The sequence below is a fragment of the Neopsephotus bourkii genome, unplaced genomic scaffold, assembly GCF_033783945.1.
Source record: "Neopsephotus bourkii isolate Nb327-2 ecotype Australia unplaced genomic scaffold, CSIRO-AGI_Nbou_v1 NB_357, whole genome shotgun sequence".
In the NCBI taxonomy this organism is placed as follows: domain Eukaryota; kingdom Metazoa; phylum Chordata; class Aves; order Psittaciformes; family Psittacidae; genus Neopsephotus; species Neopsephotus bourkii.
In genome coordinates this window covers 2,144,443-2,353,787 of record NW_026900863.1, presented here as the reverse complement: position 1 = coordinate 2,353,787, position 209,345 = coordinate 2,144,443, and the positions used below count along the sequence as shown (strand labels likewise).

The 209,345-nt window shown below is 40.3% G+C and overlaps 1 protein-coding gene across 2 annotated transcripts; it reads left to right on the top strand.

Annotated features, from left to right (window-relative positions):
- The first annotated feature begins 22,038 nt into the window (after positions 1–22,038).
- Positions 22,039–208,539, top strand: TENM2 (teneurin transmembrane protein 2). 2 transcript variants are annotated; one of them, XM_061348442.1, is made up of 27 exons: positions 22,039–22,272; positions 36,209–36,447; positions 76,600–76,722; positions 86,857–87,062; positions 95,017–95,212; positions 98,019–98,120; positions 101,983–102,015; positions 117,905–118,099; positions 125,784–125,984; positions 127,872–128,084; positions 154,787–154,933; positions 165,546–165,756; positions 169,882–170,001; positions 172,074–172,335; positions 173,002–173,269; positions 174,387–174,530; positions 176,312–176,561; positions 179,485–179,505; positions 183,468–183,700; positions 185,202–185,356; positions 185,848–186,722; positions 193,271–193,446; positions 194,964–195,199; positions 199,554–199,850; positions 200,740–202,354; positions 205,326–205,456; positions 206,645–208,539. In XM_061348442.1, the coding sequence occupies exons 3-27, from the start codon at positions 76,602–76,604 to the stop codon at positions 207,404–207,406; spliced, it is 7,170 nt and encodes a 2,389-aa protein (XP_061204426.1). In that variant the 5' UTR covers positions 22,039–22,272; positions 36,209–36,447; positions 76,600–76,601; the 3' UTR covers positions 207,407–208,539. The 2 variants fall into 2 exon arrangements, with proteins under 2 accessions (XP_061204426.1, XP_061204427.1); XM_061348443.1 differs by lacking the exon at positions 76,600–76,722.
- Positions 208,540–209,345: the final 806 nt, after the last annotated feature.

Here is a 209,345-nt window from a genome sequence, read left to right as displayed (position 1 = left end):
GATTTGTAAACTTAATTATTTTGGCTTGCTTCCTGTAATATTTCAAGATGTGTAAAAATGAATCACGATGGGGGTTATCATATGCTTTCCTAAAAGCTGTGAAGTTTATAATGGGTAGATATTGCTTTCTTGTGTTACATCAGTTGTTGTCCTCTGTTCATGCCATAAGTCTTTAATTTTGACTTTAGGAGCTCTGCCTAGCTTAATTTATTTTATTTAAACCATACTTTGTTTTTTTCATCAGAATTATACTTCAGCTTCTTTCTCCTCGTTGAGAAGTTTGGGTTGTAAGCAGCTTGATACAACCGACTTTGGGTGATACAGGAATGCAGAGCATGCTGAAACACAGTCCTAGTCAGGGAACACCCTTTGTTATTGAATAGAACTCAGAAACTCAAATAGCAGTACAACTGTGTGCTAACGGCCATGCTGCCAGCAGTGCACAGTTTCACAGTAAGCTTTGCTTTCAAACCAGTGCTCCGTCCTCTGTGACCTGTCCGCCCCTTGCACCATGCCCCCTTCACAGAGCACAGAGGTCTCAGGCCCCATCGTGACATGGGGAGGCCCCTTTCGGGCCATTCCTGGCTGCTGCCTGCAATTCCCTGTGATGAGGCCTTACCCTGTCCCCACTCAGCAGTGACAGGGCCAGAGAAAAGCTGAAGGACCCAAGCAGAGAAGCAAGCACAGGGCAGGGAATGCTGGAAGGGAAAGAGTTTGGGGAGGGGAGCATGAAATGCTGGGTTTACAGAATATTGCAGTGAGCAGAAGTCCCAAATGGTCCTTAGGACTACCGTGAACTTAATGTGAAATAGTGTTCAAACGGCTTTTAAGGAAAAATAGAAGATTCGTATGTGTAACATACACAGGTACACAACTGCTGGAGAGAAGAGGGAAGGAGAATACGTCTTTGTCTAGGAATTACTTTTTTTTTGTTTGGTTGATTAGGGTTTTCTTTAAATTATATCATACAAGCAAAGAACTGGGAGGAATCTTCCAGCCCAGAGAGTGTTCTCCCTGGTGGCAACACATGCCTTTGAATGGGGAGTACAGATTACAACACACCAGCAAAGGAGGAAACCAAGTAAATGTCGTTAATCCTCATCAGAAACTCACAGTCATGATGAAGTAAAATACTGCAGGGCTTACATGGTATTCATAGTTTGCCCCATCGATGTAGATTTTGCATTCAGCCCTCAAGAAAATTTCTTTTACTATCCAATTAGTTTTTATTATATTTCTAGTGAAGATTTGTAATATTAATTGCCAACATAAAAACAAAGATGCAGTGCACTGAAACAAATGGATGCTTTTTTATGCTTAGATTAAAACATTACTTGTAACTGTTTACAGTGGAATCTCCTTGCTGTCACAGTGGTGTTAACAGGGTTATAAACTTTTAAGTTCTTAAACGGAAACAAAAAAGTATATTATCTTCTAGCTATGGTGTAATCTACCATTTGTTACCCAAATATTGCTGCATTTGTACTGTATCATGTACTTATCAAACATCTACACGACTCCTTAACTATTTCCAAAACAAAAGAGTCATTATTTACCCACTGTGAAAATAGTCTTGTGTTAGTGGTATTAGAAATCATTAGCTCTATTAAGTCCGTTATCAGCTATGCTAGCAGCTGGAAATATCCTGCAGCTCAGGAGGGCTCCAAAATGTTCCCCAGTCATTATATTCTAGATCACTTTATTTTCTTGTACGGTGAAAACAGATTATAATCACATTCAGCCACAGGCAAAAATAGAAGCTGACAACAGTGGTAGAAAAAGATTTATGAAACTTTTCATTGCTGGGGGCAGTATTTTGTAACAAGATAATAGTGTTGTCCCTTAGGTAGGAGCATGAGTGAAACAGTTCGGCTATGTCTTTCTATCATGTTGGTGCACGGTGTCTCAAAATGACACAGTTATCACACCATAAATACAGCCCAAAGCATTACAGATGTCTGTAAGCAGCATCCATGTTAATTGTTAATGCATAAAGAGGAGGCAGATCTGTTTGTTTTAGCTTAGGAAATATTTTTTTTAAGGCTGTAGAAGAGATAGAAGTATCAATTTTGTCTTGTCATTGCTTGCTTTGAATAGGATTGACTCCAAAGACGCTATCTTGAAGCATTGGGGTTAAAACAATTCCTTTATCAGTCTTTCCTCTGAGTGAGGTTGACCCTTCAAACTGTATGTCTAAGTGGCAGGATTAAAATAATTCCTTTAACATGGTTTAAGATCACTGGGGCTTTCTGGTTCTTAGCAGAAGGGATTTTGGCAAAAGCTGTTCCATCTTGAGAAAGAAAAACAGTTCACTTTTGAAAAAACTCCAGTATTGAAAGAATAATGGTGAGTCCATGAAATTATCTTTTCAGTTTACTGTTCCATGGCTGTATAGCTATTGGCTCCCTATTTTTAAATCCCTCTGAAATAGTACTGAGGTTCAAGAAGCATATGTCATAGGACTTCCAGGAATGCCTCTGAATTTGGAAACAAGGTAGTATATAACTAGGACTAAGGGAAAAGCTGTACATTACACAAACCACTGCACATTTGTAGTGCTAATCCAAAAAGGTGGGGGTGTATTTATAAGTAATTACAGGTAGATATTACCAGTACAGGCTGGGGACTGACCTGCTGGAAAGTAGTGAAGGGGAAAGGGATCTGGGGGTCCTGGTGGATAGGAGGATGAACATGAGCCAGCAATGTGCCCTTGTGGCCAAGAGGGCAAATGGCATCCTGTGGTGCATTAGAAAGGGTGTGGTTAGTAGGTCAAGAGAGGTTCTCCTCCCCCTCTATTCTGCCTTGGTTAGGTCGCATCTGGAATATTGCATCCAGTTCTGGGCCCCTCAGTTCAAGAAGGACAGGGAATTGCTTGAAAGAGTCCAGCGCAGAGCCACAAAGATGATTAAGGGAGTGGAACACCTCCCTTATGAGGAGAGGCTGAAGGAGCTGGGTCTCTTCAGCTTGGAGAAGAGGAGACTGAGGGGTGACCTCATCAGTGTTTACAAATATGTAACGGGTGGATGTCAGGATGATGGAGCTAGGCTTTTTTCAGTGATATCCAGTGATAGGACAAGGGGCAATGGGTGTAAACTGGAGCATAGAAGGTTCCACGTTAACATCAGGAAGAACTTCTTTACTGTGAGAGTGACAGAGCACTGGAACAGGTTGCCCAGGGGGGCTGTGGAGTCTCCCACATTGGAGATATTCAAGGCCCGCCTGGACAAGTTCCTGTGTGATGTACTCTAGGTTACTCTGCTCTTGCAGGGTGTACTGGGTTTAGCAGTGGCAGTCATTTTTCTCCTTCTTGGTAGCTGGTGCAGTGCTGTGTTTTGACTTTCAGCTGGGAACAGAGCTGAAAAACAATGATGTTTTGGTTTGGCCAAGGACTTTGTGGGCCTCATGCTCTGCCAGGGAGGAGGGGAGCCGGGAGGAAGCAGAGACAGGACACCTGACCCAAACTGACCAAAGAGGTATTCCATACCACAGCACGTCATGCCCAGGATGTAACTGGGAGTTACCCGGAAAGGGCTAGGTGGACTGCAGGATTGGAGGAGGTATCGGTCGGTGCTTGGTCGGGCTGGGGGGCAAGTTATTGGTCGCCTGGTGATGGGGTGTTGTATTCTTTTCCCTTGTTATTTCCTTTATCATTACTATTATTGGTGGTAGCAGTACTGATTTGTGTTATACCTTAGTTACTAAACTGTTCTTATCTCAACCCGTGGGAGTTGCATTCTTTCTGATACTCCTCTCCGTCCCTCCAGGAGTAGGGGGAGGGCAAGAAAGGGGGGGAGTGGGTAACAAGCTGTCTGGGTGAGGTTAAACCACGACAGTTCTTTTTGGCGCCCAACGTGGGGCACGAAGGGTTGAGATAACAACAGATCTGACCGGATTAATATTCACTCATCACAATGCTGATTTATTGGCTCTCAGAATTGTTCCTCTTGATCTCACAGCTTCAGAATGTTGTAACTTACTTAGAGCCTGTATCTGCTGTGTTAGTGTTTATCAAGTGTGGGGCTCGGGCAAAGGTCTTTGTCTCACTGTACTTTATGGCAATAACTTGTAATACGGGCGGGCTCCAGCAGCAGGGTGGGACGGATGTGGCCGTGGACTGGTCCCTGGCCGTCCGGCTGCTCCTCACCGTCCTGGGCCTCGCCCTCGCCTCCGTCTGCGTGAGGCTCTGGGAAGCCGAGGGGGAACGGTTCCGGGAGCCGGCGGCTGCTGAAGCGGCCCGGGAGAGCGGCCCCGGGCACCAAGCGGGAGCGGGTCGGGAGGCCGGCAGGGAGCGGCTGCCGGTGGAGGAGGTCGGGGCGGGCGAGGAGCGGGAGGAGGCGGCGGAGGAGCCGAGCCCCGTGGAGAAGCCGAGCCCCGCGGCCGAGCCCAGCCCCGCGACAGCCGAGAGCATTCCCCGGAAGCCGCCCGCCGAGCCCCAGGAGGACGCAGGAGACCCCGCAGCATTTCCCAGCAAGGCAGGGGAGGAAGAGCTGGACTCAGGAAAAGAGAAGCTGGTGGTGGGAGAGCCGGCAAGCACAGCAGCTGCACCAGCCCCAGTGACAAGTACAGCAGCTACACCAGCCCCAGGGACAAGTACAGCAGCATCGTTTGAGAGTTCTGAAGGTTTTGAATGGCCTTTGGGTACCCTTGGGACCTGCCTGCTGATTGTGATGGTGTTCACTATGTTGGTACACATGCAGAGTGTGTTTTACCCACCACAATTGTGTCTGATCCCAAAATTTAAGCAGAGTCAGGTTTGGGTCTTGTCGGGGATTAGACAACAATATGGGAGGACCAAGAGGTTTCCCCCAAGGCTGGACAGCCATCAGTGGCAGGGCATGTGGGACAGTATGGGCAAGTATCTAGTCCACTGGGCCCCTCCAGTGCTTTGGAAACATTGGAGATGGAAGGCACCTCTATGGAGTCCCCAGCGACAAGTTGCAGAAACTGCTTAAGGGGACAGTGAATTATTTTGAGCCTGGTGGGCCCATGACCCTTAAGGGCAACAGAGCAGAGATGCAACATAGAGATGGACTCATGATCAAGGGGTGGACCTAACAACGGACACTACTGCCCAGGTTATTCATGAGTGTGAACACTGCACACAGCCTCTCCTGCTCTGAAAGACTGTTACAAGAGATGGAGCCTGACATCATGGACCAGATGGACTCAGAAGCTTTATAGGGACTGGTCCATGCACTACGATGGGAGTGCACTTAGATAAGAGTGATGGTATATTGAAAATGTAGGATCTGAGCATGACGTGAATGGTATGGAATAAGGGGTGGATAATGTCCTGGGTTTAGCAGTGGCAGTCATTTTTCTCTTTCTTGGTAGCTGGTGCAGTGCTGTGTTTTGACTTTCAGCTGGGAACAGAGCTGAAAAACACTGATGTTTTGGTTTGGCCAAGGACTTTGTGGGCCTCATGCTCTGCCAGGGAGGAGGGGAGCCGGGAGGAAGCAGAGACAGGACACCTGACCCAAACTGACCAAAGAGGTATTCCATACCACAGCACGTCATGCACAGGATGTAACTGGGAGTTACCCGGAAAGGGCTAGGTGGACTGCAGGATTGGAGGAGGTATCGGTCGGTGCTTGGTCGGGCTGGGGGGCAAGTTATTGGTCGCCTGGTGATGGGGTGTTGTATTCTTTTCCCTTGTTATTTCCTTTATCATTACTATTATTGGTGGTAGCAGTAGTGATTTGTGTTATACCTTAGTTACTAAACTGTTCTTATCTCAACCCGTGGGAGTTGCATTCTTTCTGATTCTCCTCTCCGTCCCTCCAGGAGTAGGGGGAGGGCAAGAAAGGGGGGGAGTGGGTAACAAGCTGTCTGGGTGAGGTTAAACCACGACACAGGGGTGTTGGACCAGATGATCTCTTGAGGTCCCTTCCAACCCTTGGGATTCTGTGATTCTGTGATGTCTGCAGTAAGTGATCTAGCTGTACATGATCTAGCTCTATAGATATGCCTAAAGTTTGTAGCAGAGTTTACCCTGTTCAGTACTTCATTCCTCCTGCCTCTGCAGTTCCCTTGTCCTATCCTTCATAGCGCTCCAGCAGAATTTCTGTGCTTAACCTGCTCACTGTTTGTTCCTGAGCAGCTAGGGAATAGTTTTCTATATCAAGGATCATTTTTGTAAACCAGGTTGTTGTCCCATGTATTCCTGAACCTCCAGTACCTGCATACACTCAGATAACTGTGTGTACCTGATAAATTGTTAGTGATAGGTGTAAATTCCATCACTTGAGAAATTCTGCTCTGTCTATGCTTCCTTTTTTGTTGACCATCTCAGGTAAATTAGTATAGGACTGCTTCAGACTGAATCTGAAACTCTCCCTGCTGTTCATGTGAGGAGCTGAAATCTGTATCACTTGAGTTCCTGTCTAAAGCATCATCTGAAGTATTTATAACTAAGGCTCTGAAAATGTTACAAAGATAGTAGCATGCCATTTCTTCTTATGCAAAACTCGCTTTGGCATGACATATCTGGAGCAGTAAGAAAGGCTGAAATGTTTATTTTGCCAACTGACCTAAGTGAACAAATGGGTTCAGAAAGATTGGAATGGGAATTGTTGTATTTTATATGATGAATCAGGTTTTGAAACAGGCTGAGAATAATTTGGTGCTTTGCAGAGCTGTCAGAATTCCTGCCAGTTACACAAGATGTTGGAGTCTTATACAAGAATTGAAATAACAATTTTAAACACAATTATTTGATTAGGAAAAAAACCCTTTTGTGTCTTTCTACTTTGGGCTGTACAGATTCTCCACACACATGGTGAAATATGGGAAAGAAGAGGATGGCATTTAGGAAGGCAAAGTCTTAGCAGTCTTTTATCTAATTAGGAAGTAAGATGGTACAAAGTGAAGATGAAGCGTCTGATTTTGCATTTCTATGTCACAAAAAAGAAAATAAGGACCTTTATTTTTATTAAAAAAAAAAAATTCAGCTGTATATAACCAGGTGTGCCAGTGCGTGGGGATTTTGTATTTCAGCAGATGCTACAGAAGGGGTTTTGTTGCTGTGGACTTGTTTAAGGATACTGTCTTTGAAGAACACAAATCATACTTGTTATTAATTGCATATTTCAGCAATGGAATTATAATAACTCCTTCATGTGATGCTGCGAGTGAGAGATGGTTTGTCGTTTGGGGTTTTTTTTACTAGGAGTTTAAGATGGATTGCTGTGGAAGATAGATTGTAAGAGATGATGAGCTAAGGGATAAATCCGAACTGCTGCAGAGATGGCAGGACAGGAAAATAATTAAAAACTACACAACGGAAAGTATGAAAAACCCCACAACCTAAAGATAAGTAGGTAGCAGAAAGAGAGGGAAGAGAAGGAATGGAGCAATGGTGACTAATGATAGGTCTTTCAGACACCCTCAGAGCTCTGGCACTATCAGCCAGTCTGTAAGAGCAGCATGGTGCTGTATTTGCATGTGCTGTTTTGCTCCATAAAAGGCTTTGCACCAAAGTGTTGATTTCTCTTTTCCTTCTCTTTTCCACCTCTGAAAGGCTTTCCATGTCACTAATATTGTACAGTTCCTTTTTCTTTCCAGTAGCACCTGCACCGTGTCAACCACTAAGGGGACATCTCCCTTCCTGTCCGTGGGTGGTTGTCTGCTGAGCAGATGGACAGTGCTCTTGTTCAGCACATCCATGGTGCCTGCTCCTGAGAAGATCTCAGGCTGCTGGTGTAACTCTCCAACCCAATGCCCTTCAGGGCCTGCAGTGGGCTTTTCTATTTGATACACTAGGAATCTGAGGCAGGGGTGCAGGCTGGTTCAGTGGCCTGCATACCATCCTTACCTCTAGATTCCATGCCCAGCTAAGGGCTTGTTTGGTACGAATAGCATCTTTCCTTGAGTTCTAAGCTAATTTAACTGTAGCTTGGCAGAGCAGTTGCCCAGTGGCTGAGGTGGCTGCCATCTGTTGTGGCTCCTGAGTGCAATAAAGTCATGACACTTTTTTGCCAAAAGCAGGAGGTATGCATAGCTTGCACCAACTACACAGTGATACTTGGAGTATACCCACCTTATTCTTCACATGAGTCTGTCACTTGCTCCTCAGTTTGACTCTGAGGCTTATTTAGCAGCAGGTCCCCTGTGTTCGGAGGGTATTTTGCTGCCAAAACATACTCTGAATGAGAGGACCAGCTGTTCTCCCTCAGGACCAAGCTTCCACTTGCTCCTTAGTTTGCTTCTTAATTGTCTTATCACTGATGAATAATTTAATACTTTTCCGTGAGTATTTCATAAATTTAGAGTTTTGGGGAGTCTCAGTTAATAAAAAAACAAGATACAGCAACAGGGAATACCTTCTTTCCCTCCATTCATGGCACAGCTTGCTGTATTTCCCTGAGCTTGTATCAAACAATATGCAAGTAAATTGAGATCGTGAAACCATATCAAAATGTCTGTCAGCATCCTACACAGATGTGTAATTTGGGTTTTATTCCAGACTACTTTTTTATGATGAAGAAAATATGCATGGAACAGTCTTTAAGCTTTAACGGTGGTCAACTTGCATGCCCTGCAGAGGGTAGATTTGCCTTTTAGTTTCTGTCAAAATGTACTAATTATGCATTAACTTAAAAACGCAGTCCTCTGCAATGGGTGGGACTTGCTTTATGTAGCATTTGGAAAATCTATGATCAGCTGTGGGATTTTCATTCACGTTTTTGGGGATTTGTTTTTTAACAGGTAGCTAAAAGGTCATGCAGAGCAACATCGCGTTTCTAGAACTTTATCCGTTGTAGACGTTGCCCCATTTGTTTCTGCTTCCTGAAACACATTATTCAGATATTCTGCATGGAAAAAAAATGTTAAATTTAAACATGGGTTACTTTCTGTATTGGCACCCAATGGAGTTAGTTTTCATGTGGTTATATTTGTTGTGACTGGAGAAATGTATGTGCCAGATGAGCAAGGCCTCTTGTATGAACAGAAGTACCAGGGTAAAACCAAGGGACTAGGTCACGCAATTCAATACTGATAACATCCTTACCTCATGAGGCCTTCTTTATGAAGCATCTTAAAAAGAGCACAATGTGGATATTTTAGAGAACACTGAGTATTGTCATTATTATTAGGTGGTGGTTGTTGATATTGATCAAGTGTATGTAACATTGAGTGCAAGCAGTTTTGACAGGTAAAACTTCATAACTGACATTCCCAGAATACAAGGTCACTGGATTTTATGATCTCTTTCTATACCATGTTTACTGTTCAGTTTAACAACTCTTCCACGTTCCCATGTTTGTGAATATTTCTTTCAAAAACCACTCATTTGAAACAAAATCTTTGCTATTGGGGCATCCACATGCCTGTGTGGCTATGCAAAGGTAACTGTCATTTCTGAGAGCTCTGTTTGATAAAACGATCATACTTATTCCTGATCCAGGTGTCACATGCCTGTACCCACCTGTGACACCCCTCTGAAGGTGGTGGTTTCTGATTCTTTGTTATCAGAATAAATCTCACAATTAGCAGAGTTGTCTGAGGTGAAAACTGAGTGTAAATTAATATGTTTAACACTTACCAGTAGCAAGAAAATTACTAAAAATGAACATATTTATGTAATTTATTCTTTTTATTATTTTTTATTTTGTAAGATAACAGCTATTGGCATGGAAAGGCACAGCAACAATTTAGCTAGATAAGGTTTCTTTTTTAAGGTTTTGGTTCATTCCATGTTAAGCAGGGACACATAATAAGTACCCCACTACCTAAAACTATAGATAGCTGTAATTTACTAGGAGTAAAGTAATTAAAATAACTTTAACTTAAAATACTAGAGATGTTTAGGGGGAAACAAAATCTCCTCTTGACTTCAGAATTTAAGCTTGATGACCTCGTTGCTTCTGAACGTTCCTTGGAAAACGCAGTTGATAAAAGGTCTTTTCAGAAAAGCCTTGACGTGTTGAGCATGTCCCTCTAGAGAGCTGTGAAGACTTAGCACAGATATTTCCTGCATATTTATTTAGAAATAAGAAGATTGTGTGCTGTCATTCTGTGTCATAGTTGTGGTGTCGAACCAAACTAATCTGACTGGATTGTTTAAATACAAACTTGCAACTTAATATCTATAAAATTCTTAATATCCTTCCAAACTGATGCAGATGCGCTCACTCTCTTAGGGAGGACATGAAAGGTGGAAACAATGACCTGTGCATGAGACTGCTTCAACGCACATGGATGGTGGGGACTCTTGGTCCCAGTGTAGCAAACTAAATCTAGTCCAAATTTACCACCCTACACTATCCAAACAGCATATAGTGGGAGTCTAGGACCTTCTACTCTCATCTGTTGATCTGTTTGTGCCAAATTACTTGCTGATCTGCATATAAGCTATACATGTAGCACAGATAATCATCAAGAAGCTTCCTTTCTATGTAGATGACTACTTTAAGTGTTCATAGGAGATATTTGTTTAGAGGCTTTTTCCCTTCTGACTTTTTCCTTGCTCCCTCATCTCAAAGAAGCAGAACTCTTTGACTGACTTCAGAATGCTCCTTATCTCCTTTTCGTCTCTGTCATGATTTCACAAAGTCAGCTTCAGTGTCAAAAAGTTTTGCCCCTTGGTCTGTGAGGTTTCTGAAATTCATCTATCACTTTATGGCTTTAACTGCCATGAACCCTTCCTGTCCAAGGGATTCCAGTAACCCGTACGCATTTTAAAGCAGAGATTTCAGCCGTAGGTTTTGATTATTTCTCATCATTAGAAGAAGCTGTTAGCAATTTTTGCAAGGTGGCAGATGTTTATCCAGAGGTTTTAGCCAAACTACAATCTTGGTATTTTAACTACTTTCTACTATCCTATGACTTTAACGAATAGCATATTGAGGTCATCGCCTTTTCCCGTTTTTAAATTCATCTTTAATGTTGCTACTATCATTATTCTGAATGTAGAATTGCACCTGAGAGCTGTTTTCTCTCTTCCTTTTCCTGGTGCTAAACTCCACTTAATACTGTGGTGGATTCAGACATTATATAATTCTAACATAGCTACTTTTATACCTTAAATAGAAAATAGAATCTGTTCCCTCATTGCTTAATTAATACCATATTTCATATGGCTCTTTACTTGAATCTCTTTGCATTGCTGGTCTTCTCAGAAAAATAAAAGTCATGGCCTTGAGACAAAGAAGGGCAGGTAAAGACGATGTTGATCTGAGTACCTGGGGCGAAGTTGTGTATTCAAAACTGTATGCCAGATAGATATTGGGCAGGACTGTGCTATTGACTCTATTCTTGACACCAGGAACAAGAAACATTGACAAAAACCATTACAGTTCTCTGTTTTCTGTTTGCTCTGATAATGTGGGAGCACTTCAGTGCTTGCTGTCTGCCAGTAAGATTACACAGTCTCTTCAGGTTGTAAATTCGATTGTCTTCTCCATGCTGGCAAAGTACGAACAGTGCATATTTAAAGTGGCATCCCAAAGCTTATAGTTGCATTGTAATTATGGTGTCGGGGCAGGCTGGGTAAACTGGGCAGAGGATACGTGAGCAGCACAGTCCCGGGGGATGAAGAGTGACTGTGTTTTCTTTCTCACTGATTGTAAGTGATTACACAGGTGTATTTTAATTAAAAAAAAAGACCCATAGCCTTGTTCTGAGAGCCTCTTCAGACTCATAATAGAGAATTGAACTGTGGTTTAACATCTTGATGAGGATTAAGTTTCTGCAGGAACTTCATAATGCTATTTAAATAATACAACACTTGGTCTTCTCCAGCCAGTCAAGGTTTTTGGTGGGCTACCTCCTCTCCTCTTTGCCAGGGAGTATTTTTCCAACTTGCAGTAAACCTGCTTTTGGTAAATTCAGCAGTAGTTAAGTATTCAATCCAGTACTATTGCTGACAGCATGAACTCAGTGGGTATCTCATCACAATGCTGTTAGGCAGTTGACTTTCCTGGTCTCCAAGCTGACTGAGAGTCAGCTGCAGTATGAAAGCTGTTACAGTGCCTGCATGGAGCTGTGCCCAAAGCAGCCCCTCAGGCAGCAGCAGGGACACAGCGTGGGGTCCATGTGGGGAGCTGGTTTCCAGACCAGCACTGACATTCTGCATGCTGGGCTGGCCTTGGCACTGCTGCCCTGTGCTCAGAGCCCTTTGATCCCTGGGCAGTGCCTGCTGGTGTCTACTGGGGTTTGGGTTTCCCTTAGCTCTGCCATGCTGAGGGCTAAAGGCAGGAGTTTGCTGGGTACCTGTGCTGAGGGTGATGGGGCCTTGGATCAGCCCCTGAAGCTGGTCACATCAGACACCATATTTTGAGACGTTCAGCCCAGCTGCAGCACCCAGTGACAAAGACTGATCATTTCCATGGCTGAAATTGTCCTTTATTAGTTTTCTGGTTTATTGTCTGTGACTCCAGGACTAAGGCTGGGTTTTAGTTTGATTTTCGTTTCTTTGCACACACTAAAATAGCTAATTAAAAACTTTTAATAGAACTGCTGGCTTAATGCTGGCTCGTTTACTGCCAAGTGGTAGACTCTGTGAGGGCTTTCATACACCCCTTATGATACCCCATATTTTTACTCATTAACCTATGGTTTCATCGTCTGAATAACAGAACCTGTAGTTTGTGGTAGCTGAAATTAACTTACGATAAACCTTGAAAAATCAGGCATCTTTGGCAAGACTCTGCTTGTTTGAATCATTTGTGACTTTCTTTTTTGTCCAATACCAACCAATAAAGAATTCAAACCAAATTCCTCTGCCTATGGAAGAAATGCTAGTGATGTAGTATTGCAGCTTGCAGTACCCTGGAGGCTGACAATCGCTTCTTTCTGTCTTGTGCTTATTTGTATCTTGGTTGCTTATAGAAAGAGAAATAACCTGTTGAAAAGTCTGGTTTGATGCAACATATTCATTGCATTGTATTTGTTTTTCTTTACTTGCAACATTCCTCTTACACAAGTTATATTCTCCTGTTCTACATATTGGGAAAGAGATGGTCCAGGTAGTAAATAACTAGTTTCGCAGGAGCTGTGAAATTGAATTGTCCCAGGAAGCTCCTCCAGGAACCTTGTATTTACTGGTATATGCCAGTAAGTCTTCATGTTAGCAATTCTTGTATATATATCAGTGTTTGTTTCCACCATTTGATTATCAGATGGTCCAGCCTAAAGGAAAATCTGTATTTCATTATTATTTTCTTGCATTCTTTGGGCTGGAGGGGTAATATTGGAAATATTTCTGAAACACCTCTAACCCTAAAAACCCATAGAAGAGCATTGTAGTACATGTTGTGCCTTAACTACAGCCAAAACCAGGACAGCAAGACAGAACTTCTTTAAACAAGAAAACCAGTGTGGTTTTGTTGATAGTGCTGTTGAACTGAAAACATTCTAGTTTGGTGTGAATTATACATTATTGTGAATCAACCCAAGGCAGCACTATAAGATGGAATAACAGAGAAAGTCAGCAGTTGGCAGAAGTTAATGCTGCTGGGAAGTGATGAAAATACTGCCTGAGAAACACAGGAACTACTTGATTCTGAAAGTCATGTTCATTAATGAAACTTTTTCATTAATGGAAATTTAGTTTCATTAATAATTCAGCTGCCACGTTCTCAGTGGTGAAACTTGTCATTGCAGACTCTTAGGACAACAGAAGATTCCAAACTGTGACTCTGCCGATAAACTTTTCCTTCTTAAAGCAGCTGCAGTACCTGGCAGGCTGATTTATTAAAAAGCTCACCTAGGAATTGCCGAGATCTCCTCTTGGATCTTCTCTCTGACAGAGTTAATTTCATTAATGTATTTTGAGGCACTCTTTCTTGTGTAAGATTTTCATGAGGTCAGGTTTAACAAAAATATCATTTTGGATGATGTGTAATACATTGGGTGACATTTCTGAAATAATCAAGGTAATGCATTGCATTAAAATACCTGTGACTGGCATTTCTTTGCCCCCTTGGAAAACAGCTCGGTGTGCTAGCTGGTGGCATTATGTAAAATCCAAAGTACTGCTCTAATAGCTTCGGGGATGACTTTATGTTGCACCTGACTCCAGAATCACAATGAACTGGAAATTGCACTACAGTTATTTTTATGTCACTGTGAAAATTTTCAGGCTCCCTTTTGGACCATCCAGCGAAACAGCAGTTTTCAAGCTCTGAAACACACCAGGCTGATGCTGCTGGCCTAAATGTTTCTGTTCACAAGTGTCTGTAGATGATCAGAAAAATGTAGGTCTTCACTTTCCCTTGAATAGGCTTCTCAGTGTATCAAACTGTGTAAGCTTCGGAGAGGATTTGTGTAAGTGTCTAGACAGGGTTCAACTCCTTCCCATTCTGCAGAATCAAGTCTATAGAGTAACACTGAGCATTTTGCACTAAGGTGTTCCATGGTAATGATGACAGTAATAATAAACTTCATTGCTTAGAAATATAGAATCATAGAATAGTTAGGGTTGGAAAGGACCTTAAGATCATCAAGTTCCAACCCCCCTGCCATGGGCAGGGACACCTTGCTCTAAACCATATCACCCAAGGCCTCATCCAACCTGGCCTTGAACACTGCCAGGGATGGAGAATTCACAACCTCCTTGGGCAACCCATTCCAGTGCCTCGCCACCCTAACAGGAAAGAATTTCATCCTTATATCCAATCTAAACTTCCCCTGGTTAAGTTTTAACCCATTACCCCTTGTCCTATCACTACAGTCCCTAATGAAGAGTCCCTCCCCAGCATCCCTATAGCCCCCTTCAGATACTGGAAGGCTGCTATGAGGTCTCCATGCAGCCTTCTCTTCTCCAGGCTGAACAGTCCCAACTTTCTCAGCCTGTCTTCATACAGGAGGTGCTCCAGTCCCCTGATCATTCTCATGGCCTCCTCTGGACTTGTTCCAACAGTTCCACGTCCTTTTTATGTTGAGGACACCAGAACTGCACACAATACTGCAAGTGAGGTCTCACGAGAGCAGAGTAGAGGGGCAGGATCAATATATCTGTATGTTTTTCCAGTGCCTTCTCAGACAAAGTCATATATTTAAGCTGAAGCAGATAAATACACCCTTAGTCTCTCTGGGATATGTTTTATATTTATTTCATTATTGGAAAACTAAATGAAAAGGTTGATTGAAAAAGATGTGAAATACGTGGACTCTTTTTCAGCTGGAAAGAAGACTCTTTTGTTTAACCTCTCTGTGACTCATTTGTATGATATGTAAAAACAGAAGTATGCCTACCACAAAACAGATGGACACGTATATACATATATAAAGTACCATAGGGCACTGAGTCCACATAAAGCATTATTACTAAAGTGCTGCATTTTGCTATTGACTAGCCATTATTTTCTGCAGCTAGTGCACCTCATGCAGTGTGATGGTGAATATTTAAGTGATGTATTTAATCAAATGTAATTAGTCTGTTGTATCTCAGATAATACTATTTTATAGAACAGTGGGCTTTAACCTTTTTATAGGTGACCCTCACTTGAGAACATTGGTTATATGACTGTAATCCCTCAGATTAGACTCCTGGTGAAGGCTCCTACCTCTTTCTCTTTGCTTGATGAGTGTGCACTCCACTTTTTCACAACCAATCCCCCCATGTAGCACAAAGACCAAGTCTGCCACTTTTTAGATTCAGCGAAGTCTTCAGTTCTGGGCCCGTCAGTACAAGAGAGACATTGACGTACTGGAGTGGGACCAGAGGAGGGCAATGAAGCTGGTGCAGGGCCTGGAGCACAAGTGTGATGAGGAACGGCTGAGGGACCTGAGGGGTTCAGTCTGGAGAAGAGAAGGCTCAGGGGGGACCTGATTGCTCCCTACAAGTGCCTGACAGGAGGATGGAGACAGGAGGGGCTGGGCTCTGCTCTCAAGAAACAAGGGATGGAACAAGAGGAAACGGCCTCAAACTGCACCAGGGCAGGTTTAGGCTTGATACTGAGAACAGTTTCTATCCCAAAGGGTGCTCAGGCATTGGAACAGGCTGCCCAGGGCAGTGCTGGAGTCACTGTCCCTGGAAATATTCAGAAGATATATAGATGGCACCCTCAGTGCCATGGGTTAGTGGTGGCCTTGGCAGTGCTGGGGTAGAGGTTGGACTGGATGAGCTTGAAGGTCTGTTCTATGATTCTGTGCTGACAACAGCAGCTAATCCTGCTCCAAGCAGGGCAGTTCTGTTTAGATGCACTTGGATGTCTGCTCAGAGCATCCCACCACCTCTGGTTCTGGGAACTCTCTGGAGTGGCCGCCACAGTCTGCGTATGAAGCCCCAGCTCAGGTCAGGCAGAGTTAATTTGGTGGCTGCTGGTTCTGCCTCTGCCTCCCGTGCGATGAACTCGTGCCCCGCAGCTGGGAGCCGCAGACAGAAAGCACTTTACTGGCTCCTACTGCGCTAGTATCTGATTGCCTTGTAAGTGGTAAGGTAATTTACCTTCAGCACTCCTGCGAAGGACACGGATAAAGACGCTTACAGATAACAAGTGATTCGTCCACAATCGCTCAGAGGTTGGCTCAGTCAGAGCAGGATACAGAAACTATGACAAAGTCCTAGACTTTATCCATTAAACCACCTTTCCCCTTCTCTGTGATTATCTGGATATTGTGGGTATGTAGTGGAGTATTTTTTGTTTGGTTTTGTTGCTTCTTTTTTGCCACAGCAACATTTTGTTTTCTACTCTATCACCGCGCTGAGGAGGTGGCTGCAGTGCACTGGCAGAGACTGATAAGTGACTTACAATTTTATACCACACGTTTACTGAATTTTCAGTTTGAAATGTACAGTCTGGGATGACAGCCAGTCATTCAACCTGTTCTTGCCTCAAACACTGTAAAAACATGCAGACAAAAGAAGGAACACCTGGCAAATGTTTTGGTTTTACAACAACAAGAGAGAGTTAATGATACCCATGGTTAGGAGTGAGATAACTTGCTTATTTACAGCATACATTGAAAACATTTTCAGAACGTTTAGATTCCCTTTAACTATGGCCATGCACAATATAGTGTAGAGAATTAAAGCAACCAAGCAAAAGAACTAAAGCAGACATAGCATTAAACCAAGTCTGTATTGCTGGGAAGGAGCCTTGGTCCCACTGTGCCAAAGTCCAGTGAGCGCTGAAATCCCAGGTGAAAGCTGGCTGTGGAAACGGCAGCTCCCTGTGATACTGTATTGTGTTCCTGGTGTTTCAGTGGTTTCTTTTTCTTCCTGACTCTGAGTAATGGGATCTGCCGTTGAAGATGAATTTAGCTTGGAAGGTGGCCCTGTGGTTCTGTGAAAAACCTGTTACTCATTGTGATAGCAGATAATGTGGTTTCCTTGTGGTCGAGTTGTTTGCATAAAGAACAAGAAGTACTGAAAACTGGGTTTTTAATGCTGGCTAACAAGGATTTTCTGTGGGGTTACTTATTTTTTTCTTTCAATGCATCAGCTTTGTTATCTTTTTTGCATTCGGAATTGGTATTGTTTAGAAGTGTAAGGAAATAGCTGCATCATGCTCATTTCAGAAAAATAATGTATGTTTGTTGTTTTTCTTTTGGTTCTTTTGTGAAAAGGATTGATGAGGAGGTGTTGCTGTGTCTTTTAACACTTAATCATGGCACAGAGGATAATTCAGCACAACTAAGATACAATCTACAGTTACTTTTTTGAGGTAGTATGGACAAAGAACTGCTTTCCTTAGATTAGGGATGCAGCTGATTCTGCTTTGAATTTAATCTCTGAAGTTGGAGATTAAGTTGTTCTCAGATCATTGCCTTGCTGGGATTTAGCTCGTGTTTAGTGAGTGTACCAAGGCTTGGAAAAACTTTGGAAAGTAATTTCCCCATGTTGAAGTGGATCTGGAGTTTCACATTGCGTTTTAGACAACGTTTGGATAGCAAAAATAGGTGAGAAGTGCTGTTTGGAAGTGTGTGCTCAGGAGCAAACAGCCATCGCCATTGTACATGTAACACCGTGACATCTCACGCTTTCCCTCATCCCCGAGGTTGCTGGGCTCGTGTCATGATGCAGCATCACAGGCTCCCGGAGGACGTGTGGCAGCTGCCCCTCGCACAGCGCTTCCCATGGTACCCTTGCGATATGCACAGCAGAGCACTAGCCTCGGGGTTTTCCTTTGGGCTGCAGATCTTTGTCCCTGTGTGTGCAGAAAAAGGGAAGATCCCAGTGCCAGAGCTTTGCTCAGGGTTGGTTGGGTTTGGTGGGGGGTTTTTTTGTTTCTAAGGGGATAAGTTCTGTTCTGCATCTTGTTTTAACTGACATTTTACCTCTGTTCCAGCCTGATTTCTTTAATGGTTTCACTGGATAAAACAATGAACGGGGGAAAAAAACCCTTTATTTTCTTTTTTAGCATTTTGGTTTTGATTAAACTCAACTAAGGGCTGGATATCTTATGAGTGCTTCAAAGATATGTAGATCAGACTTTGTATTCTCAGATCACTTAATTAGAACACAATTTATCCACACTCAGCTTCTAATTTGAAATGAGCATTGCTGATATTCTTGACTGCAGTAAGATCTCTTGAAGAATCGTCTGTTGATTATCTGGTCATCAAGCCCTGATTTTTCAGAAGTGCTCAGCACAATCAATGTGTACTAAAGTTCATTAGAATTAGGTGTGTTTGTCTATTTGTGAATTAATTCAGAAATTACAAAATTAAAAAAAAATGCCAAAACATGGAGAGGACCAGTATGTCAGATTTCCTGTCCTTTGTTTTCCATTGCAGTTTCAAGAGACTTCGCCTTAAATCCTAAATGTTTGAAACTGTGTATGCTGGTGAAATCCGCACTTCATGTAATAATTGAGAAAAGGCAAATTTTCCTCGTTATTTTTCCCCAAACCAATACTGGCAACTTCTACCTCAAAAATAAAATCTCTTTCCTGATGTAAAAAGCCAGATGTATTCCATCTAGACACACTGTGTTTAAGCTTCCAAATAATAAAGCAATTTGTGAGAGACCACAGAGCATGTCATGTCCTAAGATCCGTTGTGCCAGTCCTTAAGGCTGCTGATCTTTTATTATGGGGCAAGTGATTTACTTTTCTGAACTTCAGAGCTCAGCAGATTTGCAGATAGTGCTGTTGAAGTTTTAATTTAGGCAAAGATGCTCATAAAGAAGTGCTCAGATGTTCAGATGTGAATCCAATTTTATATCCCTGGCAAGTTCAATATGTTCAGCTTCTGCTTTTGATTCATTTAAACAGGTTTATGAAGAAGCAGCATATTAAGCTTTTATTTCTCTCCTATATACACGAGTGTGTGTGCATGCTCCCTAGTTAGTACTTTTATATATATATAAGCTTTTATATGTTTTAATATAAACTAAATATATCTATGTAATGTTGATATTGGTGTTTGGTTTATTATTCTCTATTAAATGCTACGTTCATCTTATGCCAGATCTCTGAGGTTTTGCAGCTCCAGTAGTATATATTCAGTTACTTCTGCACAACTTACGTTGCGCAGTATCTTTTATTTACTGTGTGGGAACTGAGTCTTGAGGAAGATTAAATTAATTTGTGGTAACTTGAATGCAGTTCTTGCTTCCTTAATCTTACAGAAATTCTGTTCATTCTTATTGATGTGCAGTTGGCTCACTTTTAAGAACAGCCTCTATGATTTGTGGTTGCAAGATTCAAAGTCTTTATTTAGCTGGAGCTACCGTGTCTCTCGGAGGAAAACTTTTTTGTTTATGTGGGTATGACTTTCCCATATTTATCCTCCAAAAGGAAAAGCTGCATCCAAAGGAAGCTGAGAAAACATGAAGCTCATGAATCTTCTGAAGTAATTTTTAACACAAGGGCACAAGTTTGTATTTTATCACTCATAAATATCCACTCATTGAAATCCAAACATGCTTTGTTTAAAGTCAGAACACAGACTGGGAGAGTAATTCCACTTAAGCTTCTATGCGTGTGGATGTTGTCCAAACACATTTTCTTCCTGCTGTGTCTTACTCCACATGCTGCTGGGGAATGGCACAGGACCTAGTGTAGATCAGACATTTGGTTGTTCTAGGAGGTGCAAATGGGGGCTTTAAACATAAAGATTTTGGGGCTAAACATACTCTTCCAAACTTAAGTAAGAAATATCCAAGTGAAGGATATTGAGGAGATTAGCACATGTGATAGTCCTAACATTAGGATGTGTTCATACAAGGTGACCTTGTAAACCTGTCTTTTCTTCAGCCTGTGCTTCCCCAGGCCCACAGAAATGTGTAGGAAAATGAACGATCTCTCCAAAAATCTCTGTTCCCTTTCTCTTCACCCGTTGTGTTGCTGTTAGGAGTGTGTGTTCTCACTGCTTTTCCCAGGGTAGGCAGTTAGCAGAGCAGTGTGAGGTGAGGAACTGGTCCCAAAGGTGTTGCATAGAACCATAGGGTTGTTTAGGTTGAAAAAGACCTTTAAGATCAAGTCCTGCCACTGTCAATTCCACCACTAACCCATGTCCCTGTGTGCCACAACTCCATGTGTTGGAAGAGCCCAGCTGAGTGCCTGGGACCAGGCAAGACATGGTCACTGTCATGGCTCTCGGTGCTGTGCCAGTTTGCCCCTCTGACTACCAGCGTTTGAGCTCCAGTATCGTGTGCTTTTCCCTGTGCAAAAGAGAAGAAACTGGTTACTTCTGTCTTGTGGGAGTCTAAAACATATCCCTGATTATAGGAGGTGTTTTGATCAGAGCTTTAGCATTCAAAAGCCTGAAATGATGCACTGATTTCAGTTCCTGGCTGTGCAGCCTGATTCTGAGTTCCCCCTTAATGGTTTTGGGGTTTGGGCAGATTTGGGGGAATTTTTGGCTTTTTTTATTTATTCTTTTTTTTTAGTATTGGTCTCAATTTAGAGTTAATTAATCTGTTCAGCAGTTTTTCTATACTTCGTTGTTTCGTATGAAAACGTATCAGTCTCATTGCACATGGTTTCCCCTTGTGATGTGTTCTTTTATTGTTTGATTCATTAAGTACAAAATGTGCTTCGGTTTATAAAAACAAACATACATCATTATAATTATCATTTCACTAATACAACTTTTTCTGATTATTGTTCACTAGAAAACTTTAACTTAATATAATGACTAAAGCATGCGGTTCATAACACAGTTTGTTTCCTTTAAACTCTTTTGCTATATCTATTAGAAGTAAGTAGTTGTAACGTGGAATTGCACTTAAACTTATTTACCATTCTGCATTTACGTTTGGAAAAGCGGCTATGCTCAAATGACACCTGCTTATTCTGTTTTCTTCTCAAGTGCTTCTTATTTTAATCCACTCGCCTTATTGATTACAAAAAATCATTTTCATTATCTCCAAATATGTTAGAACCCAAAGAATGAGAAAAGTGTCTATCCTTTATCACTGAAAGTCATCTGCTATTTTCAATCAAAGAGGCTGAAAGGGGAGCATAATTCTCAGATCTTGGTGTGTGTTTGTGGCATTGCTAAATAGAAAAATAAAGGCCAAATCCTGATCACGCAGAAGAACATGAAAGATACCATCATTGCATTGTTGCTCCCTTTTCATGTTTGAAGTTTAATCTTCTTTCACTGGAACAAATAATGTTCGTTTGATGCTGATTGGTAAAATAGCAGTGAGTGAAAGCAGATTGAGATCTCTGAGTACGTTTTATAGGAGGCTAAAGACCGTATTTTCAAAAGCTGGGCTTAATCCATTAAGGTTCATCTCCTTAAAAACCCTGAGAGAAATAGGGAGGAAAACATTCCCCTGGGTGGATGTACAGAGTGCCCAGGCTGGACTGCTGTCCTGTTCCTCCACAGAGGATCCTTTCTCCAGGAAAAATCTATAAAGAAGTATTTTTAAATCTAAATGCAGATTTATGTCTCTGTACAAATACAGAGACTGCACATCCCAACTGTGCAGCCTCACAACACTTCTGTACCTCTGATCTCTAACAGCCACTGATGTGATTTAACCATATTTTAACGTCTACAAGTCCAAAAGGAACGTAGGCTTAGTTATCTATTTGTGGAGCTTGGCTTTTTTCCAGGCAGTGGTCCTTTCACAGTGTCAAGGAGAGCAGCACCATGGATGCATATTGGTGATCTGTTTTTCTCCTGTCTTCCAGGCCCTTCAAACCACCACAGCCAGTCTACGCTGAGGCCGCCGCTGCCTCCTCCTCACAACCATTCCCTGTCCCACCACCACTCCTCAGCCAACTCCCTCAACAGGAACTCGCTCACAAACCGCCGGAACCAGATCCACGCACCCGCGCCTGCACCCAACGACCTGGCCACCACCCCCGAGTCTGTGCAGCTGCAGGACAGCTGGGTGCTCAACAGCAACGTCCCGCTGGAGACCAGGTGGGCCACGGGTGCGCGCCCTGCTGCGCGCTCTCAAGTGCACACAGAGACCCTGTGGCTCATCAGGAGATGGGGGCTCACGCAGCCGGTGTCAGGAGTGGGTTTGGAGGGCACAGCACTGGGGGTTGGTGACGTGAGAATACCCCCCAGCCTCAAATTTGCTTTGCATTGTAATGTGGGCAGGTGAACATGTACATGTCCCATGTTAAAGGCTTTTATTCATTTGCACCATCCCTGCTTACACAACTCATCGTGTTAGTGCAGCATATTCTACTCACAGGCTCAGGGACCACTTAAAATTCATCTTGGCTCTGTTGCTGAAAAAATACACATTTTTGCCTTTCCTGAAGTAACGGAGGCTCGTTTGAAATTATGCATTTTGGGAGACCTTGAGAAACAATCCAGGATCCAAGACTGGCACTACTGTAATTCTAATTTATATTTCATCCACCATGCAAGCTCATTTTAATCTCTTCTGTACGTGTTAACAGCTTGATGCCCATGGGGCAAACAGTTGCATATAAATGAAAAGGTGCAGCACTTAGGCCTGGCAGAGAAATAAATAAATAAAGGCCTGACATGCTGCTGTTCTAAATATTCTGGTTTGTTGTCAGTTGGGTATGGAATGTCAAACACATTTAACTTGCACTTTAAGTACTGGAGCTGGTCTGCCAGGATTTAAAATTAGCCATTGTGGTGCTGAGAAAAGGGACTGGGAGAGAAGGGTGCTCCTGCTTGCCCAGAGAGCGAGGAGCACAGCTACAGGTAGGGGAGCTGGACTACCTGAAACACTGGCTCATACCAGGGGTTCAGCTGCTTGATTGACACAGCTTCTGTTGTATTTACTCAGAATAGCTAGGTGTGGTGTAGTTACACCACTGTGCTGGATCACACTCAGTAGCTAGGTGTGGTGTAGTTACACTGCTGTACAGTGTGAGGCCAGTCCCTTCCAGAGTGTGATTAACGATTGCCTTCTGGTTTGGAGCTCTGGGAGGAGTCGGTAGAGTTGGATTGAAGCTTAGAACACCCAGGCTGTTGTTACTCAGCGGTTAATCAGTGGTTGTAGCACCACGGGGAGCAAATGAGACTCACTAGAGCAGGGAGTCTGTGCCCAGTCTGTGCTCCTGTGCTGCTTTGGAAACCTCATCAGGGGCTTCATTCGCATTGTCCTACTTTGCCAAAATGGTAACGAGGGTGCCATGAAGAAGTGGGGGGGCTGAGAAGCAAATGAAAGTTATGCAAAGCCTGTCCAAAAAAAGACAGGAAAGGGATTCTCACTTATTGAAGTTTGGAGCTAACTTTGGCCAAAAAATAAATTAGGAGTGAAGCTCAGCCCTGAGCTGCTGCTTCTGTGAGAGCATCTCCTCCTCTTTAGAGCTTAATTTGGGAATCCAGAATTTGGTATTTATTGCTAGAGCTACAAGATAAAAGTGTTGGTGTTGTTCATGCTGGGCCAGTTGTTGCTGTGCAGTTCACTGCCCAGGATTATAACATATCTTTACTTTTAGTGTAGAGTGACTCCCTGCAGTTCCTTGTCCATTTGTTTTCATATGAAATTGTTCCTGGGTACAACAGTACCTGAAATATGTCATTTCTGATGGCTTAGGATTGTTCCAATTTATCAAACACTTTACAGGAAGGTAATTCCTTGAGGTATTCACAAAAGAGATTCTTTGGCATAATAATGGCGCCCTGAAAAGTGGGCATTTCCCTGGCTGTTTTTCCTTCGCTGCCTGATTTTGTCTGTCCCCTGTCAGTGAAGACTTCCAATTCTGTTACTAACTTTGGTTCTTTTCCCTTCTTTTTTTTTTTTCTGTTATCCTAAAAGCTCTGGGAATATCTATATCTTGGTGTTGATGACAAAAGGTTACTTTGTGAATACTGGGTGTTTTGGAGATACCCAGCAGTTATTTGGAGCTTTCCCATAGCTACGTTTGTCCTAGGCAAGCATTAAGATATTAGAAAACATCCTGACAGTATTGCTGTGTTCTAAGAAAATTCCAGTGCTGCTTCAGGATCGATTTTTCTTGTCTGAAACCACACACCTGACAGCACCTGATGACAAATTTCATCGCAACAATATTAACTCAGAAGGTGATGGATTCTGTTTTTCTGGTTTGCAGCTAGTTGTGCTGAAGTTGGTACCTGCAGAATCATTGGACACTTTCACTTTAAAACTGGTCCTTCACCTACATTCATACCAGCAGCCAAAAAAACAATAAAAAGACATCTTTTTGGTAACTATTAACTTTTTAGTTTATCCTTTGCTTTATAGCTTTACCTTGTGGTGGAACACTGATCCCTTCTATGCTGCCTCTCCACTCTGTCATTTTTTCTCTTGCTGTCAGCTTATGAATGTGGGTAGTTGAGTGCTCAGGAGGCAAAGCCAGCACTGACAGCACCAGCTCTATCATCACAGAGTTTCACAACTTTTAGTTTTCACCTTTCAGTTACCTGCACTTGATTCTGGTTTTGATTGGAAGCGATGTGCAAGTGGTCACATTACTGATGGTGAAACAAAACGCAGAACCTGAGCTGTGCAAATGCTTCACGTCAGCTCTACAAAACCCAGATCACATTCCAGACGTCTCTTTATCGCACAGCACTGAAAACTGGAATTATTGAATAATACAAAGTGTGTCTGCGTGGTGGTATATTTTTTTTTTTGTGCAAATATTTTTCTCTTCCCTTCTTTCCTTTGCTACCTCAGGCACTTGAGGCTAAATTCAGGCTGTGTGGAGACAGCACAATTCTTTCCAGATATGTCTTTTCTCCACCTCTGTTTTCCAGTATTGATGGGAGGGTTAATCACCTTTTTTTGTGATGTCAAGTAAGCTTTTACTGCTTGTACATGCTTTCATGTACCCTCTTCAGGCAACCCTCTTCTTTCATGTACTCAAGAATCCTTGTGCGCTTTGTGGTTCTGTATTTTTTACTTCATTATGCTTAGCTGTATTTTAGTAGTTTGTGGCTTTTAGTAGAGTTATAATATTCATACAGAGTCCTTAACTGTACTTTTTTAGAATCAGAGAATACTTTGTGTTAGAAGGGATCTTTAAAGATCATCTCGTCTAACACCACTGCCGTGGGCAGGGACACCTTCCACTAGAGCAGGTTGCTCTGAGCCCCATCCAGCCTGGCCTTGAACACTGCCAGGGATGTGTGTTGATTTTACTGTGCTTGTTTCTGGTTCTAGGCAAACAAATACAAACTATATCCTCCCTAGTCTGCTGCTTCTTTCTGGCTGCAGCAACCTGCTCAGGCTGGCTTTGTAATCATTCTGTTTTCTTTGAAATAAGGGTCCATAATGGAAAAGTTGAAATATCTTTAACTAAGGATGCAGTAATGCATTGTCATAGCATTTTTATGGTGCTATTTTTATGGTTCATTTCTGCAGTACTTAGCAGCTTTACCTTTATGCTCGGAGCTGCTGTTCAATGCTCTTTAACTTTTATTGTCCTCTTGCAGTCTCTTTCAAACCATCTCCTCCTCCTCCTTTCCAAAGTGCTGGTTTCTGTGTTTCCCAGTGAAGAGGTGTTCCTTTATTGCTTCTTTAATCATTGGTTTGGAAGAGGGTTGTATGATGAAAATACCACCTTTGAACATCCCAGTTTGGGTCTTACTACTTCCAGACAGCTAGAGAGGCAGTGGTCTACTTTAAAGCTTAAAATGCTTTGAGAGAACAGGGAGAAAAGTATGGCTTTGCAAGGAACCTTTCTGGTTTGGGAACCTCACACAGGGCCATCTGCAAATGCCAATCAAAAGTGGAATCACAGAATCACAGAATGGTTTGTGTTGGAAGGGATGTTAAAGTTCATCCAGTTCCAGCCCCTGCCATGGACAGGGACACCTTCCACTAGAGCAGCTTGCTCCAAGCCCCGTCCAACCTGGCCTTGAACACTGCCAGGGATAGGGCAGACACAGCTTCTCTGGGCAACCTGCTATAGTGTCTCGCCAACCTCATAATAAAGACCTTCCTAATATCTAATCTAAGTCTGCCCTCTTTCATTTAAAATCAGTTCCCCTCTTCTCCTGTCCCTGCAGGCCCTTGTTCCAAGCCCCTCTCCAGGTTTCCTGCAGCCCCTTTAGGCACTGGAGCTGCTCTAAGGTCTCACCTTCAGGAGCCTTCTCTTCTCCAGGCTGCCCCAGCCCAGCTCTCTCTGCCTGGCTCCAGAGCAGACCTGCTCCAGCCATCGCAGCATCTCTGTGGCCTCCTATGCGCTTGCTCCAACAGCTCCATGTCCCTCTTGTGTTGGGGGCTCCAGAGGTGGATGCAGGACTCCAGGCAGGGTCTCACAAGAGCAGAGGGGCAGAATCACCTGCTGCTCACACTCCTTTTTATGCAGTCCAGCAAATGGCTGGCTTTCTGTCAAACAACACCCCCAAGTCCTTCTCCTCAGAGCTGCTCCACCCAGTCTCTCCCAGTCTGCGTTTGTGCTTGGGATTGCACTGACCCACGTGCAGGACCTTTCTTGAACTTCATGAGGTTAGCACTGGCCACCTCTCAGGTGCGTCCAGGTCCCTATGGATCCCATCCCTTCCCTCCAGTGTGTTGACCACAACACACAGCTCGGTGTCATCAGCAAACCTGCTGAGGGTGCTCAATCCCACTGTACATGTTGCCAACAAAGGTGGTGAATGGTACCAACCCCTGAGGAACACCACGTGAGTCATAAGTGAGGATAAAAGAAGAGCTTTCATGGGTGGATGTTTGACTGAGATTGCCTAATGCATTAATGCCTTTTCCAGTACTTTATATTGATATTAATTTAGCTGGTACTATTATAATTAATAATACTTAATCCAGGAGAAAAAGACAAAATTAAACAGAAATTAGTCTTATTTCCTTAGTGTTATAATTAGTCTCATACTTTCAAATATTTTCAGTTCAAATCTTTCACATGTAATTGCATGTATCTCTGTAATTTCTTTGAGCCTGCTCTCAAGGATCTGCTGCTAAGCTTCAAGGAAGACTGTAGCTAGAAATGTTTTTCCTGTATTTCAGGAGAATGGATGATGGTCACTCTTGTGATTACAAAATCAGGTTCTTTAGATCTTGTGGGCTGTAGTGTAAGAGCAGTGGCCCAAATCTGCGGTCATGCAAGCAAAATTCAGTTTAATGATTGAATAATCTGAATATGTTGCTCTTCAAAATATTTGCCACCTCCTGGGTTCAAGCTGTATTTCTTACTTTGCCAGTCTGATTCCAACACACTCACTTTGAGTGAGCTGAGAAGAGGGAGCTATGACAGAAATGAAAGATTAATGGATGGAGCAGCAGCCTGAGCTATAGGCCAGTCTGCACCAATGCAGTGCATGAACTCAAACGTATAGGGCATCATAGCAGGGTAACATCTGCACACAGCATCTTTGTAGCTGCAGCAGCCATGGCAAAAAAAAAGTGAAGAATAAAGAGTGGCAGTTAGTGCTCTGTATGTGTATTAATGTTTTATTTTTAAGAAAGAAATTAAATATGTGTTATTAAAGCTGGATTCAGATGCTGTTCCCTACTTGGGTGTTCACATCAACTGCAGGCCTTCTGAACCAGATATCTAAACTTGAAGTTTCTGAATGTGCAGAAGTTCCAAGTTACAGCCCTTCTCCTCAACTGCCTGCCTATTTTCAATGATGTCTCAATATTTTGATCTCTTTATACATGATGCAAAATGTTATGGAGCAGAACAGTGAAACAAAATTTCTTTTCCTTTTGTTAACGCAAATTTCTAGGATATATTTGGCATAACAAACAACTACTTGGAACAGCCAGATAACTCCTCACTAATTTTGCTTTGTCTTATCTGGCTTTCTCTTGCCGTTTAGTTAAACTGTTCAGCTACAGACACATATGCTACAGCAGTTTAGTCTTCTGAGTCTGAGGGCTAGGATGAGAACTGACTCCTTCATTCGTTGTTCCCACATGTGAAGGTTGCTGGAAGGTTGTGTGTGGACTTTCCAAATAAATGGGATCTGAACAGATAGATTCTGCACCTAAAAACCAAAAGCATTTTGAAGAGTCAAGTAAGGCACAGTCAAAAGCATTCTCAAGGACTTCAGGCACATTTGGGCCATGTACTTGGAGGAATTCAAAAAATGTTGTAGAAAGGTCATTTTTAGCAGGCCACTGGAGCATTGTTTTCATCACAAATGTCGACTGTGATAGGAGAGAAAAAGGGTGAAGGAAAACACTACAAAAGCAGAATACATAATAATGGGTCAGCAGATCGATTTAGGTGTACTCCCACTCACATGCAGATAAGCTCAAAGAAGTTCTCACAGATTGCAGATAATTGCATGTTTCACAGTCGTGTTGGTTTGGGTTTTTAAGTTTTGGGTTGTGCAGTGAACAAGCAGCGTGCAACAGTGAACACCAGGTACATTTAGGGTGTCACTTTATATTAAAAAAAAAATCAAATGCTGTGATTTAGGTTTCTGGGCTTTAAGTTTACATGTAGGCATAGCAAATCTGTAACAAAATTATTTTAGATATTTGGGTTTTTTATTCTGTTATTCATAGCCTATTATTTATAGACTTGAAATACCACTGGTGTTAGTTCTTTTTTCTTTTTTTGTCACTGAGTAGTTGAATTAAGAGGCAGTGAAGAGCTTACATGTATGAATGCCTTTTAAAATAGAAGCAGTTTGAAATTATGTTTATTAATTTACACCTGGGTCGGAGCAATCCCAGGCCCAGGTTGGGCAGAGAAGAGATTCAGAGCAGCGCAAGGAGAAGGACTTTGGGGTGTTGGTCAATGAGAAAATGAACATAAGCCAGCTTCAGTGTGCGCTTGCAGCCCAGAAAGCAACCATAACCTGGACTGCACCAAAAGAAGCGTGCCCAGCAGGTCAAAGGAGGTGATCCTGCCCCTCTACTCTGCTCTCTTGAGACCTCACCTGGAGTATTGTGTGCAGTTCTGGTGTCCTCAACATAAAAAGGACATGGAACTGTTGGAACAAGTCCAGTGGAGGCCACGAGAATGATCAGGGGACTGGAGCACCTCCCGTATGAAGACAGGCTGAGAAAGTTGGGGCTGTTCAGCCTGGAGAAGAGAAGGATGCGTGGAGACCTCATAGCAGCCTTCTAGTACCTGAAGGGGGCCTATAGGGATGCTGGGGAGGGACTCTTCATTAGGGACTGTAGTGATAGGACAAGGGGTAATGGGCTCAAACTTAGAGAGGACAGGTTTAGCTTAGGTGTAAGTAAGAAGTTCTTTACTGTGAGAATGGTGAGGCACTGGAGCTGAAGCTGCCCAAGGAAGTTGTGAATGCTCCAGTCCTGGCACTGTTCAACGGCAGGTCAGACAAGGCTTGGAGCAACCTGGTCTAGTGGAAAATGTCCCTGCCCATGACAGGGGTTTGAAACTGGATGAGTTTTAGGGTCCTTTCCAACCCAAACCATTCCATGATTCTATGAATTGATGTAGAAAGCTAAAAATGAATAGGCCTATTGAAATGCAAAATACTGTTGTCATTCTTATGATTACCGCAATAACAAATGAGGTGCATTATTGGATTTTATCCCTTTGACTGCACTGTGCAATTACTATTCAGAACTTTACAGTAGAAAAAAACCAAGGTGTTCCTCTTGAAAAAGGAAAAGTCCTATAATTTGAGCTGAGTTGGGGCTGCCTAAATCTTGAGATATCTGCATTCTTGATCCTGCTCCCATTTAATGGAAGAACATATGCAAAGTAACCACTATTTTGTGTATATGTATGTAGCTGTTCCTGTTACTCTTTACTAGGCATTAACTAGCTGTTTCATTGATCCATTCCTGGAGAGCAAACAACTGTGAAGAAAGTTTAACATAAATTTAAAGGGCAAAGCAATTCTTTGCTGGTTAACTCACACAAAAGCTTACTGCCATCCAGCTGGCAGGCTGGGTGATTGTGCTCACCACCTTCTTGCAGGGCACCCAGAATCTTTTTTGGCCCCACAGTCATCAGTCAGTAAGGTAAGGGGTGGCCCTTGTAGCTCCTCAGGGTCACCGGGCTGCTGTGTGCTGTGAGCTCCACCAACACCAACCATTCAACCTAATGCATCCTTGGTTGACTTCCCAGGTCTCCCCTGGCAGATTTTATGCCTTTGCATGCGGGAGTGCTCCCTTTCAAATTGTTAAGGTACTAGTGACCCCCATCTCAGCAATCCCTTCTCTCTCCATGTTTTTTACCTCACCTTTCCACAGACCCTCTTGCATTTCCTTGTCCCAGCAGAGCAGCTCTCTGAGCAGTTGCCCAAGGCTGTGCCATTGGGATATACCAGAGCCAGGCTGGCAACGCAGCTGAGAGCACTCCAGCATGGAGCTCACAGTAGGGGTGAGAGAGTTTGTAGAAACTTTATCCAACAGTATCTCAGTTAACAAATTCCAGATGAAAAGCAGGTTCTCCTATAAAAAGGTATCCAGAACAGAGCTAACAGTGCAGCTGCAGGACAATACACGTTTTACCTGGGTTTTACCTATTCTGTCTTTTCAATTGCAGCTTTGTGAACATTGCCTATTTGTTTTTGTTTAATAACATAACAGATCAGGGTGCCCAAAGGCACGCACCTGCCTCTTTGTAAAACATCCTACCACCCTGTCAGGCAGCTTTTAATTACTGTGCTTTTGTGTGTCCAACTGTGCCTTTATGAAGAGTGCGGAGATGATGGTGACAGGCAGGTCTGGTACTTACCCATGGCACTCTGCTTTACACCCTGCATTTTCCTGAACACTTTGCCTGGGGATTTGGAAACCCCAGCCTTTAAGGAATCATGACTATTTTGAGAGCTGAGGAACTGGTTTTAGACCTTCGCTGGAGGCTGAGTGGCTGCTGCGAGGTTCAGAGTCACGTTACGGTCAATAGAAGAGTCCCATTGGTATTGATGGGTTCATTATGAATTACTGTTTCTGTGCCTAACAGACTGTCCTTGGTTCCTGCACCATGCACAGTGAGTTACAAATTGATTGTCTGTAGGAGGCTGAAAAGCACTGAAATAGTGTCTTGTGATGAGGGCTGTACTATGTTTGCAACAGGCATTTGGATAGGAGGGTGTGCACAGGCACCCTTGTGTACAATGGCCGGTTCATTTATACAGTGTGGATTTCCACTGCAAAATCTATTTACTGAGTTTAGTCTGGAGATTTGATGAGATTAGACAATTTCTTTTAACTACACGTTTTAAGTCTTTATTGCTACATTTAGTGCAGTTGGGGGATATCCAGGTCCCTGTGTTGTAGATGCTAGAAAGGATCAAACCTGTGCAATTTTATCACACCAGCGAAGCCTCAGCTGTGTAAGCCTGGCTGATAACCTTGTGTTTTGCTGCAAGAGCCTGAGAACAAAAAGCTTCAATTAAATCTCATTTGGGGAAAGATTGAGATGCCCTTACACAGGTAACAAAACCTTGCACCAGTCTAACACTCAGAGGTCATTGCAGCAAAAAAAGGCATAGGAACAGCATGTAGTTTTCTTCCATCTTGGGCGTTTTCTGTATGTAAGTTAGAAAAGTGCCATAAAACCTCACTGTCTGAATTTGGCAGCCACTTTGGTTCTACCGCTGACATAAAATGACTCATAGCTACTTTTTAGAGGAGTTAGAAGACTACAGAAGATTATTTTTTCTCCCAATGAAAACCAGCTTGAATAGAACATAAGTTCTATAATTCATTGGTTTTTTCTGCCAAGAGTAAATGTCCAGTGAAATTATACAGATGTGATTTTACCACAGCTTGAAGATACTCTTTAAGTCCTAAAACCATTAAATCGAGCTGTTACCATTTTATTTCTATTTATTAATTACTACTAAAAAGCTATGAAAAGAAATATGAAAAAAAAGAAAGACAATTTAAGCATTACAGCTTTCTGTATTTTGTTCTTGCAAAATAAGCTTAGTATAGCATGTGGAGGGAAAGAAGCAATTTATGTTAGAAAGTATCTTGTTCTTCCTCTCTATTACATTTTTTCATTGCAAAACCATTTTTTTTTCTCAACTCATTCTTGCAGTGTGCTGCCAAGACAATCTGACCAGAAAGGAGGGATAAAAAACAGAGATTGTTCTCTCAAAGAATGTGGAAGTTAATACAGTCTCGGTCAGACCACTAGTCCCTGAACACCAGAGCTCCTTTTGACCTGTGGGAAAATAAATGCTGTAGAGAGCTCTAACTTAATGAAGAAAGCAAAATAAAGTTTTTTCCATTTATCATTAGTCCCCAGCACTGTGGACAAATGTCCTCTTGCAAGCCCAGCTTTCAGAGATGTCACTTTTCTCCTGGTGTCAGTGGTCCCACGCATCAGCAACACGCACTGCTCTAAAACCAGGGGGTGCATTTTACTGCCCAGGAGGCTGCAGAGCAGCAGGGGAGAGCACTGAGCAAGCTACAAGGTTCACTTCTTCCTCTGAGCAGCATGCAGGCTCCTTCCATAGCTTTCATGGATGCATGCATTACTTAATCACCAAATATTGACAGTCATCTCTTGTAATTTTCCAGCATAGGAATGTCTTCATGATGCATAGGAATTGGGGAGACTGGGCTTAAGAATTAGCAAATTTACTCCCATGTTTTCGAAATAGAAATCTAGTCCCAATCTACATCAAATTATTAATGCTAATTGTGAGGTAGAAAATGTAGTTTTCTTAAGTGTTTGATAGGTGAACAGGTAAGACAGAGAATATACAGGGGTTTTAATTCTAATATGGAACGTATTTCAAATCAAGTGAATGAGTACAAATAAGATCATTTCTTTTCATAAGCAGTCATTGTACTGTACCTCCCAGTGTTACTGCTGTGAGACTGTAATTAATGTTGATAAATGCTCATGTTCTCTCTGTGCAGCATGGGCCCACAGACAATTGGTTGTATCAGAGCATGTCGAATCCTACATGAAAATATAGCTATAGATCATTGGTTTTAGGGATAGACTTGAGACAAGTCAATTTATTTCTATTAGTAGCTGAATCTGTACTTTAAACTCTGGGGGTCCAAGTGTTTCGTCCGTTAGTTCTCAGTCTTTCTAATGTGCTTTGCTATAACTTAAGCTACATCTGCTACTCTGGTCTCCAACTTCTGAATGCACCAACAGTCTTCCACAATGGCTTGGTGGATATGGGACATATCTTTAGTGACATGTCTTTTTCAAGATCCTGAGGGTAGATTTTCTGCCCTTTAAGATGGTGCAGTACTTTCTCATGGTTACTTTGCTAGAAATCTTCTTATAGAGGCAAGAAACTTCCAGCTTTCAAAATACATGGGTAGGAGTTGCAGGTATGACAACATTCAGAGATATCCAATGATATTTTTTCTGGGTTTGGTTTATGAATGACACCATTCCCCATATCCATTTCATTTGGCCTTTCTTGCTTCTATCAAGTTTGGATCAGTTTTACCACTATAATAGAGATTATGTTTGCATGGATAAGTATGTGGTTTTCTTTATATTCTTTACGTATCTCAGTGTGGATCACAGTGGAACTAATTTTTTCTTCTACTTTTTTTCTTCTCACATGAAACAGTATATGATTGACATGTTCTATTAAACTATATCTAGATATTCATTAATTCGATTTTAATGGGAGTAGAGTTTCATTATGTATCTGAATTTACTTTAACAATGCTTTAAATTAAAAATTCTGGTGCTACTGTATCTGCCTTCTCAGCTAAAGAGCACAAAAAATTCCTGGGTTTAAAAACCTTGACTTTGCAGATAAAGGCAGTGCCGAGGACTGCAATTTCCAGTTTGATTCTAAGATCTGCTTTGGGGCTAGAGCAAGGAAAGAACTGTAAGAACTTTCTGTTGTAGACCCCTGGGTCCAAACCCGAAAGGGCTGCTCATTCCATGAGGATTTAGGAGGAGAAGGTGGTCCTGGGCTCAGGCAGATGCAGAATCTGAATGAGATGGGCCTTTCGACCTGACTTTATCTCACCAGATCTCTCTTGTGTCCTTCCTTCTTTCCTTCCTCATGTTCCGTGGCACTTCAATCCCTAGTTCCTATTACAGAAGTGAAATAGTGTTGCCAGTGCCACAGACAAGGTAGAAAGGACTAAAACTGCTTCTGCTAACAAGAGTTGGTCAGGTTTTAACCAGACATAAGGAACATACGTGTCACTAGATCTAGCATAACCCAACCAGCCCAATAGCAGCATTTTCCCAACAATTATTTTAATTCAGCTGCTGCAAAGTAAAGAGTTAGAATTAAGTGTTCATGAAATCAGACTGCCAGTATTTCTTCTTTTCTTGTAACTGGAAAGGGTCTTTTTTAGTTTAAAAGGCTAGGTAATTCAGAGGGGGGAAACCTTTCAGCATTTGCCTTTACTGTGTTTTCTCATAGATTGTATACAGTGTGCGGAAAAGAAGCAATTCTAATGTTTAATGAGCCTCACTGATAAGGAAAAAAGAAAGGGCAACTTTATTTGAGAAACAAAATGACAGAATATTTCTAGCTTGAATATTCCCTTTTAATTCTGCTTCTTTGCTTTCCAAATACTGGATTTATAAAACCTAAACAAAACATAGAATTAATCTTGAACTAGTGAGGCTTTGGAAGCCATTTCTGATTGTGTACTTGTGTGTCTTAATTTTTTATCTACAGCATCTCCAAAGCACAAGTATACACTTATGGCAGTGAACACCAGCAATATCTTAAGTGACTGAAATACTTGCTGAAACAAACTAAATCTTGATCACTGTTGTAAGAGACCTCTGAGGTCATTTGGGGTTTAAAAAAAACACAAAATAACAAAGGTAATGTCAAACTAAGGGATTTTTCATGGTTATTAATAGAGTTTATTAATGACTGCATTGAAAACAAGACCATATTTTAGAGACTGCCTTCAAATGTGAATGGTCAATCATACAACTGAGAAACCTGTCCAGCCTTCCTTTTACTGTCTTCTACCTGTATGCAAATTCTATGCAATTTATTATGCTCTGGTTTTCATTTCAAAACAAATGCTTTAGTGACCTTTAAAATCATCTCCCTTATTCTGCATAATCAGTATGCAGTAAATCCTGTGTTTGGAAGTATGCACATGTATGATGATGGGTTGGAAAACATACTTAGGAAACACATTTCAGTTTCAAACATCCAAATCATTGTTGTAATAAACTGATTGAAATTGGTTTTGGAGTCCTAACAGGTGATTTGAGAGTGACATACATGATTCTGATCTGAATAAAACTGTTAAACATTGTCTACATTTGAAGTAAGACTTGGGATTTGGTTTTGGAGAATACTGAGTATCTTCATTCCCATTTGCTCCAAGAAGCATTTATTTTTCAGAGCTAAGAAGGAATGGATCTTCAGAGCTCTTTTCTCTCAAAAAAAGTGGCCTTCAAGACCACTGCCTTTATTCTGTGCTTCTCCCTTTTTATCGTTTATTGGGAACATGCCTGTAGTCAGTTCTTCCTGACTGGGAGAAGTTAACCTAGAGAAGCCAGTCTTCTATCTTGTGTTTTCCATTTCCTCTGTCTGGAATGTGTTGGCAGCATTTCCTTTTCTGAGGTTTTGTTAGGCAGTTTATTTTGTACTTTATTTTCTTCTTAATAAATGTGTGGGCAGTTGAAATCCTTTTTTTTCTTTTTTGCTTTATCCTAATCAAACACTGACCAAAAGGAACTGACAGCCACATCCCTTCTGAATATGAGCTTTGTTACTAGACTGCTCACATGTATTACGGGTGCAATCTCAACTGGTACTCAGTGGCACCTCATCAGTCATACTGGTGTTTTATCTGGTCAAGTTTCATCTAAGTACTGAAAGGATTAAGCAGATATCCTAACACTGTGGTTTAGTGACAGTTCTTAAGCTCTGGTAGGAAAAAGGCTGGGAATGTTCATCTCCTTATTTCTTCATACAGTATCCTTTTTAGTTGAATTTAACACATTATCATAGCTGGGATGGAATCGGGATAGAAGGTATTCTTTCTTAACTACAACACTATGTACCATTTTATGTTTTTCAGGCATTTTTTGTTCAAGACATCTTCTGGAACTACTCCACTGTTCAGTAGTTCTTCCCCTGGTTACCCGTTGACCTCAGGAACAGTTTATACTCCACCTCCCAGACTGTTACCAAGAAATACGTTCTCCAGGAACGCGTTCAAGCTGAAGAAACCCTCCAAGTATTGTAGCTGGAAATGTGCTGCTTTATCTGCAATTGCTGCTGCAGTCCTGCTTGCCATCCTGCTGGCATATTTCATAGGTAAGGCTGTGTTTTCCCTATCAAATCACACAGCTATGTGAGCAAATGAAAATTCAGCAGGTATTAGGATGGTCAGTATGTCACACAGATTTGTGCTTGTAATGAGCAAAGAAAATTTTTATTCCCGCTACTGACAATTGAGGTAAAATGAAACATTCACCTCTTGTTCACTGTCATAAGAGCAGAGGAAGCAAGAAATCTATTCAGGATTCTCAGTGCAGTGTTAACTTTAGATGTTGTATACGCATTTCTCATGGATGGTCCAACCAGTGGGTGACACAATGACTTTTTGTTGTACTACCATATATTAAAAAAAAAAAAAATTGGAAAAAATTGTGATTTTTGTGCTGGTGGGTGACTCCATGTAAGTAACAGAAGCTCCTGGCATTTAATAAGTCTCAGTCTGTATCTTTGTGAATAAATTCCTGGTGGTGTTAGATCTAAATAGATAGTTCAATTCTATGCACTGTTATTTTTGGTATTCCACGCTTCTTTAGTATTTTTTCAGCAAAAATATAGAAAGGAAACTCTGAATGTTGTGCTTATTTCCCAGGATCAATGTATGAACACTGACTGCACCGTCTCTTCATTCCTTCTGTGGTCTTTTGAGATTTTTTTAACATGTTTCTGTTATTTTGTGTTTCTTAATGCAATTATTTTTTGGCACCCACTCCCCCAGGCACCCTTCTCCTTGTCTATTGTTCTGGAGGTTTATCTAAGTGTCTACTAGCTGTGTATTTTATACCTTTCACTGTACCTTTGACAATTACATTGGTGACAATGAGATGCTGCACAAACTCTCTAGCTTCAATGAGTATTTTGGAACTACAGTAGCTTCATACTTTCCAGACCTATTCTGTGAGGGGTTTAGTTCATCTCTGAATCTAATTTCGTATTTAGTGCTCAAAAGACCTATAAAGATGTACTGAATTTGCTCCCTATTCTCACTCACCAGCATAGACACTGTTTTCAAAGGAAAACCTATTTTTCATACTAGTGAGCTTCCATATGTAATTAATATATTACATATGGAAGTAAGAGAGAGCTGACTGGCTGTTTTATTGCTGCTGTCTCTTAGGCCAGGCCTATATCCCAGTATACTCAATACTACAGAGCTAACAGACGAATAGCAGGCTTAGTTTGATACATAATGATTTATTGACCATGACACTTATCATACAACAGCTCTCTGTTTGAGAGATTATGCACATGGGGAATGATATACTGCAAGTTGAGTTTTTTAATCATGTGCATAACTTTGAAGTGATGGATTATGAAACATATTTTTCCTTGATATTTAGGTTACTATAATCTAAAGAAAAGCTTTGCAACATGTCTATTGCTTTATACACTTTCATATACTGAGACAAGAGGGAATGTAAGATAATGCATTGACTCTTAATAATTGATGAATGATCTATCGTTTCAAGTAATGACATAAGTGATCCATTTTGACAGAAGTTTTTGAAGTTGTCTTCCCTGACTAAAGAATGATGAGTGCAATAGAGTTGGCTAGTAAACACAAGAAAGCAGGTTTTAGAACAAGAGTGTTGGCTCAAGGATTAAATAATGAGAAGTTACCTGACAAGCTTCGTTCCATACACAGTAAAGAATAAGTATACATCAAAGCCAGAAAATAGCTGCAATTAATCCTGTGAATAATCCTGTTGTGCTGCTTAGGTTTGTCAATATATCTAGGCTGTGTGAAGATGATCACATCAATGCTAATCAAGACTATTGCAGGACTAAATGAAAAAAGCAATGCTGGCAAACATGAGGTAAATTACATTGAAAGAATACTTAAGATGTTTTCTTAGACTTCGGGATTTTTAAATGTATTTTCTTATAATAAAAGAGATGGGGGAATTGATACAGATAGGTCACTGAAAATATAGTCTACATTTAAATGTGGGACTTTCAGAGAACATGACAAAAGATTATGATGTCATGAAAAAAATATCAAATGAGGGGTGATTTAAAGAGACAAGCAAAAAAGTATCATAGCAGAGAAAAAAGAATACATAATTTTTAAATTGTTCAGGCATTCCTGTTGCCTTTCTGATAACACACAAATAAAAACACAGTGAAATGAAGACAGTATGGTTAAAGCATTAAAATAATTTCATAGTAATAAGTGTATAACAACCTTTGGAATCTTTTGCCACAGTACATTAGTGATGTTAAATAAAGATACTACTGAGATCTTAAGAAGTGAAACATTTGTCAAAATAATGACAATATGTCTTTTTAAAACAAAACTTTGGGGTTTCTTTTTTAAGATACATATGGATTGGTGATTCCTACTATTGAAGTTTGTGTTTTTAAATAGACTCTTCCTTTATGGGCCAGTCAGTATCTAAATTCTCCTAAATCTTCCTCTGAGGATCATTTCCACTAAAAAGAGCATTTTAAGAAGTTTCTATGTCTGACTGTTACACTGTTTTTCATAGCAGAGTACAGGAAAAAATCATCTCAGTTAACTTTTTCCTTACACGGTATACAAAATGTTGTCTGATGAGTTAAAGCCAGATTTATCACTTCTCCCTGTTTCTTCAGCAGGCAGGTGTGAAATGCAGAGTATAAGTTGGTATCGTTGTACGTTTTAGTAAATTCCAACATGCAGTGTGTAAATAAAATTGTCCTACAATCCCATTTAAAGCATACGTCATTTCAAAAAGGCCAGGAGTTATTCCTATTATCCAGGGGTGACATATGAAGAATGTAGAACCAGCCATTCAAATTAGGACATCCTGAAGATACTGGGCTGGTGGTAAAACCCAGTTACAAGCAAGCAATTTATGGTGTCGAAAGGAAAGCATATAGCACACATATTGTCTTTGTCAGAGTGTTCACTTCAGAGGTTAGGGGAGTGATGAAAGCATTTGTCATGTTAAATTAGGTTTTCATTCTTTAGATTCATGCCAAAGTTGGAGAGGAAAAAAATATGAAAAATAAAAGAAGGAAGGAAAGGAAAAAGCAAAGTCACCTTGTGATATTCACACAGTAATTGCTGCCAAGCATGAATATCACATTTCTGTAAGCCCTTGTGCTGCTCTCTCTGATTTCTGCCAATCTAACTTTGAGCATCAAAGCACATCAGACCAGCAACATGTCAGTATATTAAAAATGTGGTCATTTAAAGTATTTAGACTTGCTTTGGGAAAAACAAACAAACTAACCTCACCAAACTGTTATGTCCTCTGGAAACTAAAAGCTGTAAAGTTTAAAGATGCTCCACTTGAAGACAGTATCTGGAGACTCAGACTGATAACTTTTAGGGTATTGATGTATTTTATCTACTCCTATTATGTGCAAGAAGGTATAGGGAAAATAAAAAGAAAATGACAAATTATAATGATCGCGTGCTTGCAATACATCTTCAATGCACATGTAGCATAAGCTTAAAATAATATATTCACTATATAGTGCTATAGAGAGGGCTGAATTGCCAAAGGGTCTGGCAGTTAATTAAGCAAATGAAAATATCATTTTCTTCTTATTATTCCCTATATATATATTTAAAATTAAAGCCTGAAAAATAGCTGCATACAGAACACGAGGCAAATAACAGTTAGTTTATTTGGCTATCCCGCTTGTAGCCACGAAAGTTTTCATTCATTTCAGTGACAGAAAATAAAATTGATGGGGTTTCTGAAAAAAACAGACTTGGAAATATGTCTTGTCTTCACCCTGCATCAGAGATATATAGGTGCCACAATTTGCATAAAATTGTGTCCTTCTGGTGTTGAGATCAACTTGAATTATTTTATTCCCAGAAATGAGTCAGATATTTGCTAATGTAGGTGCTTGTGCTAAGTTTCTTGTTCATTCATAGTTGTAAATTAGTCCAGTCATAAGTCCAGTTGTCTTTTTGACCCTCATTCCACAGATCAGGATTAATCAAAACACTGTGCTCAAGTGGCTAGCTGGTGTACCAATTGATTTTTGTTTCTCTCTCTCCATTTTTTTTTTAGCGAGTGGCAACTTTACATTTCATGTGATTTCTTATCTTGCATTTGTTGGTTTTTACTTGTAGAGACAGAAAACTGCTGACTTTGTTTTGTCCAGACTTCACTGAAATCAAAATGCTAGACATTTTGGAAACCGAGATTGGAAAAAGGGAAAATCATGCAAAGATGAAACCTCTGAGAAACAGAGGTCATCTGGCTGCCAGTCACTGCTATCAGATTCACTTGAAATCAATATAAACCGAGGGAGCTCTGCATCTTGCAGGATTAGCTGATGACAGAAGGGTCTGTTCTTAAATTTGCATTAAAAATAGGTGTCAGTGAAGGAGCAATAATTAAATTTTAGAATATGCCTGTCATATTCTAAATGTCCCATGTACAGTGATTCTTATTGACTGATATCAGTCAATCTGGGACAGAAAAGAGTAGTAGTACTAGCTCAGTAAGCTTGTCTGATGCTACCACTGAGAAGAGAGGCTTTGAGCCTTTCAGGGAAAATCATCTGGCTCCATCCCATAAGAAAAGTAGGCACTAATGCTGGGAATCATGAAGCTTGGCTTCAGGAACTTTGATGTGGCTTTTTAGCCTAGCAGGTGTCCTATTCCACAGTCCAAAGGAGCGAGAGATTCATTATGTGAAGGAGACAGTTTTCCTAGAGTCAAAATGCTCTATTTGCTGCATATGCATAATAACACAAAGAACAGGAGAACCTTCATGTGAAATTACTTGGGTATAGTTTGCTTGTGCTTTTCCTGACTCAATCATAAAAGCTTGATTTACAAGTTTGTTCCCAAAAAAAAACAACACAGTGTACCTATTGTTTGCCTAGCAGAGATCTCAGAGGTAATGGAAGTAGGTGCCTTTCAGTGTGAAGGAGCAGTCTTATCAGCCTGTGCAATTCTCTTTGACTTTGTTGAGGATTTTCATACAGTGAACCTCAGCACTTGAAACCAGAAGAGTGAAATCATGAAGAGTGAGTTTCCGTAACTCACAAACTGCTATCACATGCTTAGAACTTGAAATTGAAAGCCCTTTCTGCTTAGCTGCCGATTTGAATGAATGGACTCCAAAACCTTGGCAAGAACCAGCAGGCCGAGAGGTTTTTTTCTTTTCTGTGATATTGGGGTTCTGGTTTGGGGGGCACGTTTTTGCTTGGTTTCTAATATATATTGCACAACACAATCTAGGATGGGTCTGAGAAAACATTTTTGACAAATGCCAGTAGTGATCCGCAGAAGCTGTTAAAATATATTACTGTGCACTTAAGTAATGGAACTGCCTAGCTGATGCTGTACTGCTCAAAATACGTGGTGTGGGAGAGGTTAGTATCACAAAAATGAGCAATGTGATATGATAGGATAGCATTGGCTAAGCTGAATATGTATTTTTTTCCTTTTTCTCCTTCTGAGTTGCAAAGCACATGTTGTGCTTCACATGCACTGTAGTTGCCCTACCATCCACAAACAGAGGTTATTCTCACTTTTCATAGTGCAAATACTGAATATTTTGGATTTGTTTAGAAGTCTAGGATTTAATCCCAGAATCACAGGTATCAAGTCTTGTCAGGGCAAAGAGATAGCAGAGATAATTGGATGCAAAACAGGTCTTGCAGGAAGTCAAGGGGGAAAAATGATGGAAAAGTTCTGAGATGCTTTAGCGAGACATGCATTATAACTCACCCCACAGACTGCGAGGAGAGAAGCTTTCAGGGGAAGGGTGAACATAAGGAATAGTGAAGATTATATTTTGCCAAGTCAGAGATACCTGTCAAATAAACCTGTGGTAATTCTCTCTGAAAAGTCAATGCTCAGTATTAGTGTAAAATATCCCTAGGTAAACATTGCTCTTTTAGCAGCTATTCATATTGATACCACCAGGTGATCATTTATTGGTTCATTGCTATTGATTATTTATTGTTCTGCTTCTTTAATAACTCATTGTGTTGTTTTGCACTTAGCACATTTGTGCATTTTATTCATTTACATGTAGAAGTGCATGTTTGCCTTTCAGAAAAGAACTACTGCTCAATGGGGTAATATCATATTGAAAAGTGCAGCATAGCTTTTATAGGGGTGGATAACGTAGTTTTTACACTTATGAAAGCCACGAAAAAACGAAACACAAATAAAAAATACTTAAGTGCACTAAAGAGACAAGGGAATGTTCAAGGAACTGGCAGGAAGACAAAAGATAACAATAGAAATTAAATTCCAGTTGGGAAAATAATAAGACAGGGTAACACATGACAGAAATTATGGAGCAAAAGAAGTTGAACAGTGGGAAGAGAAATGACACATCACTGTGAAATGACAGAAAACTCTACTCACCATATAGTATAATGTGATGACATTACCTCTTGTAAGTAATTTAAAAAACTGTTTAAGAAACAGCTTTCAGGTTCATTTCAGCTTATGCTTATTCAGGCTTTGATTCTCTATAGTCTTGCTGCATCATACTTTGAGCTGCCTGCTTATGTCGCTACTCAGATACAAAATCTTCGACTTGCCAAGGTCAGGGGGGTTGAATACCTAGCACTCCATATTTATGTTATGTTGTGCCTTGTTAATTCTTTTTATGATAGTCTTGTAGTTATAATTGGGAAAAATAGCATCTTCTGTGAAAACCTATCTAATCCCTGGGACAAATTTTGTGCTCCAGATTTATATTTACAAGGTTGTAGAATAATTCAGGCTGAAAGGGACCTTTGGAGGTCTCTAGTCCAGTCATCTACTAAAACCTGGGTCACCTCTGAAGTCCAGTCTGGTCTTGAAGATCTCCAAGGACAGAGACTGCATCACCTTCCTGGGCAACCAGTTCCACTGCTTGACTGCCCTCATGGGGAAGAAGGATATCCTTATATGCGGCCTCCACCTTGCTTTAATGTATACCCTTCTTGTCTCATCTTCTTGCCTTGTTCCAGTGTGAAGAACCTGGATTTATCTTCTTGATGACCTTGTAGGTGCCAGCAGGCTACTTTTAAGTGCCCAGGCTAGAGTAGTTAATCTTCGCCAGCATAGATTAACCCAGCTCCCTCAGCCTCTCCTACCACAGCATGTGTTCCAGCCCCAGCCATCCTGTTGGTGTTCCCTGGACTTGCTCCAGATTATTGATCTTTCCTTGTATTGAAAGGCCTGAAACTGGATGCAGATATCCCTAGAAGTACACTACTGAGTGAAGTGCTGATGGGGATACTTACCTCCCACAATTTCCTGGCCATGCTTCTGTTCCTGCATCCTAGGATATTGCTGTCCACCTTTGTTGCCAGGGCATGTTGCTGGCTCATGTTTAGTGCTCTGTCCACTGGGATAACAGGAGTAGTTCTTTTCACGTGGAGCTGCTCCCCAGGCAGTCAGTCCCTGGTTTGTACCACTGCAAGGAATTATTCCCATTTCTAATGATTTGAAGCATTTTTGCCTGAATAATGGTGAGTGCTATACTCCAAGACATGGAGTCCTTTCACTGAGCATGAATATTTGTTTTCCACAACAGAATTTGACAATGATGGGTGTAAGTGAGCCAAAGCCTATTTTATTTAATAGATTGAGGGGTGTAGGAAGGAGAGGCTGCGTTTTTTGACTGATGCACACATACTTTATGAATATTCAGGACTTTTCTGACATCAGAAGCTTGAATTACAATGCCAAAAGGAAGAATGTATTTGGTTAGAAAAATCATGTTTTGACTTGTATCTTGAGCAGATTTGATAATGAGAGAATCACTGTTGAGCCCCACTGTGTGATTATTAGACACTATTAATGTCTTTGTCTTGGCTATTACTAAATAATTACTAGAAAAGACAAGCATTTATATTAATATAGTTCCTGAATGGGAAGGAATTATATTCTCTTATGTTGATCTTGCAGAACCTTACCTATAACTTCAAATACTCTCTGGGTTTAGTTTGTTTTCTTCTCTGGGATATCCATATTTATCCCCTCTGTCATGTTTAATTTTTAAAAGGTAATATGCATAATGCATAATATTGCTGCAGTTAATTTTAAACTTCTTTTTTTTTTAAATTTGCTGGTTGGTTGATCAGCTGATTTCTTCCAACATTTTTCTTCCTGCACACTTTCTGAGGAAAGCCACAGAATAGAAGCAGTCTTCACATACTAATGCCAGTGTAGTGGACTGGGTTCCCCATTTGCTGGATGAGAAGTTTTTAAACTCTCTTTCTGCAGCACTTGATTTGTCTTGAAGATATTGACCTGGATTAAACAAGATTCTTTGAAAGGTCAGTCAATCAATAACACGCTTCTTGTACATGTATGTTAACATCATTTTGTTTAAATCCGAGTGCACTGTACTAGTCTTGCAGTATATGTTCTGTATATTTACATCTTCTTTCAATTTACTGATTTATCCTGCAAGAGACTTCCTGCTTTCTTTAAGGTGCAGAAGACTGTATATAGCTGATGTAGTATTCAGAGACTGAAGAATTACAAGAGGAAGGCAGGAGATTATTGGAAGCCCCTATCCGTGTCTACTTCAGCATGAAGCAGGGCATGAGCTGCTGGTTTTCAGTATCCTAATTTGGCTGCATAAACCAACTTTAGTGCAATTGTACCAATGGCAAGTGCAAAGCCAACCTGCTACTGTTAAAAGATTTGCCAATGTGAGTGAAATAATTCTATGTAGCCAGAAGAACAAGTTTACAACTTCAACTTATAAATCAGGAACTTGGTGCTACAGCTGGGACTCCTAAATATGGGAACCCTGAAACTCCAGAGTGTAATTCTAGGGAATCTAGTTGGATGCAAGGCACGTGGTTTAGCAGCAAACTCAGGTTTTACTCCCGACAGCTGGAATCTCTCTTAACTGAATTGGAGTTGTGAGGGTAATGTTTTCTTTTGCAGAAGAAAGGAGATACTTTTTCTGTAAGAATGTACTGTTGCTAGAGGATTTCTGTGTTCAGTTACTAGAAGTCTTTTAAAGAGGGGAAAATAGTGCTTGATATGCTGAGAAAATTAACACATGTTGGAAAAATATCAGGAGTGTGTAGCAAGCATCCCAAGGTAATATGAGGATAGATAAGAACTTTACAACATCTTTGCTGGTCTGTGGTAAATGCAGAATACTTTAAAGTGAAACAGAAATTAAACAATTTCACAGCAGGCACACTAACATTTTCCAGAGAAAGGCAATGCAGCATCATAGTCCCAGTTAGCTTGCAGTAATGGGTTAGTATGCCTGTAACATCTAAGGTCTTTTCCAAGGAGAGAACTGTGCACATTTATAAGAATGTGGTGCAGAGCTGGGACCTCAAAATAGGGAATCATGTTCAAAGTGGCCACAAGGCAGCAGAGAGCATAAAGAGAAAACAGATGCAATTTAGGCCCATAAGATTTATTGAGGCAAAAGTTTATTTCACCTTTTTTCTTTTTCATATATGTCCCATTCTACAGCTGCAACTCCATTAATCACTAAAATGCAAAACTCCAACAGCATGAGAAAAGAGAAAGAGGAGCCCATAATGGAGCCTGGCTCATTAAGAAAAGCTCAGGGATGTGAGCGTGGCTCTTGCATGTTTTTGAACTTTTTCTTTCTTTGCTAATATTTTAACGTCATTTTAACTCCTAAAATAATGTTATTGTCTTTATGGACAGAGTTTATTTTGAACCTCAAAAACATCAAAGTTTTTTAACATGGGTCAGGGATTTGGGGCTTGGTTCATTAAGAGCCTTAGGGTCTTTTTCAAAAAGAAGAATTTTTCTGCACTTCTGGAGGCTTCCTGAAAATCCTAAAATAAATAATAGAAAAATAGTGATTTAAAACCTAATTTCTAATACAAACCAGTCCTGGCTGTCTAGATGAAGAATAAGCTTCAATAAATGGGAGACAGACGCAAGCCTCTTCAGTATGAAGAGTAGCGAGGATGCAGAAATAGAAAGAGGTTTTTCATTACATGAGGGATTATGCTTGGGCCAGAAATACCAAATATTCTGTGGACCGCAGCTGCACTTTCTGTCTGCTGTTGTATTAACTGGTAATAGTAAAACAATGATGTGATGGTAGAGACAGCTATTTGTTCTCAGAAATACAGAAAAGTTGTTTTCCTTTCCTTTGCTTGGATTGCCATATTGTACTCCATGGCAGATCTTAAGCTTCTATCTTTTTGCAGCAAATGGGCTACAAATTAAAATACAGGTTCTCCTTGAGCACCACCTGAGGATGCACATACAGCTGCTGATGGGCTCCCTTAGCCAATTTTTCCTTCTGTCGTTCTGACACTCCTTACTCAATTCAGGGACTTGTTATCTGCTTGCACAACCTGGGTCATTGCAATTGCCTAATCAGCCACGGGCAAGTGACGCCAGTTAGGCCTGTAGCTAAGGAAGTGTGTGACTGCTGCTGAAAGCAGTGAATTTATAGACATTCAAGAAAACAGCAAGATGTGTCTTGCTACTTGATTGGTTTTCTGTCATTTGATCAGCATTACCCACTCTCACATTAGCAGCGAGACTGGAAATAGTATTGGTTTTCAGGATGTACTTTGGTGAAAGGTTTCACTCAATCTCATCTTAGAATATTTGTAAAGGGAAATTGCTGAGGTTGAAAAGCTGTGATTTTCATCTCTCTGTTTAGATTTTATATAGATCTCTGACAGAACGAGTTTTATCTTTTGCTTTAGGACAAATAAGTGTTTAACAACATCTAATACATGCGGTTCTGTTCATCTTTAGATTTATTTTTTTTCCTGTCAAAAATCTATGCATGTTCTTTCTATAAAAATCATAGTGAAAATGGTCTGCTTAACTCTATTTCACTGTACTATGAAGTATTGTTTTAATATGTTGTTTTACTTTTTAAAGTGAGTGTTCATAAATCACTCATCTTTTCTCCCATATTTCCCAGTAGGAAGCTGTAAACAGGTAGAATGGAAAAGGGCTTTTAAAGACCGTGAAACTTGCTTAACACTGATTTGAAACTCCTGGAATACTAGATACACAACAGCTAAACTGAAGGAGTGGGAATTTGCTTTGCTTCGACCATGTGTGCATTTTAAAATGTACACTTTTGACTGTGGTTTCCATGATTTGAGGGAACAGGTACTTAGTATGGAATTCATGCTTTCAGAATTCCTGGATAACAGTTTCAAAGCTATTCACATCTCAACCTGCATTCCAACCCAAGTCTACAGTAGGAGACCTTTTAGTAGCTACTTGTAGTAGTATGGTGGTATGATGATGAGTAGCCCTCAGTACAGCACAGCTGAGGAGTTCAGGCAGTGGGCAGCTGGAGCCTGCTAGAACAACCCAGGCAGCTCCTGGGCTCCTCCTGGCACTGCCCTTTTCAAGGGGCCCAGAGACCCAGGAGAACAGTGAAGTGCAGGTCGGGGATTGTGCGACAAATCCTCCGCTGACAAGGACGGACAGCTCTATGCCTAAGACCTTGCACTTGGTCATTTCACATGGAGGATGCCTTTGTCCTGTAGCTGTGACCAGTGTGTGCTCAGTCACTTCTCAGGGAAGGGGCAGCACATGACCTTGGACTGAACGCATAAAATCCATCCTATTTGTTATCTTTAGAATATGGAGCCTTATCCTGAGCCCAGATCTTTTCTGAGTAGGAAGGTCCAAACCAAAGCTTAGGGACCAGAGTTTAAGAATTCTGGTTCTTTTAACATGGGTTTTTTTTTCAACTGTCAGCTGTCCTTTACATACTTTCAGCAGATTTTGTTTCAAATGCTTTCCATTAACAGCTTCTGCTGCATGCTGTAACTTGTATACTCTGTCCCCTGATTTCAGCTGGGATAGAGTTAATTTTCTTCCTAGCTGCTGTCACAGTGCTTGGTTTGGCTTCAGTCTGAGAATAATGCTGATAACACAGCATTAAGGGAGTGGAGCATCTCCCTGATGAGGAAAGACTGAGGGAGCTGGGTCTCTATAGTTTGGAGAAGAGGAGATTGAGGGGTGACCTTATTAGTGTATATAAATATATAAAGGGGGAGTGTCACGAGGATGGAGCCAGGCTCTTCTCAGTGGCAAACAATGAAAGGACAAGGGGTAATGGGTACAAATTGGAACACAAGAGGTTCCACTTAAACCTGAGAAGAAACTTCTTCTCAGTGAGGGTGACAGAACACTGGAACAGGCTGCCCAGGGAGGTTGTGGAATCTCCTTCTTTGGAGACATTCAAAACCCGCCTGGACACGTTCCTGTGTAACCTTATCTAGGTGTTCCTGCTCCGGCAGGGGGATTGGACTAGATGATCTTTTGAGGTCCCTTCCAATCTCTAACATACTGTGATACTGTGATACATGGATGTTTTGGTTGTTGCTGAGCGGTGCTTATCCTGATCAAGGACTTTCCAGTCTCTCATGCTGGGTTTAAACCACAGCACTCTGACAATCCTAGAGCGGTTTGCAAAAGGGGTAATGGTTGCATATACTGCATACCTTGCTTTTTCTTTAGTATAGTTGTGACTCTGGAATCGTATTTATTTTTTTATAGCTGTACAAAGCAGTTTCCCAAGTTCAGTATTCAGAGGGTTGACATGCAGTTACATGACTGAACACAGCAAATCAACTGTAAGTTTCCATGGGTGCTGCTTTTATCCAAAATCTGCAAGTTTTCTCACACAGTTTTAATGTTTGAACCCAAATCTGTGTGGTTTCAGAGACAAAAGACATTTGTATTTCTCGCTAGGCAAAACAGGTTTCAAATACCAAGGGTCAGATACAGGGGTTTGTAGGTGGCAGTAATTCAGTCTTTTCTTTTGCTCAGTAATGTTGCCCATGAAGATGTTCAGGTGAATGATTTACTGATTTGATCAGTGGGCAGGAGAAGGGCTTTGGAAGTAAGTTGATTCTTTTAAATACTGTTTAGCTAGTCTCAGCCACAGTGGTTCAGCACATGGTTACTCATAGGTAAAAATGAAGTCATACAATTGAATTGAAGGTAACTGAAGCTTTGCTTTCCTTGGCTGGAAATGTAAACACAAATCATGTCCCTTCTTGTTTGAAGGAAAATACAAAATTGTAGATGCTTTCTCCTCACTTGAAGTGAGGAGAAGGGGTTAGGGCTGTGGGGCTTCTTCCTTCTTCTGTCCTCTTTTACTTACTTGCATATCTTACATTAAATATATTTTCCATCCACATGCTTGTGCACTGTGCAACTTGTGTTCAGTCTTTAGTAACTCATGGCACTTGTCAGTGCCAGATGTGGACTTGGAAACCCATGTGTGTCACCATCATGAAAATATCCCCTTTGGCAACTCAGGAAGTGGAAATCCTGCAATCGTTATCCCTGGTTTGCAGTAATATACATGCCCTGCGTGCCATTTACAAATTGAGACATTATTGCTTGTAAAAATTGCCATTTCAGTTTGAACTCTCTGACTAGTCTGGTAAGATAAAGATAATATTATCCTATGATGGTTTTGCCTTTTAAAGCCTTGCCTAAATATAAACAGAGTTTTTCCCTAAAGCCTTTTCTTGGAAGTCAAAGGTCTGGATTGAAATGGCAAGCTTATAATAGAGTTTGAGCTGCAGAATATGAAAAGGCCAAATTTGTAGTAGACAGAATTATATTATACATGTCTCTATTTTGCTTATTGTTTGTGTTTATGTGCATAAATACCTACAAATTGAACTGATTTCTAGATATATATTTCTCTGATTTCTTTCAGCTGTTTTTTGTTTTGTGCTCCTAGATGAACTTAAGTCACATGTAGATAATATTTTGTGGTGAGCTAAAAATTACTATTACTATAAATTGACAGAAATGATGAAAATATTTCCCCTACTTTTTAATTTACTTATTTTAGGTATTTGTCAGAATTTTACCCTAGGCCCATTCTTGAAAATGCTCCATGTGTATCTTTCTGAAGTCTGTTGGGAATGCCCATGGAAATAAAGTCAGGAATGTGAAAATGACTCAGAGTTGGAGCAGGCTTTTCTGCAGCAGGGGAGAAGTTTACAAAAACAGTTAAGTCAGTAACTGAAAACACCTTTATTTTTTTTTCCTGAAATTCACAGTATCTCAAAATGTTTAATATTTTGGAGTAATCTAGCACATATTTGCCACCAGTAATAACTGATAATGAAGTATAAAATTGTACTCTTTTATAGTGAGAAATGTGACGTAAACCCATCGGTGCTACATGGTTAGCCATAGTTTCAGTGGAATGTTTTGTATAAACTTTAATATGGCATACATAAGGTTCACTGCCTACTAAATCTGCAGTCTCCCAGCAGATCTACAGATCAGCTGGGTCTGCAGAAAACTTCCATTCCTTCTGTATATTTTTGTGAAAGAGGGCACTAGAAGAGAGTCTTTAGGCAAAAGCTATTTAAGGCAAAGCATTTTGTCCCAGTTATGAAACTGGGGAAAATCCCTCTAACTCTTATTTTGATGGTATGGCTTTAAAACCAGCCCATTGGTGGGCAAAACTTGAACTGAAAGTATTCTAAGGCACCTCTAATGCTTTAAAGCAAAGTTATTTTCTCTTTCAGTTTTGCTGACTGAAGGTTAGATGCAATCCCCTGTGAGCATGGAGGGGTGAGGTGGAGGACAGTGCAGATTTTTCACTTCATCCTCTCTTAACATGAAATCATCTGGATTTGACCATCCGTTCTTCCCTGCCCTTGGCAGTGGTGCAGGCACCACTTCACAGTTTCTCTCTGGCACCATCAATCTGTTGTATGAGCTTGCAAGTGAGAAATGGACTGGGATGCCATGCTACGAAAACAAATAGCACCAGTGTCCTAGCCAAGGACTAACAGATGGGGCTAAATTCTGCTATCCTCTTAGTAAATCTAGCTAGAAAATTGACAACCAGCTCTTTCAACTTGAATAACTATGCCCCATGTCTACAAAAGGAATTCCATGTACCACTGCATAGCACTTGCCTCTGTGGTTGAACTTGATAGATTGCATTGACCCATAACCTGTTTTCCCACTGACCCCCTTCCCCAATTCAGTTTTCTCATGGGCATTTTAATTCTTGCCAGTCTGAACACTTTCCAGGTAAGCCAGGTATTGCTGATGTCCTTCAGAAAAATGCAGATTTAATTATGCAGTTGGATTTTATTAAGGGAAAACACATATCCTGAGGTATTCTCATAATTAAACAAAAGTGTAGAAGCCAGTATTCTACTTTTTATTTTCCTGAAGAAAAAGTGAGCGTCTTCTTTAGGAATAATAAAAATCATGTAAGTATTATTTATTTGTAAAGCAGTAGCTGCTGTGATTGAAATTAAACATAGAATCATGCAGCTTCTGATTAATTCTAGCACAGAGGAGCCAAAGAAAAGGACTTGATTTTTCTGTAAATAGGCTAAATTAAGCTTCTGGTAAATAATGATAGTTGGAGGAATTGAAAAACAACAAAAAAAACAACACCAAGACAAAAGTTTATTCCCTGCTCAATGAAATTGCTTATTCATTTTTAAAAAATAAGTTAAGACTGTGATTCACTGTTTTCTAGAATTGAGATGAATTATAGTAAATGCCAGTTTAGCTTATAAGCACTTCACTATGGGGAAAGTAAATGTTATTATTCCTACATTCCAGATGATTAAATTGAGTTTCAGTAATGTATATATTTTACATTACTGCAAAAATAATGGAGCTTAGGTCTGTTGTTTTTGTGAGTCCGTCTTGAGTAGTATCATGGTCTATATTTTGATATTTAAAGGTAATGTAATAACTAGATCTAATGAAGATCACTGGGTTTCAGAAAGAAATCATAGCACAAGGTGGTAAAGTATGATTGACAATTCACACCTATTTTCAGGTAGTTCTGGAGGAGAGATCTGTGTGTGAATATTTGTGTCTGTTGATAATGAAGGAACTTCTTCATCAAGTGATATGATCTGCAATGATAACACCGGATTCACTGCCCTCACTTTCCAAGGAATCCTAGTCATTCACATCACATTTGGAGCAATGTTTAAACGTTGTTTTCCCTTACAGTAGGCACAATAGTTTGTTCTACCTAATGGCTCACCACCTTTATTTGTGAATAATTGATGTTTTGTAAGTTATTTTAGTGAAGAGTGTCACTATGCTATTTGAGTTCTGATATTCTGTTAAAACTTTGTATCAGGGTCAACCAAGTTTTGGGGGTCTGCGTGTCCATGTTTTTCTCCCTGTCCTGCTCCACCTAACCAGCTTGTGCCCCAGCTAGTTTGATTTTCCGAGGTATGCAAGGAGAGGGCTGTAGCCATGGGTGCTGCCAAGGTAATTAAAATCTTCCTCATCCTTCAGAATGCAGGACTTGCTCACCCAGCACAACCTTATTTATCCATTTTTTATTTCAGGACCCCAAATGACTGTCCCTGTGGGGCAAAGTACTGCTTCTCAGGTTGTTTGCTGGCGAAACATTGCTTCCTGGGGGGAAGTGCTGCTGTTTCTGCACTTTTTTCCCTCCCGTGACATCAAGAGAATTCACTAGTTGTTGCTGGGATGTCGGGTGCGATACCCTCTGCCCACACAGTGTTAAGTCACTTGTTACTATTATTTTAGCTGACGTCTATTATTCTTCTGGAATAGACAATGATAAAGGAGCAATTTCTTCAGAGCAGGAGTGAAGCTGACCACTTGGGGAATCTTTCAGTGCTAGTCCTATTCTGAGAATAAATGACAAATACTGGGTTCTGGGACTATCAGTCCCAGGGTCTTTTATTAGCAGGACATTCACCTTAAAAAATAAAATTAGTTAAAGTACAATCTGATGTGACAGAAGCTGTAACAATAATAATTAAATATGTTACAGTAATGCTCTGTTCTGAAGGGAAGAAGACAAGTTTCATTCTCTTTCCCACACAACTCAGAAGAACTTTATAGAGCAAGGAAAAAGAGCAGTTTACTATTTATGTTTTCCGCCTGATTTTCTTTTGGAGGGAGCAGATCCCAGCCCCCTAGTGAAGCTTTCAGAATTGCTCTGCTCACACAATAATCTTTCTTTTCCCATCTCTGGTTTCCTCATCTGTCTTCTAATGCTGATACTACACATGCCTCCTTTCAATGCTATTACATGTAGGAGTAGTTCTGGTTTTGTGTTACTGTTAGTGGTGGTAACATGTTTTCTCATTTAAGAATCTGCAGGGATGTTGAGTCTGATTCCAAGGAGAGTCATTTGTATGCTATTATTTAAAACAAAAAAATAAATAAGGCCTTGCAAAAGAACGATAACTGTAAGATGTGAATGTTAACAGTACCTGTTTGTTTGTAATGTGGATAGCTCTGCCTGCCAACATTCTCAAATTGTTTTTAAAGATTTTAATTGTTGGTTTATGGAGGAGACAGTGAATATTTTGATCTTGACAGTAAGATTGTGATTCCATCCAGACAACCTGATACAGATTAATTAGGAGAGATGTGGCAAAGGTGCTTTAAATAGCTTGTGTTTCCATGATACAGGTAAATAAAACTAGATTTATTTTTCTTGATTGCTAAAGTCTGACTCTGTAGATTTTTTCAGGTTTTTGTTCTTTGATTTCTCTGTGAAATTAGTATAGAAAAGTACAAGTTTTCTTCTTGATGTATATGAATCGAAACACAGCTGGGTACATCTTATTTTACTGCTTTGGAGATTGCTGTTGCACCAGAATACAAGCACTTAAAGAGCAGTGCTATGCAGTGTATTGTGCTACTAAAAAATTCAATAGCTTCAATCTACAGCATTTGTATGCTGCTGCCTGAGCATTTCTGCCAAGAGGTCGCATGTGCAAAGATAGCTGTATCCCTCCTCCTTCCTGTCTTTCCTCATCCTCTCCCCAGGTTCCATATATTTTGTCAGTTATCACCACAGCAGGTGGCTTAGGGCAGATAGAGGCCAAAAAAATTGTGAATGAAGTAGCACATAATTTAGCGATTGATTTACAAAGCAGACACTGAGGGAAAAAATGCTTCTCTCTCTGATATCAGCGGGCAACCACAAAATCATCAGCCTACACGAATTCATAGTGCAGGCACCCACGAGGAAATGTTAAGGTAAACTAAGCTAAGCAGCACGCTGTGGCTGGCAGCTGGAGGGCGTCAGTGCAGGGTGACAGCGGAGCCTGGCCCTGTGTTGGGGTTAGTCACAGGGATGGGGGCAGGATCATGCCTCCCGCCCCGCCGCCCTCCATCGGCTCCCGAGCAGGCGTTCACAGCAAGGCAGGTTTGCATCCCGGTCACAGCCAGTTGTCCTTTGCAGTGCTTGTGTCAAGAAAACGTTTTAGTAATGATAAATTTATATTTGTCTTTTTGGAAAAAAGAGGAGGAAGCCCAGCAGTACTATGCTGTATCTTTATCTCATGCTTTATCTCACTTTGTGCCAACTCAGTCTCCAGGATGCCAGTGCCTTAGGTACACCAGAGTAATAATGTTGTGGTGCTGGAGAGCTGTTCACTTTTTAGTTACAGCACTTGACAGTAATGCTGACAAACCCCACAGGAGGATATTTAAAAGGGATGTTGTCGAAGTAGTTTCTTACCTGTCTAGCGTATTGATATTTACATTTACTGAGTCAATTGCACTCATTTATATATCATCACTGGTGTTGTCAGCAGGGCCAGGGCAGTCATCATGCCCCTGTACCGCTCACTGGTGAGGCCGCACCTCAAATCCTGTGCCCAATTCTGGGCCCCTCACTACGAGAGAGACATTGAGGTGCTGGAGCGGGGCCAGAGAAGGGCAGGGGAGCTGGTGCAGGGCCTGGAGCACAATGTGATGGGGAACGGCTGAGGGACCTGGGGTTTTCAGTCTGGAGAAGAGAAGGCTCAGGGGGGACCTGATCACTCCCTACAAGTGCCTGACAGGAGGATGGAGCCAGGAGGGGCAGGGCTCTGCTCCCAAGGAACAAGGGATGGGACAAGAGGAAACGGCCTCAAGCTGCACCAGGGCAGGTTTAGATGGAGCTGAGGAACAATTCCTGCCCCAGAGGGTGCTCAGGCATTGGAACAGGCTGCCCAGGGCAGGGCTGCAGGCACCGTCCCTGCAAGCATTCACACAGCTCTGAGACGAGGCCTCAATGCCATGGGTTAGTGGTGGGGAATTGTTGGACTGGATGAGCCCGAGGCTCCTTTCCAACCTGGCCGATTCTGTGCCTCTATGATTTACTGTACGTGGTTTGGTTACAGCGTTTCTGAAGGGGCAGGAGCCGCATCTCCCGCTCCTCTCGAGGACCACGGAACTTGGGCACTGCTCACGGCAGTCGGGGCAGCCTGTGCAGTGCCGGGAGTGGGCTGGCGGGCAGCCTGGCAGTGGAAGGGGAAGGGGAGCTGGCAGGGCACAAGCAGCCATGGGGGCCACTTCCTGGCCTGGCTGCAGGCTGCAGTGGGCCTCCCAAGGGCGGCGGGAATCCATGAGGTGTGCAAGGAGCAAGGGGTGACCAGTGACATCCACAATGTCAGCCTGGCTCTGGCAAACACAGGAATGTGTTTTCCCAGCTCACAAAGCATCTGTTTTTCCTGCAGCAGGTAAGGAGCCCCAGAAGCCCAAGCATAGAGGATGTGGCCCTTTCAGTAGCTGACTGAAGACCCAGGCTTTCCTGAAGTGTTTTTCTTTCTGCAGTACTGAGCTCAGGGTTAGAAGCTTTAATTTAAACTCTAAATCATGAACAAGCTGATGAAAAGGTACTGAGGGAGCAATCTTGAGTTAAGATTACAGGTTTTAACCCCAGATTTCTTACTTGGGTCTAATTATCACTTAGACATGGTCCTGTTGACACTGCATCCTCCCTCATTTCACAAAGCTGACAGTGGTTGTACCCTCTGTGTGCAGAGTTAAGCTGCTGCTTGGCTCTGGCAAGGGAAAACTGCAGGTTGCTTTAGTGTAAATGAGTTTTCCTTGCAAATAATAAGGGTTTATTGCCATCTACTTAAAGATATGACTAAAATTGGTATTCACCAGCTCCTGCAGTTTTCATACAGTCTCACTGCATTTTTGCATGAGGAATTAAGTTTCATTTCCCTGTTCTGCATGCAGGCATTGAATTTTAGTTAGCCCTATTCTTGACTCTCTGGCAGTGGGCTCATACTAAGGTATAGCACACCTGTGGTACTTCATTGGCCACTGTTGGTCATGGAGCATCAGACTAGTGCTGTGAAGAATGCTCGAGCCCAAGATGCAGTACTGTAGGGCAGGTTCCGTCCTCCGGCTCACTTTGGGTGCTCTGACTGAAATCAGTAGAAACCATAAAACATGTGACAAGTGACTGTGGAACACTTAAGCTATTTAGGGATACTTTTATGGTATGTCCTGTAATGAAGCCTTAATATCCCGGCCATTGAATTTACATGACAGAGCTACTGAATAGCCTAGAAAATGATACCGTTAATTAAGAGGTACCTTAAGGACTTTGTGAAGATAAAGGTAAAATGTGTGTGTTACAGCCCCATTCTGCAAAATTTATTCTTGCAATTATGGCCATCAAATGCTGGCACAGAGAATACTCAAAGTAAAGTCTGCATTTGTAGGTAAAATTTCGGAAGCTTGTTCAGATATTTTAAGGGTTGCTAAGTTACTAAGATACAGACAGAAAGGTAAGTTTGTTTAATACGTTTTGTAGAATAAATTTTACAAAATATTACTGTGATCCGTGGTTCACTAGGTTATATCTAAGGCTTTGCTGAAGTGGAATTGTCATGAAAAATAGTATAGACTTGATTCATGATTGCATTATTCCTTTTTCACAGTGATATAGCTACATTGAAAATAACTGGCTTAGACCAATCGGGCATGAAAAAGATGCAGGGATGAATTTGGCTCTGTATCTTGAAATGAAATATGTGCCATTTTCTGTTCAGCATTTGCTGTACCTTAAGAAAAATCATAAGGCAAATTACATCAAATTACGCTATTAAAAGAAACATTTTCTTCTGTGCAGTAGAACTGATCTGAAACATTTATGTGTTCAGAATTTTCTCAAAAGCACACTTTTTTCTTGCCCTGTATTTAAAAATTGATAACCAAGGGGAAAAAGATTGTTGAAGTATAAAAACAGGTTTTTTCTTGTAATTGTGTCATCCACTAGTAAAACATAATTGGACTCAAGGTTTACATTTGCAAATGACCTTGACTAAAGTTTTACAATTTAAAGAATTCATTAATTGACTATCTAGGATGCCAGGATCACTTTACAGAGCAAAACCTGAGTAGCTCCCACTGAGAAGCCTGTATCTGGCAAAGACAGAAAGTTTTTCCTTTTGCCTCTTATGGGATGATTTTAGGCTCTGTTTACAGAGAAAGTCGCTATGAGGCAGCAGGTCAGAGTGAGGCTGAACGATCTTACGAGTGTTGTTCTCGCCTATGGCTCAAAAAACCAGCTTGTACACTCTCTGGGGGTACCTGGCTCACCAGTCTCCTGGAACCAGTAGCCCTTTGTTGGCCCCAGCTTTGGGAATAATCTTCGCTCCATTGCTCTCTGCATATGGAGGCTGGTTTATGTCACAAGGATGACATTGCTGGGTTGTGCATGCTGCATCTTCTGAGCACTGAAATGATTCCTACAAGGGCAAAGATGGATGTAGTGTGTGTGTTTGGTGGGTGTAATTCCCTGGCTCACACCGCTATGCTATGTTGGTTATGGAAAGAATAAATAATATATTTCCGTCTGTCAGCCCACTTTTGCTCCTTCTCTTCTTCCTCCCTGAAGTGAGGCTGCAGGCTCAGGTTTTTTCCTTGATTCAAGTTTTTTAAACTTTATTGAATATTTCTGAGTGTAAGAGGAGGAAAAATCCAAGAGAATGATTAAACACTTTTAAGCGCCCGAAGATGAAAATCCTACCTTAATTTCTCACCTTTAAGCCTCTATTCATTTTCTTCTTGAGTAAATACTTTCCCAGAATCATTAGGGACAAAAGCAGTTCTCTGCATGGATGTCCCCTTGTAAGCATGTCTTTAGGCTTTATCCCACTGGTGCTTACCCAGATGTGCATCACGTACTGAGTATAGCAGAAAGCACTTTGGAGAGACAATGTTCATTGCAGATCAGAAGTACAATCATGAGTTGATTGGAATATATGTTGTTCTTTCTAGCAAGTTCCTTATAGTTTATTCTTTAGGGATCTTTTAAAAGGCATAAGTTGTTGCCTTATGATTGCCATTCAAGTAAGCTGCCTGATTGTATCTGACAGTACCCTTCCCCAGATTCCCTGTTTCTGCCTCTAGCTCCCTCACCAAGCTGTATCTTCCTGTGAGTATACTCAGGTAGGATGACAGAAGAGGAAGAGAAGAAGATATAAATAATTTCTCTCCTTAGGAATACTGATCCCCAAATACGGTAGCTACTCATAGGATTAATATGGGTGCTGTTAAAACCCACAGACAAGAGAAATAGGTACTAGTTATCTGCTATATCATTGCTCTGGACAGGGTTGTACATACAGGCACAGTGAGGGCAGTGAAACAAGAGGAACCAATATTTAGCTCACTGAATCCCTGCTCAGTATGAAGTGAGTAAGGGCAAGTTGCCAGGCTGGGACCACAACCACCTTGCTCTTGCAAAGGACTTTGGCTGACATGCTCTGCTACCTCTGGCTGAGGCTCTGGCTCCTGGTTATATAGGCAGCCGTAGCCAGGCAGGTATGTGTCTCAGTAGTTTTTAAACCTGTACGTGTCGATCACACACATTCTAGATGGACCATGGTCATGGACAGTAGCTAGATAGGGAATTTAATCTTTTGCCTCTGGTTGCTGGAAGAATTGAATGGCATTATGAGTGGGGAAACATTAGTGGTTTCCTCACTTTATGGATCTGGGCTATGTTAGCAGTGCAGAATCTGTTGAGGTATCAGCTGAGTGTAACTACATATGATCCTGGGCATCAAGGGGGTTTTGTGTGTTTGTTTTGTTTTAATTATTGTTCTGCCCTTTCTAGATATTCACACTTCTGCTGTTTTGTAAAAGTAAAGTTCTAAACAAAGGACCTTGGTCAAAATGTATTACCTGTTTACTATAGTCTTGCCATTAGCGTCTGTGTCCCTGCAGGTCTCAAATGATGTTGTATATACTTATATTTCAACACCATCTGGGATGTTTAAGGGTATTGAATATGATTAAGCAATGGGAATTATTAATAATATTACTTGAAGGGGAGGGTGTTATGATCATGGATGGCTTTTGGATTTCTTCCCTGAGGGCAACCCATGTTGTAATGATTTCAGTGGAGTTTCACAAACTTGAAAGAGGCCTCAGCCTGCTGGATGGTGGTTCCTGGATTTCTTAATACACCCTCCTGTTAAGAGTTCATGTTCATCATAGTCTGCTCTTTATCTCCACTCGTATGAATGCTTTAAAATAGATGGAACTCAGCAATCAAATAAATATCTCCTTTTTAACCTGGAAAAATATACATGATTTAAAACATAATTTAAAATGGAATTTCCAGTTATTACCAGTACTATTGTGAGAATTGGGCTGAAAGCCATATAGTTCCTTCCTTGCCAAAAAGGGGCATGACCAAGTTTGTTTAGCAGGCTTTTCATGAGTGTTAGTTCTTACATTGAAAGCTCCTATCCTGTCACCTGCTTTTAAATGCTTCAAATTTAGGAAGCCTGATGCAGGTGGTGTCAGTACTTTTACTGATCTGAGGCCTTGGGCAAATTCATTTGAATTGCTTTGAAACTGCAATTCAAAATTCAATAAAATAAGAGGGTCTGATGGTGCAGCTGCAGCATGTCCCCTCCAGCTGGGTAAGCTGAGATATTTCAAGGCCCTGGACTAGCAAAGCCTGGGTATGATATACAGATTATACAGATAGCTGCCAGGGAAGAGGTTTTGGCAGGCTGGGTGCAGCAGTCCCCCCTGCCAGCAGACTTGGGAGTAACAGTGGCTTTCATGCTATGTGGCATCTTTTGCTGGCTTTCCTAGACAGAAATTTGTTGGTGCAATAGTGGCAGCAGGCCAGTGGGAGGAGATTGCCTCTAGGGTAGAGGGATGGAATGTAGGAAAAACAATAAAATCAAAATGCTCCAGTTGTTCTGAAAGTGATTGGCTATCCTGAATGCCTTGGTATGGATCCAAAATGATCTCCATGGGCGAGTTTTGATAAATTGCATTCAGAAATCATACTTGCCCTTGGGCAAATACCCTTGCTTTTCTGCATACCAGGCAAGTCATGTGCACCAGAATGGAATTCACACGGTGCTTTAGTCAAAAAGCTGATGTCAGTCACCTTACCTTTTATGCATATCCAGTCCCTTGGTTCTTTATGCCCATTTAAATAGGCAGAAGTGTTTTTTATTATTATCTTGCCTGTAAATCATTGAGATACAGGTATATATAGGCCATATATTTTATTGCAGTATAGACCCTTCTCTGCGTATGTATTCAGCACTTACAAATATATGGTAAATCAGGAGGCATAAGATATTTTGGTCATTGGGTTCTGATATTCTGAGATTTGTACTGTTAAGCTTAGGAATAATTCCTCTGTGCACCGTGCATCCATGCTTTCCAAATGACTAGTTCAGTAGCAGTACACAGCTTATCTTTGTAGCATTGTAGTGCTGGTATCCTTACGGGCTTCACAGTGTTGGCACCACCAGCACAGTGCCTAAAGGTGAGATAATCAGAGAATACATGCAGGGACGTTATTTGAGCACCATATCGTTGCGCTGCACAGTATGTCTCTAGTTACTGAAAGGGCTACCATGAAATTTAATTTAGAATTTTACAGACACATTTTGAATTGGAAATCTCTGTAATAACTTTCCCTTTGCTCAGCCTTTTAACTGTGAAATTCAGTTGGGGAGTTTTGAAGCAGCAGGTAGCATCGCAGCACTCTAGAGGGATTTTGCCAGAACTCAGCTAAAGTGCTTGCAAGTGTCATTTCCATATTTAACTAATTTCAGTTTTTAATTAGCTCCATGTGAAAAATGAGAGTTCATGCTGAGCTAAGCTGTCAGCATAGAGTCTTGTTTCCTTTCTAGCCTCTCAGGACAATTATTGCAGCATCCCCTGGTTTTTTCAATGAGAGAGCTTAGCCACTGTATGCTCAGTCCCTCCCATTATTCCCTGACAGGAGGCAGGGAGTATGTTGTGTCTGGCTTGCTAAAATGGAGAAGATAAGTCCTGAAAATATTTCAAATACAGAATTGGTTCAGTAAAGGTTCAAAGAACTTCACAGGTCCGACTCAGAAATATACAGCAGAATATAACTCATTCCTTCCTCAGACCTCACTGGTAGTGCGCAGTCAGATATATTGTTCAGAACAATATGGGATCATTTCAGCTTCATTACTTATTGCATTGGGTGATATTATATTTTAGAAAGCCCAGTGTGAAAGCAGGTTTTCTCATGGTGCTTTTCGCAACCTGAGTGCTGACAATGCAATGCCCTGGAGCCTGGTGCATCCCAAAGGACTGGGCTCTTTGAGAACTGCTTTTGCACAAAATGCCATACTGTAATATAGGGATGGAACTTTATTAATCCTGCATCTGAACTGAACATTTACCTCTGAGGACTTGAATGCAAATGTTAAAATACTTTTGAACAACAAAGTGAGAGCTGCAGTTTATGTAAACTCTGCAAAAACACGGGATGTGAACAGATTTCTGGAATAATTTTATGAACTGATAGCAATCCTGAGTTACATTTACATGACAGTCATATAATACCGTTGTTATTTTTGAAAGAATGCAGTCATTAAATTGTCAAAATTCCATTTAAATGGAAAAATTGGTGAAATAACTGTAGGTGTTATCATAGGGTTGGGTTTTTTTTTTAAACCTGTCCTAAAAGGTGAAATTTGTAAAGATTTATGAATAGGTTTGGTAGTCTTCATTGAGATTTCTGTTCAGATCCTAGCAAAATAAAGGTTGTGTGCATTGTGTTCCTCACTAATTAGTATGGACAGCCACTTCCAGGAGACAGAAGCAGGTTTTCTCTATTAGACCATAAAATCAAATGCATCATTTTGAAATTGAAATGGATGGGAAAAAATCTCAGCTGTAGCACTTTCTGGATACTTAAATGGTAATAACGTTGTGAAAGAAGGAGGTAAATACATTGCAGTAACTTGTCAGGTACAGTGACACTGAGGAGTTTCTAGTCATTTTTCTTTTAAGTTACGGAGGAGCAGCTTTGATGCCTGCTTCCAAGATGAAGCAAATTCTTGAAAGGAAAGTAGAAGGGAAATGAATTTCACAGGGAAGAGTGAAGCTGAAATGCTAGATGGGTTTTCAATCTAGTTTAGGGTTTGGTGTTCTTTTTAAATATAGGATTTACTGTTTCATCCATCAAAGAAAAAAAAAGGTGTATAACCCTGCTTTGGTTGCTGGCCAACTGGGTGTTACAGACATGAAGAAGCAGAACTTGAGATTTAGCTACAAGGTCCTAATGTGTAGTTCTGTAGCTCCTATATATTGCTTTTGCCCCTTGTAGTATAAGTAAGTTGTCTTCTCTTTCAAGGATAATTTCTGGTTATTTTACTGGTGTTATTAACTAATATGGTCACATACATTAAAATTTACTGTCTTACTCATTTAACATAATTCAATTATGCTTTACAAAGTGTGTGTAATTGAAGCCAAAGGTTTTTGAGGATATGTAGTCTAGCTCCTATTTTATTCTATGATTCATTAATTAGTTGTATACAGAGATGCGTATGCTAATGCATTATCACTCATGTCCAATTCACCCTGCAATTTATGTTGTTGACTTTGGAGGGTAAAGATTTTCATGGGTCTCATTGCTGTTGCTTGTAGAAAATATGATTTTTTTCAAGCATTCTTATGATATTCATGGCCTCACATACTTAAAATAAATAGAGGAGTTCTGAAGTAAAGCTCTCTCCCCTGAAGTTCATGACAATTTTGACCTTGATTACAATGGGCCTTGATTTTAAACAGCTCTAAACTGATTGATGATGAGAATTCTGCATTGCTGACCTCAGACAGTGGAATTGGCTTCTGCACCACTTCGTATGCAAGACGGAAGGCTTCATTAAAATGATCAGGTATCAGATGCTCTGTACAATAAGCAGGTTTCACTTTTCTGTTGTGGACAGCATCTCTGTCTGTAACAGTGATTTCTACTAGCTCTGCTGTGAATTCTGTTATATCAATAAGAAGATCAAATGGAGCTAGTCTAAAAACCCTGCATTATAAAAGCCAATTAAAGACATAATAGATATAATAGATAAAAAGTAATAATAATATTAATATTTAATTAAGTGTATGTTATGATAATGTTCCTTAAATAAAGTGGGATGTAGGTGTCCAAATGAAATATAATTGTCTTCCATCATGCATAATGCAGAGTGTTTGAAATCACAGAATCACAGAGTGATCTGGGTTGGAAGGGACCTTAAAGTTCACCCACTTCCAACCCCCTGCCATAGGCAGGGACACCTTTTGCTAGCCCAGGCTGCTCAAAGTGGGCTTATGTAAACTGGTGTGCTGTCATGATGTTTCTTGGGACTTAAAATGCATATGCAAACTTTTCTTCATTCCTACAATTGCTCATGAAATTGTATCACAGGATGTGTTGGTGATGCAGTCGGTAATAACAAATGAACATAAACAGGCAGAAGTTCCTGCAAAATGTAACTTGCTGCGGTCTGTCACTTCCAAAGAAAGCAGTGATCAGACACTAAAATCCTAGCACCGTGTAAAACCTTCATTGATCTCTCTGTTTCCTATTGTACTTCCAGATTGGCATGATCACACTGAAACCCTGTCCTCATTGCAGCCTGCACTTCCTTACCTGCTCTAGAGTTCTAGATGGGAAGCTGGGAAGGCAAGGATGTGGAAGGGCAAGCTTTCAGTCTCTGCTTTGATGGAAAAGAATTTTTTCCTGTGAAGGCAAAATAAACAGACTTCAGACTTGGAAACCTGGCAAGAATGAGGCAGGTATAAGATTAAAAATAGAATATATCCCAGTTATGGTTAACCCATTATGGGAAATGCTGAATATAAATCATATAAGGTGGAAGATGCTGAATAGAAATCATTAAAGACAATGGAAAAACTTTAAAAAGAAAAAACCCAACAGAACATAAAAGAATCTGAGATACAAGGCTGTAACTGACTGTATAATATATTTATCAAATAAAAGCTGTATATTTGATTTTCATAGGTGTTTCTTTTCTGGATCAGTAGGACATCTAGTTCACAACACATAAGTAATGTGAGCTTTGCAAGGCATACATAAGGTCTGAATCTGCCTGGATGCTAAATAAAATCTGTGCCTGTAACTCAATGTCAAGACAATTTAGGCTATGTTTCTATCTATCTACCTTCTGAAGCATATTGTGAGAGAAGTATAAATAGCTCATAGTGTTGAAAATGAATGAGGAGCTTTGTGAGAAGAAATCATATTTACTTTTCATCTTCAGGTTTATTTCCTCTTTGTTATGAACTTTTAAGTTCAATAATTACTTTATGTAGAGAGTAAGAGCTTAAATTTTGTCATTCATGCAAGGTTTCTCAGTCAGGTGATTAAATTAAGCTATTCTGTAGAATTTCTGCTAAGGGAAGAAAATATTCTGTGATCAGAAATTTCATGGTCTAGTGTGAGGCATCCCTGCCCATGGCAGGGGGTTGGAACTAGACGATCTTAAGGTCCTTTCTAACCCAAACCGTTCTGTGGTTCTATGACTTCTGTTGCACTGTGGAGGTATATTTGGGCATTCATAATCATGCAGTTCCACTGCATTTGGTGTACATAAAGGAGTAATAAAAGTTAAAACTATTTTCTTATCACTATGGCTAGCAACCAGAGGTTGAGTCAAGGTCTGAATGCTTTGGAACAGTTAGATTAAGAAAATCTTGTTCAGCATGTTTGTACAAGTTAGGGCAGTTACAGTTTCAGAAGATGAACATAGTCAAATAAATGTTTGACATGATATCCTTTAGGGTTACAAAGTAAAGCAGTTATTGTAATTCTTGTAAGCTCAGGCATCGGTGATTTTGGAGGGTATATCTGTGTCTATATTCCTTGAAACACTGGTTCCAAGTCTCAGCTAGGTTCTTTCTCCTCTTGGAAACAGAATAAAGATGAGCTGGGTACTTTGTTCATGATAATGGTGTCTTTTAGGTGTGAAATTAAAATTAGATTCAATTTGCTTTGCATTAACATTAAGTGCTCACAATTGCTCCAGAAAAATGAGGTTTTCCATTCTATTTAGGCAAGAGCATCCCTTTCTGCTATTCTAAGCCTATTTCAAAAGTGGCAGTATTTTGGCAAGGCTGGTAAAGTGGATATTGTATAATGTGATTTGGGATCTTCCAGGCTGAAAAATGCTGGTTTAGATAAATAAAAATATAAACACTTTTCTTATTAGTTGCAACCACCTAGTTCAGATGCAAAACCCAAAAAGATTGCAGCCTTGACTCCTAAAATTGGCATGAGTTCATTTTACATAGTCTCAGGAACTGATTAATCTTCTGCCAGTTTTCTGTGCTCTGTACAATCTAAGGCCTGTCACAAGAATAAATGAATAGTGCACTGTACTCTGCTTCTCTTTTAAGGTCTTTGTTGGGAGATTCCAGATTCTGAAGGTAGCATGCAATGCTGTTACCCTTCTTGTGACAAAAAAAGATTTCTCAAAGTGGCGTAAAATCAAAGCATTTCAGTAAAGAGGACTGAAGTGAGAGAAGTTGAATAGTGTAAACCAGGGATTGTGTCTCAGAATGGTGACTGGGGAGCTAACAGCCACCCAAGGTACAACTCTTGTTCTGCAGGCTGAAGTTTTGTTTGCTTGTTATCCTTGGAACTGGGAGGCAGGCTTCCACATCCTCCAGTTTTCCCCACTCCCAAAGTAACTGCAGGTGTGGGTAAGCTTTTCAAGTGTTTTTGGAAGTAGGAAGACTGAAGTTGAACATAGAGGAATGAACTTTCAAAGCATTGCACGGCAGATAAGCACACAAATCACATTACTACTAATAGGATTTGTGGGTATATCTTTCATGCTGTGCTTTGAAAATTTATTCCATTCAGTTTACTGACTCACATGGGGAAAGAAATCAGTCAGCTTGGAGGGGGGTGACCAATTTAGAAAAAAAAATGCTGCTTTTTTTGGGTCCCCTATTTCTTCCATATGAACACAGTGACAATGAACCATCTTATAGCCCTCCTTCCATCTCCTTTCTCATCTTTAATAACATTTATTGAAAAGAAAGCAATTAATAATTCCCAGCAGAAGTTTTGCTGCTGATGATAACAATACACTTATTCAGAGATCCTTTGTGGGATTTCTATAAAATGCTTCTTGGGCTGGATGCTTTAAAGCAAAAGCCCTGTTCTAAACAGTTTATTGTCTAAAAGAGTTTACATGCTGAGGGTGAAATTATGCCTAAGGATTGCTTTCTTATGTTTCAGATTGTGCAAAGCCAACTTCCCTTTCCATTGTGTTCTCAAAAAGGCATAATATCTCCCATGTCTCCCTGGTGAGCAGAAGGAGTACGTCTGACGTTTCTGCTGTGCAGAGGAGGCACCAAGCGCTCCCCTTACCCAGAGCACAGGAGCAAAGGGTCCGCCTCTGCCTCCCTCAGCTTATGTCCAAGAATGCAAGGTGCTGAAATTCAAATTTAACTGTGACTGTTCATAGGATCACTCTCGGATTAGAGAAGCTCAGAGCTGTATTCTCTCTGCAGCTGTAAAAAAGGCAGAAACAGTAGCCTGGCATTTATTACATTCATTGCTTCTTAAGCTTACTGGGAAATCAGTCCTCATGGCTTTCCTCATGCAGTCATTCTCTTTGGAAAGTTTCAAGGAGTTGTTACTTTAAGTAAAACTATTGCAAAGCTCAGGCACAGTTAACAAGAATAAATTCGTAGATGCGTTGCATATAAAACCTTGTATGCTGGTAACAATATCAACTTAATGGAGAAATGTAAAAGAACATGTTACAAGCTATACAAATATGCAGCAGCGCCATTGTAGTTAGTAGAATTCTGGATTTTCAGTGCTGTAAATGAAAAAAAGTCACTCTGAGAAGTTCAATGTTATGGGTAGGATAAAATGGTAGGAAAAAATGGTTCTTTATTGTGCTCTCTAGCTGTAACACAGGCAAACCTACTGCTTTAATGAAAACAGTGTGATCTGGTAAGTCTTCAAGTTGTGTAGTTGATAATGCTTTAAATGGAGCTCCCAAATGAAGTTTTCATATAAATTTATTAAGAAAACATAGTGCATACCAGATAGCTTACTGATTATTAAGATGATTTACTGAGAGTGAATGACCTTCAAAGTAAGGCATCTATTTGTTGTTGAGCTTCAGTGATCCCAATCAATAAGCAGTACTTTTTGCATGTGTTCTACAACAGTAGTATTAAACATAGATCAAATGACCTGGTTTTGAAATACTAGTTTAACCTTTCCTGCAAACAGTTGAATGCTCACAAGTATAGGAGACAGTATGATCAGGAGTTCATCCAAATGCTTTACATGATGTCTGTAGGATTCGTAGTCATGAATATTACAACACAAGTTCATAAATTCCCCAGGTACTTGTAGTCCAGAGATTTATTTTTTTTTACCTGATCTGTGGTATCAAATGTAAAAGTTAAATTCCTGCCTCCTGTGTCCCTGAGATCTCCAACAAGATATTTTGTCTCTTCTGATTACAATTGATTATGTTTTGCTATTAAGTAAATAGAGTATTTACCATTGTGCTGGTGAATAATTACACTCAGTTGAGAAACCTGCACAAACTTTGTGGCATGTCAGCAACTGCTATTTTATATACTGCGTTCTCAGCTCATTTGGATGTACTAAAGCTTATGCCCTAAGGTACCTAAAAGGAAATGCTTCTAGGAAATTCTTTATGGCATAAAAATTCAAGGGTTTGCCCATTATATGTTGATCTAAACATTCCTTGGGTTGTATGGGCTGGTGAATGAGTAGGGGCATGCTGTGGTACAGTACATAGAAAAGCATCAAGTACTCCAAGCAACATTGAGCTTGAAGTAGCTACACCAAGGGGTGTTGTATATGTGTAGGAGCAGCTGTGTTGCATCACATAAAAATTAGATAATTCATTAATTTACCTCCAGCATCCAAAATCAGTTGTCTCGTAAGAACGGGCAAGTCTTATATGTACTCTTTACTAATCTTCCAACCTTTTGTTCTTCTAGGTCTTTTCTGAGATTAGGGGAGGTGCCATAATATTCCTTGCTTTGTTTTCTCTTCCCATAATTATTCAATGTCTGACTGACTTAAAACTTTTAGGGCACTTCATCATTTAGCCACAGATTTTCCTTTAGTTTGATAACAGTCAGCTCAGAGCTCATTATTTTATATGTGGAATTAAGATGCTTCCTCTCCAGTGTATGTTGTTTTATCTTAATGGGTTTGAATTTTGTCTGTTTTATGGCCCAGTTGCTCAGTTGTGTTATGTCCTTACATAGTTCTCAGTCAGCCCTTTTCTTAAATAGCAGTATCAGCAGCAGGCTATGCCACCACCCTGCACAGCCTGTTTTCCATAAGGAATTCTATTACATATATATATAAATAATAGATTTGGAATTTTTTTTAAATAGTACTTGAAACTTCCCTGTAGATAGTATATCAAAAATGACAGCTGTTCACCTAGCAAGCCGTGCGGCTTTTGTTTTGCTTTTAGGAAAAGGCCTGGAAGAATCACAGGTTAGAACTTCCTTGAGAGGCTGTCCCTTTCTGCTGGTATCAGAGCATGCAAGTGTACTTGTATGAGTCCTCAGCCATTGTCAAGAAGTCATATATTCCATTCTAGCCACATACTGACAGTGCTTGTATTCCTCCTGCTGCAAACACAGGTGAAGGTTGGCCAACTAAATTATCAAGCAGAGGATGGTGTCAGCCACTGTAAAACATTTGCAATTTACTGAGATCTGACTTTGTCAGGCATATTTGTTGCCAATTCTGTGAGAGAGGACTTTTCCTGGTTGCCCACAATGCTGAGATACCTGATATATAAATAACACTTGCAGAATTGCCTTTTCAACAATGCCTAGCTTTCTGTGTTCAGCTTCTGTTAATCTAAAACATGTTAGCAAAATATGGATCTCAACTGAAACCTGCTTCAGCAAATTCTGATGCAGGGTGCATGTGCTTGTGAACTGTCTTGTTAGCTCTTCAGATGTTAGGAGCTAGGGAATGCTTTTTACTTTTCATGTTATAGCTAACCAGTAATCTTGTGCTCCTCAGACAGAGACCTAAAGCACTAGTTCGAATCAAGTGTAGTGTTTTCAGGCACGATGCAAGCTTTTCCCCTGCAGTTCTTCCATTGCTCTTTTCTGACTTTCAGACCCCTAATGTTCCTGTCTCAGGCATCTCCTGAGGAGAGGTTGTCAGTTGTGATGAATTGTGCATTCATTTTGTAATGGGGGCAAGTAATCACTAGGGAATAGGCCTAACACACTCATTTTACTTGTGACTTGGGTTGAACTTGAACTTATTTCTCCAGAGAAATAGTAGTAGAACGTTAAACTACTACGTCTCTAGTCTTTTAAGTAACAGTTAATTTATGAATTATAATTATGATAAGTATTTCTGGTATTCCTGGAGTTTCGTTGCATGATCAAGAAGTAGTAATGAGTAAAAAACCACGAATCTCAGCTGAGCAACATTTAATGCAATGTAAGTGTGCAATAATGTTTTATGATGTTTTCTAATTTGGGGGGATACATTTATTCTTTTCGAGTTATCTGGATTATCTATCTATATGCACTTAGATGTATAAAATATTAAACTACTTTTGCTTCATACAAATAATTATAATCATAGAATAGTTAGGGTTGGAAAGGACCTTAAGATCATCAAGTTCCAACCCCCTGCCATGGGCAGGGACACCTCGCTCTAAATCATATCACCCAAGGCCTCATCCAACCTGGCCTTGAACACTGCCAGGGATGGAGCATTCACAACCTCCCTGGGCAACCCATTCCAGTGCCTCAACACCCTAACAGGAAAGAATTTCATCCTTATATCCAATCTAAACTTCCCCTGGTTAAGTTTTAACCCATTACCCCTTGTCCTGTCACTACAGTCCCTAATGAAGAGACCATCCCCAGGATCCCTATAGCCCCCCTTCAGATACTGGAAGGCTGCTATGAGGTCTCCACACAGCCTTCTCTTCTCCAGGCTGAACAGCCCCAACTTTCTCAGCCTATCTTCATACAGGAGGTGCTCCAGTCCCCTGATCATTCTCGTGGCCCTCCTCTGGACTTGTTCCAATACCTCCATGTCCTTTTTATGTTGAGGACACCAGAACTGCACACAATACTCCAAGTGAGGTCTCACGAGAGCACAATAAAGGGGCAGGATCACGTCCTTCGACCTGCTGGTCATGCTCCTTTTGATGCAGCCCAGGATACGGTTGGCTTTCTGGGCTGCGAGTGTAGACTGAAGCTGGCTCATGTTCATTTTCTCATCGACCAGCACCCCCAAGTCCTTCTCCTTGGGCTGCTCTGAATCTCTTCGCTGCCCAACCTGTAGATGTGCCTGGGATTGCTCTGACCCAGGTGTAGGACCTTGCACTTGGCATGGATAAACTTCATGAGGTTGGCATCAACCCACCTCACAAGCGTGTCAAGGTCCCACTGGATGGCATTCCTTCCCTCCAGCGTATCAACCGAACCACACAGCTTGGTGTCATCGGCAGACTTGCTGAGGGCGCGCTCAATCCCACTGTCCATGTCAGCGACGAAGATGTTAAACAAGACTGGTCCCAACACTGATCCCTGAGGGACACCACTCGTTACTGGTGTCCAGCTGGACACTGAGCCATTGACCACAACTCTTTGTGTGCGGCCCTCCAGCCACTTCTTTATCCACCGAGTGGTCCATTCATCAAATTGATGTCTCTCCAATTTAGAGACAAGGATGTCGTGTGGGACAGTGTCGAACGCTTTACACAAATCCAGGTAGATGACATCAACTGCTTTACCGCTGTCCATCAGTTCTGTAGCCCCATCATAAAAGGCCACCAAATTGGTCAGGCAGGATTTTCCCTTAGTGAAGCCATGCTGGCTGTCACCAAGCACCTTGTTGTTTTTCATGTGCCTTAGCATGCCCTCCAGGAGAATCCGCTCCAAGATTTTGCCAGGCACAGAGGTGAGACTGACTGGTCTGTAATTCCCCGGTGCATCCATTTTCCCCTTCTTGAAAATGGGGGTTATATTCCCCTTTTTTCAGTCGTCGGGAACTTCACCTGACTGCTATGATTTTTCAAATAATATGGCCAGCGGCTTAGCAACTTCCTTTGCCAGCTTCTTCAGGACCTGCAGATGGATTTCATCAGGACCCATGGACTTGTGCACGTTCAGATTTTTAAGATGGTCTCGAACCAGTTCCTCTCCTACGGTGGGCCCAAGGTCCCTGTGTCTGCCTTCCAGCACTTGGGTGGTGTGGTCAGAGCCTTTGCCAGTGAATACCGAGGCAAAGAAGTCATTCAGAACCTCAGCCTTCTCCAAATCCTGTGTAGCTAGTTCTCCCGAGAGCTTCCTGAGGGGCCTACATTCTCCCTAGTCTGTTTTTTGTTTGCTATGTACCTGTAGAATCCCTTCCTGTTATCCTTAATATCCCTAGCCAAGCTTAATTCTAAAATAAAATAAAAAAATTGTGATGCATTGAAGTAATATACAGTTCATATGAAATAAGAAACAGATGTGCAGATAGTTCTTTGAATATATATACTCTGAAATTACATGCTGCTAGGTAGGTACCTTCTGTTTCATCATGTCTATGATTCATTAGGCCTGATTTTGAACTCATACCACTGTTGTTCAAGACTAAGTATATGGCATAATAAGACTTACATCATTGTTCACCTCATGAGTGGACAGAAACTTCTAGTGTTTCCACTACACTATAATAGTCTACAAAAAGCATATGTGCTTTTACTGTTTATTTGTTAATACTATTCATGATATAATGGACCAATTTCTTTTACCCATGAAAAGAGACTAACCTCTTTTCATGTGTAAAATGAAAAGAGGCTACAGTTAAACATAATATGAGTTGATATATCCTAACAAAGTGATATCATAGTTTGGTTCATTTTGGATGAGAATCACTTAGGGTTTACTAAGCATGACAACTTGGAAAATTAATATATGGAAACATTTTTAATTCTGATAACTTTTATAATCTTCCCATCTTTTAGCGTTGCTAAGGAAATACCGAACTTTCTAACATGCAAGCGGTGTGTATCTTCCAGACCTCAACTGGGAAAATCAATAGGAATGGGGAGAATGGTAGCTTGTCAATCTCCATATTTCTCCCCTTAAAAAGGAATACCACAGATTAAAGGGCAAAGTGCAAAACCTGATTCTGCCCTGCCTACTGGCAGGCACTGAGTTGTACTGCAGGGAGATCTCTAGCACATGAAGACACTAGAGGTCTCTCATTTTAAAAACACATAGTTGAGTGACAGGAGAGCAGAAAGGGAAGACACAGCTTTCTGAGCTTGCAAACCAGTGTCCATTAGACTGAACTCTGAATGGAGTGAGCACTGGGTTTATGGGAAGACTGAATGAGAAAATAATGTGGAGACACTACTGAGTCTTAGAGAACATTCAAGAAAGTTTTGCATGTAAGTTTAGTCATTTTTCTGTCAATTTGTATGCCTTTTGGGATTTCTTAAAATAATTTGTGATTCTCTCTAGCAACCTCTATCTTATGCAAGTCTTAGATTGATCCTTGACAGTTCTACCACCTGGAGTGATGAACTAGTTCTCTGCTTTTGTTCTTCATGGGTACGCAGGTTCAGGTGTTTTCGCTCTCTGTGTGTGTTGCTGGGGAGGGAGGAAAAGGTTGATTATTACTTTTTACCTAACCTCAAAGGTTTTACTTGAAAATTTATTGTTTCTGTAGTCTTATTTTTAGAAGATATAAATACACAATTCACTATCCTGAGTTCCTAGATGTTAGTGTTAAATGAAGCAGATAAATTCTGACAAGCCCAGTATCACAGACCTTAGAAAACAGGCTTAAATGTTGAAGGGAAAAAAACAAACATACCCAAATAATACCTACAAAACATACATGAGCCCTCTGTAAACTGTAATTTGTGAATACCCCGTACATGTAACAGATAAACTGATGGTTTTTTGTGTTTTAACTCTTCAGTGGTGTGTTTGTCCCTGGAGGTTAATCTCTAACCAAATATGAAGCACAGGTGCACAGGAAATGTGTTCAAGTAAATGGGCTGTTTTGGAAAATCAGTGCTCATCTTGATGATCAGCTTTGGATCAAGCTGAGTATCCCAACCCAGATGTCTGGTGAATATCCTTTGCAGAAAACATGCCAGTACTGTAATAGCTGGTGAAAGCGTGTCTCTGGGGAAGAAGGCAAAGCCAGAGCAACACAGATAATTTAGCTGTAGTTTAAAATAACAACAACAATAGTAATAGTAATACTACTAATAATACCACCAATAGAAAACACAGGAAACAGGCACAAATTCACTAGCCCAGAATTTCTCTTCTGACACATAGGCACTCGACTTCTGAGTAGCTCCCTGTATTTCTAATTAAGCAGGCTCCTACTTATTCATTTGCTGGAGGCATTTTTGTTTGATTAACAGAACAAAAGGTTAATCATATAAATTTGCCATCTCATAGCGCTCTGAAGCAGGAGAGAATAGGTAGCTCCTTGTTCTCCCTCTCAGCTGCCAGTCAGGCTTGCTCTGTGCAATGCAAACACTGAGCTTTCCCCTCAGGCCCCTGTGACATACTTTTCGTGATGTATTCTCAGTAGAAGGTGAACGTTCCTCCTGTTTGTGACTTCAGCTGTCTTAGTGGAAGTTTGTAGACCACGTAATGGATACGTGAGCTGTGCAGGAGATTGTCATCTTTGTCTCTGCAAGGGAATACAGCAGACATGCCCCGTTAGGAAGGAGCTGTAATTGCTCTTACCTAATGTGCATCTATGATTAAAAAACAGAGCAGTGGAGTTATTAATGAAATCATGGTGTGGTTGGAAGCAGATGGATCGCAGTTTTCCTTAATACCATGTTAATAAGATCTTTTATAACTCCTTGTCTGAATTTACCTGGTAATTATCAGTTAGCAACTATAATTCTCTTGGACAGACTATTAGTTCTGAGTTCCTTACCTCTTTGTTGTAAGGAATGTTTCGCACTCGAAGCAGCAGACTTTCATCTCTGCAAGTGACCTACATTTATGGTTAAGCTTGCAGTAAAATATACAAGAATTGCAACTTGGAATAGACACACTGAGAGTATAAAACACAGAAGTCTAATTCCCCTCTGTGACTTGCTGTCGCTTTGGGGCTCTAAAATCCACTTCATCTTTATGCACTCTTTGCTTAGGGGAGTGGTGCAGCCAAACTAGCCCCAGGTTGTGCGCATGGCATGGGAATTGTGAGCAGCACAAACAGGCCAGGAGCTGCTCTGCTGCCTGCTGTCCCCAGCTCTTTCCCTCTAGATGCTTGTTCACACGGTGGGGAGGGTCTGTATGACCTACAGACTTGTTTGCTGTTTGAGCTTTATTTTTCAGTTTCGTTGCCATCCTGAAAAGTAGTTGGTTGAGATGAGACTGAAAAAACTTTTAAAATGTTTGGTTTGGCAAAACAAAAAGATGGTAATTGAAGAAAACATTTGATCCCACATAAAATTTTGTCTATTTTCCAGTAATTCTTAAACATAGAAACAAATATGGATTAGTTTCTCAGCAAAACATCCTTTTCAGGTTCATCCTTGGTATTTTTTAAAATACCACATGCTTTATTGTATTTTCAGGCTTTTTTTGTGATGAAAAAAATATTTTGTAAATTCAGCATGAATGCAAAGTCTGGCGACTACCCTCTCCCCACCGGATGTCTCCTGAATTTAGTTGTTCTGCTTAGACATCTCCTTAGTCCATAGGTATATCTGGGGGAAGGTGATGTTCTGAAATCTGCCTTTCTTCTCGGCTGCTTTTGCCAAGAATAGGAAGGATAAACTTCATAAACTGTGTGTTGAGATTCCCAGGAGTTGGGAGAGATGGATTTTGGGGGTGGGAGGTGCTTTGTCTGGTTTTAGGAATATGCATAGGAATTGGTCACGTCTAAATGCATTCCCTGTATTCAGAGATTGTTTCAAGCACTGTACTTGCTAGTTCCTGTGAGAAGTCTCTGCCTCACCTATCCCAACCCTTTAATCTCTGAACACTTGGGCTATGTGGCTCTGCTGGTCCTTTGTGACCACACCAGCTCTTCTACAATTGCTTGTAATTAGATGTAATGTATCTGCTAATCTTACACGGATCTCACACTGCAGAGTTGAACAATTATAATGGTGCCCATAATCACGTATATTTTCTGCCCCTAATTTGATAGTAAATCCCCTCAAACACCAGTTTAGTATAAAAGTGAGCACGCTTTTCTCTGTAGCGTGTGGTTTTACATACATGCTATGTAAACAGGGGGACATAAAAAGAAAGTGAGTAAAAGCAGCTTGGTGGGCTATCCCTCTAGATTGAGAGGGTGCCATAGAGATAATATGATGAAAGTATGGAGATGTATTCCGGTAGCTTCTGTTTATACAGGGTGAAGATGTGCATAAATCCTCTAGCTGAATGATTCAGACCTGTCGAGTCTCATGCATTATGCACAGAACTTATTCAATTAGCCCCTACCACAGCGCCTATCACTCACGCGCTGGTGGCAGTGGTGCCATGGCCTTTCTCCTGCTCCATCTCTTAGGTGTGCCTGGGGCCCATGGCACAGCGCTGCACCAGCCAGCTCTGTGAGCTGGGAAACCTCCTGGCTGGGCATACACGGGGTTAGAACAACCTGTGAGGTCAAAGGATTGGCAAAGGCCTGGTTGGGAAAGCTTAATCTGCAGAATGAAGACAGAGGCTGTTAAATCTGTTGATTTAAATAAGTTGTAATAAACACAAAGTAATTGCATTACAATGTCATTAGCATACATAGGGCTAAAGCTAATTTTATAATCAACGTATAAATTATCACCTGTAATTTCGACTCGAACCGGTATTTGCAGTGGTGCTTTGTTTCCAGGAACGCATCCCCCTGGAGTGTGTGAGCCGGGACGGCTGTGCGGGATGCTGAGGTCTGAGCAGAGCGCTCTGCTCAGTTCGACACGCGGGGCCGTGCGCGCTGTCCCTTTGTGTCTGAGCAGTTTCAAAGATCGAGAACTGAAATGAGCAACAGAAAGGCAGATGTGCGCGAGCCAGCGGGGCTTGCGTGGGGCGGGGGGTGTCGCCTCGTTCACACTCCTGACGGGGCGGTGCAGGGGGCAGCCCGCGCCGCCGCGCTGCTCTGCGCTGCTCTCGCACTGACTGTCGGTTTGTCCCCGCAGCCATGCACCTCCTGGGGCTCAACTGGCGGCTGCGCCCGGCGGACGGACCCACTCTCAGCAACGGGCGGCGGCCCGGCCGCACGGGCGCCGAGGACGGGGCGGCGGCGCCACCTGGAGGCAGAGGTGAGGCTGCGGCTCTCGCGCCCGGCCCCGCAGCGGGCGGCACCCGCGGGTGCGGGCTCAGCGCCGGCTTCGGCCACTGCTGGTGCTCCCTGCGCTCGGGTGTGTTCCTGCTCCCGCCCGCTGCTCTAGTGCACTAAATCGGTTCGTCTGCGGAAGAGAGGGCTTAGAGCAGCTCCAGTGCCTAAAGGGGCTACAAGAAACCTGGGGAGGTGCTTTGGACGAGGGTCTGCAGGGACAGGCCAAGGGGAATGGCTTGAACCTGCCAGAGGGGAGACTGAGATGAGCTCTTAGGCAGAAGCTCTTCCCTGTGAGGGTGCTGAGGCGCTGGCACAGGGTGCCCAGAGAAGCTGTGGCTGCCCCATCCCTGGCAGTGCTCAAGGCCAGGTTGGACACAGGGGCTTGGAGCAAGCTGCTCCAGTGGAAGGTGTCCCTGCCTATGGCAAGGCAGATGGATGAGCTTTAAGGTCCCTTCCAACACAAACCAGTCTGGGACTGTATGAAAATCACTCAGTTCCTAGATCCTCATCTACTAATGCAGATGAGCTCCTCAGATGCTTCAGTGAAGTGATCAGTCCAAACCCCTACATTTTACTGGCTGTATGTCCTCTTTCCAGGTATAGCTTAGAGACCTCAGAGAAAAAGTTTGACACAGTAGGAGGGGTACACTGTACTGCTTGAGAGAAGTCAAAAACTTTGGCTTCCATCCAGGACCAAATTGCTGTTTTTTCTTTGTTCTCAGATGTAATTCTAACAGAAAACATCAAGGACAGAATTTCACCCATTCTGAATAATCCGGTTTAGTATAAGCAACGTTGGCAACAAATGGTTTCTTTTTCTCCTAAAGAAAAACTGTGTTCCTGTGGAGGATGGCGGAGACCGGGTAGTGAGAAGAATGAGGGGGAACTCTAGAAACATCAATACTTTCTTAAACTGAGAGAGCATGTATTAAACCTAGAGAGAAAATGCATGCCATGAAAAGGATTTTAATCATTTAAATTGAATGCTTGTGACTGGTGAGGTTCAGGGGTTTCTTTCCTGCATCATGATAAGGTTTTCCCTGGTTATTACACAAATTATAATAAGAACACAGACCAGAACTTTTCTATTAATCAAAGCACCTCACAGGTCCTACTGCACTGTGAAGGTGGGACAGGGGTGACTGGAACAGGAGAAACAAGAGCACTTGATACTGGTCAACAGAAGAGTTTTGTGCAGAGCTGAGCATTGTCTGCCTCTCAGGACCTGTAGCTCGTGTTCAGCTGCTGATTGCTGAAGCAAATGTTAAAAACAAATTCTAACACAGGATACTTTCATTGGATGTATTGGGAAACAAACAGTTAAAACAGAGCTGGGGCAGGAAGCTGGCTTGTTCTTTGGTGTGCCCAGTCATTCTAGATGATCTCTTGAGGTCCCTTCCAACCCTTGGGATTCTGTGATTCTATGGATTTGCTTGTGTTTTTAATAAATGATGCTGCTGCAGTTCAGTTTCTTCATGTTTTCGATGGGGGGGGGAGGGAGGGGGGAATTCTGGCTTCCCTCTTCTTGCAGTCCTGCATCCTAGTAGTGGCAAAACCCCATAGCTTTTCAGACAGATGCTTCTTGGCTTGGCTTTCCTCTCTGTCTGACTGTAGGTCAAACTGGACGAACAGCACAGTCCCAAGTACAAGGCAGAATGTTTATATCACTGCCGATCTTCCAGATTGAGCACAGGTGAGAGACCCTATAGTTTTAAGCAGGAACCTGAAGAGCTCAGGTCTGCAATTATGGTCACTTAGCAGACAACTGCAGTTTCCAAATTCCCTCCCCTGCAGCTTTTTGTTGCCATCTCTGTGCAAATATAGGGCAGCAGGATTGTTGAATTGGAATGTGCTCATCTGCCTGGGGCACTTCAGTGCAAATCCTGGCAGCTCATCCCAGGCCCACTCTATTGAGCTTTGCACATTTGAAGAGGCCAAGATGCAGGCTGTTTGGGGAGTGGTAACCTCCTGTAGAGGAGACAAGGAGACAGAACTGGTAGTTCTGTCTGCAGTTGCTGCAGCCAGCAGAGCATGCTGGAAAAGTGTGCTTGTTCTTCTGACATTTTATAGAAGGTTGCTGAAATGTTGATAATCTGGGGGAAGGAGGGAGAATAATATTTAGGTGAGGAATCTTCCACAGTGGAATAATATGACTGACAGGTTTGGATGAACTCAAGGAATATCTGAAAGACAAATTCTCATATCAGGGAAGGGTGAAAAGTTTTTCTACCTCACCTTTCCTTTTATTATGTCCGAGTTAATATTGCTATCCCAGCAGTTTTTAGGAAAGCCTCTGACAGCTTTTAACACAACAAGCATTTCAGGGCTCAGGGCTCTGGCTGTGGAGAATGACCTTTCTATAATTGACACAACTCAGGATGAAGCCATTCTTTTCAAAACATGGGTCTCCCAAAGAAACCTTTAACCCCTAGACTGAGAACGGCCACTTAAACACAAGCTGTGCCTACTCAGCAAGCAAGCAAGGCATTTTAAAGCAGAGCAATATGAAAGGGGGGTGAGGGGAAAGCAGATATTTCAATTTGATCTGTTTGTTCCTTATTAGGAGACTACATTCTAGTATGAAATAAGAAAACTGCAATTTAAGAGGAATGTAAATTACTTTATTACTGCATTTTCCTATCTGAATGAAAACAAAATTCACTGTTGAGATAACACAGTTGCAGGGCTTTTGTAATTACATACTCCATCTCGCTAATACCGGGGATGTCTGAAAGGAGCAGGCAAGTGCAGTGGGTAAAAACGTCCTCAGTGCTGCTGTAAAACTGCAAGTGAAGTCCCCCATGCTCTGGAAGTTGTGCTGAACTAGGGATTTACATTAAGAGACAGAAGTAAAGCAAAATTCCTTTCTTAGTACAAATGATAAGGCAGTTTCCATTCCTAGTACATAACAGCAAAAAGCTGGCACTGCCATGGAATTGTGGAATTGCCACAGGGATGAGATGATAGATAGATAGATAGATAGATAGATAGATAGATAGATAGATAGTAAGTAATGACATTTTAAAAACTTCAAGAGTGAAGCCCATTTGTCTGCTACAGACATAATGTTAGAATTTTTGTGTAATAAATCTAAATTAGGAGAAAGTGTGGGAAGAACTAAAAAAAAAAAAAAAAAAAAAAGGCATGTTTGGGAATAACTGCTTTCTTTCACAAGGAGGTGAATTAGATGACCTTATGGGAATTTTCTATACCTAGATTCTTTTAATCTATGCCAAAAATGTATTCTACATTTAAAGTTATGTAGTAGGCAGACCACATTTCCATAAAATATGTGACTATCTATTTGCTGTTTCCTTTCTAATTGACAGCATATACTACAAAAGTCAGATTTAATCATCTCAGAGGACACCCAAGATAAACTGCCATTTATGTAGAAATATTCAATCTAACTCCAGTTGCATTTGCAAGTAAAGAATGTTTTGGTGTAGAGTTTTTCTTTATGACATATTGTCCTTGGTGTGCTCACAAATCTAACAGATTTCCTAATAATTCAAAATGTATTTACTATTTTGTCTCTTGAGTATGTGCTATAGTAAGAGTCTATAGAGCAGTAAGAGATTGTGGTTTCTGATCCTAGAAATCCACATTTTAAAAGATACCAAAAATGATTGTGGGCCTGAAAGATCACTTCAGTTACCATGAATTTAATGACTAATTGGAAAAGGTAGACTTGAATTTGTGTTCTGATACTCATATAAGCCAGGGTCTGTGTCTCTTTGGACCAACCAGCTTGAGCCAGGTTCGCTCTCTGCTTAGGAGACATTTCCCTGCGTCTGCCACAGCATGTGCATTGCAAAACGACAGAGTTAATTAAATGGTAAAGTATTGAAGTGTCATGAAAAATACTTGTTTCCAGTTAACAAAATAAGCTTGTTTCCAGTTATCAAATTCAGCATTGTAAATACAATAGCAATAAGGAAATGAAGAAAGTTAAATTTGCTGTTAAATTTATCTTACTTAGTTATTTTACTTGCTTGAGATGAGAGAGGGAAAATTTGCCTTGAATAGATATGGAAAGCTAAACTGTGCTGTCATTGTGAAGCTGGCTAGTTTGTCTACAGCTCTCTCCAAATGATTCTGTGACCTCTGCCAGATACTTGCAGCTCAGAGTCACCTTTTGGTTTGCACACAGAAGTGATGATTTTCTAATAGTTAAGATATTTCATTAGCAATGCAGCAGACAGGCAATGCTAAAGAAATAACAAAATGATTAAATGGGAAGGTTTGCCACCTTTATGTATTGATGAGTTGGGGTTCAGGTGCAAATAGAATAGGCCCTGACTTGACTCCCTGAGACACTGGTGCCACCCCCAGCTGTGTTCTTGCTGAAACCTAATCCTGGTTATCAGACAAGTGTAAGGATTTGGGAGCAACTGGAGAGAACTCTTTGTCACGTTACAAAGGATAAAAAGATGAAAAACTCATACCTAATCAACAATGTGAGCAACATGAGTCTTTTGGTTTCTACTGTTTCCTTTCAGACACTTTGAGACAGATGATCAAAATGTAATAACAATCAATGTATTTTAAATGTCACTTCTGTTACCTTCATTCAATTTAATCAAGACATGCCATCATTTTCCAGGTGGATTAATCTAATTAAGTAGTTATGTGGCTAATGTAATGTAGATCTTAATTAACACATTAGCAAGCAGAAGTATTTATATGGACGCTATGAAGGCTTGCAGATGTGGTCTTCTGAAAATAGACCAGGCTCTAGGGATGTCTTGGCGAAAGCAAAGTATTTGACTAAGCTCAACAGAACAGAAGAGGAATCTTATTTTTGTGGTTGTGTTGATGGTGATAGTATGAGTTGCTGTGGTTAAAGTTACGTGATGACGTGTATTATATGCCATCGGAGATGATTGTTATGTTTATGTAGAAATTCATTCTAGTATATATTAGTTCTTTTGAAATGCAGTGAATTAACATATCTTTATTTTATTTCAGCTATCATTTGCTTTATTCTGAAAACAATGAATCTTGTGAAGCCATGCCCACATGAATGTGAGGATGTACCTAAATTTGTAGGTGTCTCTGGGTATTAAAGCATGTTTCTTAATTCCACCTGCAGGGACAGATTGTTTGAGTGCAGCTGAGCCCCAGCAGTGGTCTTAAGCAGACGTTGTCTTTACAGAATTTCTTTCCTTTTGCCACAATAGAAATAAGGGTCACTGACCAGAAAACCTGAGGTTTTGATTTTGTTTCAAAAGCTGTTTTACTGGACTCTGGGAGCCTCATGCAAATTCAAAAGCTTCCTTCCTCCTCACTTCACAAATAGAGCTCGTTAGTACCTGAGCATCTTCAGCATAACTGAAGTTCAAGATGTGTCATAGCAGCTTCTCCAGACGAACTCTCATTTCCTGGCTTTTTACTTTATTGTAGTGGGGATTTATTTTGCATCAACAGTCAATCTATTGTACACATTTCAAGAAGAATCTGTTTTCATTTGGGTCCTAGGGCACTTAGGTATTAGTAGTAGATATTCTGAAGCATAAGTTCATGTAAGAATGATCAGTGTGGTAATAGTGCATAGCACTGATTTTTTTACTGAAGAAATTTATATAGAAGAGACATTTTCTACTTTTTTTTTGTTTGCCTTTCTGAAACAGTAAGAAATGTCTGGTCACATAAGTAGCAAATTTGTCTCAGGAAAAAAATCAAGCTGTCATTGAAAACCATAGTAATTCCCGTGTATTCTTTTTAGGCAAAAGGTCAGTGGAGTGTATTTTTATATTGAGTGGTTTCCTTTACACCGCTGTACCATAAATTTCTTTGGAATTCAGAGTTACCTGTGAAAATCCCTAACTATATAACAAAGGACTGCATGAAATAAGATAAATAAAAAGATAAGGAAAGCTATGCCTACAACAGTGATTTTTAAGAAATGCAGATGTACAGGAAGAGAAGTGAAAACCATTTCTCTTTAACCAACATTGGTGATATTTATTCTTGTATGTAATCTGAAATTGTCTAGATAATCTTGGTAGTCCATTATGGATCCCATGGAATAGTTATTCCACTAGACATTTTTGAAGAGTGCTATCAAGGCACTGTTTATAGTCATCACTTTTCTAAAGGCACGCAGCAAAGTTCTGGAGTTAATTGCTATTTCAGTGTGATGTCTGGATCTTGACACGGCTGGTAGCCAGATTTCATTTTTGTGTTTTAATTTTAACTCCAGTATGGGAGAGGAGCCTGTAATAAAGACTCGAGCATATCTGAGTGTAGATATGTTCTACCCCCATAGCTGACACTGCTTGACATCAGTTAAATTAAAGGTTGACCGGGCATGTCCTATCAGCTGCCACCTTGAAACTGACCTCCAGCTCCAAGATGAGGTCTGCTGACAGATGAGCACGGGAAGTTTGCATCCCTGTTGTCATGTGTTGCCTATTTGAGAGCTTCAGAGGCAAATATACTTGAGTGCTAAAACTGTCTTTTCAAATGTATATGCCAAAACAGTAATTCAACTGGGTAAATAACACAGCAGTTTAAATGAATAAGTGTTATTTAGGTGATAAATGTATGTTTGACTGAATGATTGAAATGGCTCCCCTGGGTAAAATGAAGAAGTATGCTTTCAAAACTCTCTTTTGTAGATGTTTATAGAGAAGAAATGACAGCAAAAAAGTCAAGTATCCATGGGGTTATGAGGTAAACAGGTGAAACCCTAAAACAGTCACCCACAGCTGAGATAATGATGTTGGGATTTATTTGTTCACAGTAGTATGAGTTGTTTGGGTTAGTCTTTCTTCTTGATTTGTCACTTTGTCACATCTGTACCTTCACTTACATGCAGTTGATGTTGTTTGAGTGTGATCTGCAGTGGTCCATCAAAATGGAAAAGCTTCTAAAAACAGCTCATGGGGAGTGAGTCAGGTGGGGAGATGCGTTCTCTGCATGAGGACGTGAAGACTGAAGGGAGCTATAAAAAAAGCTTACTTACAAACTCTGCCCTAGAGACTCTGAAAGTGAAGCTGTTAGTGCAGAAAAAGGCATTGCAAATACAAAGCGAGGCTGATGTTCTGCTCTTCAAGTTTAAACAAATAAACTTAAGCCTGTTAATTAAGAAAAGGGATTTAGTGGTCATATGTACTTTGCATTTCATTTCTGGGTTTCTAACTTGGAATGGAAGGAACATGAAGTGGCCAGTGCTGAGATGCCTCCTATAGTATTTTAACATGACTGCTCTGCATTACTCATCTTCAGATCATTGTTAATATTTCTGTTTTTACAAGTAGTCATCTGAGAACATCGAGATGATCAACACAGGTGCTGTGTCAAAGCAAGGAGCAGAACCCAGATGCTGTCACTAGTTTTTTGGCTTATACCAATAAGAGTAGCTCTGCAACATTTTATGAGGGTATGATTCAATAACGCATTCTCTTTAGAGCTCTGATAGCTTGCTGGACTTAAAACTTGATAAGTTGTTGGTTAAACTTGCAAATGTAGAACTTACATAAAACTTCAAGCATTTCTCAATTGTGTTATTTCAGCTTTGTAATGTAGAGCCATAAAACCAGGATGTCATGTGTTAAATTCTTAGAAGCAAACAGAAGGATCCCTTTCAGTATGTCAGAGGTGAGGCAGCAGCTGTTTCTCACAGACATGCACACGCTGCCTATAGCTTCATGCCATACAACAGGAATATAGACTGTAACACAGGGGGCATCCATCTGTTCCGTTCCTTGTTGTAAGTTAAGTAGATCTTGATCACTTGTGATAGTCACTCATCTAACTTCCTCTTAAACTCCTCTGCTCTGTTGAATGCTCACAGCTGTCACAGTTCTCTTCCTATGTAGATTTTCCTGGGACACTAAAATGTCTCCCAGTGGGACAGCTAGAAAACCAGGTCATTTGTGTTGCAGAGCAGAAAAAGAGCATCTATGAGGAGGTGCTTCCAAAGGTGTACAAATTCAATTCTGACCTGCAGTTTTTACCAATTTTTAAGCTAACAACTTCAAGATTTTCATGAAACATTTTCATGAATCTTCCCACCTGTATTACTTTTATCACAATAATAATGCCTACTCTGATACTTCCTGGAAATAGCTTTTTCTTTGACTCTTTCACTTTGACAATGGATATAGTGATCCTGAAGAGCAGGGCTCTTTAGAATGTGTCAAGGAGTCTCTTCTCAGGTTGGATACTGCTGTTTAAGTATGCACAACTGTTTTCAAATAAATCATTAACAGCACACTTCTTAAACATGTTGAAAAAAAATCATCATTTATTACCATAACATGGAATTGTGAAGTGAAGGAAGTGTAACACTGCACACAAAGGAGAGGAAGGAGTCTTCAGTCTTATGCTGACTTCCCAGCTCTGCCAGTGATTTCAGTATGAGATTCAACAGGTGATGTTGTGTGGTCTGTACCTGGTTTTCCTATACAGGTGCATAGGACTAGTTTAAATTCTGGTAAGATGGTGCCTCACTTCACTGTGATTGGAACTTTGAGGTAGCTGCTGTTGCAGTAATCTGTTACAAATTAAATACAGTTTTTATGCCTAATTACATGTTTGAGTCTGGTTGACACCTGGGATCTTGGGTGGTTCTGAAGGCACACTGCTTGACATTTTCAGGCAGTTTTCCTTTCTTTGCAGCCTGTCCTTGCAGCAGCTTCTGCTTTCTTTTTGTCTTTGGTTTGTGTTAGTGCTGGGATGTTATCATAGACCCATTAACACAGAAAATGAAAAAAACAAAAAAGTTGCCAAAACCTGTATAGCAGCTGGTATTCAGAGCATTCTTCTACCATTTCAAAACAGCGCCAACATAATATCTGTTTCATTATGGACAAATGTACATACTGCTCACATAGATAATTTAGAATCTATAATTGAAACCATGCTATTGCAGTTCTCTCAATTAAAGATAGTCAAGACAGAAAAGCTGTTATGTACTTACCTGCTGGAATTATGTGTCATTCTGTGCTTTCCTGTTACATTCAGGCAGTGCTGGAATATATTTCAAAAGTAACTTGCCATTTATTGCAAACAGCATTACACCATGAAAAAAAAACGAACATGGAGTAAATATTGAGATTGCACTAATATTGTCAGGTTGTATGAGAGGTGTCACTGCTATGTGTGTAGTAATAGTGATATTGATGGTACTGCTACATGTTTGTGATTGTTAGTGTATTTTCTGTGGGGTTTTGATCTTCATAGTTTCTGTTGTAATAGTTCTAAAACTGATTTCTCACCATGTTTGGGAGTATGGAACACAAATCAAATGTAGCTACATCCTGCAGCTTGAAAGCACTGCTAACTCTTCATGTACTCCATGTTTAAAATATGTGCAGCCTCAGAACAGTCCTGCTCAGCTGAGAACAAAAGAGGTTTGCACCATGTTTTAAAGGCTGACTATTTCATGGGCTGGAAGCCAGAGCACTTGACCAGAAAGGTCTTGTGTCTTGTCTTCAATAATGCCTGTTGAGGAACTATCAAATGATGGATTTTAACTAACCAAAGCACAAGGGAGAAAGACTTGTAGATTGTCCCTGCTTCAGGCAGAGATAACTTAAAAGGCAATGCATTGAGTTGTACTAACTTTCTTTAAAGGAGAGATGAACATTAGAGTACAGAAACTGTCCTCTAAATCCTTTTTTGTGCATTTCTTCTGTCAACTCTCTTGTCTATGGCCTGCAGGTCATTGGACTACTTTACTATATAAAACAGTGGTAATAAAAGCATGCAATCAATTCATTTAGACTGAAGTTACCCCTAAAGTTCACCTTTCTGATGATTTTTTATACCCTGGTTGTGTACATGATGCAACTGAAAAGAGCTCCGGGAGACTCGCATGTGCTTCATTGGTTCTCTAATGCTACTGTGTTTGATCAGTAAAGAGCAATCATAGAATTAAAGGGTTGGAGGGAGCAGAAGACTGCAGATGCTCCACAGAAAAAGGTCTTTTTAAAATATAGGGCCCAGATTCTTACATATAGGTCAAAACAGTGGGCATATTGCTTCAGAGTAAGAAAGTTACAGTTTGATTTAAAAGGTAGCATTGCCACAGATGTTCGTCTCAAATAAAAATACCTGTATTAAAAGCAGATATCTCATTTGATTTTTATTTGCTTTTATTTTATAGGCCCGTGGGTCTCTAGGAATAGCAGCATAGATAGCGGAGAAACAGAAGTTGGCCGCAGGGTCACCCAGGAAGTGCCCCCTGGGGTTTTCTGGCGGTCTCAGATCCATATCACCCAGCCACAGTTCCTGAAGTTCAACATATCCTTAGGGAAGGATGCTCTTTTTGGTGTTTATATAAGAAGAGGACTCCCACCATCACATGCCCAGGTACTTTGTCAATGTGTTTGTTGGCTTTAAATGTCAAAATGCAAAAGTTTAGAGCATCTGTGTTAGATTTCTGTTGTAGCTTATGGAGCTCAAGTTTAGGGATTCCTGGGAATTACTTAATTTGTGGTATTTGACTGAGCACCCTGATACTATTTCTAGGTTATTACATACCTCAACAGTATGTTGATAAAAGAAGTAAATGATGGTCTAGCCATCCAGGTTTTTAAGATAACTTACAGTTTGTCACTCAAGGTTTTAAATCTGTGACAAAATCTTGGCACCAACTGGGATAAACCTATCCAGTTATACACCAGTCAAAAATGATAAGCAGTGTTGGTGAGACTCACAGTATCAAAGCACTACATATAGCTGGATTGCATGCGCAGCTAGATGTGTTTACATCATTTTCTGTCTTCCTAGAAGTTTTAATGTCCACAGGCTGTTGGAATGTCATTGCTGGAATATGCAAGAGACTGTCGTCATGCTGCCCAGCCATATTGGACAACACAATGCAGCGGCCATGTGTTTGTGTGTTTGAGCTCTAGTTTTCCTGCTTTCCCCTCAAGGATGGTATTTAGGTCTAACATCTAACTCAGACATGGGCAAGTCTTGCCATTGGAAAACTTGATTTCTAACCAGCCTCAAACTGAAAACTCAGTAACACCACATCTTTATGGTGACCCTGTAGTGCATGCCTAAGAGCCGTAGGTAAAGATAACTGTAAAGTCAGTGAGACCAAACTGAACTATCTTTTCCTTTTTGGTTGTGCAGCGTGTGTTTTAATTGCTGGGAGAAGATATAGCTATATTTCCTGTTACATAGAGAAATTTTGTTATTATATTGAAGACTCCTTAATGTGAATATAAGGCTTCCCATTTACTTAGATTAGAACTGTAATGGGAAAGAATATATTTGCAGTTACACATACTAAAAAGAAAGAGCCTCCATTCTTTAGAGTGCGAGGGATGCAGAAATAGCAACCAGCTTTTGAAAAGGATCCCTTCCTTCATGCATATCCTTGCTGGTAAAAATCAGTTCTTCATTCTGAAATTATCACCTAAACTTAAAATGCTTTATTGAGCATGGGATTTCCAAAAAGCAAATGTAGAACTGCACGATTCCTTTTGGGAAAGGCTCATTTAACATTTCTAGATGCCTTGCCCTGATTTACAAAGAGCTGCTACTGTAGCAAACTGCAGCTACCTAGATGGTTAAAATGCATGATTGAAGCTAAAAGCCCAGAGGCTTTAACATAATTTCATTGCTACATGTTACCATATAGGGGAAGGATGTTCATATTGCCCTAAGTGACCTGTGTCCATGTGTATGCACAAACTAGTGGTACGAAAAGTGAACCAATTAATTTTGGGTGGAAAACACACTCTGATTGCTTGGAGCTGTGAACCAATTAATTCTGGGGGGGGAAACACAACTGATATTTGGAACTGCTTCCCAATGTGAGGTAAATTTAAGGAACTGTTCTGCATTGCTGCTTGTTCCTAGGTATTTATTCTTGCCTATAATCTGAATTGTAAACCAAAATCTTTAAAGAGAGTTGGGAGGAAAGGAGAGGTTTACATGGCTTCATGACCTCTCTAAGAATTTGCGAACAAGGAGCTTTGACTATCCAAATTCCATCAGGCCCCCTGTAATATGCTGTTTAAAAATGTGAGTTATTGAATTGATATATCTACCCATTTAGAAATAAGGATCAGCAGTCCACAACCCCAGGAGGGGAGGGTAAGTGGATAGTTTTCTGTATAGCTAGAGGTTATCATACAGCATCCTGAGGTTCCATACAAAGACTAGATACACTGTGGAAATTGTAGTGGGCTATTGACTTATTTTCAGCCATTCCCAGACATCCATGCAACACAGAAGTTATCCTCTGAGAATATATTCCAGGGTAGGAACCCTAAAAATGTTTTAATTTTGGCTGTAATGCTTCAAATACGTTGTTTTGAGAGCAAAATTATGTCTTTAACTGTTTCAGTGAAGGAATGGTATAATATATTGACCATGTCTCATTTAATTCTGAATTTTGGTTCTCACTTCCTCTATCAGTCCACCTTTGGAAAAAACAGCAGTTTAGTTGAGGAAGGCAAATAAATGTATAAATCATGACGTGAAAATGACTTAGGGTAACCAAAGCCTCTAAGCAGTCATCAAGTTTAGCTATAAATGCAAGTTAATTATGATTGTCTAAGACATGATGAAGGGTTGCCTGTATGTTTCACAAAAAATCCAGTTGGTTTTAACTGGTAGTATAACTTAATTTTTTTAATTCAAGACGAACTTTAATTTCTATTGCACTGTGATCAAATATATTTGTTCTAGTTTTCATTATGATGTTCTCATATCAGAAGACTATGAACAGGTAAAGCTTCCTTTCTTTCTTTCTCTCCACCTTATGTGGATTGGATGTAAATTTTGTGACCTTTTTGTTCTATTAAATAATGAGAAATATCAACTGTGTTTCCTAGTGGGCTGGATAACTCCTTAGAGAACCTGTTTTCTAGGCTTTGGAGGAAGCAATTCCAACCCTTTTCCATAAAAGCAGTTCATGAAATCCACCAGTATAATCTACAGAATTACCTTCCCATGTTCATGCTGGATCTTACTGCTTGTCAACAGGGTGGTATAGCAGAAGATTGCTTAGCATTTTTGCCCAACAATCAAAATCCAGCCAAGCTGCTACGAAGAGAAATAATTTTACAGAAAGAAAGGCAACCTGTTACAGACCTGAGTTAGTGAAAAGAAGCCTTGTCTGACAAAAAGGAGAATAGGTTCCTATTAATGAAAATAGTCTGAAGTTGACACCAGATGATATTTTAAAATTGAAATTTAAAATCCTTGTTTCTGCAGGTTAAGAACATGAGCTGTAAAGCAGTGAACAACTACACTTGACAGTTCATCACTGATCAGTGTTGATATGTCAAGCCAAGTAAAATCCTTTGTGGGAGCAAGTCAATAATCAGCAAATTAGGTACATGATTAACCTGAGACAACAAGACGCATTTCCTGTCTGAGAGCCCTGCTGAGATTTAACCTTCTCAGTATTACTGTTTAGCAAATATTCCAAATGCCTGGTTTAGTCAGTCAAACTGATGTAGCTGTAAACTTGTCTAGAAGCAGTCTTGTGTGCCATGTGCATAGGGAATGGAGCTCTGGGGGGAAAAGTGAAAATGCAGTTTTGAGTGGCAAGCAGACTACAAACAGGAATGCATTACTTTCAAGCAGAATTCTTCCAACTTGTTTAGTAATACATAGAAATAACAAAATGCACATTGAGGGCTTGAATGATCAATAGGAAAGTAGGAGAAGGTAGTCATATTAATAAACTTGATTATAGAAAATGAATTGTAGATGTCAAATAATGCATGAAGTGGCTTTGCAGAGATTACAGCAATTATGATAATGCTACACGTTGATAGAACATTTAAGATGACACATGGAATAAGGTAACCTTAGATAGAAACATCATTATAATATCTGGGCAAGGTAGTGAATGAAGAGGTAAGGTTTTCATTTCCAGCAGTGTCATACACTTACAAATTTTCAATGTCAAAATGAAAATTGTTTTCAATTATAGCAGGAAATGGCTTTATTTGAAACAACTTAAATAGCCAGAGAGCCTTAGGGTTACCTTGTTTCTAGCCAGTGCTCAAACATGCTTAGGTGCTCTGGCCACCTTGTGGCAGCTGAGCTGTTATTACTGAATGCTGTGCAGCACTGGACTGGTTGTGTGGTGTCATATTCAAATGCTGGCTGTCACTGTGGGTATCAGATGTTTCATGGGTGTATTTTAATGAATAATTACCAACTGGATTTTATGAAGAACTAATTTTAACGCACTTTGCAAACAAGTTTCCCTGACATATGTTTTCTTGGCTGCTTAGGTCTTACAGGGCTTTGGCATAAAGACAAAGGCTAGCCACAACTCCAAACATGTTTTTTCTTCCTCCCTCATCCCCCACTATTTGAATATGCATCCATTAAGGGCACTAAAAAATTCTTCCTTTTCAATTCCTAATTTCAAACACTGTTGGGGATTTTGTGGAAGCATGCAAATAGTTTCAAGTCTAAGAAAAAAAACAAAGATATCTGAAGGGGGCTACAAGGATGCTGGAGAGTGACCTTCATCAGGGACTGTAGTGATAGGACAGGGGGTAATGGGTCCAAACTGAAACCAGGGGAGGTTCAGGCTAGATATAACAGCTCTTCCCTGTGAGGGTGGTAAGGCACTGGCATAGATTGCCAAGAGCTGTGGCTGCCCCATCCCTGGCAGTGTTCAAAGCTAGGCTGGACGGGGCTTGGGTGCTATATGGATAGCATTGGGCAGTGTACTCACTATGGTATATGTAAAATTCCAAAGCTGTTTTGCTGACTCCCCATGATTACTGGAAAAAGAAAGTCCTTATTAACCTGTGAATAAAATGCTTGGGAGGATAGAAAGCACTGAATGGAGAAATTATAAAAGCAAATTGCCCAGAAAGAACTTAGTATGAGATTTAGGTTTGTAAATAAAGGTATGCAGTAGAGCTTTGGTATGCTGTGTAGTAAAAATAAACCAACTTACTGAGAATGTGAGTTGAGATTTGATTAGAAATACAGGCTGGCAAGTCACTGCTTCTATGGAGCTTTAATAATAGTAAGTACTCCCCACTGCAAAACTGATCTCTGAAGATGTAGTCATTTGGAATTTCTGGTGCATTTTGTTTCTGAGCTGCTTTTTCCATTTTTGTGTGACTTTTGGCATGAAGCCCTGAAATATAAAAGATCATTAAAAGAAAAAAAGAAAAAAAGTCAGTGAAAGTTGCAAATTACTTCAGAGGTTCAGTTGGGTTTGACAGATCCATTCCCCAATTCATGTGACTTAGTAGTCTCTTCCTTAGCAGTTGTCTTAGATTAAAGACTCTACAGTTGCTTCCTAATGATCGTGAAAGTGCTTTCATTCTTTTCCTAGATGGTTCTTCTATGCATAATTGTCAACAAGTAGCTTTAAAGCAAGAGTGATATCTTCAGCACAACGTTATAGTCTGTAGTTAATCATGCAGCTGGTAAATCAGAAAATCAACAGGGCCTGAAGAAGCAAACTAATGATCTAGAGAACCATGTGAAGAAATCTTACCCAGTTATGAATTCACAGCACCATCTTGGTGACCCTTTACTCAGGGCATTCAGATTTTGGGGTACCTGGTACTTGCTGACATTAAGATTTGTACACCCAGGAAACCACCAGCAGATACATTCTCTTCCTTCTTTTTCTTCAGCACTGAGGAATTCAAAGAGGGATAAAAATGTATTGTTATGTCCTGTATCAGTTTGCACCAGTACTTTACTGTTCATAAAGTTACTCAGGTTTAGTCATTTTGCCTTTGCCTGAGCTTGAAATAGTTCTTCATAGTTGGATTGAAGAGGGGCAATACCAGTCATAACTTTACCAAAGTTAAAATTGAAGCCTTATGGGAGGTCATGCCAAGGGACCTGCTCTCACTAGGTCACACCCCATTATTGTGAAAAGAGATTCTGTAGCTAAAACTACTTCAAACTGTTTCAGCCTGAATACTCTTCCCCTTCGATCTTGCCAACTGCTGAGCTTTCTCTACTATATGAGGTAGAATCAGCATCAAACAGAGGGGAGGCAGAGGAACCTGCCAGCACAAGCAGAGATGAACAGCATGTTGCCAGTGAGAAATGTCAGCTTTTATTGCTACTTCCTTAGTTGACCCTTTGTGAACAATTGTTCTGAAGAGCAAGATTTCTTTTTCCCAAGATGTTGCCCGAGTAATAACATTTCCCAAGGAGGTGATGAGTCTGTCCTTAACCTCTGACTGTTAGACGATGGGTTTTAGCAATATTTCCAGATGTCATTGATTTAAGAGATAGATGTGTGTGTGTTTGGAACCTCTGATACTCTGAAAGTTACTGACATGCCAGAATTCTCTAAATCTCTGGTCTGCACTGGCTTCAATGTACTAACTTACCTGATTTGCCTCCTCCTGAAATAATCCTTTGGGGGGAAAAAGAAAAGGCTCAAGTGGATGGCAATCTGTTATTAACAGTTCAGTGACAGTTTTTATTCTATCTCTCCTACTCTCTCCCACAATTAAAGGCATAGGAAAGAGTGGATAATGTGCTCTTGACAATGCTTTCAACATTACTAGACCTGGGCTCAAATTCCTACCCTGCCATGGATTTCCTTTGTGGTTGCATATTGGTGTCAGTTCCACATGTTTAACTGGAAAGTAATGGTACTTCCATACTTTTCCCTTTGTTGCAAGGCTGAGCGTATCAAGGACTCTACACTGCTCGTGTATAACTGCTACAGATTTTCAAGTAGAAGGGTCAGCTTTCATACCCCACTTTTGGAGAGATGTGTAGCATGGCACTTAGTGTTAAATCAGTTCATTTGCCTGTCTCTTCTACTAGAAGGGAGAATCTTCACTATTTTATTGCATATTGTGTATTATTTACTAGAACTCACTGTTAATGAGTAGAATGCAGTGCACAGAACAGCCCTCTGTGGATGTTTAGTCTGTTTAGGATGCAAGATTACAGTTTTCTATTTCAGCTGAAAGCAAGTGAAGGTGTATGTTTTCCCATAGCTGTCGCAAGCACAGACTGTATGTGCTAGAGGGAAATGCAATGAAATTACTGGCAAGCAAGCAAGCACATGCTATTACTGTATTTTATTGAACACATACATCTTTCTTTAGACATGTCTATCTCTCTCTATCTACTCCTACATAGATAAATGTGTCTAAAACAAGATGTGTTTTCATGGGGGACTTGTTATACAACTATCAAAAAATTAGATATATCTTTTTTGTTGTTTCCTTAAGGGCTTCCCTTCAACAGGGACTATGAGAACTAGTAACTTGAGCATTAGCATCAGCTTGAGGGGTCCAGGATCACAGACATGAAAAACAGACAAAAAGCCTATTAGGACAGCTAGTCCAGCTGCTTTGTTATGCAGTTATTCCCTGTTGTAGATTAACTAATATTTCTTCCAGTCCTGTTTAATTGTGTGGTGTGGTGGCATCTCCACTGGGAGGCTATTTACTGAGCTTAATAGATGGGAAGCTTATCTGACATTCATCTTAAATTTCTTTCTTTCTTTTTTTTAGTTTCATGCCATTAATGGTGCCATTCCTCTTATGCTCTAAATAATCACTTACTCTGTTTGATCCCTTTTCCAAAGATTAATGTAATGTTCTACCTTACTTGGAAACCATCCAACCAGAAATTCTCAATTTTCCTTAATATAAGTTCAATTCTTTCAGCCACTTGATTTGTGTTATTCCTTTCCATGCTCCCTCTGGTTTTTGTATCCTACTTGTTCCACATACAAACTCAGGTAAGCAGCTCTTACTCTGTGATGTAAGCTTGTACAGTGTCTTTTAATCGGGTGCTAACATTAGACAAACATATTTCTTGTTTGGGCTGTTCCTGTTTGTTTTGACGTTCTGGGGGCTTCCATTCAATTATATGTCTGGAGCTACATCCAAGGCTTCTGTTCCTCTTGCAGCAAGAATTTATTGTAGCAATTGCTTAGAAAAATGTGTGTATCTCATAGGGTAAAGGTTTTCAGCTTCGAAAACTGTGTAGGAACCTAAAAATTGATGGATCATATCACTGATTTCCATTTCTTTTTCAAAACCCAACCTGTCAAGAAATACCATTTGTACATATTTTGATCACGTATGCAGAGCAAAGATGCATGACTCTATGGCACTGTTTAAGAAAGACAAAAGTCACAGAATCTCTGTGTGTGCCAATGTTGACCAGTAAATACTAGTTTCATGTTGACGTATCTTCCAGAAATACCACTTTCTGACCAGGTAGAAGAGAAAATATGGTGTGGAATGTTGAGCTGACAGGTCTGTTTGTTTGGGGGTTTGTTTGTTTGTTCTTTTTCTTTCCCCCACCCCCCTGTTTTTTCCTGCTGCAGTACGATTTCATGGAGCGCTTGGATGGGAAAGAGAAATGGAGTGTTGTGGAGTCCCCACGGGAACGTCGAAGTATTCAGACCCTTGTTCAGAATGAGGCTGTGTTTGTTCAATACTTGGATGTGGGTTTGTGGCACCTGGCATTTTACAATGATGGCAAGGACAAAGAAGTGGTCTCTTTCAGTACAGTTATTCTGGGTAGGTATCTCCACAGCCTGAACATTGTTCCTATCTGTTTATACTTTGCCTTACTTAAAGCCATAATACTTTGTTGTGATCTTCAGTATTAGTCCTGTTTATTCTTATGTTATGGGGTTGGTTTTTTTTTCTCAATACTATGTCAAAAGGTCTGCAGTGGGGTGATGATCTGAATTTGCTTATTTCTCTTTTAAGATTTTAGCATTCCCATAGATCTTTAGGTTAGTTCTGGAAAGCAAGACTCACATCTAAGTTCAGTCTGGGTTGAAGCATTCCTGAGTTACTGTTCCTCTCCTTTATCTATTTTATACTTCCTGTTTGCTTCTCTGGAGAAGCCTCTTTGTCTGGAATAAAGAGTATTCTTTTTTATGGAAGAGGATCTAACAGGAGAGCTGTTTAATCATAGTAGAAAGACAGCCCAACAAACTGACATCTGCGAATGAGATTATTGTTTGCAGAGATTAATCAAGAATGTTAGTTAGCTGTATGCTGGTTTACAGTTTACTACTCACTACCTACCAGATAGTGGGTCATATCCTCAACATGGTAGAATCAAGAGCAGAAGAACATATAGCCTATGATCTGAGAAGCCTGCAGTAGGGTTACATTTAGCTGAAAATCAAACCAAGTCTAAGTTCTTCCAGGTTTCTTAGAAGGTTTGTTGAACTTTGAAGCACTTAATGAACTTTGCTGAATATCTTGTCACAGTGGCATAAAAATTCTGTGATAGTCTCTGTGTTATTCTGTCCTGGCTGGTGAAATGTTAAATGGCACTAGATTGTCTAAAATTGTAATAGCTGTTAGTTTAGGGGAAGAGAAACTGAAAAAAGTCCAAGTGAGTTTTTAAGCTTGGTGGAAAAAGGTTGGAGGTCTTTTGCAGTCTTACCTGAGTAATGATATGAAGCTTATATTTTTTTCCATTAGTATAAAATTCAGCTTGTTGGCTTAAGACCCAAAGGGTACAGGAGGACAGTTAATACTCTGTCATCAAGTATGAATGTAATTGTTTCTGTTAACCTCAGTCAAGGTGAAAAAATTCTTCCATGGCTTACATCTGGTTTTGTAAGAGCTAGTAGGTGCTATGCATGTGGATATACATATATCTGCATATTTGCCCATACAATACTTTGTCTGCTTCTTCAAAACCAACAAGAACATTTGTGCTTATATCCTGTTACACATCTATTGTGCTTAGAAAACCTTCACCTATGATAAGCTGTCCTTAAAAGAGTTGCCGGGTCTAGGCTACAGCTTTCAAGAGCATCAAAGGTCTAATAGTCAGGTAGACTACTTGATAGTGCAATAATAGTAATTGGGCTGAAATGTGGAGAAAAGTATAGTGGTTTATCTGGTTCAGAGGTTCTCCTGCACGCACCTAGTATCAGACATTTCATTATCAAAGGGTCTGAGACACGTGCCAGTTTTTCTGATGTGGAAGAGGAGAAAGAATAACAGAAATGATGTTAACACCCAGAGAATACTAAATTTATCATTATTTTGAATACACAGAAAATGCTTTTCTGTGCCATGAAGCAAAATAATGAAAATAACCTATAGACAAGCTTCTTGATGAGACATGTTGGCATCTTTGAGCATTACATTTCAGGGTTTTTTTCCATTGTTTACATGAATCGTTTCAAGTGGCCAAGTTGATGACTTCTCTGAACATTTACTTTGCAGTGGTTTTACTTAGCGTCCTGCAACTGTGAAACTAGGGTTAAAATTGTGCTTGAATCTTTCTTCTCCTTTCAGTTTAATTTGACAGAAAAATACTTTGTGTGGTTCTTCTAGTTCCAAATCCAAAATTCATTTTCTGTGTTGTGCAGCTGCCATTTGTTTAGTGTCTGGAACTGACAGAGCCATTTAGTTTGGGACCACAGGTCCCACAATAACAGGGAGTAAGAGTGAAGACTAACACCATTCCAGTTAGAGTTTTGTTCCAATAATTCAGTGTTGAAAATAAGCTGCATTGAAATCTAACAGCTTTCAAATGAAAGTGATTTTAAAACTTAATTTCAAAATTGGAATTTTATTTCTAGGTTTCTGTGATGTGAATTAGTGTGTGTATTATACAAATAACAACAGAAATTGTGGAGAAGAAGTATTTTGATACAGCTGATGTGCTGATTTCTCAGGTTATTGAAGTCATCAACACTTCAGTCACTCACTTCAACTATGCTGTTAAACCTTGTCTGATGTTTTTACAGACCTTTTCTTCATCCTGTTGGATGGCAACTTGCACGGTTTTTATTTATTTTTTTTTAAGGATAAAGAATATTTTCTGGAGCAAAAGAGCTCCTGTTTGTCATGTTCAGTAGATATTTCTGTCAGCTTAATTAATGAGGCTTTAAATGTCTGTAGAAGGAAGGGAAGATATACTCCTTGGGATAATCAGTTTCACATGGAAGAGTGGTTGTGCAAGTTCAAAGTCTAATTGCAAAAGGGAGATTGTCGATTTTCCTGATGAAGCATTATGTTTGCTACATAATATGAATTCAGACATAGCTGTAGAGGTCTTAAGAGCCAATCTTGTCTACCTGTTGGAACAGAGGACTTTAGCATTATTAGACTACTTCGAGCTCTAATAGTGCCCAGAGCATATATGACTTTAGTGTGTTATTAGACCTCTACACTTACTCATGCTGCCATAAAGCTTGATACGTTTCTGCCCTACCTGAACTTTGAGGTGTTAATATTATTAGCAGTTGTTCTCCTAAGTATTGAAGACAAGATAAAGAAAAATTAAGTGAAGAATCCGTAGCCTAAATGGGAACCAGCTAATGTGCCTGTGATGCTTGTATTTCAGATTCAGTGCAAGACTGCCCACGTCACTGTCATGGGAATGGGGAGTGTGTATCAGGTGTCTGTCACTGCTTTCCAGGATTTCATGGAGCAGATTGTGCTAAAGGTATCATTGTCCCTGTGTTTACAAATAGCCACAGTGTGTGTCTGTGATGTATGGATCTTCAGTGGCTGCTAGTTAGCATGGGTCCAAGCTAGATTCAAATAGATCAATATGCATTTTTTCCTTAGATCTCTTAGTTAAATACAATTGAGTGGAAGTATTGCTACGTTGCCACTGAGGTTCCACAACTACAGATCATTTTGTGTCAAAGGTAGTAGGCAGAAATGGCAGAAAAGATTTATTTTCTGCAAAACTGGATGAATTATCAATGCTTTCAGATAATCCTTAACTGGTTTGCGACAGAAGACTGATTATCTTCATTGATAGCATGTAATGTATTTTCTGTCTTGACTGAGCCTTACTTCCAATACATAGCATCTTTCTTGCATATACAATTACTCTTTGACCAAAGGAAGGTCACCTTTTTTAGGAAAAGAAGTAGGATCTGATAAAGTCTAAAAATAGACTTTTTCTTAAATGTTGATTGTAAATTTTAGCAACTAAACCTAGGAGACGCGTTATTATAAAGGATTAAATAGAAATCTAAAAGCCATCTATGGATTGGCTGTATGTATTTACTAAGTTTTTCTAATAGTTTGGGATAGCAGTCACAGGGAAAAGATTCATGAAGGAGGACCTCTTTAGTTTATACAGCACATATGTTGTCTAAATTCAATTACTAGCTTGTATTCCCTGCTGTTCCTGAGCCGTCAGAACATTTTACAATTTACTTCCTTCTTAGTGTGAGATTTAGGCATACTATCAGTAGCATAAGCTTATAATTATTTTTCACAGGGATAGGTTTGTTAGTGTTCAAAGGAGGAAAACCTACTGTTTGAAAGCTTTTTGACATGCCTCAAAGGGTCTTAGCAATGTGTTCATTTCTACTTAGATTCCTGACCCAGTCCTGAGGACAATTTGTTGTGCCCCACCTCTTTCACTGGTGTAGCAGGGTGGCGTCCAGCATACCCATGTGTGTCTATAAAATACTCCTTCAATAGCTGTTATAGTAGTACTGCAGGGAGTCATTTCCATTTTGTGTCTCCATGTTTGGCTCTTGAAGATGCCCCAGTATAAATATAATATATATATATATATATATAAATAAATAGAAGAAAAGACCCCAAGGGCCTTGGAAAGCTAATGATGTTATTTCAGTACTAGCCCTACTCATTTTAAAGAAGGCTTCAACTAGCTTGCATGTTGTTTGATTACCTGAGAAATTAAAGCACTTTGGCAAATCTATAGAGGAGATATTTGTATATTACAATGTAAATGGTATGATAATGTGTGCTATAAATACACAGTGACAGCTATATGCATTTCTGTGGTGTTAACCTGTGAAAGTATGCATGCAGTGACTGTGTGCTTCACTGCCACCCTTCACACATCCATGGCCATTAAATCAAGCCATTTGCATTTTGAGTTGTGGATCAGCCCTGCATTGTGTACTGAGCCTCTATGTAACACTGTATTCTATGTTAATGCTAGAAAGTACTTGTTCAGGCTGTGTCAGATAAGTAGCTTTTCTGTAGGGTACTTGTCAGACTGTATCTGCCAGGCTTCTCCTGCCCCTCAGTTCCTTTCCTCTGCTTCCTGCTTGTCCTTTGTGTGTTGTCTCTTTCTCCTCAAAAGCAGAAATGGTTTCTTGGAAGCTTCTTTCAACTCTTACTGTTTTCTTGTCAGACATCATGGTATTTCTAAAGAACAAAGAAGCTTGAAAAGCTACATAAACTGACAAAAAAGCTGTGTTGACAGAATTCTTGTGCAGCTACGTGCTTGCACAGAAACACATCCTTATGCTGTGAGATATACCCAGAAGGGTACTGCTGAGCTGGGTGTAAGGGCTGTATGCCTCACCCATTTCACAGCACTGTCAGGCCTCTTCTAATGTCCACAGATTTTTCTGCATATTTGAATGCAGATTATATGTGAGAGCAGTTTCGGAAGACAGAAATCAGAATTGGAATTGGCTGCATAGCAAAACACAGTAAAATGAGAGAGAGAATTAAATCTTTTTCTGGAATGCTGTATGTATGGACACATGTTTAATATACATTTACCATCATGTTACAGTTATATTTAAGCTGTCACAAGTCTTTCCATCTGACTTTTTTAATTATTATTTCCCTAACAACACATCTTTCACTGTCTCAGTTCTCCACTGAAAAATAATTTGAGGCAAGACTTAAATAGAATATTGTGGAGAAAATGTGCACGAGTTCCTCAGACAGCTTTTAGAACTTGATTCATGCAGTAACACAGCAGTACAAGAGCTTCACATAGGGTGAAACCCAGGTTTGATAGATATGAAGCATGATCTTTTATAGCAGTGAGTCTCCTGTTACAGGGCTGCTCTTGAGGGCATCAGGAGCAATGAATCTTGCAAGAAGTTGTCTGCAAACTTATTGCAGACAGTGTGCAGGTACTCCCCCTGCTATTCTACTCCATTCATGTAGTTCTAAAAGATAAAAATGAAAGAAATCTATAAAAGACAGCTCAGATTTGACTTCTGATCCATTAGTTCCAGGAAAATACCATGAAAATTACTAGAGATGAACTTTTGGACCAATCCACAGGATGAAATAAGTTTTCATACCCTGATTGAGATGAAAGAAATTTCACCCTTTCAAACACTCTTGGCAGAATACTGGGAGGCTTTATTTCTCATCCTTATCTGTGGAAATAGCTTATTCTCAGGTAGCCAATATCAACAGATTTATTCCATCCTTGCTCAGGCAAGATTGCCTGTGAAATCATTTGGAGTTTAACCTAATTAAGAATTCCATCATGCACACACAAAGGTAATCATACATTTTAATCTCATGTGGACAAAACACGGCATTTAAAGAAAAAGAAAGTCTGATAATCAAAAGATAATGCAGTGTGTGGAGATGTATCCTGATGGAGAAAATGTGTACAGTTAAAGCCAGTGGAAGATTTGCTGTAAATTGAACTGCACTGTGAGTAACCTCCTGTCCATGATTATCTGTAAGTTACTGATACAAAGAGATGCTATGGCCAAGGATCGATTAAAGAATCAGACAAGCAGCTATGATTATGTTACTTTGGTGTGTCGTCCCTTTTTTATATTCATCTCTATTTTCCTGCAACCTCTATGGCATAACCACCCAAGTATATCAAGATGTCCTTCCTAGTGTTTCCACTATTAATGTCTAATAATAGTTTGGTCTTTCAGCTGCTAAGTTCTGTGGTAAATCTGCAAGCAGGCATCCTTTGTCATGTCCTGCTTTTCCCCATCTGTAGGGTTCAGTGTTACAATGAGTTGGGTTCCTAGAAGTGACTCAGAGTTGGCTACAATTTCATCCCATCTCATAATATATTTGAAAGTCATGCAACTCTTCCACTCCTTTAACAAAGCTACAGTCTGATACTGATTTGCAAATGTGCTGAGAGACTCCTTCAATTTTGCGTTTTAAAATACTAGGATTTGCATCATGAGCATATTTAGCTAATCGGAAAAGGTGAAGCGATGCACCATCACATGGGATTTCTGCATTGACATGATGAGCAGAGCCTGTTAAGAGATGGTATCTCATTTGTAGCAGAAGGAAAAAAATTGAGTCAAGTCAAATGCCACGAACTTGCCATTTAACAGATACTTCCCATTGATTATGCAACGTAATAAGAAACATGTTTAATATTTGAATCTAAATGGATTGAAGGTTTTGGTTTTTTTTAAACCAGAAATTTGTGCCATGTTTAATCAGTTAACTTTTTTATCTGACTTTTAAAGCTCTTAATATTCAGATTTATGTTATTCGCAGTTTCTTTTCCTGTTCTCCTTGTGTGGGTTTTTCATTCTTTTATTTTCATTCTGTTTGTTTTTGGCTTACTGGCAAAGGACGGCGCCACTTTAATAAGTATAAAAAGAAGGGTAGGTTTTTTTAAATTTCTTTTTCTTTCTTTTACAACATCTATTTAGTTTGACATAGTTACTAAGCTGTAAAGTGTAGTCTATATATTTTTGAATTTATTCTAATGGATTTGCTGTTTCTGATGATTGCCCGCAGCACAATAAGAGTTCCTACCACTGCCATTTCCTTTGTTATGTGTGTGCTGTTAATCTCTGCATAAAACTGTAAAAAGCTGACAGTTATTAGGTAAGTAAGGTATAATTGCTAGAAGTAGCAACTCCTGCTTTTTCTCAGTTGTTGTTATTCAAATTTCAGTTGTTTGGGACTCTTCTTTCTCTGAGGTTATTCAGAGCCTTATTGCTTGGGCAGTGGTGCATAAAATAAGGGGGTTTAGTTCATTGAATACCCTGTTTGAAGCTATTCTCTTAGTGCCATGTGCAGAATGCTCCTAGTGGCATAAGATGTTCTGGGAGTTTTTCCAATGGGTAAAACATGAATTTTGGAGTGCATTTTGACAAATGATTCAGTACTCAGTTCATTGCTGTAGAATGTGTGGTCCATGTGAATGAAAAGTGTCCGGCATATGCTGGTAATGTAAAGGAGATAATATTTCCTCTGTCTGTGACTAAGGAAAACAATATTTGCCTTTATAACTTGGCTGGAAATTTTAAGAACTGAAAATAGTGCAAGCAGACTGAAGTCACTGGAGTCTGAAGGGAAAGGTGAGAGCTGATAATGAATAGCCTTTCTCCTTTGCCTCTCCTGCACATGTTTGTAGCCTGACAGGAGCGATGGGACCCGTGGTGAGGCAGCACTTAGGGTCTTCTGTGACACAGTCAAACTGGTGAATGTGTCTTGTACTATTCAGGTGACTCACTGCAAACTTGTGCAATAACTGATTATAGATGAGACAAGTGAAATATGTTGTATTAAAGTACCCAAAGCAGATTAGTTTGGCAGACAAAAGGAACAATAGTACAGGAAAAATGCCATCTTTATGGTATTATAGAGATTGTCATGAGTAATAACACTTGTTAAAGATTGTCATGAGTAATAGCACTTGTTAAAGCTAATCTATTGTGCTTAGTGCTTCACAAGCAAAACAAATAAGTAAAACCAGTGCCTACCTCCAGGAATTTACCGTGTTAATACAAGCTGAAGGGGAATGAATGGGAGCTAGTTGACAGAAGTAGAGATAAAAGGAAAAAAATGTGATACCCAGTGTCATAAGCACACTAGCAGTGTGACTTTTGTATGTTTTGGGGAACACTGTGGTTAAAGGAAGGTTTGAAGAGGGATAATGGGGCAGATAGATATCATCATGCAGGTGATGGAGGGCAAACGGGGCCTCCAGAGGAGACAGAGCATAAAAAAGTGCTCTTCTAAAAAGCACTTTTTCAATTTGACTTTCAAAAGCATTGTAAATCACAAAGAGGCTGAAGTCATAATTCTAGCAGTGAGCAGTCTGGGGTAAAGCTGTTCTGTAAATGAAGTTACAGCATGAAGCTCACGTTCCATGTGACAAGAGGAAAGGACCTGAAACAGGACTGGGAAAGAAGAGCCCCATTTGATGGATGGATTAACAGATTAACAACATGATTTTTGCAGCACTGTTGCACACAGACACAATTGAAGAAGGCTGAATTTATCAATGCTGGAGAAAAAGGTGCTGATTTAATGTAGGTTTGATTTCCTGAAAGCTAGAGTAATAATTGTGACATGCAATGAAGAAGAAATCTGTAAGACTTTGTCAAAGCCTGAATGTGAGGTGAGGAAACAGATGAGTCAAAAATAACCCCCTGATTTTGAACCGTAATGATAGGTAGAATAATGGTATTGACCACTGTGACAGAGCAAGAATGCAGGGGAGGGCTGAGAAGTAGCAGGATAGGGGGAAAACAGAAATAAGAGAAATAACAACTTCATTGGCAAGCACTTCATGTGTTCATAATCGTAGCATGTCTCATCACACTGTACTCAAAAACAAAAAAGGATTTTAAAAGTGTGCTTTTTCTTTGGAAATGCTGCATTCATGACTTGTCACCCACACATAGCTACATCCTTCCTTGCAGTTGACAAAATTCAGCATGTTCAGCTTCTCTCTTAGTATGTTTTTCTGGGAGGGTCTGGTTTTGAGGTTGGTGTGTTTGTGTGTGTATGTGTGCCAACTTATGAAGGTGCTGCAGCAACAGCACAGCCCTGGCTTGTTACTCAAATCTTCTCTCACAGTGGGTGGGAGCATGAGCTTGCTACGTGAACAGACAGGGCTGTCTTTGGCAGGGTTCCTCTCCATCAGTCCCCACCTCTCAGACTCAGTACCTCAACATGCCATTGTTATAAATTTTCTTCTTCTTTTTCCAGCCTCGTATTAGCAGACATTTCTCATTTCTGGCAAACCGATCATGTTCTCACTTGCCTTCCACTGAGTTCTGTGTACAGGGCAGTGCTTGCCTGTCTGCCCTCAGTTTGCTTAGTTTTATGGAACTGCAGCACACTCTGAATAAGGTTTTGCGCTATCAAGTGTGCCTAAAATAATTGCAGGATAAATAAATGGACATGTAACCTGTTTTGACAATGATTGACAGTCACTGCTGTCCATCAGCTGCTAGCTTGCCTGCATGAAATAATAGCTTTGATCCAGTGTCAGGTAGACAAGTAAAGCCAACACAAAATCCACCACTCTAATTGGCAATTTAAACAGGAGCCAAGAACTGAGAGCGTCACAGGCTGAATTCTTTCTGATTGTTAGTGGTGATGGCTCCAAAAGGGCCTCCAAGCGCACAGTCAGGAGTGCAACAGGGAACAGGATACAGGAACCATCATTTCTAGTCTGCAGCTTTCCTCATCAATCCCATGAACTGTGGGAGATTAGAGGTAAAAACAGGGGACTGAAGAGTCTGGACTCCAGAATTTTGCAGCAGACACCTTGTTAAATTTCTGTTACAATAAGTGGTTCAGCACACAACATTTCATTGCTCTTTAAAAATACGTACCTGTCCCAGTACATTGTAGATGAAATGTGAGGTTTAGCAGATGTTAGCAAGGTGTGTGCTATTAGTAACAGGCTGGTAACATAAAAGTACTCAGAAAACTTTCTAGACTGGCTGCGCAGGTGCTTTATATCCTCTGCATTCTTTTAAGGGAATATTTATAAAGTGGAAATAAAGACCAAGGAGCTACTATTAGCATTGTGAATACTTGAAAAAAATGTACTTTAAAAATACAGATTTCAGCAAGCTAAATATGATCTTCTCATTGTTGTTAAAGCTTTTATAGCTTCTGTTGATTCCAGAATTGAATTCAGGGTTACAAAGAATTTATCTACAGAAAGGTTGTCCTGAATCATTGCAAGTAGGGATGCTCCTGTTGTTTAGAATTTCCCTCTTTTCCTTTGTTACAGTTGTGCCCTTACAAGGCAGCAAAAATGTTTTAGAATTTTTTTAAGATATTTATTTTATGTTGTTAAATATACTAGATATATCTACCACAGCAACTTCATGACTTTTCTATATGAAAACAGCAGCAAACAGACAACCACATTTGTGCTACTGTATTGCATTGCCCTTTCATGTGTTTCTAAATTCATGTTGCAGTGTACGAACTTGACATTATGTATGACTTCTTTTCTCAAAAAGCTTTCAGGATGGAGTTTCAGCTAAGAAGGTAGACTTATTTCTGTAGGAGAAAGCTAAAAGCTAGAAGTATGAAGAAAAAAAATGGGGAATGCCAAGGAATCCTGCCCAAGTTGGTGGCCTTCTATGATGGGGCTATAGAACTGATGGACTGGGGTAGAACAGTAGGCGTCATCTACCTGGACTTGCGTAAAGCATTCGACACTGTCCCACACAACATCCTTGTCTCTAAATTGGAGAGACATCAATTTGATGAATGGACCACTCGGTGGATAAAGAAATGACTGGATGGACACACACAAAGAGTTGTGGTCAATGCCTCGATGTCCGGCTGAAGATCAGTATTGAGTGGTGTCCCTCAGGGATCAGTGTTGGGACTGGTCTTGTTTAACATCTTCGTCGCTGACATGGACAGTGGGATTGAGTGCGCCCTCAGCAAGTTTGCCCATGACACCAAGCTGTGTGGTTTGGTTGATACGCTGGAGGGAAGGAATGCCATCCAGAGGGACCTTGACACGCTTGTGAGGTGGGCTGATGCCAGCCTCATGAAGTTTAACCATGCCAAGTGCAAGGTCCTACACCTGGGTCGGAGCAATCCCAGGCACATCTACAGGTTGGGCAGCGAAGAGATTCAGAGCAGCCCAAGGAGAAGGACTTGGGGGTGTTGGTCAGTGAGAAAATGAACATGAGCCAGCTTCAGTGTGTGCTTGCAGCCCAGAAAGCCAACCATATCCTGGGCTGCATCAAAAGGAGTGTGACCAGCAGGTCAAAGGAGGTGATCCTGCCCCTTTACTCTGCTCTTGTGAGACCTCACTTGGAGTATTGTGTACCGTTCTGGTGTCCTCAACATAAAAAGGACATGGAACTGTTGGAACAAGTCCAGAGGAGGCCACGAGAATGATCAGGGGACTGGAGCACCTCCTGTATGAAGATAGGCTGAGAAAGTTGGGGCTGTTCAGCCTGGAGAAGAGAAGGCTTCATGGAGGCCTCATAGGAGTCTTCCAGTATCTGAAGGGGGCCTATAGGGATGCTGGGGTTGGACTCTTCATTAGGGACCGTAGTGACAGGACAAGGGGTAATGGGTTAAAACTTAACCAGGGGAAATTTAGATTGGATATAAGGAGGAAATTCTTTCCTGTTAGGGTGGTGAGGCACTGGAATAGGTTGCCCAGGGAGGTTATGAATTCTCCATCCTTGGTGGTGTTCAAGGCCAGGTTGGACGAAGCCTTGGGTGCCATGGTTTAGTGTGAGGTGTCCCTGCCCAGGGCAGGGGGGTTGGAACTTGATGACCTTAAGGTCCTTTACAACCCTAACTATTCTATGATTCTATGAATTCTGTAATGATGGAGGAAGGAAATAACTGAGAAAAGATACTAACGCTACTGCTGGTCAAAACATGATAGGCAAAAAGAAGTCTAATTTCAGTGAACCCTGGTGCATCTTCATCTGATCATTCATTACCCAACTTGTAGAAATTCTTTGGTCAGAACCCAAAGACAGAGCCACAGGTAAAACTGTAGCCAAGGTCTATAGGTTGCAACCACTATTTATGGGCTTAGTATGATAAGGAAGTTTGTGTTGCTTATGTCCAAGATGGAAAGCATGTGAAAACACAATAAAATCTTATTAATAGATATTTCTTCAACAGCATTATAGTAATATTTTCATACTTATTAAAAGCTGAGTACATTCATTTGATCTCTCAAGTTACTTTCAAAGCCCGCTCTATTATCAGTTACTTCACTTTATCTTCCCTTCTTATACATGTGCAGCAACAGCACATCTATTTGCACAAATGTTTTCTGTTTCAATAGGTTTTCAATAAACAGCATATTTCAAAAGGTTCCCAGTGCAGCAAGGAGGTGGACATGCATACAAATACGTGCAGGACACAAACCATTGAGCTGCTTAGTTTCTGGCAAGCCAAAAATCCTTCTTTCAATCTTATAATACTTCCATTGGTGGCTAAGAATCTCCCTGCTCTAACTGTAGCCTGCTGAGCTGAATTGTGCTCACTGTGATGTGTGCATTGTAATTTGGTTTTGTGTTTAATTGGTTATCTCATTTAATTGTGTTGCAATCTACATTTTGTTTTTAGTTTGCACTGTCTACATGGATTTGTACTGGTATTTCTTTATTTCATTAAGTTCTAAGAGATTGTCTTTGCAGTTGTTTTGGGATCATCTGGGAGTCCTTGTGATGATGGTAAATGTCATTGAAACAACTATGATTAAGTAGTATTGTAAATCACGTAATAGAAATACAGCTGTTAGAGATCTTTAGACATTTGCCATCCCTGAATAATAGAAACAGCCTTGAATCACTGCTTCAGATTTCCACATGCATGACTTTTTTCATATCTACATTATATCTAGATTTGAACCTGTAATTTAGATCTTTCCCTATACTTAGTCCCTATTTGGGTGAGATTAAATTCAGTTAGCTGCCTTCTCATACAAACAAAAAATATTTCTAATTCAAATGTAGAAGAATGTTTAAACACCTGCAGCCGATGTGGAACTGTGCAATTCATTATGTTATGATTTAAATCTTTTCTGGTAAATTTAATACAGCGAATAGTAGTAACTAAAATGAGACCTAAGCAGTCTGAGTTTTAAATACCCTGAATACTGTAGCTTGTGAGTGCAGTCCTACATCTACTGCGTTGATATTTAGCCAGAGCTAAATCATTACCAGAGAAGTAATAGTTTTTTTACACCATTCACTGGGAAGAGTATAAAATCTTACCAAAAGCATATCTCATTTTTTCATTTCTTTTTCTGGATGCATAAATAGCTTCATGCTCTTAATGCTTCTCTGTTGTGAATCGCAACACATGTTTGGAAGGATAATTCTTGTATTTGGTGTTTGTCCTTACTGCTGTTTTTTGTGAGCTTGAAGCATCAGCTCTTTGATTCCTCACTGGCTTTTTCCACCATTTGAAACCTCTGAAATAGCCTAGTTTTCCGTTTCTCCTCAGTTTTTCTAGTGATGAAGTTATCAAGGCATACAAATGAAGATCTATAGCCTCATCTATGACAGTAGTGGATTTCAACATCTGTTTATTTCCATCTGTTGGTAGAAAGTAAAATTTATTTCTCTGCATGCTCTTGTAATTGTATCAACCTTTCTGCTTATATCTAAAACAGGGATTTCACAATTTTCCTCCAGTCCCATGTATCATGCAGAGTTGAAAAGAATTCCCCCCACCCATTTTTTAATTTTTTATGTCTTCATTTTCAAAAGCACAAGTTAGATGGCAAACTGATCAGTCACACTCTCCTATGGTGAACCAGAACTGGTGCAAGGTAACTTCCATTTCCTTGAATGCACTGATGCCTATGAAAAAGAAATTGAACTGTGCTGCTCTTTCACGATGCAGTCAATAGGGAGGACCCTAACCAGATTGCCTGCAAATCAAGCTACTGTATTTCAAATTATCTTAGTGTACTGCATGAAGAACTACAATCTTTCCTAATGTAGGTAGTGAAAGTTGCAGACCTTCTATAATAGTGGAGGGGGAGCAAACGGGCTGATGGGAGTGTCAAGTCCTGAATGTACCATCAAGAAAAATTCCTCAAGACATTTGAAGCCTGGCACTGCTAGCTGATTTTTCAAGTGTCTAGCTGAACTCAGATGTCCTCTTTCCTCTCTGCCTCCAATGTGTAGTTTGGTTTATACCACTTTCTTTATGTTCAGCTGTGGCTCTTCCGGCAAGACAGTACAGTGGCTTCTTCCTCTTCCCCTCAGGACTCTAGTGTGTTTAGAGAACCAAGACTCAGATTGTTGTTGATGGTTAGCTAGATTGCCTGAACTCATCTTCACACTGGCTGTAATAGAGCTTCAGCCCTTTCAGTCCACCACTAAATCAGTTCTAATATGTCTTGACATTTGGTTAATTTTTATTTTCCCTATTCTTGCAGACTGCATTATTATTGTTATTGAAAATAACGGTCTATTTGTGAAGCAAAATTTTCTTGTACAAGTGACCAACCCCAAGGAGATCATTTTAAGGATTTGCTGTGGTTCTGTAAATTGCTGCTAGATAGATTGTGTGGGAAGACATATTCATATTTCTTACATAGATTTTTTGGTAACAGCCATAAGCAAAGCAGTTATCTAATAGAAATAGATCCTTTGCAGAATGGTAGAGGAGGGAATAGCAAGTGTTGTCCTTTTGACAGATAAGGTTACACTGGGAGCAATGAGAAAAACTATGATCCTTTTGATAAATTTTGGCCAAAGCAAAAGTTTGCTGACTCTTCAGAAGAATATAAATATTCAGTGTGCAATTAATGCTGTACACTCACTTCTATGAGAAATCTTGCCGTTATTTTTGGAGAGCTGCTTAAGTACTTATCGATTGAGAACTTCAGTAACTCCCCAAATGGAGACATCCCCATATCTCTACAGGTATTGTAAATGAATTGAATTAATCATAGGCTTAAAAGTCTCTAGTGATCTTCGTTAACTTTCCTGGGTTTAATTAAAACATCTGTGCGCTTTTAATTTATCGATTCATCCAACTCATATGTCATGTTTTTAACACACCCCAGCATGCTCTGCATCATTTTTAACCCGATTTCCACTTAACTAAAGCAATTAAATTCACCCTGGATTAATTAAAGCATCCATACTTTAGTGCTTAAGTCAGCGTGTGCTGCTTTCCCCAAATGGTTTCTGAATGTCAGAGATTTGACACACCTGATGGGTTTTTTGTCCTTCTGGAAATTATTCTGTGAATCTCTTGCTTACTAATGTGCAGTTTGACAGAGCTAGACAAGGGAGCCTGGTAAGGAGCACGTGTGGGCTACTGCAGGAAGGACTGCAGGGCATGACTGCTGTGAGAGGCTGTACATGTTTAAATACTGGCCTGATGCCTGCAAGAGTAAAGTAACACTAGTGGTAAATAATTCAAATTATTTGCATGTAGTCAAAGTAAACAGTTTCATGGGGTAACAGATAAAGCATATGTCAGTGACAGTTACTCATAGCTGTTCGTTCTGCTTCTGGGTGAACTTCTGCAAGGTGACTTGGAAGAGCACAAGGTTTTAGAGCAACCTGACAGATGTTCTAGATACTTCTGTTCATAAGGAGATTTCAGCCTGGCCAAAGTTAGTGATCTCTGAAGAGCAGGCAGTCTGGTCAGCCAGGGCTTTGGTATACAACTATAGTAGGATTCAGCACTAGCATCAGTAAAATATATCTTCACTTGCTTACATCTTTATCTGATTTCTCCATTAAAAACAAATTACTATTTGTAGGCTAAATGTTACATATGCATCACCGAGACAAAGACCAAACACAAAAACACCAGAACAGTGTGAACCTATGGATATTTTTTAGGTTATTTGGAAGAAGGCAGTTGTAGATGACATTGGGTTTGGATTATTCCTGTGTCTCTATTCCAGTTTGGAGCTGACCTGGAATGCATTTATTGGTATCAGAACAGACTATCTTAAACAGTATTCCATCATCTTTGTATACTGGCAAAATCATGCATAATCTCTCAGCAGTAGCAACTTAATCTATGCTAAAAGGAAGTCCAAGTGTGAGCTACTACAGAGTCTGAATTAATGATCCCCTAGAGGAACTGCACCCAGAAGGTTCACTGGTCACTACTAAGGTTCATTGGTAAGAAGTTTGACCTACATCTGTCTTCAGTACAATTTGTGGTGTCAGTGAAACAAAGAACAACTTGACAACAGTGTTGTTTTAATTTTTATTTTTTTTTATATAACTAGGAATTTGTGCAACTTTCTCCAAAGAGTTTGGCAAAACTGCCCGATCTGTAGGTCCAGAGAATTTGTGAGACACAACTGTGTTAATATGGTTATACTAAAGACTTGAACAACATTTACTCTGTTTCATGACATCCCCCACACTAGGGCTGACTTGCACTAATGAGGTTAGGGAAGAATTGTTTGGGCAAAACCAGACTCAAAAAATTTGGAAATCCTTCTTGATGAAGAGACTCAAAATGTGTCCATGTGTTTGGAAGCAGAACTAAGTTTTTGTATGACTCCAAGGAAACTTTGTATAAACCTCAACAAGTGCTATGCATGATGTTATCAGCGCAGATTCTCTGCTACTGGGTCATAGTAGTTACAATAGACCGATTAGACATATAAGCATGTGACCACACATACAGAACAGTGATCCTTATGCAGTTGTGTAGGTGTGTGTGCTGCCAGGCACATTCCTTTTAATCTGTGTTCTCAAGCAAAAGCTTCAAAACCGAAACTCACTTCTTCCTCCTAAACAGGAACATCTACAGATAAAAATTGTCTTTGTTTCTCTTAGATCTGACAAAGTTCTGTACAGATCCACAAGCATTGAACATATCTTACATGGGAGTATAAGTAGTGTCTTTTCAGAATGTTTTAGTGTGTTTTTTTTTCTGAACATGTGTGTTTGTACTGAGGTGATATTACAGAAATAAAGCTGTAACAGCTCAGACCCAGATTCCATTCTAGCCAGGATTTCAGCCCTGGTGGTGGCATGCAGCAGATAGTGAGGAAAAGTAAAAATTGTACCCATCTTTGATACTTCTCCAGTAAATTCTTTGATACTAGAGATAACTTGTGTTAGGACTCCCTCCTGTAGATGATGTCTATTGCATATAGTAGACTTTGTAGATTCCCCAAATTTGTGTAATTAGATGTTTAGTGAGGGAATGTTCTTCCATGGGTTTTAACTTTTCAGATGATCTTGTTAAACTTGATTGATGGAACAGTTAACAGTACTTAAAGGGCAACCAGGGTTACCTGCTTGACCACTTTAGATGGTGTCTAAATGCTCCCTTAGTGGAGCCTTAAACCTGCACTTCAACACTCAGTCCTAATTTTCTTTACTGTTTACATTGTGAATAGGCAAAGTCATCTTTTATGCACACCAACTTGCGGTAAGAAGAATCTGGTTTATAAGAAAGATGAGGGTTTACAAGTATTATGGACACAGCCATTCTGGTCCTTACTCAAACAGTACCCCAGCAAGCTTGAAGCAATTTTGTTCATCTAGTTCAGTGACTCCCCTCGCCAACCTGCCATGGGCATCTCACCACAATATTCTGTGGTGCAGATGTTGTAAAGTTTTGACTTGATCTGGTGTGACTCCTGACAGTCTGTGTGGGCTCTGCATAAGCCTGTAGATGGCACAAAAGAAGCCCATTTGAAAATTTACATTTGGAGGTAAAATTGAGTTGCTTTCAAAGTAAGAGCAATATAAGCGCATTGCTTGTGACCTGGTCCAGGACAGGCAGGCATTGCAGATGCAAGTTCAAAACCCTTTCAAATCTGCATATTTTTGTGCCCAGAAACTCAAATAACTTTCAAGGGAAGCATACCAATTTGTCTATTTTATGAAGAGGAACTGAAAAAAGTCTGCAGTAGAGAACCAACAGCCTAGATCCTAGTAGTACAGGACTCTCTCTGCACCAGGGTAATGTTTGCTCTACAGCAAGAGGAACCAAGCCTGAAGTCTGTCTTCAAATCCTGTTTGGAACTTCAAGTAGCAGGGGAAGGTCTCTCAACCAAGCAGCTGTGTAACTAAACCAAGTTCTGCATCTGCCTCCAAGAGTTTGACTCCTCAGATATCCTTTACTGGTTTCTTGCCATGCTCTAGAAGAACACCTCTGGTGAGTATGTACATGTGAATACCGTAAGGGTGGGTGAAAGGAGTGTGTACACAGACTGCAGCTGGGATACCTATGTGTTGAGCATCACTGGGCAAAATGGTGGCTTTTGATGCCAGACCATTTGGGCATTATCCCTTACCATAATCCCCTCCTAGTCCATGTGTAACAGGCTGTTATCAAATCACCTTTCCTCATGCATCAGGGAATATTAACATTACTCCAAAATAACTATCCAAAGGCAGACAGACAACTCTTAGAGGGATGTTTGTCTGATCTTTCCCACTTAATTCATGCTCCTACATGTGTGCAGCCTACAGGACTTAAAAGTCTGTAGTATTCATTGGTCAGCAAAGACCTGTGTTAAGAACATTGTCTGTTTTGTTCAAGTATCAGTAAGGGCAGAATCACATCACCAAAACCACGTTTAGGTTTTTTGCTTATTCAAACTTCACCCAGGAGATATACGCTTGTTCTTAACTTGCTTTAGTGTTGCCATAACTACTCCTGAAGACATCTATCCACTTTTTGGCACTGCTGGTGTGTGATACATGGTTGTCTTTGTGCAACCTCTCTGTCCACAGAAATGAAATGGAGCTTGATTTTTCCATTACTTCAACCAATCTTTCTTCATTCCTTCTACAGACTTTTAACAGTCAGTTCTGTCCTGGAGTAGGGGCCATCTGCTTCACACAGGGGAAGTAAGCAGTCAGGAACCCCAGGTGACTGAGCTGTTTGCACATTAACTGAAACCACCTGGATATAAAATTAGAGTGGGCTGGTTTGTGTCTCACCCTACAGCAATAAGGTCTGATGAATAAGCATAGCAGACCTCTTTTAGATGAGCTGCTCTGTTTTCTATGGAAGAGCAGCTTGATTCTCTTTCTGTTGCTCACTGAAGACAGCCTATAATCCCATAGCAGAAAGATTAATGAAGAACAATTTATTACAGCAGTAGCTTGCCAGCTTCTTTTAACCTACACTTGCTTGCATTCTTGCTTATGTGTTTCTTCTGCAGTCCTAGTGACAGTCTTGGAAATGCCAAAATCTGTCCAAGAACCTCTGTCATTTTTCTTATTCTACAAGTGGTATTCCTGTTACATAGCTTGTAGAATAACCCTAGCAGAGGATTGTAGATTAAACTTTGTGGCTTTAGGTTGCAAGTGTGTTAACATTTACTGCGTTCATTTCATCCCAGAGGTTAAATGACAGGTTCTTTCATTTGTCCAAAGTCAGTTCTGGTGTCATATCTTGGCAATGCATATTGCAGTGGCAGACCACTGAAGGCAGCAGATTACTGTTCAACCTACATACAAGCTTCACAAGGGCTGAACAGATTTATGAACCATAGCAAGACCTCTGACCTGGGAGAAGAATGAAGAGAGGAATGAACATGGCTTCCAGGTTTACTAAATTCCTAAAGCACTATAGCAAAGTAAAGGAACACTAAAAAAAACTACTGTGGGAGCTGTTTAGCCTGAGACCCAGCACCATCTAGTAAATCCTTCTGCTGTGCCAGTCTCTGGTGTTCCAGAAATTGAACCCAGCAAATGCAGATCAAAAGTGGGAGCTAAGAATGGCTTTCCTATAGACAAGTTCCAGGTAACAGACATACATCTCTGTTAGCTGGACCACAATTGCTGACTGCTTAATGAGACTTAGGGGCAAGGCAAGGAGAGCAGCTACCTTACAGCAGGTGGTTGGCACTGTATTATCTAGCTAGGTCTAGGCTGGTCATGTCAAAGTTGCTTGGGCTTTTTTGCTTTTGTTTTTACATTTATTTTAATAATGGATTTATTTCTGCTCAGTCCCTCTTTCAGGGGGCTATGATGTTCAAATAGAGTTACTGCTTTTGAGTTTTGACTCCAGAGGAGAGGTTTGCAGAACAGGGGTTCTTTCAGAAGTTGAGTACCATATTGACCTGTAAAGCAACAAAGCAAAAAAAGGTATTTCTCATTTGTATCCAGCTTGTAAGTGAACTCTAGCTTTTTGTCTTTATAAGTACTTGAACAAATGTTGTCTGAAGAAACAGTTTACAGTCTACTGATTCAGTTAGCTTCCTTTCTATGCAGCTTTATGACAGTATGGTGAGGAACTTTATAGGCAAAAGCAAGTCATATGCTGGCATGTCCCGGTGCAGTCGGAGAATCCACACTGAGCAACCATTAAAAAGGATAACATTGAGTCTCTGCAATGGTTTGGAAGCATGTAGAGAATTTGCATCTAACACCCAATATTCCATGGGACACTTGAACAAAGGGACTGCAAGGTTGACCACCACATACAGGAGCTGGGAGGTACTTTATTCTAGAAAGAGAGAATTTTGTATCGAGATGAGACCCAGATAAAGGGACAGTGTCTCTACAGTGTGTCAGGGTGTGGAAGGTGACACCGAGAAACTTGCCACTCATGAGTACTGCAGGTCTCCAGGAGAAGCTGCCTTCCGATCACTCACTTCCATGTCCTCTACACCATGGCAAGTAAAGAGAGTGGGACTGAAGTGATTACCTTCCTTACAGTGCTTTGGGAAAATGTGTCAATTTCAGCCCAAACAAGACTTTAATTGCAGTGAAATTGAGAATAGGGACAAAGGAATTGTTTGTGCCACCAGGTCTTCATACTTGAAGATTTGATCCCTTTCTTTATGGCTCAACTATATGACTGACAGTAGCAGCAGTCAACATATCTAGGCAGTGAAAAGCAGTGCATGATAGTCTCCATGATGTAATGTGTGTAGACAGAAGGAATAGCTAGTCACATGGCATTTGAGTTGCTACTAGTTCATCATGTTGTATGTCATGAAAGGGTGTTTGGTGATGACGTGAACCAGCTGCAAGAAGCAAAACTGGTAGAACTTTAGCATAAATTTTTCGCTGAATTCAGTAATGCACTTGTGAACATATGTCACAGCTGAAGTCACAACACTGCTGTTGGAAATTATATTTTATTCAGGTTTGTATTCATTTTTTGAGTGAGGAATAAAAAGACTAAACAAGGCTTACAGTAAGAGAGGGCGACAAGAATGAAGAAGTATGAAGTCCTATTGGGGACTATATATCATATCCATCCTACCAAAGGATGGATAATATGGCCCTAAGAGAGATGAGGGTAGCAACTAAACCCCAGACATTAGCACACTGATTTTATTATTAGTCCACTGTAAAAAATAGGCCAAAAAAGGTTATGCATGTGACATCTATCCCATCAGCTTGTAGTCTTAACTGAAATAATTCTCAGCACTCTAAATTTTAACTCAGGTTACAAGTCTTAACTTACTTTTTTCTGATCATTTTTTTCCCATTTCAAATAAGAAAAATCTTGGAAAACTCTATTCTGAAATGTGGTTTTGCAGCAGATCAATGGGACAGCGAAGATTAATGAGAGTTAGAGAACTGGAAAGTGGAGAAGTTGTATAACTGGACAATTACACATTTCCTTGTAGGAAATCCATTACTCAGGTTCTTCTTGATCATTCAGGTTAAAGGGATAATAGAAGCAAGAAGACATTGGGACCTTTTAATGATTGATAGCAGCTTTTGAGTGTATTTTTGGTATTGTAAAACTTGGTGTTAGTTTCTGATTACTATGAAGGGTGAAAAGACAGGGAAATACTATCTTTATCAAACTGCATCAGAGAGAAGAGCACAAAAGTGTAACTTTCCTCAAAGATTCACTTCATTGCTCCCATTTTCTGTTATTCCTCTGTTGTTTTGGTTTTTTTTTCATTCCTCTGACTTGTAACCGCACATTCAGTCTTTGGCAGGCATATAAATTCACAGGTTGCCTTGTTCATGTGGGAGACGTGGGCATTTGGGAGCGTGAATATGTCTTAGTGTAACATTTATGTGCAACTGACTTTTGATAAACCACTTGTTTCTTTCCATTGCTCTTCATATGTACAACATATGATTCCTGGCACCAAGACCTGTGACTACCTTTAGTATTCAGAGGCTTTACTTCATTTGCATAAATGAATATTTGCTCAGAATGTGTCTTGCCCCCTTAATAATACAGGAGGGAGGGATAAGGGTTAATGGTGCTTTCTTGCCAATACACACAGGGTAAAAGCAGTCACTGTGGGATTTGGGAAAACAAGATTCAGCAGGGATATTGGTGGCAAGGTGCATTTGTTGTAGATGAAAGCTTTTGTTATTCCTGTGCTCAAGACCCTTCCACTGAAAAATAACATGTCAAAGGGTCTAAAAAATTTTGGGAGCATTACATTAAAAAAGTGTTATGGAAGGAGAAAGATGGTACATTATCAAATGTTTTGGCGGCTGAATGCTTTGTGTTCTGCTTTCTGTGAAAATTGGTTGTTATCTAATGGAACAACGCAGAGTAACATCAGACTTAAGTCTGTTCACATTCTCTCATTATTTATCCCAAACATCATCAATAGTCTATGAAGAATAGTAGTTTTATTCTAAGGATGCCCAGTGTATGTTTTATTAAATACTAATCAAGAATTCCTTTGGGAAATAAAGAACTGAACTACCACAACTCAGCCTAGATTCCCCCCCCCCCCCCCCAGTAAATGAATATGTTTAAATATCTGTATAAGTATTTGATAGTGGATTTTTAGTGTACATTTACGTGAGTACATGTATGACCCTGTATTCTGTTTTTCTTTCCTTTTTTTTCCAGCTGCTTGCCCGGTTCTGTGCAGTGGCAATGGTCAGTACTCTAAAGGCACCTGCCTATGCTACAGTGGCTGGAAAGGTCCAGAATGTGATGTACCCATCAACCAGTGTATTGATCCCTCATGTGGAGGTCATGGTTCCTGTATCGATGGGAACTGTGTCTGTTCAGTTGGTTATAAAGGAGAAAACTGTGAAGAAGGTAAGGCATTTTCTTCCCTTGCTCTGAGTTTGTTTTCTGGGTTTTGGAGTTGTTTAATGGGTATAAAAAATGAAAGAACAGAATAAAAATTTTAATGTAAAAGTAGTGTAGGAGATTACTGTATAAGAGGGTAAAATTGAAGTCCATCACAATTTTACTGTTTAAAGCTCAGACAACACTTCTGGCCGTCTGTATTCATTGTTTTGCAGTATTAAGAATGTCTGCCACAAGTAAACCTGAATAATCCCTTTGCTGAAGAGTGAAGATAAATCTTTTCTTATGGATTATACTTATTGAACAATTTAGTTGCGAAATGAAGAGGAATAAAGAGCAGCAATAGACAGAATATAGCTGCAGCTCCACACAAAGCAAACATATCAGTCACTATTAATACAGAAGTTGATGAAACAAATTTCAAAGACTTAAGTATTCATGTTACTTAGACTTAATGTAGGGCAAATTACTCCTGTTAGCTGTAGTCATATGGGATTAAAGGAAGGTAGATTGTGCACAAAACCAATGTGTCCTTTAAATGCAGAAAAGCTCTTCATGCTGAAAGTGTCCAATTCCTCGTGTATGTAGAATGAGCAAATTTAACAAAATAACCCATGCAAATGTAGTTGTAGATTAAGCTCAATATTGGTTTTATTCACAGTGGTTTGTGTTAAAATTCACAACATAAGTTGGATTGCTTTTCTTTTAAAAATATATTAGTATGGTTTTAAAGGGGAATTTAACTCCCCAGCCAATTGTTAAATGGGCAGTTCCGCATACCTTGGAACATCCTCAGAGCAGTAATAGTTCAGGCTGCTTTATGATGACATTCCAGAGCTTATTAATTCTTCAAAAGGCGGAGCAGCTTGAGGACTAAAGTGATAGGACTTGATAGCTTGAGGACTGCATGGTTTTAGGACTAAAGAGCCTCTCTGGAGTATTCTGAGTGGGATGCAGAGCTGTGCACCATGTGTATCAATTTTCATCCTGTCCTATAGTAAACAGCTGTTTCTCCCATCAGAAAACAAAGGGAAGAGAACAAGAGTGACCTAAACTACTAAGGGTTTTATTCTCTGGGCGTGGACTGCAGTCATCAACTGCAGGACAAGATCTTGTGTTAGTCTCAGTGAACTTGCTTTTCTAAAAGGAAAAAGTAAAAGAAAAAGCAGGGATCCTCACTAGTGAATCTAGTTGCCAACACTGCAGCTGGTTTGTCAGTTCATTCTTGTCATCTCCTTCCAGAAAAACTTCACAACACTGGTTATTAAAGCCCTAATCCAAAACTCAGTTGAAGTCAGTAGAGTTTTCCCATTGTTTTTAAAAGGTTACATTTATAGCTATATCCAGAAAATGCTGTAATGTCCTTTCACCTGCTAGAATTGAGAGTTCTCATTTCACCCTGTGTGATTATAGGAAATATCTAAAAATTACCTGAAATGCCTTGCCTATAGCTAGCATTCTCATTGAAATCTAAGTTGGAAAAGACTGTCTATGCCCAAGGAATGCAGAAGATCTTTCTGTTACTAAATGCAATTGTTTGCTTAGTCTAATTAAATTATATAAACTTTATCGTGTTTTGTCTTGTCCTATCAATGCTTGTATTATTAGAAAGACTATGGCAGATAGCCTAAAATGGTCTTTCATTCATTTGATTCTGTACATTTTACCTCATAAGCAATTCCTCCCTCATCTTGATTGTAATTCCCAGCTACTTGCCTGGAACTTTTAGTTCTCCCTGCTTTCAGTTGTTTAGAATGGCTATGGTATATCTGAGCTAGACATCTTGAATCCCTTAGCACTCCTGTAAGAGAAATAGGCTCTTGCAATGAAAGAGGTGAATTGCTATCTGAGGTGAAAAGGTATACGTTATTTAATCAACACTGTACTTGAAAGTATGAGTTTTTTTTAAAAAAGATAAGTGGATGACAAAGGCAGGAATGATTGACTGCAAAGTTAGAAGGGGCCAATAGCATGAAAAGAAAGGTTAAAATAACATTTTGCATACAGCATTGGGCAATACATAAATCAATAAATTTATTTACAAATAAATCGAAAACCATCCATCATGTATCTACTCTAAAATTCCATTTCTTCTGTACATATTTCTCACATTAATTCCAGAGCTACATGAAAAAAAAATATAGCATTAAGTGGTGTCTCTCCAGTTCCAGGGAATCATCGGACTTTATGAAAAGATTTTGCATAAATTAAAATTCTATCATTCTAATGGTAGAATGATGCAAATAAATATAGATGTATTTATATATATTTGTCGTGGTTTAACCAATGCCAGACAGCTTGTTCACTCACTCCCCCCCTTCTTGCCCTCCCCCTACTCCTGGAGGGACGGAGAGGAGAATCAGAAAAAAAAATGCAACCCCCACGGGTTGAGATAAGAACAGTTTAGTAACTAAAGTATAACACAAATCACTACTGCTGCCACCAATAATAGTAATGATAAAGGAAATAACAAGGGAAGAGAATGCAACACCTCATCACCAGGCAACCGATAACTCGCCCCCCCCCAGCCCAACCAAGCACCGACCGATACCACCTCCAACCCTGCAGTCCACCCTGCCCTTCTGGCTCACTCCCAGTTATATCCTGGGCATGACGTGCTGTGGTATGGAATACCTCTTTGGTCATTTTGGGTCAGGTGTCCTGTCTCTGCTTCCTCCCGGCTTCCCCTCCTCCCTGGCAAAGCATGAGGCTCACAAAATCCTTGGCCAAACCAAAACATCATTGTTTTCCAGCTCTGTTCCCAGCTGAAAGTCAAAACACAGCATTGCACCAGCTACCAAGAAGGAGAAAAAATGACTGCTGCTCCTAAACCCAGGACATTATCCACCCCTTATTCCATACCACTCACGTCATGCTCAGATCCCACATTTTCAATATACCATCACTCTGATCTCAGTGCACTTCTGTCTTAGTGCATGGACTAGTCCCTATAAAGCTGCTGAGTCCATCTGGTCCATGATGTCAGGCTCCATCTCTTGTAACAGTCTTTCAGAGCAGAAGAGACTGTGCAGTGTTTACACTCGTGAATAACCTGGGCAATAGTGTCCATTGCTAAGTCCACCCCTCGATCATGAGTCCATCTCTATGTTGCATCTCTGCTCTGGTGGCCTTAAGGGTCATGGGCCCACCAGGCTCAAAATAATTCACTGTCCCCTTCAGCAGTTTCTGCAGCTTGTAGCTGGGGACTCCATACAGCTGCCTTCCATCCCTGATGCTTCCAGAGCGCTGGAGGGGCCCGGTGGACTAGATACCTGCCCATACTGTCCCACATGCCCTGCCACTTATGGCTGTCCAGCCTTGGGGGAAACCTCTTGGTCCCCCCATATCGTCGTCTAACCCCAGACAAGACCCAAACCCGACTCTGCTTAAATTTCGGGATCAGACAAAATGGTGGTGGGTAAAACACACTCTGTGTGTGTGCCAACATGCTGATCCCCATCACAGTCAGCAGGCAGGTCCCAAGGATACCGAAAGGCCATCCAAAACCTTCAGAACTCTCAAGCGATGCTGCTGTACTTGTCACTGGGGCTGGTGTAGCTGCTGTGCTTGCCGGCTCTCCCACCACCAGCTTCTCTTTTCCTGAGCCCAGCTCTTCCTCCCCTGCCTTGCTGGGAAATGCTGCGGGGTCTCCTGCGTCCTCCTGGGGCTCGGCGGGCGGCTTCCGGGGAATGCTCTCGGCTGTCGCGGGGCTTGGCTCGGCCGCGGGGCTCGGCTTCTCCGCGGGGCTCGGCTCCTCCGCCGCCCCCTCCCGCTGCTCGGCAGCCGCCTCCTCCCGCTCCTCGACCGCCCCGACCTCCTCCACCGGCAGCCGCTCCCTGCCGCCCTCCGGCCCCGCTCCCGCTTGGTGCCCGGGGCCACTCTCCCGGGCCGCTTCAGCAGCCGCCGGCTCCAGGATCCGTTCCCCCTCGGCTTCCCAGAGCCTCACGCAGACGGAGGCGAGGGCGAGGCCCAGGACGGTGAGGAGCAGCCGGACGGGCAGGGACCAGTCCACGGCCACGTCCGTCCCGCCCTGCTGCTGGAGCCCGCCCGTATTACAAGTCATTGCCATAAAGTACAGTGAGACAGGAACCTTAGCCCAAGCCCCACACTTGATAAACACTAACACAGCAAATACCGGCGCTAAGTAAGTTACATTCTGAAGCTGTGAGATCAAGAGGAACAACTCTGAGAGCCAATAAATCAGCATTGTGACGAGTAACTATTAATCCCGTCAGATCTGTCGTTATCTCAACCCCTTCATGCCCCAAGTTGGGCGCCAAAAAGAACTGTTGTGGTTTGAACCCACCCAGACAGCTTGTTACCCACTCCCCCCCTTCTTGCCCTCCCCCTACTCCTGGAGGGACAGAGAGGAGAATCAGAGAAAAGAATGCAACTCCCACGGGTTGAGATAAGAACAGTTTAGTAACTAAGGTATAACACAAATCACTACTGCTGCCGCCAGTAATAGTAATGATAAAGGAAATAACAAGGGAAGAGAATACAACACCTCATCACCAGCCGACCGATAACTCGCCCCCCCCCCAGCCCAACCAAGCACCGACTGATACCTCCTCCAACCCTGCAGTCTACTCTAGCCCCCTTCCGAGTAACTCCCAGTTATATCCAGGGCATGACGTGCTGTGGTGTGGAATACCTCTTTGGTCAGTTTGGGTCAGGTGTCCTGTCTCTGCTTCCTCCTGGCTTCCCTCCTCCCTTGGCAGAGCATGAGGCTCACAAAGTCCTTGGCTAAACCAAAACATCATTGTTATCAACTTTGCTCCCAGCCCGAAAGTCAAAACACAGCACTGCACCAGCTACCAAGAAGGAGAAAAAATGACTGCTGCTGCTAAACCCAGGACAATATTATATATGAAATCTCCTCTACTGTTTTGAAGTTCCAAAAGGAATTGAGGAAGTCGATTTATTCGCCATTTTCCTACTAGGATATTGAATTAGAACAAATGGGTCAGCATGTTTTTTCTTCCCGTTAGCTTTTCATTTCTGATATTCATCATGGTCATATCATTCAAACAATTTACCTGAAATGAAAATGGCACCACAGTCAATATTTGTGATGCACAATTTTTGCAGCATAAACACTGTTGTTCTATTAACAAATTTGCAAACAAGATGAAGTGGCATATTTATCAGGTTTCATTCAATCTGTTTTGGGGGGAGACAAGTGAAATTGCCAAATGAGGTGAAGTTAAGGGTGGTTCTCTTCTGAGTTTCATGGTCAAGTCATTTTTCAGTGACATTTAACTTTGTAGGTGTAATTCATGGCTCTTTGGGGGCTTTATGATACATATTGTTCAGAAAACTCCTTGACCTCCTTTTTTGTCCTTAGGGGTATAAATTGCTTTCAGTGACATTTTTGTCAAACCTACAGAGAGCCCAATGCTAAATGAGCTCTAATGATCCAAGCTGCCAAGGGGCTACGAGTTCTAAGTCTAATGTACTTACTTGCTAAGGTGTGTTCTCCTTTGTTTAAACACCAAAGCAGCTCCATTTATAAATCCTTATTACAGACCATTATAAACCCTTTTAAAGACTGAGGGCCAGAACTTCTGCAGCATAAGGCAGTGTAGTTCTATTGCAGGTAATCATGTTATGCTAATTTTAACAGCTGAGGATCTGGCCCAAGATGATAGCTCTAAGAGCATGTATTAAAATAGATTAAGATTTGAGTTCCAAGTAAAAACTCTCTTCAATTTAAACTTTGAAAGCTATTACTTACCCATATGATAGAATAAAACAGCTGTGAAGTGTATTTGTCTAGAACAAAGAGCAAAGTTAGGTAGTATGTTATTCTATAAAACAAGGGAGATTGGGGTCTTAGGGGTATTAATAGGCTTTAGAAATAAATCTTATGTGCAGGAACAGTTAATTCAGGATAGGGGCAAGGCAGTTAATTTACATAGGAGAAGGTGGTGTTTGTCAGACTCTCCATGTAGCTTTTATTAGTACTTTCATTTGGGAAGACGATACTTTTCTGAAACGGAGAGTACATTAGGACTCATCAGTATCTCCTAAAGTTATCTGTCCTGCCACATGCAATGCTATGCATAGCTCGCCTTTTACATTTTCCGTTAAAATATCATAAACCAAAAAATCTAAAACAGTTTATGAATTTATCAGATGTTATCTGAGCTGAACAACAAAACGATCTTGGTTTACCTATAAATATGAAATTGCATTATAATGTTTTCATCTCCAATTAACTAAGCATTAAATCCTAAAAAGAACCCAATCAAACAAAAACCTATAGGCAGTGTGGTCATTAAAATTATAATCTTACTAAAAATTTATAGTAATTTATTCCTGTGCTAGTGTAGTCTGAATTAAAGCCAAAACTATTCTGATAACTCATGTTATTGTATCTGTAAATGTGCTTGCCTCAATCCTCCATGTGTATCTAATCTATAGCCTTACTTTAAATGTTCTGCAACTACATAAAATAATTTGACAAGACTGTGCTTATAGAAAAGTTGAGATTTGAAAGATCAAGTATTGCTCACATAAGGCAGAGTGAAAATGTCTCTGCCTTAATTTAGAAGGATGAATTTGGAAAATATGAGAGAAATCATTTCCATTATAAACTCAGATCTTCCTGGAGCTGTAAGAGAGCATGCCAATCATTCCTGGTCTTTCTGTTGTGAGCTAATATGTACCAGTCATGAGATGAATTCATTTTATTCAGGACATGAATTTGACCTTGGCCCTCAATTCCACAGCAAAAGGCAGTTGGTTAAAGCCTCTCTGTTGGCATTTGCAGTAAAGCATAGTATGCTTATACAAATTTATTATATAAGATAAAAATTTGGAAAACCATGATGTTACTGATAAAGTTTATGTGGAACTCATAACATTCCTTTATTTATCAGGATTAAAGGAGCAACTGAAACTTCATTTGAGGATTTTCCAGCATAACTATATTTATTCCCTTCTTAGTCTGTTGTTTCTGGACTGAGAAAAGATGAAATCCATATCTATATGTGCTTTTCTTTTTTTCTTTAAGAGGAATTATCTGCTGGTTAAAATATGGGGTGAAGTAACTAGGACTCTTGAGTTTCACAGCTGAGCTACTAATGGACGACGAATCAAAGGTGCAGAAGTGCCTGAATAATTTAGGAGTCTGAATGAAAGTGAAAGCCAGGGATATTTTGACTTCTAGCTACTGAAAGTGAACATCATGATGTTATTCTCACAGTGCTCCAGCGATTCAATAGTAGTGCTAGCAGTATCGATGAAGGTACTCCAAAAAAAAACCTTTAAGAAATGCAATTTCTTCACTTAGGGGTTTTTATTTTGTTATTCAACTATAGTACATGAGTCATTGGAACATCAATGTATTTCAGAAGAAATGTCCCCAGGTGAAGGCTGATGTATGGAACTCTTATTATATATATTAGTGTTATTTTTAAATTCTTGTGCTTCTTCCCTACAGCAATCCTGAAGTACGGTCTCATTGTTCAGTCACACCCTGTTTTATCTGGAGCCAATGTAAAACACAAATTATTTTGTGCTTTCCCATTCTCAGACCAGGTGTTAATATGACTTGAAGAACTACCTCAATTTGCTTGATTTATGACAGGGATATAAACTTTTCAGAGCATTCATCTACATGTTTTCTAAACATCATATTGTGTGAACTGACCTTTGCCTACATTGGTTTTGTTTTTTTCTGTAGTTGATTGCTTAGATCCAACGTGCTCCAGCCACGGAGTCTGCGTGAATGGAGAATGTCTCTGCAGCCCAGGCTGGGGTGGAATAAATTGCGAGCTTCCCAGAGCCCAGTGTCCAGACCAGTGCAGTGGGCACGGTTCCTACCTGTCTGACACAGGTCTGTGTAGCTGTGATCCCAACTGGATGGGTCCCGACTGCTCCGTTGGTAAGAAAAATATTTTTTCCTGATTTCATATAATCCCAGACTGGTTTGGGTTGGAAAGGACCTTAAAGCTTACCCAGTTCCAACCCCCTGCCGCAGACAGGGACACCTTCCACTAGAGCAGCTTGCTCCAAGCCCCTGTGTCCAACCTGGCTTTGAACACTGCCAGGGATGGGGCAGCCATAGCTTCTCTGAGCACCCTGTGCCAGCACCTCAGCACCCTCACAGGGAAGAGCTTCTGCGTAAGAGCTCATCCCAATCTCCTCTCTGGGTTTAAACCGCGACAGCAGGTTAAAGCCATTCCCCCTTGTCCTGTCCCTACAGGCCCGTGTAAATATCCCTCTCCAGTTTTCTTGTAGCCCCTGTTAGGTATTGTAAGACTGTTACGAGCTCTCCCCAAAACCTTCTTTTCTCCAGCCTTGCAGTAATATTCCTATTTTGTTAAAATGTTAATATTTGTGATGAGTTTGAAATGCAGATAATTTAGATCATAGTCTTTGGAACATGTTTGGTCATGTTTAGTCTGTTGGGAAGAAGTGTGTATATATCTTAGATACTTTTTTTTGTGACACTCTTCATTTGGTGCTGCCAGCTGTGGGGCAAGCAGGATGCAGGGTAGGAGTTTGTATTCCATGCTAATATTGACTCTCATTAGGACTGAAAAAGCTACTTAAGTGCTTCACTTCTCTTACCCAACTGTAAAAAAAACTTCCATAATTTATAAATATATTTTACACACTTATATGTAAAGAAAACTTCTATAATTTATAAATGTGTTTATAACATTATAACAGTAAAACTGAGTATGTTTTTGGGGGTGCTTTACCGTGCATCAAAATGCTATTCATTGATGAAAAACATCACAAAGCAGAAAAATCTCTTTTCAACTACGAGATACTTTTCCGTTCCCAGTTGTACATGTATTATTTAAGAAAATAATGTGAGAGCAAGAGACTCTAAAAGGCACAAAAGTGTAGGCTAAAAAATTTTATCCTCTCCAGACCTACAGTTGTAGGTAGGAGCTAAAGAGAAAAAAAAAAAAAACAAACCAATGCCCAACAGTTTTGACAAGACTGCGAATGTTCTATTTGTGGGGGAAAAATTGCTGGGAATTTTCCTTTTATATCATAAGCTGAACCTTGATACAGAACTGTAGGACATAAGCAAGTCTCAAAATAATATTTACAGTTTTTCTGTTATTTCTTAAGTTTAATGACTTAGAATACCCCACCAGTGAAGTGAATATCAAGATGTGTTTTTCTCTGCTTCCTGCATCAGGAGCCAGAAAATTTCATGAATGAGAGTTTCACTGTCAATGTCTTTGATGATGCATGAGGCAAAAAAAACCCTCTACTTTTCTACAACTTCAGCTGGCAGAGAGCAGTAGAAGAATTTTTGGAGTGAGACACTGAATAGCTGACTATGTTATCAATAGGATTCCAAAAATCTCTTCCTTGAAAGTGTCTTACCAGCCACTCCTAGAGTCCAAGTGACCCTGAATTGTCACTGTTCTCTGCTGAGTAAGTTTTAGATGAGCTTCAGTGTCATTCTTTGCAAATCAATGTCTGTGTCCAGGTTTGGGTAAAATAGAGATGTGTTCTCCCCTTTTTCACTGCTGCAGGTGTTGAGGAAGCTACATCTGGAACGGGTTTGCATTTGAATGGAGGACATAGCTTTACACCAGTCTGTCCAGCAACAACTTTTTTGTACCATTCAGTTTGGTTTTAAGCAGAAGTTAAATGCCAGTTTTAATCAGAATATGAACAGGCCAGCTTTTGACAGCATATGATTTTCAGAAAAAACATACCTGTCCTGCTTCCTTTTCCCTTCGTGACTAGGTTGCTGCTTCTGCCCCATTGCCATATAACCTTTATTCTTTTCTTCCCGCAGAAGTGTGCTCTGTGGACTGTGGCACCCACGGGGTATGCATTGGTGGAGCATGTCGCTGTGAAGAAGGGTGGACAGGAGAGGCGTGTGACCAGCGTGTGTGTCATCCCCGTTGTACAGAGCACGGAACTTGTAAAGATGGGAAATGTGAATGCAGAGAGGGCTGGAATGGGGAACACTGCACCATTGGTAGGCAAACGACAGGCACCGAAACAGGCACATATTGCTTTCTTTTCATAAATCGTAGAGACATAGTTACTGTTGTGTATTGTAATAGGCTGTTCCTTTAAGGACCCTAGTGCTTTCAGATATTATCTCTGACTCAAAATGTGTTGGGTGAAATTCAGAAAGCTCTTGGAATCATTTAAAATCAGTAACAAATTGATTTGCAGAGAAAAAAAAACCCAAGAACAAATTCCACAGCAAATGAATGTTAGTAAGTAAAGATGTAACAAATGGTCCATCACAGTATCATCTGAGCCAAGATTTTCAAACTTAACTAAACATTCCTTTGTGTGAATGACATCCTTTTTAATTTCCTGGGCTGATGCATCAGTGCTCTCCTGCTATTATATATCACATTTGAAACACACAACGACCATCACCACACAGAGCAGGGGTCAACCTGGGGAGGAATAAGTGTTCCTGGTGTAACAAAAATAGTTCCTTTGCCTTCTCCTGTGCTCTGCTGTGGCAGTGGGCATGGTGTTTGCATATAGACAGTCCCAGCATGAGAGGGCCCGTCGGTAGGGCAGCATGCTGCTGTACCCTTTCCTAATGGCGTGCTGCTCAGTACAGCACTGGCCTCATGCAGAGTGCCATGACTAACACGGCTGCAGCTCAGCTGTGATGTATCAGCCTGGGAAGTTCAAAAAGGTTATACTTACACAAAGCAACAATGTTCTATCCTCTCAATTACCGTGCTTGAAGATCTATTCTGAAGAGGAATTAACTGTTCCTAAATGGAGTTCTTCATTTTGTGTGTACAAGCAGTCAGGTAGTGTATTTGGATGATTTTGTAAAGTTACTGACAACAAAGGAGAGCATTGTTATTTTCCCTATGCTGTAATAAAAAATGGGAAATTCTGAGTGATCACTTCTCTTCTGAGAAGTCTGAGCAAAATTACCTGGAACAAGAGTATCCAATTCCTGAGACAGTGGGAGGTTCACGCAATTGTATTTTTCTCCAAGGAATTTTTGGGGATTAAGTTATACCTTAAAAAGACCCTAGTAACTCCAAAGACAAGGTCATATTGTTTTAGCTATCTTAAAGTAGTAAGTTTAACAAAGGAATAGGTCAATTGAGATTTTCATGGCAATCAGGGACCTTAACGGGACAGTCCTATTACAAGTGAATTGTTATTTCTTTGCTTAAAAGTATGGGAGATTCCTGCATCCCTCAAGCTGTCTTTGTTTGTCATTCCCCTCTGATTTCCTGGATATACAAACCATTTCTAATACACACGAGCTGGAAACTAAAAGTATGCTCTTATTGGAAAGAATTAAAACCAAAATGTACATCATTTGGGGGCATATCATTTGATGCTGTGGTGCTGCATGCTTCCACCACACTATGCTAATATGCTTTAAATCAAAGCTTTTATGACTGAACACTTTGTGACCAGCAGAGATGCAGAGTGTTTTTTCACAATTGCTTTCTGGCTTCCATCATATCAACATATCTCTGCTAGATTAATCCAGGCATTTTGTTTTCATGTTAAGTGCTTCCCTGATCCTCACAAAATGCCTAGAATATAAATTTTCTTTGCATTAAGTTGTGTAATAATTGGTTATTTTAAAAGTTGCTGCTTTGCACAAAATTTGTTTTGATTTATAATCTCCTAGTAATATGCCTATGTTTAGAAGTAATTAGTACATTTAAAGTCTTCATTACTGTGCACACAAAAAGTGTTCTTGTACTGATACCTTGAAAGAATGATGAAAATTACAAGCTCAACTAGTGAACTCTCAAGTGAGATTCTTAGTCTAATTTTAGAGCTGTGAAAGCAGTATTTTCCCTATTACTGTTACATATTATCAATTTTTCTTTTCAGAGGAAGGGCGACACAGCTAAAATGGTTAAAATATGCATAGCCTTTTTTTGTTTGGTATGTATTAGAAGGATTTCCTTGAAACTGAATGTGGGTCTGCCTATGGCAAAGATGGGACTACAGCAGAAAAATTGGTAGGAATTTCCATACACTCATCTCGTGAGGCCTGACTGTGAGGCCATTTACAGAAGCCCAGAGCATGATGCCAGAAATGGAGTTCAGTTCAGAGGGACAGCTCGGTTCGATCCCACCGGTTCCTGTTATGTGGGACTGAAAGAGAGAGAGGTTGGAGGATAAGGCTGGTAAAAGTAATTTTGGTCAGTATTTGTACAAAAATGCTAGGAGGTACCACTGGAAAATTTGTCCGTAGAGTGAATTGGAAGCAAGGATCAATTGCTCAAGATGTTTTAAATGTTAGTGTGAAGAGCTAAAGGGGACTTAAAGTTTATGGAAACTCATTTTAATGTAGAGATTTACCTCAATGGTTTCACTTTCAGCTGAAAGGTTGGCAGACCACTTAATGTCAGAATTACTCACTGAGGAGTGTCCACCTAAAAAGATAACATTGAGAAATTCAAATCTGCAATCTCTCGAAGTCAGTAGAAAAACTTGCTTTGATTTCAGTGGCTTCAGGCAAAGCCTGCTGAAAACAAGTTGATCTAATTTGTGAGGAAAAAAACAGGTTTCTATATACAAACCAAAATACTTTCTTTTTTTCTGTGTCTTTCTTTACCAGTTTCACGTGGTATATTAAGAAGTCAATGGAAAAGAAATCATTATAGTGACCTGCAGGTATCCAACTTCACTCAGGATATTTTACTCTATTTTATTTACTCGAATTAGGCCTTTGTATAGACACATGACAGATTGCACACTCTTTGGTGTGTCAGTGTTGAGTATCTAAGCTCAAAACATGTAACAAAAACGCAGTTTCTCTCTGCAAAACTTGCATTTTAAGAAGAACGCTGTGAACAGTCTCCCTGAATGCCACTATTAGCTGAGTGTTCACAAGCTGTTTGGGCAAAGCAGCTTTTACCCATACGCACCAACAGAATTACATATGAGAATCAGAGAATGCAAATTCCATGTTGCACAGATTTTAATAAATCTCTATCCAAATAATTGAAAAATGCAAGGAGTGGTGTCTGCTCTTGCTCAGATGCTGTATGCAGCAGAGCAGAACTCTACACCAGGCACTATATTTCACTTTGCTACTTCAGGTAAGAAGAAAGATTGCTTACTGGAGTGATGATAAAGAAAATGAATCTTTTCCCAGTGCAAAAATAGACCTGCCAGGATATGTTTATTAAGTGATTACTATTCATTGATTGCAATTATGGAGGAAGTTATAACTAAATAATAGAGGGTAATGTAGAGAAAGAAAAAATATTGCAAAACTAATAACAAAGCAAATGACTAAGGTATAGCAGTTGCTAAATCTTGAACCGATTTCATGCTGGAATTTTATGATGAAGGATTTAGCTCTTGCTTGAATTATCTGTGTTGTTAAAGCTGTTATAAAACAGATCTGTTACTGTCACTGAAAATAATATTTAGATATTTCAAATTGTTGTTTTTAAAGTATTGTTGAGAATCTTCTCCATATATGCTGTCAGGATGGTACACTAAGAAAAGTGTGATGTATACAGCGATCTTTTGAAACAGCCAAAAATACCATTTTAAAAGTTTAACTCCATTATTCATATTGCTGCAGCATGAAATACAACTCTTAAGTCATTGGTAAAAATCTTGCTGTGAGACCAGTGAAATAAGGGTTTGATTCTAAATATTTAAGAGTAAAATGTGGAAGTCTGCAAACATACCTTATGAAGTTAGCTCTCACCTGAAGGAGATATATGAGGTTTTCTTGGTGGTATCTGTCATATTCCCAAAGCTTTACTCTTATCTGCTCACATACCACATTAGATGTTGATTAAGCATTCCTGCTTCCAGATAGTAAGTGGCAAAAGGTTGTAGTCAAGGCTATTTAATAGCAAATCAGCTATCCCAGCCTTGACAGCAATAGAAGCTGAGCCTGCAGCTATCTGCCTCCTAGGCAAAACACAGGCAGGGTGATGTGTGCACCTCTGCAGACTCTGCTTAGAATTGATTAGGTCAGAAAAGGCCCTTAAGATCATTGAGTCCAACCATAAACCCAATCCTGCTTTGGCCTTGCTGCTGCTTTTTGGAATCTAACTCCAGAGGTGGGGATCTGCCACTCTCTGTCCTGCTCTGAGTCCTGGCCTCTCTAGTAAATATGTCAAATGGTAGGACACGCTCCTTAGCAAAAAGGGATCTGGAAATCTCTGTTAGCCCTATGCCTTACCTTCTATGTTCCCAGGGCCTTGAATAAAGAAGCAAGACTTTAAAGAACAAGGATCCTTTGGAAACTTAACCTAAAATTTTCAGATACATAAAAACATGTGGGAAAACAGAGAGGACACCCTGTCCAGGATGACTCCAATAAGAAGTTCGAGTTACGGTATGGGAGATTTGGGTTATGTGTTAGGAAAAGCCTTGTAAGGTAACTGAAAAACAGCAAGTTGTGGAATCCTCATCAACGGAGCTTTTAAATACAAATTAGACAAAGCTCTGCCAGGAACAGCAGAGGTAATTCATCCTCCCGTGCTGACTAGAAAGTCATTGAACTGTATGAGTTTTATTCCAGCCTGTTTTGAAGTGAGGAGGAAGCATTCATTCCAAGTACTTTATTTTATAATGGCCTATGGTAAGATTTGTACTGTCATCCCCTTTAAGAATCTAACACTTCTCTTTCTTAGAAGTAAATCGATCATTTATCCAACCAAGGAGACAAATCTGTGTGTTCTGTATTTGCAGAACAATGGGTTGTCAATGTACATATCGAGCCGTTCTGAAACAGCCAAACAAAGAGCAAATATTACACTCAGTAGGTAAATACTTCATATCCTCACCCTTCAAAGCACCAAGACTTGCCTAACTGCACACTGGGGGGATGCTATTCCACCTCTGGTTTTACTAAAACAAATGTTTACTAAAATCCACACACACCCCTCCCCGAGTGTTTTGGGATGACTTTGCCCTTTCCAGCTTTCAGTCATGTTTCTGGGTTTTTGTCAGCTGGAAGGAATACCACATACAAAGTACAAAGGTTTAGATTTTCATCTTATCATGAAGTCAATAATCGATAAAAACATTAATAATGCACCATTGTGTTATCTTTGGATACAGCAGGATATTTTTGTCCAGAGTAATGTTCTCTATGTAAAAGATTTTTTTCTTCTACTACTGATTTTTCTTGTTGTAATTACAACAGAAATGATTCAAAGATGAGGCAATTTTCAGGAGAGATGGAAAGTGTGTGGGAGGAGACAGAGGAAAGCCATCGGATCTGACAAAGAGCAATTTAGAAGGAGCTGGATATATTAGACTTCTCTGATGCACTTCTAGCTTAAAATTAATCTGTAACAGTTTATAACCTATCAAGGCATAAAAACCCCTGTAATGACACTGATAGAAATTTAGATTGCATGCTCTGGAGAAGGAGGAATACATCATTTCGTTTGAAAAATGCATAGAATATTTGAGTCATGACCACTTTTGATTGCTGATGACATAGAAATATGTTGGTAATACATATGATATGTCCAAAAATGTTAGAGACATTGGCTGTACCTGCAGATTCAGGTTCATCACCTGACAGTACAGTTATGCTTTTGTCTTTGCACCTGGTAGCAGGTTTCATGATAAGCACATCTGTGATGCAGTCTTTCAGGTATGTGGTGTCCAGCTTTCATGTGATGATCTCCCCCACGTGTGTCTCCTCCAAAGCGGGAGAATAGGAGATGCCTCATAAAGTAATCAAAGAGATTCTCAATGATTTCTGTCATTCTCTGCACACAATTTACATTTTCTTCATGCAAGCAGAAAGGTTCATCAGGTAGAAGTTTTCCTTACCTGAAGTTTTCCTTACATGACCAAAGAGACACTTTGGTCATGTATGTTGTATCATATTACACTGTATAACCAAACCCAAGGAAATGTACTGGTCAATTAGACAAGTGGTCATCTAAACCAGCATCACCGTGCTTCAGTAGAGATGCAGGTTCTGGTAAAGAAGCAATTAGGCATTTCTTCCTGGAAAGATGATGCTTTTGGTCCTTTCCAGCTACGTTTGCTATTGGGGTTCTTTGTTGGTTTGTGAACATGTCATCTTTTATTTCACCTTCAAAATTCTGCATTTGGAGATGGAATCTGAAGAGTTGTCAGATTGCACACAGTGTAAATAGCTCTTGGTTTGGATTTTTGTTTTGGATTTGTAACTTTGTAAATTCCTATCCCAATAACTAAAATACACATTGCTAATTTTGTTTATAAAGGGTGAGTACATTTCTTGAACAATTTCTGTAGCAGTAAGGAATCCAAAACTACCATATGCATCCTCTTAACTTTATCATAGCTGAGCAAGATAGCCAACAATATATACTTGGAAGGAAATATTCTATGTAGAAACTTGTATAGAGTGAGAATGGTTTGACTTTCAGGGAATTCAGAAACAGAATTCTTTTGCAGAATTTACACAGGGCAGCTGGGGATCTTTTTTGGCTAAAAGGCAAGCTTATTCATGAGGAAGAGCTTTCCTGTTTGCATTCATTGCTGGAGGCTTCCTGTAAGTGATTGAAATATGTCACAGTGCAGCTCTGAAACACTTGAGTGGCTTTTTTTCTTTCTCTTTGTATAGGATATTTGCAGAACATGACCTTACTTCTTCCCTTTCTAGCCCCAAAAATTTAATGAGCATTTTTTCAGCAAGGCTTCCTGCATTTTGTCTAGTACTTAAAAGATGCACCCAGCAGATACTGGTGAATAGTTTCCTAAACTAAGATCAGATTTCTTTTCTTTCTCCTTTTGGAGGGGCTTCACCATGAGTTATATTGATTTTCCAGCCAATTCTTGAACTCTTAAAAGACCACAAAAAGAGGGGGAAGGCAATCAATCATGCAGCTGATCTAACTTTTGAAAGGGCAGAGATGATTTTGCTGTTCATAGGAGTATTCCCAGCATCAGGCAATCTTCTCTTCTCCCACAGATAATGTTTTCTGTGTTATTTTGTACCCTGTGGTGTCAAGCACCGCTTCAGCAAGTGGGTGAATTACATGGTGTTGCTGGATACAAAACAGCAGACATGGGAATGCTTGTGAGATGTCAGCAACATACATTGTATAGAGATAGAAGGTAGTACCTGATCTTGAGAAATATATATGTATATACATATAGATAATATTTAGACTTCCTCAGAAACAAACACAAAAGAGAACAATATCTTCCCATCCTTTTGAGGCCTACTGATAGTGTTCTTGTTAAAGATACCTTTCCCTTAATTGCTTTCATTCTTGCTTATACATTCTCAAGGTATAATTTTTATAACTTCAATTTCAGTTTCACATAATATTTCATGCTTGAAATTGCAAATAAAGCCAGATGTGTTTCGTCTGACTGCTGCAAACTCTATGGAATAACAATTCAGATGCAAGGCTTTACCTTTTCAGCTTCCTGTCATTTAGTATCAAATTAACAGTAGGATGCATTAGAAGTTAGAAGCTTGTCTTCCTAAGATACTTGATGCTTTTGAAATTCTCTACTTAATATTTTCTTAGTTTAATGTTGTATTAAAAATATTAATGCCAGAAAGAAAAAGGAAATAATAGTGTCAGTAGCATCTCTGAAGTGTCAGTGCAGGATTTTGCTGTCTGATCTACTTGGGGCTTTGGGGAAAAAAATGAAACTGTTGAAAGCTTTCTCTTTAAACTGTCAGTTATCTGCTATGCAGCAGCTACTCACTGAGGATGAAATACACTGATGTTGAATATTAATACATCCTTCTTTCACTAAAAGCCCTACTCAGACAATTTTGAAAAAGATCTTAAGAATGGAATACAGGGCCATGTTCAGGTACCAGCTATGAGGTATCCTGAGCCATTCTCATTGAACAAAGGTTTTACAAAATATATGCTATTCGGCTCTTTTCTCTTGTTCTTTCTTTCTATCCCTATTCTGACCTGCTTAGGAAATACTTACTATGATAATCTCACTTCTGGAGGTTATTCTTGTAGGCAGCCTCATTCTATTTCATTTTAGATATAGTCTATTTATATATACAAAAAGAAGCAAAGTTTTCTGTCCAACAGATATAATCATGTAGTGTATATTATATCTCATATACATCTCATTTGCCCAAAGAAATTACAAACACTATTTAGGTAACTGCAATGTAAGAGCTAAACACAAACTTACGTGTTCTTGAAAGCATTCAGGTCTGAGAGCATGGTCTGTGTTCATCTCTGAGTGTTGAAAGTGCAGGTAGTTGGAGTAATACCCGAGTCATTATTACCTGATTTATAGCTGCCATGAAAATTGTAACTAGGTGTGTAGATCTCTGCTGTCTCCAGCACATACTACTGTAGTGTTTTCAGTGATACAGTATTGATTGACATATAATTGCCCATCTCATTCTGTCACACCCGTGCTGGGATAGAGACAAAGCAGTTCTGGGGTCTTATTAATCTACCAGCAGTTCACAGTTATAGAACTAAAAGCCAAAGGAAAAGTGGGACATGAGAAATTAAGGTTACTGTATTTATCCTCATTTTCTCTTCAGTACAGGAGTAGAGCAGAAAGGATATTCATGGTCCAGCTATTCCTTGAAGACTGTGAAATCAGAGAGATGACCCTTAGCACTGGGTGTTACACACTTAAATGTTTCACAACAAGCAAGTACCTCTTGTAAACACTTCAGCAGTTTTCCTGGAAAAGTAGCAACTTTTGCTTTCACAAAGACTTCAGTGTGACATGGATCATAATGTTATCCCTAATGAAAATTTAGGCAGAGATGACATGTCTGTCTGCTTATGTAACACTCTGCTCCCTCCCATTCTACTACAAAGATACTTTTACTCCTGCCTTACTGTAATGAGGCTGTTCTATGGCCCATAACTGATACCTAACATCTGGCACTCATTGCCTTTTCCTGTGCTGTCTCACTGGTTACTGGGAGCCATGCAGTGAGTCCCAGATGTTCAAGTGTAAAAGAGTTTCTGCATTCTCTCAAACATGGTTTGCATAATGGCACCTGAGTCCTACCCAACTCATTTGTATTTTCTCTGCTGTACAATGCTTTTTAAAAGGCTGTGGGTTTCCTCCACTCTGTAAGTAGTCAAACTTCCAGTCAATGTCAGGGCTTACTGCTTTTTTGTAATCCCATTGTGGTTTTAGTTTCTATTCACAGTTTTTTACAGTCCAGCATGGGGCAGGTTGATCCACTTGGCATCAAGAGACTATGGCCTGCTTTTAAAATGCTGTAAAATAAGATACCATACACAACAGCTGCAAGGAAAGGTTTAAGTATTTCTTCCTAAATGTCCTGGAATTATTAGGGTAGACTGAACTACATGAGCTGATAGTGAAACTTTCATATAATTACAAAGTTTATACACTTTTAACATCTTAAATTTTTTTTTTATAGAAACCCAGAGAAAGTAAAGATGTTTCTCTTCTGTACTCGTTCCAGTTAATTGTACAGTTGTAGGTGAGAATTTTTTAGGTAGATATTCAGAGAGTTAAGTTACTGATGAGTGTGACAGATGAGTAAGATTCATAATGCATCTAGGCCAAATATGCTTTAATTTGCCTTCAGTCAGTTTTTCAGAGCATCGAATGACTGAGTTTAGGAATCACAGTGCATCAAGATGCAGTCCCTGTTGTGAAGGAAATAGTGGTGATAATAGCTTTGTTATCTAAGAAAAAATCTAATGGTGTAGTCATGATTAAAACCCATTCTTTTTAATTAAAAACTAAATCAGTTTGTAGTGAAAAATATTACTAGGTTGTGATTTTAGGCAAGAAACAACACTTAGAGGACAATTACCCAAAAGAACAAATTAAAAACAAAAGAAAGGAAAACAATCAGTTTAGGAATAGCGTGTTTACCTGGTAGAACATTGTGATTTATTGATCCTAAAAGTATTACTGCTTCAAACACTGTAATTTTCCAATTGCTGGAATCAAAAGGGATTGCTGAGCTTCTCTTGGAATGAGTTACTCACAAACAGCTCTGAAGATATTTTTGTAAATTCAGTGTGCACAAACACAAACCCCTGAGTATCCCAGAAGATGCTGATTCTCTTAAAATCAGAGACACATTAGTACAGATGAGAACTGACTTCTTGTTTTAACCACTGGGAATACCAGACAGTAGAACTTGGTTCTTAATGTAGCATGTTGCCATCCACTTTGCAGCACATTTTAAACATGAATGTTCTGACTTATTTGCTTTCCAGTTAATAAAGCAAGGCAAAATGTGTACATGCTGGGTTACAGATCACCTCTCTCTGAAATTAGTAGAGGAATTAACATTATAACATACAGGTTTACAGTGGAAGATAGTGTGCCTAGAATGAAGCACTTATAGAAAGAGAAGCTGGGTATGTCTTCCCTATATTCTCTAAGTTTTAAATTGCAGAATCCCCTGCATTTGAACAACAAAAATATTAATGAAAGCAGGAAGCCGTGGATCATTATTTACTGCTGAAAAGTGGAAGCACAACATGAATTCGTTAAGTGTTAACAGATTCTGATTTATTTTACTCCTTACATTTTTTTTTTCCAGGCTAATTTGTTACAGTACAGGAAAGGTAATAGCAATGTGCCTTTTCTGGTTTCAAACAGGCAAAAAAAGAAAAAAGATGTTTTAGGCTTAAGACAGAAAATCACTGCATAGGAGTTTGTTAGGAATATGAAATGAGGGTTGACATTGCTCACCATGCAGCACTGTTAATAGATAGTTGATGGGGGGAGGGGGGGGGAGGAGGGAAGCATAGTGACACATTTTTAGATCCAATCCATCTTTTTGTTGTCTTATTTGGAAACTAGGGGTAAAATTGCTTTTTGTTACAGCCTCCCTTGGATCGTTATTAATTGATTCTTTATCATGAAACCAATCCATACATATCTTCATTGTGTCCTGTGAATATTTGATCCTTCTTTTTCCTCCAGATAAGTCAGAAATATTGATTTAGAATGGAGGAAGCTTTCCATATTTGAGAACAGGTTATTAGAGTCAAGGTCACTCTGTGTGTGAAGGCTGAGAGGGCAATAGTTTCTTAAAGGAGATACTAGGTCAGTGTTACACTACAGAAAATGTTAAGCTTATGTAAATAACTCTGCACTCATTGCTTCTGCATTATTCTGCTACAGAGCCAGTTATGAACCAGAAGCCTAAGCAACATACATGTTGTGTTACTCTTGGGTCTGTAACTAGAAGGCTGAAGGGGAAATATAAAAATCTATATAGAAGAAATATAGAAATCTATATAGAAGCCTAAGCATTAGCTTGCAGTTGCAGCTTTCCTTAATTCAGATCCAGAGGGGCCTGTAAATGTTGTCAGTTTGATACTTTCCCATTGGAATCTGTTGTTATATATTCTGTAACAATTTTGTTTGCTTATAGGCTGAAGAAAAAGTGAACGAAAATTGGTCAGCCCCTCTCCACCCTGTAATTTCAAGCAGTAGTTCATATACTTTAAATAAATACTTCATTACATTAAAAAATCACTCAGCAACCTCTATGGATACACTGAAGTCTCTCCTGAAGTTGTTAATATTTTCATTCCACATAAAATATTGTTAAAATAAACAGTGTTTATTAAAACCAAATTATTTCCTTTAAGTTTTCAGTCTTCCATACACAGAATTCAGTGAGTCTGTCTTCTTTGACCAGTTTGTGTATTTCTAGCTAACATGAAATTCCTAATATCCCTAGTACCTAATTTAAAAGTGTTACTGCATGGAAAGTTTTAGATATGAGATACTTTGAAAAGGGAAATATTTATTCAGCAGAATTGGGGTAATTTAACATATTTGCCTCCCATTTAAGACTTTGCTGCTTTATTCAGCCTTTATAGTTACAGTTTCCCCCTACCACACAATTTTTGTCAGCATTTCTGAGACAAACACCGTGTTTGAAACAATTTCCAGCAAGATGTATATAATGAACCTGATTTCTTAAGGTGTATGTCCCTATCGATATTAAATGGGAGCTTTCACAAAAGTTATTTGCAGAATATGCCCCTGGATCTTAATTATTTCTTTTATCTTATGTATTTTATTGCTTTAGATAAAGAAGTTACAAAATGTGAGGAGAGATGTCATTCAAATGTGAAGAAATGGCAGCAAAGTGAAAAAGATGTCTGTTCTTTTCAGTCTTGCTTCTGGGTTTTGTCCTATGACAAAAAATTACAGTTTTATTAAATACAAACTTTCAAAGGGCTATGCCTACTGACTTAAATCAGGTAACTTCATTCCAGCTGAAGAAATAATTAAGATTAGTAAGTTGTTTTATTCAGAATGGGGATCAGGTATGCAAGCTGGGAAATGCACTTGAGGGGTCTGAAGTTTACGGAGTTGTACCGTGAGGAGAAGGGCTGTGGCATTAAACTGCAGATAGTTTTTCTGGTGAGTGAAACCCAGTTAAAAAGGATTTTCTGCAAAAACTTCCTAACCGCTTACAGAAGTTGTTACAGCAAATTGGATATGTGCTATGCCTGATTAAACATATTCCCACATATGTATTTACTCTGAAACCTAAAGCTGCTTCAAAGTTCATTTTGCTTGATTAAGACCTGTGGAGATCTCCTGAACCCAGTAGAGTCAAACTGCACCAATCCTCAGGTGAGAGACCTGAGGATGCAAGGTGTCCCTTTGTTAACTAGGCAAGAAATCTCGAGTGGGAGGCTATGGATTTCCTCTTGCAGTGTGAGTCAGGACAGTACTTCTCATGTTCTGCTCTGAAGTGGTGAAACACTGCTATGCAGTGGGAAAAGGCTGCTATATACTGCTTGGTTTCCCAGCTTTGTTCAAATCATTACTGTCTAAAGGAAAGACTAATTAATGTGTGTTTCTAGCATGTTCTTTGGAATGTTGTAACAGTTCAACTATGTCTATGAAAAATTATACTATACCCCACTGAAATTATGGGCAATAGGCACAGTATGGTAACCCAAGCTATCATTTAATTTGAGCACTGAGGAGAATGCTGGTCTGCAGAGTGCTCTCACCTTCTGCAAATTTTCCCTTGAACCTTTCTAAGATAATAACCTTGATAGAAAACAGAAAAGCTAAAGCCAGGAAGTGTTGTTTGATTGTTTTCATTTCGGGGGGGAGGGGGTAGTGTGTGGTTTTGGGTTGGTTTTGGTTTGTTGTTGGAAATTCCTTTTGACTGGTGTTTGTTGCTAATAGTGTTAAGTCTGCTTTTGCCTGTTTTGTTTTAAACTAAACCAAATATCATGACAATCCATAGCTGTGCACCTTTTCACCTACATGAAGCAGGCAGTGAAGGATCATAGAATCCTCTCACTCAAGGTGGAGCGATCTCCAGATTTCTTATCTACAATCCAACTCACTTAGGAATCACGTTTCTGTTCCCGAGGGAAGTGCTCCCAGCAACCAGTCCCACTCTAAGTGATAACATCCTGTCTGTCTCAGCATGGCTTAAACTGCCAAATACAGATGCAAGGCAACCAATTCAAAACCTAGTTGGTCCTTCTGATGGCTTTGGTGGAATGGAAAAGAAATACTCTGTCTATAAGCAGAACAACTAAAGTCTTTCTTTCAGAGAAGTAAGGCCACGTGTAGTGAGGCGAGGGCAGGAACAGAGCTGCCAGTTGCATGATAGTGAATATTTTTAATGTAAAGCAAGCAGAGCTTAAAGAGTCCTTCCTCTTTCAAATTTCTTCCAAGTGCACATTAAATCCTCTTGCTTTTCTTGGGGGTGAAATGGTGAAGATTATCTCCCTAGTACATCAAAATCAGTTCCCCAGATTTATTTAGAATTTAAATATCAAGGCAACTGTCTGTGTTTGGAGGATTATGAGTTTTGTTCCTTCACCACTTAAGCAGAGAAAGAAGGAACAAAAAGAGAGCTGCCTGTGCTTTGTCTGAGCATGCAGGGTTGAAAACAGTTCATTTGTGAAAGCAACTTTATTATTTCTGTAGCTTTTATTAGTTATTTGTGCAGTTGGTAGATACAGAGTTGAAAAATGGCATGATATACATGAGGTTTACATATATTGAAAGGAGATGCAGAATGGATGCAGAGCACTTTAGAATTAAAGGCTTGTTTATAAAATCTATTTTACGTAGTGAAATTTTCATCTTCTACCTACAACTGCCAAACACCCCAGCATACACAAGTACAGAGCTCAGAATGCATTGTTTATGTATTTTAATTTCTTTTACATGCATTGCCTATGTAGCAGTATACTGCTGCTATGTCGTGGGCATTATTTCATCCTTTACATTGGTACATATTTAAAGTCCATAAATTCTAGCTTTAATATATATGAGATATATTTATGCTAATGTCAAATATCCATTATTTTTTGTCACTTCTAACCATGTTTTAGTGTCACAAATTTTAGTATTGCTGCAAACCAGAAGGGGTTCAAGCAGCATTTAGTGTATGTTATCAAGGCTTTTTTCATTCCAAATGACCCCACGGTGCTTCTTGAAAACTTCTTGATTTTCTTCAGTGCTTTCTTTTGATTTTCCTTTGGAACCGCTGAAATGTTTGGACTCTGTAGTCTGAAACCCTACAGTGTGCAGCCATTTATTTGGATGCATGTAATGAATACTTTAAAAGGAACAGCTGCAAAATACATCTGTCTATATAGTACTTTTCATCCTGAAGGGATTCCAAAGTTCTGTACCATATTTAAGGGATAGATGCTCATAGAACATATTAATCTGTTACACAGTAATGGAGGAAAACGAGAACTTATAAGTTAAGGCTCATATTTATTCTTCTGCTAGGGATAACCTGCACATTTATACAGGATCTGCATTTGCATACCTGAAATGTAATTGCTAAATTATAAATTCTGTGCAGGCATTAATGTCTGATAAACAGCAAGTAATTATATTTTATTAGACAGGAGAAAACTGGGATTCCCTGCCCTGAGGAGTGTGAATTATACAGCTCTAAAACTGAAGGGACTTAAGATAATTCTGTTTGAAAGGGTTGTTAGGGGATCATCTAGTCCAACCTCTTCCTCAAAGCAGGGGTAGTTATGAGGTCAGATATTAGACTCGGGCCTACAGTTTTTGGGGCAGACTTCCTACAGTCCTCTGTCTTACACCTTGGGTAGGCTGTTACCACTCAGTGCCCTAGCTAGGTATCCTCTATAGTTTACTGAGCAACATGAGTAATGTGTAACATCTGCTTGTTCTCACTGCACTGCCCTACTCGTGCATGTATGTGTATGGGCACACATCCCATTCCCTCAGAGCCCTGAAAGTGAACAGCACTCTAAATGCTGGTATAAACAACTGTTAAGTAGTACTGGTGTAAGAGAAGCAGTTTGGTCACTGTAAATGCTGGCTTAATTTAGTAGGGCATTTTGGTTGACTTTGTTTTGTAAATGTATTTATGTATTAAAGGAGTTACCGTCAAAGAAACACAGTTTGTGTTTAGAGCAAAAGTGGATAATAGGTGATTTTTATTTATATATATATATATATGTAAATTCTTACTTACAGGGTGAAGGAATTAGTTCCTCTAGTATGCCCTGTGTTGAGGATTTGAGAATCAAGGTATTCTGAAGTCAGTGACTGAAGTGAGGAGTGTGAGTGTCTTCCCCCCAAATCCCAAACTGCATTAGGTCTGGGATATTCGTTTAGTTTTAGTAGGACTTTATAAAAACATTTGGAAATTAAAAACTTATTGTTAGTGATATTTGGCTAGAATGGGTACATCCAAGGCTTGCTTCTCTGTGGGATGGTCAGGCATCTGCCTGAAGGGAGCATTCTATTTCCAAGTTATTCACTGCCTTTCAGACAGAAGTGCTAGTCAGCCATGACCCTTATAAGAGGCATGAAGGGTTGTAAAACTACCAGCAGCAGTTTATAATCCAGGGGGTTTCACCATGAGTGGTAGTCACTTAATGCATAGAAACCAGTGAAAACCCATGCTTTTTCTGAAGAACAACCACAATGTTAATTTGACTTATACAAAGGGCTCAGGTACAGCAAAGTGCCATGAAAAGTGCCATGAACCTTGAAGGTGATTGAAACCCATGTATTTCTGTTGAATTTGGCCAGTGTGGACCAGCTTGTGTCCTGGCCCTCAGGTGAGAAGCATGAAGAACCAGCCTGGGCAGTGAAGGAGGGCGTGATCCCAAGAGGTCTAGGCACTTCAGATTTAACAGTTAATTTTACATTACAGTGTGTCAGCTTTTCTCAGACAGAGGAGTTTTCAGTATTTTTAGTATACCTTGTGTTTGACAGGGCTAATGCCAAGGCCTTGTCTGTAGTCAGCTTTTGTGTTCTGTACAGCATACCTGTTGGTGGTTGGGTTGTTATCTGTGTTTCTGTGTGGGTGATGCTCCTATGGAGACCTGGGTTCCCATATGATCATTCTGTGTTAGGCCATCATTTTCAGAATGCTAGAAAAAACTTTATTTCCAAATCCAATTGAGAGACCTAGATGTCAATGTAAATGTGCGAACACAGTGGAAGAAAACACTTAATTACAAATATCCTGTTCATAGAGTATTTTTAGATCTACATAAATGCAGTTATATTTACTGTATCTATACACTGAACAGAAAATCTGATTTGACTTGACTTGGTGTTGACCTTCTCTGCCTCTGCACTGAAACTTTGTTGTAACAAATAGTGTTGCTTGGAAATATCTTCTGAGCAGTAAAGCCAGCGATTGTGTTTTTCCTTTAAAATTTAAAGTAGAATAAAAAGTGCTGGGTGGCATTTGTGTCTGGAGACAAGATAGCCAGTGATGGTGTAGTCTTCTCTGCTGACCAATCAGAGCATTTATGGGGAAAAAGAACATCTGCTTCAGTGGAGGATTTTCAATCCAGCATGAGATCTGGGAATACTCTATACTGCCAGACAAATGCTTGGTAGCAACAAGCAATTCTGCCCTTTTCATGCCTGATCTTGTACTTTTCGTATCAGCAGGGTCTTAGATTGTAAATCTGTGAAATTTGGGCCTACCTTTGTGGTATCTGCATGTAAAAAAGGATTTTAAGGAGTTCAGATCTGAGCAGGTGAAGGGTTGGGCTTACTTCTCATTTCATACACTACATTCACAATATCATTACATTGGGTCAATTTTGAATAAGCATGGCCCCATGCCATCTCCATTAGCCAGATGAGTCGTTCTGGGAGCACAGAATAAAGTAGCAGCATCCTTTGGTATCTGGGCTCTGTATGAAAACTACATAAAGGAACATGAAGCCAGAAATAGCTTTAAAATACCTGACTTCATGCTTTCCTCCAAAGTTAGAATACTACAGGTACTTCAGTAAGCTGGGTATGATTCTGAGTTCATAAATCAGCTGTTAATAAAAGTCAGACTAAGGTGTTGCATTGTTTTTTATCTGAAGCATGGAAAAATTGGATTACTTATGTTGAATTTTATAAATTTCTGTTATCCAAATGAAACTGAGCTTTTGAAATGAATCTAGTGTCTGGGATTTGACAGCACAATATCAAATATCCTTTTGCCAGGTACAGGTATCACTTAACATAAGAGTTTTTTGTAGTTTTTCCTTTTTGTCTCTCCCTATGACATGAAGAGGGTAGAGTGAGCAAGGAGTACAGAAATGTGACACAATTCTGTGTGTCAGCATATATGGGATTCTTGAATCTTTTTAGTTAACAAGCGTATCTAAAAGTATATCAGCACTTTACAAAGACATTTATTCAGAAAACTTCAAATGTGTGGTTTTGAAAAGCTGTGACTGCCACATATTTCAAATGGCAATAAAGCAAATTGCATTGTGTGCAGGGAGGTTGGGAGCAATTAATTGTGTGAAGCCTAATTTTTATGAATGAATGACTAAAACTGCCTGCCATAACACTGTGATTAATGTCGGGATTTGAGTTGTTACTTTGTATCTGTGTTGTATATTATTTTAAATATGAGGTCAATGTTTTGCTTGTTACTCTTCGATTGACTGAATTCGCACATCCTGTCTGATAGGTCACTTTATTATTACCCTGCCACTAAACTATTTATAGAGATGTTATTTTAGAGATAAATCCAACTTGAGAAGGCTTCTTTCTCAGAAATGGTATTACATATTACAAAGGATGGTGCCAGTCCCTGTATCCAATATCAGAAACAATGCAGTAAAAGATTATGGTTGTGGTACTGGTTTTATGAATGCATTTTCACCCAGAATTATATTCTAAACGGATTTTGTTACAGCAAGATTAATTTGAAAGAGCCAGCTATCTTAAACACAAATTTTACTGCATCTTTTATGTACCTTTTTATTGGGCATATGAATAGGAGTTGAATGAGAGTCTTGTTTGAAAATACACTGCGTAACTTGAATGTGCTGCTAGGGTCAAATTTTGGCTTTGCTCAGAATTTCAGCAAATAATCTGCTCAGCCTGTAGAAGAAGCTGCATAGCTATGCTGGGCTGCAGCAATGACTTCTGTCTCTGTGTTTCATGTAACTACTTTGCTAATGCTGGTACACATCTGAAACTCACTGCCTGATCACTGACTAAGCTATACTGTGCACAGAGTAGGTTTCTGTGTAGGATATGATGTGTTTCCATGTTAAGGTTAGCAGTATGTGAACAGCATGCTGCCTGCACACCATGCTTAGACCACCCATTACCCCTGGCCACCCACTGCAGTTAGTGGGTGATGTGGGGTTGTGTGGTGGCAAGATATCCTGGACATCCCACATTTGCAGGAATAGATCTGGCCTCCTGGCTGCAGCAGAACACTTGGTCTTTCAGCATTGCAGAAGCTTTCCAGTCGTATGACTAAACTTCAAAGAATCATAGAATGGTTTGGGTTGGAAGGGGCTTTGAAGGTCTTAGTCCTAGTTCTAATTCCAACCCCCATCAGAAAAACGTTCCCATAAATGCAGTCTCCCTTCTTTCATAGAATCCCAGACTGGTTTGGGTTGGAAAACACCCTAAGATCATCCAGTTCCAAACCCTGCCACAGGCAGTGACACCTTCCAATAGAGCAGGTTGCTCCAAGCCCTTGTGTCCAACCTGGCCTTGAGCACTGCCAGGGATGGGGCAGCCACAGCTTCTCTGGGCACTCTGTGCCAGCGCCTCAGCACCCTCACAGGGAAGAACTTCTGCCTTATCTCTAACCTGAGCTTCCCCTGTTTCAGTTTGAACCCATCACCCCTTGTCCTATCACTACAGTCCCTACTGAAGAGTCCCTCTCCAGCATCCTTGTATCTCCCTTCAGACACTGGAAGATGCTCTGAGGTCTCAACATAGCTTCTCTTCTCCAGGCTGAACAGCCTTCTTGAATCTGCCTTTCTTATATACATAAATAGCCCAACTGGACTCAGCTGAATCTTTTTGTATATGCTCAACCTTCTGAGAAGGCATGGGTTTTTTGACTACTGACCTGTTTGGTTTCTAGTCTCTGGACAGGGTAGCACAAACTCACTCTCTCTTCCCTGCTCAGCTGTTGACAGCCTAAAGGTGAGGGGAGTGGTGGTGGTGGGTGTAACACCAAAAGCTGCTTGTAGTTAGAGAATTCTGTTGGTTGTGCACAAGAGGAAAACCTCAAGGGTCTCTCCCCCTAAGAAAGTAATGGGAGCCCATCTGCTTAAGTCACTTAGAATGAAGTTGCAGAGTGGAATGTACTGCTGGGAACAATCCCTTGTCAACAAGGCGAGATGCTCTGACACCCGTGAGGGCTTTATTCAGTCTCAGACTTTTGTGACCTATATTGCAGTGTAAGCTTTCCTCCCTGTTTTGGGGCGTTTGAGGGTGTTTTTCTGTATTTTTTCTATAGTTCTTGTTCTTCGGAAAGATGCAAGTGATGACCTCTCTTGAGACTTCCTTTTTAATACCAGCAGATCCCCTTTGTGTGAGGTTTGCTTCTCTTCTTCTAAACAGTCACACATGGTCTTCCCACTTTTTCTGTTTCACTGGGAAAGCTGATGTTCTCCAAGTTCTTACCTTTACGTGTGAAAGACAGAAATTGCATAGATACGTAGTAGACAGAATTTAGAAAGAAATTCTGTTATGACATGCACATACCCAGGCAATTTAAGAAGCTGTTCGTAGTTGTCTGCCTCCACAGAAGGTATTTGAGTAGAGGGATTCAGGAGTTTTCAGTTCTCAGCCTCCCCATCTTTTCAGCCTCTTCAATAAATAAAAGTCTAGCTGGCCCATTCTTTCAACTCAGCATGTATTCCTCTCTCCCAGCACATCTGTGAATAGTTATTCCATACATTCCTTTGTTTGAAATCTATCTTAAAGAAATATTGGGGGTGTTGGGTAATTTTGAAACATGTTTTCTCTAGAATATAAAAAGGTAAAAAAATAAAACAGCAGCAAGGAAGCCAGTCACAGCATCTTGGTGAGAAATGCTTCAGTGCCACAGAGAAGCTTCCCCTCTGTGTGCATGCGCTCTGAAACACCAGCTGCACTGCTGTGGTACTCGAGCAGTGACACCAGGTTTGTGCCTCACTGAAAGGTCTGGTTCACTCTTGACCATTTGTCAATTTCTGTGACTCTCCTGCTTTGAAGACCTGAGCTAGTGCTTCTGTGTTGCTCCCTGGCCATGCAGAACTGTCGAAACGCACTCAAGGGGGCCTCACCTCTCACTCAACCCATACTATTTTGCATTGACATAGATTTAGTTACATGGTTTTGGTTAGAGTTTATCTTTGTCAAAATGTTACTCTGTAGAAAATAGGTCCTGTGTGCCTAGCATAACACTATGTGTCATTTTATTTGTATACCCTTTCTTTGGCTTTAACTAAGCCCTGCAGGCTTTGGAATTGAAGGATTAAAACATAACAATAGCAAATAAAAAGCATAATTTTATTTTCAGTGTTGCTAGGTACCTCATTCCATGTACCTCATTTATTATTTGTGAGATAGCCGTAGGCATACCAGCAACTTCACTGAAGGAGTGAATGGAAAATATGAAAACAGTGATTATCCTCTAAAATCCAAATTAAACAGGCTATTGTCACTGCTGCTTTTCTGTAATTTCTCTGTATTCTGTAGGTACCATCATCAGACTACTTTTATTTGTTACAGTTCTGTAGTTAACAGCTGTAATGAGAACAGGATTTAAATGTGATTTAAATGTTATTTAAATGTTGCCCTTGAAACTCACATGTATCTTGTGAGCAAGAAAACTCTGTGCTGTACAACATACTCTCTACTGCTGGGCATCCTTACCCATAGGACAACCTGGTTCCAGCACCAATTCAGGTCAATGGAAAAACTTCACTGCCTGACAGTGGGTTTGGGTATGGACACGTGAAATGAAGTTAGGTGGAAAGACAAGAGATAGTGTGTTCCAGACTACAGCTTCACTACATATACTCTACAGCTTTGGATCAGAAGGATGCAGCAGGTGTAACCTCTTGATTTATATCTGGTTTTCCATGTACAAACTGAGTAAAGGCTAAAAACACTGTCCATTTCTCTAAGTGGTTGTAACATATCACCTAGAGTGATTCTACTTTTTCTTTCTGACGTATCTCCTATTAACCTTTTTACTTTAATTGTACAGACAGGCTACCTATTCCTTCAAAGCTTGAAAGCATTAAAAAGTTTTCTCTAATTTCTTCTTCTCTATCTGCCCTTTCCCTTCCTTCATTTTCTGGAATGATTTGCCCCACCATACGTGAAAGTTCTGATGATTATTGAGGTTTAGACTGAAACTACAAATTATTCGGACAGTCTTTATATTTTGATTTACTTAAAATGTTTGTTTTGGAGTTTTAAAGTAGTTTATGCAAAGGGAAACCTATATATGCCTCAGTAGCTGGGTACACATGTATTTATTTACCTGGAACTTCTGAGCACCAGTGGAAAAGGCACTGAAAAGGAAACAATGAAAAGGTACAATTAAATTGAACGAAAGGTAAAAATTCAAATTTGAAAATTGAATTTGATTTGATTTGAATTTTTCAGATTTGAAATTGGATGAAAGGTAAAAATGAAATTGAAGGTACAATTTTCAGTACAAGGTACTAAAAAGGTACAATGAAAAGAAACTCCATGTATAATTTACCCCAAAGTGGATAGAGTCTCTGAGGTACTGTCTACCTTCTGGAAATTAATTTGCTGAGTCAAAAAATGAATTAATTACCTCATATTTAACCTCAGAATAATTTTACTGTAGATAAAATTATGAGTATTCTCTCATAAATGTATCCAGACTTCTGGAGATCACCCAGTGCAACCCCTGCCAGGGCAGGTCACCCACAGCAGGTCACCCAGGAATGTGTCCAGGCGGGTTTGGGATGTCTCCATAGAGGGAGACTCCATAACCCCCCTGGGCAGCCTGTGCCAGGGCTCTGCCACCTGCAGTGTAAAGAAGTTCTTGCTCATGTTGAGGTGAAACTTGTTGTGTTTTCAGTTCACGGCCATTGCTCCTTGTCCTGGCACTGGGCACCACTGAAAAGGGGCTGGCACCATCCTCCTTGGCACCTGCCTCTGAGATACTGATCTGCATTGATGGGATCCCCTCTCAGTCTGCTCTTCTCTAGACTGAACAGGCCCAGCTCCCGCAATCTCTCCTCATAAGAGAGATGCTCCAGAACCCTGAGCATCCCTGTAGCCCTGACTATGGCAGTGGTGATTGTTTCCTCGACTCAGTATTTCTTTTTCTGTTGTGGCTATCAAAAAACTTTAATTTGTATTGTTATAGCATCTTCTAGGCCTCCTCATGGACTGTGGCATAGTGGAGCTCTACAAACAAGTAACAAAATCTAAATGCTTCCATACAGGAGCTTTCTTTTCGTAATTTGTCTAAGCAAAGGTCTCCATCCTTTTTGATCCTTTTTCTCCATTGATACTGAGAGTGTGAAATAGGATCAATGTAGTAACTGTATACATAGAGTTGTAGTTGACTAAATGTTCCTCATCCTATTGGCATGTTCTCATTTTTCATAGTGCTTTGTTAAATAGTGTTCTATTTTTCTGATAATACATTATTTACTTAGCATCCTTGGTAGATCCTCTTCCTCTTGGCAGTAGGCACAGTCAAGAGACAGAAATCTAATTCCTAGACAAAGGAATTCAACTATTTTATGGCAAAGTTACCACACTTTTCCTTAAGCCATATTCTTCACATATTGTTATTGAGTATTTATTTGTGCTATGTATCACCAAAGTTCCTCTCTCTGTCACCATATATGCACGGGAATGGATAAGCTGAAGAAATGTAAGTGCTGTTTTACTTGTAAATGGATATGTCCCTGTATTAAAGCCCCAGTTAGCAGTCCCACAGGCAAGTCACAGGCTGCAGTAGTGCCAATCTAGCACTTTAAACAAGCACTTTCTTCTTTTTTTTTTTTACCTAGCTTTTTGACATTTTTCCATTAAGTATACAATAATAGAAAAGATGAGCAGAATTTCTCTACACACCACGAATAGCAACCTGTCTGCTTAGCATGAAGGTCTCTTTTCTGTGCCGTGACTGAGAGCTTCATACTATGGCAGATAACTTTTTAAGGTTAGATGTTGATAGCCCTTCCCTCTAACTGCCTTATTCTGTAAGTGAATTCATAAGACAGCCAGGAGGCAATGCAGTGTTCTGTGTGAGCTGGGAGTGCAGTATGAAAGCAAGCTTGAACAGAGCACTTGGTGTTAGGACATACTTCATACAGTGTGCATGTCCAGCAAAGACCGTATTGTATGTCCAGGTGGGAGAACCACGCACTTCCTGAGGCTCTGGAGGCTCCTCAGTTATACATTTTGTGACCTTGCCCAGTGTCAAAACCTGTTGGAGGGTATCAAGACCCATTAGCCACATGCAGATGCTGTGTGTGACCAGGATGTTCATCAGTACTAATCACTGCACACATGCACATATAGAGGGATTTAAATCTGTGCACTGCCCAAATATAAACTCTTTTTAGAAGAAAACTTGTTATTAATAGATCATAGTGGAGCTCTGTTGTCAGCAGAGCTGCCAATATGTCAACAGGCTCTTAGAACAAGTTTTGGTCTAACAAACTGTAATACTATGTAAATATTTGCTTGAAGAAACAAAGTTATAAACAGAAATTCATATATGCACACATACACGTATGGAAACGCACGTAACCATGCCAAATATCTAAAGAGTTGTCTGTTACTTAAAACTCTTTTGAAAATTAGTACAGCATTCAGTTAATAGACCTTTTAAGGAAGACATTATTGTCAAAGTACTTGGATCTTATTATAGTCAACTGCTGTTTTTTAACCCTTCCTTCTGATATTTATGTTATTGAAGCACAAAGTCTGTCTTTGGAAGGCCAGAGTTTAAACAGACTCCGTGAAGGTAGCATAGTGTTACCTAGCAACACCATGTCTAACCCAGTGATGCTTGCTTCTCTTCAGGCTAAACGCAAAGTCACGTCCCAGCTGCACGTAAAACTTTCAGAGCTTTTGCTAGCTCCCCACTGTTCATGTTTTCATCTTGCTCATATGATGCAAAGCAAACTGCTTCAGTGATTTAATTCTCCTCAGTGCCTCATCCTGTGTGTATATTCACAATTACTCTTTGGTTTTCTTTTAAAACGAATAATTTGTCCTACAGTGTGATGCCTCCCCTCAAACATTGTCACTTTGGTCATTCAAACAACCTGACGAAAGGAAAAAAAGCCTTGAAAATATATTACTTGTGCTGCAAAATAAGTGCAATTTTTTTATAGGTAAGCTATGTAATGCCAAAGTAACCTTACAGTTAAGTGAAAGGGGGCTGTACTTTTTATACACAAAAGCACTGAAATAAAATTTCTAGGACTTGTTTCTGGCTGCTGATAGCTTTCTGCATAAAATATACTGAATGGTCTGGCAGATGCCTGGTGTTTTACTCCACAGACCTTTGGTGGAGATGAAGCTGCTCTGACAGTGCTAGAATGGTGCAGTGTCTGGCACCATTGTTCCAGGTAGGAACATGCACAGGAACTTTGGTTGCTGTTATGAATAAAGAGCCTTTTCTGTGGAACAGTTGGGGCCTCAGAGGTCTCAGCCCAGCACCTTCATCAGGCCCAATTCATTTATTTGGGGTTTTTTTTAAGGAGTATAAGAAACTTTCCTAATCATATCAAAAATTAATGTGGCTGTGGACTCCTTAATCACTATAAATGTCTCAGGTAACAATGCATTGAGGAAAAGTAAAAGTGGATGCTTACACAGTGTGATAGAGTTGTGTGAGTACCAGGAATACAAGGCGGCTCACTGTTCCCATACATGAAACTCTTGCAGCAGTGTGAAAACCAGTTTGGGATAGGAGGAGCTTCTCTCCACCACCTGGCTACAGAAAAGGCAGCTGGGAGGAGCAGAAAGACACAAACTCAGAGCTGTGGCTTTCTGAAGAGATTTGAGGAAACACAGAGAGAATCTGGTGATCTCTGGAAGGCTGCTCAACCTGTAGCCCTGCTAGGAAAACTGTGCTGGTTTGACAGTTGCTCCTTTTCCCAGTCACCTGCCGAGGCGAAGGGGCACAAAGGCAACTGTCATCTTAGTCTTTCTCCAGTGATGCACATCTGAGGTGGTGCTGCTTAAACAAAGCAGACGTATTTGCTTTCAGGATATTTCCTCCTTCACAATTGTTGCAAAGAGTATCCACACTCTGGTGGGGTGCCCATTAGCTCTTTGGTACTCTTAAAATGCCAGGGAAGTGGAGTGCTTACTTAATAGTCACACCTTGGGATTATGGTGGCAAATGCAAAGGACTAACCCAGCCAGTCAGTGAGAACTGAGAGGGCTGCAGCAGGTCCCTGCAGACCTTGATGCCAACAGTGACTCATCACTGCTGGTGGAGGGGAAGAGGAGAGAGCATGAAGCTTTCTGAGCTGTTTGGAGATCAATTTTCTGTCCAAAACCATCAGCAGTGGGATTAATTATTCCATGTCCTCTGGTGGTGGTAGAGATGGCAGGATTATCTACTTCCAAGCCAAACAAGGGAGTCTTTGAATGACTGGGACCCAACATCCATTGTCAGTAAGGCGACATGAAAAGGTGTGATGAGAGGTCTGCTGCAGGAGTCATAAACCTTCTATTGCCTCCACAGACAAACAGACATGCTTGTGTGGATTGGGTGTTGATGCATTTGATTGTAGATATGAAGGCTGGAAACTGGTTTTCTTACCCTTTTTTTTATAATGAATATTCAGTAAGAGACTTAGTTTCAGGAAAATGCAGTCAAAGTATTCTGTTACCTGTGGACATTCTGGTAGAACATATAAGCACCTTAGCTAATGAATATTTTTGATCTTAATTCAGCTCATGCTATACAATGTCATGTGATATCCATAGTCAGTTCAGAACAGGCATCTTTTGTGGGATCTCTCTTACGTGCCTTTTGGAAAGCATGGAATGTTGTCATGAGTACACTTCGTGTAAAATAAGTAGGTCTTTTTAAATGGCTGCTAAAAATACTTTTATAGCTATTTATTTAAACTGTGTTTAGGGAAGCTCCGGAGAATTATGCAATGCAAAATATAAAAGGCACTCTGAACATTGACAGGCCTGTTGAAGAAGACGTTCTCCCTCATGTATGTGTATCCACACACGTACATTGGGAAAAATAAGAGGCTGTGATCTTCTGTCAGCAAACTAATTTCTGCCAACTCAAGGTCTTAACCTTTACTGGGTGCCCAGGGTACACATTATGTCTGATGGTAGGAGTGCTCCTGCCTTCTGGCTTGAGTCAAACCCCCATGGCTCTGAGGTATTATATGCCTCCGGGCCAGGAGAGCGCTTGTCCCACCAACAGAACGAGCCCTTTTGTGTGCACAGTGATGTGACTGGTCTGAGCGGCACCGTGCGCCAGGGCCTTGTCCTCACCTTCTCCATTTCTTCAACCAGATGGGTGCCCCGACCTGTGCAACGGCAACGGGAGGTGCACGCTGGGCCAGAACAGCTGGCAGTGCGTCTGCCAGCCCGGATGGAGGGGGCCCGGCTGCAACGTCGCGATGGAGACAGCCTGCGCGGACAGCAAGGACAACGAGGGAGGTGAGCACAGCCCTGCGGCCCCGGTCCCCAAGCAGCAGCGCATTCCACCACTTCCCATGCGAGTCGCTTCCTTTCAGAAGGACCTGGGCTGTTGTTGCTGTCAAGTGCTGTTCACACCATCACCAGGGTGGAAGGGCCCTCTGGAGATCACCCAGTGCAGCCCCTGCCAGGGCAGGTCACCCAGAGCGGTCACACAGGAACTTGTCCAGGCAGGTTTGGGATGTCTTCAGAGAGGGAGACTCCACAACCCCCCTGGGCAGCCTGGGCCAGGGCTCTGCCACCCACAATGGAAAGAGGTTTTTCTTTATGTTGTTGTTACATTTCTTTTGAAACAAATGAGACCAAGTGAGCTGTGGCCTCACGCAGGGACATGGTGACCCGCAGGGACATGGTGACCCACAGGAATGTGGTGACCCACAGGGACATGGTGACCCGCAGGGACATGGTGACCCGCAGGGATATGGTGACCTGCAGGGATGTGATGACCTGCAGGGATGTGATGACCCATAGCATGGGTCAGGAGCGCATGGGCAGGCACAGTTCCACCCCATCCTGCTGAACCTGGGTGCAGAGCATGGCCCCGGACAGAGCTTTTCCTGTGGGCTGTGGGCAGAGGTGAATGGCAAGGCAGCTGCTGGTGTGCACAGGCATCATGGCTGGCTGGCCAGGACATTTAGCAGTGCTTTTCCTGCTCTGTGCTGGAGGCCAGGGTCAGGCTCTTGCATGCACAACCTGTGTATGTGGCTGTACTGCTGTGAGCTGCGCAGTCACATGAGGTAAGGCTCTGTTTACTGACAAAAATAGCTGTAGTATATCTCATTTTGCAAAGCTTTCTGTGGTGTATGTTCTGTGGTACTTCCTAAAACTGCAAGGAAATATTTGGCTTATTTGAATGGCTGCTTCAAGAGTAAAATTGTCAGTAAGATTAGTACTTTAATTCTATAGAAGATTTTAGGGTGTGGAAATTGTTCATAAGTCCCAAACTGAGGAACAGGTATATTTGGGTTTGATCACATGATATTAACCACATCTGAGTATCACCCGCTAGCCTTAACCTGTAACTCCTGTTAGTTCTGTGGTTTCACATGTGATCAGTGCTACAGAAATACTTGAAAAGTTCTAGAGTTGATTCAGTTTCAGAAAACTGGAACTTGCTTTATCTCTGTGACTGAATTAAGACCAGAATCTAACTGACAGATTACATTAGTTGGCTTTTAACCATACAACAAAACCCACTAAACTTGTGTTAATATGCAGTGTAAGAAACTAGAAGGTGAACTGCTCAGATTTGCAGATTTGACAGGCTTTGAAGATTATGGAGGAAAATTTGAGAATAGATATGTAATCAGATTTTCATCAAAGTAAAGAATGAGTATGGAAAACGTTATTACATTTATTTACCTATCCAAGACCATATTCTGCACTTGTGAAACAGGCGAATGGGAAAAAATGACCAGTGGGAGCATTCAGCTGTTCATCTCAATTTAAAATTGCAGAATTCTAAAAGGCTGTCAAAATCAAAGAATACATAGAATAAATATGCCTACAACAGATGTGTAATATTAATCAACATTAATGTGGAAGGTGCATGGTTTCTGGTTTGCCCTAGTTGCACCTCAAAGAAAACTGTTTGGTCTAGCTGAAGGCTAGAAAGATTGAAGGGAGAACACTTGGGTCACTCTCAATGCTTGCAGGTTGAAGTCATGTTTTTCCAGAGACTGAAGTGGTTGCTGCTTATTGTTCCATGTCAGAGTGTAGATGGTTTGAAAGTCTATGCCTGTTCCAAGGTCCAAACAACCTCAAAAGTCTATTTGACCTACACGTTTCACATGGGGATTTTATGATAAAGGCAGAAATGAATCCTTTGTTATCCTTTGTTTTCTGACACTTAGCTGAGGAGTTCAACCCGATGATCATTACTGCTCTCCAACAGCCTCATCCTCATTAGGTTTCTGTAGTCTTTCTGCAGGGGAGAGCAGGAGATGTCCAGCACATCCTCAGCTGCTGTTTTACATACACTTGTAAGCTGTACCTGAAAACATGAACAGACAATGCTTTATCTCATCCACGCCGTGTTGTGTGCACAGCCGAGGTGGCACAGGCTGTGTGGCACTGCAGAACTCTCCTGTCTCTCTCATGCCTTGGTGATTTTTGCTGTTTCAGTTTGCTTTACTGTATTTTGAATTTCTGATTTCTTTGAAATGGCATTGGGTGCTGTAAGGACAGTCTTTGTCATTCCCATCTGTTTGGCAAACCATCAGTCGTAAGAGTGACATCAAAACTCAAAACTGGGTATAACATTAATCACTTAATACTTGGTATCTTATAGTGCAGTTCTGCCTTTGCCTTACTAGTCTTTATGCATCTGGTTCACTATATATCTGGCCAGGGGCTCATCCTATGACCTATACATTTATCAGTGCTAACACAGGGGAGAGCACCAGAGTGTGCAGGAATGGAGAGGAAGGAAGGAAGGAAGGAATATGTACTCTGTGCTTCAGGCTGCACCTTCGTATAATTGTGACTGAGCATATAAAGGAGCAGATAAAATTTAGTTTTCTCATTAGACAAAGCTGGAAGCTGCACCACAGGAACCAATGTTAAAGATTCAGCTAGTTACCAGAACCCAAAGTTTCATAGAAAGTGCAAGATTATTGAAAGTTAAACAAATTTCTTTTCCTCCCAGTCACTCTTTCATTTGCAGCTCAACCAAGTTTATTTGCAGCAAAATGTTGAACACGCTGGCCGCTCCATTACCAACATTGCTCTGCTAACATAAGCAAGTATGTTAAGTGGAGTAGTAATGAAGATGCAAGCTGTTCTTTCAAAAGGCAGCAAGGTAGCTAAAAATACAGGGTTTTGCCTAAATGAGGTCCTTATCTGGACGGCTGAACTTCCTTTCTTTCTGTCCCTTTACTCATGTTGTTAAAGTAAGTTGCCTTAGCAAGTCACTCGGATCATTTACTGTCTTCCATTCTTCCCCATGCAGCAACAGATTTAACATATTTTGGAGCATTTTCACTGTTCAGCCATTCTTACTGCAATTGTATCTCACAATCAGATTCAAAGGCCTTGGGCCAAGTCTTCATTTCATGGATGTCAAGAAGAGCATTGCCACTGACTCCAAAGGGATTCCCATTTGTCCTGTTTTGTCTCATTATCTGCCACAATGTGAACTCCATACCATAGTTCAGAAAGAGAAAAATGAAAGATTATACTTAATATTTTTCTTCCATTTTAGATTAATGCCCTTTAGTTGGCTTATTCCTAGATGAGGCAGATGTGTCCCTGTCTTGCTGAGACATACAAATCTTCATTTTAAATGGGATGTCAATGTGCATTACTCAGATAAATAAAATGGGTTTCCAGAGAAGAGTGTCCAAAGCTGTTCTCTCCTCTTAGGGCTGTTCAAGTAGAACTGTGCATGATCCAAGGTAAGATTGGGAAGTTCACTTGTATTTGTCCTTGCCATCCCGTGTCAAATCTAGAGATGGGCTTAACTGGGCCTTCATTATGAACCTACTCAGGGTAACTATGGTGTGTAGGCTACTTTGCTGAAAAAGCTTGACAGTCCCTTATTTATTCATCTCTTTATCTATTTATGTATCTCTAAGGAGGAAGCTGAACTGAAAAGTAAGGGGTTTCTGGCACTGATTCACTTTTAAAATCTTTTGAAATTGGAAAATGCTTCTGTTTTCCAAATCACGTTTGTATTACACAATTTACTCACTGTGGCCTCTTCTAAATCTAATCCTTTCCTTAATCAGTCCCTCAGTAATCTAATAGTTATTAAGCATCTTTTGGAGGGATTAGCAATAGCTTTATTTTAAGACCTGTAATTGTGATTACAATATAGAATCCCCCCAATAGACATGTATAACCCATTTAAATCATTGTGGATTTATTTTAGGAAATTAAGGGATTAGAAATGATATTTTCAGGAATGGGAGAAGGTACATTGCTTTTTAAGTCATATTTCTGTTGATATATTCATAAGGAAACCAGTATTTATACATGTTTTCACAATAACTATTTTATAACAAATTGCTTGTTCCTAAATTGGAAAAGGTTTCTGGTATCTCAGAACAGCGTGTGCATTTTTAACTAGATTTCATTTTAGACCTTCGAGTGCCTCCAAGTAAAATGGACAATGGATTGTATAGCAAAAAAAATACTTCTTTTCTAAAGAACAGTTTCACTAGATGTTGGATGCAGCTGATACTGGGAGCTCATGCTTGAGGGGCCTTTGTTCTGAGCTTAGTGGATTAATCTGGGACAGCTACTTAAAAACTCTGTCCTCTTCCCAGGCAGCCCTGGCAGGAGCCCATATTGCCCTCTAGGGTTGCTCCTTCTAGGCTTTTCTTTTCCTTCTTTCTCCCACCTTTTGTATCCATTCAGAATTACTCATGTTTATAATGTTTATTAGCAAGACAGTAAAAATTAGGTAATCTCAGAGAAAGATGAACAGAAACTAACCCAGGTTTTGCTAAATGGGTTTGTTTCAGATTTGATCAGGATGGAGAGAACAGGTACTGGCAGGGTAAAAAGAAAAAGAAAAATGCTTAAATCATGCCACAGATCACATTTCTCCTCAAAATGTAATTATCTGGATGAAAATTGGGTGGTGAAGAAAAAGAAGCTACCCATGGCAGTATAGAATGCTAAACTAAATGGAATGAGGAACTCCTTGTTTGTTATGCAAAGTGGGACATTCTTTTCAAAACACATTTTAATTTATTTCCACTTGGCTTTCCGAAGTGAGCTGTGCCTATCTCCAAAGGAAATTTTGCCCTGCAGTTTGTTACTATATAGCTGTAACCCCACCAAGAAGTACAGTTGGCAGTAATTCTGTTTGGCACAATACATTAAAGATAATGAATGAGGGAAAGCAGCTCTCTGCTCCAGTATGAATTCCCTTCAATTCAGGAGAAAAACACATTTTTAGAGAAGTTCACCGTCAGGACAGTGCACTTGTCTGATTGAAAGGCTGTTTATTTGAGTTGTCTTGGAAAACTCATCTCTGAAATTAGACAGAAAGAAAATAGAAAGAAAAGAGAAGTGTCTTTCTGCAATAAACATTTAGAAAAAAATTGCTCTTAGAAAATTACAAATCCTGTGACTTGATACTGCATCAGGCTTGTGACATTTAAGATAATACAAGTATTTCACAGCACAAAGGCAAATCATGTAATTTAGCTTGCCTCAACAAGCATTGCCTCAGCAGGGGTCTCTAATTCAGCACAGACAAAAGATTTTATGAAGTTCTCAATATAAATACCCAGAATACTCTTGGCACGGAAAACACCTTCCCAGAGCCTGTACAATAGTCAGTTTTAGAACATTAAATGTAATGAGTACTTGAAATCTATTGTGGATGGGGGCCAGAGTAAGTCGTGTAGGCTTGAGTAGAAAATCTGTATCAAAAACAGACATTATGTAAGTTTGACAAGAGCTAATGAGTGTGCTTGTCTGTGATTTTGCTAAAACTCATGTCAGCCTCTAATCGCCTTTACACACATTAGCCAGCTTATCCTTACACTGTCTCTCCCGGGATATGTTACTACAATAACATACTCTTATAACCCCATGGAGAACTGAAAGCAAGAAATTCAGTGACTGCAAATTCCATGGTTTTAAAAGCCCCCTGTCACTGGGTAAGTGTCTGTGGGTGCACTAGAACTGAATAGTTATGTCACGATTGTTTTCATCGTGGAGCCCTCCAGGTCAGCTCTGCTCTAAGGCATGTGTGGTTTGAGGTTGGAGCATAGAATTGTGGAAAGGTTTGGGTTGGAAAGGATCATCCAGTTCCAACCCCGCTGCCATGGGCAGGGATGCCTCGCCCTGGATCATGTCACCAAGGCTCTGTCCATCATCGATTATTCGCTAGTATTTGCAAGCTGTGTACCACCACTCTCAGTGTGCAGCTGGAGCTACACCTGCAGTAGTCATTTCCATCTGGTGCTCTTAGGGATGAGGGGTTTCCCAACTGCCAGAGCTCAGGGCAGCACAGGGGTCCTGAGTGGGCAAGGGAAATGAAGCTGTTGCTTACCAATGTCATGTGCCAGGGTACTTTAAAACCTCATTGGGGAGTTTTGGGAGCATTCAGAGGCACACTCAGGTTACGCATAAACCAGTTTTATCCTATTTAACCACAATTTTGGATTTACAATCCAACCTTTCCAGAAAGGCAGCTTTGATTTAGGTTTGATGGTTCCAGAAATACTCTGCTGTGCTCAACAGTTTGTTTTAAGAGCCAGTGATATAATTTGGATATCCTGACGGTTCGCAGAGAGGCTTCCCAGTCTGGCTAATTGAGGAACAATTCGATCGGGCTACAAAAGTAAAAGTTTGGGTTAAATATTAGATAAAACTTCCTGGTAATAAGATATCTTGGGCTGTGGAATAGCCTGTCTGTGGAAACAGTTCTGCGTGTAGCTTTAGAGCTCTATTAAAATCTTTCTGTGTTGGCACAGGGAAAGCCTACTCTTTTGATAATCTGATAGAGCATCTCAAATTCTTTCACCTTGGGTATATTAATACTACACATAATTAAAATTGGATCATGATAAATTAACTAATTTGCCCTTAGAGTGATCAAAGGCCCTTTTGCCCTCAGGGTTTGTAATAGCTGCTCTTCCCCCTCCCGCCCTCCCTCCCCCCTCACCCCTCCTCCATTTTAATCATCAGTCTGAAATGTTTACTGGAAAAAGAAAAATTTCCAGGAATTGCACTCTGCGAGTCCCCAGCTCCTGAAGCTGGTGAAGCGTAAGGATGCCCTCTGCTGAGCAGGGGCTCAGGAGCTTTGCTCTGGAAACAAGGCAGGGCTGGAACTAGGTGTTGTTTACAGTCCCTTCCAACCCAGACCCTGTGAATCCTGGAATCCAGTCCCCTGAATGTGACAAGAGATCTATCCAGTGGTGAAAGATGAGTGATGATGAGAGGTTCTAAATACATTAGCAAAAAAATGCATCTCTGTTTCTTCTCAGAGTTTTTTAGGCATTGTCATGATGTTCAGGACAAAAACTGTTTAAGGCCCTTGTGAAATATGGCATAGACAAGTACATTATTCTACTTACATGTAATAGTTGGAAATTTTCTTCTTGCTGTAAAGTAAGTCTGCCAAAATGCTTGTTCAGTTCTCCGAAAATGCATGCACCCACTAGCAGAAGTGATGTCTTCAAGAGGAATACCATGTCACTTGCTTTGTTCCTGAAAAGATTTGTGAATTCAGGAAACCACAAGCAGCAGTGGAGAGGTACTCCTGTGCTGCCAGTTGAAATCAGATCAAAAGTTCCTATTTCTTTCTTCTCAGTTAAAGCCAAGTCAGGACTTCTGGTTTCAGATTGTTGAAGGAGGTTGAGCATCACCTTAATTCCTTCTAAAGTCTCTTTCCTTCAGTATAGAGAGTTTTAGAAAGCTACTAACTGGCCACTTTAAAACTCAGATGAGTATGCTGTGAAAGGGAGCAGTATCTCAGTGGGGCTAATGGTGAGGTTTTTGTCATTGAATTAGCCAGATAAATAATTCAGTGTACCTGAGGAGATCTGGAAGATGACAAGGTCTGAAGTATGTATTAAAAAACAAAGTACTGAATTCTAATTAAAATTCATGCAGCTTCTTACAGAAGGTAGGGATCTTTTTTTTCTAGCCCTGGTTTTAATCAACTGAGTCTAATGCAACTAAATGATTCCGTAAGAATTTGCTTCATATGTAATGGTAATATACAGCTGGAGAAATGAGCTGTTAGGAATCTTGTGAAATGTAAAGCCCTGCACCTGGGGAGGAACAATGCCCAGCACAAATGTATGCTGAGAAACACTTCTTTATCCTTAGGAGTACAGAGCACTGGAGCAGGGTGCCCAGAGAGGTAAGGAGTCTCCATCCTTGAGATATTCAACAACTGTCCAGGCATAGTTTTCAACAGTCAGCTTTTGGTAGCCTGGCTTGAGCAGGATGGTTGGGCTGCAAAAGCTCCAGAGGTTCCTGCCAACCTCAGCCATTCTGGGGTAATTCCTCTGGATAGCAAATCAGGCAAAGATGACCTAGAAACAAATACATTCTGACAGCAATCAATACTCTTTCATACATAGAGTCAGAGCTTTTGGAGCAACAAAGTAAGTAATAGCAGCAGTGCAACTCTGAATGCAAATAGAGTAGTGATGTGTAAGCCTGTGACACTCAACAGCAGTGCCCAGGTTCTGGCTGCCTATGCTGAACAGATCCATACATCGGGTCTGTTGTTGCAACAAGCTGGATCAGCTAGTTGGCGTAAGGTAAAAATATCCTAACGCTGAATCCTGCCATCTGGGAATAAATTAGTACAGGAGAAAATAGCCATATGTTATAAATAATAATGTTTCCAACAAGTAAATGGTGCGTATTTATGTTAATTTATATGCTTGTCATTTCTAAATATTCTTGTGAGCATCTGAAAGCACACAAGTCTGAATGCACATACTGCATAAAACCCTTCCTACATGAAAGGAATCATACCCAGGTTTCTCCCTGGTATTGAATGGAGATGTTTCTAGCCTCCCAGGTCCTGAACTAGCAATTCAGAGCAGTTTGATTGCCTGCTTGATTGTTTGTGAGATAACGGTGAGATTGGCAGTGACAGGGTAATTTACTGAAGATTGCAATGTCAGACTATATCCAAAGGGGCTTGGGAGCATCAAGATGTGATTCGCATGAGTGACAGGACGCTGCAAGATTGATATGCCAATTGAAAGTTCATGGTGCTATCAGAAGTGCTTGGTTGCAGCATCCCATAATCTGCTGCCTGATGAGGTCATTACAGACATAACATATGCTCACCTGTAATAACAGGTATAGCAAAAATATGGTGCAGCTTGAACAGGTAAATTTATCAAAGGCAGTAATTTATATGCTGTGTTTTGCTTCTGTTATTTCTAATGTGTTGGTAGGATTCTCTTGGCTGGTGGTCATATGAATGAAAGGACTGAGCAGACTGAACAGTGGTCAGCTTAAAGTTCATGCCTGTAGAGGTGTCACAAGCTGAGAGAGAAAGCAGGACGCGGAGCAAAACTTCTCAGAGCTTAATAGGAAGACTGCCTTGAGCTATAATCTGAAGCTAATGGTGCCCTTAGAATGATTATATAAAGTGGGTGGAAAAAAGACTGTAGCAAGAATGAAAACTCCTACCACCACATTGGAAAGGATTTCAAGATGAATGCAGCTCTTAATGTGAACAGGCGACTGACCTTACAGCAAGGTATAGCTCTTGCAACAAGGTAGTTTGTCTAACTTAAATTTCCTTAGAGGGATGAATGAAACATTGTCAGAAAACCGTGGCAATTTTGTTTTTGAATCAGAAACATTCGTTTCAGGCATACACAGGCCATTGGAAATACCAGGCTGATTCTAAAATAAGAAACCTTTTCATAGGTTTGGGTTTTTCTTTTGCTGTTGTTGTTTTTCCAGTTACCACTGTGTAAGGTAATGCTGGTCTGTTGTGCATTTGAAAAGCTTTAGAATACATGAATCATGATCGTACTCTGGAGTAATTTTGTCAGCTAACCTACTGGAATGTTCTCTCTTGTGCATGGTATTCAGTTGGTGCCCAGACCGTATTTGTACTCAAAAATCAGATAAATATGTCTTGGGGAGTCTGAAAGTTTACAGACCTAAGTAGATTGCAGATTGGATGCCTGATTCTTGCCAGAGTAGATGAATAAATGTTTCTGAATTGTTAGAGGGTAATATTTTAAAGTAAATGGATATTAATCTCTAAATTACAGTAGAGCTCCATTGAGAGAACATATTTCAGTTAAATGATAATACCAGTGGAAAGTAGGATGCTAGAAATGGTTACGGTATGTGCTAAAAATGGTTGTGATTTATCTCAGTGTACAGATCAATCTCCCCACTGAGGATTCCATTTTAATTTCTGGTGTTTAAATTCTAATTTTTCTTAAAAATACTTCCTAAGCCATATTCTTGATGGACAACCTAACATGTAATGTGATGACTGAACCCACCAGCTCTGTGAGTGATCCTCCCTTACTAAAGCATGCAAACAAGTTCTGAATCAGATATCTGTGGGAGGTGGGAGTTCCAGCAGCACTTCTCTACTACCAAAATGGGTACAATGTAGTTTGTATCTTACTTAGGTAATGATAACTTACTCTCTCACCCCTGTCTCCTTCCCTTATTTTCCCAGACTGAACAAATGAAATTAAACAATGTAATTCTCAAGAATCTTAAAGCCCAGCAAGGAAATCTAAAACCTTTGTAAAACAAACAATTGGAAAGGTTTAAGAAAAAACAAACACAACCAAACAAATTAAAAAAATAACCAAGAAAATCCTGAACTCCTGCCACTACTCTTTTTTTCCCAGTTTCAACCCTTAAGAGATTTCTTTGGGATTAATTCTCACCTAACACTGATTTGAATTAGTTGTAGCAGTAATGGTGTTTAACCAGTGTTCTTGGGACAGCCTCAGCCTCGTTGGTTCAATCGCCAGTTTTATGGCATAGGGATGTTATGGAGAGTAAGCAATAAGGTTTTTTCAGTTCCTTAAGATGTCCATTAGATGTTATTGCTTGATAGCACTGTGCAGCTGGCTGACTCCAAATGACTCTTACCTTTCAGATGGCTTGGTTGACTGCCTGGACCCAGACTGCTGCCTCCAGTCTACTTGTCAAAATAGCCTGCTGTGCCGTGGTTCACGTGATCCCCTTGATATCATACAACAGAGCCATTCTGGTTCCCCAGCTGTGAAGTCATTCTACGATCGGATCAAGCTTTTAGTGGGGAAGGACAGCACTCACATCATCCCAGGAGAAAATCCCTTCAACAGCAGGTAGCAGCTATAAAATGTGATGCTGTGTCTGTGCAGTTGCACTGTTTGGGAAAATTCCTCCCAGAGACTTTATTCATGTTTAAACATGAGATGCTGCTTTCAGATGCTTCATGTGTTTGCATCTGATGCATCATTCCCACTGAGGGCACGGTCTTGCAATTTGTGATGTGACCTTTATTTTATAGCACTGAGTTTTATTAACATTTTAACACATTGGCATTTTAACATATTGGAAACCCCTAGAAGAAGATTCCTTCCACTAGGTAGGAGCTTCTGAGTTTAATATTTTATGAAGACTGCAATCTAGAACAAGGGAAAATGCAAACTAGTTTCCAGTTAGAGATTGTGTTTTATTTACCGCCCTTAACAAAAGTTTCAATAATGGAATAACATTTCAAATTATTCTAAAGATACATTAACTTAGGGGGGATTTGATTATGTATTCCATATATAAATCTGTTCTACTTGCATCATCAATACATCTCACTAGGCTTTCATTTTATTCTTCATTTTCTTTTCCTGTGTTTGTTCTCGTTATTAATTTTATATTTATAATGACTGTAAAAGCCAGCACGTCGTTAATTGATGTTTGATGCCATTGTATGCTTCAAAAAGGGGTGTTCCTATTTATCAATATTATTTAAATATATCTCCATGGAAAGATGCTAAGAAGTTGATGAATATGTTAATTATGCTCATATTGCCAAGGTTAAAACTGGAGAAATAACTTCATTTGAGATAGTGCCCAAAAGTTGGGACTTCATTACAGGAAAGTCTTTTTTCAGTCAGGATTTCATTATAGGCTCACTGGGTGAGGCAGAGCAAGCCATTAAATATTTGTCTGTAAAATGAGGATCATAACATTTCTGGATGCAGCAGGCAGGTCCCCATTGTATGTTCAAATGATTTCCATATTCTATCAGAAAATCCCTGTTGGATCCTACTTTATGTAATATATTCTCTATTCTATTCTATAAAATACTATATGCATGCACACATGGAGTTTGGCAAAACAATAGAAAATTGTTAAATTGCTCTGGTTTCATCTAATTTTTTGTGATTTTTTTGTCCTCATCAGCTCTGTAAAAATAAGATGAGGGAATTGTTGCAATGTTTTGCAGTGTTGTATGAGAAAAAAAACAAGGCGAGAGAGAAGCTTACTCATTCATGAGCTGAGCAATTGTTCAAAAAGAAATCCAGGCTACAGCATAAAAGGCATCCAGTCCATAGGCTGGTTGGTGCCTGCCACTCTCTATATGTTATGATCAGCATAATTTCCTGGATTGAAGAGGAGCAGGCAGTTTCCTGTGCCGTACTGTATGTAACGAGTGCTTGAGCCGCTGCCTCATTAAGCCACCCAGAATGAAAATGAGTGTTCCCTGTATCTGCATTGCACTATCATCTGGAATGTTTAGTTGTGTTACTAACATGATCTAACACTTCATTCCTACACCTTGAAGTATTGTACAAAAGCAGGTGATTATCATTCCAGGTTTCTAGAGGAGTATCGTGACATGCAGACGTTCTTGTGCCACCCAAGAAATACTAGAAACTGTATTAGAAATAATCAAGCTGTGTAGGCATAGATAGAGGTTGGAGTCTTCTAAACAGTAAGAATTAGAGCCCTAGACTCAGTGAGAGCTGGGGACTTCAATCCTGAGGCTCTTTGAAAAAATCTCATTCTAAATTTTAGCTTTATGTTAAGTATCTTTTCTAGGGTTCCTGGTGGCAGGAGTTTTAGCTTTGTTTTATTCATCTGAAGTGTGTCATGTGTTTTAACACATCTTTGCAAATGGCATATTAATGACATTTTTAAATTGGCCTTAACCTCTAAGTCGTGAAGGTGCTTTTGAGAAATCTACAGCTCAGATGTTATTTTTGGTACCAATTTTAGGCAAATCTAATACAAAGTGTCAAATTGAAGGTTTTAAAACTAAAATTTTGGACTTTGTAAAAGTGCGGCAGGGTTGGACTCCAAGTTTCACATTTATTGAAGCTGCCACAGTCTCAAGAATAGCTAACAGGACAGATAATGACTTCTCTCTTTTATTAGCTCACCCTCTCGTTCAAACTGGTACAAAATAGTGGTTATGATTTTTTCCCAGTACTAGCATAAGAAAAATAAAGTTATTTCCTACTCCACTAAAGCAGTAAGTAACAAAATGCATTGATTGCAAGAATCACCTATTGTGTCAATTTTAAAGATTTTTGAAAGACTGCAAAAGGAAAGTTGTCCTCTGTGACTGTCAGTCAACATAGTACTTCTTATAAATCTAGATTTTAGCTACAAATTTTCATATCTATTGTGTCCCATATGTTGGTGTTTTAGAAATGAAAAGTATTAGCCACAATGTTCTTATTCAAATTATTTCCTGAAGTATTAAAACTGAAGGTATAAAAAATTGTCATGAACATTATTAGTTTTCTTCTACCATGTGATGATTTCTTCCTTAACCTGCTTTCTATACTGTTCCCCTATAGAAGCTCAAGTGACTATCTTCCTACAACTATTTCTGTATGTTTGTAGCACAAAATAATTCAAGCAAGAACACTAATGCCATCTTGGGCAGCTTCTATTATATTCCATATTCTGTTATGAAATGTTGATTTTGCAAATTAGAATTTGACCTGGAGGGCCAAGTAATGGTTGAAAGTTCTGAAACCAAAGTAACAGAAATGGTTAATTTTCATTAACTAGTTTCTTTTATGTAATATTGAAGAACATATACCTTGTTTGGAATAAAAATGAAAGGGAGTAGTTGTTGAATAGGCAGTTAATACATTTAGAAATTTACATCAAGTACCTTGAACATCTCAGAGTTAATAGAAAAGACCTGAAAATAGTGCAAATAGATGTTCTCTGATGCCATCTGCTTACAGCCATTCCAGAATTCAACTGCATTGTGCCAGGTTTCAGGCAAGCAACTCAGTTTGATCCCTGTGTCCTGCAGCTCAGGTTGGGTGTCAGGATGCTGGGTATCGGGATGCTGGGTGTCAGGGTGCTATGCCTGTTGATGTGCATGGAGCCTGCAAAGATTTAGGGGCAGCTCCAGTCCCTCCAGCACAGTCAGTTCAGAAATGCGGCTTTTCTGCCTCATTTTTGATCCCATAGATTATGGGTTACAGCAGGATTTAACTCTCTCCCTGTTTCCCCAGATTGCTTTCTCCTTTTTTCGTGCTTCCCATATAGAAAAGGAAACCATCTACAAAGAGATGTACATGTACAAAGATGTCTTTTCCATCTCCCTTTGACCATGCAGCTTTCCCCACTCACCAGTCTGCTTCTCTCAGGGTACAGGGAATGTGGAAGAGAAAGGAGCCGGGAGAAGAGAGGGGCAGGAACAGATTGGCCATGCAGGACAGCAGTGCAGCAGGGAGCACTGGGACTTGCTGTTTCCAGTGCTCAGAGGCTGAGGAGGCAACCAGGTGGGCAGCAGCGATTTCTGCCCACTGTGCTCTTAGCTGCAGCAGAGTACTCTCAAAAGAGAACAGACTGACTGTGGCTCATATGTGAATGACCCCTCTTCTCCCTTAGGTTAAGCGAAACTGCTTAACCTGCTGGCTAAGAAAACTCTGGCCTTAAAGTCCTTTCACCTGCTGACAAAGTTTAAAGCAAAGGTTGCAGATCAGGTCCAAATGCAGTGTACAAGCATCACTCACACCCTAAGATGAAGGAATATGAACCTAAGTTTGGAAAACTGGTTCTATAAAAGAGGTATGACATTACACTGTATTCGCCTAGTGTATGAGGCATCCACAGACACTCTGTTGTACCCAGGGAGGTTTTTGAGAAGCGCCCAAGTATTGTTTCAGTGGGACTTCAAGGTCACAGTTCTGACATTGCTGAATATGAGATAGCTTTCTACTCTGCAAAGCCGCCTCAGACAGTGAAACAAAGCCTTGTTAGACAAGGAAGGCACCAACTCCCATTCTGTATACACAGACCTCACTGCATAGGTCAGAGTATAAACATAAGTATATAGATGACGCTGGGCCAACATCTTCAGTATCTTCTAAAAACTTTGGATTTAGAGTAAATGAGGCACAAATGTTCCACTACTCAGTTTATAAACAATGTAACTTTTGTAACTAACTTTAATACCTTTAATTATCTTTCTTCTTCAGTCTTGTGTCTCTCATAAGAGGCCAAGTGGTGACTACAGATGGAACGCCTCTAGTTGGGGTCAACGTGTCATTTGTCAAGTATCCAAAGTATGGCTATACCATCACTCGTCAGGATGGCACGTGAGTTTGCTTGCTTCATTGTGTCCCCATTTCAGATAGTGTCTTTGCTGATTAACAGATGGTATGATCTAATGGAACCATGTGGTACCATACATCGCATTCCTCCCAGGGCAAAGAGCTATTAAGTAAACACAAAAGTAATTTTTCACATGGCACTTTGAATGCTAACTGCGAGTAGATATGCAAGGGCTGACTTCTGATAATGACGTCTTAGCAGGCACACTCTTTCCAATAAATTGCTCTGTATCTATGAAAACATTTGTGGGCTACAGTAATATCCAGCTGAGACCAGAAATACTGCATTTTAAAATGCAAGGGAGGCAAACACTGCTAGGGAAAAAAAAAGTATCATTATAGAAGAGTATATTTTGTTAAGAGTTCCCTTCTGACTCTCTTCCCTTTTGAAGATCCACTATCTTTTGAGCTTCTTCAGGGTAGAATGTAATCAAAAGATTCTAATTGAATATATTTAGACAATTTCCTGCTGTGCAAAAAAGTGCTTTTTCCCCCTTGTATCAGCTGATTTGAAATGCACACAAATTCAGATAAACACAAATCAGAGTGTCGTAGTTTATCTAGTTTCCTGGCTACAGTAACTAAACCAGTTTCTCTGTGACACGTGCATTGTAAACATTTGCCGTTTTATCTTCATCTTGCATGCAAACAATTGAATTGAAATAATTAATAGGAGTCAAATGAACTATAGGGAGTGTTTAATTTCCATATTTCCCGGAATATTATTCTGTTATAATAAAAGCATACTGTGCTTGACTTCAGTGGTTTCATACTACAGTAAATGCTGAACTGTATTTAAATCTGAATAGGTTATATAAATCATGGAGTAATTTGTCATGTTGCCAGCATTTACATGAAACAACTGATGTCTACTTCTGTTGTCAGAACAACCTGGAAGTATTTTACCCAGGCCAGATTTCAAATGCCTGTGCAGCTACATATTACTGCTCTGGTTATGTAGGGGAGTGGGAGTAAATACCTCATCTCTCTGGAAACTGATAGATCAATTGTCCTGGGCACAGGAATTGTTACCTGATTTGTAGAACACAAATAGCAAAGCTTTTCATTACTATTCTCTTACTGCCACGTGTTCCATTCTGTACCTAATGGACAGCATCTCTTAGAAAAGGGCTAATTCAGTGCCCAATGCCATATGAACTTGGCTTCTCTGCTGATTCTATAAATAAAGGTGACTTGTAGTAATAAATAGGGTGATTTGTTTGTTGGGTATTTTTTATTTATTTAATGCAGAGTTTATAATATATAGGAACAGGGTTTGTCCAGGTAACTTCAAATCATTGCTTGTTTTTGTTGGATTTCAGTTGTTCAGTGGCCAGAGGTTCACATGCCATTACTGATCACTTGAAGCATAATACTGAAAAAATACTGTTGTGGTTTAAGCCCAGCCACCAGCTCAGACCCGTTCAGCCACCCTGGTGGGATGGGGGAGAGAATCAGAAGGGTAAAAGTGAGAAAACTCATGGATTGAGATAAGAACAGTTTAATAATTGAAGTCCAATAATAATAGTAATATAATAGTGCTAATAATTGTAATGGAAGGAAAATAACAAAATAAAAAGAGATAACTAAAACCTAAGAAACACAAGTGATGCAAGTGCAAACAGCTGCCAACCCCACGCTAACCGATGCCCAGCCAGTCCCCAAGCAGTGGCCTGGCCAAGCCTTCCCCAGTTTATCTGCTGAGCAAGATGTCCTATGGCACAGGATACCCCTTGGGTCAGCTGTCCCCGCTGTGTCCCCTCCAAGCCCTCAGCTTCCTTGCTGGCTGGCCACTACGAGAAGCTGTAGAATCCTTGACTTAGTGTAAGCAGTGCTCAGCAACAACTAAAACATCCCTCTGTGATCAACGTTATTCTTGTTCTAAAGCAAAAACACAGCACTGTACCAGCCACTAGGGATAAAACTAACTCTATCCCAGCCAAAGCCAGGACATACACCTATTGCTGTAGGTATACCGATATACCTATTTCATTAGCCAGGAATTCTGTTACTGGAATTATTCAGTCTTGTCACTTGTAAAGCCCACATTTTTCTAGGTTTGACTTGGTGGCAAATGGTGGAGCATCCCTAACCCTGCACTTTGAACGGGCTCCATTTATGAGTCAGGAAAGGACAGTATGGTTGCCATGGAATAGCTTCTATGCCATGGACACGCTTGCCATGAAGACAGAGGAGAACTCCATTCCTAGCTGTGATCTGAGTGGTTTTGTCCGTCCTGATCCGCTCATCATTTCATCACCACTTTCAACTTTCTTCAGTGATGCTCCAGGCCGGAATCCCATTGTACCAGAAACCCAGGTAAGAACAGTGTGACTGAAAAGGATGTGGAAATCAGTGGTAAGGTGCTAGTACTGAACTGAGCACTTACTGCAGGGGCACCATTTGTCCCCTGGCATTGCTGTAGCAAATGCCTCTAGAGAGCTGCATTCATTTTGACAGATACCAGGTTTTCCAATGAGGTCTGCAGATTTTGTAGGTTTATGTCATACAGGCACATTTATCTTTGACTACTCTGCACCTTCTCATTATCAAACAATATATCAGGTACACCTCTGTATTTCAGTTGACAGCTTAGGTGTTTCAAGAGAATTATGCAAAGTGTGTGGTGCTAACTACAGGCTGTTTAGGACAAAGGAAAACTCTACCAATGCTATTGTTTCACTACTTCAGTTAGTCTTTATACTGTTAGTGAAAGCTTCTGCTTCCTATTACTGTATTTCTTATGTTCCCCTTAAATTTAACTTGCAGTAGAAGTACTTGTACTTATTTGCACTTGTGCCAGCAGTGGGCTCTTAGAAAATGTGCAGATACCAAAGAGTTACTTCTCCAGAAATGTCAGTTGAGGACAGCAATTTCCAACAGCAGAAAGTCATAAATCCGTAAGAACACGCAAGGGGACATTGCTAAAAAAAAAAAAAACAAACAAAGCACTAATGTGAAATGTTTGATCTTTTTCCTATTCAGGTTCTTCATGAAGAAATTGAGATCCCTGGCTCTAGCATAAAGCTCAGCTACCTGAGTTCCCGTACTGCTGGATACAAATCCTTACTTAAGATCACCATGACTCAGTCACTTGTGCCACTGAATCTAATCAAAGTTCATTTGATGGTAGCAGTAGAAGGGCATTTGTTTCAAAAATCATTTCAGGCGTCTCCCAACTTGGCATATACATTTATCTGGGACAAAACAGATGCGTATGGTCAGAAGGTTTATGGGTTGTCAGATGCTGTAGGTAAGTCAGCATATACAAGCTCCAAAACTTTTCAAGTAACACCTGTAATTCTCAGTCAGAAAACTGCAGGGATTTCTTATGGAGAAGCAAATACAGACTAAATATTTCTTGTCTTCCTGACACAATCTATCTTTGTATTATGTTTCTTTTACACATTAAAGATCACATTCAAAGGGTCTAAACTCCATCAACATGCCTGTGTTTCCTGATCAGTAGCTGACTTACAAGGTTTAGACCAGACATGGGAAAAACTGGCAGCAAGAACTTAGGTGAAACCTAGTCCATCACTGTGTGTTTATTTTCTTTCAGTTAACAAATGAACATCCTGCTGGGCTGGCTGGCATTCTTCAGTGCATTTGGGTTTCTATGCATGTTGTTATTATAGCCATTTGTGGTGTAATACATTTGAAATGAAAACAGTCCTTTTCTAATGCTGCTCAGTCTTGTAGTTGTATAGCTGGCTTTAGTTCACTTGGTTCTAGTTGGGGGGGGGAGAGTGATCATCATATTTTAAGTTTTCATTTTCATATCAGAACCCTTTTGATACAGCAGTGCTAAAAATGGGCATCAGAGCTGTGCCAGTGTGAAAAGAAAAACTGATTTAAAACTCTGATTTCTATATTTTCTAAAGTTGTCTTTGCTGTAGCTTTTTTTACATTGTTGCATAGGATATTGCTTTCCTGAGTAATGCTTGCAGTGCCTGTGTGCTTAAAAGCACCCAAACTTTCCACTGCTCCTTGGTATATGGTCTGTAAGGTGAACGCACTAAATAAATCCTGTGAACACCTGGCAAATGAAGACTTTGATCTCATCTGTGATCTGATAGAATAATTTTATGATATTTTAAACCCTGTATTTCTCACTCTCACCAAACTCTCACTTCTCACGGCCAGCTATTCAAAGAGAAGTGATCAGATCCCTGCAGAGTACATGTGAATGAAGTTTCAAATTTGTGTCTAGTCAAAGATCTGAATTTAATATTATAGAATAAAAGAGAAGAATATAATCACTCCATCTTGAGGGGCTGGGGAGCTAGAATGCTGAATGATTTGAATGTGCTGTGGACATTTAATTCAGTGTTTGTTCAGCAAGTATATTAGATTTTATTTTATTTCAGTTTCTGTGGGGTTTGAATATGAGACTTGCCCCAGTCTCATTTTATGGGAGAAGAGGACAGCACTGCTGCAAGGATTTGAACTAGATCCTTCAAATTTAGGAGGATGGTCTTTGGATAAACATCATGTACTTAATGTCAAGAGTGGTGAGTTAGTTAATTCCATATTTTCTGTTCTGTATAGAGTTTTGTGAACCCTTTTTATTTGCATTATATTTACACTTGAAAAAGCAATTTCTCCGGTGTTTTTGTTCCACCTTTGGCTCAGGAAAGCATGGCACACATTTCAGTTGTCAGAAAGTGTTTGTAGACTTTCAGCAAAAGTTTTACTGTTCTGCACAGCAAGTTCTTTATCCTCTATTCTGTTGTTCATGTATTCCCTTGTAATGTCCTTCTCTTTTCCTTCCCTATTTTTCTGATAACAACCACACCCTTCTGGCTTCGTTTGACCTTTTTCCCTCTAATCTGAGATGGGGTTTAGCGGGAGTACGAGTCTGTGATGAGATACTGAGTCTCATTTGTCCTTCTCCTTTGTCATGTGTTTGGTTTTTCCTCCCTTTTCTTTGTCTTTACATATCCTAAGCTGAATGTTCCTGGTCTTCATATTTTACTTGAAACACTTAAGGGAGCTGAATGCTTAGCATACATTTCATTTGATCCTGTGAAGTGTTTTCTACAGCTTTCCTGCTGATCCCAGCATTAATCAATTGCGAAGGATATTGTTACTCAAGAAACCTAAAAGAGTATTCAGAATAGGCAAGACTTTGCACACACTTCAAGTGTTGTGCAGCAGTCAGATGCTGGAGTCATTTGGATAGTGCATGATAGTCACTGTTGTCACCAGCAGGGACCTGGTTACATTAGCATCATACAACTGCATACAACTGCCTCGGGCAGCACATCTTCAGAATGAAGTTGCAGAGAGTGAAACTTATTACAGTTGCTTACAACCCCACGTGACACAACTACATTGATGAGACTTTGAGGCACGCAACAGAAGAAATCCAAAGAACAGTGATTTCAGAATGCCAGGTTAATGTAGAAAACATAAAAGCATCTTATTCCCTCAGTGACATGGTTTAGTGGTGGGCTTGGCAGTCCTGGGTTGGACTTGATGATCTTAAAGGTCTTTTCCAACCTGGTTTATGCTATGGTGCTATGATTTCCAAGATAACCGGAGGCTAAAATTTTTTGGTTAGGTTTCTGCGGTCTTTGATGTCATTGAAAATGGCCACTGCAGAGGATCACTGCCCTCTGGGAGCAGGGATCTGCTTTTTGAACTAATATTTTGAGAAGAAAACCCATCTTTAAGGCATTTCTTGAAGCCTACTAAAGATCCTTACCAGTAGCTTCCCTTGTTGATCCTTAGCAGCCCTTTCAGGAGTTTCATCTTTCTCCTCTCTTTCCATTTGCTGTGCTTTCATTTTCTTTTGTGTCTCCATTTCTCACTTCTCATTTTCCATGAAAAAAGTGTGAAGGACTGAAAGGTGGAAAGGGAACAGTAAGGTTGGCATGAAATTCCAGACAGAATGTAACATAGGAAACTGGAGTGAGAGGATCCAGGGACACAAATAAGGAACACATCCACTGTTTGCCTTCTCACTTCCCAGTTAATAAGAGAGTCTAAACCATTGTGACAGGCCAGAGAATTGTATGGCAGTGTTTTCTTTCACAATGAATACTAAAGGGCTGTGAGTTTATGTCGGGGGCTGTGGTTGTATATATGTGTGGGTTTTAACAGAGCATCTTCATTAAACCTTTATTTTTACTATCAGAAAGCCCTTCCACTCTTTTTGCACCATTGAAGAAGCAAACGCTGCAGTCATTTCAGTGTACAGTTCTTAACAGCAGCTATTGAAAAGAGAACTACCTGAAGTCCCCTGCAGTGAATGACAGTAATAACCACTTCTTCTCCTCTTTGTTATTAGGTATATTGCACAAAGGCAATGGAGAAAATCAGTTTCTAACTCAGCAGCCAGCTGTGATAACCAGCATTATGGGGAATGGGCGCCGAAGAAGCATATCCTGTCCCAGCTGCAATGGTCTGGCAGAAGGAAATAAGCTTTTGGCCCCTGTAGCACTGGCAGTGGGTATTGACGGAAGTCTCTTTGTTGGAGATTTTAACTATATTCGGCGTATCTTCCCATCCAGGAATGTTACTAGTATACTGGAGCTGAGGTAAGGTGTTAACCTTATTGCTTCATTTCTGTAGCCTGTGCTCAAACCAGCCTTTGCCATTACTTTTTATAATTTTGTAAAACATTGTCACTTTCAACCTATTTAAATTCCAGTGGAGAAATGGGGCACAGAAATGCATAGTTCAAAGTCTGTAGTTTATCAGAGCAATAACAATAGAGAAGTTAGAGGAAAGGACAAACCGGCTTGTACAAAAAGGACAAACCATGTTCTTTCTTGTTGGTGATCATTTGATACAGTCTCTCCTCAGTACTATGCATCATTTAGTTTTGTTTGAAAACTGCAGAATTGACTGCCCTTAGGTATTGAGCCACAGAGATAAGCAAATTCAAACAGGTTTACAAGGTTAGCAGGAAGGTTTTCCTGTCAATGATTTTGACAGCCACTTTCCCCCTGCTTTCCCATGCTTGTGAGTCTATTTCTGTACATTGACTAGTGCAGTTAAGAGTGACATACAGAGTCCCTTTCATCATCAGAACTCCTTTTAAGATTGTACCTCTGTCCCCTCCTCCCATACCCCCTCCCCAGCATTAAGATTTGGTCACTTATTAGGGAAGGCATGAGCATAGAGTGTACCACTTCACCCGTTTCTGTTCCATCTCCTTTCTTCATTCTTATAGGAGAGGCAAGAGCTACTGCTTCAAACTGTAACTTGTGTAACTAGACCTTATAGTTACAGCACTATTGAGTATTTGCAGAAAAATTAGAAAAAAATAGCTTATATTGGCTGTTCCCTGATACTTCTGCAGCCCACTCAGGCAATAGAACTAATTCTCTTGTAAATTGGATATAGCTGCAAAGTCCATGGAGTAAATTTAGGTCATTAGCCTTTTTTTAATGATATGGCCATAACCAGTTCCTCTCTTCCACTGTACTTTTAGTTTTTAATTAGTGGGAGAAAGTGCAAAATGATAGGACAGTGAGAGAATAGGAGGCCTAGCTCTATTCTACACCTCTCTTCCATTCATGTCATTCTGTTGATGTCACTATTGTGAATTCTGATTTTATACAACAAAAGAGTTTCAATTTAGGCCATTTCTACCCTGAAATCACTCTCTGACACCTACCTCATACACCATCAGGCTGCCTCATTAGATTTTAAACTCCAAAAAGTCATAGATCATGGCATGCTTTCTGCTGGCAGCTCCGTATAAACCACAGGAGGGAGCTGGTATGGATGTGCGACCAGTTATAAATATTTATTTCAGTGTACACTGTAGCTCTGCATTATAAGGTATATAATACTGGGGTTTTTTTGTTTCTAATTTGTTCAGTTCGGTTTAGCTTTCCAATAAAGAGGATCACAGCTTTATAGGTGAAGAGAAACAGTTTCATATTTGGATACTTAATGTAAGGCTTTTACATGCACCTCACTTGCTAATATCAGCCAGAGAGTTTCCCAGCCCACCTGATACTTGGAAATGTTGTCTCCAAGTTTACAACAAACAGTAAATTGGGCTTTTCAGCATGTGTGAGGGAAAATGAGAACATCTGTAAAGAAACAGAAGATGGACTTCTTAATCTGCTTTTGTCCCACTCTCTCTCTACTTTTAGGAAGGTCTGCTTTCCATAGCATAATTTCTTTAGCTTCTGTTGAAGCTATTAGCAATGAACAATAAAGCATTTTGAGTGCTATTGGACAGCTGCAAATAGCTTGACACACAGATTTTTAGGCTTTGCAGTGATATCTTTTGTCCCCTGATCCTCTAAAGGGAATTAAGGTCCCTTCCAGCAAACAAGTTGTGATTGAACAGAAAAAAAAGTTGTGATTCAGTGGTAAACGTAAAATCTGTATAAGTTACATGCATAAGAGGTTGACGATTTGAGCTGAATAAGTAAGAACAAGACCAGTCTTCAGCTAGTATCAAGTAGCTTGACTAACGTCGCAAATAATACGTTCATAAGTATTAAAAACCAAATACATCACTATTTAGATTTCCCAACGGGTGTAATTTTGGTTTTACATAAGCCAGTATAAATCTTGAGTAGCTTTGTAAGTCAGAACATCCCAGTGTGCATATTTGCTTCACACTGTCGTTTATGAAGATGCCTGCTCTGAGTGGCTAATAGGAATTTTGACTCAGGAGTGTTGCATGTCACCCTTCACACTGGTATTGCAAGTTTGGAGCTGTGCATTGAGTGCTGCAGCTTGGGAGTTTTCATGAACCTCTTTGTTTCATTCCTTGGATGTTCCTAAATGGAAATGACTTCAACACAGTGAAACACTGTGGTGTGGGGAATGTATTAATTTAATTCTTGGAAGTAAAGGACACTTTTCCTTTGACTTTGTGTTTAGATGGTAAACTAGGGATCCTTTAATGCTATTTATCGCCCATTGTACAGTATCTTACTGCTCACTTAAAAGGGTTGGGATTTTTTTACCCTCAGTTTACTTTGATAGGCTTAAATAGTTACCAAGTAGCATTCAAACTTGCTTTAAGCAATTATTCTAGGGACTGGGAGGAGAGGAATGTATATTCTGTAGTAGAAATTTGTTTAGAAATAGCCTGTTGGAAAACTATTTTGATTAAAGAGGATGCCTCCAACTGGCAGATGATATCCTGAACCCAGTGCTTCTCCCTCCCCTGTTCTGTATTCAGAAAACCGCCAATTTTTCTAGTTCCTAGCCCACAAGATACACATATTTCCATGTGAGAAACTCTTTCAGTGGTCTAGAAAGTGTCCTGTAAAATATACGGGGGGTGGAGGTTGGGGGCAGAGAGCTAGCTTGCAACTCTATGGCTCCCAGTCGCTTTTCATCAGTAAACCCAAGCAAAGGCTAGTGCTGAAAAGAGATATCTTCTCCTGTGTCCTTTTGTAAAATAAAACAAATACTATGTTTGCTTTACCATCTATTCTTCAGCTAACTGTTTGTTCTTTTTTCTTCTGTTCCCTTTCTATAAAGAAATAAAGAGTTTAAACATAGGTAAGACACGAGCTCTTTCCCATATAATTTGATATGGTTTGTTTGCTTCATTGTGTTTGCTTTTTGTGTTGTGCTTCTTGTGTAATGTTATGTTCTTCATGTACCATATATAGAAACATTTTTATGTGCTAATTGTGTGTTATGAATATGATAAGTGTTAGCAATTATGAAATGCAGTCAAAAAGCAACCAAATAAGTTCTGACAGTAATTAGGAATTTCTAGTAGAATGCCACTATAATGAACCCCAAGCTAACTTCTCTATAAGCACTTCTCCCTGCTGTCTATAATTGGTCTAAATGGTTGAGGTAAACTACCAGAGCAGTTTTACAAATGCCAGAAAGGTTCACAAAAGCACTAATGACTGCAGATAGGTCAAAAACTCATTTTCTGGTCATTAATGATTTTCTGAACCCTCTGTCCTTTTTCATAATTTAGTTTCTATTTTCTTTCATCAAATACAATTAACAGTCAGTCAACCTGTGGGGCTGGTTGTATGCAACCACTAGATGCAGTTGCTGTAAGATGCAGGAGGGAGGCAGAACCTGCCTAGACATTAGGAGAGGAGATTTTCATTGTCTCACCTGAGCACTAGGGCTTCTGATGGCAGAAGCATAGGAAACGCTTCTTCATCTTCCAGGACAGGGAGGATGTTCGCCCTGGAGACTATCAAGGGCAAGAACAAGAAAGTATTCCATAGCGTCTTGTGCATCACCCTTTTAAAATCATACTTTCCATTTCTGTGACGCAATTAGATACAGAAGATGGTCCGGATTAAACAATATAATTTCCCCTTTACAATATACTTTGGAATAGCAAGTATACATTTTCACTAAATTTTCCTCTCTGGATGAATTAATTCATAATTTGTTGATGATTTTTGGTGATGCAGAGGCTCCTCGTTTGCACTAACTCAGCTTAGTTACTTTTTTAGATGCTTAGAGATTTGCTATGGGCACTTCTCTTTTTGGTTGGATTGAAAGAAAAGCTGTCGTTAGGTTGTGAATTTGATGCACATTTGAGAAGAAAAGGGAGGACAAGCAGATCCTGCCTGTGCCACATGCTGTCAAGCACTGGGCTCCCTCCCAGAGCAGAGCAAGGCTGCCCAGTGGTATCTGCTGCAGTCACTGTGGAGGGCAAGAGGCAGAGCCATTATTGGCAGAAACCTCTGAGCAATACTGAAGGTTATGGGAAATCTTTTAAAACCAGGTGCATTCATTGGCTTTCTGTAATTTGAATAAAAGATGACAGTGGCATGGAGAGAAGAGAGGCAGAGGCCTCTGGTTGCTCAGATGCTGGTCTGATAAATGTTTACTTCTCATTTAAAATATATCGCCTTTTGAGGTAATAATCTCCAATTTCTTTGGGGACATGGTGAGTGCACATCACCTTCCACCGGTGTTTTCTGCTAAAGTCCCTCAAATATTTTATGTGGAGAGTCATAGAATCCCAGACTGGTTTGTGTTGGAAGGGACCTTAAGATCATTCAGTTCCAAACCCCTGCCACAGGCAGGGACACCTTCCACTCAACCAGGTTGCTCCAAGCCAGGGATGGAGCATTCACTATCTGTTTCCTTACCGAGCCCAGGAAAGAGCAAAGGGGTATGCAGCAGATCTGCAGTTCCAGTGAGTTGCTTCCTGGTCTGGAACAAAAGCTCATGACTGACTCCCTGAGGGAGGTTCCAGGGGAGAAAGGCAGGGTGAGCTCTACGGACACACCAGTGACTGAAATAGGAGAGGGACATAACCCAGTGTTCTGCCATTGCTCTTTACCCTGACTTACACCTTACCCCATCCTGGTAGCAGTGGGCCATGCCTGGGCACAGGGAAGCAGGGCATGCTCACTCAGGAAGGAAGCACAGGCTGGCAAAGTCATGTCTGAAGAGAAGAGACACTTCCAGTGTGGCTCATGTCAGGAGCAGCGCAGCTCCCGCAGGCACTGCTGCCACAGCTCCCACCTATGGGACCGGCAGCGGTGTCTGCACCTAGTTCATACCTGCCCCGGAACTCCCAACCCGGCTAGGGTGGGTGCCTGTGTTTCAGCAGGGCCAGGCAAAGGGCACTCAGGGCTGGAGGCAGAGCCTGCAGGTAGAGATGTTGCAAAGCCTCAAGCTGAGCTTGGGTGTATTTGTGAAGTGCTGTACAACACCAGTGTCCTAGCAGGGTTTGTTCGGTGTAAGGAGAGAACATGTTGAAGAAGAGGTCAGAATTTCTGTTCAAGGACAAATGTGCAGGTGTTTGAATGGCACAGGTACTTGAGAGACTGCAGAAACCTTGTGAGTGGAAAGAAATATCTCGTTAGGTGACAAAGAAGACTGAGCTTGGTTTGGGAGGGAGAAGAAGGATGTAGCAAGGGCCTAGTGAAGAGGTGCAGTTTGCTGAAGATAAGCAGAGTAACTTGGGGAATAAAGAGATTGTGCTCTAATCGCAATCATGTCACTAGTCTCCCTGCATAACTTTGTCTACACCACTTAACCTCTCTGTGCCTCAGTTTCCTCCTCTGTAAAATGGGTGTAACACCCATCTTTTTCAAGTACTTTGAGAACCATGCATGAAATGAACCTGCCAAGTACTTTTTTGTTTGTTGTATTTTTTCATCCCTAATTTCTACACTCCTAGACTTCAGCAGATGGTACTACCTCTGCCGACTGAATGCCGATCAAACCAAACTCCTTCCTCCTTTCTACAGTTTTAGAACTGTTATTGACCTAAAATCATGTCATGCCAAAGACTGGCATAGAGGAAAATAACTGTAGAAAGTGATATTTTTGGACCTCCTCATTCCTCCTAATCTGGTCATGACCACATGAAAGCAGTTGTCTTTGTGGTGCTGATAAATCCATCTGCCGGAAGTGGCCTTACGCTATTTTCAGCCAGGGTGATCTTGAAATGGCTTATGTCCATCGTAACTTACCTCTGTGTATCCTCACTCTTGAAGATGGGCACTTTTGCCGTATGAAGCTAGGAGTGTGGATATTTGGAGGCAAACATCTGTGGTTACTGGTAAGTAACCTTTTTTTTTTTTTCTCCTCTTGTCTTCATTTGTCTTCTATGCTTTGAAACCACCATTGATCTTATTTACACTCATCCATAGGCTCCAAAGGCTGCAAAATTCACATCATGCTTAAAATCCAACTAAATTGAGTTAAACCAGCCAGGCAAGACTTTGAAAATATTTCTGCACTGCAGCTGTGTGTGTGTGAATGTATATATATGGCAAAAGATTGACATTTCTCAATTTGCAGAAGATTTGCTAAAGTAGTTCCAAAACGTGACGAGCTGTCAAAACCCCATATATTTCAGAAGAGAAGTAGCTTTCCATATGAGCGCCCATTCTAATCACAAACTGAGGACCAGTTTTTCAATAACAGAAGGTTTGGAGTTAAAGTCAGACACTTGGGGTCTCTGGTTTGAGCTATATAATCAACTTCATCTGCCGTAAATGAGATTCTTGATAAGAATGAATGAGAACAAATTTGCTTTAGGAATAAATTTGTTATGCCTCTGCCTCCTATTTATACAAGACCTCACAAATCTTGTGGCATAATATAAGTGACTCAAAAGCTGATTTTATGATCTTGCTCCCGTGACTTCTGCTTTCAAGAGAAGTTAAACAAGGTGGCTGGGAGGAGGGCAATAGGTAGAGGTAAGCTAAAGAGAATTCACCTGGAGCAGACCTAAAGGACAGAAGAGATCAAGAGGCAAGTCTGCTGTGCAGCTTTGGCTTATTGGGCTCTGCTGTGCAAGGTTTGGTGTAGGAGGATAAATGAGATTTGAAATGGCAATCCTTTAGCAACACTGACCAGGCCCTAATCGCATTAGAGCTGCAGATGGTAGTCCCTCAGACCCCACCTCGGTGTGAAGGTGTCAGACTTTCTTTCCAGATCTCTCTGAGTTTACAAGTTCTGAAGCCTGTGAAGTTTCTAGACTGCTCAGCTCTTCTATGCTTTCTTTTTCTCTAAAGCAACAATCCTGCTCATAAATACTATCTGGCCGTGGACCCTGTTTCAGGCTCACTATATGTATCGGACACCAATAGTCGACGGATATACAGAGTCAAGTCTCTCTCTGGCACAAAAGACCTAGCTGGTAACTCTGAAGTGGTGGCAGGGACTGGAGAGCAATGCCTGCCCTTCGACGAAGCCAGATGTGGGGATGGAGGGAAGGCAGTGGACGCAACCCTCATGAGCCCTCGAGGTAAAGTAGGAAAAGAAGCTGGAGAAAATGACTGTGTGAGGCTGGGCTGGGTGTGGAAATAATTATCTGGCAATTAAATCACTCCTTGCTCTGTAGTTTTTATTCTGGGCTTTAATTACAGTGGATTGGCAAGTGTTCATGTTTTGTTTAGTTAAAGCAAACTTTATTACCCCAACAGTGAACGCTGCGCAAGGAGAACAGAACACAAATTAGCAGGGTACCACTCACTCCAAGAAGCAAGCATGTAAACTGGGGAACAAATCACTGTTTGAGATAGTCTTTGGGGAGAAAAACTGCCTGCTGTGGCTTTTCATCTGAGTTTCTAGTCTGTGCGTTCTCTTTTTCTTCAGAGGCAGAGGAAAAATAAAAGGAATTTTGGCCTTTCCAGTTTCTAATTTTTAACAGAAAGTTTTCAAGATGACAGAGATTTGGAGATTTGTTGCTAGGATTTTTTTTTTCCATTGTTTCATGTTAATTGTAAGGATGAATTGATTAGGTGTATTGCCAGGTGCTACAAACTTCTTTGAGTTTTATTTCAATGGTTGAAAATAACTAGATGATTGTAAAAGCAAATAAGAATGAAAGGTCCTATTTCTCTGTAGAGGTAATAGTTTCAGTTAAGACACACAGAGTGTGTTAACAGGACAGAGCTGTTTCCATGTTTGAAGGTAAGCCTCTGTAGACGTTGAGAAGAGAAAGCTGTACCTGCTCTCACTGCCCAACAGGATGAGCACTGCAACCATTTGAAGACAGAATTTTTAGATCAATATTTTATTTTCAGCCCACAAAACGGACAAGACAACGCACCAAATCAAAGCAGGAAAGGCAAGAGAGAAAAAGCTTGCCCTCCTTCACCACAGGCAGCAGCATCCTTCTGTTCCTCCAAGGGAGCACCTTTCATTCTGTGCCTTTCCTTTCTAAGGACTCCCAGTGTGACAGCCATTGAACCTTTCCTTTTTTCCTAGGCTGGAAACCCCTGTGTCTTCATCTGGAAACACCAGATATTCTTCCCATATTCCTTGCAGCAACAGGTCAAAGAATTAAAAAACAATCCTGAAAGACTGTAGTGTCCTCTTCATTTTTCCAAATCTTAAAGAAATTTAAAAAGATTTCTAAAAATTCTCAGATCCTTCAGATGAACAAGCAACACCTCAAATTTCTGAGATTAAAACTAAGGGTTTGTTGGTTTTCGTAGGGTTCACACAATGCGTTATACAGAGTTTGAATTTAGAAGTAAGAGGTTACATTCCACTGGCTCTTTGACATGTTGTGGGGATTTCTGTGGTTTGGTATTCTTTAAAGCCCCAAGGGATCAACCTGCTTGATGCCATTTATTTAGCAAAACTACAGGTACTTGGAGGGATCCAGGACCTGTGCTCAGGTTGGAAAGGAGGAAGGAACAGGGGAAGAGAACAACTGTCACCATTTTGTAAAGTTGCCAACAAGATGAAGCCTGCCTTGAAGCCAGGAGCCTCACTGATGCCTGGTTTTTATATTTCAGGAATTGCAGTGGATAAATATGGTCTCATGTATTTTGTTGATGCCACTATGATTAGAAAAGTGGATCAGAACGGAATTATATCAACCCTGCTGGGCTCCAATGACCTAACTGCTGTTCGACCACTCAGCTGTGATTCCAGCATGGATGTCACCCAGGTATCTTAGTGCATTTATTTTCTTCTCTGCCTTAGAAGAGATGGGCATCTATTTTGGATGACTGCCTGACCACTTAAGAAATACATTACGCAGCACAAGATGGTAGTATTTTTGATTCATTACTGAAATGAGTGAACCATCCTTTTACTGTGGCTAACACAGGTTATTTATGCAACTGTAGTGAGATAAGGTTGAGATAATGGGAGTTATTGTCTTAATTGCCTGTTTTTCTGTAATTATTGTAGAGCTTCCACAATGCAGCATTCATTCTTTGCACAGAAACACAATTAGCCAAAGTCACCACTGCACGTAGCTTTAATATTGCTGAAAAACAAAAGCATTGTTTGAAATAGTTGCCATTCATGACTTGGTTTTGTGATTTACGCTGATAAACCCCTCACTAATTTGCTGTTGTTACACGTGGAATTTTAAACACTAGAAGTGTACTTTTCAGTTACGAGTTTTACAGTAATAATTTGTGCAACTCATAGGTACGGCTGGAGTGGCCTACTGATCTCGCTGTCAATCCCATGGACAACTCACTTTATGTCTTAGAGAACAATGTTATTTTACGGATCACAGAAAATCATCAAGTTAGCATTATTGCTGGACGCCCCATGCACTGCCAGGTTCCTGGTATAGACTACTCTCTTAGCAAACTGGCTATTCACTCTGCACTTGAATCAGCCAGTGCCATTGCCATCTCACACACAGGAGTTCTTTACATCAGTGAGACAGATGAAAAAAAAATTAATCGGCTACGCCAGGTAACTACCAATGGAGAAATATGCCTTCTTGCAGGGGCAGCTTCAGACTGTGATTGCAAAAATGATGTCAACTGTAATTGCTATTCTGGGGATGATGGGTATGCCACTGATGCCATCTTAAATTCACCATCTTCCTTAGCTGTGGCCCCAGATGGTACCATCTACATAGCTGATCTTGGAAATATCCGCATTAGGGCTGTCAGTAAAAACAGGCCCATTCTTAATTCTTTTAACCAATATGAAGCTGCATCTCCAGGAGAACAGGAGCTGTATGTCTTCAATGCTGACGGGATTCACCAATACACTCTCAGCCTTGTTACCGGGGAGTACTTGTACAATTTCACCTATAGCAGCGATAACGATGTCACGGAGGTGATGGACAACAATGGCAACTCCTTGAAGGTCCGTCGGGATGCCAGTGGGATGCCCCGCCATTTACTGATGCCGGATAATCAGATTGTCACGCTGGCTGTTGGCACTAATGGTGGACTCAAGCTAGTCTCAACACAGACCCTGGAGCTCGGATTAATGACATATAACGGAAACAATGGTCTCTTAGCAACGAAGAGTGATGAAACAGGATGGACAACATTTTATGAGTAAGAATGTTTTTGGCTCTATTAAGCGTACATTTATTTTTCAAATGGTAGTGAGTAGGCCCTGAACTGACCCTACAGAAATCTGTTGTAGGCTTTTCACTGATGCTGAATAAGGCCATGACGTCTCATTCTAGTTTGATGCTGAAAATGATTAAGTGGCTTCTTGATTTCATCAGTTTTTGCCACGTCCCTTGGGTGGGTACCAGACCACTTTAATTTCTGCCCACAGTATGAGGCTTGTGGGGATTCTCATCCACTTCCAGCACAAAGGACTGTGTGCCGCCTTCAGAAAGCCATGTTTGATTTACGAGACTGGGCCCCTGCTCTTAGTCATTATCAAGGCTGTAGATAACTGGCACTCAGACCAGCCCCCAGCAACCCATAGCTCCTACTGAGCTGCCTCTGCCTAGGAACCCTAATGCTGCAGGTTCTTTTGGAGCTCAAGCTCGGTATCTGCTGTTCAGACTCATATATTACTCATGGTTGTTAAAATGTTGATTAACTTCACTGATTGTTCATTCTTGAGACAAGTGCGGAGATTAGATCCTCAGCTACCTGCCAGACCCCGAGTGTAACTTTGTAGGTAGCCTGGAAGCACACTGGTGTTGGTGACCATATGGATTAGAAAATGAGAACTTCCTCTTTAAATGCAATTCATCAGAGATGAAGTTCAAGAGTATATTAAAAATCTAGAAAAAACAGTCATATATTTATTAATAGTTAACCCTGTTCTTACTTATCCTATTGCCATGTATTGATCAAAACAACATCAGAAGTTGAAACAAAAAGATATATTGAAAATATATATAAAATTCTTAAGTATGTCGAGTCTGATGCCATAGTTAATTAACCATTACTAAACACCATTGCTCAAATTAGGGGGTAGAAAGTATGACTAGGGCTTTATATTTAAATTGGAAGCTCATTTTTAAGGCTACAGACCAGCACTGATGCACACGTAGTTTAGTTTACTAATGGATCCATCTTGGCCATCGCTTTCTTTCTTTTTTAGAGGAAACGTAGGTAATGCAGGAATAAAAAGAACCTCAGAATGTATCTAAATCAGCCTGGTACATCAGTGATGTGTCCAGTGCGTTTTGTTCCCGTAGAAAGGAAAGCAGTGCCCTCTCGTGGTCCCTTCCTGACGCGGCCCTGGAAATTCAACCGCTGATTTCCCGTCATTTAGTAGATACTTGGAGGGTTTTTCTCCTTAATGTCGTGTAAAGAGTATTTCTTTACCACACCTCAATTAGAAAAATAACCCAGAAATGTGAGCACAGGAAGGATTTAGCTGCTGATTGCAAGATCAGGCAAAACCTCTCTGTACTGGACCATGGAAAAGTCTCGCATTGTTGCTGATGTCGATGCCCTTCTAGGTGGGGTTTTTGTTGTTGCTTTTTCTTTAGTAGCTAGGCCAAGTTTCAGATCAGAAGTCATATAGACTAGTTATTTCTCAAAGCACCACTAATTAATTGTAGCAAATGAAATGGCAGTGTAACTTCAAACTCTGTCTGAAAACAATGAAACGTTAAAAAACACCATCAGAAGGTTACAAGTTACCAAACTGGTATAACTGGTGGCTGAGAATTGCACAAAGGACTAAGCTAGCATGATTTATTAGAAGAATTGTGCTCTGATCACTAAGTAAGTGTAGAAGGTGGGTGCTTTGATGTCTTACTGAAGTATAGCTGAAAATATAATTTAATGTGTTTATAGTGCTGACATGTTGACTAGATTCTTTTCCAAGGTCAAGTAAGAAAAGATGTTTGACCCTTGCCTAGGTCAGGGGAAGTTAAGCACCATACTTAGGTCTAAAGGGTACACCTGAGGTACTGCCTTAGGCAATGACTGGCGTTGATGAGGCAGTGGAAATAACTTCCTTTCTGCTAGATTTGTACATATATTCTCATAAGCATAGAGCCCATAGATGAGAGGACAGTAGAATCATTTGTGCATTAAAAGAAGAAAAGACATAATATGCCATTCATGAAAATGTTAAAAGTAGATATGTATATCTATATGTAAATGGAAAACCCTATGCAAGGACAAGAAGTTAGCTATATGCACTGGAGATACTCATTACAGAAAAATAGAGGCATGTCCTTCAGGCTGATCCTAAGCAGCTGACTTACAGTAATTCTGTCAGATGCTGTCATCTCATGTACCCCCACAGTTGAGGGGTTTATTAATAAAATTCTGAGAATTATTTAAATCAAATTAAAAAACCTAAATAGTCACAGTCCACAGCCACTTAATGCTGGTTTCTGGTTTGTGTTTTTTCGTCAAAGTAGCTCCAAGGGGAAAATTCTATATTCATCACTATGCAATTTATTTTGGTCGGTATAAGTTACTATCAATAGAAGATGAAAGAAATACTTGGCCAGTTGAGAGTTTATAAGCACAACAAAATAGTTTTCTGTGCCATTACATTCATGCATTCATACGGAGATAATCAATACCCCAGATACAGCCAAAGAACTGGAAAAGAATAAATGATTTTTAAATACTAAAATACTACATAAGTGGAAGTTCTTATGAAAAATGTACTTCAGTGTATTTATATCAACCAGACACTGAAGTGCTGTGCTATCTTATTGGGTTTGTTGTTTTTTTTTAATCTAAAGCTGTACTCTGAAAATGCTCACAGAGTTGAATTCATGGAGTGTGCATTGAATATGTGGAGAAATGCATACACTAACTGGTTTTATGTATGTGCATACACACTCATGCATGTATTATACATGTAGTGCATGTGTATATCCACGCAGTTCATTTGCAGTAGGAACAGGCAAGGCTGTTAAATAATGTAACAGCTGTCAGCAGGCTCACATGGGGTAATTTAAGCTTGATTTTGGGCATGAAGCACATATATTTGAAGTGATTCTCAGTGGTATTCCACTTAGTTTTGGGAACATCCTAAGAGAGTGCTGCAATTTTCTTCTTGAGTGAGCTTGGGGTTTATAAGGGAGAGAAAATAGGGATGTATGTAAATGCATATGATCTGCACCTTGCCCTGCTCTATGTTAAGTCAAAACTGCCATTACTCCTTTCTGCAGTACTGTATAAGGCACTGTCCTGGCTACTCCCATCTACAAGCTGTCCAGCTGTACACATCCCAGACCTCAAAGGTTGCCAGCAGTAAAAATTGCCTAAGATACAGAGGTGCCACAATACTGGTATTGGGTGCACTATCACAAACTTGCTGAGGGACATGCGGGTCGGTATCTGTAGCTCTGTGAGGAGGTGATGCGTAAGTGCTCAGCGTGTCTCGCGGTTGAGCTGTAGCCGTGCCTGATGGCCTGGCACACGGCGGCTGCTGAGGTTGGCTCTGAGCCGCCGGGCTCCCAGGCCCCATCTCCATGCTGTAGGCATCATCAGCCAACAGCTCCTGTGTCTGCCCAGGTGCCGGTGGCTGGTGTCACTCAGAGCTGCCCTGGCAGCCACAGTCCTGGAAACCTTGGCCTGCTTGGGCAGACTTGGTTGCATTTAGCGAAGTGTTGGCAGGTTAGTGGTGGACATGGGGAGATCTTTGAAGATACTGAGCTTAAGAAAGGATCAGTCCCCTTGTGATTTTATTAGTAGAAAAACTCAGGATGAAACCTTCCTCTAACTGAAGCTCAGGAATTTCAGTGTATCCAGAACCCACCTTCTGAAAATATAAAGGTCACCTTACCAGATCTGATTCAGCTAGCCTGATGCTGTGTCACACACTATGACATGTAGTGGCTGCTTCTGAAGATACCAGAAGCCCGAGGTCCATTAGTATATTTTCCATTGCAATTTTTTTTTTTTGTTTAGTTCATTAGACCCAGGTTCATGTCATAAAGAAATGCATACATATCATATATGGTTTATAGCCATTAAATTCCCATATAGCTTTATTCTCATTATTCAGTTAAATGTCTGGGTGTTGCGTTCTACTAAGCACTTCTCTCACAAAATACATAAATTAAAAAGAAAGCCTCAATAATATGTCACTTTAAATTTTGTGGTACAGAAAAGGTTTCAGTTTCATTCATTTTAAAGTTTTTACCTTTAACATATGTTTTTTAAGCAGGATTTTATTGATGCCATGGATAAAGTAAAAAAGCCTTCATTATACATTGGTATCGCGGTGTGTATATAGTGTTTAAGTAGTGGATTATGTCTAAATCGCTTAATATATCATTTAAGTAGTGAATATGTCTGCTATTAAGCCAAGTGGTCTGCAGACCTTCCTAGAGAGCACTTGTTTAAGCAGGTCCAGCACTTGCTTATAAACCTTTTAATCTCTGCCACTGTGGAATTCAAATATTGTGACCAGCCCTGGGGAACATGCCCCATGGTGGGGGTAAACCACTGACTTCTAGAAGCAGCACCAGAATATTGCAATGTTCCTGTTTCAGGCTTTGCACATCCTCATCCATATTTACTTTCTAGACTGCCCTTGCACTTTGAACAGAGAATTCCAGTAAGTAGCCCACAGCAATCCCCAGGAATTTTTCCTGGGTTAATTAAAAACCCAGCAATGAGAATGAGGAGTTTAAATGAAGGTCTCATTTGCATTGCCTGAAATATATTTGCTGATGGGGAATTTCAGCCTCCATTTTGGTGGATGTTCACCAAGCTCTGCATAGTCACGCTGAAGCCACTCACAGCCCTTTTCTAGTTTTTCCTAAATAACATTGTCTCTTCTGTAGTATTTGACATATAAGTATTCTCTTCAGCACTCTCCTAAGCACTAAGCATATCCAAGTATCCATATACAGACTATTATAGTATATCCCATTTTTGAAACTGTCCAATTTTTGTCCTTTTTGGTTTTCCTTGCCAGATGGATGCTTGACTGGACCAAATTCTTCCCTAGTCCTTATTTTACAAGTGCTTTCAGTATTTTTTTTGGTAAAGACTCTTATACAAACTTAACCAAAACCTTTCATAGATTTTCTCAACATTTTATCTCTTATCTAGTATGTTGTCTATATGGTAAATAATACCAACTATATAAATACATATATATACATATATGTGGATATAAACTTGTGACTTATTAAGAAAAGTCATGCTGCTTAATCTTTTATGTGATCCTGAACTCCTTAATTAAACACAATATATTATTGTTCCCTTTTAGGTTGCATGATGCTTTGTTTTATTGATTTACTTCTTTGCCTAACACTTCCAGGGGTTCTGGTAAGGCTTGTTGCTCCACAGGTGATTTTTTTTCCTTTCTCCTCAATATTCAGTTGCACGGGTGCAACCATTTGCAATGGACTTGAAAGGCATACTTGATATATGTATTAACTGAGAAGCCAATTTGGGTATTCATTTTGGAGATACTTTGAGGTTTCTGAATGATGTCATTGTAAAGTCATGTTGAAAGCACTGATTCTTCTTCATCTTTACAGCTAACCACGACGTACAAAGAACCCAGCTAGCTCCATGGTACTAAATGTGCTCCTCTTCTCTTCTGTTACTCTCAGGCAGTGCAATGGATTTACCAGTTCTCTTCCAGGCTCCTCGCACCCTGGATTTCTATGTTCCAAGGATGACCAGTTGGTTTCAATCTCTACCTAAACTTTTCCCTTTAACTACACAGGACAATTTTTCTTGCCTTTCTGCTGCTCAGAAGTATGTGCACTTTGGTAGTGGCTGGGTGAGAGACTCTTGCACAAGTAGAGATTGCATCAAGCAGAGTGTCAGACTGGAATACTGATTTTGTTTCAGGTCCCTATTTCTTGCCCTTAAGAGCCAAGGGATTGCTTCTTTAGCACATAAATACAGCATTCTAAGGGAAAGGGAGAAACATACCATTCGATTTCAGACAGCATTCTTTCTTTCCCCCTCCTCAGGTTTTATACCTCTAAATAAATTTAACTCAATGATCTCATGGAGAGCCCTTTTTCTTGTATTTTTTTTTTTTTTTTATCTCTAAGCCTCTGGAGCATTTAACTCATCTTCTCAGGTATATTCTGAGTGCCGACGGCTGCCTTTTGTGCAACTCCACCTTATCCTGGGCTTTAACTTCTCATCATCCATCACTATGAGCCAAAATACTGAACCCAAAATGCTGTTCAATACCACAGAAAAGATCTAAATTAAACCCTTATGTTCTCAAGCTGATGTCCTTTTTAATCTCTTTTAGCAAGTTTATTCCTTGATATGTCACTTAAAACCACACTTAGTAGTTTCCACTAAATATTCAATTGCAAACATGCAGTCAATGCAATTGTATATTGTAGTATCCATCATAAGTCCACTTCCTTAGAGTGAAATGCTACCATTAAAATTCAAATGAATTTACTAATTAGAATTGTTTGAGCTCAATATCGCTCTATATATTGTAATAATTTAATTATGACATTTGTGTAGTTGAGATCAGTATCACTAAAAATTATTATTTAATCATTATAGACTCTTTCAAGAACAGAGCAATAGGTATGGCCAGGATGTTCTTGAAAATCTGTTTCATTCTGGGTTTTTTTGCACAAATGTGGTGCATTATTAATACACTGGGTATTGAAATGAACATCTATCCTCACGCTTTTTGCTCTCACTAACTTTTCTATTAGCTATGATCATGAAGGGCGTCTGACCAATGTAACACGTCCCACTGGAGTGGTAACTAGCCTTCATCGAGAGATGGAAAAGTCTATTACCATCGACATTGAGAATTCTAATCGGGATGACGATGTCACGGTCATCACAAATCTCTCCTCTGTGGAGGCTTCCTATACAGTTGTTCAAGGTACCAAAGCACACTTCTCAGCACATCTCCTAACCACACACACCACTTGAGAAAGCAATTTGTGAAAGATTTGTGTCATTAGGACAGTTATGAGCAGGGGAAAAATGTAACAACTTTGCAAGGAAAACTCCCCTAAAGCTCATTCCTAAAATAGCAGGTCTGCAGGACAGGTAAGAAACATTTCACAATCATGCTTTGTGTCAACTATGTCTGGTTGTTATCTGCTGGTGTCAGGCCTGCTATTGCCTCTTGGGTCAGCATCACTTTACCCACTCAGATATTTCTCTGTATTTCACTGCAAAATTGGTTCTGACTTTGGTGCCACAGAGATGCACGGTGACTGCCGAGTGTCAGCTGCCTGGGGAGAGATCTTTGCGGAGAGAGGCTCCAGTGGCCTCCTACTATTAGACATGGAATCTGCTAAATTTATAAACTACCATTAAAGAAAATTCAGAACAATCAGGGCAGTGGATGCTCTTGACCCATGGTTAGCACTTCTGAGAACAGTGTTACAGCCCAAGTGTGGCAGGAAAGAGCAGCAACGAAGTGGTGAATGTTTGCTTAACGCTTTCCAGTGCTGCCCAGCATTGGTTCCCATGAAGTGAAAACAGTCAGTTATCAAAGACTGGGAGGAGTTTGGTGGGTGATGGGTGTTTCTAAGTAAGATATAATGTCACTGGAATGAGAATATCATCATCAAGCAATAGTCTTCTCCTGACATAAATGTCAGCAGTTATAGACTATTATACCGTCACATGGCTACTTACAAAGACTATTTCTCTTATACCAGATGATTCATTATGTAGATGTCCTTCTGTCAGACAAACCTTGGTGCTGTGGTGTCAGTTGCACACCGTAGCGCTCTGTCCTGGCGGAGAATGGACTTGGCTGTGTCAAAGAGCTGGAGAACTGCATGGCTAGAGCAGTATGGGGCCAAAAGGCCGGGTGTGATGCTGGTAGGGTGGCAGGACAGCAGGCACGGAAGGGACTGCCAGCTTGCATTGCTGGAGCCTCACACCTGGAGGATTTAAAGTCAAATGCTGTAAAAGTCCTTCCTTGGAGACAATTTTTAAACAGAGGGAAAGAAAAAGAAGAGGCACTTACTTCTTCCCACTCCTAGAGTCCAGCAGTCTTCTTTTTTTACCCCTGTCTTTCTGTCCTGGAGTTTGATGGTTTGTTATTCATCCACCAGTTCAGTTTTGGGGAGTTTTTGTTCATATTAGAAATAAATTACGTTGTTGAAAGCATATCACTGTGCATTTTGATTCACAATTAAAACTAAAGTGAAAACCTAATGAAATAAACATAGTATCTCTCTGCAGGCTCACTGTTGCACTACTGTTCCTTACATGAATCAGTAACATCTGTAATTTCCACCATAGTACCACGTAAATGGTAATTGCAGGCTGACTTCATTTAACATCAACAGGAGTGCAATAAAAACCCAATCAAATTAAGCTATATGTTTTCTTTATGACTGGAGTAGCTAAATTATTTTCTTTTCATTATTGCTGTAGATCAAGTGAGGAACAGCTACCAGCTCTGTAATAATGGTACTTTGAGAGTGATGTATGCCAATGGCATGAGCATTAGCTTTCACAGCGAACCTCATGTCCTGGCTGGGACTGTGACTCCCACCATAGGACGATGTAATATTTCTCTACCAATGGAAAATGGTTTAAACTCGATTGAATGGCGTCTGAGGAAGGAACAGATTAAAGGCAAAGTGACTGTGTTTGGAAGAAAGCTCAGGGTAAGTAGAATCTGTCATTACAATAATGATATTTTCCTCTGTGGGCAGAACATTAATTTTCTTTTTGAAGGACATCTTTCCTATTTTTACTTGTTTAAAATCCACAACTCTAGGATTTTTTTTTTAATATGGCAATATATTCTGTATTGGAGAGGTCAGTTAACTGCATGGAACTGTGTGCTGCAATCAGCTGTAGAAGCTTCATTCCTAAAAGTATTCTAGAAGAGGGTGGTAAAGATATCCAGAACACTGGTGCAAGGCACTCTGCTTCTGAAGGTGGGGGAAAAACCAATCCAACCACTCAGCATTTGTAAAACTGCTACAGCACACTCACCACAACTGGTCCTGGGCAGGAAGTGCAATTACAGCATAAGCAGTTACGTTCTGCTTGTGTAGAATCTGCCTGCAAATTCATTGAGACAGGCATATTGCGTTTATTCCTCTTCCCAAATGGCATGATTGGAAAATAATTGCCATAATTATGAAGTCATAAGCATAGGATAAGAAAGACACTCTGGTCATGAAATCCATCCCCTGCCAAATTAAAAATGTGTTGGAGCTGGGTTAATCCATTCTGTGCTTAGCTGGCCTGGTTTTCACCCCTCGAGTACCTAAACTTTCACTGGCTGCTTCAGTATAAACAGCTTTGGTAGGGCTTTACAATACTTGGGCAGAGAACAAGTACACTGCTAATCAAGCCCTGGTTCTTTTCAGAAATACAGTTCTGTGTGTTCAAGATGATGTACTAAATGCAGTTTCTGTAAACAATTATGTAGCAATTCACAAAAACTATTATGAATCAGCTGTTACATTTTGGTTTTTTTTCTATTGCTTAACATCTAATTCCCAGTGTTGAGTTAACAAGACTTTCCTTTTCTCGTATATGCTCAGAATGCACCTACTGGGGAGAGGGGGAAGGTTAGACAAAAAAGGAATGAGATTAGCAGCTAATCCTTAATGACTAAATTTCATGGCTACGTAATTGATTGTGATGTGTTGACCTGCAGAAGTTGATTAGAACTGGAAACCAGATGAGCACTGCATTTTGACTACGTGTGCAAAACAAAATTGTGGTAATCCTAACTCTCAATGCTAGAAATGTAATAGAAGTACCTGTGGTAATCAGCTGAAGTTAAACACATCTTAGAGCTGGAACCTTGCTGGAGATGGGGTTTCTTGCATCATGTTTATGCAAATCAAGACACTGCTTTATCTAGCAACACCTCAACATTTAATTGTCTGGGTTTAGTTCCTGCAACAATAATCACATACCCATTTAGCTCTTTTAAATGAAAATCACGATGAGATTATAACAGGTTGAGTGGACGGAAAATGAAATTTGAAAATGAAGGGGAAAGCACAGAATTTATTTGCATCTCATTTACTCTAATTCATCTTTATAAATTGTTTATTGAATGAAATGGAGCATGTTTGTGTGATCTCTGGGGGAGCAGGTGGCAGCAGGGTCGGCTGTGGCAGCTGGGACAGATGTGGCATATAGTGGTGCAGGATGGGCCACTGCAGGACTAACACAGGACTGACCATGCAGGGAGTGTGTGGACCCAAATCTTGAATCCCCAGCGCAGAATCAATTCTTTCTGAAAGGGATTGTTCTGACATGGGAGTCGCCTCTTGCTAGAGCCAATACCCCTTTCTTTCAATACCTAAAGGGGATCTTTAAGAAAGAGGGTGTCAGACTTTTTAGTAGGGCAATAGGACAAGGGGTAATGGTTTTAAACTAAAAGAGATTTAAACTAAGAGAGATATAGACTAGCTATAATGAAGAATTTTTTTACAATGAGACTGGTGGGACATTGGCACAGGATGCCCAGAGAAGCTGTGGCTGCCCCATCCCTGGCAGTGTTCAAGGCCAGGTTGGATGGGGCTTGAAGCAACTTGGTCTAGGGGAAGGTGTCTCTGCTCATTGCAGGGGCATGGGTTGGACTAGATGACCTGTAAAGGTCCCTTCCAACCCAGACTAGTCAATGATTCTGTGATTCTCCAGGTAGAGCTGCCTCCTGTGCCCCCAGCTGTGCTCATTGTGCTGTTGGCACATCCCAGCTGTACGTGTTGGCCTTTGAGACATGCTGGGCTGACTTCATTAAGCCGGGAAAGGAAGATTTGCCTTTCACCTCAGGGTTCTCTCTCTTACTGTCCACTACTCTCCTATGCACCACACATCCAGTGTGTTGCAGTAGTTTCAGATAAAGTATTGAAGATTCCCTTCTGAAGAGTTTTTCTTACAGTGCGGCTTCACATAGGTGATTTTTGTTGCCAGACCTTTACTCAAGGCACAAAGGGCTTGTCCCTACGGCCACTTGTTCAAGCAGCAGCCAAGGGAGAAACCAGATGTGCACGTAGGTAGTGGGACAAAAGAAACAGAGCTTGTTAGGTGATCTTCAGTCATGGGAGTTATTCATTCAATTTGGGTTACTATATAATTAATATGACATTACAATTACACTCTCTGGTTTTACCTATTTTAACAAATGAAAATGAAGTTGCTGAATTATTCAAGCAGGTGCTGCTTTATTCTCCAAGTGATGTTTGTGTTCATAGCTCTTGTCTGGGTAACCATTTAAAAAACCCTAGTACCTCAGTTTTCTATGGCAAAAAACCTAATAACTTTTATAATGTTATTGAGAAAAGGGAGGATACCTGGAGTCAGACTTTCCTCCATGCAGATTACAGTTGCAGTTACTGTAATGGAGGGAAGAAACCCTAGAAATCACAAAACAAAACCAAATAGAAACATAAAAGCTAAAATTCAGTGCCTGATCTTTTTGGAAGGCCTTGAGCTCTGTGAAGGAACGGGTTTTCATATGGCTCTGTCATCAGGATTAATCCTACACTTACAGAACTAGTGTAACCAGTTGAGAAAGTTCTGCTATTGAGTTTGGCTTCCCTGGGTTTGTTTCCATTACAATGGGAGAGCAGAATAAGGTTTATTTGGCCAAGATGTTTTGTAAGAAATGCCCTGTCTTTTCTTTGAATCACAGGAGAAGTTTTTGCTGGGATAACCTTTGGGAAAACCTACAGGAAAGAGCTTTTTCTAATAATTGCCCACAGAGTAGACATAAACTGTTAGAGCTGAGTCTTATTAATGGGAAAAATTAGGATAATGAGCAATAATTTGAAATAATTATTTCTTTACAAACACAAAATTGTATTCCTTTTAAATTTGCTTTCTCTGTAAGTGAATTCCTGCAGAGTTGGGTGGGATGGGAATTGGGTTCACCCCTGGCAGGGAAAATCTCTCAGAATAACTTTTATGTCCTCGAGAAAGGCCCAGGGTTAATTTACATGTTGTTTGATGTGCAGTTTAATTCTGGCTAAGAGAAAACGTGGCCTAATCAGAGCTGCTGCAAAGAACAAATTCCCACAAACTGATGAATACTTTTTAAATAGTCGTTGCTCTCAAATTATATCTAATTTAAATACTTGCACTTTATTAATGATGCAGCTACAATTAAATTACTTAGAAGGCTTTATCAGATTACAGCATTATCCTGAATTCTGTGGCATAGTCTGCAGTGAATATATTTATGTACCTCTTACAGCACTATCACTAGCAGCCTCTCCATTTGGCATTCTTGTGCTTGTTTCCGTTTTGCTCTTTTATTAAAAACCAAACCCAAAAAAATCTCGGCCCAAAACACTTCATATTATACTTTGATTTGAAAATTGTAACTGAAAAAAAAGAAAAAGAAAAACAAAAGCATTTAACCTAATTATTTAGTTTGTTTCCCAAAACTAAGTCCATCTTTCCCAGCCTGTATGAGCAGAATCTTTAATCAGAAGAAATGAAACCCATCCCAAGTGACTGGATTGATGAGGGATCTATGGACTATTTGGAAAACAAATGAAGAAAACAGTAAATGAATGAATTTATAAGGAGGGCATTGCAGTTACAGAGCCTATGTGGCTAAACCTCAGTGAAGACATTAAATCATAATTTCTTCTGTTCTTGGAGTCATAGTAGGGAAAGAGGTTAAGATCTACTGATGGCAGAAGTAGAAAAGCTGCTTCTATGTAAAAGAAGTTGTTTCTCTGCCGAGTGCTAGCACTGTACTTTGGGACCCAGGTGTGCAGTATGCCTCTCTGTTGTGACAAGAGAAGCCCCTTCTGTAAGATGACAGTTCCCATGTTGCAGGGAGATGGAGAATATCCCAGTGAAACACCTGAACTTATATATTTGAATAGCCAAGAACTAGAAAGCAGAAGCCAGTTAATAGGAAGAGGTGCTACACTTCTCTAAACTGTGGGGAAACTGAGGTCTCCAATGTGCATGCCATTTTGATCCATAGGGGCTACTGGCACTGCTGACTGAATGCAGCCTCCGTTCCCTCCATAGGTGCATGGAAGGAATTTGCTGTCCATTGACTATGACCGGAACATACGCACAGAGAAAATCTATGATGATCACCGGAAATTCACCCTGCGCATCATCTACGACCAGCTTGGGCGCCCGTTCCTCTGGCTGCCCAGCAGCGGCCTGGCTGCTGTCAACGTCTCCTACTTCTTCAATGGGCGCCTGGCTGGGCTGCAGCGCGGAGCCATGAGCGAGAGAACAGACCTGGATAAGCAAGGCAGGATCGTATCACGCATGTTTGCCGATGGGAAGGTTTGGAGCTACACCTATCTAGAAAAAGTAAGTGATGTTGTTTTACCTGCTGACAGCAGCTACAAAGAGACAAAGTGCTACTCGGTTTCATTTTAAGCCCTGTACGTAATACACACACACACACACACACACAGATTATCTACAATTTGACATGTTCCAGCTGTAAAGAATCCCCCTGTACCTGGTCTCAAAATTCCTTATTTTTCAATTAGTCAACTAATTCAACTAATGTTTAATGGTAAATACATTGTTCATGGATTGTGTCTTTTGATATGTTCCTGGAAGCAGTTGGCTGCCATATAATAGCATAAGCTGAATACAATGAATTGCCCTTAATGAAGACCAAAAAAACATCACTAAAGCTGACAAAAGGTTCAAGTAGAAACAGGTAATTCATCTGTAATCATTATCTTTTAAATGAAAATATGGTAAAGCATTTTTACTTAGCCCAACTAAGACACTTCAATCATAAGCACCTTAAATACTTCAAAATTGCATATTCTTTCCCTTCTTTGAACCTGTTGTTTTAAGCAAACCAGAGCAAATATTCTCTGCTTTGTCACACGTTTCACAGTAATAGTTGTGAATTACAACTGCTAATGGCAAAGTAAATCAATTTGTCTAACACCTCTGCATCCCTCAGAAAAATGAAAACAAAAAGGTCCTACTAAGGGGAGGGCAGCTAATAGGTTTCTAACCTGCGCTTTCCTGGAGTGTCAGCATGTTGACTTCCAAGTAGCACATCCTGCTATCTAGCAATCTGACATATTCTTGTGCAGCTTTGTGCCCCTAACTGATGCATCTCATTCTCTTTTGATTCATTTAACACTAGTGCCTTCTCAGTAAACTTTTCTTTACTGCCCTGAGAGGTCACATGCCGAAAGCTGGTAACTGTGTATTAATTTTCTCCCTACAGTCAATGGTACTACTGCTTCAGAGTCAACGCCAGTACATCTTTGAGTATGATTCTTCAGACCGCCTTCATGCTGTCACCATGCCCAGCGTTGCTCGGCACAGCATGTCAACTCACACCTCCATTGGCTACATTAGAAACATTTATAACCCTCCTGAAAGCAATGCATCAGTGATTTTTGATTACAGTGATGATGGGAGAATTCTGAAAACATCATTTTTAGGCACTGGGCGACAAGTCTTCTACAAGTATGGAAAGCTATCCAAGTTATCTGAAATTGTTTATGACAGCACTGCAGTTACTTTTGGGTATGATGAAACTACAGGTGTCCTAAAAATGGTGAATCTGCAAAGTGGAGGATTTTCTTGTACAATCCGCTATCGTAAAATTGGTCCTCTCGTTGACAAACAGATCTACAGGTTCTCTGAAGAGGGCATGGTCAATGCAAGGTTTGATTATACATATCACGATAATAGCTTTCGAATCGCAAGCATCAAGCCTATAATAAGCGAGACGCCTCTTCCAGTTGATCTTTATCGTTATGATGAGATTTCTGGCAAAGTAGAGCATTTTGGCAAGTTTGGAGTTATTTATTATGATATAAATCAAATTATTACTACCGCAGTTATGACACTGAGTAAGCACTTTGATACCCACGGGCGCATTAAAGAAGTTCAGTATGAAATGTTCCGATCTCTAATGTACTGGATGACTGTCCAATATGACAGCATGGGAAGGGTAACTAAGAGAGAACTGAAACTTGGTCCATATGCCAACACCACCAAGTATACCTATGACTATGATGGAGATGGGCAGCTGCAAAGTGTATCAGTAAATGACAGGCCAACCTGGCGTTACAGTTATGATCTGAATGGAAACCTTCATCTACTGAATCCTGGAAATAGTGTCAGACTGATGCCTCTGCGCTATGACCTGAGAGACAGGATTACACGCTTAGGTGACATACCCTACAAAATTGATGAGGATGGATTCCTGTGTCAGCGAGGCTCAGATGTGTTTGAATACAACTCCAAAGGACTCTTGACAAGAGCTTACAACAAAGCCAATGGGTGGAGTGTTCAGTACCGTTACGATGGACTCGGACGAAGGGCTTCCTGTAAGACTAACCTGGGGCACCACCTACAGTACTTTTATGCTGATCTTCACAATCCAACAAGGGTCACTCATGTCTACAATCATTCCAATTCAGAAATTACCTCTTTATACTACGACCTGCAAGGCCACCTCTTTGCAATGGAGAGTAGCAGCGGGGAAGAATATTATGTCGCCTCTGATAACACAGGCACTCCATTAGCCGTGTTCAGCATCAACGGCCTCATGATCAAACAGCTTCAGTACACAGCATATGGGGAGATTTACTATGACTCTAATCCTGATTTCCAGCTGGTTATTGGGTTCCATGGGGGGCTGTATGATCCTTTAACCAAACTTGTCCATTTTACCCAGAGGGACTATGATGTCCTGGCTGGACGCTGGACATCTCCTGATTATACCATGTGGAAAAACATTGGTAAAGAACCCGCTCCTTTCAATCTGTACATGTTCAAGAGTAACAACCCTCTAAGCAATGAACTGGATCTAAAGAACTATGTAACAGGTGAGACTTTACATTCCTTATAAACAACACTATGGTTTGGAAGTTGATTTGGGAAGGAAATCAGACTTCTCCTTACTAGCCATTTTCTGAATCTTCCTGTCCAGGTTGGTCCATTTTCCTTTTTGTGTTATGAAAAGGGCTGGCTAGTGCTGATTCTTTGATGCCGCCCCTGCCCAAATGAAGGGCACTAAATAAGAAGCCACAAGGAATTTATGGAGGGGAAAAAAATAAATTAACTCTCAAAATGAACTGCTGACTGAGCCCATAGGCACATTATTAATTACTGCCAAGAACTGATTTAATTAAACCTCTTTTCACATTTAACTTTTAATACACAATTTTCAATCTTTAAAACCAAAATATTGATTTTTAGAAATATACTTACATCCTGCAAGTATAAGAAATGTGATGGAATGTGTAGAGCTGAGGAAGAGAAACAATAAAGTAGTTTTGATTGCAGATGTTAGAACTGGGTAAAACTTGTAACCTCTTCTTAATTAGTAGTAATTTTTCACTTAGCGAGATCACACAGTACTCAAGCCCGCTGCTGGCAACTTCTAAAAGATAATTAATGTGTCTTCAGTAAAACCTTTACTTAGCACTGAATATGCAGCATCCAGTAATTAGAGCAGTGGTATCATTTATAAAAAGGAGCTATCTTAATTTTAGCAGTAATTTGAATTTCAAGAAAAGTGCATTTCCTTCAGAGAAAATCCCAGCAAGTTTCATTGGTACATGGGGACATAATCATGTGTGTAACATCCCAGAGGTTCTATTGGAGCTACTTTCCAATTTAAAGGTAGTACAACTTGTATCTGATAGTGTGAAAACACTGGTGACTAAAATGACCTTGGGATCAAATTCTGTTGTCGTAAATTCACATCCTATTTTCATCCAACAGTGGATGAAAATTATTAGATCTGAATCACTGGTTTAGATTTTCAGTGTCATCTTGAGATATTTTGCTATGTTCTGAAATTTCATTCATTTAATTTATTCACCCACTGAATGAAATCTGGGAAGATCTATTGCATTTGCTCCACACACACCTTGCAGTCTGTAAAAATACTTCATTGGTGAGGAAAATATTTGTTGCTGTATGGACTAAAGAGATTCTTTTGCACAAGAAGGAATTATGGTGGCATCTGGGTTGTCACAGCTTAAAAACCAACCCAAACAGAAAATAAAAGAGCTACTTCCCCACCCCAATCCATTCTTACTGTTAACCCCTGACACTGCTTTATTCATATGTTTTGATGGTAAGGAATTCCTGTACCAAGTGCAGTGCTGCAAAGCAGAACAGTCACTACTTTGCATATAGATCCTCCTCTTTTTTTGTGGAAACAGGGCAGCTGAAGTGACTTGTTGGGGATATACCATTATCACAGTATCACAGTATGCTAGAGATTGGAAGGGACCTCAAAAGATCATCTAGTCCAATCCCCCTGCCGGAGCAGGAACACCTAGATAAGGTTACACAGGAACGTGTCCAGGCAGGTTTTGAATGTCTTCAGAGAAGGAGACTCCACAACCTCCCTGGGCAGCCTGTTCCAGTGTTCTGTCACCCTCACTGAGAAGAAACTGCAGCCTTAAAAAGGAGCAGTGACCATGGGCTGTCCAAAGCCACAGGAAAAATATGGTAGTCACTGTGTGATGGGAGATACATACAAAGGTCTTTACAGAAACAGAGGATCTTACTACTAATCTTAGTGTCAGAATGGCTAACGAAAGGAAGAGTTTTGTTGTCAAATGCCCCCAGCCAGGGAGTACTGCACTTTTTATGGTGTAACATGTTGGGAAAACAGGCTTTGCAACAGCAAGCAGGCTCCATGCTGTGTCTGAGTGTCCCCAAGGTCTGTGTGCACGGTGGGTGCTCTGCAGGCACCCCATGTGCCTGTGGCAGCAAGCAGAGCTGCTGTGCACCGTGCTTGGGGTGCTCTAAATGCAGACAGAGACCCTTGCAGCAAGAGTGCCCTGCACAGTCACATCTCTTCAGACACGGGGTTTGGCTCACACAGGGAAGCAGCAATAGCACCATCAGGAGCTGTTGTAGGCCAGTGAGGAGAGAAGGCCATTGGAAAGGATGGGATTTGTAAACAGAAATGGTCATGAATATAGGTCCAAATCAAATGAGAAGTGCCTGTGCGCCCACACTGATGCTCATCCCTGTGACTGGCAGAAAAGAGAAGCAGAAAACAAATGTAAACCAGGGTCATGGGCTTTTCCATTGTTGTTAAAAATGTCACTTGATGACTAAAATACATCATAAGTTCTTAACATGTGGTGAGTTAGAGTTACTGTTATTTAGTGACTTGGGTTTTTCAACAAGATATGAGGACAGAGTTTTACTGATTGAACCCAGAGCTGGAAATTCTCACTGCAGAGCTGAGCTCTGATCCTCCCAAGCAGCCCCTGCTTTTCTATACTGGGCCTGAAGGGAAGGTGAGGATATTCATGGTGTCTAAATTTAGCCCTCTGAATTACAAGTCTAACTCCTCACTGCATTTAATGGAGCCTCCAGAGACCTGGTGACAGCTAATAGAAGTAGGGCGCGGAAGGCAAGCCATGTATTTTCCCCGAGGACTTTGCAGATGTTTCTAGGAGTACTAACCTAATAAACCATCATTTAACAATAGAGTTTGTAGGTTACAGGAGCCACATCAGAAGGTGTCAGAGATGGAACAAGTATTGCGTACAGTGAAATGTTTGGATAATCCATGTGCTCTAATGGAATGAGCAAGGTCGTATATTCCTGTTGAACTATTTAGGGTACATGTAAAGCAATATTTCCTGCGCCTGCTCATGGTGGATTACTACAGATCTGTCAAGTGCCATGCTGTAATATAAATGATGAGTTCCACAGCTGCTTGAAGTCAAGGAGATCAAGGATGGATTTCTTAATTTTTTTTTTATTTCTTGCCTTTATTACACACATTCATTTCTCACTTGCCTGCTTCCTTTTGATTTCTAGATGTCAAAAGCTGGTTGGTGATGTTCGGATTTCAACTTAGCAACATTATTCCTGGTTTCCCTAGAGCAAAAATGTACTTTGTGTCACCACCATACGAGTTGTCTGAGAGTCAAGCATGTGAAAACGGACAGGTAGGCAGAAATATGAAGTTATTTCTATGAATAGAAGTGCTGGCTCTCGTGTAGTTACAGTAGAAGGTCAAGTATTTATTTCTGGGTAAAACTAAGGGAGTATAGCTAGATTTTATCCTAATGAACATATGCCTTTCTTGCCAGCCTTCATTGTTATCATAATTGCAGTGTCATTAGTTTGTCTTTTATTGAGTTCTTCCTTGATTAACAAGTTGTAACTCGATTAACTTGATTAGCAACGACAAAGGGAGACTTTGTCAGGGCAATTCGTCATCTGTTGTAGCTTTGGAAAAACCATCCTAATAACATGTGTTGCAATAAACTTAGGTTGGTACTTGCTGTACTGCTAAGAAATGGTTCTTCTTGTCCCCCAGAACAGGATTTCTCACCATTTTTTGTCTATGCTTTTCCTAGTTAGAGGCTTTGGTTTGCTACTCTAGTTACTACAGTTAAATTCAGTTACAGCATTCACACTTGTCAGGTTAAAGATGGAAAATGGTATATAATAAATAATTATAGCTTTATAATAAATCCCAAGCCATTTAATAAACTTAGAAAGAGTATTAGGCCAACCCCAAGCTTAGTCTTTGCTTTTACTTCACATCTGTGGTAATACAACAGAAAGGATCATATAAACCTAAACATACCACTTTACAGGCTTCTAAGTCATTTGAGAGTCTAAATCACTTCTTCAGGAACTGCTTTGTTATTTTGGAGCCCAACTTTTACCTAGTTTCAGAGGCTTACATTCCTAAGCATTTTAGTCATCTGTGCTGGTTGAAATCCCAGAAGGTGCTGTGCTGTCTTTTACTAGATTGAGTCTGTTTGGCTTCAGCTCAGATTAAAATTGTTCTAGTCTTGGATTTTACTTCTTCTTGTAATAGACATTCTGTAATTTGCTAAAATTGAGATTTGAGGTACATGTGTGCTACAGAGAGTGATTAATGAGAAATACTGAATCTGGTATTGCTAATAGCAAAATAATTTGCCACATGAGTATTTCCCTGATTCTGAAGGAGATATGGGTATGGATGGGTAGTGGAGGGTGGTCTTCCCATAGCACAGGCTTTTTCACTGCATAGATTTCCTTTAAAAAGGCAAAGCAAAGATTAGTGTTGGTCTCTGAAATGAATATTTTCAGATCTATATCTTCTTTGGTGGTTTTGTGTCTTCTTTTGCTTTCCCCAGCTAATTACAGGAGTTCAGCAGACGACAGAAAGACACAACCAGGCTTTCATGGCTCTTGAGGGCCAGGTCATATCTAAAAGATTACATGCCAATATTAGAGAAAAAGCAGGTCGCTGGTTTGCCACAACCACTCCTATCATTGGGAAAGGAATCATGTTTGCTGTGAAGGAAGGCCGTGTAACCACTGGCGTTTCCAGCATAGCCACAGATGACAGCAGGAAGATTGCCTCTGTCCTGAACAGTGCTCACTACCTGGAGAAAATGCACTACAGCATCGAGGGGAAGGACACCCATTACTTTGTGAAGATAGGCTCGGCTGACAGCGACCTCGTCACCCTCGCGATGACCAGCGGGAGGAAGGTGCTGGACAGCGGAGTCAACATCACGGTGTCCCAGCCCAGCCTGCTCGTCAGCGGGAGGACTCGAAGGTTTACCAACATTGAGTTCCAGTACTGCACCCTGCTCATCAACATCCGCTACGGACTGACGCCCGACACGCTGGACGACGAGAAGGCCCGAGTGCTCGACCAGGCTCGGCAGCGAGCGCTGGGAGCAGCCTGGGCCAAGGAGCAGCAGAAGGCACGGGATGGCCGTGAGGGCAGCCGCATATGGACAGATGGAGAGAAGCAGCAGCTTCTGAACACGGGAAGGGTGCAAGGTTACGAGGGATATTATGTCCTGCCTGTGGAGCAGTACCCAGAGCTAGCAGACAGTAGCAGCAACATCCAGTTTTTAAGACAGAATGAAATGGGAAAGAGGTAACAAATTAATCTGCTGTCATCCTTTGCTGGATGAATCAGTAGTCATAACTGTTATCTCCTCTCCTAAGGAGATGAAGACCTAAATGGGGGCACTAGGCTGAGCTACTCTGGGATAGTAAGTGGCAAAAAGCTCATATTTTTTGAGTTAAATGCCACTGTTCAAGTGATTAAAACCCACATCCTGAAGTGGACTAAAGCCAGACTGAAAACTCTAACCATACAAATTAAAAAGTACCCCTGAAATATTACCCACTTGTTCTGGGTCTAAAGGAAAACAAAAAGAAGGCCTCGTATTGTATTACCTCACTCCATTCACACGTGAGCAAACTAAGAAATCCAAGTGGGCCACTTTCACTAACCAGCTGATGAAACACAGATGATTCAGACTGCTTGTTTGATAAATATCCAAGAGGTTTTCATTTAAAGCAAAATACAGGTGCATTTAAAACATGACTTTGGGGTGATTTGTGTGTAGCAACTGGAGGACAATGAGAATGCAAGTGAGAGCACACTGGAAATAGGAAAGCAAAATATATTTAAAAGTAACAAAACCACACTTGCACTCTGACCCTCCCCTGGTCTGGCCTGAAGCTTAACTTACTCAAAGAGGGCAGAGTGTAAAGTTACATTCAAAATGGTGGCTATAAATCACTACAAATAAATTTCATACTCTGTTTGTCTTTGAAGATTTCCATTGTGGACAGTATAACACAGTTACAGGGTGTAGTCTGTTTAGATTCAGTAGTTTGTTGGTATCAGTTCCAGTAGAGCTGTGGGCATTGTGTTACACTATTGCAAATGGGCACCACGTCAGATCACCCTGTACATACATCAGCCAGAAGGCACAATCACTGTTTCAGATTTAAAAATTATTAGTGTGTTTGTTTGGTCGAGAAACTGAGACAATCACATTACAGTCACCACAGAAAAGAAAAAAAAAAAAAGAGAAAAAAAAAGTCTAATAAGAACTTTGGTACAAGAACTTTTTTGTAATATACATGTATGAATTGTTCATTGAGTTTTTATATTAATTTTAATTTGCTGCTAAGCAAAGACTAGAGACAGGCAAAGATAATTTATGGCAAAGTGTTTAAATTGTTTATACATAAATAAAGTCTCTAAAACTCCTGTGAATTACTTGTCTTCCATTGTGAAATCTTTTCAAAATGAAAAAGTCAGTGTCTCACTGCCACCTAATGTACTCAGCATCTCATGGGGCATAATGATGTGCTGTTGGACCATGGATTCTGCAGGGGGCTGGTCCTTTGACCTCTGGGTAAGCAACACATCACCCAAACCTCCATTTAGGACACAGCAAAAAGCTGGTACTTGTTGCTGAAGTTCCCCCTGTGCACCTCCCAACCAGCAACCCTCAAACTGCCATGTTTCAACCCTGGAATCAGTTTAATTGCGCTAAAGTTTCCTCCAAACAGTCTGAAACTGCAGCAACACGCTACTAAATGAAATGTGGAAGGCCGTGCTGTGAGCCAGGAAGTCTCCATGAAATCTGTCTTCTTTGGGAGATTGCTTATTTCTGCCATTCATTAAAAACTGGAGGTAAGCTCAAAGACCCTTTCCTAAGTAAACAGTCACTCCTGGTGATGTTGAAAGGGAACCATCCATCAACCAGAGCCCTGCTGCTTTTATCTCATTTCAGTATGTAGCTAGGGAGCTCTACTTAATTTTGAGAACAATTTTGCTTTTGGGGTTGCAAATGAGGTTTTTAATTATTCATGATAGCGACAGAGATGCTCAAGTTGATTGTGGGTATTAATTCACTCCAGGTCACTTTTAAAGCAGAGCAGTTCAGTGGCCTGGAACAGTGTTCTGGAACACCTACAGCACTCACAAAGTGCATCTAATCTCTGCTGCACAAACAAGAGCCATCCCATTGTGATGAAGCCTTGCACCCATGTGCAGGGCACCAGAACCCTGAGCTC

Coding starts and splice junctions, on each gene's coding strand:
- TENM2 (XM_061348442.1), top strand. CDS start 76,602: ATGCACCTCCTGGGGCTCAACTGGCGGCTGCGCCCGGCGGACGGACCC. Junction 186,723..193,270: donor GGATGGACAACATTTTATGA/GTAAGAATGTTT, acceptor CTTTTCTATTAG/CTATGATCATGAAGGGCGTC. Junction 199,851..200,739: donor GCTACACCTATCTAGAAAAA/GTAAGTGATGTT, acceptor TTCTCCCTACAG/TCAATGGTACTACTGCTTCA.